Here is a 288,358-nt window from a genome sequence, read left to right as displayed (position 1 = left end):
GATAGCCACAGTTAAAAGCATGCAGTAAGATATGTCTTTAGAATCTAGTTTGAACCATGAAGACCCCAGGTAAGTCTTTAGAAGAAGAGGAATATGACAAAATAAGTAGTAAATAGAACAATTCAATATAAAGTTGGACATTTGGCAAAAGGAAAAAGCTATAAATGCATGGAGAGCAAGGGAGACATTACTTTGGGAAAAATCGAGAGAAAGTGGCTCATCTTTGGACCTGCCTCAGTGAATGATTTTTAGCTTCAATTTTGCTACTGTCTGTGTATAGTATTTCCAGACTAAAACCCTTTTCTCATGATATAATTTCAGTGAGTTTCTATTCTTTTTAACAGTAGCAGCACATCGTTAAGAGAATATATCTCATACCAGTCTCAGGAAATTCAGTTTATTTCTGAAGTCTGAGAGGAAAAAAGGAAACAAATGTGACTTTATACATACTAAAGATCATATTTGTGACTTATAGTAAGTAGGTAACTCTTTGATATGTGTTATTATATGTTTATGCATTTCCTCAGATAATCGTAAACATTTTAAATAAGCAATTAAAATTACCTCCTCTATATTTACACATTTCACAGAACATTTCCTACACATACATAAAAAAGTTTCTAGAAGTCTCCTTTTCATTGTGATAATACCAAGCAAAAATTCCATAAAGTCTAGAATTAAAATGTTTTTATTTACTTATGCACTCGTTATTTTCACAAATATTTCTTAAGTTGCATTTGCTACTTCCAAGGCATGAGAAAAAAGAAAAGAGGAATATATGAATAACAATAAGATACAATCATTGCTTTCTGAAAGTATGCAATCTAGTGGGATCAACACAGAGCACTTCGTGGCATAATTTCATCGTGGAAGCAGAGAAGAGTCAGACTTAATAGTAGGGCTACCCTGGTGAACAATTTCAGGAGGCACCATTCAGTCAGAACAAGACATTCTATATTTTATTTGTATTCAATATTTGCTATGAGAATGTAGCACCAGGGATAGGACAATAGTGAGATCTTGAGTTAGAGCCAGGAAAAATGGTTACATAGATGGAAATACCAGAGCTGAATCGTAGGAGTAGGTACTGGATTTGGAGGAAAACAACCCAGGCAATAGAAAGGGACTACGCCCTGGATGTGACTCAGAATCCATTCTTACTTCTGAGTACTTTCTGGAACGAGGAGGGCAGACAGCTAACAACTATGTTTCCTCGGCTTCTGGTAGCCACAGTCTGAATGCAAGATGCAAATTAGGCTATGCTAAGTAGATGCATTTATGTGGAATTTGGAGAGTGACTATATGTAGGAGCCTTTTCCTTGCTGCTATTTTAACTGGCAAATAATGGCACAGGGATGTTAGAGTATAAAGATAATTGTAGCAACTAGACCCAACATTCCAGGATCCAGTGTGTCCAAAGATAATCGTAACAATTGCAGGAGCCAGAATCACTGTAGCTAGGTCTACTTGTCAGCTGCATGTATGTCCTTGAACCCATCAGTCCAGCAGCAATCGGGTAACTCCTCTGCAAGCTCGTCTAATCATTTGCAAGCTTTCAATTTCCTGTGCTGAAAAAAATCCCTTTCTACTTGCAATATTGGTTATCACACTAATTTCTGGCAGAAACAGCATGCTCAAAGGTAAAGACATATATGAGGGTACTTAAAAATGTTCATGAAAAAATGGAATTAAAGATAGTTTATTATAATGCAAAAACCCTTTGAAGTCCATATGCATTTCCATTTGGAAGACTCCTCATATTTGCAAATATATAAGTGTGTGTGTGTGTATTCACATTTATTTATTCTATCTTATGGTAAGGGAATGACTAGCTTCTAAGTACATCACAGTGAAAGATGGACAAAGAAAATACAGATGGAAGAGTAAGCTTAGCAAAAATTATACAGGGATTTTAAATATTGTTTCTCTCAAACATTTGACCGCTGATAGAGTTTCATCAAGTATTTGTTGTATGGAATTGTATTTAAAACCTTGAGTATGGCTTTTTTCCACATAGGTAGTACAGCCAGGGAGATGAAGTAGTGTTGAAGGCTTTTCCTTCAAATGATAACATGATGAAATTTGTGTTTCTAGCGCTTTCCAAATAATACTAAAAGTGTTTTCTTAGATGTCTACATGATAAAGAACCTATTTCCTACCATCTTTCACAGTTGGGTGAGGCTCTATGAGGAATAGAGCAACTAGGCTTGTAGCTACTAACAAACCCTCCTAAGTAGTCTTCCTCACTCTGCTTTCCTCTTCCTGCTCCTGCTCCTTCTGCTTCATCTTCTCCTCCCCCCCCCCCCCCCCATTAAGCACCATTGCCTGTTGAATTGTAGCCACTAGATAGTCTGAATTTCTGAATCACGGAGTGGTGATCACATACCCCCGTCACACAGGAGGGAGTATATTCTAGATTTGATATAATTTGGAAACTGGCATTGGGAATGTGAAGCTATTGGCATTTTGACATATATATATCAAACAATGCATTCCCACTAACAATGAATAAGAGTTCCCATTGCTCCACAACCTTGCCAGCATTTGATGTCATCAGTGCTTTGGATTTTAGCAAGTCTAATATTAAAGTGTGTAGATATTCTTAGTGATTTCTTTCATGATACTCTTTTTAAAAATCTTTATTACATGTGAAAAGTGAAAAAAAAACCTTTTTTTGAGCTTTATATCTGATATTCCAAGTATGATATATTTAGGCCTTAAATCACCTTTGTATCTCAGAGGCAACTTCTATTTATGTCCCAAGAAGAAATTTCAGGGAAAACACATGACTCTAAGGATCAGAAATCGGTGTAATTCACTCCATCTTTGACTCTGGTGTTTTCTAGCTGATATCTCAGTGCAGACCTAAGTGCTGTGACAACTGAATGAGGTGACATTGTGCCACTGGAGAACTGAGGAGGCTGGATCAGTCCTGGAACTAATGGCCCCACTCTTGCCTTGAAAGAGTTATACCACTCCCTCTGAATCTGAGCTTGTTACAAAAGGAACAGGTGGAAAACTGACATCAGCAGCTGGTATAAAATTCCTTCAGAAGCACCGAGTCTTTTACCCTTAGAAACTCCAACAGATGGACAATCTAATAGTCACTGAATGGCTGAATAAAAGGACATATGTACAAACTAATGGCACCGATAGAGTTGTTTATTGTATTGTGCCGGAGATCTGTTAACATGCTGAAATGATTGTCAGGTGCTAAGTGACAATTCCTAAGGTACTGAGCATGAATAAGCTAAATTCCTCATCAGAGAAGCATATTCTGCCTATTGTATGTAAATATTATCTATAGAATGAAAGCTGAAAATTCATGCAATTGAAAAGAATTTCAAACTTCCCATTGCTAGTGCTGGCAAAGGTACCAGTGGAAGCAGTTATACTTATGCTGGTTCATGTTGCAGACAAACTTAGTTTTTAAATGGAAAGCCACTGTAAACCTGGCTGACAGGTTAACCAATAACATTATGATAGTAGTAAGAGGAAATTATTTACTATGTTGACTTAACAAGATTGAAATTTGTGATAGATTCACTTTTATGTGTCTTGATATTACAAATGAATAAACTGTTGTCAATTCTCACTGCTATTCTAATTATGACTTACATATAACCTGCAGGATACCAGACATTAGTTTTGGATATGTGCTAACAGTACACAAGTTAGCACACTTTATTTTATTTAAATACATTTATAGAAAGAATAGAAGAGATATGCTTTAGCTTTAAGTCAAAATAATGAACATGCAATTATTAAAACAATTCCATAAATTCAGACACAGATGGCATTTCCCATCCAATCATCAGCGAGGCAGTTAGGGGACTCACATGCCATCCTCACTGTTCCCTGATTCAGATCATAGTGAGACAGTAAAGCTTTAGAAACTGGTAAGTCGTGTAATTTTTGTAGACAGACCGCATCTGCTTTCTCTGTGGGGAACGTGCTTTCCTGTCCCAACCATGTAGAGTTTGGCCAAATGACTTGCTATGGTCGGAGGAGTGCGGGAAGAAGTGACAGTTTGATAATTTTGCTTTTAGAAGACATCAGTTTCCACCAACTTATAGAGCAAATCTGAATCCGGTCAGAGTCTGCACACAGCGGCAGTTCACTATCTGCAGCCAACAACAGCCAAGGTAAGATACAATGTATCTAATGTATTTGTAGCATAAGTCACAGATTTTCAGCTTTTTTTCCCCTTTTCCTCTTTTCATTGTGGGGAATATTTTACTTACTAATGATAAATAGAGGTCTGGATATGTAGAAATGAAATGTTTTTTGCAATAACTACAAAGTATCAAAAAGCTCTGGTATTTTTAAACATTTATTTATTGAAAGAGTTACAGAGAGACATAAACAAGCACAGACACAGAGACAGACAGACAGACACACACACACACACACACACAGAGAGAGAGAGAGAGAGAAACAGAGAGATCCTCTATGCATTGACTCACTCCCCAGATGGTCAAAACGACCAGGGCTGAGCCAGGCTGAAGTCAGGAGCCAGGAACTTCCTCCAGTTCTCCCACACGGGAGCCAGGGCCCAAGTACACTGACCATCCTCTGCTGCTTTCCCAGGCCATTAGCAGGGAGCTGGATTGGAAATGGAGCACCTGGGACATGAACTGACATCCATATGGGATGCTAGTGTCACAGGGGCGACTTTAGCTGCTGTGCCACAGTGCTGGCCCCTCTAGTATTATCTTCATGCTGGTTGGTGTGTGGGAAGAAAACTTACATAAATCTGGAGAACTGAAAACCTGTATTATGTAATAAGGAAATATTCTGATAACTATTTGAATGTTTCTGAATGCATTTGAATACTTGGGAAACTAAGCATGCACTTAATGTATTTAATATTTGGAGTTTATTGTTATTGCTATACACTGTAATGTAATACGAGGAAGATTCAGCCTAGAAAAGAACTATCCTGTTTGTAAGGGGAATAATAGGAACCATAGAATCTAAGGAAATGTGGAGGACTGGAAAATGAAGCCATTACCCACTTCTAAAAAGTCAAAGATGAAACTGAGAATTCCCATAAACTGTAAACACTAAGTAATCCTCAAGACAAAATCTCATAGCAAAACAAATCAAGGCACAACATTCACGCATTTCTTTATGATTTGAGATTGTGGCCTACAAGAATTTCTTTCAGTTGGATGAAATGGCTGAGGGAAAGTAATAAAGGCATTGATCTCTGGATGGGTTGATTAACACAGCCTGTTCAAGTCCTGGCTCTGCTCCTCTTTCCTGCTTCTTACTAAAGCACACCATAGGAGGCAGCCGGTGATGGCTCATGTACTTGGGTTCCTGCCACCCCTGTGGGATACCCAGGTAGAGTTCCAGTTTCTAACTTCAGCTTGAGCCAGCCCTGGCCAGTGCATGCAATTGGGGATAAACAAGCACGGGAGCTCTCCGCCTGTATCTCCCTGATCCTCAAAAGCTAAATAAACAAAAACTGAAAAAATAATTTTGTGTAACTCCAAGTGAGAAAAGTTTCTGAGGGTTGTATTATAAATAGTACTGCTAGCCTCAATTAAAGAGTATCATTATACTCTTAAAACATAAAGTGACACATAGACATCAAATTCAATGGCAAGAAACAGGATGAGAAAGTAGTTCAGCCTTCTCAAATGTCCTGAACCCCAATGATCAAAGAAATAAAGAGGAGAAAGAGCTTCCCAAAGGGTAGTTTCAAGACCCATGGAGAAAATAAACTGAGACTCTATTCTCGGGGAGCCAAACTGGTGCTGACAATAAATAAATGTAAGTAAATAAATTAAAAATTTTTTTAAAAAATTAAAAAAACAATTCCTATACTTCTATACTCAGTATTTTTCCAATAAGATTTCCAAATTTCTATGGACCAGTGACTGCTTTGTTTCTTCAACTCTTCCCATTTACAGGTGGGAATGTTTAATTGTGTTTAACCTGTTTTTGTTCTATAATTGTATTTTGGCTGTGTGTGTGTGTGTGTAACTTAATTCCATATTCTCAGAAACTTTTTCATGTCTTCTTATGTCATAGGGCTCAAAGTAAAATGGAGCCACTTTTGAATCTTATGTAGAGACTGTCATGGGATCTTGGACTTAACTGGCAGAGCCACGATTAGATGAGACTTTTCGGTGCCTTTCTTACTTGCAGAAAGGGAAAGGAAATTTTGCATGTGAAATGAAACTATTAAATGTGTCCAAGATGGCAGACTGGGGTTGATCGTGCTGTTGTTCACCAAATATCCACTTTCTCCTCTGCTTGGGAGGAGTCCATTTTTCCATTCTTCTTGATGGTGGGCTAGGACACACAACTTCCTTTTTTTTTTTTTTTTTTCAGGCAGAGTGGACAGTGAGAGAGAGAGACAGAGAGAAAGGTCTTCCTTTTTGCCGTTGGTTCACCCCCAAATGGCTGCCACAGCCAGTGTGCTGTGCCGATCCAAAGCCAGGAGCCAGGTGCTTCCTTTCCTCCTGGTCTCCCATGTGGGTGCAGGGCCCAAGCACTTGAGCCATCCTCCACTGCCTTCCCAGGCCACAGCAGAGAGCTGGACTGGAAGAGGAGCAATTGGGACAGAATCCAGCGCCCTGACCGGGACTAGAACCTGGGGTGCCGGTGCCGCAGGCGGAGGATTAGTCAGGTAAGCCGTGGCGCCAGCCACGACTTCCTTTTACCAGTGGAAAAAGGGTAGATGAGTATTGGAGCAAGTCTGAGCCTAGGCTTTATGGAGCATTGAATTCCCACCAGTTCACCTGTGCTCTTGCCGGTCATCACATGAGCATCACATTCCGAGCAGCGGTGTTCCACAGCTGGCACTGGGATGCTAAAAGACCCAGAGAACATGTTTGAACCTCACCTATGGCCTTGAGGCAGAGTCAGCTGCATAAGAGGGGATTTCAAAAAGTTTGTGGGGATATGGAATTAAGTTTATTTTGGTGCAAAAATCTGTTTCAGTCCATGGATAGATTTATTCCTAACTCACATTTTCCATGAATATTTGAAGATCCTTTGTACAATTTGAGAGAGAAGTAAACATGTACTGTTTAAAACTACTGGGATTTTGAGGATGTTTATTAATATGGTAACCTTAGTGAAATATGACTTATATAATAATTTTCAAGGTCACACTTTTCTACAGAGAACAGAATCCAATGGCCTAATACGTGGACCACTACTTCAAGTATCATGTTCAATAGTCGTAAATGATAAGAAAATATAGTTGCAAACCAAAGTATTCAAATCTATCAACTAAAGGGTATAATAGGAGAAACTCAATAAATAAAATATCAGCTTTACACATGTGAGGAGTCATGGAGCATGCATATTACAAAAAAAAACTGTACATGGATTTAGAAATTTATGGCACTAAAATAAACTTATTTTTCAATTTCATTTTCTAGAAGTTTTTAAAGAACCCTCATTGAAGAGCAGTTTGTATTCAGCAATCTTCATTCTTCCATTTGATGATTGACTACTTGTACCAAACCTGAAAAAAAGAGTCTGGTGATAGTGAGCTTTCATCTTTTAGACTGGAAGGCTTTTATATTCAGTGGAATAATGGAAGAAATGCATCGAAATACTATTTTTCTCTGATTTTATGGGGTTGCCTCTTATTTCTGAGAAACAATGGCTCATATCACATGGAAAGGGGGAGAAAAGAGCAATTGTAAACTTTTTACCTTTTACTGAAATCTATGCAATATAAATTGATTAAAATGATCTTTTCAGTGCCCTTTTAAAAATTATGTTCCAGTGACATTCTTAACGTCTCTGCCTCTAACCCGGATTTTCTGAAGTAATGACCACTGAATCTAGGATAGCCAAAATACATCATTTAACTGTTGTTTAAGTTCATGTGATTTTTTTCTTCCATTGTGATAGAAGTCATGATTTTTAAAAAATTGGTGGAAGGAGAACTCCCATTGTATACTGGGGAATAGGGTACACCTTGATCCTTGTGGGAACCCCAAGGTGATCTGGGCTGTTGTTCATGTTTGCTTTTGTTGAGTTAATAAAACTAGTCAAGTAGTACAAGTGAGGAGCTGAGATGATTCACAGCCTTACAGCCTGACATGCACATTTAATTTGGCACTGAGCTGACACTACGAGTAGCACGTGACAAGCCCAAAGTGAGATCCATGAGATGCCCAAGATTTCCTGCGTGTTTCCTGCCATCTAAAGCAATTTTGAGCAGTTTCTGTTGTTGGATTTGTGTTGAATTTCACCTTTGGAATTTGGAAGCAAGGTACAGGAAGTTATTATTTGAGGATCAAACAGAAAAGTAAAAAGACTGTTCCTGTCCAAACTTTTGGAATGCAGCACTGTATATCACAAATTTATAGCAATACTGAACATCTGTTTGACCCTACAGAGGCTACTGGAGAGCTCACAGTTGGAACATCAGATTGTAGTACATTCCTTTCAATGATGTCACATTTTTCAAAACCAGGGCTTCAGCAGTTTCTGTGACGAAAAGCAAGTACTATGTGAAAATCAATATGGAATGGGGAAAAATGAGGTGGTGTCTAATTGATTTCAGGGTTTGAGAAACTGTGTAGGTCCAACAGGTGCACACATACCATGTAGTGAGTAATCGCAGTTATCTAAAAATTAAATATAGTATTACATTTTTTATGTATGTGTAATTATTTCATATGTTCACCAGTTATTAGGACATGAATACTTATTAAATTGTATCATCCTCGCTATTTAATCAAAGGAAGTATTAGCTATTTCTTTTGTCTTACAATACTGTAAAAATTTTTTTGAGCTACTAAGGGCACTGTGAATGAGAAAATCTGAAATTCTCTGGTGGCAGTGATTCGTTTGGATGCAGACTATGCCTGAGTCATTCTAGTGGTAGGCGTAACTCATGTGGTGGAGATGCAGTCATTGCATTCTCTTTAATTCAATAAGCAATTTACATAACTAACTCAGATTCCAGTTCATCATCACCAAGCATCTTTCATGTTCAGTGCCAGTGTCCTTTAGAGCAAGGTTGCTGTGACTACACAGCAGTGAGAGTATAATTCATAAATTAATAAACAAGTGCATTTATTATATTTCCATTTCCATCACATTTTAATGTAAAGAAAGAGAATGACTCTCTTAGAGGATGTGAGTCTCATTCCAGAGATTCATCTAAATTAACATGATGGCTTCTACTTCAGCTTCCATTTCACGTTATTTGTGGGTCCGTGGTTGGGGGGGGGGGGGGATAGATGAGACTCAGACTCTGGGCCATAGCATTTTGATATAGTGATGATGCTACACGGCAAGGCTTCTTGGAAAACAGAAAAGTGACTCTGCTGCATACGCTACCTTCTGTTTGGTTTTGTTTTTCATTTTAATAAAATCGAGAGTAAGGTTGCCTGGACTGAATCCTGGTTCCATCATCACCTAGTTGAGTGGCCTTGGGTGAATTACTTGAACTCTGTGAGCTTCCATTTTCTCATCTATAAAATAGTGATAATAATGATAATTATTATTAAGAGTAGGTGTAAAGATCAAAGGAAAAAAAACACATTGCCAGTTTTCAAGATATGCAAAATCCTGGATAAATGTTACTTTTTATTTTCCTTTTTCTTCTTATTGTTATTGTATAAACTAGTTATTATATTCCCATAGAAGAATCATTTTTAAAGCTTCTACATTTTCCTTAGATTATCTGTGTCCACATCTATCAGTAAAGTGTAAAATGGATGTGTTGTCAATGCCCTACCAGCAATCCTGATCTGTGAGGATGGAAGTCAGCAGTACCAAATGTTCTATTTGCATGGATCCCTGCAGTTAAGCTAAGTCATGTGACTGGTTTGGCCAATTAAATATGAATGAAAAGAAAGTGTGAGCCACAGTCCATAAGCTTTTCTCCAGTTTTCTCTTCCTCCTGCCTCAGCACACAAGAAGAACTTGTCTTCCAGAAGGTGTAACTATTAAATAGTGGTATATTTATCAAAATGGATCCCTTTATAGCTTGATAGAGTATGCCTCTTGCCCAATGTTTGCGGTATATGCCCTATGATCAAGATTTGAATCTTTGATGGATTAAGTCACAGATTTACCAGTTTCCCTGTTTATCATGCTATGCTGTTACAGTGAGCATAAATGACTTCCAGGCACTTATGAGTAATGGTAAGTTAATATGGAGGAAATATATTTTTTTATTTCATAAATGTGAATTTACAAAGTGCAACTTTTGTATTGTTGTGGCTTCCCCCCCCCCCAACCTCCCTCCCTCCGTGGCCCTCCCCTCTCCCTCTCCCATCCCGCCCTTTATCAAGTTTCATTTTTAATTACCTTCATATACTGAAGATCAACTTAGTATATACTAAGCAAGGATTTCAACAGGCTGCACTCATAGAACCACACTAGGTATAGGGTATTGTTCGACTAGTAGTGTTTTTAAGTTTCATAGTAAAACACATTAAGGACAGAGATCCTACGTGGGGAGCATGTACCCAGGAAATATAATTATAAGTGCTCAAAAAACTGAGAGTGCAACATACCCTGGTTCTGACTTGGGGTTTCTGGTGCAGTTGCAGAGAGCTGTCAGTAGGTCCCTGTTCACCTGTAAGCTCTGCTCATATGGCATCCAACAGAGCTGACTCTCAGGCTGGGCTTTGGTGCTGGCTTGATTTGAGAGCTCAGTTGGGACTTCTGACCAGGGTGCCAACGTGTGGTCTCTCCATGTGGCTTCAATGCCTCTCTGCATGTCAATTCCATGTCAACTTTGTTCCCAGAGGAAATATGCTCCCAAGAGGGAACATTTCAAGAGAGACACAGATGGAGCTGGAAGTCATTTCACGGTCTAGTTTTGGAAGCTCTATAACAGTACTTCTAATGCATTCTATTATTCAAATAAACCACTGTGGGCATTCCAGATTAAATTAGAATTCAGAAAGGAAACAGTGAGGAATATTTTGCATTTGCAGCCATTTACCACACCCTGCCGCCATGATGCACAGTTTTACTTAGATACATTCACACGTGAATATTCTTTCAAGAGGGGTCAGCATTGTGATGCTGAGAGCTAAGCTATTGCCTACAATGCTGGCATTCCATACTGGAGTGGCATAGGAGTCACGGCTGCTCAGCCTTCTACCCAGCTCCCTGCTAATGTGCCTCTGAAGGCAGCAGAATTTGTCTCGAGTACTTGGGCCCCTGCCACCAATGTGAGGGACCTGGATGGGGCTCTGGTCTTCAGGATTTGGCTGGCTCAACCCTGGTCATTCAGTCATTTGGAGGGTGAACCAGCAGATGGAAGATCTTTCTCCCTCTCCCTCTCCCTCTCCCTCTCCCTCTCCCTCTCCCCCTCCCTCTTCATCTCTCTCTCTCTCTCTCTCTCTCTCTCTCGCCTCTCAAATAAACAAATCAAAATAAAAAGAAATCCTACAAGCAGTAGCTATACTTTATTATAATTTGATATTTTTGATAGTGCCTGGTTCTGAGATTTAGCTTATTATCTGTGCACAGTAATAATTGCTAGATAAATTCATGAGTGACTTGAAAGTACTCCAAAAGTTGATAGAAGAATGGAAATAAAAGATAAGCTTATTTTGTGCAAATAATTTTTTTGAAATCCATGCACACTTTTCTCACAATTTGCATTTTTCATGAACTTTTTGAAGAGCACTAACGTTTATGGATTTAAATAATTCAAAAATTTTTACATGTATATAAACATCTTTTCATTCTATTTTCCATGAACTTTTTCAAGTATCTTGGCAGATTTTCTCCAGTGACTTTCATAGTGCTTGCATTTCAGATACTCAGTAAAATGGTTTTGATAGATGGAGGCCTATATTTGAGAGTACTCAAAAAGTTCAGAAAAAAAAATGGATTGAAAATGCAAGTTTGCTTTGATGTAAAAATTTTGAAGTCCATGCATACAAGGGGTGTTCAAAAGGCTCATGGAAACTTCCTATTATGAAGAACTAAGATTGGATTGCAAAATTTGTTTGCGTCAAAAAAATTCAATTTTTTAATTCCACCTTTCCAAGAACCTCTTGAAGTATCCTCTTACATATCTTGCATCAGAAGTCAAACTTGAAGCTTACAATAAATACATAAAATACAAATGTATAAATTGGTAATTTTTTTCGTGTAGATAAGAATTTCAGTTGAGGCATAGAAAAGAAAATAAGTGTAAGTTTCAGCGGTTTTTTCTATATGTATTTATCCATATAAATACAAAGACAAATAAAAAAACACTTGCACCCAAAATACATAATGACTTCACCCACTTTTGTTTCTGACAAAGGGTAGGAGCACTAAACAGCTCAACACTGACGGAAAATGTCCCAAAGTAAAGATGGCCTGCTAATGCTAAGATTATTTTTTTTCTAGTGCAACCAGACATAAAGAAGAAAAGGAGGTCTTGGAGAATTACAATTCATGTACTGAGAACTTAAGAAGTTTTCTTCCAAATTTATATGGCTTATATGCACACTGGTTTATTCTGAATTTGTGTCTGCTTGAAATTCAAGGAAGGTTGAAATAGAACTGTCCATAGTGTGTCTACATTTTCATGCAAACACAATGAAGCTTGAGTCTTGTGATTTATAACATGAGCAAGGGAGATTAGAACTTCTCTCTAGCCCAGGACTCCTGATGGAGGCAGCTGCAGAAGCAGCAGAGAGAACTGAATTCTTCTAAAGTCAAGTCATTTTAGAAACTCTTTCCCTCTGCATTAACTGCTTATTACTTTGGTGCTATTTTCTTACTGTGCTCTCATTCAAGGTTCTGAAGACATTAAAGTCCTAAGTAGTCTTTAGAATTCTATCCAGTTGGAGCCAGTGCTGTGGCATAGAGGGTAAGGCCCCTGCCTATAGTGCCAGCATCCCATATGGGCACCGGTTCTAGTCCCAGCTGCTCCATTTCCAATCCAGCTTTCTGCTATGGCCTGGGAAAGCAGTGGAAGGTGGTCCAAGTCCTTGGCCCCTGTGCCCACGTGGGAGACCCTGAAGAAATTCCTGGCTCCTGGCCGGCGCCGTGGCTCAACAGGCTAATCCTCCACCTTGCAGCGCCGGCACACCGGGTTCTAGTCCCGGTCGGGGTGCTGGATTCTGTCCCGGTTGCCCCTCTTCCAGGCCAGCTCTCTGCTATGACCCGGGGAAGGCAGTGGAGGATAGCCCAAGTGCTTGGGCCCTGCACCCCATGGGAGACCAGGAGAAGCACCTGGCTCCTGCCTTCGGATCACCACGGTGCGCCGGCCACGGCGGCCATCGGAGGTGAACCAACGGCAAAAGGAAGACCTTTCTCTCTGTCTCTCTCTCTCTCACTGTCCACTCTGCCTGTCAAAAAAAAAAAAAAAAACAAAAAAAAAAAAAACAAAAAAAAAAAAAAACAAAAAAAAAACAAAAAAAAAAACCTCCTGGCTCCTGGCTTCAGATTTGCCCAGCTCCGGCTGTTGTGGCCAACTAGGGAGTGAAACAGTGGACAGAAGACCTCTCTCTCTGTCTCTCTCTCTCTCTTGCTCGCTCTGCCTCTGTTCTCTCACTGTGTAACTCTGACTTTCAAACAAATAAACAAATCTTAAAAAAAAAAAATTCTATCCAGCTTGAGAAAAACCTGTTATCACTTTAAAATTGTATCCAGCTGAGAAAAACCTATTAGAAATGAGTGTATGCAGCAACACATAGAAAATATTTTATATTTAAAATAACAGGGAAATTCAGTTTATAAGACTAGAAGTGTAAAATGTGTCTTTTCAACACTTGCTTTGACATCCTCCCACTGTTATCCACACATTTTATTATAAAATCTCTTGGTTTCACATGTACCAGTTTTACCATATTTTCTCAGAACTGCATAAAAACATCAAATAATTCTCTTTGTTTTTAAAATGACTGTTATTTATTATTATAGGCCTTCCTCTGTGTTTTATTTGTATAATTCCATTAGAGTTAAAATCTAAATTATGGGCCAAATTTTCCCAATTTTAAATAACATTAACTTCTTGCTATGAAATACCTAAAATATTTAAATTTATTGGAATGCAAGAGAGCTCAATCTCTCTCTGTGTACTATTCACTGAAAATAGACTTTAAAAAGTGAAGTGCAACCCTAATTTAAAATACCTACTTGAAATCAAGGCACTGTGGTTTAGTGGTTTAAGCTGCAGCTTAGGGTACCCACATCCTGTATCAAAGTGCTGGTTTGAGTCCGGGCATCTCTGTTTCTGACCCAACTGCCTGTTGTTAATCCATCCTGGGATGCAGCAGATGAAGGCTCAAGTACTTGGGTCCCTGCCAAGCATGTGGGAGAAGTGGATGGAGTTCTTGGCTCCTGGCTTTGACCTGGTACAAACCTGGCTGTTGCGGGCATTTGGGGAGTGGAAAGACATGAATGATCTCTCTGTCTCTCTCTCCCTCTGTCACTCTGCCTTTCAAGTAGATGGAAATTAATAATAATAATAATAAAACAGTTAAAATAGCCACCTTGAGAAAAAGGGAGAAAGAAAGAGAGAATTTCTGGTATGAAAAAGACTTTACTGAGAGTACTTAATTAAGGTATTTACTTCTGGAAGCTATCAAATTATAAAATAATATCTAACAGCAAAACACTAACCTAGTTGTAAAACCATTAATTGTAAGTCACATTTAAATGTGTCTTAAAAGACCCAATTGTAAAGCTGTTAACTGTTCTTAAGGGCTTTCATTTTGAAAATTAGTAAATCATCTTTAATAACTAGTAAATATATAATGAAAATAATAAGACTAATTTTTATCTCCTTGCCTGGAAAAGAAATAAAATGGAAGCACAGAAAAGGAAATATGTAGGATTGCAGAAAGCATTTTTGATGTTCTGGGGTGAATGAGAATCTATAAATGGGAGAATTGCAGCTGTGAGAGAGAAGTAGACATGAATAATTCTCTAGTAGATTTCAGGAACTCTTTCAGGCAGCATCTTCTGGTGTCTAGTTCAGGGCTCATTACAGGTGACATTCTTTTATATGTCAGGTACAAATTTTGTAAAATGGCAAATGCACTGATTTAGGAAAGGCTGTTATCAAGTCTCCTAAATTCTAAAATTCTAAAAGGAAAGCAGTGTAAATTTAGCACTAATTCAGAAAATTACATCATGTACAAAATATTAAATAAATAAATGTACTTTTTAGGTACATCATCTTAGAAGTTTTAGAAAATCAATATTGTACAATTAGCTCTCAAAAGCAAGATCTAGGAATGGGCCGCTGATTAGGCTATTGATTACTGGTTTCTGAAATTTTTTATTTCTGAAAAAAATCTAGATTATTGACTCAGTTAAATAAAGTAGAATATAGCCATTTCTGAAGGCCAGGAAAGATGCTTTTTCTAACTTACCTTGCTGGTAATTACCTTGTTGTGGCATAGCAGGGTAAGCCTCCGCCTGTGGCACAGGCATCCCATATGGGCACCTGTTCTAGTCCCAGCTGCTCCTCTTTTGATCCAGCTCTCTGCAATGGCCTGGGAAAGCAGTGGAACATGGCCCAAGTGCTTGGGCTCTTGCAACCACATGGGAAACCCGGAATAAGCTCTTGCTCTTGGCTTCAGATCAGCTCAGCTCCGGCTGTTGCGGCCATCTGGGGAATGAACCAGCAGATAGAAGACCTCTCTCTCTCTCTCTCTCTCTCTCTCTCTCCCTCTCTCTCTCTCTGTGTAACTCTCCCCCTCTAATATATAAATAAAATCATTTAAAAATTAATTACCTTGTTGACAACACATATTCCATATCTAAGGCTCCATTTTTAGGTACCAAGTGTCATCAGAGTATGTTCCAATAGCAGATCTTTTCTGTAGAACAAGTTGACTAGCTCATGAGAGAGCTCTAAGTGTTAGACTCTCATTAATGATTTCTTGCTTTATAGACAGTTGTCATATTTTTGCGATGCCCAGCAATTTGCTAATGGTCTTCTTTTATTTTGGGATATGACCCAGACCAGGCCATAGCAGCCATCTGAGGAGTAAACAAACAGATGGCAGATCTTTCTCTCTTTTTCCCTCTAACTCTGACTTTCAGATAAATAAATACATTTAAAAGAAAAACAAAAGGTAAGACCAGTATATAAAATTTTTTGCATGATATTCCATATTCTTATCAAATGCTATACCTGATTAAATTAAATCCTCAGTTTAATTTGGTTAGCGCATATACTCATAACAGATTAATTCTAGCCATTAGGGAGAGCAACCACCATGCTGGAAATGAGTTGCATACACCATCATGCAGGGCAAGTCAACATACAGTGACATGCACATTAGTCTGTGCGGACCATCTACAGCTGAGCTACCCTGGACAGACATCTCAAAACTACAGACTCAATCTCCAGGGAGCAGTACCCAGGGATTTCCATTTTTGGTATCACTCTGGGTGATTCTAAGATACTCCAGTGAAAATTTGAGGGTAACCAGTAAATTTCTTCTAGAGGAATGAATCATTTCTTCAGATACCTTGTGTCCTTTGGTGCATTCAGAATTGAAAGTTCTGTTATACTTTGTAATATGTAGTTTCATAGGCTGAAACCATGGCAAATATAAATTGTTTCAAATGTTTTCTTAAATAAGAGAGACCCTAAATTAGAAATAGAATTCAACTTCCTTAAAAGTTTAGTTATGCACACAATTTATTTCCATTTTCTTTGGATTCCTAAGCTTCCTTGTTCTGCAACACCATTATGTCAAGTTTCTGTGATGAGATATGTAATTGGGGCAGATATTTATCAGAGCAATTTAGGCTACAACCCCAAAGTGTCTCAACTCTCAATTTGGCAATGACAGCTAACCCAGCTATACATTTTCAAGAAGATATTAATAACCACCCAGAGCCATATTTTGGAGTATTGTAATGGGACCATAGGCTGGATCTGAGACTCAAGAGAGGACATGGTTGCACTACTTGTTCTCCATGGATCACACCTAAGAGTCACTTGAAACGCTCTCACAGGTCTTGGTTGCAATATTTGCCTTTACTGCTGATCCTCATTTCCTGGTATTCAGTCTTGCTTATGTTTTTGCTAGAACCTTGGGAAACACCTAGGTTTTCAGTTCTTTACCTTATTGCAGAGCCTAATCCATATTGGAGTCCAAATATGTATACTAATGCATATATACAAAAATGTACTTTTCAACATTTTTGTCATGGCTGGTAGTGTTAGAGTGGCTGTGCATTTTCTATGTGTAAACATAATAATTCTTATCATTGAATTCAATAAGTATCAAAAGGCTCTGAAGAGTGAACTGAATATCTCTTGGTTTAAAGTGTCATAGAGTAGGAAAAATCTTCCATTATACCTTGGTGATATAGTCACTAGGATCATGACCAAATCTATCATCGAAAGAGAGGATTTAGTACCAACTATTAACCTACGTTTTCTATATTCAAAAGGTTGATAGGTATGGCCTGTCGAACTGGTAGACTATGCAACACCAGCATGGAACACATTGGTTCTTTCACTTATTTTTTCCCGCTACATGCAGTCTTTGATGTTGATCGTTTTTGTTGGCTCATTAATACAATTTTCCTTTGTTCAATAAAATCCCCAAATGCTGATGAGACGTTGCCAGGAATAAGAGCACTGATGATAGAAATGGCACCAGAGAAATCACTGCTGTTCTTGGCCACAGACCTCTCCAGTCTGAACAATAGCTGTTTTCTTCATAGCTTTCACCAATGACATATTTTAAGTAGGGGTTTTGTGAACTCAACAAATGAATGGAAAGGCTGCAAAATATGTTGCAGGAATTTCTTTGCAGGTAAGCAGGAAATTTGGCATAGGTTATGAGGACAGAAAGTTATAAAGAGGTGTTTAGGTCAAAAGACAAATAAAAGTGCTGAAATAGGCTTTAAAATGCAGTGTGATTCAGTCAGCAGCTTAGTGACACTGGTCCCAGCTGACTGTGAGTCCATTTCTATATGGGGAATCAAGGGAGGTGGGTCAGGAGATTGGGCTATTTGTAGACTTTAAAAATATTGAGAAGGCAAGTTTCAGGAGAGTGGAACTATTTTAAGGTATTTTGCAGCTAAATGTTACCAAGCTCTCACCCTTTTAAATGTTAGTTGTTTAAAGACTTTAGAGATTGCAATTTCCAACTGGAGAATAGAATCTAGATTGGGTGGCTTCAATGGCAGAGAATTGAGGGAAACAAAAGTGCTTGTCCTGCAGCTGTCTGCCTTCCCTGCGTTTCCGCTGAAGCCTAAGTGAGAGTTAACGCCTCCAAAAGAAAACCAAACCCAGTCTGAAAAACCTCAGGGTAAGGAGGAGTTCTACTGAAAAAGCTAAGCACTGTGGAAACTTCCTAAGCTTGTTCCATCCTCCTCCTCTTTCTGCTGCTTCAGAGGCCCTACAAGTGATGAGTGCCCCCCATACACTCGTCCAGTCTCCAGTATTTTAAATCTTTTGCAATTCTATGCTGTATTTTTTTTTCATTTTTGCTTCTTAGCAACCTTTTTATTGTGTGGATCAAGATTATCCTTCAATACGTTTTTCTCTGGAGTTTCATCATTTTACTAGAAATCAAAAGTATAAATAAAAATCCTCATTGGGTAATAATAGTAGTGATGGTTGGTGTTGAGGGCACAGGAAGACAGACTATATACTTGCTATCATTTTTGCCTCAATGCGTAAGTGAAAATTTCCTGGAATAAAACTTCTAACCCTCAAGAGTCAAAAAAATCTTCCAAATTGAAGGATGTTTTCTGTTCCACTACCTGACGAAAATGACAAAATAATTTGTGTACCTGGGTTCTAATTCAGTATGACACATTTCCTTACATGTGCTAAATACTGAATTAACATGCACTGAAATGAATTTCACACTGTGAAATGAAAAGATTAAAACTGGATATGAACTTTGTGTTTAAAATAAAATTATCTTGGCCAGCGCCGCGGCTCACTTGGCTAATCCTCCACCTGTGGCACCAGCACCCCAGGTTCTAGTCCCGGTTGGGGCGCCAGATTCTGTCCCGGTTGCTCCTCTTCCAGTCCAGCTCTCTGCTGTGGCCCGGGAAGACAGTGGAGGATGGCCCAAGTGCTTGGGCCCTGCACCCACATGGGAGACCAGGAGGAAAGGAAGCACCTGGCTCCTGGCTTCAGATTGACGCAGCGCACCAGCTGTAGCGGCCATTTGGGGGTGAACCAGTGGAAGGAAGACCTTTCTCTCTGTCTCTCTCTCTCTCACTGTCCACTCTGCCTGTCAATAAAAATTTTATCTTAATAAAGTCTCTGTGTAACGTCAATGCATTATGCACATTATGATTTTAAGATGTGATAGAAATCTCATCTCTTATTATGACTTCCTGGTTTCTTTCTTTCTTTTTTCTTTTTTCTTTTTTTGAAAGGCAGAGTTAGAGAGTGAGAGAGAGACAGACAGAAAGGTCTTCCTTCCGTTGGTTCACCCCACAAATGGTGGCTACGGCTGGCGCGCTGCGCCGATCCGAAGCCAGGAGCCAGGAACCAGGTGCTTCCTCCTGGTTTCCCATGAGAGTGCAGGGCCCAATCACTTAAGCCATCCTCCACTGCCTTCCCAAGCCACAGCAGAGAACTGGACTGGAAGAGGAACAACTGGGACTAGAACCTGGGGTGCCGGTGATGCAGGTAGAGGATTAGCCTAGTGAGCCATGGCGCCGGCCCATGCTTTCTTTTTATGTGCTGTACAAACCAACTCTTTTACTCTGGATAAAAGTATTACTGATAATAGCTGTTATGATGAAGAGAACAGTTGAAGTCACTTTCTATAAGATAATTTTGAGGTAAAAAAGAAACAAAAATGGAATGTAACAAGCTAAAGTACATGGTAAACAGAGAATAATATTTATTTTTTGCTGGAATAAATAAAATATTAAGGGAACTGAGTGCTAATAATAAAGTCAACCTAATCTATGAATCTCATAAATGAGGAGGAGGGAAAAGGGGAGAAGCCCACAGATCCTCCAGAAATTACAGCATAAATCTATCTTCAGCCCATTTGCCTCTGTTGTCAAAGGCAGTAGTGTGCCGGCGCCTCCTAAGAGAATCGATTGTTACATCTTGTTGGATATTCTATGAGCCAGTCATTGAACAGTCATTAGCAGACATTAACTTAGTTAAATTTACAATTAAGTGGATTATATTAACACCAAAGGTCCTACATAATTATAGTTCATCCACTTTAACTGTTTGACCACACTTCCCTATTATCTGTTCATTTTAAATGATGTATGTCTTATTAGTTCAGTATGGTAGAAATGCTGTACGACTCTTTGCTTCCACACATCTCTTCCTAATTTCATAAACCAGGATGTGTGTCAGATGTACTGGGAGTACTTTTCCAGAAACTGGAAAATGCTATAAATCATGAATTTTATCTCCCCAGAGAGCTGATCGTTAACATTTACTAGCACACCATTTCTATCAGATATTGCATGGAATATGATGACAATGATCTGTGTTGAATAAATAACACTTCCTCTGATTCCAGAAATTATTATTCCTTAGGGCCATAGGAAAATGCTGTCATTCATCAGGGTGGTCAATAGCAACGAGCTAATGGCAGCCTCAGCCTCCCTCCTGGACACGTGCGAGAGCTTTTCTAGTCCAACTGAACAAAGCCCGAGCCTCAACAAGGAGTGAACATCTTGATGGTTTGCAAGTGATCCTAATGTTTCCCACATACATTTAGCTGTTAAAAAAAATTACATGCCCTTTCATTTTATCTTTAGTGTATTGTGTGGCATTTTCCATAAGTCCACACTAATTGAAAATTCTTCTTGCCTCCCTTACTTTTTTTCTTTCTTCTAAGGCAAAATGAGACATGCCCTACAAGATTTCTGAAGGAAATCAGATCTCATTCAGAGAAAGTTGCCTCTAAAACTGTCACACGTACGAAGCTATCTGGCCAGGAATGAAGTTCGATTACTTTGTGAGTGATTTGAGGAGTTCTCAGGAAAATAAAATGATTCAAATGCAGGTGCAGTTTACCGTATTTGCTTAGGCCAGTGATTTTCAGTCTTTTTTTTTTTTAGATCATTGTCACTATTAAGAGAAAAATTATATCATGTGAATTCTTTCTAGTAAGGGGAAAATATTAAGGAATAAAATTTTGTTAGATGGGTGTTGGAGGGCCACAAACATTTTGATATCTACCTGTTACTTTTGTTCCACAAAAAGAAACCTTCATCCTTTGAAGGACAATGTTATCCCTTTTGAAGATACCTGTCTTACATTGGATGCATTTTTTTTTAATAAACATGCACTGTGTTCTTTGGGTTTCCCTAGTTTAGAAAATATATTTTTATTAGAAGTTGAAAACATAGAGACATCTTGTAACTGTTGATCTAGCATCCTGTCATTCCCAGACTTTACAGTAGATGTCTAAGGAAAATATATTAACTCTTGGGCCATCTTAAGAACCAACACTTCTTAAGATAGTCACTAGACATTTATATTGGATTTAAAAAGGCTAAAATTGTCGGTCTCAGTAGCCACATTGGAGACTCAGTAGCCATCTATGGATGTGTATTGGAAGGCACAGTGTTGGATGTTTCATTATCGCAGAATGTTCAAATTGGACAGTCCTACTCCAGACCCTCACTACTCAGTGCGTTCCATGGACCAGCCTGCAGGTGTCATGTTGAAATTTATAGGGAAAGGAGACACATGACTTCTACTCCAGCCCTTCTGAATCATAATCTGAACTTTTAATGAAATATCAGGGATTTCACATGAGTCTACTCATAAGAGATTATAGTGCCATAAAGTGGTCATTTAAAAAGATTTACATATTTATTTATTGGAGAGAGAAAGAATCTTCCACCCACTGGTTCACTTCCCAAATGACTAGAATCAGGTTAGAGTCTGGCAGAATTCAGGAGCCAGGATCTCAATCCTGGTCTCTCACATGGGTGGCAGGGGCCCCTGTGCTTGATCCATTCCACTGCCTTCCGAGGTGCAATAGGAGGGAGCTGGATCAGATGTGAAGCAGCAGGTGCTCAGACCGGCATTGTGAGATGAGATGCCAGCTGACCCGGCAGCAGTGATCATTTTTGAGTCTGTCTTTAAACATTAGCTTCCTTGGAGAGGTGTAATGCTAAAATGGTCTAATTTTTGAGATTTGAACTGCTAGGTATTACTACTATATCTGATCTTGTTTTTTTAATTTAATGCCAGAACAATTAAGTCCCTACAAATGTGTTTTTGTGATAACAATAATTATTGCATACTTATAATTTTCCAAGTGGTCTTATGTAATTAAACTAATCATTTCTATAATTATTTAAACATGAACATCTTTTAAATTCTTTTTAGGAATCATGTTTGTCTTGTTGTGAGCTTCAGAGAAAATGGAATGTAACAAAAGATTATCACAAGCAAAACAAAGTGCTAATCACCATAAAGCATCCTTTTTTTTTGAATTATGAAAAGTGTGTTGTTCAACATACAAGAGCCAGTATCTCCCAAAGGCAATTTTCTGGATAAATAGAACTAGACATACACTCTTGAAACAAAATGTAATGGGATAATCTAATTGTAGCAATGATAATAGATAGTCTGTATTCAGTATTATGCACACCATCTCAAAGATACTTAATGTCACTATAAAACATTTTTTAAAAAATCATTTCTTAAAATTCATGGAAGCTGTCACAGCTGGAGGTAAGTAATCTAATAAAGAATGGTCCACGTATGGAGAATATGGAAATTACCCTGAGGACTTGCAAAGCCACTCACTGGAAATCTTTAAGATAATTTTGCTTTAAATGTATTATTTGAAGGCTCATGACTTGTTCCATTGATAGAAAATTGCTTTTAGGATGATGAAAATGATGATCATGCCAAATGTCAACGTTATGACTGAGAGTCTTCTTGGGTAAATCATTTGACGAAAATTACGTTCTATGTATTTTTCTTGAAGATCAATGCTCATTTCTTTACCGAAAGCCAAGATTCTAGGATAAGCAGGGCTTATAAAAATGTATAGAGCTTAGTTCAGGCTCTGAATATAATTATAAAGTTTCATAAATAGGCTGGCCCTGAATTCCAGCTCTTGAGATAAACCAGGGATCCAAATAAAATAAGCTAATCTGGCTTGAGTTTTACAAAATCATGCCAAAATTCCATCTCTAACTGTTTTTTAAAAAAAAAAAAACAATATACTTTGTGGTGGCCAAACATAAAATAATCACATTTTTTAATGATGAAGACGATGGTCCATGTCTTTCTCTGCAGAGTGATGAATTTTATCTTTCATCTGGCTCAGTTCTCCAGTTCAGAAAACACCATTTCCAAATGTAATTCTTGAAGAAATCGTTCAACATGAAATTAAAATTTTTGAACTTCGAAGTTCAAAGACCCTCCTAGAGATCTTTCCCCTCACTCACACACCTTCCCAGAGGTCGGTCCTTCCTTGCTGTGTTTGATACCACTGTGCAATGCTAAAGGTAGGGGTATTGAAACGTGTGTGTGATAGGAACCCAAGCTCCTCAGCTGGTTCCCAAATGGTCGGCTGCACTAACATCTCACATTAGGAAGTTATTGCTTTATCTCAAATGATATCATTCCCAAACATCAGTTTTTAAGTTGCAATGTCCTGGAGTTAATTCTCATATACACTGTGCTATGACACATTCCTTTATCATATTACTTACTTCCAGCTCTTACAGGTTCCATGAATTTAAGACATGTAACCTGGGATACAAAAGAGAGGACAATGCTGGAACCTTTAGCACTACCTGTGGATAGTAGACATGGTCAGGGTGCTGAAAGGACAGTTAGCGATCGGAGCTTTGAGGTGCTATTTGTGGGAAGCAGGGTAGCAGGGAAAGAATTCACAGGAACAGGCCCAGATTTGATCTACGTTGTCTGTTTCCCAGGACACTTATATTGGGAGATGCTTATATTGCACTGTATATAAAGTCTGAAGCTTAATTTTAAAGACTAAGCCTACTAATTAGGCAACAATATGTTTGTTAAACAACTGTACCAAGTGAAGTGCACAAAGCAATGAAACTTTCTAAATACTATATATGCTACTAAAGATAATCCAAACAATCACTCCAATTGTGTATGATTGATATTTGAGAGAAAATAATTTTTGCTCTGAATTATCTGCTAATAATCTCAATATCCACCATACTGTCACACAGTTCATGGCCAAGGCCATAGTTGGATTTTTAACTCACACATTTATAATTTTCTAAGTTATCTTCTATAATTAGACAAGTTCATCATTTACCATTTGTCTATACTGTTGGTTTAGGAGAACGGATTTTGTAAAATCATAAAGGTGAATGCACAGGAAATAACCTAATTGGATAAACACGTGAAAAAAACAGCTGATCATGATGTAAATTCTTGGAGAAAATAAAGTTGTCTATAAAATAAGTTATTTATAAGGTGTCATTTGCAGGAAACACAAGACAAAAACTGGCAACAAAGACAACAAAAAGATGAACAATAGACTATACGGGAAAATTCCTGTCTGGAAAATCTTGCATTTAAGAAAAACACTTTGTAATTTTTCTGTATATTTGTCATATAATGTATTAATACGATAAGAATTATCTTTCATAAAAAGTTAATAACAACAGTATTAAAAACAAGAACACTTTTATAAGTATTTCCATTTTATAATAACATATACTATTTGTAAATTGGTAGAAAATGATAAGCATTTATTTTATGCTCAGATTCACTCCAGTAATTAAATCCTCTTAGGAATCCTTATATAGCAGATTGCCGCAGGAAGTGCATAAATCATTTCTAATTAGCACAGTAGTTACGTGCTTATATCAGCGTTTTTTTAAAGGTCTCGCATTTCTAGACAACTAAACTTGGCCAGTTAACATTATGCTTCTTGCATTCCAAAACTATATCCTAGGAACATAATAACATTTTAATTTCTATATCCTCTCAACACTCGACAAATACCTTAATTGCAAAACTTTGATACAGTGGATGGCTTAAATGCACTTTGAAATCCGAGTTGTGAAATTTCAACTACAAATGTTACAAAAAAGGAGAAATAATTTGAATAATGTTATAGGTTTATGAAATTACATTTTACGTAGATACTATTAAATACACTGTCATTTGTGCACATTTTGTATAAATACTTTAAGTATAATATTTTGCTATAAACGACATGTGCTATATTAATAAACCATTAAGGCATTTTCAAGAATAATTTAATTGGACCCTATTTCTTTTTTTTTTTTTACGCTAACTTTATTTTGCTTTTTTCAGAAAGCTTTCCTTTCATTGTGTAATCAGCTCAGGTTCTTGCTTTCCTTTCTCTGCACTTGCTTTCCTCCTTCACACACTGATCTGATCATATACTGGCTTTAGAATCTACCGCTGGTGAAAGATACATTATTTCTCATGAAGCTTTATTTTTAAACAGCTTTATTCTTAGGAAGGTAGATCTTTAGACACTAAGTCTTCTAATTCTCTCTCTCTGTCTCTCTCTCTCTCTCTCTCTCTCTCTCTGGAATGATTGTCCAAAATTCTGAATAACAAAGAAACAAACTGCCAAGTCTTCCTCTTGATTTGGGTAATCTTACCTGTCATGAATCTAAAGCTTTTAAGTAGGGGGTGTTTAATAGTAAATTTGCTGCCCAGGTGTTGGAGGGTTTAAGAGCAAAGGGAAACACTAAGGCAAAGCACATGAAGTAAGAACAGGAAGCAGCTACCATCCCTAGGGATGGAGAATGAAGGGAAGAGATTAGGGTAGCCAGAACGCAAGAGCAGACCTCTGAGTGGAGAGCACTGCTGACCACAGCTGATATCTGCACTCAGGACAGGAAGCGGAAAAAGCTGAATGCTGAAACCAACTGCCACCGTAGGGTGCTGGTGACAGGGACAGCCAGCAAACAACAGTAAGGAAGTCCCTCCTCCTCCTCCTAGCTCCTGATGCTCCCTTACTGGCAGAAGCTGATGTGAAGCCACTGGTGCAACCTTACAGAGCATCCTATAGCATAAATCTGGAATTGAGTGACCAAGGATTAAAAATACCATCCCAACTATAAAGCAATGTTTGTCAATTCTTATTTATTATTTGTTTCAATATGCCCATTGAGGTGCAGTTGTCTCATTACAGTTAATATTTATAACGAACTTTTCAAAGCTAATATTTTTCAGCTATAAAGCTACAATTCTTTGGTAATAACTTTATAGACTTAACACTTTTATTCATATTTAAGCTTCATTAAATGCTTTTGAAATGGACCATTCAGGAAATGGTGTTGTGTAAGGAAAAAGATCTTAGATTTTGCATTTGAAAAGCTAATTTTAATCCAGTTTTGATCATTAACTAATTGATTTGAGAGAAATCTCTCAAAAAGTGTCTGAAACTCATATTCCTCATTGTGGAACTTTATTTAAAATTTTCAATGTGGGGCCGGCACCGTGGCTCATGGTTAATCCTCTGCGGCGCTGGCATCCCATATGGGTGCCAGGTTCTAGTCCTGGTTGCTCCTCTTCCAGTCCAGCTCTCTGCTGTGGCCCAGGAAGGCAGTAGAGGATGCCCAAGTACTTGGGCTCCTGCACCCACCTGGGAGACCAGGAGGAAGCACCTGAGTCCTGGCTTCAGATCGGTGTAGCTCTGGCCATAGTGGCCACTTGGGGGGTGAACCAACAGAAAGAAGACCTTTCTCTCTGTCTCTCTCTCTCACTGTCTATCTGTCAAATAAAAAATAAATAAATAAAAATATGATCAATTATGAACTGAAACTGATCACTTGAGATGGCACTGGTACATGCCACCTTGATGGGATTGTATTGGAATCCCCTGGCACGTTTCTAACTCTACCATTAGGGGTAAGTCTGAGTGAGCATGTGCCAAACTGTACATCTCTTCCTTCTCTTATTCCCACTCTTATATTTAACAGGGATCACTTTTCAGTCAAAGTGATCAGTTTCAGTTCATAATTGATCATAATGATAGGATTAAGAGTCAAAGAGGTCACATAAACAAGACTAGTGTCTGCTAACACTAACTAATAGAATTAAAAAAGAAAGAAGGATCCAACATGGGAAGCAGGATAAACAGCAGACTCATAGAATGGCAGATGTCCTAAACATCTAAACAGCACTCTGGCCTCAGAATCAGCCCATAAGGAATTCGGATCTGGCTAAAGAGCCCATGAGAGTATTTCACACATGGAAAGCCAAGACACTGTGGCAAAAAAAAAAAAAAAAATCACCTAAATGAAAGATCTCTGTGAGTGAGATCCCAGCAGAAAGAACAGGCCATCAAAGAAGGAGGTACCATTATCTGAAGGGAGGAGAGAACTTCCACTTTGACTATGGCCTTGTCTAAATAAGATCAGAGCTGGTGAACTCAAGAGGCTTCCATAGCCTTGGCAGCTCATGACAAGAGCCTGGGGTGATTACTGACGTCATAAATAAGAGTGTCAATTCTTAAACCAACAACAGGAGTCACTGTGCACTTACTCCCCATGTAGGATCTCTGTCCTTAATGTGTTGTACTATGTGAATTAATGGTAAAACTACTACTAAAACAGTACTCTATACTTTGTGTGTCTTTGTGGGTGCAAACTGTTGAAATCTTTACTTAGTAAATACTAAGTAGATCTTCTGTATATAAAGACAATTGAAAATGAATCTTGATGAAGAATGGGATGGGAGAGGAAGTGGGAGATAAGATGGTTGCGGGTGGGAGGGAGGTTATGGGGGGAAAAGCTGCTATAATCCAAAAGCTGTAGTTTGGAAATTTATATTTATTAAATAAAAGTTAAAAAATAAAATAAATAAACTTTTCAATGTGATTTCAAGCATGGATTGGAAGGAATTTGATTCAATGAATTATAGAATAATCTGATACATTTTATTATTTTCTTAACAGTGTGATGTTCTGTAAAATTTATATACAACCACAATATAAAATAATGACGGTGTAAAGAATATGAAGAAATTATTTGATCGACATATTTGTTTTGAGATATATATTCACTGCATTGCTATACAAAACTGAAAGAAATGATTCTCTTTAATAATTGAAATAATAGTTGAAAGAAGTGCTTGATTAATTAAACTGGGTCTTTGTTTTGTACACAATTATACATTATTGCTAAAGTGTGAGAAAATATAATTAAATTTCCCCAGAGTCAGAAGTACATTATGGATTATTGTCTTAATTGTGCATTTCTTCATAAATTTTACACTATGGAAAGGACAATGCAAAATAGTTATTTAAAAACTCAAGTCAATTCAAACAACTGAATAATCTCTTTAGCACGTGTAAAGGGGTTCAGATGTGGAATAATTTAACATACGTAAGTCTTGCAATTATCCTGAACTGTTAAAATAATTATCAAAGTGACATTAGAAAAAATATTGGTTTCTTACACAGAATACAAAGTTAGTAGAGAAATAACACAATTGCAATGGCTAGACAAACATAGAAAAGAATAACCTGGAGTTTTGATGTTGACCCTAAGTGACTATAGTTCTGGAATTTATTAAAAGGAATAATTCATGAAACATTTGGAAGTAATCTTTCCACTGTATTATGCATTCATGAGCTATTTATTAGGAAATTGTGGCTACTTCTGGTCACTACACTTTAAAAAGATATGGACAAACTAAAACAGACCAGAGAAGAAGGAGGACAGTAATGTAAGGGTAGAAAATAGTGACTTGAAGAAAAGTTTAAATAATTGTGTTATTTATGATAGAGGATAAAGACCCATGGAGCAGTTGGATGTAATTAAACACAAAGAGCTTCATGAGATTATAACTAATTCTTATTTTTTCTATATACCAAAATTACCTAGAACAAAGGGGAAGTTTAATTAAAGCACATTTTATTGTATTTATGCTCTCAACATTAAACTTGTGTTTCTTTTTTCTTTTCTTTGATCTGGTGATGGAACTGTAAGAAGCTTACCTTGGGAATTTTTAGGAGAAAATTCCCTTGAGACCTGAAAATAGATCCCTCTCTCTTTCTGAGCACACAGAGTAGCTTTCTTAGTCTAGGAAAGGGGCTACACAGGTTTTTGTTTTTTGTTTTTTTTAATGTTTTGGATGGTGTTAGGCCCAGGACAGTCTGACAACTCTGACTAGGGTGGATGAGTTAACTGTGAAACAGGACATCTAGAACCTTTGTTTTGGGCATTATAAAGGGAAAAAAGCTCAATCCCTAGGCATGTGGAAACTGGCTCAGGGCTGCAAAGACAAATTGTTGGAAATATTTTGAAACAGCACTTCTGGAGTCTGAGTAGTGGCTGACTATAGCTGAGAGAGATGAGTGCAAGTGGCTGGCTTATGTGAACCTCAGCAGTGCGGATCCTTGTTCCATATTCCTTCTCAGAGGGTAGAATCCCTTGGAGATTCATGGAGCCAACGACGGAGCTGAATCTGGAGGACCAGTTGTCAACAGAGACACCATGTGGTGGGGGGAAGCAATGGCAGTAGACAATGGTGAGAAACCAGGCTTTGTCACTTAGGAGAGGGAAGATTCCACAAAGAACTGGGGTTTCCTTCTAATATGAAGGGTAATAGAGATATGATGGCCATAAAGCTCATGTTAGAAGAGTAGTTACGTAGAATATGAACTGCATAATAAGATATTTAAAGATGAAAAGATTACCATAAAGTGCCAGTTAAAGGTAAGTTGAACACTTTCAATTATTTAAAAAATATATTTTTCTTGTGAACATTGCCTCTGATATGCCTAAATGAAATAAGATTATCCTATTGTCAACTCTCATGGCACTATGAAGCTCTACTTACAATGCAACCCAACTGGAAATTTGAATTTATTTGCTGTATATTCCACAACAGCAAGGATCTCATTTTGTTTCTTCAACACAGGTTCACTAGAGTTTCATAGAATCACCATGTATCATGACCCCTAGCACGATCTGCATTGGATACATCACTTGATATACATCACTTGATAAACACCACAGAGTAATTATCTGGCCACTGTTTCAAAGTCTAAAAGCTGAAGTTGGATACATTAAAAACTTTCTCTAATGAAAATCACAGGCCCAGTTACTGTCATTCGTGTACCTTTCCAAACATTTAAAGAAAGTAAATAAGAAATAATATCGATATTCCAAGAAATAGAAAGATGGGGAAGAGTGTCTAGTTCTTTTCACAAGATTAGTGTCAAAAGCTTGATATAAAGGCCTGACAAAGAAATCACCAGAAAAGAAAATTGCGAAGCAATCATGAGAATACCCTAGTAAATGTTGGCATTTACTAATATCATGTTTATGTGTATGTCTACACCAATACCAGATGGGGTTTTTCTCAAAAGCATGTAGTTTCACATTGAAAGATCAATCATTGTAACTTAGCACACTTAGGAAGCAATGAGAAAGGGAAGAGAAATTGCATAATTGTTTTGATAGATACAGAAAAACTGACAAAATATTTATTCATAGTGAAAACTCCAAGAATACTAGAGATACTAGAGAAATGTATTAATGTATATGTAATACTGAAAGCATTTTCCTTGAAGTTAGAGATTAGAAAATAATCTTTGTTATTAATATTTTATTCAACATTGTGATAAAAATCCAGCCAATAAAATAAGCCAGAAACAGACATAATAATTGAAAAGAAAGAAAGCTGTTATTATTTAGAGACATAATAATTGTATGCTTAGAAATTACAAAGGACTTATAAACAGAATTAATAGGCAAATGTAGCAAAGTTGGTCAATATTTTTTGAATCTACAACCATTATTTGCATTCCAGAAATAAAACAAGCGCAATGAAAAATGAAATTTAAAAAATTATGTCATTACATTAACATCAACAAACATCTAGGAATAAATCCATGAACAGATGTTATCAGTCTCTAGTAAGGTTAATGGAGACCAAATAACTGCAGGGATCATTTTTCTTTATTGGAAGATGCAGAATTTGAAGGCAGAGCGATGTAAAGTTGTCAGTTTATAGACAAAATTTCAGCAGATTTATTTCTAAAATTAAAATTGATAGATCTATTCTAAAATGTATAAAGAGAAGAGGAACAACCCAGGCAATACTGAAGATAAATATTTTCTGGAACCTACCAAGAAATATTTAAAACCTACTGTTATAAAGGGACAGTAACTAAAATAACACACTATTTGCATAAGGATAGACAAGTTGAACAACAACAGTAGAGTAGAAAGTCTAGAAATGTCTCTCACATGCTGACATCTGATGATGATGAGTGCTCCAAGATGTGTGCAACCCATCCCTTGCTTAATGAATGAAGGGCTTCTTCTCTAAGTTGCTGGAAACGGTACTGGAAGATGTCGCTCACCTGTCAGCCCTCTGTGAGGATTGTGTTGGTTGAAGAGAATTGTCAGGGCTGGGATTGTAGTGCAGTACGTACAGCTGCAGCCTTAGACACTGGCATCTGTGTGAGTGTGGGTTTGAATCCTGGCTGCTCAGCTTCTGAAACAGCTCCCTGCTAATGTGCCTGTGAAAGTGGCAGAGGATGGCCCAAGTCCTTGGGCCCCTACACCCATGTGGGAGATCCAGAGGAAGCCCCTGGCTCCTGGCTTTGTATCTGCCTAGCTCAGACTGTTGCAGATATTTGGGGAGTGAACCAGAAGATGAATAGAAGATTCTCTCTCTCTCTCTCTCTCTCTCTCTCTCTCTGTATAACCCTGCCTTTCAAATAAAATAAATCTTTTTTTAAAAAAGGAAAGAAAACTGGCTCATTCAAGATCACAACTACATCTAATACAGGGCAGTAAAGACCCAGTCCCCTCCCTTCAACTCAGGACAATTCTGGAAGAATCTGTCCAAGCAATCCACAGAAGCCTTTGTTGGAATGGTATTGCAGTTCAGCTTCCCTCTGTCCAATCCTGCTCCCTTTTTATCTCTTCTACAGTTATGGAATCCCATGAACACTTTTTAATAAATGTCTGGCAAGCTAATCTTCATCTCAGAGTCTGCTTTATAGGGAAGCCAAATTGCAGCAGTTAGTGCCAGGAGAGTTCCAAAAAGCAGATGCTAAAATGTGATTTCAGAGCTGGATCAGTGCTGCCTGGCTGGAGGATGAGCACAGACTGCTGCGAAGTCCACCAAGGAGTAGTCCCCATTGCAGCTGCTGGGCCAGATGTGATTAGCCTTGCTGGAGCAGAACAACAGGTGCTGCATGGTAGATGGCCATGATGAATGTGATCTTTTCCATTCTTATCAGCAGAGGGGATCATACACAGCTGGCATTTACTTGGGGTAGTTTGAGCATTTGCAGACATTTATAGTTTTGCCCCAGGCCTATGCCAACTTCCTTGGGGATTCCTAAGCTGAAGTAAAGTTTTGTATATAATGTTATGCTACTTTGTAGGGCAGTTTACAGCTGGTGACAGATGTATGCAGAGAGCAAAGTTGTCCCAACTCAAGACAACTCTGAGTAGCCATCTCTGCCATGGGCTCCACGTGCTGCTGCCTTTGTTGGTGCAGCACAGCACCTCTGTATCTCCCTCAAGATATTGATCCTAGGAGCATTCCCCACAAAGCATGTAGATGCTCATTTTTGCCTCGCAGTCTGTTTCCTGTATAGACGCCAGACTATACAAATGATGAAGGTGACACTGCAGTGATATTAGAAGGGACAACATTGGGATGGGTGTTTGATGCTGCATTTGAGACATGTGCACCCTACATATAAGTATCTGGGTTCTGATCTCCACTCTGGCTCCTAATTCCAGCTTCCTGCTAATCATCTGGGAAGCAGTAGTTGATGGCCCAAGTTGTTGGGTTCCTGGCACCCATACAAGAGACCTACATTGTGTTCCTGGCTCCTGGCTTTGGCCTGACCCAGCCTCACTGAGGAGTGAATCACTGGATAGGAACTTTCTCTGTGTGTTTCTGTCTGCTTCTCAAATAACTTAACAAAAAGTTTTGTGGAAAACACACATTATAAAAATTCTGCCTGGGTTTCAAACATTTCTTTACCAAATTAAATGTCTTAATTTAATTTTCTACAAATGTTTTAAAGCCCCCTCATATGTATATAATATTCATATAAGTTTTATTCATAATATTTCAAAATTTAAACTTCATAATGCTAATTAACCTTGTAAACAAGCAAAAATTGTTTTGATATATTCAAGGAGTAGAATACAAATCATTATTTAAATTCAATAATTAGATACAAGCATATCAATTACTTCCACAAACGTCATATTGAAAAGAAGCTACACACATTATGTGCTTCTTGATGCCATTTAGATTGAGAATACATGAATTTTTATGTGACTTGTTATATTTAATAAAGGATAACTGTACTTTAGATAAATAGTAAACCTAATCTATGATTTTAGATGTGAAAATATTTTGTTTTAAGATGTAGTTACTTATTTGGAATGCAGAGTGACAGAGAGAGAGAGAGAGAGAGAGAGAAATCTTCCATCTGCTCTTTCAATCCCCAAATGTCCACAATAGCCAGGCCTAGGTCAGGCTGAAACCAGGAGCCAGGAACTCAACTCTGGGTCTGTCACATTGATGGCAGGGGCTGAAGTACCTAGGCCATCTTCTGAGCTTTCCCAGGTGCATTAGCAGGCACCTGGACCAGGAAGTTCAAACACTCCACGAAGGGATCTTGTCATCCCACATGGGAGCTTTACCCACTGCACCGCAACCCTGGCCCCAGGAAAGTGCTTTCTTTAAAGGTGAACTGTGCCTGAGAGCGGGTGCGGTGGGGGCGCTGAGTATCTGGTATTTCACAGAGTGCTGGCTCCCTGAGTTCAGTTTTCAACCTCATCCTCTTATCCCATTTCCCCTATTAACATCTCATATTGGTATCTTTGTCACAATCAGTGAACCACACCCAGCTTCCGTAATTTTTAGACCCAAATTCCCTTTAGCTCTCCTATTCTTACAAGCTTCTAGTAATCAAAAATCTGTGATCAGATTAAAGGTTTTTCCCTTAATTTTAACTACCAAAGATGAAGAAAAATGTGCAGTTCTATAAATTAACCTTCACTATTCCTATTCTTATTGTCATGTACACTTGAAAACCCCCACATAACTTTAGAAATAACCTCTTTGGGAGCACATTCCTTGTATCACTCTGGGTTCTTCAGGGGAGAGAATCAACAGGAATGAGATTTTACTATAGATATCAGCTCTCTTGATTATTGGTGGTGCAGAGCCCCACAACTTGCCCTCTGGACTGGAGACCCAGGAAGGCTGTTGGCGTGATTCAGCCCGAGTCGGACGGCTCCTGAAGCAGGAACATCAGTGTCTGAGCGCAGGAGATGATGGCTGTGCCAGCTGAAAGAGAGGGAGCCAGTCCTCCTTCCTGCCAGTCTCTGGTTGTGCACAGGCTCTTCAGGGATTGATTGGAATGACCCTGCGTTGGTGAGGATGGCGTTCTTTACCCAGTCTGCCCAATCACATGCTTATGACTTCAAGAGACACCCCAAAGGAATATCTAACCAGCTCTCCGGCATTCTTCAGCCAATAAAGTTGACACAGCAAGTTAGCAGTGATGTCCCCCAACGTCCCAGTTCATTTGAGATGTCACTTGATGCACTCTCAGCCTCAGATTTCTCATCTGTAATACAGAACAGTAAATGTATGTATCACAAGTACTTGGGCTACTAGTAACTGTTGTTATCATTTACAACCAATTTTACCCAATCTTAATTTATATGCATTGGGTATGTAACATGGGTGACACTGCTTAACTTCCTAGGGCCTCATTATTTCTGTCTGCTATAGGTGAATAAAAATATCATAGTCCATAAAAAGTTATGCACTAAAAATTATAGCTTTCTAACATAAGACTTTGTGGGTAATATTGACCACTTTGTTCAAAATATTGCTTTGGGCTAGATTCTTCTTCTCTCTGGGTCTTAGGTTCTTGATGTAAAAAATTAAAATACCAAGGATACACTGACAGGGTTTTGTGAGGACTCAATGTGTTAACATGTAGAAAGTGCCTATACCATTACAAAACCTGGAATACGGTATTCCTTTAATAAATGTTTGGTATTATTTTATAGTTATTCTATTCAACTTCTCGCTCCTCTTCCATTCACAAAACCCCCACTCTTCCTCTCTCATCTGCTCCCCCTAGCAAATAGCCATGCCTCCTGCCAAAGGGGAAAGTAGAACTTTCAGCTCTCACTTCCACCAACACAAACAGCCGTGTTCCCCAGCTGTCCTGTTACATGGGAGCTCCCTTCCTTTCTGAGAGGCTCTCCTTCCCTCCGTGCTCTCTCTCCTTTCTCTTTTTCTTCTGAGACAAGCTCCAGTAAGGCTGGCAGCTATACACCAGCTATTACCCAGAAAGAAGGCATAGATTTGGGGGGGGGGTTCACCTGCCAGTCTGCTCTTTGGCCACCAAAGATGCCTCTACTATTCATTTTTTAAAGGAATTTTTTAATTTGTTTTGAAAGTCAGAATGAGAGAGAAAGAGATCTTCCATCTGATGGATCACTCCCCGAGATGGCTGCAATGGCTGGAGCTGGGTCCATCCAAAGCCAGGAACCAGGAACTTCATCCAGGTCTACCATATGGCAAGCAGGAGCTCAAACACTTGTACTTTCTTCCATTGCTTTGCCCCTAGTATTCTAAATACAGAAAATGCTAACCTTCGAATTGGGCAGGCTTTAACTGGAAGAACAGAACTGCAGGTAATGTTTTAAAACATGTGATTTTATTATATTTATTATATTTTATTTATTATTTATTCATTTTTATTTTATTATTTATTCTTATTTATTTAATTATATTTATTATATTTTTATTATCTTTACATGACATGTCTTCAAAAATTCATGGAAATGTGTATTATGAGGGGAAAATGCACATATTTCAAATGTTTTGCACCAAAAAAACATATATTTTAATGTATTCTCCATGAACTTTTAAAAAATTTATTTATTTATTTTTTTGAAAGGCAGAATGGCAGAGAGAGAGAGAAAGAGACAGAAGGAAAAAGATCTTCCATCTGCTGGTCCATTCCCCAAATGGCCACAAAAACCAGGGCTGGGCAGGTTGAAGCCAGGAGCCTGGAACTCCAACAAAGTCTCCCATGTGAGTGTCAGGGACCGAAGGATTTGGAATATCTTCCTCTGCTTTCCCAAGTACCTGAGCAGGAAACTGGTTCAGAAGTGGACTGGCGGGGACTCAACCCTGTGCTCCTGTAGGAGATGCCGGCATCACAAGAGGCAGCTTAATCTGCTGCCAGCCCCTCCAAGAACTTCTTGAAGTTCCCTCATATGCAGCTACCACTTGGGCATCTAATGCTTGGCCTGAAGTTAGCAGGGCAGCTAGCAGGGAAAGAAAGATGGGCATCAAGTAGAAGAGAGAAAACTTATACCCAAGTGGACAAGCTGGACGTTATTGGCCTCCTACCACCACCAGCTCACCAACTTAGATATTATGGTTGACTTGTAGGAGAGGGTGGAGGCCTTAGTCATGGAGCTACACACATACACACCCACCCACACACACACACACACACACATACACCTGGCCCCAGAATGTGAAACTGAAGTAGGGGATGAAGACACTGCTGGATGCCTGCTTCCCCACCAACATGCGAGCCTGTTGACAGTCACATGTGTAGGCTGGAGCAGTGCTGGATCATCGGAGTGGACCTTCTGAGTGAAGAAAGAATAAGACTGTTACTGCATGTCGCCCTCAAAACCTCACACAAAATGCCTGCCGTGGTGCAAATTAACCTGACATGGTGAAAGGAAGAGAAGTTTCAGATTTTTGTGGTTTGCTAAACTGCCACAATCCAGATTCACCCGTTTTCTCCCCAGGGGAGGCAACAAAATGCCTTCAAATTCAAAGTGCACAGATGTCTGGGTAATGTGCTATCTCTCCATGAAGTTCAGATGTGGCTCCTTGTAGTCTTGTTGCCCTTGAACTTAAAAAAACAAGTTATCTACTTTCTCCTACCTCACCATGACCTCATGCATAAATTCACAATAGATGGCAGTGGAATGTCCCAATGAACACTTTCATTTAGAAAAAGGAAAATTAGGAAATCCCCAGCAAATGACCATTTCTCCCAATGTGGAAATTCTGGCAGACTGCATTGGCAGCTGTCTCCCTCCCCTGACTGCAGAACTTTCTTGAGGAATCCTTGAATCTGCTCAGAAACAGACATTTTGTCCATTGCAATTTGGGGTTCTTTGCTCGGCCTTCTTGAAAGTTATTCCTTGTCTTCTATTCTCTGTGATCACATCTAAATTGAGACTTGAGTACTATTCCTTCCTTTGGGGCAGTATCACTTTCATAGCACACTTTCTCCCTCTGCAAGTTTGAGAATGTAAATTTTTTTAAAATTCATTTTTCGTTTGTTTTAACAGTTAAGGTCTTGTTCCAAATGGGGTTTATTTTGGTGCTGGTGTTAAAAGTGATCTAACATTTTTTTTTTCTGAAAATCTGAAGTTGATTATTCCAAGATCATTAATTTTTTAAATTCTTTAAAAATTACTTTTATTTATTTGAAAGAGTTAGAGACAGAGAGAGAGAGAGAGAGATGAAAAGACAGAGCTCTTTCATCCTCTGGCTCAGTCCTCAAATGGCCTCAATGGCCAAGGCTGGGCCAGACCAAAACCAGGAGCCAGGAGCTTCTTCTGGTCTCCCACGTGGGTGCAAGGATCCAACACTTGGGCCAACTCTTACTGCTTCGCAGATGCATTAGCAGAGAGTTGGGTAGGGAATGAAGCAGCCAGGACACGAACTGGAGACCATATGGAATGCCAGCAGTGCAGGTGATGGTTTTACCTGTTGGGCCACAATGCAGGCTCTGCCAAGGTCATTTATTGATTGGCCCATCCTTTCCATGTTTACTTGAGACACTATCTTTTATCACTAACTAAATTCTCATATAGACGTGAAATTAAATTCGCATATGGACGTGAAACTATTTCTGGACCCTCCATCCTGTTTCATTGATCTATTTATCTATAACGTAGTGACTTGAACCATGGGTAATTCCTTCTTTATTGCCCCAGGAAAATTTGCCATATTTGAAAACATTTATGATTGTCATACTGGGGCAACGGATCTCACTCTTTAGCTGGTAGAAGCAAGAATGCCACTAACCAATCTATAGTGCACAGTCAAGTTTCGACAACAAAGAATTCATGTGACACTAAATTTCAATTGTTTGGAGGTTAAAAAGTCCCTACATAATGGTTTGAAAAACAGTTAAAGCATTATTTTATGCATATTTATGCCTTTCTCTTCCATATGTCTTTAAGAATAAACGTGACTTCTGCAAAGGATCTTGTTTGTTTGTTTGAGAACTTCATTGACTATAGTTTACTTTAGAAAATGTCAAATATCTTCATAGTTTTCAGTTAATTCCCATTTAGGAATATGGTTTGATTCTTTATTTATTTACATTCTTCAATAAACTAATTTTAAAGTTTTGTTGATGTACATCTTATTTGTTTTGGATTTAACTGCTGAGCTTTGTTGTTGATTTTGTAAATTGAAATTTTTAAACTCGATTTTGTCATTTTATACACATTGAAAACTTTCTGTTCTTTAAAATACAGTACTTATTTTAAAATACTTATGGTAAATACAACTTTCTCATGTTACATGAGGGTACTTGAAAAATTTATGGAAAATAGAATTAAAAGATAAGTTTATTTGGTGCAGAAATTTTTGAAATCTATGCATAGATTTTTTTGCAATGTGCATTATCTTGAATTTACTATCCACCCCTTCTATTTCTCATAATTATCATCTGTTCCTGAACATCAGATAAAAACACTTGTTAGTATGGTGAAGTGTTCCCTCCAATGGCACCATTCTTCTTTCCTTGAGTTTTAAACAAATTAATAAAGAAAATAAAGGAATAGAAAATGGAGGCCAAAATATTTTTACTGGAAGTGTCTAAGGTACAGGATGTAGCTTGATGAGAGAGCCAAATGGGCTTATTCACAGAATCCTGGGATTTGGCAAACAAGACAGCCAGTCACAAGAACTGAGGGACTGCCTGCAGCTTACTGTGAACAATCACTGCTTTCTCCAAGCTTCACTGTTTATATCGCAGGTGAGTTTCTCATTGGTGGGCCCTACAGAACAACCATCCTGGTAAGTACATTTTGGCAAATGTTACTCTAGCCTTTCCTTTGAAAATCCAGGGGGATTTTAGAATACAGTGGCAATGAGCTGAGTCGACATTAGACAGGGGTGGGTCACCTAGAACCTCAGACCCATTCCAATCTGTCACATGCTTTTTGGAAGACAGTCACACCCCAGAATTACCCATGGCTGTTTTCAGGCTGCTACACCAGACCCAAGTATTTGCAGCACAGATAGCATTGCCAGCAACATCTCTAATATTTATTATCTGGCCTTTTACAGAAAAATGCTTGACAACACTTTTGGTATAAAATCCAATTTCCTTTTTAATTTATTCTATGGATATTGATCTTTTGTGTTTCTATGTCTTCCTGAGTCAATTTTGGCTATGGATCTGTCACCCTGAATGCCATCCTATTCCATCTAAATGTATTCTTTATCTTTTCTCTTTCTCTTCTCTTTACTATTAAGAGTATGTTCCTGATCAGAAGTCATTTACTTGATTTGCATACTTTGTTTATTTCAAATATTTTTGTATTTATTTTCCTTTTTACTTCTATATGAGAAGTCTTTAAAAAGTTCATGGATATGTGAATTATAAAAACTCTATGTCTAGATTTCATGTATTGTTTGGACCAAAATAAACTCTAACTAGTTTGTTTTAGCCTATGTGCACAGGATGTAGTTAGAGGCTTTAAGGAGAACAAGAAGTAAGATTGAAAAAGAGCCCTAACCAGAGGAACATGAATTCTGCTAAAATTGAAGCAACAGGAAACGTCAAATTTTGATGGATGGGTGAAGAATGGTAAAATCATCGATACTTTACTAAAAGGGGTTGGAGATGATGCCTGAAAAAATCCAACACTTTACAAATTGATGAATTATTTTAAGAAGGGAAAAGATGATGTTAAGAGGAAGTCTAAAGCGGCAGACTGTCTATCTCAACCTTAGAGGAAAATATTAATCTTGCTCATGTCCTAATTACAACAGATCAACACTTATCAGCAGAAACAATAACCTGAACCAGACATCTCAAAGGTTTCAATGTCCACAGTTCTGACTCAAAAATGAAGGTGAGAAACTCAGTGCTAAATTGGTGCCAAAATTGTTGCACCCAGGTCAACAGCAGTAAAGAACAGAGCTTGCAATGGAAATTTTAAACATCTGGGATCCAGTTCATAAATAATTACTTCAATGAATTTTAGCAGGATTTGAAATACAGTATTCCCAGTACAATTCTGAAGACAAAGCACAATCAAAGCCATGGCTACCAAGAGGTAGAAGTGGTCCAAACCAAGCAAAAATGGAACACAAAGAGCAAAAGTTATATCAACTGATTATTTTGTGATGGTCAACGTGTTTTGCTTGCTGACTTTCTGGAGACTCAAAAAATGAAAATATTTGCTTCTTAGAAAATTGTTTTGAAGGGGCCAGCACCGTGGCTCACTTGGTTAATCCTCTGCCTGCAGCACTGGCTTCCCATATGGGCACCGGGTTCTAGTCCTGGTTGCTCCTCTTCCAGTCCAGCTCTCTGCTGTGGCCCGGGAAGGAAGTGGAGGATGGCCCAGGTTGTTGGGCCCCTGCACCTGCATGGGAGACCAGGAAGAAGCACCTGGCTCCTAGCTTCGGATTGGTGCAGCACCGGCCATAGTGGCCATTTGGGGAATGAACCAATGGAAGAAAGACCTTTCTCTCTGTCTCTCTCTCTCACTGTCTATAACTCTATCTCTCTACCTGTAAAATAAATTAAAAAAGAAAGGAAATTGTTTTGAAAACCTTCAACAAAATTTCTGCAGAAAAATGCCCTGGAAAGCTTCATCAGAGAGTATGTCCACACCATGACATGGTGTCATCAACTAGGGCAATTTTTGTGACTTTCATTGGAAAATTTCCAGGATTCAGTTCACAATCCTGTCCTAATATGGCTTCATCTGATTTATTTTTGTTTCCACTAAAATTATTCATTTACTTATTTCTTTCAAAGACAGAGTGGCAGAGAGAAAGGGGGAGAGACAGAGATAGGTATATATAGAGAGATTTTCCATCTCCTGGCTCCCTCCTCAAATGGCCACAACAGCCAGCTCTGGGCCAGGCTGTAGTGAGGAGCCAGAAATTATATCCTGGTCTCCCACATGGGTGTCAGGGCCCAAGTATTTGGGCCACCTTCTGTTGCCTTACCATGGGTAGGAGACTGGATCAGAAGTAGAGCAGCTGAGACCAACCTGGCACTCTGATATGGGATCCTGGCATTGCGAGCCACAGCTTGACCCACTGCCGCACTATGTCAGTCCATATTTCCCAATTTTAAAATAAGTTCTTTAGGGATTGGCGTTGTGGCGCAGTGCATTACACTGCCACCTGGGACACTGGAATCACACATGAGCACTAGTTCGAGTCCAGCTGCTCCACTTGCAATCCAGCTCCCTGCTATTGCTCCTGGGAAAGCAGCAGAACATGGCCCAAGTACTAGGGCCCCTGCTATCCACGTGGGAGACTCAGATGGAGTGCCAAGCACATAGTTTATAACCATGTGGGGAGTGAACTGGAGGATGGAGGCTCTCTCTTTTTCTCACTGCCCCAACAAGAACTCTGCTTTTCAAATAAATAAAATAAACCCTTTTTAGAAATTCTTTAAAGGACAATAAAATTTCTTCAGTTAATAATATCAAAAAGTCTACACAGACATGGTTAAATTCCAAGGACCCTCATTTCTGTTTTTTTTTTTTTAATTTATTTATTTGACAGATAGAGTTAGACAGTGAGAGAGAGAGAAAGGCAGAGAAAGGTCTTCCTTCTGTTGGTTCACCCCCTAAATGGCTGCTATGGCTGGAGCTACGCTGATCCGAAGCCAGGAGCCAGGTGCCTCCTCCTGGTCTCCCATACGGGTGCAGGGCCCAAACACTTGGGCCATCCTCCACTGCACAAGTGTTTCTCTTTGCATAGCTCCCCCTCTCAGCTTTCACGGAGAGCCTGGCAGTGCTGGAATCACAGGAATGAATGGCCTTCCACAACAGCTCTGGGACAAGGTTCAGGCAAGGCTTTTCCCCAGAGAATAGCTCTTTGTCCATGGAGAATGCTCTGGGTACATTTCACAGTGGTCACTCTTTCTCTCCTCTTGTGAGGCCAGGAGGATCTTTCTCCATTTTTCACCAGGAGAACCTGGTGGGGTTCAGGGATGTAAATTCCATGAAGAATGGAGCCTCCTGAGACTGCAGCCCCCTGGGCTATTACACTCTTGGGTTAGTGCACACTTGGTCTCCAGTACCAGTCAAATCTGCCATCAAAGTGTCCTCACCAGTTGAAGACTAGTGGCTTCTATTTCAGGCAAGTCACTTTCAGCTATGAGAATCTGGGTTTTCCTGTCTCTCCAGATTTCTGGGTGAAGGTTTGCACTGCAAATTTAGTTCTCAGCGGGGTCTTGAAAAGCTCCATTGGTTTTCGTTTTGTCCAACCTTTCCTTGTAAGGACAGGAGTGACCATTTCTAAACCCTTATACTTTGGAGCTGAAACTAGAGGTTCCCTATCTAGCGTTTGGCACTATACATAGACTTTTGAGAGGACTTCATTTAATACTTCTAGAATTATATTTCATTTTAACTGGCTTTTAAAAAGTTATCATTTATTTAAAACATCTCTAGTCATCTAACTATTTTTATCCTCTGATGTGATTCCTACTGTCCTCCGAGGAAGCAGACAGGAGGATTTCGGTCCATTGTTGCCCTACTCTCATTGCGATTTCAGCCTGTATCTTCTCCTTGAAAGGAAGCTGATGTTTGATTTCCTGATTCGATGATTTGTTTTTATCAATCTATTGCTTTTACTTTCCCTAGTAACCCTTTCTTACGTACAAACGTGTTGCTGTTGCTTTGAAATTTTAAAAATGCTTCGTTGTTCTTTGGTAACTCCTTTGACATGTCTTCCTGTAACATTGTTAGGATTCATTTTACTTCCTTACTCGATCTGGGGAGTGTCTTACACAGATGGTGAAAATGTATTTGTCCCCAGCTGGCTAGTAGACAATGGTCTGGCAAGCTGTAGCCCACGATTTGAGTGGCTAGCCCCGAATCTGCCAGGTTTGTAAGTTCCTCATGAAGTGGAGCAGTGAGTTGTATTTTCCTCCTGGCTTCCTCCTCTCTTGCCACAGTCCTTTTCTTAGGGAAATATGGCTATTAAGAACATTACACTATTCCCAGGCTGTGGTCATAGAGCAAATAGGAACCGTTCCTTCATAAGTGCTGTGGCATGAGATGCTATCATCCAGCTTCCTCATGCAGGTTCTCCATCAGAGGGCCTGGTCTTGCACGATTGTGAAACACATTGCATAAAAAGCTGTCCCTTGCAGAACAGCGTTGTGAGAGAGGACCTTTACATGGCTATTTTCTCATGAAAGTGCCTCCTCCTGCCACTATGCCCTAAACTTTACCCTTTGACCACAACCACACATTCTGCAACCCAACTCCAGAAAACACACACCCACTCCCCGCCGCCCCCCAACACACAGGAGCTCCTGGCTCCTGGCTTCAGATGGGCCCAGCTCCAGCCATTGTGGCCATCTGGGGCGTGAACCAGCCAGTAGAGGATCTTGCCCTCTCTCTCTATGTCTCTGTTTCTTTCTCTCTGTGTGTGTCTCTGTCTCCTTCTCTCTCTCTGTAACTTTTCCTTTCAAATAAATAAATAAATAAATAAATAAATTTTTCAAACAAATAATTAAAGCCACTATTGCTTTTTGCTTTTCCATCAATACCGCTCTACCTGATTCGGCATCTGCTTGAGACATCTTGTCTTGATTTTCAAATGGAAGCAATTAACTCAAATCTATTGTGCATATTCCCTTGGAATTAATACTACCCCAAACATAATGATGATAAAGAAAGAATCATTTTGCAAATTTGCATATTTTGATAACACATCAAAACAAAAGCAAAGATAATTAAACTATACCTTTCTAAGAAATGGGCTGAGGATAGGAATAGGCATTTTTCAAAGGATGAAATACAAATGGCCAACAGACATGTGAAAAGATGCTCAGGAGTGCTAGCCATCAGTGCAAACAAAAACCACAATGAGGTTTCACCTCACCCCAGTTAGAATGGCTATCAGCCAAGAGTCAAAAAATAACAAATGCCGGTAAGAATGTGGGGAAAAATGCATCCTAAAACACTTTTGGTGGGAATGTGAACTCACACCATTGAGGAAGACATTATGGAGATTCCTCGGAAATTGAAAATAGGGGCCAGTACTGTGGTGCAGTAGGTTAAAGCCCTGTCCCACAGCACTGGCATCCCATATGGGTGGCAGTTCAAGTCCTGGTTAGTCCACTTCTGATTCAGCTCCCTGCTAATGAGTCAGGGAAAGCAGCGAAGGATAGTTCATCTGCATCCAATGTGGGAGACCCAGAAGAAGCTCCTGGCTCCTGGCTTTGGAACTGCTCAGCTCTGTCCATTGCAGCGATCTGGGGAGTGAACCAGCAGAGGAAAGACCTCTCTCTCTCCATATCTACCTCTCTCTGTAACTCTTTCAAATAAATAAATAAGAAATTTGAAAATAGATTTATTATATAACCCATCCATTCCACTCATGGGAATTTACCCAAAGGAAATGTAATCAGCATATGAAAAAGTTATCTGTACCCCCATGTTTATAGCAGCTAAACTCACAATAGCTAAGTAAGGATATCAATCAACTGATGGTTGGATAAAGAAATTATTGTAAATATACATGATGGAATACTACTCAGCTATAAAAATGAAATCCTGTCTTTTGCAACAAAATTGGTGGAACTGCAGACCATTATGCTTAGTGAAATAAGCCAGTTCCAAAAAGACAAACGTCATGTTTTCCCTGATTTGCTGTAACTTATATGCAGAGTAAAAAAGAATGTAATGTATATGCCTTAAGGGTTGATTTTGAGGCCAGAGTGCTGTTTAGGGCATTTGCCATTCTATGAGTCTGCTGTGTATCCTGCTTCTCACGTTGGATCATTCTCTCCTTTTTAATTCTATCAGTTAGTATTAGCAGACACTAATCTTGTTTATGTGACCCCTTTGACACTTAATCCTATCTTTATGATCCATTATGAACTGAAACAGATCACTTTAACTAGTAAGATGGCATTGGTACATGCCACCTTGATGGGATTGAATTGGAATCCCCTGGCACTTTTCTAGCTCGGCCATTAGGGGTAAGTCCAAGTGAGCATCTGTTGAACTGCACACCTCCTCCCTCTCTTATTCCCACTCCTATTTTTAACAGGGATCTGAGAAAACTTCAGGATTTCCCCAGCTGGATTATGTGCTCCCACAGTGCTCTCTGCTCACCTACAAAATAACCCTGACACACTGTTTCCCTTGCTTTGGATCACACTACAGTAGGTTCTATTTACTACTGTTATATTTTATTTCACAGATAGAGTTAGTGAGAGAGAGAGACAGAGAGAAAGATCTTCCTTCCATTGGTTCACCCCACAAATGGCCTCTACAGCCAGAGCTATGTTTATCCGAAGCCAGGAGCCAGGTGCATCTTCCTGGACTCCCACCCGGGTGCAGGCACCCAAGCACTTGGGCCATCCTCTACTGCCTTCCTGGGCCACAGCAGACAGCTGGACTGGAAGAGGAGCAACCGGGACTAGAACCTGGCACCCATATGGGATGCTGGCGCTGCAGGCAAAGGATTAACCAAGTGAGCCAAAGTGCCGGCCCCACTACTGGTTTTTATATTACAAGTGATTACATAAAATATGACACATAGCAGATACTCAAAATAGTTTCTTTTAAAAGAAGTATAGTATAAAACTGAGATATGTGGTATCATTTTATTCTTAATAAATATTTTTTTATTTTGAATAGTTTTGCCAGATTGTATTGTTCTAGGCCTTTATTATTTCTGCGTTTATACACTTTCAATATCAAGAACCTTGGTTTCATTAATTTACAAAAGAAAATATGGGAAACTTATTTGAATTTATTCAAATTCATAAGTAAGACAAATAGAATACAATAATAAGGGAAGGGCTTTTATCAAAGATATAATTAACTATTTTGCCTGAGGATTAAAAGACTTTCATTTGGGATTATCGGTTTGTATTAATTATAAATTCCATGCTGCTTGGGGACATCTTGACACTGAATGACCTATATATGATACTGAAAATGTCTGATGTTAATTTAGTTAAATTAATTACAGCAGATCCATTCATCTTGCTTTGTATCTCTACCTATCAATTTGACCAATTTTATTTTCCCTTTGGTACCCTGCTTTGATTTCCATTTTTAAAGTTTTATATACAATAGTTCCTTCTTACCTGTGGAATGCCTTCCCAGATGCCCAGTGGATACCTGAATACACAGATAAGTCAGAACCCTATCTACACTCTGTTCTTTTTTATCACATGCAGACCTAGGATAAAGCTTAATTTGTAAGTTAGGAACAGTAAGAGATTAATAACAATCACAATAAGTCATTGTATAGGCTCAACACTTTTTGGTACAACGTATTGCCATTAATTGGGACATGTTTTCTGTTTACGTCTCTGTTCACAAGTTTTATGACTTTTCTTTCTTAACTAAGCACTTACCACCCACTGTGATCATAATTTTTGCAGCTTGAAGTGTGCCAGTCAAACTGGCACAAATTTCTTTTTCCTCCCTCTCGAGATCACATATAGAAGTTTCCCTCTCAGCACTATTGGTCTTAGAACACTTAGTATATGCTTTTATTCTTCCCTTTTGAAGTGAATAACTTTAAACTTTCCACTTACAAGAAACACTTCCGGGCCTGTATTTGGCATTTTCACATTGCCAGTGACACTACTCTTGTGATTTGGGGACATTGTTAATGCACAAGCCCTCCAATACCTCAACAACAGATTTGATGGCTCAGATGGCTACAAAGTGACTAATGTGAGAATAGAATATACAGCATGTGCATACACTGGACAATGGATAGTGCATGTTCTGGGTGAAACAAGCAGGATGAGACAGGTTTCATCATCCTAAGGAGAATGGCATACAATTTAAAACTTATGGATTATTTATATTTGGAATTCCCCCATTAAACTATTGAGACTGCATTTGATGAGTAACCACCATGGAAAAAGAACTTGTGGACAAGGAGAGGTTATCACTACCTTAAAAATCCCCTACTGTATGATGATGACATGATAGAAGCTTGCTTCATGAGCCTAATTTTAAAGTTTTAGTTTCAAACACTGATAATTTGATAAATGCCATGGTTTTCTTTCTATAACTTATTTTTAGTATATGCAGGACTGCTGTCAATTTAGTTGCTCATTCTAAAAAGTTACTAAACTGGAGTGCTGGTTCTTATTCATCACCTCTAATGCCAGTTGCATAAACTATAAATGCAGCTGAAGCGTGGTAAATATGAGAGGTTTCACACAAAGAAATATTTAGAAACAATACTCTGCATGTAGGGAGCCTTTGGTCGATCTACCTTGACTGATAGAAAACACGGACAGATTCTTAACATGATCACTAGATAATACATCTCTGATAGTAATTGTTTACCTAGGTTTTGAAAGAAGGAGATACAACAATCCAGACTGATATTGTTAATAAGTCTCTAAAAGATCTATTTTTTTAGATTGCTTATTACACCAAGATCATACCTGCTCTGGGTACTGCAAGAAGAGGACATGTTGTCATGGAATCTTGGCTGGGCAGGGAGAGCAGGATCTCCTCCCGACTCTGCAGCAAAGCTGACACAGACACAAAGTTTGTCAGAAGAGGCAGCTACGGCTTTGCTCAGATGGTAAAAAAACTGCTTTTGGAAGAGATTCCGCTTGACTGGAAGATTTGTGGGCCTGCGTTACCTGTTCCTTGCTCCAGCCACAATAACTGTCATTCTTGTGTCAGAGGAATGCTTGGCTTTGAGCAGACCTGGCTGAGTGGAAAACCACAGGATTATCTCAAAATTAGGAAAAAAACTCAAAAAAAAAAAAAACTTATTTGTAGATGAGAGTTGCTTAGTAATAGTTTTCTTAGTGAATAGTTTGGGATAAAATGTGTGATTTTTATATAATTCATATGGGACTAGTCTTGATAACACCAAATGAACAGGCTTATTTGTTTCTAAGGCACATTCTTGAAACACAGTAATGATAGATGTCATTTTTACGAAAGGACAATATTTTCTTGTTTTTGGCTAAGGACTTACAACATATGTCTAATGTATCTAAAACTTACATCATAGCATGCAGGTGCTATTGCTCTGAATATTGTGACAAAATGTTATACTCATGATATCTATTTTAAGATTATATTCCTCCAACCACAAGCAGTCCTTTCCCATAGGAGTAAGTGCTAGCGACAGATTGATAGACACGAAGGAGAGACGTTTACCTGTTCTGAAATCTTTCCTCAGCTAGGTGAAACGAATACGGTGCTCAAATCCATAAATAAGATCTTATTTATGTTTTTTTCTTTTTGCATTCTTATACCACTACAATTAACGTGGTATTATGGTTGAATATTATTGTTAGTCAGGATATCATGAGAGCTTACTGGATATACATTTTGCAGTCACACACAAAATATTTTAATGGGCCCAATTTCCAAAATCAGACATGTTTAGGTACATATCTTTCTCAATAAATTACCTACAAAGTGAATTTGGAAAGAGTAGGAGAAGCCTCTGAGAATTCATCTATAAATCATCACATGAATGGTATTGTCCCCAGAGAGTTCTTGAGGAGGTAATTTATTTTAAATGATATCTGAAGAATAACACATTATACGCTTGATTAAAAATGATGAGCAATTTTTGCTGTTATGTTTTTTAGTTTGAATAGAAAAAAGTTAAAGTGAAACCATGATTTAAAAATTATTTAATCCTTAAAATCCACCTAGAGTTGGTTAGAGAGAGCCTGAATCTTGGCCCAGAGCTGCCTCTCTGACTTGAGTTTGCTAATCTGCAGCCAGAATTCTGTGCAAGCATGTCTAAGCCGAAATGCTGCTATCCCCCACCCATGTGGAAGTGGAACTGGAGTCACAATAGGACATTAGGAAGAAATAACCCTATTCCCCCCTCTTCCAGCTCTATTGCCTTTGACAAATAATCCTTGTTTAGTGAGCTGCAGATTTCTCATCAAATATATGGGCATGAAAATAACTTGAAAAAATCCCAAAGTTTTTAAAAGCATAATATGAAAGACAATTTTTTGCAGTTAGTAAATCACTGATATAAAGTGGTTATTCTTATTTAAAAGTCAGTTTGAAAAATAAGGTTTTAGAATATTTTAAGGCTATCATGACTAGGGTTATCAAATACTATATTATTTTAATAAGCTGACTACTCATAAATTTCTAATGGTAAATATTGATGCCTTTAAAATTCACAAATAGGATGTAACAAACAGCTTGAAAATGGGACCATCACTCTCACCATCTTCTGATGTGACTGTCTCCTTATATTTGTATTTCTAGCTTCTAGCTTTAAAAAGTTTTCAAGATGACAATTTGGGGAAAATACATCTATAACTAGTTACACCTTTCTTGAAAACGTCCAATAACTCTAGTGATAAATGCCCTGAAGTTTCGATGAAAAAGACTCAGGAATGATTATTAATAATTCTGGCTATAATTAAAGGAAAACCTAGACTCTTGTAGAGAAACAATAAGGAAGAAACTAACATATCTAAGACTTACCTGGTAAAGCTATTTTGGCAGTGGCAAGAGTGACTTCTGTGTTGTCATATGAACAAATGGTTTGCTGGGTATAATCTCTCTTGTTCTATTGTTTCTTCTTCCTAATCTAACACAGGCATTTAGGGTTGTGTTTAGGTCTTATGTCAAGTAAAATACAATTAATATAATATAATCCAGGTCTGTTTGTATAGGAATTCTGTTCCTACTGAGAGTTTTGAGATAGGCCTACACAAAAGAAGTAATGAAAGAAACAACAACAACAAAAAAAATCAGGAAAAAATGTATCACAGAGCCCCATGAGTCAAAAATCTATCATAGAGTCAACCAAAAAAGAAGAGCTAATTATTTGTAATTCCCCTTCTATATGCCAAATAATTGAGAACAATCCTAAAAACTATATATTGCTTTCATTTTGCTGAGAAGGAAACATGAATTCAAGAAGTCACACAATTAGACAAAAACCCATACATTCAAAACTGTTCCATGTGTTTGGGTAACATCAGTGGACAACAGATTAAACTCCCTGCCTTCACTGAACTTACATTTTAGCAAGGGAACAGAAACAACGGATGTGTAAGTATTTTGTGTAATATATTAATAGGCAGTGGGGACTATGAAAAAGAAAGAAAAGCTGAATCACGTAAAAAGCGATCAGAAATCCTTAGACAAGGGAATTTGTACTCTCAATGAGAGAGTCATAGCTGAGCAAAGAAATTGAAGATGTCAGGGATTAGACATGTGGCTGGCTGGTGGGGAAGCACTTCAGGCAGGTGCGACAACTGGAGAATGACCTAACTGGGGACCATGCCTGGTACTGGAATGATGGAGAAGGAGCAAGATCAGTGTGGCTGGAGCAGGTGGAGAAAGGGGAATGTGGGAGAAGTCAGAGTTACGGGGAATAGAGGCAGACAATTGGGATTTTGCATACCATTGTAAGCAGTCTGGTCTATAAACCGGATGAAATGGGACTCGCTGATGGATAGGAGCTGAGGAAAGACATCTGACATGATGCTTATTGGCTGCTGTGTTGGGAATACTCAGGGATGGGGAAGGACACTGGTAGAAGCGGGGAGATAGCCAGCACTCTCTTGCTTTAATCCAATTTAGAGATGACAGTGGCTCAGTCCAGGCTGGTTGCAGTAAAAATAGTAAGAAGTAGCTGGATTCTAGATATAATTCGAGAATAAAGAGGATTTCCCCACAGTAGATGTGGGCTTAGGGACAACTTCAGAGCTTTTGATCCAGCAACAGTAGGAATGGAGTTGCCATCTGAGAAGAGTGAGTAGCAAGCAGTTTCAGGGAGGAAAACGTTCAGTGTTGGACATACTGAGTGTGACATGTTTATCCGGTACATAGGTTGAAATGTTGGAAAGCTCTGGACAGAGATCTGTTCTGGAGAAATAAGATTGGCAGTTATCAATATGGTAATTAAATCAAGTTCCTGAGGAAGTGAGCATGGATGGAGAAAAAAACAGAGAAAAGTAGATCAACACTTAATAGAACTAGAGAAAATTCTTTCACCCCATTATGTAGAAGTTTCCTTTTGCCAACATAAACCAATCAAACATATAGGCATGCAGATCATCTTCAAAGAGAAAGATATTTAAAATTCTGAACTTGACTATTTCACGGTCCTAGAACAGGTCCCTTTAGAGCACCCGCTGTATTTCCCAACCTTTGGCAGAAAATTCCACAAGCCCATCTAAGCAGTTGGACATGCTTTTATTATGCATAACCTAATTCTACAGTGTGTAGCTTTAGGAGGTATGGTTAGAGGCATTAAAGGGAGGGCGAGTAAGCCAATTGTGAGAATTTTTAGCATTGAAGTTCTTTCAAATGTGTCAGATTTCATACATAAAGATAAGTCTATTTCACTACAGGATGCTGAACATCCTATTATTCCAAAATCTAATGCTGTCTTGACTACCTGAAGAGTAGGTTTAGGTTTTCTTCAACATCTAAACTCCAATGCAAAGTAATTATTCTCTCCTTTATTTGACCTATTCTCCAAAGGTTATTTCTTTTTATAATTTACATTATTAGCACAGTCTCCTTTATAAACATTTAAAATCAAAAGACATATCCTGATTCAATGCTGGGCTCCAAACATAGAGTCTCCATAAATAAATAAATAAATAAATAAATAACATACTTGTTAATGATCACTTGTGTTAGGCAGCAGGATATTTTGTGAAGCGTATAGAATCGGTTTATGTATGAAAAATGTTCCTCTTCCCCATTTTGACATGTATGGGTGGGAAATTTATTGGCAGACACATGTGTAGGTGTATCATGCAATCTTGAGTGCTGTTCATCTGAACAAAGCTTTCACAATCAAAAATCAATCAGCACACTTTCAAGGGGTAAGGGAAAAACTGTTACCCAGTTATGTAAATAAAGACCTACTTTATGTAAATTAAGACCTCCTTCTTCAACAAGACTGAAGACAGCGCCCATTTGCTCTGGGAAGGCAGAGGGGACACCTGGCTTGGATGCGGAGAGGTCGCTGATTCAAGTCTGTGGTAAATTCCTTTGGCGGTCTCCCAACATGTCTGGGCTTCTGCTTCATCGAGAACATGGAGCAGAGGACACAAAACTTGGCGGAGCGAACTAAACGGGGGTAATTCCAGGAAAGGGTGTGTTGCCACCGTCGAATGTACAGAGATGCTCATTCTGGAACATCTGCTTGTGTCGCCTGCGTAACTAGACTGTCTCGGGATGTTGAGTCGCTTCAGCTTACTTTTGCAAAGGTCAGGCTGGTCGAGATTGGAAACCAGCTTCTGAGACTGCTAGATGCTGGGATGCTAGGCACAGGATGAGCTCACAACAACCCTGCAGGGGCATCCGCTCCGCTCGGTGGTGCTGGCGGTGGTGCTAAGGAGCCCGCACCTCCTTGAACCATTTTCCCCTTTTGCGTGCCCACACCGTCCACCTCCCCGGCCCCTTCTCCTTCTGGCCCCTGAAGAGGGGTGGGGGATGCATGTCCTCCGCCCTCAATCCCCGCGAGGGCCCGCGACGCCCGTCCTCGCGGGCCCGGGACGCCTCTTCCCGCCCCCGGCCCCCGCGCGGTGCCCGCAGCGGCCCCGACCGCGGCGCGCACGGCGCAGGCTCCGCGGCCCGAGCAGGCGCGTCAGCCCCGGCGGTGGCGCGGGCGGCGGGGACGCGGCTGCCCCGGCTCTGCGCCCGCTGCACCCCCCGGGAGCCGCGCACACACACACACACACACACACTGAGACACGGACACAGCCTCCCGGCCCGGAGTCGCGGCCATCTCGCTTGGCGGCCGCGGGCGGCGCGCCCCCGCGGTAAGGGCCGGGGCTCCCTGGAGGGGAGGAGCGGGAGGCAGGCAGGGTCCCCGCGGCGGCGCGGTCCGGGGTCGGCGAGGAGCGCCCCTGCCGAAGCAGCGGGTCAGACCCGGGAGCACTGCGGCGTGCGGGGCCGGCGGCAGAGCGCGGCCCTGCGCGGGGCCGCTGCGGGCCTGGCCCGGAAGACCAGGAGGTGGAGGGGGGCAGAGGGCCGGGGTCGGTAGGGGCCGCGACGGTGGCAGCGAGCGCTCCTGGCGTCGTGGGTGAAGATGCCCCAGTCACTGCAGCTGTGGCCGCGGAAAGAAGAGTGGGGCGGAGTGGACACCGACTTTCGCCCGTGCCCCCTCCGTGGGGACCGTTACGACGGCCCTGGGGTTTCCTTGGGCGGGGAGGTGAAGATGGGAGAAGCACCTGCTGCTGGGGGCGAAGCTGTCTGGAAGCAGGTGGGAGGGGGAGGAGGGGCGTCCGACCCTGCGAGTTGGCCAGGGGAGCCTAGTAAGCCCCTGGATGCCGGCAGTTTAAAGGACCCAGGGGGAAGCCCTTGTTGCTTGTCTGGGGGGGGGGGGGGGGTGCAAAGGATAAATGGGAAGCGGTAAGAAAAGGAAAACAATTTCTATGGGGGGGAGGTGAGGGTGACATAGGAGGTGACATAAGAGAAGCACGTTTGTCAGAGTGAGATGGCAGTGTAGGTAATGTTGAGCAATACGACAGGTCTTTTAGCTTGCAGAAAGACCAAGGAAAGAAACAATTTTAGGTTGGGACATAAAGGACGCAGAAGAGTTCTGCATTTCAGTTTTAATAGATACCTGACGGTTTTTGGAATACATTGGCCTCTGTGGCAAGAACCCGAGTCTCATTTAAATATGAATGATGGTATTAGAATGTAGCTAAGGTTGTTTAAAAGAGTATGACCTCGCTGGTGTTATTTTATCTAACATTGCCTAGAATTTCTTGAGTAATGTTTTTGATGGTAACTGGTTAGTATCACCTAAGTGGGAAAGCTGCAAGCCAAATCAACAAGCACTTTTGTGGGGGTACAAAGTAGCTTGCAGATTTAATGTGCATAAATAAAAATGGCAAATTTAGAGAATGGAAGACTTTGGTACTAAACTTTTTTTCTTGGTTCTGTAAAACTTGGGACAGTTTTTCCTGTAAGGTACTTGCAGGAGTGAGTGTTTTGGCATGGTGGGTTAAGTTGCTGCTTGGGACTCATCCCGGAGAGGCTGGGTTGAGTCCCTCTACTACAGATCCAGCTTCCTGCTGTTGTGCAAGATCATGGTTCATGTGCTTGGGTCCCTGCCACCCATGTGAGAGACCTAGATGGAGTTGTTGCAGGCATTTAGAGGGTGACGTGAACCAGCAGATGAATCTACCTCCCCCCCCCTTTCTCTCTTTCTGTTATTGTACCTCTCAAATAAATAAAAATAAACATTTTAAAGCAAAATTCTGTTATTGTTTTTTAAAAATGTACATGCAAGGGTCAAACAGTATAGAGATTTAAAATAAAAACTAAAAGGTACTTAAAAGGTACTAGCTCAAGATAATCATTTTAACACTGTATTAAACATCTTCCTTGATATTCTTCTAAACATATGTGGATATACTGTGCAATTCAATATCAATTTCCAATTTTTTGTAACAATAGAATCAGAAATTTTAAATAGTAACCTATTGTACCTCTTGGGGATAGCCTTGTTTTGTGTACCTTTATTTAAGCCAAATTTTGCTACTATGTAAAAAAAGAATATTTTTGTTAGATGAGAGAAAGTTAAATATTCGATGAAGGAAGTATAACCTTAGCATATAGGATTGAGAGATGGGATTTGATATACAAATGCGTTTGCTTTGGGGTAGTGATGATCATACTCAGTAAAGGGATAATTATATTGTTATCATTTGCTTCATCAATGTAAACCATTTCTTGTTCTCTTGCAGGTGATCTGAAATTTAACTGTTCAAGATGAAGTTGTTATTGGCGATCACATTGTTTATTTTCATTTCCTTGTGGGTTGAAGAGGCCTATTCTAAGGAAAAGTCTTCAAAGAAAGGAAAGGGGAAAAAGAAGCAGTATCTGTGCCCATCGTATGTGCTTCATGTCTTATATTCTTTTATGCAGAAATGTTACATTTTTATAAAAGTGAAGTGATTCATTAAAATAAATCTCAGCAAAACTTTTAATATCAGGATATGTATCCATTTGTATCATGGAAAATAGGACCAAGAGAGCTTTAGATTGTGATGAATTTTCAGTGTTGACGGTAATGCTCATGTCTTGAATTTATGTAATTTTCAAAGAGATTTATTTATTTATTTTAAAGGCATAATGAACTGAGAGGAGTCAGAGAGAACTCTTTTATCAACTGGTTTACTCCCCACAGCCCTTAGCAACCAGAAAGGTCAGGACCAAGCCAGGAGCCAGGAACTCCATCACAGTCTCCCACGCTGGGGGCAGGAGACCAAATGCCTCCCAGGCATATTGGCAGGAAGATGGATTGGAAGCAGAGTAGCTGGGACTCCAACCAGAGACTCTGATGTGCGGGTGTCCCAAGTGGCAGTTTAACCCATTGCGTCCACCTTTATGTAATTTTTGTACATCATTTACAGAAGAAAAAAGTTACACTTCTTTTTTCACATTGAAGGTGTAATTTTTTTTTTTAAGATTTATTTCTTTGAACGACATAGTTATAGAGAGATCCAGGGAGGCACAGAGAGGTCGGTTTTCCATCTGTTGGTTCACTCCCCAAATGCCCACAAAGGCCAGAGCTGGGCCATTCCAAAGCCAGGAGCCAGGAGCCTACCCCAGTTTCCCGTGTGGGTACAGGGGCCCAAGCAGTTGGGCAGTGTAGTGTTCTGCTGTCTTCTCAGACCACCAGCAGGAAGCAGCCCAGAATAGAACTTGTGCCCATATGGGATGCTGGCACTGAAGACTGTGGCTTCACCTGCTAAGATACAACATCAGCCGCGCTAAGGTGTAATTTTTACTAGATACTTAGAGTCCAGGTTTTGAACAAATACCAGTTCATACATTGATTTACCAGAATACCTCCAAATGAATATGCATTAAAAATCAGATTGCTCAATTACAATCTTAAGGTCTGTTGGTTTGTATGAATTATTGATGCATGGTAGAATAAAATTCACATGGTAAATCAATTTTCTATTTCAGTATTTGTAAAGGGCTTATGTTAGGATATTTCTCAAAAATGGTGTGATTAAATTAAAAACAAAATCTAAAGTCAAACACAAACTCAAAAAAAAGTTTTGTGGTTTGGACTCTGTTAAAGGAAACATTGGTATTCCTAGTAAGTAAAAACAACTAATATTATAATACAGCAATAGAATTGTGTATATATAACAAATAACCTTCCCAAAGTATAATATGATTTTAGGAAATAATGGAAAATATATAGTACCTAGAATTAAAACTGATTTTTTATTGCAGGTCATTTTTAAATTATGATTTCTTAAATATCATATTTATATAGATAACATTCTATCCCTTCATCATCATCATCATCATCATCATCATCATCATTATTTAAAGGTAGGTTTTTACAGTTTTATAGAAGTTGTATAGTTGTTTTATAGGAGATATTAAGGTACATATTGGGATAGATAGTTTGCAATGAGTATTTGGATGACTGTGAGACTACAAATTTGGAGCCAGTCCTATGATCCTCATGAACTGTAGTGTGAAATAAAGTTCCACACTAAAGAAGAGCTCCTGGATTTACCCTGTAATAACCTTGCTTATTCTGATGTTGCACACTCATGTCAGGCCCAAGTTTCTGGGTATCTACCACGATGACCTCAGCCTACATTCATGTGTTCCACCTTGGCCATCCGCTCAGTTGGGGATCAACTACATGCAGTAGGGGCATGTTTAGGAATAACCACAATATGCCACGGTCCCTACTCTTCACTGTTACAGTTTTTGTATTACAATTAGGTAATATTTTGATTTATTTAAACTTTTTTTTGGTAGAGTTGATGAGGGAATGGGAGTGCATGCATACATAAACAACATGTAGCGAACAGGAATGCAGGATTCCCATTTTTTTTAAAGATTTATTTTATTTATTTGAAAGAGTTACAGAGAGAGGTAGAGACAGAGAAAGGTCTTCCATCCTCTGGCTCACTCCCCAGATGGCTGCAATGGCCGGAGCTGCGCAAATCCGAAGCCCGCAGCCAGGAGCCTCCTCCAGGTCTCCCACGTGGGTGCAGGGGCCCACAGACTTTTGCCATCTTCTACTGCTATCCCAAGCCATAGCAGAGAGCTGGGTCAGAAGAGGAGCTGCTGGGACTTGAACCGGTGGCCATATGGGATGCCGGTGCTTCAGGCCAGGGCATTAACCTGCTGTGCCACAGTGCAGGCCCCAGGATTCCCATTTAACTGTTACAACAGTTTCCTCCACAGACTGAGAACTAGAACCAGAGAAACAAGTTTTTAAAGTATAGGAGAAATAAAAGATCTGGGTTCCTTTGTGTTTTTGGTCCTATTTTTTTTTTTTTAAGATTTATTTGATATGTGGAGTTACAGAGAGAGGAAGAGAAAGAGCAAGAGAATGAGCCAGAGAGAGATATCTTCCATCCTCTGGTTCACTCCCCCAAGTGGCTGTAATGGCCAGGGCTGGGCCAGCACGAAGCCAGGAGCCAGGAGATTCATCTGGGTCCCTCACATGGGTGCAGGGGCCCAGGTACTTTAGTCGTCTTCCACTGCTTTCCCAGGTGCCTTAGCAAGGAGATCAATCTGAAGTGGAGTAGCTGGGACTTGAACTGCTGCTCATATGGGTGCCAGCATGGCAGAAGGCAGCTTAACCTGATGTGCCCTAATGCTGTGCCCCCTAGACCCTAATTTAAAAAAAATATATATATTTATTTATTTGGAAGACAAAGTGACAGAAAGAGCAGGAGAAACAGAAGAGAGATCTTCCATCTGCTAGTTCACTCCGCAAATGACTACAGTGGCCAGGGCTGGACCAAGCTGAAGCCAGGAGCCAGGAACTCCATGTTGGTGTCCCACATGGGTGGCAGGGGCCCATGTACTAGGGCCATTGTCTACTGCCTTCCAAGGTGCATTAGTAGGAAGTTGGATTGGAAGCAGAGCAGCCAGGACTCAAACTGGCATACTAATAGGGAATGCTGGTGTTTCAAACAGCAGCTTAACCTGCTGTGCCACAGTGCTGGCCCCATTAGGATATAATTTTGATGTTGAGCTTCTGTCAGGCCCTAAATTTTTCTTGACATCTTAACTCTTTTTTAAATGCTACTTTGTTTTGAGATGCTAGAAAATCATGAATTGATGCTATTATTCCTTCTGTTTAAAAAAATTTTGATGCAGGCATACACATACACACACACAGAGGGAGAGAGAGAGAGAGTGCATTCTCCCATTCACTGGTTCTGCAAGGCCTGGGGCTAGCCAGGCCAAAATGAAGATCCATAAACTTAATCCAGGTCTCCTAAGAGGGTGACAGGAAGACCACTGGTGCTTGAATAATCACTGGCTTCCACTCCCCTTCCTTGCCTCCTCTCCCCCCAAGAATCTACAGAGGAAGCTGGAGTCAGGAGCTGGCTGTGAGCATTGGAATCTGGTATTACAAAATGAAAACCAGCTTCTTAACTCTTGGGATACACACCCACCCTATATAGATTGATAGATCGATCAATCGAAAGATAGATATGTAAGTTATACAGCAGTAGCAAGTTGATAAAATACCAGATCAATTTACTTCCAACAACTGTAGAAATTTAGTATGTATTTAAAATAATAGATGAGCTTTACATTTGTAAAAAACATTTTAGATAAGTCCTTAGACACGCTTGCCTTTTTACAGCTCGGATTTAACATTGACCTTAACGTATTGGTCTTTCCTCTGATTTTCTATTCTACCTGAGTTATTTTGTCCAAATCCATGGTTGTAACTACTGTTTATTCATTGTTGACTCCTAAGTCAAAATTTCCAGCTGATTTCTCTAAAGAATGCCACACACTTGCATCAAGTATTTCAACCTGACTGTCCCATCCTGACCACACTGCTCAAAAATGATGAAATGTCAATTCAGAAACCCTCACCATCACTCCTATCCAATCCTCAGGAGTTGACACCACCACTTTCTTTCCCATCCACATTAAAGCCCTGAGGATTGCTCTAGACTTTCTCTTTCTACCTTAGCTTCTCAAATTTAGAAATCGCAAGAATTGTTAATTCAGTGTTTACCATCTCTGAGATATTGCATTCTTTTCATTCCCATGTGGGCATTGCTTTAATTACTCCTTCTCACTGCCTTTGGTTGACTCATTAAAAACAAAGTCTTCCTGTTTCTTACCTTTCTCTATCACTGACCTAGAGTATATTTTCTAAATCTTCAATTTAATTAGGTTGTTCCAATACTGAGAACCCTTTGTGGGTCGCCATAGCCTTCTGGATAATGTTCAGATTTCTTGGTTCTACAGAGAAGGTTCTTAATCAAATGACCTGTGACCCCTCTAGCAATATCTTCCCCATCCTTGATCCTCTCCCAACCCAATGCACAAGTTGGTCAAGTCTCCTACACACCGGCTTTTTCACATCTCCATGTCTTTCCCTTTACTTGAAGTATTAAGGCTTTCCTTCTTTCTGAGTTAGCTCTTGCTTCAGTAGTCTTACCTAAATTCCTGATTATAATGGCCATTTATTCACTATTAATTTCCAAGTCTCTAGGAATATCTAAGCTCTCTCTAGGGATCACCACCTCCCTATATCCAGCAGCTTATGCTGATTGTCCCATTATGTTCCTAAACTCTAACCATATCACCTTTGGGAAACATTGCCTTATCTCGATCCTCTGGTTTAGATAACCACACTCTCTAATTACTGCTCACATTTATCGTACTGTGTGGTAACCATCAGCTTGGTCTGCTTTCACTACTAGACTGTAAGCTCCTGGAGAGCAGTGTCTTTTTTGACTTAGTCACCAGAGGATAACATCGTGCCCAACATAAAATATACATATAATAAAAATGGGTTCAAAGAATAAGTGAAAAGCTAAACAAATTTGGCTATCTCTTATTAAAATCATAATACCTGAGTTTGGCGAAGTTACTTGAAGATAACTTATAGGGTCCTTATCAACAGTGTTTAGAAATATGATCACTATATGAAGAAAATTTGGTGAGTTAATAGTTGGGGAATTAGTGAAATACCTTTGTCCTAGATTATATTTCCTGTTGAAATTTTGGCCTAAGGATATTCAGTGGCCACAATAAAACTATGCAGAGGGATCATTCATGCAAATATGAGATATTAGGATATGTAGTGAACTTGTGAAACAGTTAGGATCTAATATGATCTTAAATGGCTAAAGTGATTGGCCTATCACCATTGAAGTATGAGTTGCATTTTGGTCCAGAAATCACTTGTACAAGTATAGAGTGGGGGGAAGCATTTCTTGGCAGATTTCATTTGGAAAAAATTATGACATAATATATACTCATGATACAATGAATGTACATACATACACATACATACATACACACACACACACACAAATGCATGGTTTTAAATGGTGTTTGTTTTCCCTAAATCTGTGTTAATTATATTACTTAGGAATATTTAGGGCATAGTTTACAAAGCTTTCTGTGCATTGATGGTCAATATTTTCAAGTCAGAAGTATAAGAATTTTAGATGTAATTAAAATTATGTCATATTAGGATGAGCTGAATGAGCTGAAGTAGGTATTAAAGTTTCTCTGCAAATTAAAAGTGATGTAAATGGGAGGGTAGACTTTGTTACTTGACACCAATAGTTGAAACTGGGACTAAGGACTAGAAACTCCTGGGGGAGGGGATATTTTTGGCTCCTATTAGGGAGAACTTTGGAACAGAGTTCTGGCCAGATATAATAGACTGAAAAGGGAGGTACTGAAGTTCATTGTTCTCGAGGCACTCAAGCAAGTGGGATAATTACTCAGCAGGCAAATTTTAGAGGAAAGTTTAAGCGTTCAGTAGATTGGCCATTAGACAAGATGGTGATATTTAAGGCCGTTTCTAAAGTGTGGTGTTTTGTGGTTCTGTGATTCCCACATAATGCGTTTGATTACAGCCTTGTGATTATCCAGTAGCAGAATGATGTAGAGAATCATGATTTACAGCTTTTCTCTTGATCCACTCTTAAACATCGATCAGCATTCATTTTTGGTGCATTGACTTAAGAAGATCCACTGTATAAAATATATGTACCTGGGTTGTGTGTTAATAATAATGATGGAGATGCCTTCGGTGGCAGATTTCTTCTTCAGATTTCATGAACAATAAGTGTTTTTAGCTATCTCAAGCTCAGACTTTTTTTTCTCTTTCATACGGCCTAAGCCAACGGGAAGGAATCTGTTGGGCTACTAGAGTTCTCAACAAATAATGATCACAGGATGATAAATTTTTAATTAATGGCTGCCATAATTTATAAGATAAGGGCATAGATGTATGAAGTTGTATTTGTATGCACATTGTATGCAACTCAAATATACCAAAATACCTTTTCAGAATTTTGATTTAACAGTAATAAAAGCAAAATGGGAATCTACCAAAGCCCAACAACATTATTTAATGTTTCTATTTTGCTCAAAACAGATATAACACTTTTAACTGTGAACTTTCCAGGCTGTATAACCCCCTTAGCACATCTTAGCATTTTTGCCATCACTGAGCTAGGGGAAACGGCTACCTTTTGGTGAGGTCTACTTAAATGTCAAACATCTGAGAGCTCAGAGTAAGTGCAACTAGTATGTTTACAAGCTGCATTTGAAATCTCTCCTGTCATGCATTTTTTGGCTCATTCTGTATCTTAGGTATGGGAAGTTTAATACTGAGTCTTTAAGTGGTGAAAGCTGCTATTGTTTACTACAGTGTGTGATCGTGTTAGCGTATCTTTACCCTGTCTTCTAACTTACCCTTCCTTTATTCTGTTGACCTTCTAGCTTTAAATTAATGGCATAAATAACTTTATTCTGGTTCTGTGTGTGTTTTGGGAAAAATGTAGCTTCTTTCTGTTAGTTTGTTCACAAACTAAAAAATTTGCATGTAAAGGTAAATGTACTTGCTGTGTATCATGAGAATTCTTTCAGCCCCTTCAGAGAGATAATGTATCCTTCCATGATAGCATTTGTGTACGTCAGTTCTCCATGTGGTAAGAAGGGTAGGATTACTTTGAATAATCATGGCCATCGTACATTATGTATTAGTAATCTTCCTATTCTGATGCTTCTGTCTACTGTTCATTAGCAGAATAGAATGATTTTAGTTTACTTCCAGTTTCTTGCTTCCTAAAGTGATGTGCAACACAAATATGTAGGCCAAAGGATGAGAGTATGACTGGAAAAGGATATGGATAACATAAATCAAATGAATTGAAAATAGCCTGCATTGGCATTGCTATTATTATTTTTCTGCATTGAATTTTTTCTGATTTTGTTTATGTCTTTTCTTACTACCTATTGAACAATTCCACTTTAATGGCATGCTATTATTTTTCAATCAATTAAATTAGTGATATTCCCTCTGCAAATAATTTCTCAGTGTTTGAAATTGGCATCCTCATTATTCCAGTTACTCAGGCATGAAACCTAAATAGAACCTGTTTTTCTTTCCCTTAAAATGATCTCCTGTATCATCATGTTAAAATTATTCACTGAATTTCTTTTTACTATCATTTTCAGAATATCTATTGTGATATTTTTCTAATGATTAACTTCAGTAGATTATTTTCCTGTGATCATTATTATCTGCCTTGACTTAATGTTTCCATTTTCATTTCTGTTCTTACATGCAACCATCCAAAATATCTAGGAGTGGGTGTTTGGCACAGAGGGTAAGATCCTAGTTGGAATGCCCTTATCCCATGTGGGAGTGCTGAGTTTTTGTCCTGTCCCCTCGCCCGATTCTTGTTTCCTGCAAATACACATCCTAGGAGGCAGTAGGTGATGACTCAAGTAGCTATCACTTCTACCCATGAGGGAAACTCAAGTTTAGTTCTTGGCTCCTGGCTTTGGCTTGGCCCAGCCTTGTCTATTGCAGGTATTTGAGGGAGTGAACCAGTGTGTAGGAAGTCTTTGTGCATCTGTCTGTATTTCTCTCTGAGCCCCTGATTTTCAAGGACTCCCCAAGTTTTATTCCGAACTTTATTTGAAAACTGCTCTTATTTTAGAAAGACTAGTTGGCCCTGTGTCTACTTTTCTATTCTTTATGCCTCCACATTTTTATGTTTGGAATGATAGCTACATGGGTAATCTATCCACATTTATTAGTTCTTCAGGTTTTATCTTGCTTTATCTTACCTTGCCTTACAAGACATTCTAAATAATTAAAAATTTTAATTGAGAATACATGTAATGTGAATTAATAACATTCTGTGGCTGTTTACTATTTGTATATTTTATACATTGTAGAAATGTAATGTACATGAAGAGAAAAAAGATGTTAATCTCATGGAGGGTATTTCACCTGGAGTATTGTGTTAAATTCTGGTTGTGATAGTTTATAAACTTAGGCTTAGAATTACATGGGAAATGGTTCAGAGAATCATGGTTGATATCTGCTTGATTGGGAAAGTCTGCCATGTGTTGTTTGAATCATTGCACCATGAATGGTTTTCTTTGAAGAACAGAAGAGTAATCACATGCTATTTTAGCTGTTGTCATGTAAGATGAACTAACTTCTTTTGTATAAGCCAAGAGAGGGATACCGAAGAAGACTAGTTCAAATTCAAGGTTGTAGACCTGTCCAAAGAGAAAATGGAGTTCTTTGTGAGGCTTTTTGTTACTAGAGTGATTAAACATATCATGGGCAGGGATTCAATCCAATTCGAGCATCCCTGAAAAATCAAGAGTACTTTGAAGTTGTTCCTCCTGAGATCTCATGCGCCTGTGATTAGAGATAGTGTTAAACTTAATGACCTACCAGAATCCTTCTTGTTCTTGCTGTATGTTTTGGCACTCAGGTAGATTTAATGATCTTTTATGTTCTAGTTAAATACTTTATAGTGTTAAATTTCTAACTGAATTATAAGTACTTGAGATGAGATGGTCATATATAGTTTTATATCCTACCTACTTTAAAATGTTTTGCATAGGACCCTCATTTATGCTTGTCAAGTAAAATGGAATTAAATGAGTAACTGGTTATTTAAAAAATTAAATATTAATCTTTTGATGGGACACTGGCTCACTGGGACCATGTTTAAGGATAACAAAGTCTCTAAATGTGTATTGTTTAAAATTCAGTTGGTATATCTACTAGGTCATGATGGAAAGGGATTGTGATACAGCAGGACATTGCTACATGTCAGTCAGCACTGTTCTTAATTGGCAGTATTGACATTCAACAAGTCGCTTAATCTTTGTGGATCTCTCTTGTGTAGTGCAAAGTTTGATCTTAAAAGTCCCAGGCTTTCACTGATTCACTGATTCTTTCATTCACTCATCTATTTATCCATTAGGCAATTATATCTTGTATGATACAATGAAGTTTTACTTACGATTATTTTGGTCTGTATATTCAGGACTAACTTTTTTGTTTGTATTTTTGGTTGTTTATTTTGTAGCAGTCAGATGTAGCCAGTAGAAAAAAGATACCCAAAATTCTGTTTCCTTTTTTAAAAAATTATTCATTTATTTCTTTGAAAGGCAGAGTTACAGAGAGAGAGGGAGAAAGAGAGAGATCTTCCATTTGCTGGTTGCCCCCCAATGGCTGCCATGGTCGGGGCTGGGTCAGGCTGAATCAAGGAGCCAGGAACTCCATTCAGATCTTCCACGTGGGTGGCAGGGGCCAAACACTTGGGCTGTATCCCACTGCCTTCCCACGTGCATTAACAGAGAGCTGGGTTGGAAGTGAAGCTGCTGGGCCTTGACCCAGTGCTTGTATGGGATGCTTGAGTCACAGGCTGTTGCCTAACCCACTGTGTCACAATGTTGACCCCAAAACTCTGTTTCCTGCAGTTATTTACAAAGGGACTTAATTTCGGAGATGTTTTACCAAAATGTAGATATTCATCTGTACTTCAAAGAAGAATAATGTTTTGGAAGGTGGATTTTCTGCATTTTAGAACATTTTCACAAATTATGGGTTTTCACTTACAGAAATATATTTTCTTCTAATGGTAAATCATGTCTGTAATACACAAAGAATAGATTATATTTGGAAAAGTACCTCTTACTTTCCTTGTGCTGCTACCTGAAATTGGCACGTCATTGCTCTGCTAGGGGGGCTTAGACCTCTTCATAAATAATTTCCTTTACCATAGATATTTTATGGCAAGTTATACTTAAAATTCTTGAAGAAAATGATTCAAATTTATGTACATGAAAATAGTTCCTCTGAAAAATGTAAATATGACCTTGTATTTCTAAAGCTATGATTGGAAATCACACTTAATTAAATCAGTGGAATATGTTGGATAACTTAAATATGTGACCTTTATTACTCCTCATGTAAGAAAACAATAGTGGGAATTGATGATTATTCAGGAAAGTTTCTAACTCAATTTCCTGAGGATAATCTAATAGAAAAGACTGAGTTTTTAATTAGTGGATGTGTGATGTCCTTTCTATCCGTGTTTAACTCACTGACACCACAGGCATGGCTGAGAAGATAATCCAAAGGTCTTATTGCAGCTTTAATATCATCCATAAATTCTAACTTCATTTGCCTGCTTCATCTATAATATTTTCAGTTTAGTTCTACAAATGTAGATGGTGTCAGTTATGAATAGTCTTTATTGATTTATTTTCTGTGTTCTAGTTGTGGCTGTGTTTTCACAATGGTTCCAAAATCCATTTCCTTACGTGTTAACAGTTGTGTTGTTCTCTCTTACCGTCTCAGTCTTTCAGTCTTAGCATAAAGTTTTGACTTGTACTGTAAAGAATAGTGGCCACTGATAGGACTCCCCTAACGTGTCTCTATTTTCACTAACCTCCCCCTTTGCTTTTCTCTCTTTCTCCTATCTTAGATAAATAGGAGCTTCCATTTTTTATTTTTAAAGATTTGTTTATTTACTTGAAAAGCAGAGTTACAGAGAGAGAGAGGGAGAGAGAAAGAGCGACATCTTCCATCCACTGGGTGCACTACCCAGATGGCCACAACAGCCTGAGCTGGGCTAATCTGAAGCCAGGAGCCAGGAGATTCTTTTGGGTCTCCCACCTGGGTGTAGGAGCCCAAGCATTTGGTTTGTCTTCTACTGCTTTCCCAGACACATTAGCAGGGAGCTGGTTCAGAAGTGGAGCAACCTGAACTCAAACCAGTGCCCATGTGGGATGCCATAGCTGCAGGTGATGGCTTTACCCACTTGACCACAGCGCTGGCCCAGGAACTCCCTTTGTTGAGGTCCTGGATCCCATCCCCTCCACTCTTTTCTGTGACCCATCTCTTCCCTGCTTGCCTCTGCTCTCCCATGTTTCAATTTTCTTTTGTTCTTTGGCTGGTTTTACTAAGCATTTACAAACATACTGAAGGATCATATATATTTATGTATACATATGAATTGACGTATATATAATATTCCTATTTTGTTGACTTGTCTTACATACTCTGTTAATTGCTACATTTATTTAATTGAAAGACAGAGTTACAGAGAAAGAGAAAGAGAGAGAGAGTGAGCTTTCATCTACTGGATCATTCCCCAAATGGCCTCAGCAGCTGGGGCTGGGCCACACTGAAGTCAGGAGCCAGGAATTTCATCTGGATTTTCCACATGGAAGACAGTGTCCCAAGCATCTGGGCCATCTTCTGCTGCTTTCCCAGGCACATTAGCAAGGAGCTGCATTGGAGTGAGCAGCCGGGACATGAGCTGGTGCCCATCAGGGATGCTGACACTGCAGGTGGTGGATTAAACCACAGCACTGCAATGCCAGCCCAAGTTGCTACATGTCTTGAACTAAAAGCCTACAATCACCCATGCTTCCCGAACTCTATTTCACTATTTCTTCCCTTTCCTTCACTTGCATTTTCTTAAATGACAAAAGCCATACATCGTTGTTGTAACAGATTTAATTTTTCTCCTATTATTGACTCTTGTCACCATTGTCCTTTTTGGTAAAGGTATTTATTGATTCCTTTTAAACAGATCTAGTGACTTTCTTTTAAATCCTTCTTTATTTTCCATTTTCTACAACCTTAAACTGTTCCATATTTTTCACCCTACATGTGGGCTTCAGCACTTTACTCACTCCTGGCTTTTTCTACCTCTCTGACTAAAGCTCTGTAGCGATGTTCATATGCCTCTTTTTTTTTTTTTGTCCCAAAATATTAAGTTGTATGAGATGGTCACTTTTGGTTCTTTTAGCTTCTTACTCAACCATTTTCCCTTGAGTAATTTCTACTCATATCTGTGGTTATCTCTATATCTATACTTGTATCTATTTATCTTTATCACTAGGTCTAATTACCCTTGTGATTTCTAGGTAATTGTTTTTAATTTCCAACTGTACCTCAGTGTTAACTATCTAATGTGTTAACCTGGCTCTTTTATTTGTGTCCCCTGGCTCTCTACAAAGCCCTTCATAAGAAATATCAGAAACAACTTCAGTTCTTTCCTGCATTTTTACTTTTATCATGTCATAGTCATTCATTCTTTTGGTTCTTGCTTGAAAGTGACTCTTGCATCTCACTTTTCATCTACGTTCAACGGTTGAGGTCTTTGTCAGATCCTAATCATGTCATTGCAAATCTGTCACTGGAATTACTTTTTAGACTCTACAACTCTGTGTTGTCCTCCCACTTTGTTCTGTTCTGCAGCGTTAGATCTCAAATAGTTGGTATCAGGAACTCTTTGCAATCTGAAACATTCTTAAGGACATAAAGAGCTTAATTTTATATGGGATATATTAGTTGGCATTGCTTATTACAATTTGAAACATATTTTAAAAATATTCATCTATTCAGTCATCTAAAATACTTTACCCATTTATTTTTCTTTTTTAGTTTTCTTTTTTAAATTTTATTTTTTACACAAGTTTCATGTATTTCATAGATACAAATTTAGGAACACAGTGATACTTTCCCCCCCTTACCCCCCCTGCCACCCAATCTCCAACCCTTCTTCCTTCTCCCTCTCGCATTCTCACTTTTAATTCTTTCAAAGATTTATTTTCAGTTTACTTAATGATTGTATAGTTAACCCTACACTGAGTAAGAGTTCAACAAATAGTATGAAGAAAAAAGCCCTAAAAACCGAAATGGGTACTGTACCCATTTGATGTTAGCATTAATAATTTATTTTTATGAAAATTAACTGCTTTAAAAATTTAACAAGAAGAGGGTCATTGGTTTACGTTGTGTATAATTTTAATGACTGCTTTAATGGAAGACAGCAGGATTCTCATATCTGTTCTTGCATTTAGTTCATCATGATATATTGTTTTGATTGAAGTATGTGAACAAAGTATGATCTCATGCAGACACATAATTGGAAAAGGGAAGGGTATTTTAATAGGCTTTTTATAATTGGGAATAGTCTTCTTTAATGTCATGCCAAAACTTTACAAGTACTCGTTCCTAAAAAAGATAATTGCAATGTGAAATCTGAAATCATATCATGAACATTTTATTGTATTTAAATCCACTGATCTGTCTCACACTTTGAATCAATCTTTTGCTCAAAAACATGATTCTACAACATCATGCATTTTTTTTTTTTTGGAAAGTATTGGTTTGCTGGGTTTGTAGGTCTTCTAACTGTTGACACATTTCATCCTACAGCATCATCTTCACTTCCTGTCTCATTGGAAAGTCTGTCAGGATTGAGAAACTGTGGCCAATATCGCCCCTTTTAAAAGTCCAGTTGTTTGAAAGTGCACATTTTATCATTGGCAAAAAATCTTCTCCATTGCTTTTCTCTAAGTTACATACTGTTTTCATCCACTTTTGGAAAAATGTTTCCTAAATATCCGAGTCTGAATTACCATATTTTTCATTGAATTCCATTACAGTGCTCTTCTATGACAATTATTTAATTCAGAGAGCTCAAACAATCACTCAAGTGATTTTTTAAACAATTTTAATATTGTGGCATGTAGCAGAAGTGCTATATAGATACTCCTCATTTTATCACACAGAATATTAAAAATGGTGTTAATTTTCAAAATTTCATAAGATTAATAGTTTTTACTAATTTAGGAACATTGCTTAGGAATTAGGAATTCTGTCTTTTTTTTTAAAAAAAAAAAAAAAGAAGATTTTTATTTATTTATTTGAGAGACCGAGAAAGGGAGAACAGGGAGAGAGGTCTTCCATCCTCCGGTTCACTCCCCTGATGGCTGCAATGGCTGGAGCTGAGCTGAAGTCAGGATCCAGGAGCTTCTTCCAGGTCTTCCAGGTGGGTGGAGGGTGCCAAGTGCTTGGGCCATCATTACTGCTTTCTGAGGCCATAGCAGAGAGCTGGACTGGAAGAGGAGCAGCCGGGACTTGAACCTGTGCCCATGTGGGATGCCGGCACTGCAGGTAGAACCTTAGCATACTACACTGCGGTACTGGCCCCAGGAATTCTGTATTTCATTTTTCTTTTTTATTGCTCATGTGTGGTGATGGAGAATACAATGACTATTAGTATATTTAAGTATCATATTCTTGATTTATACGAATACAGCAATAGTTTTAGCCACCATTACTTTTGAACCATCATAGAAAATGTCAACATGGAAAAAGTAAATATTAATTATCATTATTGTTATGAAAATATTCAACTCTATGAATGCCCTGACAGCATCTTGGGTACCTTCAAGATCTGAGAACCACACTTTGAGAACTATCATAGCGTCAAGCTACTTGTGATCTACAGTGGCTATCCAATCGCTTACTTCGCTGCTTGGGGCCAGTTCTTCCAGCTCTGCACTATACCTCCAGCATGTCTCCTGTTACGCTGCAGTTCTCAGTGTCCTTGGACAGCCAGTTCCCTTTGTAAGCCTGTCCTGTGGTTTCTGTACTCTAACTTTTTCCTCGAATCTGTGCCATCCCTTTCCTCTTAAGTTGTTATATACCTCTTTATCATCTAGTTCCAGCTAAGATCTCCTATGAGATGAATTATCTTCTGTTGAATCTATGCAGATTTGAAAAGCAATTGAAATAAAATTAATAATGATAAATGCAAAATAAAATCAATACAGAGGAGGAAGTACTGGATTAAAACACATGAGAATTAAATTCCAGTTCATTCAGTTACTGATTCAGTTCCCCTTGGGTCTGTGCCTTAATCTGTACCATAAAGACATTAACAATTTGATTTGATGAAATTCTCAGGGTAATTTGTGGAAAAGCTTACACTGGAAGTTAAATAATGGAGACAGTATTGTCTTGAATCATAATACTTTGGTTTTGTTTTAGCATATATATATATATATATATATATATATATATATATATATATATATATATAACATAACATATTGTGGCCTTGAATAAGAATCATTTTGCCTCTCCAGACCTCAATTTTCCTATCTGTAAAATGGAAATAATAATCTATACCTATTTCACATAGCTTCTTTGAGCATATAATTTGGAATTATATGTGCAAGTAATTTCTAAACTATAAATGCTCTACAAAGTTGGATTACTTTTGTGGTATTAGGGATTTTTAAAAAAGAATGTAAAGGAATTTGTCATATTCAGTATTACTTTGGGTGTCATTCTTCTATTATTATGGAGGATAATTTTTAAAGATAGAAAATGTAGTCATGGGGAGAATATATGTGTTACCTTATCACACATAGCTCTCTGGATAAACGTAATGTGAGGGCTGCCTTGCCTTCTTGAAGAGAGAGTGGGCTCCAGATGCTTGACCATGGAGACATCATTGGGCTCTGACAGTGAATCTGTTTAGCACATAACATAATTCACTCTTTTATAGATGAAGACCTTAGGATGTGGGAATGTTAATGTAGCCTTCAGAAGGTCATAAAATTAGTCACTAGTAGCCAGGTGGGCATTTTAGGCTAACTCTTTGAACATGCTTACACATCAGTCAATCCCGGTTTATCTGGGAGTTTAGAAAACTGAAGTCGCGAAAGATAAAATAGCTTTCCCAAGAGTAACCCCTACCTAGGGCCCACCCTGCAGTTGCACTGAGGCCTCTGATGACCAGTTTTTCCCAAGATTTTTCACTGTCTCTCTTGCCACTATGTTTATATTTATTTTTATTACCTTCACCATTAGAAATACATTTTTCATCTTAATTGCCTTTATATCCTTTTATCATTTTCAAGCAACATGTTAGGTTTACTTACAGTCATCTACTGAAATTTAAAGTCCATTAAGCTTCTCTCTAAATAGCAGAAGGCTGCGTCTGAGCCCATATCCCAGTCTTCTTCCTCATGGATGTATGTTCCACCACATAAGAACACTCAACAGTTCAATTAATAGGATTTGAATGTTAGTAACCATTGGGAGTTTTGTAAATAAGAAATCATTTTGAGCTGTTATCATCAACAAAAAGTGTATGACTTACTCTTCATATTGTACTGTCTACATAGATAAGATCTACAAAGGCATATCTGAAAGGGAAGTGAAGTATGAAGTGTGTAGTTCCCTTTGCTCTAATTTCTAGGGATAAAAAGCAATAGACAATCTTTCAGAGTTAGAAAAGAGTAATCTTTTAAACCACATAATAACATAATATAGCCCTCATGGTAAAGACCATCAAGTGAAGAAAGAAGGCTAGAGTGTTTTGAAAGGAGTATAATTCAGTGAAGACAACATTTATAAATATCAAAATACCAAACAATATGGTATTAAAATAAAATCTTTTAGTTGCTTTATGTAAGCTCTGGTTTTTGTGCATGCTTACTCTTTATGGATGTGTTACACATAATTAACACTAAAGTAATTTTGTGTATTTGTTTTAAAACATTTTAAAAGTATAATATACCTACACTAAAGTATACTAATAGTAAGTATGTAATTAAATGAACGTTTATGTGTATCAGAACTTATATCTAGAAATAGAACATGCCTAAAACCTTGCAAGTCACTCTGTCCTCTTCCAATTATTCACTGTCATGTTCAATTAATTGTGCCTATTTTTAAGTTACATATAGAGGGAAATATTCCAGTATATATCTTTTTTATTTATTTGAAATGCAGAGTTACAGAGAGAGAGGAAGAGACCGAGAAATTGAGATCTTCCATCCTCTGGTTCACCCTCCTCCCTCACCAAAGGCCCAACCCATTGGACCATCTTTTGTTGCTTTCCCAGGCACATGAGCAGTGAGCTTGATTGGAAGCGGAGCAGCCAGGACATGAACCAGCATCTACATGGGATGCCAACATTGCAGAGGCGGCTCAACCCACTATGCCACAATGCTGGCGCCCAGTATATATTCTTATAACTGCTTCGTTTGCTCATTATAAGATTCATCCCTGGTGTTAAATGTGGTGATGATGATAGATTCATTCATAATCTCCCATTATGTCACCACCACCCTTTATTTTTCTGTTCTGCTATTCACGAACCTTTGAGTTGTTTTCCAGCACACACATATACACACATACACACACTCCAGTAAAGACTCTTGTCATGAATATATAAACAACTTCCATAAATTATTAAGAAAAGGGCTGACAACCTAATAGGAAATGACCAAAATCCAACTACTTGAGCCCTCACAGCTGCCTTCAGGGTCTGCATTGCAGGGAGCTGGAGCTGAGAATGGAATCCGGGCACTCCAAGGTGTGTTGTGAGAATCTCAGTTGCTAGACTGAACAGATATTCTCCCAGCCATTTTATTTTTTGTCATGTTCTCTGCAGAAATGTGTACACATGTATACCAGAAGACATGCACAAGAATGTTCACAGAGGCATTATTTATACTTCCAAAAAAATAGTTAATTTTGTAAGTTAATGTGTTCTTTTGATTCAGAGGATTTAAAAATTTTTAGACATAGTAATATTTATACCACATGTGCTGGGAAACTAGTACCTTGGAAGTATTGATGCATAGTTAATTGGCCAGACCATGAAAATATTGATTGTGACAAATATACTAATAGGGGATATTAATAATCAAGGGAGCTGAGTGTGGTTTATAGATTATGACAAATGTATCCTGCTAATATAAGATGTTAACAGTGAATGTGTGTGGAGTCTATGGAAACTGTGCTACAAATTAAAAGCTAATCTGAAAAAAAATTAAAAAATGTAAGTTGATATTTCAAGCTACAGTGAAAATATCTACCATAAGAATAACTCCTTCATTTCTGGAACTATTGTGCCTCTTTGGCTTATCAGAATTAATTTGGTATAGTCAGTTCTAGATTATCTGTGGATTTTATAGATAACTTTAAATAAAAGACACAATTATTAGTATTTTGAATGTATTTATAATGTTATATTTTGGGGTTTTACAATATTTAAACAAATTCTTGACTTAGAACACAAAAAAGTATCTTTTTCTGATCCTTACTGACTATTTATCTATGTGGTCCTGGGTCTTGTCCTAGGGGCTGCACATGTAGTTGTGAAGAAAACAAAATCACAATGCTTTGAAAGTTTAATACTACAGAAATAATAATAATAATAATAATACAGAAAATAAATGCCTAAACAGGATTTATAATGTTATCTAAATGTTATTTATGTATATGCAATGTCATATTTATAAAGTTATCTGTAATGTTATGTCACGAGTAAGTACTACATGGAAAAATGGAACAGGCTTAGGCAATCAAGTGTGCAGGCAGTGGCTACTTTATGCACAGTGATAAGGAATGCCTTTCTGATCAGGCAGGATTCCAGTACAGAGTTAAATGAAGACGAGAGCTATGGAGATTTCTAGAGGAGCAGTGTTTAGTAGATGTTCGTTGAAGACTGTATTGCGAGGTGATAAGAGATTAGGGGAATCTGAAGGTTTTTTTTCCTTCTACAGGTTCACCTCTCAAAGGCTTCTAACAGCCAGAATTGGGCCAGGCAGAAGCCAGAACTAGGATGAATTTAAAATGAATTTAAAGATTTTTTTCATTAAAGAAATTGACTTATCTAGAAAAGTAGAATATTTGAGAAGTGATTGGAAACAAAGTGAAAGAAAAGGCAAAGAGAGGAGAATAAGGAGGAGTAGCCAGCAAAGTAAGATTGAATAATAATCATGATGTCTTTTATGTGGAAATCACTTGAAGTTGAGAAATATTTGTAAGAAGGTGGTAGGGATCTTTGTGCTGGTTAGATCAAGAGTTGGAGGTTGGGACTCAGCCTGAAGTTTGATAACATTGCTGACCTTGACAAGGCTTGTTTCTGTAGATGGCAGTTACAAAAGCATTGCTACACGGGATTCAAAAAATATTGGAAAGAAGAATTGGAGGCTGTAAATATTAAAATTTGAGGAATTTTAAAATGGAAGACATAAAAATGGGCTGCAGTTGGATTGGAGGTAGGATCATTGGAAAGGTTTTTAACAGATGGGAGATAATAAAACATATTTGTAAGATGATGAAAAGGTTTTAGTAAGTAGAGAGGGGAAATTTATGATGCAAGAAAGAGGTGAAATTGCTGGAGTGATTCCCCAATGGCAGATACTCTTAGACAAATGGAAAATATGACCTTGGGTAGCATTTTTGTCTGTTTTTTTGCCAAGTAATCTATGAGGTTCACAATATTAAGGGGAAATTATGTTAGTAATTGTTTGCCTTAAAGGCAATATTAAAAGTTTGGAAATAAAATGAGAGATTTCATTTGGTATCACTGTGTCAGCACGTTCTAACCTTGCTGTTTAATTAGTACTCAAATTCAAAGCAAAATTTTTATTCAAAGAGTTATAGGGCTTGAAATCTTCTGATAGATAATAGACTATCAACTTTATTACTCTTATCTCCATTACATAAACATACATGTTCTGTAAAGTCTTTTGATTTGCATTTCCCTGGTGATTCATGGTGTTTAGCATTTTTTCATGTACCTGTTGGTCATTTGTATCTCTCACATTGAGAAATGTCTTTTGAGATCTATTGCCTATTTTTAAGTTGGATCCTTTTTTTTTTTTGCTATTGAGTTGTTTGAATTCCATATATATATGTATATGTGTATATATATATATGCATATGTATATATATATAATTCTGCATATTAATCCCTTGTGAAATGTATAGCTTGCAAATATTTTCTTCTGTTCTATGGGTGCTCTTCATTGTTTTGATTTTCTTTCAGCTAAACAAAGGCTATCTAGTTTGATGAAATCCCATTTGTCTATTTTCACTTTTATTTCCTGTACTTTGGGAGTTTAATTCAGAAAAGCCCTTTTCATTCCAATGTCCTGAAATGTTTTTCCTATATTTTCTTTTTTTTTTTTTTTGAAAATATGTATTTATTTATTTGAATGTCAGAGCTACACAGCAAGAGAAGGAGAGGCATTTGGTTCACTCCCCAATTAACTGCATGGTCAGAGCCACACTGATCAGAAGCCAGGAGCTAGGAGCTTCCTCTGGGTCTCCCACATGGATGCAGGGGCCCAAGGACTTGGGCCATCTTCCATTGCTTTCCCAGGCCATAACAGAGATCTGGATCAGACGTGGAGCTGCCAGGACTTGAACCAGCGCCCGTATGGGATACTGGCACTGCAGGCGGCAGCTCTACCTACTATGCCACTGCACTGGCCCGATTATACACTTCTTGGGGGTGAGTTTCAAGAGTGCTTGGATTTCTTTTCTTTTTTTTTTTTTTTTTTGAGAGAAAGGTCTTCCTTTTTGCTATTGGTTTCACTCTCCAATGGCCGCTGCGGCTGGCGCATCTCGCTGATCCGAAGGCAGGAGCCAGGTGCTTCTCCTGGTCTCCCATGCGGGTGCAGGGCCCAAGCACTTGGGCCATCCTCCACTGCCTTCCCGGGCCATAGCAGAGAGCTGGCCTTGGAAGAGGGGCAACCGGGATATAGGTTTCTATATTTTCTTTTAATAGCTTCAAAGTTTCAGGTCTCATATTTCTGATTAATCCTTCCTGAGTTGATTTTTGTAAATCGTGAGACGTGTGGGCCTGGTTTCATTTTCTCCATCTAGATATCCCATTTTCACAACACTTTTTATTAAAAAGACTGTCCTTTCTCCAATGCATGTTTTTAGCACTTTCCTCAAAGATCAGTTGATTGCAGATTTTTGAGTCTTCTTCTAGGATCCCTGTACTGTCGCATGGTCTATGGATGTGGTTTTATGCCAGTGCCATGCTATTTTAATCACTTTAGCTTTGTAGTAAATGTTAAAGTCAGACTGCAATACTTCCAGCTTTGTTGTTTTGCTTAAGATCATTTTGACTATTCAAGGTTTCATGGTTCCATGCAGATTTTAGTAGTTTTTTCTGTATCTGTGAAAAATGTTATTGGAATTTTGATTGGAATTGCATTGAATCTGTAAATCACTTTGGGTAGCATGCATATGTTAACATTGTTGATAATTCCAATATATGAAGACATCTTTCCATTTCTTTGTGTATTTTTCAATTTCTTTCAGCAATGATTTGTGGTTTTTATTATAGAGGTTTTCACCTCTATGCTTAAATTTATTTCCAGGGACATTATGTTATTTTTTATAGCTACTGGAACTGAGACTGCTTTCTTGATTTCTTTTACAGATCCTTCACTACTCATATATCACAATAATACTGATTTTTGTACACTGATGTTTAATCATGCATGTTACTGAATTTACTAGTTCTGATTGCTTTTCTGTGGAGTCCTTGAGGTTTTCTATTTATATGAACATGTCATCTGCAAACAGTGACCACCTGACTTCCTGCTTTTCAATTTGAATGCTATTTTTTCTTTTCAAAGATTTATTCATTTGAAAGTAGAGTTACACACAGAGAGAAAGGGAGGCAGAGAGGGATAGGGAGAGGGAGAGGCAGAGGAGGGAGTGGAGGGAGAGGAGGGAGAGGAGGGTGGAGGAGAGGGGTCTTCCATCAGATGGTTCACTCCCCAGTTGGCTGCAATGTCTGGAGGTGTGCTGATCCGAAGCCAGGAGCTAGGAGCTTCCTCCAGGTTTCCCACGTGGGTGCAGGGACCCAAAGACTTGGGCCATCTTGTACTGCTTTCCTAGGCCATAGCAAAGAGCTGGATTGGAAGAGGAGCAGCCAGGACAGGCGCCCCCATGGGATGCTGGCACTGGCAGTGGTGCCTTCCCTGCTACACAACAGTGCTGGCCCCTTGGATGCTATTTTCTTTTGCTTGATTGCTCTAGTGTGGACCTCTAGTACTACGTTGAATAAAGGTGGTGGAAATGGACATCCTTGTCTTGTTCCAGATCTTAGAGAGAAAGCCTTCAGCTTTTTCCCATTCAGTAGGATACTAACTTTTGGTGTTTAATATATGGGCTTAAGTTTGCTGCCTTATGGTTCTTATGATTCTAATTTGGTAAGAGTTTTTACCACAAATGATGTTGAATTTCTCAAATGCCTTTTCAGTATCTATTGAGATGATCATATGATCTTTGTCCTTCATTCTGTTGATACCGGATATCACATTTATTGATTTGTGTATGTTGAAACATTCTTGCATCTTTGGGATAAATTCCACTTGATCATGGTGAATGATCTTTTAAATGTGCTACTGAATAATTCAATTTGCTAGTATTTAGTGAAGATTTTTACATATATGTTCATCAAGGGTATTGGCCTGTAGCTTTCTTTTTTTTATGTGTCATGTCTGGTTTGGCATCAAGGTAATTCTGGCCTCATAGAATGAGTTTAGGAAAATTCCTTCCTCTATTTTTTTAATAATTTAATAAGGATTAGTGTTAATTCTTCTTTAAATGTTGCGTAGAATTCAGCATCAAGCCATCTGGTACTAGGTGTGTGTGTATGTGTGTGTGTGTGTGTTCGAGTGTGTTTTATTGAAGATACTTTTTATTACTAATTCAGTTTTTCTACTTGTTATTCATTTGCCTAGATATTCTGTAATCTTGTGATTCAATCTTAGTAATTTATAAATATCCAAGAATTTATCCATTTCTACTAGATTATCAAATTTGTTGTCATATAACTGATCATAATAATCATACCAATCCTTTGTATTTCTGTGGTGTCAGTCATAAGTTGTTATGTCTCCATTTTCTTCTCTGATTCTATGTATTTGTATACACTCTCTTTTTCTAGTCCAGAGGGGAGTATATAACTTTATCTTTTCAAAGATGCAGCTCTCCCTTTCATTGATTACTTGTGTATTATTTTGTATTATTGTTATTTAGTCTCTATTTATTTATTTATTTATGCCCTGGGTTTCTCTCTCTCTCTCTCTCTCTCTCTCTCTCTCTCTTTTGTTCTTTCTACTAATTTTGAGTTTGTTTGTTCTTGCTTTTCTAATTCCTTCAGGTGAAATAGTAGTTTATTTCTTTGACATCTTTCTAGGTTTTTTGTTTGTTTAATGAAGGCATTGGTTGCTGTAAACTTCCCTCTTACTACTGTTTTTGCTCTATCCCTTAGGATTTTGTCATGTTGTGTTTCCATTCCCATTCATTTTAAGAAACTTAAATTTCCTCCTTGATTTCTTCCTTGACCAGTTGGTTACTCAGGAATAAGTTATTTAATTTCTGTGTGTTTGTATAGTTCCCAAAGTTTATTTTGTTATTGATTTATTGTTTTATTACATTGTGGTCTGAAAAGATGCTTGATGATTTCTGTTCTTTTAAATTTGTTGGCACTTATTTGGTGGCCTGCCATATGATTTGTGCTGGAAAGTGCGCTATGTGATGTTGAGAAGAATGTGTATTCTTCAAATCTTGGGAGGAAAATTCTGTAGATGTCTGCTAGGTCCAGTTGATCTAGGCAACAATTTAACTTGCTAAGTTTTTTTGTTGATTTTTTGGTCTAGATTATCTTTTCATTTTTGAAAATGTAGTGTTTAAGCGCCCTGGTATTATTTTATTGGCATCTGCCTCTACCTTTAGTTCTCTTAATATTTGCTTTATGATTTTGAGTGCCCTGATATTGGGTGTGTATATATATTTTTTTCTTTTAAAGATTTATTTATTTTTTGAAAAGCAGAATCACAGAGAGGAAGAGGCAGAGAAAGAGAGAGAGAGAGAGAGAGAGAGAGATCGATCCTCCATCTGCTGATCCACTCTTTAGATGATGGCAATGGCTGCAGCTGTGCTGATCTGAAGCCAGGAGCCAGGAGTGTCCTCGATCTCCCACAAGGGTGCAGGGCTCAAGCACTTGGGCCATCCTCTACTGCACTCCCAGACCACAGCACAGAGCTGGACTGGAAGAGGAGCAACCAGGACTAGAACCCGGTGCCCATATGGGATGCCGGTGCCGCAGGCGGAGGATTAACCAAGTGAGCCACGGCGCCGGCCCCAAGGCTTGGTCTTAAGCTACCTCTCCTGGCTTCCCTGTGTGGGAGAGGCTTGGGGTGGGGGGCTGGACTTTTGCTTTCTGCTTGCACTTGGGGAAGAGGTGGCAGAGGCTGCCTGGCTGTGGAAGCTCCCAATCCTCACTTCACAGGTATGGGCCTGGGAGGGTCCACTGAATTTTTCACAGTGGGCCTTGGTGCTGGGTTTAAGTTTGCTGTCTCCCTCCTAAGAGGGAGACTTCTCTCTGCTGCTCTTTGGAGAGATAACACAGGCAACTCCTTGCTTTTTTCAATGTGGCATTCCTTATGATTAGAACAAAAGAAGGCACTGCTGGGTGCTGTTGTTCCTGTGAAGGTGGCTTGGTGTGTGTATAGTTGCTCATGGTGCCTCTGTTGGGGGGCGGGGGGTGACAGGGAGTAGGAAAAATGCTACAGCACTCTGAGCACGTCTTCCAAAGAGTTTCTCAGATTGGCTGTGTTCAGCCTTCCCTTGTAGACTGTTGAGGTAGATGTTGCATAAAGGTCATAAAGCCAGCCTTCAGCTGCCTGTTTTGTGTGACTTGCACAGATGGGCTGATTACTAACTTTGATAGGTAGGAGCCTTGGCATCTATTGATTTATTTGGGTTCTTTGGCTTCAACCAATTTTTTTTTTTGACAGACAGAGTTATACAGTGAGAGAGAGAGAGAGAGAGAGAGAGAGAGAGAGAGAGAGAGAAAGGTCTTCCTTCCATTGGTTCACTCCCCAAATGGCCACTATGGCTGGCACACTATGCCTATCCAAAGCCAGGAGCCAGGTGCTTCCTCCTGGTCTCCCATGGGGTGCAGGGCCCAAGCACCTGGGCCATCCTCCACTGCACTCCTGGGCCACAGCAGAGAGCTGGACAGGAAGATGGGCAACTGGGACAGAATCCGGTGCCCCAACTGGGACTAGAACCCGGGGTGCCGGTATCACAGGCAGAGGATTAGCCTGGTGAGCCGCGGCGCTGGCCAGGCTTCAATCAAAATTGAGATGGAGAGAGTCCAACTTCAACTTTCCTGGCATACTAAGCTAACGTTTAACTGCCTTCAGTGGTAGTTTTCGACAGAAAATATCAGTAATTGTAGATTGTTTTCATATTATGAATTATATATGCCGGAATCCTATCTGCTTCCTGTGTACTGAGTATGGACTCCTGGTGGACTGGTATCTGACACACGTTGGAGAGGGCAAAGGCAAGCTGTGACTGTAGGTCAGGGGCAATGGGCCAGAGAGAAGGCTGCTGTTGGATGGCTAGGTTTTCTGTTCTTTAGGGAAGAGAATACCTGAGTATTTGCTGTGACTCAGCTGTGTGTCCCTTGAGAGGGAACAAGAGAAAGCAAAAGTAAGTGAGCCAGAGAGCTGGCCTGGAGTTCAAAAGAGCCTTGCATGACAAGGCCTTGAAGGTGCTGGAACTCCAGGTATGAGCCTGCAAGGTGTGGACTGTGGACTGTCTGGGGCTGCAGGTTGCAATCTGGAGCTGCCAGAGGACAGAAGTCATAGTTCTTTCTTGGTAATTGGAGTTACAGGTTCTTTACAAGGAGATCTTCAGAAAGCCACAGAGATATTGTGAACTCATAGGCAGGAAAGAGAGCTAATGCCAGCCATGCGCCCAGCCCCTGCCGCAGCTTTGCTGTCTTGGGAAAGCCTGACTGGGAAAGGACGGGGCTTCATTTTTGAATCCAACTCAGAATATAGATTGTTACCTGCACCTGGACATCTTACTTGTACAAGTCACAGTTTTAGTGAGACTGAACCCTACCAGTGGGTACTTCTTCTCTCTCTCGGGTGGCTGAAAAGGCTGAGATTTGCTGGGATATTTCATCCAAGTGTATTGGGAAATACTAGGTCACTGAGAAGGTGTGTGTGTGTGTGTGTGTGTGTGTTGGGGGGCGGAGATAGGACTTTTTGATAATTGAGTCCTGTACATTCTAGCTTATTCAATTAAATGACATAGTTTCAAAACATTGGTTGAGAAGGACAGGAAAGGCTTGTCTTTCCTGATTTGTATTGCAGGGAGCCAATTCATCTGTCAGAGTAACATTAATATTTGCTGTGCCTTATGGTAGGGTTTTTATCTGAGACACACCTGATGTAATTGAAAAGATACAGTTTCCTTGTCTGTAGCTCATAAGTAATTCTATATATAAGAAATTGTGGAAAGAGAAGCTTCAAAGAGCAAGAGCAGGTTCACTTTAGGGGTGGCTGTTAGGACTGTCTGCTCAGTTCTGTAGGTTTCCTCACAGTGGCAGAGGCCCCTTTATCCAGTGGCTCTTAATGGTCATTATAGTGATTATTCTACAGAGCTATGGAAATAAGGTATTTGTATCTGTTCTCAATTTGTCCTCTGGCCTTTCTTTGCTTTATTGTTGTTGTTATTATTTTATGTTTTGGTTTGCAGTAGCAAGGAAAATACTCCCTTTTGTTTATTACCATATATTTCTAGTGAGTAATAGAACTAGATTATTGATTTGGAAAATAAGATACATGAATTTACAGTATAATCAGCATAGTTGCTTAATGAAAATATGTATTGAGAACTTTTAACTGGCTTGAACTCACATAGTTTTTTTCTGTCTTGCTTTGATAACATAGATATTTAGGTGTTGTCCTTGTAACCTGCAACTTTGCCAAATTATGTTATGAGTTATAGTAGTCTCTTACTGGAGTCTTTTGGTTCTCCTATATATAGGTTCATGTCATCTGCAATCAGGAGTAATTTTACTTTCTCATTTCAAATTTATATCCCTTAGATTTCTTTTTTCTTGCCTAAGGCTGTGGCTAAAACTTCTAGAACTATATTGAATAGCAATGGTGAAAGGGGGCATGCTTGTCTGGTTCTGGATCTTAGTGGAAATGCTTCCAATTTTTTCTCCATTCAATATGGTGCTGGCTGTACGTTTGTTATATATTGCCTTGAATGTGTTGAGATAAGTTCCTTCTATACCCATTTTGCTTAAAGCTTTTTTTTTTTTAACATGAAAGGATGTTGTATTTTATCCAAAGCTTTCTCTACATCTATTGAGACAATCATGTAACTTTCATTTGCTCATTTGTTAATGTCATGTATCATGTTTATTAATTTGCATATCTAGAACTATCTCTGCATCCCTGAGATGAATCTTGCTTGGTCCTGGTGGATGATCTTTTTGATATGTTATTGGATTTAATTAGCTAGATTCTGTTGAAGATGTATCTGTGTTCATCAGGGGTATGAGTCTATAGTTCTCTTTCTTTGTTGTATCTTTTCTCTGGTTTTGGAATTAAGGTGTTGCTGACCTCACAGAAGGAGTTTTGAGTGATTCCCTCCCTTTCATTCATTTTGAATAGTTTGAGAAGTATTGGAATTAGCTATTTTTTAAAGGTTAAATAGAATTCAGCAGTGAAGAAATCCAGTCCTGGGCTTTTCTTTGTTGGGAATGTCTTTATGACTGATTTGATTTCCATCTTGATATTGATCTATTAAGGTTTTCTATGCCTTCATGCCTAAATTTTGGTAAGTTGTATGTGTCCAGAAATCTATTAATTTTTTCTAGATTTTCCAGTTGTTGGCATAAAGCTGTTTGTGATGATTCCTAATGATTCTTTTTTATTTTAGTAGCATCACTTGAAACAACTTTTTAATCTCTGATTTTATGATTTGGGGTCTTTTTTTTTTGGTTAATATGAACAATGGTGTATCAACTTTGTTTTTTCAAAAAACAAATTCTTCATTCCACTGATCTTTTGTATATTTGTTTTGTTTTAATTTTGTTTTCTATTTTTATTATGTATTCCCTCCAACTATTTTGGGTTTGGTTTGTTCTTCTTTCTATAGATACTTGAAATGCATTGTTAGATAATTCAGTTGATATCTTTCTACTTTCTTGATGTAGGCACTAATTGCTTTAACATCCTCTTAGCACTGGTTTTACTCTATTCCATAAGTTTCAGTATGTTGTGTTGTTATCTTCATTTTTTCAAGGAATTTTTTAATTTCCCTTTTGATTTCTAATATGACACAGTGTTGACACAGTGTTCATTCAGGAGCATGTTGTTCAGTTTGCATGTGTTTGTGTATTTTTTAGAGTTTCTTATGTTAACAATTTCCAACTTCATTCCCTTGTGGACAGGAAAGATGCATGGTATGTTTTCAGTATTTTTGGATTTGTTGAGACTTGTTTTATGGCCTAGAATATGGTCAATCCTTGAGAATTTAACATGCACTGATGAAAAGAATGTATTCTGTGGTTGTAGGATGAAATATTCTATAGATATCAGTTAGATCCATTTGGTTGATGGTGTAATTATCTCTGTTATTTCTTTGTTAATTTTTTGCTTAGTTGATCTGTCCATTGATGAAAGTGGGATGTTGAAGTATCTCCTTGTGATTGTATTGGAACATATGTCTCCCTTTAGATCCATTAACATTTGTTTTAAATAACTGAATGCTCTAACATTAGGTGCATATACATTTCTGTGAACTCTTCCTGTTGGGTTGATCCCTTAATCATTATATAATGACATTTTTGTCTCTTTTAACAGTTTTTGTCAAAGTCTGTTTTATCTGATATTAAGGTAGCCACTCCTGCTCATTTTAAATTTCAGTCTGTGTGTATTTTTATTGGTGAAGTGTGTTTCTTGTAAAGAGCCTACACAGGGATCTTGTTTTTTAATCCATTCAGCCAGTCTGTGTCTTTTAATTGGACAGTGTAGTCCATTTATATTTTAAGGTTATTATTTATAAGTGATGACTTGATCTTGCCATTTTTCCTACTGTTTGTTTTGAATCTCCCTTGTACTGTTATTAGGAGATTTTCTACCTTCACATTCTTTCATGTCTGACAAACTTGTAAGATTAGTACCATCCACAATAGCTACAAAAGTTTTTAAACACCTGGAATAAATTTAACCAAAGAAGTGAAAAATCTCTATGATGAAAATTACAAAACGTTAAAGAAGAAAGTAGAAGATACAAAAAATAGCAAAAATCTTCCGTGTTCTTGAATTGGAAGAATTAATATAATGAAAATGTTTATACTATCTAAAATAATTTACAGATTCATTGCAATCCCAATTAAAATATCAATGATGTTTTTCTCTGATCTAGAAAAAGTGATGCTAAAATTCATATGGAAGTACAGGAGACCCTGAGTAGCCAAGGAAATTTTAAACAACAAAAACAAAGCTAGAGGCATCATAGTATCAGATTTCAAGATGTACTACAAGGAAGTTATAATCAAAACAGCCTGGTACTGGCACAAAAATAGACATTTAGAACAACAGAATAGAATGGAAACCTCAGAAGAAAATAATCCACACATCTGCAACCAACTAATCTTTGACATATGAGCTAAAATCAATCCCTAGAGAAAAGACAACCTCTACAACCAGTGGTATTAGAAAAATTGGATGTATGCATTTAGATGTATGAAACAAGACTGCTACTTTACACCTTATGCAAAAATCAACTCACAGTGGATCAAGAGTCTAAATCTGTGATCTGATACAATCAATTTTACTAGAGGAGAACATTGGGGAAACTCTGCAAGACATTGGTGTAGGCAAAGACTTGGAAAAGACCCCAGAAACACAAGCAACCAAAGCAAAAATAGATGAATGGGATTACATCAAACTAAGAAGCTTTTACACAGCAAAGGAAACACTCAGCAAAGTGGCAACCAACAGAATGGGAGAAAGTATTTGCAAACTATGCACCTGTTAAAGGATTAATATTCAGGATCTATAAAGAGCTCAGTAAAGTCAACAACAACAAAACAAACAAATCCATTCAAGAAATGGGCAAAAGACATAATGGGCATTTTTGAAGGTTGAAAAATATTAATAGCTGATAGATGTATGAAAAAATTGCTCAAGGTCACTAACCACCAGGGAAATGCAAACTAAAGCTACAATGAGATTTCACATAACCCCAGCTAAATGGCTATCACTGGAAAATCAAAAAGCAATAAATGCTAGTGCGGATGTGGAGAAAAAGATACCCTAATACATTGTTGGTGAGAACGTAAACTAGTATAGCCATTATGGAAGACAGTATGAGGATTCCTCAGAAATCTGAAAATAGATCTATCATATGACCCAGCCGTCCCACTGTTGGTAATTTACCCAAAAGACATGAAATCAGTATATAAAAGAGTTGTTTGTACCCACATGTTTATTGCAGCTTTCAAAAGCTAAGATATGGAATCAACCCAGATGTCCACCAACTGATGACTTGTTAAAATATGGTATCTATATACTACAGAATACTTTTTAGCCACAAAAACAATGAAATCCTGTCTTTCACAACAAAATGGATGCAACTGGAAACGATTATGCTTAGTGAAATAAACCAGTCCCCAAAAGACAAATATCCTATGTTTTCTCTGAGATGTGGTAGTTAGTATAGAATACATAAATGTTTAAGAATGAAATGGATATTATAATTTGGTTATTGCTTTTATCCTTTGTTTATACTCCTGTGGAACTGTTGTGTTTCTACTTTTTATTTGTTGGATATTGTGGTTAGTGCTATATTAAGCATTTGGTAAATTGAAATTATGCTTTTTACAAAAATTAAAAAAAGGAAGGAGGTGGTATTGAAGAAGGGAAAGAGGGATGAAGGAAGTATGGTTATCAGAATTGTGTCTATGAAAAACATGAAATCTATTCTCTATATTAATACAAATTTTAAAAATTTTATCAATAATATCAATTAAAAACAAAGACAAATATGTGCTTGCAAATGACAGTTACTATATATTGCTAGTTATGTACCATGGCACCAACATTTTCCACGCCATTTTTTTTTAAACTTTTTAAAACATTGAGCTATAAATAGTGTTGCACTTGGGGCTGGCATTGTGGCATAGCGGGTAAAGCCGGCGCCTGCGGTGCCAGCATCCCATATGAGCATCAGTTTCAGACCCAGCTGCTCTACTTTTGATCCAGCTCTCTGTGATGGCCTGGGAAAGCAGTGGAAGATAGCCCAAGTGCTTGGCCCCCTCACCTGTGTGGGAAACCTGTAAGAATCTCCTGGCTCCTGGCTTTGGATTGGCCCAGCTCTGGCTGTAGTGGCCATTTGGGGAGAGAACCAGCACATGGAAGCCCCACCTCTCTGCTTCTGCCTCTCTGTAACTCTGCCTTTCAAATAGATAAGTCAGTCTTAAAACAAAACAAAACAAAACAGTGTTGAGCTAAGTAAACAAATCTTAACTGGTATAGTTCAATGACTATTTTCCATATGGCTCATGAATCCACCACTCAGGTAAAGATAAAGACCATTTTTAGTACTCCAGATATTTCTTGCATATCATATCCCAGTAAATACTTCCTTCCAAATCAGCCGTTCTGATTTTTTTTTTTTTAAACTTAGATTGGTTTTGACTCTTCGTGGCCTTAATATAAATGAAATGATAGCAATCTATACTCTTTTGTATCTGGCTTCTTTTGTATATATGTTTGTGAGATTTCATCTACCTTGTTGGTATAGCAGTAGTTCCTTTCTTTTTATTCTTGTGTAGCATTAATTGTTACTGAATATATAACCATAAGTTTATCCATTTTACTATCAAACGGACAAACAAATCCAATTTTAGGTTAAGAGATTTTATTGTGAAAGACTTAGAGTTGAGAGAATGCTTCAGCTATAAGATTTATAAAGCACTCCAAGGTTAGGCAGAAAGAGTTCATTTTCCTAGGAATTCATGTAGCAAGAAGGAACCAGGAGCTGGGAGTGGGCTGAGCAGCTGGCATGACTGGATGAGTTGTTATTGCTTAAGCTGATTCTTGGGAGTATCTGTTAAGGGGAGTTTGTTCTTGTTCCATCTTCCAATGCTTGCTTGTCCTCAGGGGCAAAAAATAATTGAGAAGCATCTGGGGCAGGGAGAGAGACTTCACTAAGGCTTGGTCAACTTAAGTTAGTGAGCATTTAGTTCAGATTAGTCAGTGGGGACAGACAGCACAGCTACCCATTCATGAAACAAAGAAGGGGAATTTAGGGGGCTGTAAGTGGTCTGACTAGGGGTAAACAAGGGGATCGGTGATGGGTCGAGCCTAGGTCACTTGAGGAACGGTGGTCCCTGGAAGTAAGTATTTCACATAACACTAAAGAATGGGGGTATTAAGTGTTCTGGTGGTCCAGGAATTCAGGTGAGCGTCAAAATTCCTGTTATTACTGTAGATTAATATTCCTCATCTTTTCAGTGGGGGCCATTTTGATGAAAGACGTTACAAACATTTTTATGCATGTATTTTGGTGTACATGAGCATTGTTGTATGTTGGGCATATACACAAAACTAGAATATGAAAATAATAGGGTATATTATAAGATAGTGGACAGCTTCCCAATCATACTCCCATTGTAGGAAAGTCTGAACTGCTGCACATCCTCATCAAATCTTGATATAGGGGCCGGTGCTGTGGCTAGTAGGCTAAGCCTCTGCCTGCAGCATCAGCATCCCATATGGGCACTGGTTCATGTCCCGGCTGCTCCACTTCTGATCCAGCTCTCTGCTATGCCTGGGAAAGCAGCAGAAGATGGCCCAGGTGCTTGGGCCCCTGTACCCACTTGGGAGACCAGGAAGAAACTCCTGGATCCTGGCTTCAGATCAGTCCAGTGCCTGCCATTGTGGCCAATTGGGGAGGGAACCAGTGGATGGAAGACCTCTCTCTCTGTCTCTCCCTCTCTCTGCCTGAAAAATTTAATGTAGTTGGCAATCGTAATTTTAGCCATTTGCTGGGGGTATAACCATGTCACATTGTAGTTTTAATTTGCTATCCCTTAATGATTAATGTTGTTGAGAACCTTTTCATATACATAATTGCACTTTTAGCTGTACTCTTTTACAAAATGACTTGAAAAGTTTGCCTAATTTGGATAAGATTTGTTTATTTTCTTATTTATATGTAGCAGTTCTTTATACATTCTGGATCAGATTCTTTATCAAATATATGCACTAAATATCTCCATTTTTGGTTTGCAGCTGAACTTCTTAATAGTATTTTTGGTGAACTTTTAAGAAAGCTTGATTTTTTAATTTTCTTATGGCTAACACTTTTATATTTTGTTTATGAAATCTTTCCTACTCCAAGGTCATGAAGATAAGTCTATTTTGTTTTATTTTCTGGAAGCTTTATATTTCACATTTAGATCTATAATTCATTTCAGCTTGTGTGTGTGATGTGGGGTAGTGTCAGTTCTCACTTTAAACATGCATACATACAGCACAATTATTGAAAAATCTGTCTTTACCCTACTAAGTTGCAGTTGTTCCTTTACTGTAAATCAGTTACTTCTTCCTCTTTGCTGTGCAATTGGTCTATCACTGCTTACTCTTGTGCCAGCAGCACACGTTCTCATTAGGTTCCAAGTTCCTAGTAGGATTTGTCTGCTTTGTTCTTCTTCAGTGTTAGATTAGACATCCCAAGTTCTTTGTATTTCCATATAAATTTTAGAATGACCTTTCACACAGAGACAAAAAATGCTGATATTTTCACCGACATAGTATGGATTCAATTTTATTTTCAATTTGTATTCAAGCTTTAAACTGAAAAGCAAATAAGAATATAGCACATATTTTAAGAAGGCAAAGCAAACATAAACCAATTGGGGATGAAGACGTTTACTGTGACATTAAAACAACCACCTTTTCATAAAGGTGGCTGGGGCCTGGGATGCTGGTTTATTGAAACATGCCGAATACAAACTATAACACTACACTTTGAGGAATGAGAACTTAGGGCTCTAGGATTCTTGCCCTGTGGCCAGTTACTGTTCTGAACCAGGAAGTGGGATCCGGGAAGGCATATGTTTCTGTTTGTTATATTTACTGATATTTTTCCAAGGCCTAGGCAAATGTCTGGCTATGGCAGGTACTCACTAAATATTTGTTGAATGACTGGGTGAGTCTAACATGTGGCAGTGTTCAGAATGTGTAGTCGATTTAAGTATGAATACTTTGAGGGCCAGATAGTGTCAGTGCTTGAAAATATTTATTTAAGGAACATTCCTCTGCCAAAAGCAATGTTAACAAAGTACAGAAAGTTACAGGTACTAGATAATATGAATCATGTTTATTAATCATTTGGTAACAGTACTGAATACCATATATCATACTGAGTACTATCTGTACATCATATTTTTAAAACACATTTCAGAAGTGTTCACATTAATATACTTTTGGATACCTTTAATATTCTACAATTTTTAAGTATACAATGCAGTATATTCATTTTTGAATCTTTTAGGTACTCTTATAGGAACTCTTGCTTTTTGGCAGATACGCAAGAGAATTGTTCTTTATTGTTAGCTTGAAACTTTTAAGGAGAAACCGTATCTGACTGACTCAATTTTCCTCTGATAGGCACTAGGGTAGCCATGTGGCCTGATTGGAAAGGTCACATCCTATTTGGCAGTGCCTTGGTTCAAGTCTCAGCTCCTACACTTCTGATTCAGCTTCCTGCTACTATGTACCTTTGCAGGCAACAGTGGATAGATCAAATACATGGGTCCCTGCCACCCGCAAGTGAGACCTGCGCTGAGTTCCCAGCTCCTGGTTTTGTCCTGATCAGTCTTGGCATTTGTTGGCATTGGGAGAGTGAAGAAGTGGATGGAAGATTTCTCTCTCCCCCTCTCTTTGTCAACTAAAATGAAAATAAGTACATTTTTAAATTAAAAAAAAAAACAACATGCACACAATGCGGATTGTAAATTACTGCCATTTCTGTCTGCTCATTCCTCTCTTTAAAATTAGTTTTCCTTCTTCACATCTAAGATCACTTCTCTTTTCTTCTTTTTTTTTTTTTTTTTTTTTTTTGACAGGCAGAGTTAGACAGTAAGAGAGAGAGAGAGAAAGGTCTTCCTTTTACCCTTGGTTCACCCATCAAGTGGTCGCCGCCATGGCCAGCGTGTAGTGGCCGGTGCACTGCGCCAATCCGAAGCCAGGAGCCAGGTGCTTCTCCTGGTCTCTCATGCAGGTGCAGGGCCCAAGCACCTGGGCCTTCCTCCACTGCACACCCGGGCCACAGCAGAGAGCTGGACTGGAAGAGGAGTAACCCGGACAGAATACGGGGCCCCAACCGGGACTAGAACCCAGGGTGCCGGCACTGCAGGTGGAGGATTAGCCTCTTGAGCCAAGGCACCAGCCTCTAAGATCACGTTCAATAAGGTTTAGGTCTCATTGTCTCCTCTTCAGTGTGGAAATCTGAGATTGGGATTAATTTTTCAAGCTTTTCCTCAACTGGATATTTTGTTAAATACTTAGTTTTTCCCGTGTAGACTAATGAAATGAAAAATACTAACACATTTCTTTATTGGGCACTCATCTGTACTTGTCACTCTGATCTTTTCCACATTCCAGATAGGCAAGCCTTTCTTCTCTCTTTGTTAGGAGAGTAGAAAGTAGATTTACTTAATTAATTTTCAAAATTGAAGTATTTAGGAATTGAAAATTTAGGAACTTCAATGATTTTTCATTCTGGTGGTGTTTACCTTTTACCTATTCATTTTCTACAATCTCCTTAGAAGAAATTCAAGAATTTAATTTTTGTTTTTGAATAATATCTGAGCAAATAATCCAACTAATAAGCCAATTGGTCTTGTATAAAAAGAAAGCATATTAAATTTTGACTTTTTTTTCTGTACTAGCTTAACCAATGGCTAAGTTAAAAACTCCTTGTTTGTTGCCACAGTGTCTTAGGGATGGGAGAGGGAGTAGGAGGTGGGATGGGTTAGGGGTGGGAGGGCAGGTATGGGGGGAAAAAGTGCTATTATCCAAAAATTGTACTTATGAAATTTATATTTATTAAATAAAAACTTTCTGTAAAAGAAGTCCTCATGTTGTATATATACATACCATTTGGATTGTTTGAAAAGAGTTGTCTCGAGATTATTTTAAAAAATATTTTATTATGCAAAGAACACAATATGAGATTTTGATCAGATTTTTCTGTGCGTTATACAGATTTCTAGATCACTCTTCTTGCATAATTGAAATTTTATACCTGTTCAGCAGAAATTCCCCATTTCCTCTTCCCCAAGCTGCTGACATCCATAATTCTCTCTGCTTCTAAGATTTCAGTTATTTTAGAAGTTTCCGAATTGGAATCACACACTATTTGTCCTTCTGTGACTGGCTTGTTGCACATAGCAGAGACTTTCCCAGGCTCACCCATTTTGTTTAGTGCAGGATTTCCTTCTCTTTTAATGTCTGTATATTTTCTATATACATTTTGGTGTCAGTGGGCATTAATTGTTGCCACTTCTCAGCTACTGTGAATTGTGCTGCAAAGATGTGGGGGGTGCTGCTATCTTCTCAGGATTGTCTTACATTCTTTGGGATAAATACCCAGAAGTGGCAATGCCAGTGATACCATAGGTCTAATTGTAATTTTGGAGGAGGCCAGTACCACATTATTTTACATAAGGGCAGCACTGTCTCACTTTTATGCCAGTAGTGTAGAAGGGTTTTTAATATTCCACAGTCTTGGATACATTTGACTTAAAACATTTTTTTAAGATTTTTTTATTGGTTTGTTTTTTTTTTAAGATTTATTTATTTATTTGAATGTCAGAGTTACACAGAGGGAGAAGGAGAGGCAGAGAGAGAGAGAGGTCTTCCATCTGCAGGTTCACTCCTCAATTGGCCGCAATGGCTGGAGCTGCGCTGATCCGAATCCAGGGTGCGAGGGCCCAAGGACTTGAGCCATCTTCTACTGCTTTCCCAGGCCATAGCAGAGAGCTGGATCAGAAGTGGAGCAGCTGGCTGGGTCTCCAACAGGTGCCCATATGGGATGCCTGCACTGCAGACAGCAGCTTTACCTGCTATGCCACAGCACTGGCCCCAAAAATGTTTTGTTTTTCAACAGCTATCCTAATAGCTAGCTGTGAGGTGATATCTCATGGTGATGTTGCCCAGAATTTTCCAAATTTCTGACAATGAGCATCTTCTCACAGATACCTTGGCCATTTGTATATCTTTTTTTAGAAAAATGTTCAAGTCTTAGCCATTAATCAGGTTATTAGTTATTTTGCTATTGAGTTGTAAGAATTCTTTATATATTTTTGGAAATTAGCCCCTATCACATCTATGGTTTGCAGATATTTTCTTTATTACATAGGTTGATTTTGTACTTTATTGATGATTTCCTTTGCTGTGTAGAACTTTCTTAGTATAATGTATCCAAGTTGTATATTTTGACTTTTGTTGCCTGTGCTTTTGATGTCATATCCATGAAATCATTTATAGAGCTAATGTCATGAGTTTTTCTCCTTTGTTTTCTCCTAAGACTTTTTCAGTTTCATGTCTTTAAGTTTTTAGTACATTTTGATTTTTTTTATATATGGTAGCAGATAAAGGACTAGTTTCATTTATTTCCTTGCAGATACCCAGTTTTCCCAGAACCATTGGATAAATAGATTATCCTTCCCCAGTGTATATTTTGGGCACCATTGTTGAAGATCATTTGACCATATATGCTGGGTTTATTTTTGAGTTCTGAATTCTGTTCCATTGGTTTACAAACTGTGTTTATACCAGTATTATACTATTTAATTACTTAAGTTTGTAATACCTTTTGAAATTTGGCATTGTGATCTCTTCAATTTTGTTTTCTCAATATTCTCTTGACTGTGATCCTTTTTGGTTCCATATAAATTCTAGAATTGCCTTTTCTGTTTCTGTGTTGAATTCCATTGGCATTTTGATTGCATTAAACCTGTAAGTTCCTTTGGCTAGTGTGGATATTTTAATAGTATTTCAACAATATGGGCACTAGTTAACTTTCCCTTTGCTTTTGTCTTTATTTTATTTATAGCTGATAGTTTTTCATTATCTTAGTTAAAGTTATTTCTGAATATTCTGTTGATGCTATTATAAATGGGATTGCTTTACTAATTTCATTTTCAGATAGTTTATGGTTAGTATAAAGAATTGCTTGTATGTTGATATTATAACTTGAAATTTTATTGAATTTATCTGTTTTAATAATTTATGTGTGCCTCATGCAAACACAGTTTTACTTCTTTCTTTCCATATTGGATACCTTTCGTTTTCTTTTGTTTGCTTTACTGTGGTTTCCTGTATTCTGCGGTTAGAAGTGATGAAAGAAGGAATCCTTGCTGTGTTCTTGAGTTTAAAAGCTTTCAGTTTTTGATCTGGAATATGATATTTGTTATGGAATTTTCATAAATGGTCTTTATTTTGTTGAGGTAATTTCTCCCTATTCCTGGTTTGTTGAGAATTTTTTGTCATGAAAAGATGGGAAATTTTTATTTATTTATTTGAAAGTCAGAGTTACACAGAAAGAGGAAAGGCAGAGAGAGAGAGAGAGAGAGAGAGCGAGAGGTCTTCCATCTGATGATTCACTCCCCAATTGGCCATAATGGCTGGATCTGTACCAATCTGAAGCCAGGAGCCAGGAGCTTCTTCCGGATCTCCCACGCGGGTGAAGGGGCCCAAGGACTTGGACCATCTTCCACTGCTTTTCCAGACCGTATCAGAGAGCTGGATCAGAAGTGGAGCAGCTGGATCTTGAACCGGCTCCCATATGGGATGCTGGTGCTTCAGGCCAGGGCATTAACCCGTTGCCCCACAGTGCTGGCTCCAAAAGATGGGAAATTCTATCAAATGCTTTTTATATCAAGTGATACAGTCATGTGATTTTTATGCTTTTTTTGTGTTGATGTGGTTGATATTTAACTATACTTGATTTCTGTATGTTAACAGTCCTTGCATCCCAGGCATAAGTGCCACTTCATCTTGGTGTATGGTTCTTTTAATGTGCTATTGAGTTTTATGTTCTTTTGAGGACTTTTGCATCAGTGTTCATCAGAGATACTGGTTTATTGTGTTTTGTTTTCTGTGGTGTCTGTTTGGCCTTGGTAATAGAGTGTGGAAATCGAGTACACAAATACAGACATTCTTGCCATATTTATCTATAACAGAGCCAAGAGATTTCAGAGAGGAAATGCGCAGGTCACAGATGATTCTTCCAGTAACTGCCCTGCTGACCAAACCAGCGAAACCGTCTATTTTGTCTTTGAGATTATATTTTTACTTCTTAGCAAATACAGATGAAGTTGCCAACCATCACCTGTAGACTAATTTTTCATTGTAATTGCTGCTGATGGTTTATCACAGCTTGCTGGCTCCCTCAAAGAACTGTAGATTTCTCTGTCTTAATAAAAGCCTCAGGCTTTCCAGAGGCCATCCTGGTCTGGGCATGCGTGTCACAGATTGCAGTCCTATTCCATATTCCGAAATAAAGCTTTCTTTGTTTAACTTTGACAAGATAATAATGCTGGCCTATAAAGACTTCGGAAGTTTTCCCTCCTTTTCAATCTTTTGGAATATTTTGAGAAGGATTGGTTTTTTTCTATGCATTATTTCATTTATTACTGTTGTAGACTGCATTATTTTCTATTTTCTCTTAACTTTGGATTTATTCTTTTTTGGGTTGTTTGCAGTGCAAAATTAGGCTGTTTATTTGAATTATTTTTTAAAGTTATTTAACACCATAAACTTTCTTCTTAGTATTTTTGTTACATCCCCTGTTTTGATATTTTTGCTTTTGTTTGTCTCAAAATATTTTCTAATTTTCATTTAGATTTTTTTTTTTGACCCATTGGTTGTTCTAGAGTTTGTTGTTTACTTTTCACATATTTGTGAATGTTCCAGTTTTCCTTTTGCTATTGATTTCTAGTTTCATTCCATTGTGGTTAGAAAAAGATATTCTTTATGGTTTCAATCTGCTTAAAGTTGTTAGGACATTTTTTAGGACCTGACATGTGCTCTTTCATGTAGAATTTTTCATATATATTTGAGAAGAGGCCGGGGTTAGATTCAGCTGGGGTTGAATGATTTTTTTGTTGTCTGTTATGTACGTTTGATCTGCAGTGTTTTTCATGTCCACTGTATTTTGTTGTTGATTTTCTGTCTGGTTGCTCTATATTGAAAGTGGGGCATTCAGTCTCCCACTATTATTTTATTGCTATTACTCCCTTCACTTTTGTCATTGTTTGCTTGATATATTTAATGTGTTCCTATGTAGGATGCATATATATTTATAATTTTTATACCTTAATGCTGAATAGGCATTTTTATTGTTGACAATTTTTACAACTTGTGACAATTTTTAAGATGAAGTCTATTTTGTCTAACATAAGTATTGCTATCTCTGCTCTACTTTGGTTTTTACTTGCATAGGATCTCTCTTCTTTTCATATTTTTAGGCTATTAATTCTTAAGTAGGCCTTTTTTAAAAAGATTAATTTATTTCTTTGAAAGTCAGAGTTACACAGAGAGAGAAGGAGAGGTAGAGAAAGAGAGAGAGAGAGGTCTTCCATCCACTGGTTCACTTCCCAATTGGCCACAGCAGCCAGAGCTGCACCGACCCAAAGCCAGGAGCCAGGAGCTTCCTCCAGGTGTCCCATGTGGGTGCAAGGGCCCAAGGACCTGGGCCATCATCTGCTGCTTTCCCAGGTCATAAGAGAGAGCTGGATTGGAAGCAGAGCTGCTGGGACTCCAACTGGCACCCATATAGGATGCTGGTACTGCAGGCGGCGGCTTTACTGGCTATGCCACAGCACCGGCCTCAAAGAGGTCTTTTGTACAATGTGTAGAATTGGATTTTTTTTTCTTTAAATCCATTCATCCACTCTGTTTTTTGATGGGGAATTTAATCCACTTAGATTTAGTGTGGTTATTGATAGGGAAGGAGTTACCATTGCCAGTTTGTTAGGCTAAGCTTCTCCAGGTACCACCTGAGGGACTGGCTTCTATGTTTCATCTTGAAAAGCCAATATGTCCCAGCATGCACTCCCTGGAGGGCTGTAGAGGAAAATACCCCAGTGTGAACTTGCATTCAGGTATCTGCACGGCTTCTCTCCCCAGCCTAGTGCATAGCTAGCAAGAGGTAACAACCCTGCTCCCCATCTTCTTCGTGAAGGAAAGAGTGGGGCCACCTGTCTAATCTCCTGCTTATTATGGATTGTACAGGACTTGGCTTTCCAAACTCGGGCAGATGGTCTTCTGTTATGACTTACTGGACTAAGGCTAATGCTTAATAGTGTAAGCTGGAGACTTTATCTAACTTTACGTATCTGGGGGTTTAATGTGGAAGGTGTTTCTCTGAAGACGGTGGGTTATTTAAGCCAAGCTTGGCCTGGCTTCTCTCTGATTCCTGTCTCACCATGTGTTTGTTGCTTTGCACGTGCTGCACCATTCCCAGCCTCCTAGGAGAAAGACTAAACGGAGCTCCCTGTTCTTGAACTGAGAACCTCCAAAGTATAAGCCAAACTAATGCTGCTCCTCTCCAAGAAGCTCCTCTCACATATTTCAGTTCCTATGATAAACCTGACTAGTACCTCAGTTTTTTTTTTTTTTTTCCCTAGTGCTACTCAAGGGCCTGCCTTTTGTCTTGGGACACTGACAGGAGCTAATATGCCCCAGACCCCTGAAGGCTACAGAGAACAAAGTGGGGGGTTTGGCTAATGTGTGAAAATCACCACCAGTCTTCTCCCAGATCAACACAGAGTGAACTCGTGTAAAACACCAGTGTCCAGCTTCTTCCTGAAGAGAGAAGGAGTTGGACCACAGATGTAGCTTCCAGCTTCCCCCAGAGCTGCCTGAGGAACTGACTTGTCACTCACCTGTCTCAGAAAGCAGACAGGATACGACACAGACAGATGTCATATGGACACAGGGGTCACCAAGGGAAAAGACAGCCATTTAGACTAGTGTGAAGGAGCAAGATGTATGGTCCACCGCCATTCTCCTTCAAGGGAAAGCTATGCGCTAGGTGTTCCTTCCTGGTCATATTGTGCTGGGCTGGGCTGAGGTTTATAGAAATGTAGTGTCTCCTTTTCCTGCTGGTTGTGATGTGGCTAACTTCACACTCGCGTGAAGTGCAGGAGACTCCCACTTTGCTGTAGTGTTTCTTCCTAAGGAGATCCATGTGTTGCTGCTGAACTTCTGTGGTTGGTAGAGGGGAGTCCAGGGCTTGCTGTTTCACCATCTTGTTGCCTTCTCTCACAGCCGAGCCTTTCACTAGATTCAGGTTTCCTCCTTTATTGCATTTTCTCAACTACTATTCACTCTTCTATCCCCGCCACTCACACTTCTGCTTCTTTCTCAGCTGAAAAACAACTTTCTCCTTGGTTAAATCTCCTGGAAAGTTTTCAGTCCCCACCTCAATTTTTCAGCATCATTGGGCCCTTTTAAGTATATGAAACATTCCTTCTCCTTGACTTTTCTTGAGCCATATATTTCTGGATTTTTTTCTTGCTCTTTCTTATGGGTATTCATCTACCTTCCATGTTCTTGCCTCCACAGAGATAAGAATTCAAAGCAGAGACATAACTGCAGCACACAAGTGCAGGATTTATATGATAGAGAGAGAGTGAATATGGATTCTTGCATGAGTGTGGGCCACTCCATACCCATTATTCACAGAGCAGATAATTGCTTGTAAGGGGCTGGGAGAAAGAAGAGGATCTATAAATATGATCCAAAAGCCATGCACAAAAGAAGGAGGACCCTTCCCATGTCATCAGTCTTTTTTAGAGATAGGGGTGGTGCCCTCATTGAATATACAAAAACTGGAGGTTAGCATGGGCAGTAAAGGTTTCTATGTTTCATGGTTCTCTGTGTGGGATTTAGTGGTCATCATGGTGTCTCCTCCTTCCTGGTCCTGAATGAGATGTAGGGGCATGATGAGAAGACTACTAGATCAACAGCTAGGAGGGGTTGCAGTGCAGGGTGGCAGAAATTGTGATTTCAGTGTATCTGTTCCTGCCTCATCTGCCTGTCTAGTGACCCCATATAACTCTTTAAGTTTTTTATTTTTTTATTTGAAAGTCAGAATTACACAGAGAGAAGGGGAGGCAGAGAGAGAGAGAGAGAGAGAGAGAGAAAGTCTTCCATCCTCTGTTTCACTTCCCAATTGGCCGCAACGGCCGGAGCTGTGCTGATCTGAAGCCAGGAGCCAGGAGCTTCTTCCAGGTCTTCCATGTGGGTGCAGGGGCCCAAAGACTTGGGCCATCTTCCACTGCTTTCCCAGGCCATAGCAGAGAGCTGGATCAGAAGTGGAGCAGCCAGGGGTTTGAACCCACATCCATATGGGAAGCCAGCACTGCAGGTGGCAGGCGGCTTTACCTGCTATGCCACAGTGCCAGCCCCTCCATATCACTCTTGAGCATTTTATCTTTTGTCTGAGTTGTTAACTTATCTTTCCCTATATGCTCATTAGATGTTGGAGTTGCTCACACTTTAATCTAATTTCTTTTTGGTTCTGTGAAATCTTTTTTTTTTCCAAAAATGAATTTTCTGATGATAAAAATAATCTGAGGAGCTTTAAAAAAAAAAAAAAACTGAAGTCTGAACCACACCCTAAACTAGTTAAATTTGGAGGTACATGTGGGACTAGGCATCAGGATTTGTGGAGCTCCTCAGCTGAATACAGTGTGTAGCCAAGGATGAGAACCACTAGACAAATTCTTCTGAACCCACAGTTTTACAGGTCGTTTTTTCCATCATGAGGGACAAGGGTGTTTGACTTTTAACATAACCAGTAGATGACAATGTGCATGAAATATAGTTAAGACTCAAAAATTGTTAAATGACATAAGGAATGGCTAAAGTTAAAAAAAGCATATTTGAGGTTGAATAATTGGTTAAACTTTTTTTTTTATTTTTAAAAATATTATTTATAAACTTCGTGGGGACTTTTATATTTAGTGGAAATTATAGGTTGAATTCCCTTAGAGACAGACTCTGAAATGAAGATTCCCATATAGCTAGAGATTCCTTTTGGGGATCTCTATGATGAAAACTACAAAACCTTAGAGAAAGAAATAGAAGAGGATACCAAAAAATGGAGAAATCTTCCATGCTCATGGACTGGAAGAAGCAATATCATCAAAATGTCTATTCTCCCAAAAGCAATTTATACATTCAATGCAATACCAATCAAGATACCAAAGACATTCTTCTCAGATCTGGAAAAAATGATGCTGAAATTCATATGGAGACACAGAAGACCTCAAATAGCCAAAGCAATCTTGTACAACAAAAACAAAGCCGGAGGCATCACAATACCAGATTTCAGGACGTACTACAGGGCAATTGTTATCAAAACAGCATGGTACTGGTACAGAAACAGATGGATAGACCAATGGAACAGAATAGAAACACCAGAAATCAATCCAAACATCTACAGCCAACTTATATTTGATCAAAGATCCAAAACTAATCCCTGGAATAAGGACAGTCTATTCAATAAATGGTGCTAGGAAAATTGGATTTCCACGTGCAGAAGCCTGAAGCAAGACCCCTACCTTTCACCTTACACAAAAATTCACTCAACGTGGATTAAAGACTTAAATCTACGACCCGAAACCATCAAATTATTAGAGAGCATTGGAGAAACCCTGCAAGATATAGGCACAGGCAAAGACTTCTTGGAAAAGACCCCAGAAGCACAGGCAGTCAAAACCAAAATTAACATTTGGGATTGCATCAAATTGAAAAGTTTCTGTACTTCAAAAGAAACAGTCAGGAAAGTGAAGAGGCAACCGACAAAATGGGAGAAAATATTTGCAACTATACTACAAATAAAGGGTTGATAACCAGAATCTACAAAGAAATCAAGAAAATCCACAACAACAGAACAAACAACCCACTTAAGAGATGGGCCAAGGACCTCAAGAGACATTTTTCAAAAGAGGAAATCCAAATGGCCAACAGACACATGAAAAAATGTTCAAGATCACTAGCAATCAGAGAAATGCAAATCAAAACCACAATGAGGTTTCACCTCACCCGGGTGAGAATGGCTCACATTCAGAAATCTACCAACAACGGATGCTGGAGAGGATGTGGGGAAAAAGGGGACAATACCTGTTAAAGTGGAGGAAGGCATGGTACAACGCAGGAGCAAAGCCATCACAGCTGTCATCAGTACGTTCTCGAAGGAGCTCTGGAGCTGGGGAGGCTCCTCAGAGTTGTCTCGGTTAGTAGAGACCTGTCCCACTACTGTTGCTTACTTGTTGTATTGGAGGTGTTGAATAGTGACTGCCCATAGGACGAGAAAGCTCAGCTGTTCTGGAAGACTCATCTCTGAACCTGGAGGGGATAAAATTCCCAGGAGCAACCTCGTTTCTAGGGTGATCTCAGTGGCAGATCTACCACAGTGGTAGATCACTGCAGGTGTAATCAGAGGATCTAATAAGTTCACCTAATTTCAACCTTTGACTTAAGGGTGGTATACTGAAACTGAAACTGAGAGTCAGTGATTTGCCCAATGTCATGTGGGAGAATTGTAGTCACTCTGGCGCTAGGACACAATCTCTTGATTCCTACAGAAGTATTTTCCAGTTATACCCACACTTTACTCAAATTTAGTTTGTGTGTATGAGCGTTTTCTGATACAAACCTTCTGCTGAGCCTCAAGGGAAATATTTTGTATGTATATTAGGTAAGATAATGGAAAACAGTTAAATACCATTGCAGTGGGTGATGGAGTTAGCAATGTAATATGGATTTTTTTCGTGCACACAGGATTGAAAATAATTGCACAGTAAATACGCTGTTTGGATTGAACTTTAATTTCTTACTCCATGATCTGTATCTAATTACTCAGCCAGTTAGAAGTGAGAATGTATAATGCTTTATGCTGTTTGAGATACACATCATATAAATAGCAGCTACTTTTATCATGCTATTTCTACTATGAATAATCTCACATTTGATATGAAGTTAAAAGTGACCAACAGATAGCTTTCAATGAGATTTGGAAATTTCTGGTATTCAAAATCCAGTGTATTGCCAAATAAATGTTTATTTTATGAAAAATATTTTTCTTTCAGCTGTAGATGATATCATTGTATAATTGGAGATAAACAAGATTTGAAAATGTTTCCAGAGGCCACACAGTTCCTTAAGCCCAATTGAAGGTATAAATAAAATGAATGTGGTGGAATACTGTTCTTAATTATGATTCTTGGCCCATGTTACTAGGACAGACTCTGTACCACACACACATCGATCCATAAACACATTCTTTGTGAAGACTTTTAGAGTAAACTAAACTCATCATACAAAAGGTATCACTCACTGTATTCATAAACCTTCTGTTCACAATTTAATTTGTGAAAACAGAATGGAAACCATATAGAGAAGCTGTCAAGAACATTGATACAGTATGGGATAGGTAGTGAAATACAAAACAAATCAAATCAGTCTATATCAACTCCTAATCATCTGTATACATAAATAGTTCCTAATTTATTATCTAAATATATGAATATTTATTTTTAAATTTTTTAAAATTTTTAGAAATTTTTATTTTTTTTATTTGACAGATAGTGTTAGACAGTGAGAGAGAGAGAGAGAGAGAGAGAGGTCTCCCTTCAGTTGGTTCACCCTGCAATGGCCGCTATGGATGGTGCTGTGCTGATCTGAAGCCAGGAGCCAGGTGCTTCTTCCTGGTCTCCCATGCAGGTGCAGGAGCCCAAGCACTTGGGCCATCTTCCACTGCCTTCCCGGGCCACAGCAGAGAGCTGGACTGGAAGAGGAGCAACCGGGCTAGAACCTGGTGCCCATATGGGATGCCGGTGCTGCAGGCAGAGGATTAACTGTGAGCCACAGCGCCGGCCCCTATAAATATTTCTTTTATCTCTAATTATTAGCCATCTATTTTTTATGTATATGGAACTATAATGCTGTACTTTTAAAATTTTTATTTTTTATTTTTTAAAATTTTATTTAATAAATGCATTTCTATATAGATACAACTTTAGGAGTATAGTGGTTCTTTCCCTCATACTCCCCCACACAGCTCCCATCACACCTCACATTCCCTCTCCCATCTCCTTCTTCATTATGGTTCATTTTTAGTATGACTTTATATACAGAGGACCAATTTTATGCTAATCATAGACTTCAACAATTTGCACCCATGCCCACACACAACATAGAGAGTACAATTTGGGGAGAGAATTTGCAGTCTATAGAGGTCCTACCTAGGGAGCAAGTGCACAGTGACTATTGTTGTTCCTTTAACAATTAACTCATATTTTATGACATCAGTGATCATCCGAGGCTCTTGGCATGGGCTGCCAAGGCTATAGAAGCCTTTTGTAACCATAGACTCCATTGGTATTTGGGCATGGTCATAAGCAAAGTGAATGTTCTCTTCTCCCTTCAGAGAAGAGTGTCTCCTTCTTTGATGACCCTCTCTTTCCTCTGAGGTCTCACAGAGATCCTCCGTGTAGGATATTTTTTTGTCACAGAGTCTTGGCTTTCCATAATGCTGTATTTTTAATAAGTTGCTATGGACAGACATGTGGCAGTTTTTTCATAAACAATGTAAGATGCCTGTTCTACATGACCATATACAGAATTTGCTTCCAGGTAAGGGTGTGGATTTGGTAATAAGAGAGTGTGCTTGGCCCTACTGAATCTTTCAGCCTCTTTCCTGTTCTTTTTTTTTTCAAATAAGCATTTTATTCTACAACAGTTTTATAATTTTAGAAAAATTGCCAAGATAGTTCAGAGGGTTCCCAGATTTCCTTGCATCTTATTTTCATTACAATTTCATTAGGAAGGTGCATTTTATGTAATTAGAGACCAGTGAAGTAATTGCTACATTCACATCTCCTAAGTTTTCACCTTCGGTCCTTTTTCTGTCTTGTATGCATTTCTTCATCAGCTTTTCCTGCCTGTAGCAGTTTCTCAGACTTGCCTTGTTTTGGTGAGCATGACGTATTTTGCACAATGCCCTGCAGTTGGGATTTGGCTGATGTTTTCCTCATGATTAGGTATGTATGTATTATTTTGGGAAGGGAGACCACACAGTTAAAGTGCCATTCTCATCACACTGTGAGGGAATGAAATCACTGTTGAGGTTAGCTTTGATAGCGTGCCGAAATACCAAGGGTCAGGTTTTCTCAAGGTCACTCCTTTTTCCTCTTTCCATCCTGAACTGTTTGGAAGGACGTCACTATGCACAGGCCATATGAAGGAATGGGAAGTTCTAGTCTGCTAATTTGAGAGTGGAGATCTGGCCTAAGTATTTGGAATTCTTGCACGGAACATTTGTCTGTTTTCCTTCATTTTTAAATTTTCTATTTATATCCGTATAGACTCATGGATTTTTATTTGTATTTTGGATGTTAATCCATTATTTTATTACTCAATAATTCCAGCTTTGGCCACTGGGGACTCTTTTAAGTTGGCTCCTGTATCCCTCCTTGAATATATTCCCATTGTGTGTGTGTGCGTGTGTGTGTGTGTGTGAGAGAGAGAGAGAGAGAGAGAGAGTTTTGACAGTGCCTTATGTTCTCTCATTGTAAAATATCTACTCCTTTAAAAATATTCTCCCCTCCCTTCATAGCTTCATAAAACAATGGCTAACAAAGTCGCTAATGCAACTGTTTACAGTTGTAGTTCTGTTCTTTGATTGTGTTCCTTGCAGTGTCCATAGAGTGCGATCTTTATAAAGAAAGGGAATCTGCCACTGCAAGCCTTGCCCACCACTGTTCCTTGTCTTGTACCTGGCTCTTGGAAAGAGAATTAGCAGTAATCAAAGCATCCGGAGTCAGAATCTCCCGCCAGAGGAAGGACGGTGATTGAATGATTACTGTTGCTTCTACAAAGGAGGATTTCTTTTTATTTTTCCCCATGTTAATTATTGCAGTGATCTTTTTTTAACTTTTATTTAGCAAATATAAATTTCCAGAGTACAGTTTATGGATTACAATGGCTTTTCCCCCCATAATTTCCCTCCTGCCCACAACCCTCCCAATTCCCGCTGCCTCTCCCATTCCATTCACATCAAGATTCATTTTCAATTATCTTTATATATTGAAGATTGATTTAGTATATATTAAGTAAAGATTTCAACAGTTTGCACCCACACAGAACATAAAGTGTAAAATACTGTTTGAGTACTAGTTATAGCATTAATTCACACTAAACAACACATTAAGGACAGAGATCCTACATGAGGAGTAAGTGCACAGTGACTCCTGTTGTGGACTTAACAAATTGGCACTCTTGTTTATGGCATCAGTAATCTCTCTAGGATCTTGTCATAAGTTGCCAAGGCTATGGAAGCCTTCTGAGATGCCGACTTCGATCTTATTTAGACAAGGTCATAGTCAAAGTGGAGGTTCACACTTCTTTTCAGAGAAAGGTACCTCCTTCTTTGATGGCCCCGTTCTTTCTATTGGGATCTCGCTCACAGAGATCTTTCATCTAGGTCTTTTTTTTTTTTTTTGCCAGAGTGTCTTGGCTTTCCATGCCTAAAATACTCTCATGGACTCTTCAACCAGATCAAAATGCCTTAAGGGCTGATTCTGAGGCCAGAGTGCTGTTTAGGACATCTGCCATTCTATGAGTCTGCTGTGTATCCCGCTTTCCATGTTGGATCGTTCTCTCCCTTTTTGATTCTATCAGTTAGTATTAGCAGACACTAGTGTTGTTTATGTGCTTCCTTTGACTCTTAGTTCTATCAGTGTGATCAATTGTGAACTGAAATTGATCACTTGGACTAGTGAGATGGCATTGGTACATGCCTCCTTGATGGGATTGAATTGGAATCCCCTGGCACATTTCTAACTCCACCATTTGGGGCAAGTCAGGTTGTGCATGTCCCAAATTGTACATCTCCTTCCTCTCTTATTCCCACTCTTATATTTAACAGAGATCACTTTTCAGTTAAATTTCTACACCTAAGAATAATTGTGTGTTAATTACAGAGTTCAACCAATAGTATTAAGTAGAACAAATAAAATACTAAAAGGGATAAAGTATTAAGTTGTACATCCATAGTCAGGAGGATTTCTTAACCAATCATCTTCAGGTCAGGAAACCTTCAGCATTGCAAATCCTGTGTCTGTGTTCAGGGAAGTGCATGCTTTCCTCAGATTCACAGAGGTTCTGTCACCTAACAAGGAGTCAAGGAATCCAGGCCTTAAAGAAGAGGGTAATACAGCTGCACATTTTACATATTTCATTCTTCCCTATGGCTGTGCGTTTATACTTGTAAGTTCATGTCCAGCTGAAGATTTTGAAGCCCCCACACCCAGATTACTCCCATTGGCATGTGCCATACCAGCTTCAGGTCTGAGAGGGGCATTTATAACCAAATAGAAAAATAAAGCAACCCTTTGCAGCCCTTTGGATGCAAAATCTTGGTTTGAGGAAGAACGTTAAGACAATATGCTCCAACATACTGGTTTTGAAATGAAACTGTGTGCTGTGGTCACTAAAGTGTTGTGGAAAAGTAAGAATTTTCTCTAGCTATTGTAAAACTGAATTCCCCCTTTGAAAAGAAATTTCTGGGTTTTTCCTTTAGTTCTGGAAAACATTACATCATACAGCTATATAACCTGACACATTCCTTGCATAACTTCATGTTTTAGTAATGGCATTGGTTCAGGTTTAGGCAAGTGAACAAAAGAAGACTGGTTAAAAAGACTTTTGATATGAAACATTTTCTCTAGTCATTAGATGACTTTTTAGAGTAACTTATTTTCTTAAATTAATATCATATTTCCAAGAAATAAATTCTACTTTGTTGGTAGGATTTTATTATTTTTTGATAAACTTCTTCAAATAAAACAAAATAACCAGCAAATGGATAAAACATTGGACCAAGATTCAGAATTATGAGAATGTAATAATGGAGCAGGCATTTACTGAGTGAAGTAATTAAAATCATTCAATTGTTCTTATCCTGTTCATTTTGTAAAAAGAATGCTAACTTACTTTCCAAATTGTAAGGTTATATATAGTAACATGCATACTTAGGAAAATATGCAACATGCAGATTACTTTGGCTGTTTTAAAGACACTGGCTACATCTACCTAATCTCTTAAAATATATTTTTATTTGTTCACTCTTTGGTTTGTTTAGTTTTTCATTCATGCCGCTGAAAACCAGCTTTGTGTGGTTACTAACTTTTCTGTTTAATCAAGTGAATGTGTTTATCCAATGAAAGAAAGCAGGAATGAACATGGTGATTGATTCTGTAATAGCCATTCCATGATGCATATTGCTGTAATGTGGGGAAGCTCCTGAGAGGGTAAAAGATTCCTCTCACCTAAGAGCACCGAAAGAAGAAATATATTCTTCCTGTGGAGAAGATGAGAACTGCTTCCACTGAGGCAACCTGGGCCGAAATCTGAGCTCACAGGTGGAAAGTGCTTGGGCCAATATGTATTTAATGCCTTAAAACCAGTGTAGACGCTCTTGTCCCCTCAACAGTCTTACTGTCTGCTTTCTGTCTAGCTTTAATATGCATGCAGATTTTTAAAAAAGGCTACGAAGTCATTGCCAACTCATATATCTCTTTGTGTTTTTTTCATTAGAGTAAGGAGGCACGATCGAGACAAAATTTTAGAAAGGAAATGAACTCTAAGGCAATTTTAAAGGACAGGTTAGTTTTAGGTTAATACAGTGAGGAGTGGAAGTTACAGTACTCTGGGAAGTGGGGACTGATTCCATACTAGAGAGTACAAGGGCAAGATTTGCTAGTGAATTAGAGAGCTAGACTATGAATTGATTGACATAGCCTGCAGCTGGGGGGAAATCAGGCTGGAAGATTCTGAACCACAGAAATTACTATTAATTGTTTTTATTGTTTTCATTGAATGTACTTGTAAAGGGCTTTGTGTCAAGTGGCACGATAATACCAGCCCCAATAGATCCAATAGAGGTGTATTTCATAATCAATTCTATTTTCCTCTCTTGAATGAGAAAACTGGCAAATAGATTTGAACACTAATTTGCATTCTCTTTTCAATTTTTCTCACATAACCCCATTCTCTCTAGAATTTTCCATGTTTTGATAAGGGATGACATGTGTCCCTAAAGAAGTTACATTTTTATCTCATTACAATTCCCCAAGTTCCTTAAGCTGTGGTATTAGAGCTAACGAGGCTGTTGAGTAGCAATTTTAAAAAATCTGTATAATCTCCTGCACCTTTGGGAGGTTTAAGTAATTGATTTCCTGTGAGTGGTTTCTATTTGAAAAGGTTGTCTGTATCAATTAATAGTGTTTTTAGATTTTTGCATGATCTTCTTACTATCTATTTCATCTGTGTCACCTGCCTAGTATCAGCGGGGCACAGTAGCCTTATAGGAAAGAATTTTGATTTCAATACAAAGCCAAACCTCTTACATCTAAGCTACTTCATATAAATTAATATATTATGTGAATGGGGAGTTTTTACCATTTCAGTATGGTAAAAATGGAATAGGCAATGCTAGATACACCAAGCCTAGTTTTGATATTCCTTGGGGTTGTCAGGGACACTTTCTTTTTTGTACTGATGAAAAAAATTATATTGGAATTTCTGGCTCCTGGCTCTAGCCTGAGCCACACCTGATTGTTGTTCCCATTTGGGAAAGAAAGCAGCAGGTGGAAGGTCTTTTTGTGTGTGTGTGTGTGTGTGTCTCAGTCACCCTGCCTTTTAAATAAATAAATATTTCTTAAAAATAAATAAAATATACTGAGTTAAACAGCTGCTATTTAAAAAGAAAAAAATATGAATTTATAAGTTTTTGCACCAAACTAAACATCTAGGTTTTTTCATTGTGTGTGTGTGTGTGTGTTTCCTAACCTGGGTCTGTCACGTTGGTGTCAAGGGCCCAAATGCTTGGGCCATCTTCTGCTTTTCCCAGGCCATTAGCAGGGAGCTGGATAGGAAGTGGGGTGGCCAGGCATTTGCACCCATATGAATTGCTGACTTTGCAGGCTGAGACTTATACTGCTATGCCACAGCAGCACTACCCCCTCACACCTGCTAAGATTTATTTATTTATTTATTTATTTATTTATTTATTTATCTATCTATCTGACAGGCAGAGTTACACACAGAGAGAAATCTTCTATCCACAGGTTCATTTCCCAAATGGCTACAACCACCAGGGCTGGGCCAGGCCAAAGCTGAGACTTTAACTGAACTCTAATGGGATGCCCATGTTACAGGCGGTGACAACCCACTGTGCCCCAGTGCCAGCTCCCATAGTAAACACTGGTTAACTCCACTTCCATGAACTTGCTGTAGTGCCCTCGTGTCTTAGAGAACTGTATTTTACGGATCTGATTGTAGAGATGTTCTTTCACCTATTCCCCAGGATACTGTATTTAACTCAGTGAAGGGAACAGTCACTGTGTTTCTTTGGAAATACCATTTTATGCGTGTCAGTAGAATTAGTTTATGAACGCTTCAGCTTGTCGGACCCTCGCCAGCGAAGGTCCAACACAGTCACAACACGGTCACTGTTCATCGGTTCTCAAGGAACTTTTACTTGTGGGGGCAGAAGGAAAGTAGGGAGAGGAGAAGAGAAGAGGAGGGGCCTCGGCAGCAGCTGCCAGTGGTGGCGGCCGTGCTGGCCTGCCCAGCTCCCAGTGTCCCTTTATGCTGATACCGTCCAATCAGATGAAAGGGCGCGCATAGCCTCAGGTCGAAAGTTCATCTGTTTCACCTGGTTCTTCCTAGTTGTTTATGCAGAGTCCATTCTGTTTCATCTGTTTCACCTGGTTGTTTTCCTAGGCCTTGTGGTTGACTGATTGCTGCAAACTATGTAGATGAGGAGGTTCTCACAGGTGGCCAGCCTGCGGTTCCCCCACACAGCTGTCTGGACTTACCTGACAGCCTCGTCCTGCGGATCAGGCAGAAGGTTCCCCATGTACACTGTTCAAGAAATGCGCTTTGCTGTTTCTGTCTCATGTGCTTGCCTGTGTTTGCCTAGGTTTTGGCCACAGATTCCTTCCAGACAAGATGTCTGCTGCATTTTATTTAATAGAAAGTAACATGAAGTATTTAGGACAGTGTGTCATGGATCTAGTAAAATTAAATGCTGAAATACTTTCCTATTTGTTTTACATTTTATAAAAATATCCTTTGGGCTCCTGACAAACTGTACGACTCTTCACTTACTTCTGTTTGGGAAAGGCATGCAGTGGGCAGTGGTTGTGGATCCTCAAAACAGCACAGCCTTTTCTCCCGATGAAAACGATCTATTCCTGTTGCTTGCTACTTCTGCATACTTACCAGGGTTTATTTTCCTCTCTCCCAGTCAGCAGTCAGCAGAGGACCTGGCCCGAGTGCCCGCCAACTCCACTAGCAATATCTTGAACCGGCTGTTGGTCAGTTATGACCCCAGGATAAGACCGAATTTCAAAGGTTTGTTCCCCCCTCCTCCCAAGTCTTCATTCTTTAATTAATACTCAAAACATTAATTTTATCTGTATAAAATCATTCATTGAACCTTCAAGGCAACTAGATTTCAATCTGACATGCAACTGCTTTGTAATGTAGTTAGCCTCAAGGCAACTTAATGCCTTAATATTCAAAGATAAGCAAAATATGAATTTGAATAGTTTCATAGGTTCCCAGTTTTTTCAGGAAAACACAGAATGTGTTAATATGCTAATCTCTGTGATGAGTTTTCTAAGTACTGAGTATTCTTAACCTTAGGGTTTAAAATGTAGGCTCTAGATATGAATCTGGCTTTTATTCACAAATACCACCTTTATGATTTGTAGAACAGCCATTGACTCACCGAGGGAAAAACAACAGTTCTGATGTTAGTTTATGGCTTTGTTTTTGTTACTATGGCACATTGATTAAAAAAAATTCCCTCTTTTTCTGAAAGAAGCTGACCGTATGTATTAAAAATTAACATTGTGAATAGAGTGACTATTCTACAACACAGGTTATTTTTATTCTGACAGCATATTACTATTGTTTACACCTTTAAAGAGCTAAACTGTACTAAAAAGTAAATAAAATTATATAGCTGTATAGGTGTTGTTGTTTTTGATGAATTAGGAAAGGGCATGTGAGAACATCTCTGGAAAGCTGTGATCCTTGTTGCTGTTTAAGGGCAGGTATTAAAGTAGATCAGATTAACATTATAAGGCTTGATTTTTTTTCCCTTACAGAAAATAAAAGATCTGCAGCTGCTTCTAGTCAACTGCGTTATACAGCTATGTTGTAAAACCAGGGGGTTTTGTTCATTACCAGAACCTATTCAGTTACTTTCAACAAGAGCCTTGGTCTGGGCTGTCACATGCCCACCATGTATTGATTCACCACCTGGTTTTCATCAGTCAGTGGTTATGTGGCTAAAAGGCTAAATTCACATTTTCCCTTTGATAGCCCAACCAGCAGCCACAATGAGCTCAAAAGAAAGAAAGAAAGAAATTTGCAACATTATACCTCAGTTCTCACTCCATGAACTTTCAAATTATTTTCCAACAGGTCAGGCAGAAATCTTTATGGTAAAAGTTACAAGTCTTACTTTGCATTTTCATGAATTAAAAATTTAAAATATAGTAAATAAAAGTAAAATTTGTCATTACTCTTTTGCCAGTTAATGTAAGAATCTGAAGAAATTAGAGAAGTACAAAAAAAATTAACTCCTAAAAAATAATTTTCTTCCTGTACGAATTCTTAAAGTAAATGCATCTGGCCTATTTATACAAGATTTGAAGCTAAACATATTTCCCAGAGTCTCTACACTTAAAGAGAGAATTATTTCTTAATAAAGAATATTATAAATATAGCTCCACTCATTTTATTTACTACACAATGCATACACAGAAAAATAAATTAGTAGAATACTGGGACTATAGATTTTTGCATATCATGTGGATTGGAAAATATAAAGTATTCTAGAACTGTATCACCTTGAACATATCATCTAGAAAATATAAAAGCAATAAATACATAAACTATAAAAACATGAAGATTCTGACCAAATTTCTTACAGGTACTAAATTTATCATTAATTTTTATTCATAGGCATCCCTGTTGATGTAGTTGTCAACATTTTTATCAACAGTTTTGGATCCATTCAAGAAACAACAATGGTAAGATTACAATTAATTTGATAGTTTCAATTGTCTAAATTTTACCTAGAGTATAGATAAAGTAGTGTTAAAACAAAGCTAAACAACTCGTAGGAAGAATGCTTATTCTGTTATATTACAAAATACTCAAATTCCTAGGATTTGCTAGATCTTAGATTTCTGTTCCTATGTAATTTTGTTATTATAATTATTCTTCCTCCAGCTGGTTGCCATTACCTGCATTTAAGAACTGAACCAGTGGGTGGGAGCTCTACTTCTATCTCTATCACCTCTTTTTCTGTATGTCTCTCTGTCTCTGTCTCTGTCTCTCTCCCTCTGCTTCTCAAAATAAAAAAAAAAAATTAAAATGTTAGCCTTAATGCTTAGCATTAAGTGCCAGGAGAATTAATATATTCTTCCTGAAAAATTGATTGGCTGCCACTTGGGGAGGGATTTACACAATGAAAAATTTTGAGCAACAGAGTTTTTCTGTTGCTGTTGTTCTAATACATGGATAGGCGTTGAAAAATGGTTTAAGTATTCAGTTTTTTTCCCTCATATTTTCTGAGGACAATCTTTGTGTTCTCTGTTGTGCTACCTTTGTTATATGTGGAGCGAAGAACTGTAAAAACAGCAAAGAGGAAAATCGATTTCCCTGCAAGATCTCCCTGGAAAGGCAGTGTCACATGGGGAAGACAAAGCCAAGGCAGGTGAAGGCTGGGGAGGAATGTCAGGCAAGCTTGAGCCTGGGGGAAGATGGGAAAGAAAGTTTCCAGGGAGTCTCCGCTGCCCACGATGATTTAGGCTTTAGTGACAAAGACATCCATAAAAGTTCATTAGTAAATTTCCAGAAGGATGCGTTATGTAGTTACCACCTCAGACACTTAACCGACGTTCAGTGAATCTATTTGCTTTTCAAGCTTTTAGAATATGAGACACTTCAATAGAATATGAGAGCATTTTCATGGATTTTAGGAATTAAATGATACATTTATTTTGGTTCAAAGAATTTTGAAATCCATGCATGGTTTTTCATAATATGTGTTTTCCATGAACTTTTTGAAGTGCTCTTACTGTAGATGTGTGCCGTTCTTGAAAAACTACATACTGAAATGATACTTCAGGTAAGAGAAGGACCCCGTTGAGGGGTATTTTTGAGATGGTTGTATTACCATTAAGTTATGGTCTAAAATTTAGATTGCACATTTATTAAGAATAATCAGGCTTCCGCCTACTTTTTCTGGGAATATCTCAGAAAGAATGACTTAACAAATTTACTGCTTTTTTCCCTAGTAGCAGCAGTAATTCTGTATTGTATTTAGTTTGTGATGCCTATTTTTGTATCTACTTGTGATACAAATGTCATAATTTATTTGTAGGAGTTTGTATTTTAACGTCCAAAAAATGACTTCTTTACACATTGAATCAATATTTTTAGGGATGATTTTAAAGGAAGACTTTGGACTCAAGTACAAATTGCACTCCCATTGACTTTTAATTTCATATAAATAGCAAACATCATAGATCACTAGAAGACTGCTCTGAAACAAGATGTAAACTGCCCTATATCATACAGGAGATGAGTGTAGCCCTTTGTGAATTGCAGTAAGAGACATTTTCCCTGTGTGAAACTTTAAGGGTATCTATGCGGTCTCCGTGTTTCTCTCTGTGTCTTGGTTATCTTTGCTTGACCTTTCTGCACTAATCTTAAAACATCACTGTCAAGATGTTGCTTTCTACTAGAAACACCTCCACCGAACACACACGCACACACACACACACACCCCTCTGTCTTTCACACAGGAGTGTTTGGGAGACAGCTAATACAAGGCTCTTTTTTCCCCTCAATTGAATGTATTCACTTGTCATAGTTCAGTAGGTATCATCAATTTATCTATTGTTTGACAATATTGAATACCTTCCAAATGTCAGACCCTACAGTTTCCTAGTTTCTATCAGAAGTTCCTTGGTTGGGTTGAGTTGAAAATACATGGGAGAATGGGTTATTAGAAATAAGAAGTCAGTCTCTCTTATGGCTAATTAGAAGATCATAATAAACTATGTCACCATGTCTGATACCATCTCTTCTTATTCTCCTACTGTGACCTTTCCCAGTCCCCAGCCCCAGATACTTATCCCTGGGATGAGATTATCACTATGGATACTTTCCCCCAACTATTTACACCTGCCAGTATCACTTCTAACTGGAACCTCTCATTTCTGCTCTTACTCTGACCTCTTTTTAATCCAAATATTTTGTTATCATTTTTTACCTAAATCTGATAGCTTATATACTATAATTAAACTATTTCTAGAGGACTTTGTTTTATTTTCTGATGGACTGTAAACTTCTTAACATGAGGTATGCTATATTCTTCATTTTCCATAAAATACAGAAGACAATAGGCTTTTAATAAATGGTTAGCACATAAGTAAGTAATTTTCTTATATAATCTTAGTTAAGTAAAACGATTCACAGAACAAATTTAAAAAGATTAATGTTGACCATTCATTTGGTAAAATAACTTACTGGATAATGTTGTATCACAAATTTGTATCACAAATAGATACTGGATAATGGTAGAGTGTTAATTTTGAAAATTTTGGAGGCCTTCAGCTAAAGGAATTAAATTATTTATATTTACTCTTATTTTGATAAACAATCTGAATGCAAAACAGTCAGCTCTTCACCTCATCTTAGGCAGATATAGCCTAAATATTTAGATCACAATCATGCTCATCAAACAGACTTACTCTGCCTTATCATAATTAATATCTTTTTTCTTTCAGCAATGTTTATTTCACATACCTCTATAAAACAGAACTTTGTAGACTAGTCTCTCTCTCTTTTTAAAAGATTTTATTATTTATTTATTTGAGAGGTAGATTTACAGTCAGAGAGAGACAGACAGAAAGGCCTTCCTTCCGTTAGTTCACTCCCCAAATAGCCGCAATGGCCAGAGCTGCGCCAATCCGAAGCCAGGAGCCAGGTGCTTTTTTCTGGTCTCCCACGCTGGTGCAGGGGCCCAAGGACTTAGGCCATCTTTCACTGCTTTCCCACAGCAGAGAGCTAGATTGGAAGAGGAGTGACTGGGACTAGAACTGGTGTCCATATGGGATGCCGGCGCCACAGGCAGAGGATTAACCTGTGCCACGGCATTGGCCCCAACTAGTCTCTTGAGGCTGTCCTATATAATAGATTTGCTCTGTAGATTTTCTCAGCCTTCTTAATTAATAATTTTGGAAGGCACAAGTTATTATAGATATATGTACATTAAGATATGCTTTAAGGGAAATGTGATAGATCTGAACAAAACTTGTTCTTCATTACCTGTTGCAAACATGGGTAAGAAATGATAGTGGTGACTCAGGACAGCAGCTCGAAGGGTTTCACATATGAACAGGAGTTACAAGAGGCTGCTTCTTACAAACAAGCAAACACATAAACAAAAACAACTGGAAAATCTCTCCAAAGAGGTTGGGGAAGCAGAGATACTGGATTTGTCTAACTATGGGATATGCTATGACAGTTATGCCATTTGACAACCCTGATGACTGATTCTGTTGTGTACTTTTTGTGTTACACTCTAAAAGGGGTGGAAAAACTACACTCTTGTAAACTAATATATAATTTCACAATGGAGTCTTATTGTAAAGAAAATGCTGAAGAAATGAATCATCTGTAAGTTTAGTCCTGTAGTACATCTGTGGCATAATTAAGGGCCACCTAGAAATCTTCCCAACAAGAAACTGCTGAAATAATGGAAGTTCTGCTATTTTGGAAGCTCTCATTTTGCCCAGTGCTTCCCCCACCAGTTTGGACCCTTCCGCTTCCACTGGTAATTGCTTATTCAAGAATTCACAATGCAGAAAATGGGGAATGATGGATAAACATTATTAGTGCAAGTAAGGTGGCAGACCTTTCTAGCATAGAAAGTTGACTACTGGACAAAGAAAACATTCAAGGTTATTGGCATTAAAATTGTTGTCAGGAAGTAGTCAACAATTATATTTTGAAAAAAGTATTTTTATTTTTTCATTTAGATGTGAAATAGTCTGGCTAAACTAAAAATAATCTCACACAATTCACAAAGTTTAATTGTGTACTAGGAAAAATTCTAGCCATATTAATATCCCTTAAGCTCTTCCACATCTCTGTGGTTAGATCTTCCTTCAACCTGTTTTATTATATCATATTATAGCCTTATAATTCCCATTTTTTCTGTTGGTACACTCATTTGTATTCTTCTACCTTTCCGTTTTCCAAGTTATCATTATCAATACTGTAAGTTATAATTACTGACATTAATAGTAGCATAACTAACACTGTTGCCATCACAGTTTGAAGTAGCTAGGAAAATCACTTCTGATTTTGTCAGCTTATATTCTACCGTTAGTGACAACCGAAATGGGGAAATCAAAACAGTGAGAACAATGATTTGGTAGAGGCTAGGTGACGTCTGCTGTAAAGTCAGGCTCATAGTATTTGTTGATTTTTTTTCCATTCAGCCCCTACCTCTGGCTTAAACAAGTTGGATTTTCTTAATCAAAAATGTGAAATATTGCACTCATGGGAGAACATTGGGTATTATGGTTTATAGTAATAATCCATATATAGGCACTTTGTCTCATCAGAAATACAGAAGAGCTCTTTCATGGAAATAAAAGCCTGTTTGTACAGTCCATTTTCTCTCTTTAGTTTAGGCATGCTTTGTAATTATATTGAATTATTATTGTACTACAATTCATGATGCTGTCAGATTTTCTCTGCTTTTCTGCTGCATGACTTTTTGTTTGTATTAATAATAGACTTCATCTCCTTTTGAGCAGCACAGCTGTGCCTGTCAAGCAAAAAGGAAAACATATTTGGGATCAGCTAAAAGACCTTAATTATACTTCTTGACAATTGCCCTTCTTTGTTGTTTTAAAACATAGATTTAAAATCCTTACCTTAAAGCTTATCTTCGTTTACTGTTCTTAATATTCTGTTGCTTTTAGAATGAATTTGCTAGCATAGTTTCATTTATCATAGAGTAATGTAAGACATAGGTGTCCAAATTATTTCTCTTTTACACCTTAGTAAATGTTATTTTTATATCATAGGTGTAAAATCATAAACCTTAAAATGATTTTCTAGTCATTGTTTTTCATATTTTTTAAAGATTTATTTATTTATTTGAACATCAGAGTTACACAGAGAGAGAGGGAGAGGCAGAGAGAGAGACAGAGAGAGAGAGAGACAGAGAGAGAGAGACCTTCCATATGCTGGTTCACTTCCCAACTGTCCGCAACAGCTGGAACTGTGCTGATCCAAAGCCAGGAGCCTCCTCTAGGTCTCCCATGCAGGTTCAGGGTCCCAAGAACTTAGGCTATCTTCCACTGCATTCTGAGACCATAGCAGAGAGCTGGATTGGAACTGGAGCAGCTGAGACTCGAAGTGGTGCCCATATGGGATGCTGACATTGCACATGGCGGCTTTACCCACTACGTCATAGCGCCATCCCCAAATATTATTTATCTTCAGGATTTGCACCCTGTGGTAGACTGAATTATGGCCTCCAAAATAGGTCCCTGTCCTACTCCCTAGAATCTGTGGGTATGTCCCTTCATATATAAAAGGAATTGAGTAAATTAACCACTCTGCAATGGGAGTTTTATACCATTTTATGCAGGTGGACCTGGCGTAATCACAGGCTCTTTGTAAGAGAGAGAAAAGATTTCAGCCCTGTGAGATTGGCTGTGATCTTCTGAATTGCTCAACTGTAAAATAACCCATTTATGGTATTTTTTTCATTTTTAAGATTTATTTTAAAGATTTTTTTTTAATTTATTTGGAAACCAGATTGTAAGGAGACAGGGACAGAGACAGAGCGAGAGAAGGAGAGATAGCAAGAAAACTTCCATTCACTGGAATAGCCACTATCCACAAATGGCCACAACACCTGGGGCTGGGCCAGGCTGAAGCCAGGAGCCAGGAACTCTGTCCAGGTCTCCCATGTGGGTGGCAGGAACCCAGGTTCATTAGTAGGGAATTGGATTGGAAGAAGAGGGACCAATAGTTGAACTGACCCTCTGGTAGGGGATGCAAGTGTCCCAAGAGGCAGCTTAACCTCCTGTACTACATGGCCTCCCCTTTCTGGTATTTGAATCATTAAGATTTTGTGATTTTGCTGTGGCAGCAATAAGGGGCTAATCCATGTGCTGACGAATGTTTCTTAATAAGTTTTCTTCTCTCAAATCCTGCTGGAGGGTTATCTGATTATATCTAAATTTTCCCATGTATGAAAATGCCAGACCACTCTGCTGTTTAAAAACTCTGACTCGTTAAAATTTATCCTAATATGAAGTTGAAAGAATATCTATGTTTTACACTTGATCTTAGCCAAAAGGCCGAGAAGTGATTAGAATATCTATGTTTTAATTAGTTAAGTATATGATATGCTGTTTTCCAATCTCGTTGTCATCACTGATAGTTCCTTCTTTACCCTTTTTCTCCAATCTATATTATGCAGAAGCAATTGTGATTAGATTTCACATGTAAGAGTATTATTTTAGCCAGTGAGGAATGGGAAATGTCCAAGGGCTATTTCTGTTTTGTTTTCCAGTAATTTGGTCATTTTTTGTTAATGCATATAGTAGAAAATAAATGAATAGAATGGACAAACAACTGCTGGACAAACTTCCTAACCTACCAAATTGTCAGGGACATTGCTTCTTCACTCCTGCATTTAACAGAAGTGTATTGGGCACCTCACACATACCCAGCAGCTGCAGGTTGTTAATTGCTATGGTCTGAATGTTTATGTCCCAACAAAATTCCTGTGTTGAAGCCTCGTCACCAATGCAGTAGTGCAGACTTGAGAGGTGAAGCCTTTAGGAGTGATTAGGTCTGAAGAAAGAGGCCTCATACGTGGGACTAGTGTCCTCACAGAGGCCTCAGAGAGCTCCTGCAGCTTACACCCTGTGAGGACACACAGCAGAGCTACCCTTCCTCATGCCGTGAAGTGCTGCACCGTGCTCCTGGACTTCCAGCCCCCAGAACTGTGAGCCTGTCTGTTGCTGTTAATTACCCAGTTAAAGGTATTTTGCTGTAATAGCTCTTCGGGGGACTTAAATTTAATGTGGTGCTAGGACACTACCTAGCAGGTACTCCTAATAAAAATGGTTCCTTGCATAAGAGCAGAAAATTAAATATCCATGCTATATTAAGAAACCTTTAATATTTTAACATTTTACCTAAAGCCCTTTTAAAAAGTGACATTTTGAGAATAATCACCACTATAACCTAAGCACTTTTTGTGGAATTTTGTTAACTTAAAATTCCGTACACGAAACTTCTTACAAAAAGCTAATTTTAAATACATTTCAAACCTGGCTTATAACAGTTATTTGACAGACTTTAAATTTTGAAAATTTTTATTGATATAATGAGAAAAAGATTCATATACTTCAGTAGGTACAATTCTAAGAAGATAACCATGCTTCCCTCCCTTCCTTTACCCTCTTCAATCCCTATTCCTCATTCACTTCTTTTTTTCTTTTATTTTTGCAAAAACATAATTTCAATTCATTCTGTAATTACAGGCTTAATTCACCACTGACCATAATATTGAACAAGTAAAAAGTAGAAAGACCACAGTTTCACAGGAGTATAAATAAGGGCTAAAAACAACAATCAGATCACAAGATATCTATTTTATTCCTATACTTTTTTTATTCGGTATTAACTGGCACATATCAGAGAAAACATAATATTTGCCTTGTGGGGACTGGCTTACTTCAGTAAGCATGATGGTTTCTAGTCACATGCATTTTGTTTTAAAAGATGGTATCTCATTGTTTTTTTTTTTACAGTAGTGTTCCATAATGTACATATACCACATTTTCTTTATCCAGTCACGAGTGGATGGACATCTGATGTCCATATTCTAGTTTAATCCATATTCTTCTAGTTATTGGGAATTGAGCTGCAATAAACATGAGGGAACAAATAACTCTTTCATATGCTGATTTCATTTCATTTAGGTAAATTCCCAGGAGTGAGATATCTGCATCATATAGAATATCTATTATTAGATTTCTAAGGAATCTCCATATGGTCTTCCATAATGATTGTACTAGTTTACATTCCCACCAACACTGTATTAGGGTTCTTTTTTCTCCACATCCTCACCAGCATTTAGTGTGCTCTGATTTTTGGCTGATAGCATTTTTAACTAGTATGAGGTGAAATCTCATTGTGGTTTGTAATCGTATTTCACTGATGGCTAGTGATGCTGAGCATTTTTTCACGTGTTTGTTGACCATATGAATTTTATCCTTTGAAAAATGCCTGCTCTTGTTCTTTGCCCATTTCTTAAGTTGGCTGTTTGTTTTGTTATTGTTGAGGTTCTTGAACTTTTATAGATCCTAGATGTTAATCTTTTATTATTAAATAGGTTGCAGATATTTTCCCCCATTCTGTTGCTTGCCTCTTCACTATTTTGAGAGGTTCCTTAGCAGAGAAGGTGCTTCTTAGCTTGATGTAATCACAATTTTCTATTATTGCCTTGATTGCCTGTGCTTCTGCAGTCTTGTCCAAGTCTTTGCCTATGCCAGTGTCTTGTAGTTTCCCTGATGTTTTCCTCTATAATTTGATGGTATCAAATTGTATATTAAATCATTGATCCATTTTGAGTTGATTTTTATATAACATGTAAGGTAGGGGTCTTGTTTCATAATTCTGCATGCATATATCCAATTTTCCCAGCACCATATGTTGAAGAGATTGTTCTTTCTCCAGCAGTTTTTTAGCTCCTCTGTCAAAGATTAGTTGGTTGTAGTTGTGTGTATTAATTTCTGAAGTTTTTATTCTGTTCCATTGATCTACATGTGTGTTTTATGCTAGTACCAGACTGTTTTGATTATAAATACTCTATAGTATGTCTTGAAATCTGATCTATAATTGTTATGCCTCAGTCTTTGTTTTTATTGTTTAAGATTGCTTTAGCTATTCTGAGTCTCTTGTATTTCTATTGGAATTTTAGCATCAATTTTTTCTAGATGTCAGAAGAATATCCTTGGTATTTTGATTGGGATCACATTATATCTGTAAATTACCTTCAGTGGTATGGACTTTTTGATGATATTATTTCTTCTAATCCATCAGTATGGGAGATTTTTCCGTTATTTTGTATCTTCTATTTCTTCAATGTTTTATAATTTTATTTGTAGTGATCTTTCAAATCCTTACTTATAAATAGAGAATAAACACAGTTGAAACAGTGATGATACAAAAGATCAATGAAATGAAGAGCTGATTTTAAAAAAATACACCAAATTGATACACAATTGGTCCAACTAATGAAATAAATAGATAAATAAATAATTGAGAAGACCCCAATTAATAAAATCAGAGATGAAGCAGGAGATTTTACAATGGATAACACAGAAATAAAAAAATCATCAGGAATTACTACATATAGCCAAAGACCTACAAAATCTAGAAGAAAATGAGTAGATTTCTGGACACACACGGTGTACCCAAACTGAGTCATGAAGAAACAGAAATAACCAAGATGGAGATTGAAGCAGTATTAAAGACCCTCCCAACAAAGAAAATCCCAGGACCACATGACTTCTCTGCTGAATTCTATCAAATGTTTAAAGAACTAATTCCAATTCTCAAACTATTCAGAACACTTAAAAGGGTGGGAATCCTCTCAAGTCCTTATGTGAGGCCAGCATCACCTAAAATCCAAAACCTGTAAAACAAATAACAAAGAATGAGAACTATAGACCAATATCCCTCATGAATGTGGATGCAAAATGCCTCAACAAAATACTAGCCAATTGAATCTACAACACATCAGAAAGATCATTGAACCGGAGCAAGTGGGATTTATCCCTGGTATGCATGGATGGTTTCACAAATTAAAATCAACAAATGTGAATAAATGTGAATAAAAATTAAAATCAATAAATGTGAATAAAAATTAAAATCAATAAATGTGAATAAAAACCATTATGATTATCTCAATAGATGCAGATAAAAGCATTTGAGAAAATGCAACCTCCTTTCATGATAAAAACCTTAAGCAAATTGGGTATAGAAGGAACATTCCTCAACATATTCAAGGCAATATAAGACATACCCACAGACAGGATCATATTGAATGTTGAAACGTTGGAAGCATTTCCACTAAGATCAGGAACCAGACATGGATGCCCACTTTACTATTGCTATTCAATATAGTTCTGGAAATTTTAGCCAGGCCATTAGACAAGTAAAAGAAATCAAAGGGATACAGATTGGAAAGCAGGAAGTCAAATTATCTCTGTTTGCAGATGACAAGATCCTATATATAGGGTAACCAAAAGACTCCACTAAGAGATTATTGGAATTTGTAAGAGTTTTGTAAGTTTCTGGATATAAAATCAATACATATAAAATCACACATACAAACAATGCCATGGTAAAGAAAGAACTGGTACTATTACTACCACTCAGAATAGTACAAAAATTTTAAATACCTTGGAATAAATTTAACCAAGGATGTTTCAGACTTCTAATTATAATACTGCCAGATGCCATAAGAGCTGGTCTATTTTATTTCTTTGAGTGTAAATTTTTATTATAACATAAAAATAATTTAAATATTGCATATGTGAAATAAATGAAATGTGGTCATTATCTGTTTGCCTATGAATGCATCAATGGTAGTTATTATCTGCTTACATATTACCATTTCAAAGCAACAGTTGTGAAGTAGTGATACAAAGAGTTCCCATATACCCCACATTATTAGCATCTCATATTAGAATATTTGTCAGAATGAATGAACCACACATGGTTTCCTCTGCTGTTTCAGGTTGCACCACTCCCTGCCTGTGGTAATCACCATACTGTGTTCAGACTGAGATTTTTTATTTAGCTCTCACATGTGAGTGAGAACATATGTTACCTGTCGTTGTGTCCAAGCTTATTTTAGCTAATATGATGTCATCCAGTTCCATTCATTTTGTTGCAAATGACAGAATTTCATTCTTTTTAATGGATGAATAGTGTTCCATTGTGTATACATGCCACATTTTCTTTATGTATTTATCTGATAGTGGATACCTTGGATGATTCCATATCTTGGCTGTTGTGAACAGGATTGTAATAGAAATGATGGAGCTGGTTTCTCTCTGATACAGTGATTTCAATTGTTTGGTGCAATTGTTTGCCTTGCTGTGCAGAAGTTGCTGAATTTGATATAGTACTATTTGTGTAGCTTTGCTTTTGTTGCTTATATTTTTGAGGTCTTACCCAAGAAATTGCTACCTACAGCAATATTTTGAAATGCTTAACCTATGTTTTTTTCTAGAAGTTTTATAGATCCAGGTCTTTTATTTAGATCATTGATCAATCTTGGGTTGATTTTTGAATATGGTGAGAGGTAGAGGTCTAATTTCATTCTTCTTCATACATATGTCCTGTTTTCTAACACTATTTAATGAAAAGACTATCCTTTTTCCAATGTATATTCTTGGAGTTTTTGTCAAAATTAAGTTGGCTGTGTGTAAAGGCATTAATTTCTAGGCTGTCTATTCTTTTCTGTTGATCTTTGTGTCTATTTTTATGCTAATACTATGATGTTTTGATTAGTGTAGCCTTCTATGCTTTGAAGTCAGGTAGTGTGAGGTCTACAGCTTGAGATATATATATATATATGAATATAATATACATTATATAATCTATTATTTATATGATATATGTATATATCAGTATTGCTTTGGCTATTCTGTGTCTTCTGTGGTTCCATGAACATTTTAGGATTTTTTTAATTGTTTAAATAATGTTATTGGTATTTTTTATGGATTGGATTGAATCTGTAGATTGCTTTAATCAGTCTGGATATTTTGATGATATTAATTCTTCAAGAGCAAGTAGTATCTCTTCATTTTTTGGTGTCCTTGCTGATTTCTTCATCAGTGTATTATAATTTTCCTTATAGATATCTTTCACTTCTTCAGTTAAATTTATTCCAAATAATTTATTTTTGTAACTATTGTGAATGAAATTTCTTTCTTGATTTATCTTTTCATTGAGATAATTATTGATATAAAAATGCTACTTTTTTGTATGTTGACTTTGTATCATTACCCCACTTAATTGTTTTATCAGTTCTGACAGCTTTTTATGGAGTATTTAGGTTATTCTATGATCTCTGCCAACATGGACATTTTGACTTCTTTCCAGTTTTCATGCCCTTTATTTCTTTCTCTTTTGTAATTGATCTTACTAATATTTCCAATACTAAATTGAATATGAGTGGTGAATTTGAACATCATTTCCTTGTTCCAGATTTGAGGGGGAATGTTTTTAGCTTTTCCCCTTTTAGTTTGATGTTGACTGTTGGTTTGTCATATATTCCCTCCATAACTTTGAGGTGATTTCCTGCGATACATAAGTTTTATCATGAAGGATGTTGAATCTCCCAGATGCTTTCTTTAAATCTATTGAGATATCATATAATTTTTTTCTTCATTCTTTTGATGTTTCTGGATTTGTAAACGTTGAGCCATCCTTGTGCCTTTGGGATAAATCCCACTTGATACTAACATATATAATCTTTTTCGATGTTGCATTGGATTCAGTTTGTTAATATTTTTTTTCATTTATTAAACTTTTATTTAATGAATATAAATTTCCAAAGTACAGCTTATGGGTTACAATGGCTTCCCCCCTCCCATAACTTCCCTCCCACCTGCAACCCTCCCCTTTCCAACTCCCTTTCCCCTTCCATTCACATCATGATTCATTTTCAATTCTCTTTATATACAGAAGATCAGTTTAGTATATATTAGGTAAAGATTTCAACAGTTTGCCCCCATATAGCAACACAAAGTGAAAAAAATACTGTTGGAGTACTAGTTATAGCATTAAATAAGAGTGTACAGCACATTAAAGACAGAGATCCTACATAATATTTTTTAAAATTAATTAATTTTCTATGCCATTTCCAATTTAACACCAGGTTTTGTTGTTTTTTTTTTTCATTTCTAAGTATCTTTATATACAGAAGATCGATTCAGTATATAATTAGTAAAGATCTCATCAGTTTGTACCCACGCAGAAACACAAAGTGTAAAAATACTGTTTCAGTACTAGTTATAGCATCACTGCACATTAGACAACACATTAAGGACAGATCCCACATGGGATGTAAGTACACAGTGACTTCTGTTGCTGACTTAACAATTTGACACTCTTGTTTATGGCGTCAGTAATCTCCCTAGGCTCTAGTCATGAGTTGCCAAGGCTATGGAAGCCTTTAGAGTTCGCTGACTTTGATCTTATTCCGATAGGGTCATAGTCAAAGTGGAAGTTCTCTCCTCCCTTCGGAGAAAGGTACCTCCTTCTTTGATGGCCCCGTTCTTTCCACTGGGATCTCACTAACAGAGATCTTCCATTTAGGTCTTCTTCTTTTTTTTCTTTTCCATGGTATCTTGGCTTTCCATACCTACAATACTCTCATGGGCTCTTCAGCCAGATCCGAATGCCTTAAGGGCTGATTCTGAGGCCAGAGTGTTGTTTAGGACATCTGCCATTCTATGAGTCTGCTGTGTATCCCGCTTCCCATGTTGGATCCTTCTCTCCCTTTTTGATTCTATCAGTTAGTATTAGCAGACACTTGTCTTGTTTGTGTGATCCCTTTGACTCTTAGACCTATCAGAGTCATCAATTGTGAACTGAAATTGATCACTTGGACTAGTGAGATGGCATTGGTACGTGCTACCTTGATGGGATTGTATTGGAGTCCCCTGGCACATTTCGAACTCCACCATTTGGGGCAAGTCTGATTGAGCATGTCTCAAATTGTACATCTCCTCCCTCTCTTTTTCCACTCTGAAATTTAACAGGGATCACTTTTCAGTTAAAATTTAAACACCTAAGAATAATTGTGTGTTAATTACAGAGTTCAACCACTAGTACTAGAACAACAACAACAACAACAAATACTAAAAAGGATAAAGTATTACATTGTACATCAAGAGTCAGGACAAGAGCTGATCAGGTCATTGTTTCTTATAGTATCCATTTCACTTCAACAGGTTTCCCCTTTGATGCTTAGTTGTCACCGATCAGGGAAAACAAATGATATTTGTCTCTTTGGGACTGGCTTAATTCACTCAGCATGATGTTTTCCAGATCCCTCCATCTTGTTTCAAATGACTGGGTTTCATTGTTCCTTAATGCTGTATAGTATTCTATGGAGTACATGTCCCATAATTTCTTTATCCAGTCTACTGTTGATGGGCATTTGGGTTGGTTCCAGGTCTTAGCTATTGTGAATTGAGCTGCAATAAACATTAATGTGCAGATGGCTTTTTTATTAGCCAAATTAATTTCCTTTGGGTAAATTCCAAGGAGTGGGATGGCTGGGTTGTATGGTAGGGTTATGTTCAGGTTTCTGAGGAATCTCCAGACTGACTTCCATAGTGGCTTAACCAGTTTGCATTCCCACCAACAGTGGGTTTTGTGCATCTGTGTTCATCAGGATGTTCACCTGTAGTTTTCTTTTTGCATTGTGTCTTTGTTTGGTTTTGGAATAAGAATAATGCTGGCCTCAGAAAGAGTTTGGCAGAGTGTCATACTTTTCAGTATTTTGTACAGTTTGAACATTATTAGAATTGGTTCCTCTTTATATGTTTTGTAGATTTCAGTAGTGAAGCTATCACGTCCCAGAATTTCTGTGATGGGAATCTTTTAATTTTGCTTCAATTTTGTTAACTGCTATTCTTCTCTTTACACTTTCTATATCTTCTTGATTTAATTTTCATAGATTACATTTAGCCAAGAATTTGTCCATTTCTTCAAAGTTTTCCAATTTAGAGGCTAGCATTATGGCGTATGGGTAAAGCTGCTGCCTGCAAAGCCAACATCCTGCGTGGATGCCAGTTTGTGACCTGGTTGTAGTCTACCCACGTTGGAGACCTGCATGAAGCTCTTGGCATCTGGATTCAGCCTTACCCACCCTTGGCTTTGTAGGCACATGGGGACTGCTTGAATGGATGGAAATCTCTCCCACTCTGTCCTTCTCTCTCTGTAATTTGGACTTTCAGATAAATAAATGAATCTTTTAAAAAGATTTCCCCATTTTAAGCATATTGTAGTTTTTTATGTTTCTTTGTATTTTGTAGTATTGGTTATAAAGTCTCCTTTCTCCTTTCCCATTTTATTTATTTTAGTTTTTTAACTTTTATTTAACAAATATAAATTTCCAAAGTACATCTTATGGATTACAGTGGCTTTTTCCTCCCCCATAACTTCCCTCCCACCGGCAACCCTCCCATCTCCCGCTCCCTCTCCCATTCCATTCACATCAGGATTCATTTTCAATTATCTTTATATACAGAAGATCAATTTAGTATATATTAAATAAAGATTTCAACAGTTTGCACCTACACAGAAACACAAAATATAAAGTACTGTTTGAATAATAGTTTTACTGTTAATTCACATAATACAACACATTAAGGACAGAGATCCCACATGAGGAGTAAGTGCACAGTGATTCCTGTTGTTGAATTAACAAACCCTGTCTTTTATGACCTTGTCTAAATATGATCAGAGTCGGGGAACTTGGAAGGCTTCCATAGCCTTGGCAACTCATGACGACAGCCTAGGGTGGTTACTGGTGCCATAAACTAGAGTGTCAATTTGTTGGGTCAACAACAGGAGCCACTGTGCGCTTGCTCCTGATGTGGGATCTCTGTCCTTAATGTACTGTACATTTTGATTTAATGCTATAACTAGTACTCAAACAGTATGTTTCACTTTGTGCTTCTATGTGGGTGCAAACTGTTGAAATCTTTTCTTAATGTATACTAAATTGATCTTCTGTATATAAAGAGAATCGAAAATGAATCTTAATGTGAATGGAAGGGGAGAGGGAGCGAGGGAGGGGAGGGTTGCGGGTGGGAGGGAAATTATGGGAAGGGGAAGCCATTGTAATCCATAAGCTGTATACTGGAAATTTATATTCATGAAATAAAAGTTAAAAAAAAAATTGACAATCTTGTTTATGGTGTCAGTAATCACCCTAGGCTTTTGTCATGAGTTGCCAAGACTGTGGAAGCCTTTTGAGTTCGCCAACTCCGATCGTAGTTATACAAGGTCATAATCAAAGTGGAAGTTCTCTCCTCCCTTCAGAGAAATGCACCTCCTTCTTTGATGGCCCTGTTCTTTCCACTGAGATCTCACTTGCAGAGATCTTTCATTTAGGGTGTTTTTTTGTTTTGTTTTGTTTTGTTTTTTTGCCAAAGTGTCTTGGCTTTCCATGCCTAAAATACTCTTAAAATACTCTCTTGGGCTCTTCAACCAGATCCAAATGCCTTAAGTGCTGATTCTGAGGCCAGAGTGCTGTTTAGGACATCTGCCATTCTATGAGTCTTCTGTGTATCCTGCTTCCCATGTTGGATCGTTCTCTCTTTTTAATTCTATCAGTTAGTATTAGCAGACACTAGTGTTTATGTGATCTCTTTGACTCTTAGTCCTATCAGTATGATCATTTGTGAACTGAAATTGATCACTTTGACTAGTGAGATGGCATTGGTACATGCCACCTTGATGGGATTGAATTGGAATCCCCTGGCACATTTCTAACTCTACCATTTGGGGCAAGTCAGGTTGTGCATGTCCCAAATTGTACATCTCCTTCCTCTCTTATTCCTACTCTTATATTTAACAGAGATCACTTTTCAGTTAAATTTCAACACCTAAGAATAATTGTGTGTTAATTACAGAGTTCAACCAATAGTATTAAGTAGAACAAATAAAATACTAAAAGGGATAAAGTATTAAGTCACTTTTTCTCATAGTGTCCATTTCATTTCAACAGGTTTCCTTTTTGGTGCTCGGTTAGTTGTCACCAATCAGGGAGAACATATGATATTTGTCCGTTTGGGACTGGCTTATTTCACTCAGCATAATGTTTTCTAGATTCCTCCATTTTGTTACAAATGACCAGATTTCATTGTTTTTGACTGCTGTATAGTATTCTATAGAGTACATGTCCCATAATTTCTTCATCCAGTCTACTGTTGATGGGCATTTAGGTTGATTCCAGGTCTTAGCTATTGTGAATTGAGCTGCAATAAATATTAAGGTACAGACAGCTTTTTTGTTTGCCAATTTAATTTCCTTTGGGTATATTCCAAGGAGTGGGATGGCTGGGTTGTATGATAGGGTTATATTCAGGTTTCTGAGGACTCTCCAGACTGACTTCCATAGTGGCTTTACCAGTTTACATTCCCACCAACAGTGGGTTAGTGTCTCTTTTTCCCCACATCCTTGCCAGCATCTGTTGTTGGTAGATTTCTGAATGTGAGCCATTCTCACTGGGGTGAGGTGAAACCTCATTGTGGTTTTGATTTGCATTTCCCTTATTGCTAGTGATCCTGAACATTTTTTCATGTGTCTGTTGGCCATTTGGATTTCCTCTTTCGAAAAATATCTGTTGAGGTCCTTGGCCCATATCTTAAGTGGGTTGTTTATTTTGTTGTTGTGGAGTTTCTTGATCTCATTGTAGATTCTGGTTATTAATCCTTTATCTGTTCCATAGTTTGCAAATATTTTTTCCCATTCTGTTGGTTGCCTCTTCACTTTCCTGTTTCTTTTGAAGTACAGAAACTTCTCAATTTGATGCTATCCCAGTTGTTGATTTTGGCTTTGACTGTCTGTGCCTCTGGGTTTTTTTCCAAGAAGTCTTTGCCTGTGCCTATATCTTGCAGGGTTTCTCCAATGCTCTCTAATAATTTGATGGTGTCAGGTCATAGATTTAGATATTTAATCCATGTTGAGTGAATTTTTGTGTAAGGTGTAAGGTGGGGTCTTGCTTCATTCTTCTGCATGTGGAAATCCAGTTTTCCCAGCACTATTTATTAAATAGATTGACCTTACTCCAGGAATTGGTTTTGGATCCTTGATCAAATATGAGTTGGCTGTAGATGTTTGGATTGATTTCTGGTGTTTCTATTCTGTTCCATTGGTCCATTCATCTGTTTCTGTACCAGTACCATGCTGTTTTGATAACAACTGCTCTATAGTATGTCCTGAAATCTGGTATTGTAATGCCTCCGGCTTTGTTTTTGCTGTACAAGGTTGCTTTAACTATTCGAGATCTCCTATGTCTCCACATGAATTTCAGCATCATTGTTTCCAGATCTGAGAAGAATGTCCTTGGTATTTTGATTGGTATCGCATTGAATCTATAAATTGCTTGGAATTTATTGCATGGAAGATTTTTCCATTTTTTGGAATCCTCTTCTATTTCTTTCTTTAAGGTTTTGTAATTCTCATTGTAGAAATCTTTGATGTCCTTGGTTAAGTTTATTCCAAGGTATTTGATTGTTTTTGTGGCTATTGTGAATGGGATTGATCTTAGAAGTTCTTTCTCAGCTGTGGCATTGCCTATGTATACAAAGACTGTTGATTTTTGTGCATTGATTTTATATCCTGCTACTTTGCCCAACTCTTCGATGAGTTCCAGTAGTCTCTTAGTAGAGTTCTTTAGATCCCCTAAATTTTGAATCATATCATCTGCAAAGAGGGATAGTTTGAGTTCGTCCTTCCCAATCTGTATCCCTTTAATTTCTTTTTCTTGCCTTATGGCTCTGGCTAAAACTTCCAGAACTATATTGAATAGCAGTGGTGAGAGTGAGCATCCCTGTCTGGTACCAGATCTCAGTGGAAATGCTTCCAACTTTTCCCTATTCAATAGGATGCTGGCCGTGGGTTTTTCATAAATTGCTTTGATTGTATTGAGGAATATTCCTTCTATACCCAATTTGCTTAGAGTTTTCATCATGAAAGTGTGTTGTATGTTATCGAATGTTTTCTCTGCATCTATTGAGATAATCATATGGCTTTTCTTCTGCAGACTGTTAATGTGGTGTATCACATTGATTGATTTGCGGACATTGAACCATCCCTGCATACCAGGGATAAATCCTACTTGGTCTGGGTGGATGATCTTTTTGATGTGTTGTTGCATTCTATTAGCCAGAATTTATTGAGGATTTTTGTGTCTATGTTCATCAGGAATTTTGGTCTGTAATTTTCTTTCAATGCTGCATCTTTTTCAGGCTTAGGGATAAGGTGACGCTGTCTTCATGGAAAGAATTTGGGAGGATTCCCTCTGTTTTGATTGTTCTGAATAGTTTGAGAAGAATTGGAATTAGTTCTTCTTCTGCTTTTTTTTTTTTTTTTTGACAGGAAGAGTGGACAGTGAGAGAAAGAGAGAGAGACAGAGAGAAAGGTTTTTCTTTTCCGTTGGTTCACCCCCCCCCAGTGGCCGCTGCGGCCGGCGCACTGTGGCTGGCGCACCTCACTGATCTGAAGCCAGGAGCCAGGTGCTTCTCCTGGTCTCCCATGTGGGTGCAGGGCCCAAGCACTTGGGCCATCCTCCAGTGCCTTCCCAGGCCACAGCAGAGAGCTGGACTGGAAGAGGAGCAACTGGGACAGAATCTGGCACCCCGACCGGGACTAGAACCCAGTGTGCTGGCACCATAGACAGAGGATTAGCGTAGTGAGCCATGGCGCTGGCCATGAGTTAGTTCTTCAAACGTCTGGTAGAATTCAGCAGTGAATCCATCCGGTCCTGGGGATTACTTTGTTGGGGGGGGGAGCTTTATTACTGTTTCAATTTCTGTCTCAGTTATGCATCTGTTTAGGTTTTCTATGTCTTCATGGTTCAATTAGGTAGGTTGCATGTGTCCAGGAATCTATCCATTTCTGATAGATTTCCCTGTTTGCTGGCATACAACTCTTTGTAATAATTTCTGATGATTCTTTTTATTCCTGTGGTTACATTTCCTTTCTCACCTCTGATTTTATTGATTTGGGTCTTTTCTATTTTTTAGTTAGTTGGGCCAATGGAGTGTCAATTTTGTTTATTTTTTCAAAAAACCAGCTCTTCGTTTGGCTGATCTTTTGTAATGTTTTTTAGGATTCAATCCTGTTGATTTCTTCTCTGCTTTTAATTATTTCTCTTCTACTAGATTTGGATCTGGTTTGCTGCAGTTTTTCTAGATCCTTGAGATGCATTGAAAGCTCATTTATTTGGTGACAGATTTCCAATTTCTTGATGTAGGCACCTATTGCTATAAACTTTCCTCTTAACACTGCTTTTGCTGTATCCCATAAGTTTTGATATGTTTTGTTGTTATCCTCATTTACTTCCAGAAAGTTTTTGATTCTTTTTTGATTTCTTCTATGACCCAGTGTTCATTCAGGAGCATGTTGTTCAGTCTCCATGTGTTTGCATATGCTCTAGGGATTCCTGAGTTGGTAATTTCCAACCCTCTACCTGAAAGACATAAGTCTGTATGTCTCTCTCTCTCTCTTTCTTGCACACACACACACAGAGGCAGACAGTCACGCACATCCACACACACACGTGGTGTGGGGGCTGGAGAGAGAGAGAGGAAGAGAGAGGGAGGGTTCAGTCTTCCATCTGTTGGTTTACTTCCCAAATGCCTAAAACAGCCAAGACTGGACCAGGTTGAAGCCAGAGTTCTAGAACTCCATCAAGGTCTCCCACGTGGGTAGAGGAAGCCCAAGCACTTGAACCATCATCTGCTACCTCCAGTATGTGTTAGCAGGAAGCTTGATTGAAAGTGGAGTACCTGGGCCTGGGACTGGTGCTTCAGTATATGATGCACATGTCCCAAGTGGTGGCTGGACTCACCAGGCCACAATGCCCACCCCTGTTGTCCGACTTTGTGTATACCACTGTGTAAAAATGTTTTTTGCTGAAATGTTCAGTGGTTTCCTCATTTGTCATTAAATATTCTGTTTGATTCTGTTTGACTCTGTAAATCCTGCTGTTGATCATCCCAAGCTTTTGAACCTTTGGTTTGGTGAAGTCCTATTTCCAGGATTTTGTTTTCTCTTGTTTTTTTTTTTTTTTTTTTTTTTACCAGCCCTTTAGTAGTTGCCCTCCTCTGTTTTTTGCCCTGCATTGCTACTGTAAGTAATGATTTTGATTGAACTCTAAGTTTTAATTGTATGTTTGTTTTCAAGGTTGATGCAGGTTCAATATGTATCAGTTTCCTTTCTTTTTGCATTTAATGTATATATGTATTTTATTTCCCCTTTTTTGCTTACATAAAAATAGCATGGTATAGGTACTTTCTTATGTTTTTTTTTATTGCACATAATCATGGGAATCACTCATTTGAATTAGTAGATGTTTTTCTCATTTTTGGTCATTTCTCAATATGGCTAAATAATATTTCATTGTATGTATGTACCACATTTTGTCTATCTGCTCATCTGCTGATAAACACGGATTACTTTTATTTTCACTGTTGTGAATAATACTATTATAAATATGGTAGACAATTTATATCTGTCTTCAGTACTTTTGGGTATACACTTAGAAATGGAATTGCTGGATCCTATTCTTAAAAAAGTAAAACACATTTGTAGTGAAGACATATTAGTGATTTATTTGACTCATTAATTAAGGAAGCAGTAGTAAAGTAAAGTGGATTCAATGGAGAATTTAAGAGTCTGAAGTGAAAAACTACTGAAATTGCTAAATTCAATGTAATACTTATTAATGTTATACAGGCAACAGAAATCTTTGGGATTATTGTTTGTAACAAATAGAATTCCTTCGTAGCTTATCAATTTTCTGTAAGTTATCTAATTATAGAGAGCCTAGAACGTAATTAATACAAAGTGATAAGTTGAACAAAGTTACAATTTATTGGAGAATCATATAACCTTTGAGTATGCTTATTGAACGGTTTTCTAGTAAACTACCAGAAAGACAATAAACTTTTTTGCCTTCACTTCAAATATTGGAATATTTCCTTCTCATTTTTTGATGTACATTTTGTTTATGATTATTTTGAATCACTTTTAAGAGTAGACTTTGTTTTAGAGTAGTTTTATGTTCAAATAAAATTTAACAGAAAATCCATAGTTTCCATGTGCACCCTGATCAAATATACAGTTTATCCTAATGTCAACATCCCACACCAGAATGTGTGTTTGTTACAAACAAACCTACACTGATACATGATTATCTTCCAACCTCCATGGTTTTTAGATTCCGTTCTTGCTTTTGTACATGCTGTGGGTTTTGAAAAATATATAATGACATGTGTCTGTCATGATACAGAAGAGTTTCATTGACCTAACAATACTCCATGATTCACAATTGCATTCTCTAAATCTGCAGCCACTGAGTTTTTAACTGTCTCTCTCCTGGAGTGTCTCCTAGTTGGAGTCATACAATATGTAGCCTTTTCAGATGAGCTTCTTTCACTTAGCAATATGTGCTTACAGTTCCATCATGTCTTTTCATGGGTTGATAGCTCATTTCCTTGAGTAATATTTCCATGTCTTAATGTACCAGCATTTAGTTATACAACTGCCTACTGAAGAACAAGTTGAATGCTTCCAGATTTTGCCAGAAGCAAAAAGGCTGTGTGTTCAAGTTTTTGTGTTTAAATACATTTTCAAATCCTTCAGGCAAATTTCAACAGCTTGATTGTGAGATCATTCGATAAGAATATGTTTAGTTTTGTTAGAAACTACCAAAGTACCTTCTAAAGTGATTCTGCCATTTTGCATTCCCATAAGCAAATAATGAGAGTTATTTTTGCTCCATATCCTACCAGCATTTGGTGTTGTCAGTGTTGTGGATTCTGACCATTCTAAAAGGTGTATAGTCATATCTCCTTGCTTAATTTACATTTCCCTGATAATAATATGCTGGATATCTTTTTTTTGTTTGTTTCTTTATCTGAGGAGTATAGTTACACACACATACACACAGAGAGAGAGAGAGACAGAGAGAGAGAGAGAGAAAGAGAGAGTGAGAGTTTTTCCATCCACTGGTTCACTCCCCAAATGGCTACAGTGTCCAGGGGCTGGGCCAGGCTGAAGCCAGGAGCCAGGACCTTCTTTTGGGTCTCACACATGGGGCACTTAGTACTTGGGCCATCATCTTTGCTGCTTTCCCAGGTGCATTAGCAGGGAGCTGGAACTGAAATGGAGCAGCCAGGACATTGACCAAACCAGCACCCATATGAGATGCTGGTACCTCAGGTGGAGGTCTGACTTACTATGTCACGATTGCTGGCCCCTGCTGGATATAGTTTGATGTGCTTATTTGTCATCTACATATATCCTTTTGCTCATTTTAAAAACAGATTATTTATTTTCCTATTATTGAATTTAAGAGGTTTTTTTGTGTTTTTGTTTGTTTTTAAATCCTCTCTTTCCTCTGATCACTGTAAAATGCCTTTTCTGTTTCTTGGTCTTCTTTAGTGATGATGTTGATTGTTTCTGTACCTGGATATTTAATGATTCTTTCGCATTGTTGCTGCAGTTGCCTAAGGAACACTTTTGTCTCTGTGTTTAATGCTGCCCTTTCCACAGGTTGCCATCTGTCGAAATTCTGCTTGATCTTCATAAGCCTCCTCAGACTCACATGCTACAGCCTTTTCTGATCCTTGCTATCTGCAGTGATCACCTGTTCTTCCAACAAGTGTCATTTTGTTCTTGCTGTCTTTAGGGTCTACATCAATTATTTCCCTTCTTCTTGAGGCTAATGATCTGACGTTTTTCCCTTTCCAAGCTAGTAGTAGCTCAGACCTTTGAAAATGGCAAGTCTTTAATGAATTACTGTTGAAGGAAGGAGAAATTGAAGGAAGGAGAGATTGTTTAGTATAGCATACAAAAATTGATTGCTAACTGAACCCTTTTAATTGTTAAATTTAGTCTGAAATATAATAAATGGGAGATACTTTATTCTGTTAATTCACAGGAATGTTTGCCAGTTTTGCTTAATGTTTCTAAGTCAGTTAAATCTGAATGATAATCTAGAAATTTCAGATTTGTTTTCAGTTCTGTATTGTGTTGATCTCTGTATAGCTACTATGTATCATACTGCTTAGTGTCTAATACACACAAATTATTTTTTTATATTTCTTGAAAAAGTAACAAAATTTGGGGTAGGCTTTTGGCATAGCAGCTAAGATACCATTGGGATGCTGGCATTCCATGTTTGAGTTCCTGGTTTGAGTCCTATCTGCTCACTTCTGATTCAGCTTTCGGCTAGTGAACACTGCAGAAGGCAGCAGGCGATGCCTCCAGGACTTAGTATGCCCCCCATATGGAAGACCTGGATTGAGTTCCAGGCTCCTGACGTTAGTCCAGTCCTGGCTTCTGTGGACTTCTGGGGAGTAAGCCAGTAGATGAAAGATCTGTCTGTCTTTCACCGTCTCTCTTTCAAATGAAATATGAAAATAAAATTACAAAATAATTAATGAAGTTAATGTTAGTTTTGGTAAGTTTATTAACCAGTTTAAACTTGTAGGTTGCATCTTTGTAGTAACCAAAAAGAATGCTCTCAGCAGTAACTTTCAGATTTTCAAAATGACAAGTATAAAGATAATAATTTTAATAATAATAAAATAAACTAACTTTTTAGAGTGCTTTTTTTGTGCTGTGTTTCATGCTTTAGGTACAGCATCTCATTTAATTAGTAAATAAATGGTGGCTTATTTGATGGACAAGGAATTTGAGGCTCAGGGAGGTTAAATTACTTGCCTTAGAGCCCATGGCAAATTAATCAGTACATAATTTAGACCCATTTTATCTAATTCCAATGCCCTTTGAATCTGAGTGTTATTTCATCTGATGAGTTTTATCTGAATCCTCCAGAATCTTGATTAGATGTTCCATTGCAAACTGTTTTTCTTTGAGTAATGTTTTGCAAATTGTTTTATGTTTGACTAATTATTAATTAGTCAATTATAATTATTTCTGTAAAGGCAAGGAATGCTCATAGCTGTATCCTCAGTACCCAGCATATAAAGAAGAATACATGGTTAATAAATGATTTTTGAATTAATCCATGAGTGAACGAACCGCAGGAAGTAGGAATAATTTAAATAAATGGTTTATGAACATATATAATGTCATCTGTGGCTGGGTGCTCTATGACCTAAACTGCAAAGGAAGCTTATTTATATACAAGGTTCTATGTTAACCTTGTACACTGAGAATTTTATTTAATCCCCACATTAAGCTGTTCCTATTTTTAATATTAAGAAACTCAGTTGAGAAGGATTAAAAAACTTGCTCAGGGTCAAAGCTTCTAGATTTCAGAGTGAAGATTTGGGTCAGAACCTTTGTATTTCCAAGCCCATGCTGACTACATTAAGCTGGGTTGTATAAATTAGATTAATGTAAATTATTAAGAAGTTGCATATGATGGTGTTGTAGACAGTAAGAGAGATTGGCTACATGTAAGTATAGGAGCTTACTTCACTTATAATTTTTTCCTACAGATAGATTCTTTTTTGTCAAACCTCCAGTTGTTTCTTAGGACTTTTCTCCACACTATTTAACTTTGAGCTGATTAAAATGCTTTAAATGTTAAGATAATGATTACTGATATAAATATTTTTCTGTATGGTGTGAAAACATTGATCAGAATTCAAGAAATATTTAGAGCTATAAACCACATGGGAAAAAATTAAAATTACAACATGTATTCTAAGGAAACTAACTTCACTATCTAGTTTTAGATGAGTTAACCATACCACTTTGAAAGTGAGTGAAACATACGATTGTGGCCCCCGAAATACGTGTGTATATGTTGAAACTTTAAGGGAATTTTAAATAAGGCAGATTTAATTGCTGAACATTCTCCCAAAATTGCTGGCTGGTTTATTTTTTAATTATTATTTTTTAATTATCGTTGTCAGATAATACTGAATGTTATAAAATACTACTGTGTCTTTAGAAGCTAATTACTGAGAAGCAAAACTAACATACATTCCAAAAGTTTGCTGTTTTGGACCAGATAAATAAAATGAGATTTTTTTTTATAAAAAAGATTAATGAAGCCAGTGGGTAAAGCCACTGCCTTCAGTGCCAGCATCCCATATCAATGCCAGTTTGAGTCCTGGCTGCTCCATTTCTGATCCAGCTCTCTGCTATGGCCTGGGAGTGCAGTACAAGATGGCCCCTGCATCCACGTGGGAGACATGGAGGAAGCTCTTGGCTCCTGGCTTTGGATCGGCCCAGCTCCAGCCATTATGGACATTTTGGAAGTGAACCAGCAGATGGAAGACTTTCTCTCTCTCTCTCTCTCATACACTCTCTCCCTCTCATACGCTCTCTCACTCTCTCTCATCTCTGTCACACTGCTTTTCAAATATTTGAAAGGCAGTTACAGAAAGGGAGAGGGAGAGGGAGAGAGTGAGAGAGCAAATGAGAGAGAGAGAGAGAGAGAGAGAGAGAGAGAGAGAGAGAGACTTTCATCTGAGGATTCACTCCTCAAATGATATAACAGTGGCTGGTGCTGTGGCATAATAAGTTAAGCCTTGGCCTACAGTGCCCACATCCACATCCCCTTTGGGCATGTCCATTTGAGATCTGGCTGCTCCACTTATGATCCTGCTCCCTGTTAATGGCTTGGGAAAGCGACAGAAGATGACCCTAGTGCTTGGGCCCCTGCACCTACGTGGGAGACCCGGAAGAAGCTCCTGGCTTCTGGCTTTGATTTGACCCAGCTCCGGCCTTTGTGGCCATTTGGTGAGTGAATCAGCAGATGGAAGACCTCTCTCTGTATCTCCCTCTGTGTGTTTTGTAACTCTGCCTCTCAAATAAATCTTAGAAAAAATGGCTGCAACAGCCAGGGCTATGCCAGGCCAAATCCAGGAGCCAGGGACTCAAACTGGGTCTCCTACATGAATGGCAGAGACCCATAATTGGGCAGTCATCTGATGCCTTCCTAGACACATTAGCAAGAACCTGGATGGGAAATAGAGAAACCAGGACTCAAACCAGCACTCCCATATGGGATGCAGGTATCCCAAGCAGCGGCTTAACCCTCAACACCCACCCCTGAAGTCTTTTTATTTTTTTAATATTTATTTATTTACTTTGAAAGAGTTACACAGAGAGAGAAGGAGAGGCAGAGAGAAAGAGAGAGAGGTTTCCCATCCGCTGGTTCACTCCCCAGATGGCCGCAACCGCCAGAGCTGCACCAATCCAAAAGCCAGGAGCCAGGAGCTTCCTCCAGGTATTCCCATGCGGGTGCAGAGGCCCAAGGGCTTGGGGCCATCTTCTGCTGCTTTCCCAGGCCATAGCAGAGAGCTGGATCGGAAGTGGAGCAGCCAGGTCTCAAAACGGTGCACAGTGCCGGCCCCCCTGAAGTCTTAATATCTATATCTCTATCTATACTATACCTAACATTCTATTAAAATAAGAAAATCTAATAGGATAAAATAAAGTGTCTTAGTTCTGGAAGCCGTGTTGCCGAAGTTGCTTGGAAACTGCCCTTGGGCAGTGCTGAGACTCTTCAAGCACCAGATGATCTCTCAGCTGTTAGACATTTTACCCATTCCTACCTCTTCAAAGGAGCTCAGGTGTACATAATAACCGCAGTGAAATAATTGAAACAGGACCAGATGTACCAGAGACAAACAGCAGCTGCATGAGGGTGTGAGATAAATTGTTAATGCAGTTAAGTGTAGGGTTAACTTGCAGTTCCCCTAGCTGTCAGACAAAAAGAAAAGTATGATATATTTTTAGGTCTTATTTTTCCAGTAATAGGAAGCATGTGAGAGTATCAGGAGTGTGTTTTCAAAGTGTAGAATCTGAACATTAGATATGCTTTTGTAAAGCACTTACTTACCTACTAGCACATAGTAAATTTATAGATTGTATGTGATGTATGTATAAACAAATGAAATATCTAATCAATAAGAATTCCCCTTGTGTATTGTCATACAAGAGACACCGACCAAAATAAGGACCCGTAGAATTAACAGCTAAGAAACATCAATGACATCATCTGGTTATTCCTTATAATGACCCTTGATGAAAGCTTAAAGACATAGGATCTATTACAATATTATGAATGCATATTTTAAATACATCATTTGGAAGATGTAGTTTACTGATGACTTACCTTGATAAAACACACAACTCTGAGACTCAAATAAAATAAATCTTAGTGTATAAAATTGTGGAATACCATTAATATGGCAGATCACTTCAAGGAACATTGTAACAACTTTTAATTGAATAAACGATGAGTGCTCAAAGTGACGTCGGGTGCCTGTCAGCCATGTGCTTTAGCTAAGTTAATGTATCATACTTTGTTAGAAAATGCTTGAGCTTCATGGTTATTTTTTCTTAACTGGAGGACTATGCCTGCCTGCATGGAATGGACAAAAAAGAAGCAACACTGCATCTGCTGGAAACCTTTTCATGTACAATAGAGGGGACTATCCCTTGGACAAGCTTAGGTTTTGTATATCTCACAGTCACTGACAGATATTAAGCAATAACTTAATTAAGTCCCACTATGAATGTTAAGATATGTGTATATTATCATCAAAAATTTCATGTAGCTGTGTAATGCAGGTCTTCGTATTTTGGGCTGTAGGCTTCCTTTACTCCTGAGCCCATGTTCATCTGGTTAGAAAAATGTTAACTGTTACTTTCCGTGGTGCTGCTGAGATGGCAGGTACGTTCAGTATTGGTTTATAGAATCCTTAATTTATTTGACTTTATGCTATAAAACCACCTGCAAATCATTTTTAAGGATTAATTTATATCACATGTTGAAGTTTTCATAAACAAGTTCAGAATATCTCTAAGATGTAGGTATATTAAATCTTATGTCCCATCTAGTAGTTCAGTATATTGATGTGGTTACTTTGGGCATTGCCTTTCTCCAACTGCTTTACAGAATGTGGATATAAAAATGAAATCATATAAGAAAAGGAATAAATTTCCAATATTTTTAGATTAACTGCTCATATTTTATATTTTATAAATATATAAAGCAATGCATTTATGCCTCATAGAAATGTATTAGGAGTTACTTAACAAATGATGATCTATGCTTTCTTCTCATTTAGTTATTTGGATTTTGATTTGAAGTTTATGATTCAATTCATTTTGGTTCTGTCAAAAGGCTTTGAATGAATAGTATTATGTTGGGTTATTTCAAATAAAGAAGATAAACTCCAATAATATTTATGTCTTGATCATTTTTGTGTGTATTCTGAGTTCATTATATATAAATTACATATAAAATATAAAAATTACATATGTAAAATTCAGTACAAAAATTAAAAAAATAGAAGATCTGAGAAGAATGCCTCATTCTGAATTTTACTGTTTACCCAAATAACTGTGGCTGAAAGAATCTTATTTTGCTGTAAAAATAAGATCCCTCATTCATATAGTCTTAGAATCTGCATGTGCTAGCATAATTTAGATTTTTCAGAGTTCTAAGATTAAAATTGTTGGAAATAGGCAAACAATTAATAGGGAAGTAAAACAATTATATATGGCACTTAAAATACCTCTCTGTTGTGGTTGAGTGTCTATAACATAGAATTTACAAATTTTTGCCTCTATTTTCATCTGTTTTACCTACTCCAAATATCACTTGATTATCTGAGAGGCTCAAGTCATTACATGTGCGAGTAGTCACAAATCGTTTTTAATTTTCTACAGATATAGATTCTATTCATATATATATACATGTGTGCTATATAACATTTCAACGTCAGAAAATGTACATATATGACGTCAGATTTATCAGTACGTGACACAGTAACCATCTTAGTTGATGTCAGTATGCACTGTAGTGTTCTACACAAGGACAAAATCACCTAATGATGCATTTCTCAGAACTCATTCCTACTGTGAAGCTGTGTATATGTATGTATATATTTAAAATCATACTGTTTTTATAGCTTTATACTTAGTAAAACACAAATGAAATGCTTTTTTCTAGCTTCTTGTTTATTCTTACTTAAATATCATTCTAATTTTGGGGTAAGGATGATGGTAGTATCTAGTGTCTGCCAGCATGCTTTCATGCTACCATGTTGCTATAGAATATATGTAGAGAGTAATGAAAAAGAAACAAGAGTTTTGTTACCTTTTGTTGTTGTCTTTTTGTTTTTAATATTTCATTTATTTATTTGAGAGGTAGAGTAACAGATAGTGAGAAGGAGAGGCAGAGAGAAAGGTCTTCCATCCACTGGTTCACTCCCCAAATGGCCACAAGAACCAGAACTGTGCCAATCTGAAGCCAAGAGCCAGGAGCTTCTCCCAGGTCTCCCATGCAGGTGCAGTGGTCCAAGTACTTGGGCCATTTTCTACTGCTTTCCCAGGCCATAACAGAGAGCTGAATGGGAAGAGGAGCAGCCGGACTAGACCCCGCACCTATAGGAGATGCCAGCGCTGCAGGTGGAGGATTAATTACTGATGAAACCCTCGTTTACTGTTATGTTCCTAGTTAGTTTGGGTACAGCAAAAATGTTTGTGCTGCTAATCACTGAATCTGTTTTTATCCTGGTGTTGAACATGTTGTTAAAAATAGCAGCAAACACACACGTGCACACATGTATTATTTTCCAGGACTACAGAGTTAACATCTTCTTGAGACAGAAGTGGAATGACCCCAGGCTGAAGCTCCCTAGTGACTTCAGGGGCTCAGATGCACTGACAGTGGATCCCACGATGTACAAGTGTTTGTGGAAACCTGATTTATTCTTTGCAAATGAGAAAAGTGCCAATTTTCATGATGTAACCCAGGAAAATATCCTCCTCTTTATTTTTCGGGATGGAGATGTCCTAGTCAGCATGAGGTATATTTATGTGCTTAATGTTTATTCATTTATATTTTCCTTCTCCAACCACTGGATGACAGACATATTTAAATGATTTCTAATACCATTGTTTTTACTTCCAGGTTATCTATTACTCTTTCATGCCCTTTGGACTTGACATTGTTTCCCATGGATACCCAGCGTTGCAAGATGCAGCTGGAGAGCTGTACGTAAATAAAACCACAATGATCTCATGTTCAGAATTTCTAGGCATTGCATGCTACTCGTGTCTTATGTAACAGTGGCCACACTAATGCTTTTGATTGCACATATTCAGAGGAATTTACATAGGAAGCACATAGTTATTCCTATATTATGTTAATTTTTATTAAGAAAGGCAAACCCTTTTTGTACTAGTCTGGATTCAAAGCAATTGCTGTTGGGTATGCTTCTAACTTGTACCAGTTGCCATCCTCGTTTGAACTAGTAATACAGACAAAGTAAAGGAGGAAATGACGACCTAACTTAAATTACTTTCCAGATACTAAACCCAGATTTTTATAGAAGCAGAAATATGGAAAACATTCAAAAATATTCTGCAAAACCAACAAGGCATTCATTTCTAGGAATGTGTAGAAATTTTAAGAATTTTAACAAAATTAGATTTTCTGTATTTCTAGGATCATATGCTTTTTGGCTTGTAAAAGATGCACTAGATTATTAATTGAAGTCAATTATTAATCTATAATGTATGCTGAATTGCTTAGATACTTATCCCTTAAAAGAACATATGCCTTTAAAAATAACCACTAACGTAGGGATTTTTTGCCTGCAGGCCTGGGTAGAATGGCCTATTTCTGCAGAGTAAAGAGGAGTAGTAACCTTATAACATCTCCTGCCTCTACTTTTTAGAGTGTATACTTAAATTCATTTCATTGTTACTTGCTATTTTTTTTTAAATGTGCTAAGATGGAACATAAGTGTGAACAGTATTTTTTTGTTTTCTAATTATAAAATGAGATTTTTTCACATGTAAGTGCATATATGTATATGTTTTATGCAGGATATGTGTGTATGTTTATGTGTGTGTGTGAGTATGCTTTGGGGTGCTTCAAAGGGAATTAAAAGATTCTATTTGGTTGCAAAACACTCTTGAAATCAATGTAGAGTTTATTTGTAATGTATTTTCCATGAATTTTTGAAGACTTTCTGTATTTATACAAAATTTCAGCTGTGTATTACATTTTAGTTCTGTTGCTGGATACAATAATATATTGCTTTAAAATGTGCAATTTAGAATTTGGTGACAGGCTACACTTTAGAGCTCCCTTAGATACCCACATTGTCTGTGACAAGCACATGTGCTTTAGGATTCAAATTGAAGATGTGGTGATGTCCGTTTGAGAGCTTGTTTTATTGATCCTCTGTGGTGATGCAACATTGATTTCTTCAAAAATTAGTTGTTTCACTAATTACATTCCTTAAAATAATTCCACGTAAGAATTTGCATGATTGTAAATGCATGGGTTCCAAAATCCTGCATCAGTTGTTGATGTTATTGATGAGTTATAGCACACAAGGGTGAAATATTTACTGTCCATGATGCTCTAAGTGCTTATTTGCAGCATGCTGATTATTTAACTTTTTCTTTAAGATGCTTATCTGTAACAGTTATGCTAATAGTGTTATTAGTGGCAATGGATTTTACCTCTTTACGTTCTAACTACAGTGCCAAATGAGAAGGTTCTGTTTTGTTACCCTAGCTATGTTTAATATTTAGAAATAATAAGAAAACATAAATAATCGACTATATTCCACACTGATATTTTGTTTATTTTTGTTTATAGTTGGTTATACAACTGATGATTTGCGATTTATCTGGCAGTCAGGGGATCCTGTTCAGTTAGAAAAAATTGCCTTGCCTCAATTTGATATTAAGAAGGAAGACATTGAATATGGTAACTGTACAAAATACTATAAAGGCACTGGTAAGTAATATTTTCTCTTAAAATTAAACAAAACTAAGTCCTATTTGAAAGAATCATCTTAATGTTTATATACATTACAGGGAGACAGATGAGAAAAAAAAGTTAATTATACATCATTTATCTTCACATTTGTGTGTTTAAACCTTTTACAGAATAACATTCATCAACTTTTTTTTAACTATTGAATCCTAGATAGAAATGCTTATCTTTGTTTAATTCCAGTAGTAAAGAGGTTTTCCACTTTTTAATTTTAGTAATGTGAACTTTCCCAGACTATGAATGGTTTTCTTTGATGTTGTCAAGAGATTCTTCTACTGGCTATATACAGTTTGATACTAAACATTTTGGATATCAACAATGAAGTGTGTGTATATTCATCCATTGTCCTGGGCAGTTTTTACTTGGTAGTTGGCTCCCACTGTGAAGTCTGAAAAGCACTGACCTTTATGCTATGCAGGAAGCAGTGAGAGTGTGAAATAATTGGATGTCCATAACTCTTCTCTGTACAGTCTTTTTGGCCTAGGTTATGGAACAGTTACTATGAAAAGCACAGCAAATTAACCTCTTGCATTAAAGGATATCAAACTCTTGGAGAAAATTACAGCACTCACTGCTCAATATTATCATAATATGATTAGCATTAAACCTTTGAGTCTGTATATGTTATCAAAGTTTTAAAATATTGAACACAATGTTATTTCACTTAGTATTATAAATAAAAAGATCATTGAATTTTGATTATTACATTGGTAATACTAGTCCAACTTGTAATTTATGGTCCAATTCTACTTACATATGGAGAAATAAATCATTAAAATGGTATCCAGGAACAGATATAATTAAAGTTTAAATTTATTGCAACATTTAAGTTGACTTGCAATAATAAAAGTGAATGGAGTACAACTCTGTAGAATTTCTAGAGATCAGATATTTGAGCCAGATGCTGCCATCATGACCTCACCAAGGGCAAAATATAATTTAAAACATTCCTTTTGATATCAAGATAAGCAGAAAATAAACATTTGCATATCAACAGGCAACAATAGACATCTTGAGGATACAGTTAGGTTTCATTTGTTACTGAATTTCAATTTATATATAAATAGTCTTGTCTCAAATAGAGTCTGTTGTGCTTTAAGACGAGAGGTGATAATCAAATACATTACTAAATAATTATCAAGTTTTATAAGAGTTCTCAAAACTTGACCATCAAAGCCATCAACAAAGAAGTCGTAACTATGCAGATAGTTAGACTGGAAGGAATCTTACTGATGTTTCTGAGCCAGCTCCTTTGTTTACCATGTAAAATAAGAGAGAGCAGGATGGCTGAATGATTCAGTAAGTGTCACCATGGAAATTAGTGTCAGACATAAGTGTAGGATTCCTTCTTCTACTTCTGCTTCAGATTAAGAAGTCTATCATTTTTTTAGGAACCTTTGTAACTAATCTATTAATAAAAAAATCTTGTAATCTAGGAAAAAACTTTTTGAGACAGTTTTATAGGAACATATACTAAGCAGATAGTTTTTTGAGTTCTACTAGTCTGTTTTAAACACTTATAGAAATTATATAATTGGATCTTCACAATTCCATGTGTTAAATACTTTAATTTCTCCATTTTACACATTGAGCTAATGATGAAATAACATTTTCTAAAAGACACGAACTTATTAAATGATGCACTGGGATAATGAATCCGATATTGTTAAACTACCAGTGGAGTCTCCTATTATTCTTTGAAAATTTTAAGTTTCATTTAAAGATGAAAACATAACTAACAGTTTATCTGTAATTTTATGTATTAACATTAAACTATATAATGACATACGAGGCCAGTGTTGTGGCCACAGGGTAAAGCCGCCTCCTGTGACTTCAGCATTCCAGATGGGTGCTAGTTAGTGTCCCAACTGCTCCACTCCTGATCCAGCTTCCTGCTAATGCCCTGGAAAAAGAAATGGAAGATTACCTAAGTGTTAGGAACCCTGCCACCCACAGGAGGCCATCTGCGGAGTGAACCACTGGATTGAAGATCTCTCTCTCTCTCTCTCACTGTAACTCTGAATTTCAAATAAATAAACCTTTTTAAAAGATGTAACAACATTGGAAATCCTGAGGATGCCCATTTTTTTCACTTTAAACTCTACTTTGTACTTTGTCAGTTTGGGGACTCAGCAGTCAGTAGAAGAGAGGGACTTGATGTTTATGGAGGCACATTCAAAGGCAATAAACCAGTCAGGAAAGTAAATCGAATTCCATCTAGAACTTAGAAGAAAATCAGAAAGCATACCAGGATGTAGAGCATCTGAGGAATTAGTCAAGAGATGTAAATAAAACTTTTGTGATATTTTTTAGTTATCACAATTAAGCCATCCAAATCTCATTAGCTATAAAAAATAGCAGCCAGAAAACCCCTTATAACTGACATACCTTTTTGGCACTTGCTATATTTCAGGTACTTTATCAGCATTTACCTGAATCATCATATTAATATAAGTAAAACATATTTTAGGGTTTTGATCATTAGAAATATATTTAGGAAAACCAGATATTGAAAATATATGAAATGCTTAACGATGTAGAATTGTGGGAAGGCATAAGAGAACAAGAAATATAAAAGGATGATGAGTATTTTCTTCAATTTATATGAGAATAATGACAGGTTTAACTTTAAAAATATGCCTTTCTATGATGGTAGAAATAACAAAGGTAGAGAAATGTATCTGAAACAAGTATACAAAAATATTTAATTTAGAAGCCTGGGTGAATAATGAAATAAAACCTCACAGGAAATAGAAACTAAATTGAATTTGCTCACTGAACATTTATATCAATTAGCTGCCCACCTGCCCCTCATAAATGTAACAGTACTAAGAAAAGATCAAAAAAGATCAAGAAATGTTTCTCATAAAAGTTTATGGAGCAAATCACTGTAATATCCAAGCATGCATTTTGCTGCTGAATACATCCACATCTCCTTCCACCTCCCTAGTGGGAACTTTCCTTAAAAGGGACGGAGTGGAGACTGGCCTCAAGATCCAGGACATAGGTCATTTAGGCTGCCATTTAAACGTGGTTGGGAGGCATGCAAAATTTCATTTTAAAGTGCACTACTTTGCAGTAATTGGCATAATATGGAGAAGCACATGTGTGTCACTCTCCATTTCGTATGCACAGGGTGCATATAAAACCTACTTGAATAAGCGAGGCTCTCAACAAAGAGAGGTACTTCAGAACCACTTTTAAGGAAAACTGAAAGCCGCCTTAATTGCAGTAAGTGCACTTACAAAAACTTATAGTTTTGAAATAATGCACATAATTTTGAGTTAGAAACATAGGTAACAAGCTAAGATGAATGGGGAGTAACAGAAAATGGGAAGCAATATTTCATAGGCTTGTCTCATTTAAAAAAAAAAACCTGTATATAATTTTAAAATGTAGTCTAGTTTTAATGAAATTAAAATTAAAAATGAAATATTCTGTATTTGTTTTTTGATATCATGTGGAAGCATGTGGCATAATTAGAATTTATTTCACTTTACTAATCAACTATTTTATTACATAAAGCTCTGCCATCTTTCCAGTCTATCAGAGGTAGCAGTGATTATAATTCATATTGGAAAAATGATAGATTTCTATCTAATTATTTGTTAATAGGATTTAAATAGCCATTTTAAAATTAAACATGTATTATAACCCAGTTGTATACAAGTGCTTCTCTAGGTATAATTAATGAGGAAGTGCAAAGATTATTCTAGCATGTATATTCTTCCCAGTTAGGTAGTCTGCATATTATGTATAAGTGTAAGGTGGTAAAAGATAGCACATCCTTTCCCCCATAATTGTTTCATGTATTCATTGGTTATTTACTCATTTCAAATTTTCAAAATAACTTTATACAGTTTAAACTGAAAACAATTTTTGGTATTCACTCATAATCTTGTGTCAACCAAAAAATGACCTTCTATTCTAACTTAAGCAACATATGCATTTGATATTATATTTACATTCCTAATTGAAAGGTCCAAAACACTTAAAAAATAATCTTGAACATCTGGACACGTCTCTCACTTGAGTGGAGTGCTTTTCTATCGCTAGTTTTCTTTCTCAATGTGCTACGAGCTATTTTGAAAGCTGACTAAAATTTGTGATTATTTTAGAGGACTAGTTGTTGTCATAGCAGTTGCAGAATTATGTTGTAAAGCAGTGCCTGCATGTGTGTCAGGATGGAAAAGGTGGAAGTCCTTTCCCTGACCTGGGGAACAGTTGAGGGCCTAGAGTGGAAGAAGGGAGAGAATTGAAATATCAGATTTGTTCACATTGTAATCTTTTATGTATATAGGTTGGAAACAGTGATTTCTTATTTATGCTCATATTAACTTCCAGTACTTTGTTGCGTTTTTAAGGTTTAACTCTACACAGGACTTAGTGTAGGAAACTGCCACTTTTCTGTAAAATAAGTGGTGTATGTGACTGAATAAAAATGCCTTGACAATGTATGGTTCAGGAGCGTTTTTTTGTAGACCTGCCCTACTTTAATTTACTGCTCATCCTCTGGTTCCTTTAGATCCTTTCTTCTTACAGCCACAATGGGTAAGGAAAAGTTTGACTCCATTGAAAATTCTGTGCATAGCCACTTAAAAGCCCCAGACAGTGGCATAGTGGAGCAGCAGGTGGGATATATTTCTCAGTGTCATGGTGAAGTTGTGAAAAGTCGGGTGAAACAGGTTCTATAATGTCACCCTATTCACATCACATCAATTTTATATATAGCTGAAAGGAAAACATTTTCTGTGGAGTCCACTTTGTGAAGTTGCCTCAAATAGAAGGGACTTCTCTTGTGCGGTGCAGTATTGATGTTCGCAGTTGTGCGTGGGTGAGAACCTCATACCTTGCCTGGGTTTTTTTCTGAAAGGCTACTACACATGCGTGGAAGTGATCTTCACCCTGAGGAGGCAGGTCGGGTTCTACATGATGGGGGTCTACGCCCCCACCTTGCTGATTGTGGTCCTCTCCTGGCTCTCCTTCTGGATCAACCCGGATGCGAGTGCTGCCAGAGTGCCCCTGGGTAAGGAGTCTCATGCTTCTCTCTCGTGTCAGGAAAATTTAAATCTTCACACCACTAACCATAGATTCACCTGCTTTGAAGCAATGAGTTTTGGAATCAACCTATTTCATTTCAGTTTTAGGCTGCCTTCAAAACTTGTTATCAAACTAGATTTTTTTTCAATGTTTATGTGCTCTATAATTAAGCTAGGTTTTTCCTTTTGTGTTTTTAGAGTATTTTAAGCAGTTAATCTATTCTACCTTTTTCTGTGTTAAGATAATGATTAGTAAGTGACTATCACAGATAACTAGTCTTAAACCCAAAGTTCCAGAGTCAAAAACAAATAGCCATGTCTCCTAGAAATAGTGTATACTACATTACTCTTAGAGAGTGGTGAAATAGTTTATCCTTTGAAGAATGGCTTGGAGGTTGTGTTGTGGCATAGTGAGTAAAGCTGCCATCTATAACACTGGCATCCAATATGGGTAGCAGTTCATGTCCCAACTGCTTCACTTCCAATCCAACTCCCTGCTAATGACCTAGGAAATGCAGTGGAAGATGACCTAAGTGCCTGGGCCCTGCACCCACCTGGGAGACTTGAAGAAGTTCCTGGCTCCTGGCTTCAGCCTGGCCCAGCACCAGTCATTGTGGCCACTTGGGTAGTGAATCAGCAGATGGAAGATCTCTCTGTGTGTGTCTCCTTCTCTCTCTGTAACTCTAACTTTCAAATAAATAAATCTTTTTCAAATAAAAATAAATTTAAAAAATGACCTCACATCATTGTCCTAGCCAGAAATTATTCTGTGCAATGTCATCAGATGTGCTTGGACAAAGACCTATTTTCTCTTCCTTGAATGCCCAAGCCCTCTAATTTGTTGTTTTTAATGCTCTGGGATACAAAACACAATAAGCCAGTCCTTTGAAAATTGTGTCTCAGGAAATAAGCGAGACTACTTTCTATGTATGTTCTGTCTGGCTTCTATGATTCTAGAATGATTACCACTTTGTTTGTTCAAGGTCTAGTGTTCCTGTGAAACATCTCAGGATAGATCCTAGTGTTAGGGTGTTAGCCACTGACATGATTGCTGAATCCTGAATCTTGTGGACTAGAGCTTTGCAGGATCAACATGACCCTTGTGCCATTCTCGTAATTTAGTGAGTTACTCTTTAGTAAGGAGTTGAATCATAATCAAGTGAAGACAGAGGAACTGCAAGCTAAGAAAACCAAGGCCTGTTAATTGTATGTGAAAGCCATTAGGAAGGATATGGGCTTCGTTTCAAAAGGAGTTTTCTCTGTTAATCCCCATTCACTGCATAGCTTCTGCTGTAAGGGCTCTCAGCTGTCACTTAACATCCAGGGGACCTGTTGCACGGGGGCCGAAATGGTTAATGACTTAAAGTCAGTCCCTAGATTCAAACCTGGGTTTGAATTCCAGGCCTTTGTGTATTGATTGTGACAATCCTGACCTCTTCAAACACCTCTACTGATGATGAAAATACTCAAAGGGATAGTGGAAGGATTGAGAAAATGACTGTAAAGCCCAGGTTACACGTTGCAGATTTGTCAGTATGCTACTTTTATATATTGGAGAAAAGTTTGCAAGGCACTTTCACATATAGTATTTTGATTCATCCAGCAAGTAAAAAAATACACAAAAAATGTGTATTGACCATACAGTAGTCACAGTTCATTAAGAGAGCAATGTAGTTAGCTTCCATGAGTTTGTATTCTCCTTGGAAGAAACAGACACCAAAGAATGTACTGTGGAACATACAATATGCTGATATAGATAGTGATGGGGGCAGCTCCCTGCTTGTCTGAGAAGATCTCAATGAGAGAGGTGATATTAGATAAAGAATTGGAAGAGGTGAAGAAAGGAGTCATAGGGCTGTGAAGAGTGAGAGCCTGGATAGTGATCATCAAGGGCGGCATCCTAGGACAGGATTATGGCTGCGGGACACTGAGTAGGCCAGAATGGCTGCAGTAAATTGAATTAGAAAGCAGGTAGTAAAAGATGGGTCGGAAAGATAACAGTGGTGAGGACTGAGCCATGTGGCACCTTGTAAGGCATTCTCATGGTTTGTTCAGAGAAAAAGATAAAGGCACTGAAAGCTTTTGAGCATGATCTGAACTGAAATTAGCATCAGATCTCACTTTCTTAAGAAGAAATGGACATGGCAGAGGTGGAAACAAGAACAGCAGTTATGAGGTTATTGCAATAATTCAGGTAAATAATCACATGAGCCAGAGGTAGTTGTGCAGGTGCTGGTAAATAGTAGGAGATGGATAGCAGCAATAAAAGATATTTGTAAATGTGTTATACATGGGATTTAAGGAAATAGAATCAAAGGTGAATTTGAGGGTTTTTTTATTTTTGGCTGAAAAACTATAAATATTAAATTGACATTAACTGGGACAAGGAAAGCTGCAATTAAGGTGAGTTTGACCAGGAATTTTGTTTTAGATATGTTGAATTCGAGATGTCTGTTAGGTAGGGGAATGAGATGTCCCATTTGGTACACAGGTTTGGGACTTTCAAACCCCCAAGGCAAGAGTCAGAATTTAAGATTTGTCACAATATAGACAACCTTCAAAATAATGAAACAGAATGAAATCACAGAATGAGTGAAGGTAGAGGAGAAGTCTGCTTCTGAGAGGGGCTGAGGCAAGGAGCAACAACCAGGGTGGTGTGAATTCCTAGATGTGGAGACAATGTTTCAAGATGGCAGCGTGATCAACCCACTGCTCAGTGGTCAAGTATGTTCAGGACTAATGATTGCCACTGGATTAAGCAAGCTGGGAAAGTCACTGATATTCTTGACAACTACAGTTTCCATGAGATAAAGAAAAGAGGAAAATCTGACGGGAATGGCTTCAAGAGAGAAGACAAGGTGAGAAAGTAGAGATACTCAGAATGAAGCCCACTGGATATGATTAGTTGTTGAAAGAGAAAGCATGGAGGAACAGTGAGGATGGGAATGGAACTTGAGAGGAAATTTGTTTCTCTGTCATTTAAGATAGATAAAATTATAACATGTTTATCTTGAATAGAAAATGGATAGTAGTTAAAAAAAGAGCAGAAATGGAAAATGCAACAACAGTGTCCTTGATTATAAGTTTGCTAGACTGCAGTACATTCTACGTCACTGACAGGCATGAAATGCAAGTATCAGTACAGTCTATACCAAGGAATTAATTAAGCAGACATTATTTCTGGTTGATAGGTTGATGCATAACATTTGACAAAGCATATAAAAGTTGACTTGGAAAATGGTTTGCCAAATTAATGGTTATGGGTGTAATTAACTATAGCTTAGGGCAATAACTGTTAAGATTTTGGATTTTCATGTGACATCCCACTTCCAGTTTAGAAACTACTATATTAACCAATATTAAGTTGGAAAGTAGAGCATTATTGATTAGTTCATAGTTTTCCTCAGATATTACTATACAATACTATACAATTACAATTACAATAACAGTAAATTGATGTTTATAAAGTCATTATACATGTAATATTATTTCTTCCTGGAGAAAAATCATTTTATTTTGCTGGGAGATTTACTTCCTAGTAGAGAGAATATCTAAGGCTCTTGAACACTTAGAAGAACTTAATGCCTTTCAGAAGCTTCTCAAATCATATAATTGATAGAATAGGTTCTTTCAGTGTTTTCACTGACTACTGACACTAATATGGTGCTTACTGTTTCAAAGGGAGGGAAAAGAGAGCCAATTTTACCCTTAGTTATTAGTGTAATAAATTCATGAATTCTCGAGCAGTCAGATCTAATAAGTGAAACACACTCACAGAACTATGTCAAATCTGTTCCCCTCTTGACATCTGTTAACATCAGATGAGATTCTCTCTGAGTCAGTGTGCTATTAGCAGCCAGTGCCACCAAGTCATGCTTCATAGTCCCCTCTCCTGAAAAGATGACGGAAGGAGAGAGAAAGAAAGAGGTAGAGGGAGAGGAGATAACAAATGGGACAAGAGTGAGACCACTTGTTCCAATTCTTTGTAATTTGATAGGCACTTTAATATATGAGTATATGGTGTTAGTTTTCTACATATAGTAAATATTACATGTGGCAGAATTTTTCTGATTTCACAGAGAAGTTACAATTATTTGTCTTTGAAATATTCAGGAATGTTCTATATCTTCTCAATTAGATTTTTAAAATTGTGAATCTTATCAGAAATTGCTTCATAAGTTCTTTTCCTATTCTGATATAGTTATCTTTGGGTTTAAATTCAGTATCCAAGTGAAGGCAGTCTAAAACAATGCTGAAAATGAAATTATCTGGTCTAATTAGAGACCTCTGTGGCTTCTTTAGAGTTACTTAGATTGTTTTATGTTTATATCAGATTCAAATTATGTTTTTACACTTTGGTTTAAATTTCTGTTTGAGGTGTGCCAGTTCGACTCCTGGCTTCTCCACTTCTAATCCAGCTCCCTGCTAATGTACCTGAAAAAGCAGTGGAGGATGGCCCAAGTGCTTGGGCCTCTGATGCCCATGTGAGAGATCTGGAAAAAGCTCCTTTTTCCTAGCTTTGGCTTGGCCCAGCCCTGGCCATTGCTGCCATTTGGAGAGTGAACCAGCAGATGGAAGATTCTCTCTCTCTCTCTGCATGTGTGTGTGTTAGTAATTCTTTCAAATACATAAATCTTTAAAATTGTGTTTACTTTTTAAAAAGTGTTTTCCAACATCCTCAATAGTGACCAATAACCCTCACATAAAATATGTGTATCTATTATTTTTCTAATCTTTTAGCTGTGGATCTAGTGAATTGTTCATGGTCCATTGAAAATTGCTGGAGAGGGAATCAGCCAAATAGTAACGATGGCAGATTGTTTTGCAGGAATGAAAAGCAACATGCGTTCTTGTTTCTGTTTCTGTAGGTATCTTCTCAGTGCTCAGCTTGGCCTCTGAGTGCACAACCCTTGCAGCTGAGCTTCCCAAAGTATCCTACGTGAAAGCTCTTGATGTTTGGCTCATTGCTTGTCTTCTCTTTGGGTTTGCTTCTCTGGTGGAGTACGCTGTGGTCCAGGTGATGTTGAACAACCCCAAGAGAGTTGAAGCAGAAAAAGCCAGAATTGCTAAGGCTGAGCAAGCTGATGGAAAAGGTGGAAATGCAGCTAAAAAGAATACTGTGAATGGCACGGGGACGCCTGTTCATATCAGCACATTGCAGGTAAGAATGAAATTATCCAGTGAAGCCATTTCCCCCATCTCCTTTAGAGATAATTTTCTGTGTGTATAATTGTTGGATAGAATTGCATTCAGCTGTTTTTCCTGTCACAGAAGAAAAGGAACTGAGCACAGCATACTTTTTGCAAAATGTACTTTTCAAAAGACAATCAAAACACTTAGGTCAAATACTGGTTGTGAAAAAGTGCCTTATTTATTGAGAATTTTCAGCTGAAATTAAAGATACAATTCTGTGTTGATGGTGACCTTTATATGTGTGGATCTGGTCAGAATACAGAACTCTCTGTTGCTTCAGTTTTGATAAGCTTTGATGCAAGGGCAGTGGGCTGTTGGGCATGCCTGACCTTCTGCCAACACTGAAGCTTGGGGGAGACTTTATTCTTGATTAAAGAGTTCCCATCAGCTTACAAAACTTTATATAGAAAGTGTCAGTCAGGCTACTTATTTGTGTCTGCCCCACAAAAAACTATGTTCATAGTTAGCCATGTGTCCTGCTCACCAGGGACTGGCTATAGAAGAGGAGTTTCATGCCTTAACCTTGTCTTGTAACCTGATCATTGATCTAAGAATAGTGAGCAATGCCTCTAGAGTCAGGTAATGGAAAATGCCATAGCAAAAAAACCAAAAACCAAAAAAACTTTTTGTTTGTGGGTTAAGTTTAGCTGTCAGCCTCTGATTGATGTCCTTTGATTGGGAAGAGCAGTCATACAGAAAACTTCTCCATTGAGCTAACAATGATGAGTTGACAAGAGATGAATAGGTCCATACCATCAACAGTCTTGCAAGTCGTGGCTGTTTGGCTGTTTGTCTTCATTATGTACTACATTGCTCTGTAGTTTTTTGACTACTCTCTTTACTTAGAATGCTAACAAGCATTCCACAAACACATTTTGAAAAGGAAAAAATGAACTCTTATTATATGGTGCTGCCTGTTTGGACTCTTTTTTCTGAAGTTATTACTTTCATTTTCTGAGACTAAAACAAAGACCCTCTGCAAATCTTAGTTTTTGGGAGGCGTCTCCTGGCTTTATAACCATTTCATGTTCTAAGAGTCTTCATGAACAGTGAAGATAGTTTTCACTAACATAAAACTACCATGGCCTTAAATAAGTCACAAATCTTTTTCATTCCTTTTCCACCCAACATGTCTATATCATATTTGAAGTAAGCTTATTATAGCCAACAAATAGTTGGCTTACGGATTTTAACCTAGTCCACCATTCTTTTTTATTTTGCTTTCACTGGTATACTTAGATGATTTATACTTAGTGTATTTATTGATATTTTATGGCTTCAGTCTATATTTTATTGTTTTCTATTTTTTTTGTTTGTTTTTCCTCTGCTATGTTGGTTACTTGAACAATTTTTAGAATTCTGTGTTGAGCTTTCAGGGTTGTTTTAAGTCTACTTTTCTATATAACTTCTTTATGAGAAATAGTCTTTATTAAGAAATTATGGTAAGCATATATAACTTACTGTCTACTGCATCTTTTTTGTATTATGTGTAAAGACATTACTTCCCTTTACCTGCATCTGTTTATAATTGTCTTTACTTTTTTCTTCTAAATGGATTTATAATCTTATTAACCAGTGTTACATTATAACACTAATTTTGCTTTACTATAAAACACAATTTATAAACTCAAGATTAGAAACAAAAGTTATTGTACATTTTTGGTTAATTTATCCTTTAGTTCATCCTGATTTACAAGACTATGTTTCTTATTGTTTTGTTTTTCCTTAAATACTTTCTTTTATTCATTATTTTGCTGTGATTAATTCTTTTAGCCCCATTCATCTTATGTTTTGATTTCTCCTTAGTTTCTGTAGTATATTTTCTCTATTATAGGATTACAGGATGCCCATTTATTTAGCTCCTAACAAATATTGTAGCATTTCCTTGCAGCTTCCATGACATTCAATGAGAAGTAATTATTTCAGTGGTTTATCCCATGTATGTAAAGGATCACTTGTCTCTATGTTTTCAGGTATATTTCTTTTCATCTTTAGTACCAGTAGTTTAATTTGGATGTATCTTTGTGTGGATTTCTTCAGCTTAATCTCATCTGGGATTTGTTCAGTTTATTGAAAACATAGGTTTATTTCTTTGGTTAAATTAGGAAAATTTTTATGTATTATTTTCTTTGGGTACTTTCTCAGGCTTACTCTCTTTCTCCTCTTTCCAAGTCTCCAGTATCACAAATGCTAGGTCAGGTTTACAGTCCTGTGCCCATGGTGTTCAGTTCATTTATTAGACTATTTACTCTTGTTCAGATTGAATAATATCTTTTTTCCATCTTCCAGGTTGCTAGTTCCTTATGCTTCCTCTCCATTTTCCTATCATGACCATTCATGAACTTTGTAGTTTGATTATTATAGTTTTCAATTCTGAAATTTTCATTTGCTCTGTCTTTATGTGTATATGTATTTTTTTTCTGGCTGAGAGTTCATATTCCTTACTGAGGCATTCTATTTTGTCATTTGTTCCAAGCATGTTTGTAATTGTTCATTGAAGCAAATAATCATAGATGTTTTAATATCATCATCAGATTTATCAGATTCTCAAGTGTGTCATTCTAATTCATTTACCATCTTGGTGTTGACATCTGCCGATCATTTATTATTCAGTGCAGTATACCTCCAGTACTTTCATTGAGGGCTTTTCTGTTGACAGCTGGACATTTTCTGATGCTTTGAGAATCTGAATCTTGTTTCAGTCTTCTGGTTACCTACTTTCTCTCTGACCCTGTAACCACCAGGGGCAGGAAGGGTGTTGCCTCATTACTGCCAGGTGGAGGTACAAGTCCCGGTTCTCTCCTTAGTGAGGATGGGGCTCCTTATTACTACTGCTTAGAGTTGGGAGTCCCCATTTTCATGTAGTCTCCAGTGACAGAGCAGTTAGTGTGCTTTCATGACCCTTTGGTGATGCTGAAATTGCTGAACTTCCATGATCTCTCCTTACCTAACTTTAGTGTGGAAGAGGAGGAGTACCTTATTAACTGCTGGATGGGTAGGTGGGCGGTGTGTCCTTGCTCTGTAAATGGTCTCCCCAGACACTACATCAGGAAATGTTTATCTGTAGAAATGCAAGTTTTGGCTGTCCATTTGGCCTGCTCTGACACCATTTAGTAGGGGTTTTGGGATACTACATTACAGCATCTTAAGGATGAACACTATGGTTCCAATCTGCCTTTGCCAGTACATTCAGGGGTGGGGTTATGGTTGTTACAGTGGACTTTGTCTGGATTAGAGAGGTTATCATATAAAAATATTTTCTGTGGTTGGGCTGCTACTCTCCTTGCCATTTGGCAATACATAGAAGGCTTTTCTTGGGTATGCATTGGCATTTCCAGTGGACAGGTTCCTCCATTAAAAATTTGGGATATATGAGAAGATGTCAAGATGGCAGAATAGGTAGGAGCTTATTTCTCTAGGCTAGGGAAAAATAGTTTTTAAAAAAATGTAGAAAGCACAATCTCGGGGAAGAACTTGGGATAAAACTGCAGTGGAAATTTGATGGAAGGAAGAGGGATGCTGTGGACCTACATGGAGGGTGTGGAAATGTAGTACAAACACAGACACAACACAGGACCCCAGCAGACAAGAATCTGAGTGCCAGCTTTGCATAGTGAGGTGAGACCATACTGCAGAAGTCTGAGCTACTGGCTGTACAGCTGCAGGGAGAGCCTGGCATGAGTCTGGCTTGGAGTCCTGTGGAGGACAGGGTACCTGCGAAGAAAAAAAGGGACATGTTTTTTCTCCCCATCCACCCAACAATGGATCCCTGTGAGAGAGGGTGGGTGCCATTTTGGACATATGTAACAGCTGTTCCAGCTTATGTCCAAAGCCTAGCAATCGGCCAAGAGGAGACACCTGATTCTGGATGGGAGGATTGACGGGGGGCTGGGCATCCATGTAGGACTGTGAAGGTTCCCCAGCCTCCCAACAAATCTTAGGCTCTGAGGTTCAACCTGCCTAGATCGAGCACCCACAGGCAGGTTTCTCTGGAATGTCTCCACCTCTGTGAATGAGATAGACTGGCAATGTGTAGTGGATCCTCAATACGCTATGACTGTGGGAGCCTTGTGTGCTGGGACTGTGGGAACACTGTGGCTGTGTGGGTGGCTACAGGGTGTGGCTGAGTCTCCAGGCAGTCACTATGGGCCACTCCACATGCTTCAGGCTCACTGATTTGCTGGGATGGGTCATTGCAGTGGGATCCGTGGTCATACTGAGGACTGCATGGATCAATTCTGTTTCTTGTGGCAGCACAGATGAATATTGCAGCCACTAGGGCTAGTGCCTGGACGTTAATCAGCATGAAAGAGAGGAGGTGAGGGTACGACTATGTGAACAGAGCTGATCAGACACTCCTTTCTGATAAAAAAAAAAAGAGAGAGAGAGAGAGAAGAGAAGATCTACCATACCCAACTTGGGTATAACCATGGGTATTCCTTGCACCCTGCATCACTGAACAGAACTCCCTAGTCACACCTAGCACATGCCTCTGAGTATTCACTGAAAGAATACACACTCCATTAAGCCAGAGAGACATAGTCTAAAGTCGTCAGAGGAAAAAAAAAAACAATAAGGATCTCCACAAATGCCTAAAAATAAATGTAGAAATTCAAGAATAAGGAAGACAACCCCAAACGAACACAGCCACACTTCAGCATTAAAATGCAAAGATGAAGAGATCAATGAAATACTGGAAACAGAATTCAAAAGATGAATCATAGGATTACTCAGAAGCAATCAGTGGCAAATCCATTAATTAAAGAAATGCATACATGGCATGAATAAAAACAATTGAGAATTTAAAGAGAAATCAATATGAAATATTAGAAATGAAGAATTCAATAGATCAAATAAAAATGCAGTAGAAAAACTTAATAACAGACTTGGTGAGGCAGAAGAAAGAATATCCAAGCCAGAAGGCAAATCTCTGGAAATTTTACAGTCAGATCATAAAAGAAGAAATTAGGAAAATTAAAAAGTGTTTAAGATTTATGGGATACTATCAAATAACCTAACATATAGAGCTTAGGAGTTCATGAAGGCATGCAAGGATAAAATGGATTAGAAGGCCTATTTAGTCAAGTAATTAGAGAAAACTTCCCCAATTTGGAGAAAGAAAAGGATGTCCAAATACAGGAAGCACATAGAACTCCTAATAGACATGACTAGAAAAGATCTTCATGACACATTGTAGTCAAACTTTCAACAGTAAAACAAAGATTCTAAAATGTGCACAGGAGAAATGCCAGATTACTTTCAGAGGATCTTCAGGTAGATTCACAGCTGACTTGTGATCAGAACCCTACAGGCTAGGAGAGAATGGAAAGACATATAGTCCAAGACTTAAGAGAAAAAAAAAATGTCAACCCATAAATCTGTACCTTGCAAAGTTCTCATTTATGAATGAAAGTGAAATAAAGACCTTCCATAACAAACAGAAATGAAAAGAATTTGTCAACACTAGTCCAACCTTACAAAAGATCCTTAAGGATGTGCTACACACAAATACAAAAGACTGGCATCACTATGAAAGAATGTGATGGCAAGAAATCTTTCAATAAAGGTACAAAGAAAGTCCAAAGTAAACAGTGGGAATATTTATGGAAAAGTGGAAGGTCCAAGTCATTACTTATCAGCAGTAACTTTGCATGTAAATGGCCTCAACTGACCAGTTAAAAGATACAGACTGGCTGATTGGATTAAAAATGAGACCCATCTATTTGCTGCCTATAAGAAACACATCTCACCAAAGAAGATATCTGCTGTGAAAGGGTGGATAAAGATATTCTGTGCTAATAAAAAACAATAAAGGGCAAGTGTAGCCATCCTAGTATCAGACAAAATAGACTTTAATATAAAAACTGTTAAAGGAGACAAAGAAGGGCACTATGCAATGATTAAGTGTTCAATTCCACAGATGATGTGACTGTAATAAATGTGTATGTGCCCAATGCCAGTACACCAGGCTATTTAACAAGTGGACATATAAGAAGACTTAGACCACAAAACAGTCATAATGGGGAACATCAACACCCCACTTTCATCAGTGGACAGATCAACTCAACAGAAAATCCACAAAGAAGCAACAGAGCCAGGGAAATTATGCCAGAAAAATAAATCAAAGGGATACAAAAGAGAAGGAAGAAGTCAAACTATCTCTATTTGCAGGTGACATGATTCTATATATAGTGGATCAAAAAGACTGCACTAGGAGACTATTGGAAATCATAAAAGAGTTTGGAAAAATGGCAGGATATAAAATTAACACAAAAAATGAATGGCCTTACACAGACAGTGCCATGGCTGAAGAAGAACTTCTACGATCAATCCCATTCACAGTAGCTACAAAAAATTGAATACCTTGGAATAAACTTAACCAAGGATGTCAAAGAAAATTATAAAACATTAAAAAAAAAGAAATAGAAGAAATTAAAAATGCAAAAAGTCTTCCATGTTCATGGAATGGAATAATCAATATCATAAAAATGTCCATACAGTTTACAGGTTCAATGTGATTCCAAACCAAATACCAAGGACATTCTTCTCAAATCAAGAAAAAAAATGATGCTGAAATTCCTATGGCACAAAGAGACCCCAGATAGCTAAAGCAATCTTATACAACAAAGACAAAGCCTGAGGCAACACAATTCCAGATTTCAAGACATACTGCAGGGCAGTTATAATCAAAACAGCCTGATACTAGGCAAAAAAAAAAAAAAAAAAAAAAAAAGAAAGACACGTAGACCAGTGGAACATAATGAAAACTTCAGAAATAAGTCCATGCATCTACAACTAGCCTATCTTTAACAAAGGAGCTAAAATCAATCCTTGGAATAAAGACATTCTCTTCAAACAATGGTGCTGGGAAAACTGGATCTCTGTATGCAGAAGTATGAAGCAAGCCCCCTACCTTACATCTTACACACACACACACAAGCACTCAAAAAACCTACATAAATCTATGCGCCAATACCATCAGATTTTTAGAGAACATTGGGGAAAGCCTGCAAGAGATTGGCATAGGCAAAGACTTCTTGGAAAAGACCCAAGAAGCACATCAAGATGAGAAGTTTCTGCACTACAAAATAAACACTGAGTAAAGTGAAGATGAAACTGCCAGAATGGAGGAAATATTTACAAACTATGCGACTCATAAAGTATTAATATACAGAATCTATAAAGACTCAAGAAACTAAACAACAACAAAACAAACGATCCACTAAAGAAATGGGCAAATGACTTGAACAGACATTTTTCAAAAGAGGAAATTCAAATGGCCAACACACACATTAAAAAATGCTCAGGATCACTAGCCATCAGGGACATGCAAATCAGAACCACAGTGAGGTTTCACCTCACCCCAGGTGGAATGGCTCTTAAACAGAAATCAACCAACAACAAATGCTGCCAAGGATGTGGAGGAAAAGGTACCCTAACCCACCTTTGGTGGGAATGTAAACTTGTAAAACCATTATGGAAATCAGTATGGAGATACCTCGGAAATCTGAATGTAGACCTACCATATGCCCCAGTCATCTTATTCCTGGGAATTTACCCAAAAGAAATAAAATCAGCATATGAAACAGTTATCTATACCCCTATGTTTATTTCAGGTCAATTCATGATAGCTAAGATATGGAATGAACCCAGAAGTCCATCAACTGAAGACTGGATAAAGAAATTATGTTATATGTACACCATGGAATACTACACAGCAGCAGGAAAAAAAAATCCTGTCATTTGCAACAAAATGGATGCAACTGGATACCGTTATACTTAGTGAAATAAGCCATTCCCAAAAGTACAAATACCATATGTCTTCCTTGATCTGTGGTAACTATTAGAGAACCTTAAAGTTAATCTATAGAAGTTAAATTGGGCCAGCACCGCGGCTCAATAGGCTAATCCTCTGCCTTGCGACGCCGGCACCCCAGGTTCTAGTCCCGGTCGGGGCGCCGGATTCTGTCCTGGTTACTCCTCTTCCAGTCCAGCTCTTTGCTGTGGCCAGGAAGGCAGTGGAGGATGGCCCAAGTGCTTGGGCCCTGCACCCGCATGGGAGGCCAGGAGAAGCACCTGGCTCCTGGCTTCGGATCAGCGTGGTGCGCCAGCCGCAGCAGCCATTGGGGGGTGAACCAATGGAAAAGGAAGGCATTTCTCTCTGTCTCTCTGTCACTGTCCACTCTGCCTGTCAAAAAAAAAAAAAGTTAAATTGACATTTTGAGATAGATGATTTTGAACAGCCCTTGTCTCAACTGTTGAGGAACATTTTTTTTTCTTCATACTATTTGTTGAATGCTTTACATATTGTAGGATTAATCTTATGAGTATAAAATTAATTTAAAATAGATCTTTGTAAAAAATAAGAATGGGTGTGGGAGAGGAAGGAGGAAGAATGTTGAGAATGCAGGAGGGAGGGAGGGTACTGTGGGAAGAATCACTTTGTTCCTAAATTTGTATATACAAAATGCATGAAGTTTGTATACCTTAAATAAAAGGTTTCTAAGTAAAAAAAATGGGATATATGAGATGAAAAGGATTCATAACAACTCACCTTTGTCTGTCTGGTCCTGAGAACTCCAAAGAATCCGCCTTGGTCTTTGATAGTCTTCCTTTGTCATTGTTGCTGTCACTCAGTGTTACATCCAGGGTTTTCCATTTAACTTTGTAGAAGGAATAAGAAAATACTAAAAAAAATAAGAAAATATTCCATATTTCTGAAAAAAAGTCCTCCATACTTTTCAAAACCCTCAGCATACTCATTGAACCTAACCCTGCCTACCACACTCTAACAAATAAACATTTATCAGTGGGCTACACTTTTATTACTATTACTACTACTCTGTCTGCTGAGCCATTTCAGGCCTCACCATCCTGCACTGGAAGAACACTCAGAAAGGTTGTGATTCCCTTTATCATTGTTTTACTTTAGTCTCTGTTACCAGCTAACTGAGAAACCAAATAGTACCTCAAGGAGCTAAGGGACATCAAGGGACACAAGAACTACTAATATTTGTGACATAGCCTTTGTAAGAAACTTTTCTTCTCCTCTGGAACGTGTATTTATTTCTATTTTTGGTAAGAATTATTTGTTTTAAATTCATTTGAAAGGCAGAGTTAGAGAGAGAGAAGGAGAGAAGGAGCAAGGGAGAGATCTTCCATCTGCTGATTCACTCCCCAAATGGCTGCAATGGCCAGAGCTGGGCCAGGCTGATGCTGGGAGTCCTGTGAGCTTCTTCTGGGTCTCCCATGTGAGTGTAGGGGCTCAAGCACATGGGCCATCTTCCGTTAATTTTCCAGGCTCATTAGCAAGGAGTTGAATCAGAATTGGAATAGCTGGGTCTCCTACTGGCACCCATATGGGATGCTGGCACTGCAGGCAGTGGATTAACCTGCTACACCACGACACTGGCCCCTATTATTTATTTATGCCAAAAGTGGAAGGCTGAATACATGAGACCCTTACATGAAATGGGGGTGTTCAATACCTGATTTTTTTGACTCTTGCTGATTACTCCTCCATGGACAGCTCCATCTTTTTTTTATCACTTTCTCGTATCCCACCCAACTAGTTCACCCTAACTTGAACCCTGGGAAACAGATTTGGAGAGACAAAGTAAAGTTCTCCAGAACAGGTGCTTGAATTCCAGTAATTTCACCATCAGCTTCATTCTCTAGTGTGTTATAGGGCCTCAGTAATTATACAACCTCTGTAGTAACAGAATACTAAACACTTTCAAGTGATCTTCATATTTTAATTTGTTCCATCAAATTGAATATTGATGGAAGGAGACTAAGTAGGACCAGCTTTTTAGGGCATTGTAGAGTATATACTTTTTAAAAGATTTATTTATTTATTTGAAAGTCAGAGTTAACACAGAAAGAGGAGAGGCAGAGAGAGAGAGGTCTTCCGTTCCACTGGTTCACTCCCCAATAGGCTGCAACATCTGGAGCTGTGCCGATCCGAAGCCAGGAGCCAGGAACTTCTTCCAGGTCTCCCACGTGGGTGTAGGGACCCAAGGACTTGGGCCATCTTCTGTTTTCCCAAGCCATAGCAGAGAGATGGATCGGAAGTGGAGCAGCCAGGACTCGAACTGGCACCCATATGGGATGCCAGCACTGCAGGAGGCGGCTTTACCCTTTGTGCCACAACACTGGCTCCCACTGTAGAGTATACTAGGTTTATTTATGAATACAGAATCAAGAGTAAGAGCACGCAGGAAATATTTGACTCAAATGTATTATTTTAAATTTATCTTTCAAGTATTAAAAGAGAATGTGTATATGTTATTTATTTTTAAAGGTTTATTTGAAAGAGTTACAGAGAGAGGGAGAGAGAGAAAGAAGGAAAGATTGAGAGAGAGAGAGAGAGAGAGAGAGAGAGAGACATCTTCCATCTGGTGGTTCACTCCCCCAGATAGCCAAGACTGAGCCAAGACAAAGCCAGGAGCCAAGAGCTTTGTCAAGGTCTCCCACATGTGTAGCAGGGGCCCAAATCTTGGTCTATCTTACGGCGCTTTTCCCAGACCATTAGCAGGGAGCCGAATTGGAATTAGGAGTTAGAGCAGCTGGAACATGGACTGGCACCCATATGGGATGCCGGTATTGCAGGCAGCAATTTTACCTGCTATGCCGCAACACCAGCCCAGAGAATGTCTATATTTTAATTCTCAAAGTTTTTAACTTCTGATAGAAAGACACACACCTGAATACTGAAACTCCTATGATGTTTTTCTGAAAAGACCATAAAGACACTTAGAGAATTTAAAAGTTCACCAGAAAAAAATGCACTTTCCAAAATAAAATTGTACCGATGGTTTCTAATCCTGGGAAAGCCTTAAAATGATAATATGAATCTAAAACCAACTTAGCTTTAATATTCACATCAAAATTGCATCAAAATGTATAACTCATTATGTTCAAAATATTGTTACATATTTACATATGAAAGAGAATATAAAAATGGAGAAATGTTAATTGGTATTTTCTTAATTCAGTGGTTTTACTGTGAAAAAAATAAGTATGGTTTTGGTTTCAAAATACATTTGTTCCAACATATTTTACTTCTGAAACCACAAACTTGCCAAGTAACTTCAGTCAGGTGATATATCATTTATTTTAGGCAAAATAATAATAGTAATTAATAGAAGCATAATAAAAGAATTCTAGAATATATTTAAAAGTGACTTTTAAAACAATATTGTGCTTGTTATAGAAAGAATAAGGAAATAGCATAAGAAGATAAATGATTATTTAATCTAGTCCTTAATATGAGGTTTTTATAATTTGTGTCTTACATATAAAATGTAATCCTACATAATTTATAGTTATATGGGTTTTTCCCTAATGGCTGTACTTTCTCAGCCACACCTATATTTCGTTACTAATTTGTGTTTTTACTCATATTTCTTTTATTCAAGAGAAGCAATTGAAGACCACTGTTGCTAACATCATCCTGTATCCAATATTTACTATGTACCATACACAAGTCTTTTATGAATAAAAGACAAAGTATTCATGACCCAAATATTGAATAAATTAAAAAGCAAGATTGCTGTTCATGCATGAATGAGATAGTCATTTCTTTATGGTAGTAGTATATTTTTAAAAATAAGTATGAATGTAAAATTGGCACACTATATGTGAATTATTCTCTCTGAACCTATTTTTATCACCTATAGAAGATACCTGTGTCATTGAAATCATGCCTAAGTCATTAGTCAACAAATATTTGATAATATGATTTGCTTTTAAATGTGTATGGATTTAAACTTCAAAAAGGCACAAAAAGAAAATCTTACAGACTAAAGTTTAAAGCATTAGAAGATTTTGTGTGTCTCATGTTTTATTCTTGGCAGTTTCATTATCATACTGCCTCATTTTTATTACCAGAAACCTGCAAAGTTGACAGTTTGTATGATGAAAGTAAAGGGGGTGCATATTCACAATAAGGGAAAGTGAAAAATTATCCATAGTGGGTTACTATTGCCCAGTTTCCATGTAAGAATGAGTGTTTTGTAGAATTATCTTATGTATAAGTACTATATTCCATCGAAAAAGATGTGATATTATAGCTAATATAATATAGTAAAATAACACTTATATTAGGAACTTTTTAACTTCCATGTTGTTGTGACCAAAAGGTATAGATGCGATTAACTAAGCAAATTTGTGCAGAATTTCTGATGAGTGGGACCAGAACAAGCCTGCCAACTCATTAATGAGTCATGAGCTATTTAAGTAACCCTGAGGCCTCAGCTCTGGAGAAACCTACTCTTACTCTGCAGGCAATGTGTGTGTCATTAGTATCACGTCTATGGAAACTCCTCCTGAACACACACACACACACATACACACACAGTTCTGTTCATTTTAAATAGACTAATCTTCAAATACATCTGAGGGAGACATTTTAATAAATTAGATGGCTAAAAATGTAATTCACCCAATTTAAACCTTTTGTGTGTGCATTTTATACTACTGCTTTAACATTGAAAAACTATTCTTACTGACATGTTTACTATATTTACTAATCTAACTGATTAAATAAAGCATATATTTATTTTTTGAATTAACTATACAAATAAAATCCAAAATTTTACAACCAAATCAAACAATGTGCCTTTATTAATAAAATGGCATAGCAAATTTGCACTTCTGTGTGACTTACATTATAATATATAAATTTGGCCTCTTGTTTAGTTGTTTACAGAAACTGAAACCACTCCTACTGCCACATTAAAATATGTCTAATATGAAAAGAATTTTTATAATAAATACATTTGGTATTATTAATTCCACAGAAGTGAAGGAATATTTCTACTCTAAGTGTCCTATTTTAAGGGATTTATAAAATTTAATTGTAAAGATAGAGCTCACAGACATTGATACTGAGAATTGCTACAACCATTTTTAGCATTTGGGAACACTAAGGAAGATATTTTATAGCTGTGTGGATGCCTTTGTTACATCCCAATGATTGAAAGCTGCAGCTGTTTAAGAAGTCAAATGTGTTTAAGAAGTCTATAATGTGGAATAGTATTTGTACCTTTGGTTTTGATTAAAACATTTAAAGATTTTAATAGTATGGTTACACCCCGTGTGCAGTTGATACACATCCAGATCATACTGTGTGTGCATGAAGAGTACATGGGTTACCCAGCATATGTATTTTAAAAAGATGTGAGCTATTAAAATATTAGCATCTCAAAAATAGTAAAAATAAATAAGAAGTCATGCTTCCTAAGACTATAGGTCGAAGTCAGCCCAATCCTTTGTTTTGGTAATTGGATTCTTTTTATGTCTGTTAAACGTTTTTGTTTTTGTTTTTGTTTTTTTAATTTAAGCTGTACAAGTTTAATATATTTCATGTATACAGATTTAGGAACATGATGGGAATCCCCCCTATACCCTCCCTCCCCTTCACCCTCCAACCCCTCCTGCCCCTCCCTCTCAGATTGCCACTCTTAACGTATGCCATGGTCTATTTTCAGTATACTTAATGATCATATAGTTAACCCCGTTTTAAATAATGGAGCTCAACTAATAGTATGAAGAAAAGGAAAACAAAACAACAAAACTGAACAAAACACTGTTCCTCTATGAAAGAGACAAGGGCTATATAAACAATCATCAAATCTCAAGATGTCTGTTTCAGACCAATAAGTTACATTTCAGGTATTCTATTAGTTACGTCTGATCAGGGGAAGCGTATGACATCTGTCTTTCTGGGTTTGGCTTATTTCACTAAGCATAATGGATTCCAGTTGTGGCCATCTTGTTGTGAAAGACAAGATTTCATTTTTTTACTTTTACAGATGAGTAGTACTCCATAGTGTGTGTGTGTGTGTGTGTACCATAATTTCTTTATCCATTCAACAGTTGATAGACATCTGGGTTGATTCCATATCTTTGCTATTGTGACTTGTGATGTGGTGAATGTGGGGGTACAGATAATTCTTTTATATACTGATTTATTTTGGTTTTGATAAATTCCAAAGAGTGGGGTGGTTAAATCATATGGTAGGTTGATATTCAGATTTCTGAGGTCTCTCCATACTGTCTTCCACGGTGGTTGCACCAATTTACATTCCCAGTAGTAGTAGATCAGGAGGGTACCTTTTCCCCCATATCCTCACCAGCATTTGCCATTTGATGATTTCTGTGTGGGAGCAATTCTAACTGGAGTGTGGTGAACATGGTGGTTCTGATTTGCATGTCTTTGATGGCTAGTGATCCTGAGAATTTTCACAAGTGTGTGTGGGCCATTTGAATTTCCTCACTTGAAAAATGCCTGTTTAAGTCTTTTGTCCATTTTTTCACTAGATAATTTGTATTGTTTCTATTGAATTTCTTGAGCACTTTATATATTCTGGATGTTAACCCTTTATCAGTAGCATTGTTTACAAATATTTTCTCCCATTCTATTGGTTGTCTCTTCACTTTGCTTCATGTTTGCTTTGCTGTGGGCAGCTTCTCAGCTTGGTATAATCCCATTTGTCAATTTTGGCTATGATTGCCTGTGCTTTTGGGGTCTTTTCCAAGAACTCTTTGCTTATGCCAATGTCTTGTCGAGTTTTACACATGTTCTCTAATGATTTGGTGGTATCCAGTCATAGATTTAGGTCTTTGAACCATTTTGAGTAGATTTTTGTGTAAGGTTTAAGGTATGGATCTAGTGTCATACTTCTGCATGTGGAGATCCAGTTTTCCCATCCCCATTTATTATAGAGAATGTCCTTGCTCCTTGGGTTGATTTTAGCTCCCTTATCAAAGATAAGTAGCCTATACATGCATAGATTATTTATGAAATTTCTATTCTGTTCTATTGGTCTATCCATCTGTTTTTTTGGCCAGTACCAGGCTGTTTTGGTTATAACTGCCCTATGATATGTCTTGAAATTGGATATTTTGATGCCTCCAACTTTGTTTTTGTTGTATAAGATGGCTTTAGCTACTTGGGGTCTCTTGTGTTCCCATATGAATTTCAGCAGCATTTTCTCTAGATCTGCAAAGAATGTCCTTGGTACTTTGATTGGGATTGCTTTGAATCTGTAAATTGCCTTTGGTAGTATGGACATTTTGATGATGTTGATTCTTCCAATCCATGAAAATGGTAGAGTTTTTCAAGTTTTAATGTCCTCTTCTATTTCTTTTTTTATTTTTTTGGAATTTTCATCATAGAGGTCTTTGACATCATTGATTAAATTATTACAAAGTTTTTAATTCTTTTTGGAGATATTAAGAATGGGACTGATATTAAAAGCTCTTTCTCAGCCATGATATTATGTTGTCTGTGTATACAAAGGCTATTGATTTTTCTGTGTTGATTTTCTAGCCTGCCACTTTACCAAACTCTTTTATGAGTTCCAATAGTCTCTCAGTGGAGTCTTTTGAATCCCATATATCAAGGATCATGTCATCTGCAAATAGGGATAGTTTCCTCCTTTCTAATTTGTATACCTTTGATTTCTTTTTTTTGCTAAGGGGTCTGGCTAAAATTTCCAGGACTATATTAAATAGCAGTGGGAAAAGTGGGGATCCTTGTCTGGTTCCAGATCTTAGGGGGAATGCTTCCAGCTTTCCCCCATTCAGTAGGATGCTGGCTGTTGCTATGTGATATATTGCCTTGATTATGTTGAGGACTGTTCCTTCTATCTGCATTTTGCTTAAGGTTTTCAATCATGAAAGGATGTTGTATTTTGTGAGATGCTTTCTCTGAATCTATTGAGATAATCATATGGTTTTTGTTCTTCACCTTATTAATGTGATGTATCACATTGATTTGTGAATGTTGAACCATCCAACATACCAGGGATAAATCGCACTTGGTCCAGGTGAATGAACTTTCTGATGTGTTTTTTTATTCAATTAGCTGGTATTTTATTGAGGATTTTTGCATCTGTGTTCTTCAGGGGCATTTGTCTATAGTTCTCTATCTCTGTTTTTTTTTTTTTTTCAGGTTTAGGTATGAAGGTGATGCAGGCTTTATATAAAGAGTTTGGAAGGGTTACTTCCCTTCAGTTGTTTTGAATAGACTCAGAAGAATTGGGATTAGTTCTTTAAATATCTGGTAGAATTAATCAGTGAAGCCATCCAGTCCTGGACTTTTCTTTGTTGGAAAGGTTTTTATTACTGATTTGACTTCCATCTTAGTTATTGGTCTGTTTAGGTTCAGTGTAAATTCATGACTCAATTTTGGTAGGTTATATGTTTCTAGGAATCTATCCATTTCTTCTAGATTCCCTAACTTGTTGGCATACAGCTTTTTGTAGTAATTTCTGATTTTTTTATTTCTGTGGTGTCTGTTGTTAATTTCATTTTTGTCATGATTTTATTGATTTGTTCTTCTTTTTTAGGTTAGTTGGTCAATGGTTTGTCAATTTTATTTACTTTTTCAAAAAACCAGCTTGTCACTTTACTGATTTTTTGTATTTTTTTGCTTCAATTTTATTTATTTATTTTCCAGTTATAATTATTTCTTTTCTCCTACTAGTTTTTGGTTTGGTTTGTTGTTTTTCTAGTTCCTTGATATGCATTGATGGCTCCTGTATTTGCTACCTTTCCAATTTCTTCATGTAGATTCCAGTTGCTATAAACTTGTCTCTTAGCACAACGTTTGCTGTATCCCATAAGTTTTGATATGATGTGTTGTCATCTTTGTTTCCAGAAATTTTTTGAATTCTCTCTTGATTTCTTCTGTGACCCACTGTTCATTCAGGAGCAAGTTGTTCGGTCTCCATGTGTTTGTTTATGATCTAGAGGTTATTGGTTTGTTTATTTCCAACTTCACTCCATTGTGATCAGAGAAGATGCATGGTATGATTTTCAGTTGTTTTGAATTTGTGGAGACTTGCTTTTTAGCCTAGCATATGGCCTGTCCTAGAAAAAGTTCAATGCACTAACAAGAAGAATGTGTATTCTGCCACTGTGGGGTGAAATGTTCTATAGATATCTGTTAGGTCCATTTAGTCCATAGTGTCAATGAAATCTTCTGTTTTCTTGGTGATTTTCTGTATGGTTGATCTGTCCATTGCTGAGAGTGGGGTATTGAAATCCCCTATAACTATTGTAGGGGAATATATTTCTCCCTTTAGGTCCATTGACATTTCTTTTAAATAGCCAAGTGCTCTGTAATTAGGTGCATATACATTTATAATACTCACATCTTCCTGTTGATTTGATCCCTTAATCATTACATAGTGTTCTTCTTTGTCTCTTTTAACAGTTTTTGTGATAACATCTATTTTGCCTGATATTAGGATGGCTACATCAGCTCTTTTTTGGTTTCTGTCAGCGTGGAATATCTTTCCATCTTCAGTCTGCGTACAACTTTATTGGTGAGATGTGTTTCTTGCAGGCAGCAAATAGATGAGTTTTGTTTTTTAATCTATTCAACCTGTCTGTGTCTTTTAACTGGAGAGTTAAGGCCATTTACATTCAAGGTGACTACTGATAAGTAACTACTTTGCCCTGACAGTTTTCCATAAATATTCCTATTTATTTACTTTGGATTTCCTTTGTGCTTTTACTGGGAGTTTTCCTTCCTTGACCTTCTTCTGTAGTGATGACCATGTTTTTGTCATGTTTCTATGTGCAGCACGTCCTTAAGCATTTTCTGCAGGGCTGGATGGGTGGTGACAAATTCTTTCGGTTTCTGTTTGTCATGGAGGGTCTTTATTTCACCTTCATTCATAAATGAGAGCTTTGCAGGGTATAGTATTCTGGGTTGACAGTTTTTTTTTCCTCTTAAGACTTGGACTATATCTCGCCTTTCTCTCCTAGCCTGTAGGGTTTCTGATGAGAAGTCCACTGTGAGTCTAATTGGAGATCCTCTGAAAGTAATCTGGTGTTTCTCTCATGCACATTTTAGAATCTTTTCTTTATGTTTTACTCTGGAGAGTTTGATTACAATGCATTGTGAAGAAGATCTTTTCTGGTGCCTATTAGGAGTTTTTTTTTTTTTTTTTTTTTTTTTCTTCCTACATTTGGATGCCCCTTTCTTTCTCCAAATTGGGAAAAATTCCTGTCATTATTTCACTAAAAGGGCCTTGTGATATTTCCTCTTTCTATGCCTTCAGGAACTCCTAGAAAGCATATGTTAAATCATTTGATAGTATCCCGTAGATTCCCAACCATGATTTTTAGTTTTCTGATTTCTTCTTGTGTTTGGTCTGACTGTATAATTTCCTGTGCTTTGTCTTATAAGTCAGATATTCTATCATCTGCTTCACCAATTCTGTTGTTATGGCTTCCCCTGCATTTTTTATTTGTTCTGTTGAATTCTTCATTTCCAAGATTTCATTTTGATTTCTCTTGGAGATCTCAATTTCATGAGAGAAATTTTCTTTCATGTCATATATGGATTTCATTAGTTCATGCATTTACTTCTGATTACTTCTAAGTAATCCTATGTTGAATTTTTTTAAATTCCATTTCTTCAATCTCATCATCTTCACAATCTAGTACTGAGGTGTTGTGTTCTTTTGGGAGTGTTGTGTTGTCTTCGTTGTTCTTGTTTCTTAGATTGGTACACTTGTTATTTGGCATTTGTGGGGATACTGGTTACTCATTGGTTTCTTTGATTTTTTGCTATGGTGGCTCTTCTCTTTTGACTGTGATTGGATTAGTGGAGTTTCTGCTTCCAGGGCAACCTAGAGGTGTGTGGTGGGAGTGATCAGGGAGCTCTGTTGAGTACTGCAGAGTGAAGGGCATATCTGAGGTGACACACCCAAGTTTGGCCTGGTAAAATTTTTTTTATTAGAGGGAAAGTTTCCTCTTGTATGTTGGTGCAGACTCAGCTGAGCTCTTCTCCTAGAAGGAGAACAGTGCTTGGGCACTAGCCCAAGTGAGCATATTATTCGTCTGGTGCTCTGTGCCACCAGGACCACACAAAGGAACTTTTCAGGCCTCAGTATAAGCTCAGCTTCCCCAGCAATGACTCTCACCAGGTAACCTAGGAGCCCTGATCATATGGATCCTCCTACTGTGACTGTCCAAAATCCCAGCCATGCCATGAGTGCTCCCACAGAGCCTCAATGTTTTCACAGTCCCAGTACACAAGCCTCCCACAGTCACAAGCATCCAGCCCCTTGTATATTCTCTCCACTATACTCAAGAGTCTCTGCTTGGCTGGTTGCTGGGTGCGGATGTGAGCTGGCACAGCTGTTATGTATGTACAAAATGGCACCTACTCTGTCAGCTTGTTACAGGACGCCTTTGCAGGATGGATAGGGAGAAAGAAAACATGTTTTCCTTTGGTTGTTTTTTTTTCTCCTCTAGCTTGGCAGGTCACTCTCCCCCATGGGGCTCCCAGCTGTATTCCCGCTAGCTGTCCTGCAGCTTTTTTTGCCAGTTGCTTTACTTCAGTCTGGTCACACCTTGCTCTCCAATGCTGGTGAAGAGGCTCTCGGCTGGCAGGGTCCTAAGTTGTGTGTGTCTTCACCCTCCACGTAGGGCTACTGTGTTCCTCCAATTTACATAGAGTTTCCACTGCTGTTTTCTCCCTAACTCTTCCCTGAGACTGCACTCTTTCAACTTTTTTTTTTTTTTTGACAGGCAGAGTGGATAGTGAGAGAGAGACAGAGAGAAAGGTCTTCCTTTGCTGTTGGTTCACCCTCCAACGGCCGCCGCGCCCGCCGCAAGGCGCTGATCTGAAGGGAGGAGCCAGATGCTTCTCCCTGTCTCCCATGTGGGTGCAGGGTCCAAGCACTTGGACCATCCTCCACTGCCCTCCCGGGCCGCAGCAGAGAGCTGGCCTGGAAGAGGGGCAACCGGGATAGAATCCAGCGCCCCAACCGGGACTAGAACCCAGTGTGCTGGTGAACTTGGGCTCCCACGCTCTCCAGGCAGGTCCACTGTGAATCACTAGTTCCAGAAGAGTTTCCTCTGCTGTTTCTTCCCCTACTCTTCCTTGACCCTGCGGTATCTCCACTTTTTTTTTTTTTTTGACAGGCAGAGTGGACAATGAGAGACAGAGACAGAGAGATAGGTCTTCCTTTTGCCGTTGGTTCACCCTCCAATGGCCGCCACGGCCGGCGCATCGCGCTGATCCGAAGCCAGGAGCCAGGTGCCTCTCCTGGTCTCCCATGGGGTGCAGGGCCCAAGCACTTGGGCCATCCTCCACTGCACTCCCTGGCCACAGCAGAGAGCTGGCCTGGAAGAGGGGCATCCGGGACAGAATCGGTGCCCCGACCGGGACTAGAACCCGGTGTGCCGGCGCCGCAAGGCGGAGGATTAGCCTAGTGAGCCGCAGCGCCAGCCTCAACTTTTTTTTTTTAAACTCACCATTATAGCCTTCTGTAACTTTTTTAGATTCTACATATGAATGAGATCATATTATACTTGTATTTCTATGTCTGGCTTATTTTATATCCTTATTACCCCTGTTCCATCTGTGTCACAAGTGATAGGATTTCTTCCATTTTAATGGCTGAGTAGCATTCTGTTGTGTACAGTGTCACCATTTTTCTATCCATTCATTAGTTCTGGACATTTATGTTTCTATTATTTTACTGTGGTGAGTAGTGCTAGAACAAACATGAGAGTGCAAAGGGCTTTAACAGGCTGACTTCATTTCCTTTGCATGCATACCCAGTATTGGAATTGCTGGATTATTTGAAAGTTCCATTTTCAGTATTTCGAAGACCACTCATACCGTGTTACATCTCCATCAACAGTGTCAAAGGATTCTCTTTTCTCTACATCCTTACCAGTGCTTATTATATTTTATCTTTTTTCTTTTAATAGTAGCCAATCTAACAGGCGTGTGCTTCTCATTGAGTTCTGGTTTGCATTTCTCTGCTGATAAATGACACTGAACTTTTTCCCATATACCCCTCATCTATTTCTATGTCTTCCTTTGAAAAATGTCCATTTAGATCTGCTCATTTTTAAATTGTGTAATTTAGGGGGAGTTTCTTATATTTTCTGGTTATTAATTCCATTTCAGAGGTATAGTCTTTCAGTATTCTCTCACTCTGTAGGTCGTTTGTTCACTGTGTTGACTGTTTTGTTTGCTGTGCAGAATCTTTTAAGTTTGATGAATGTTCATTTATCTATTTTTAATTTTTATTCATATGCTTTTGGGATCTAATCTAAAAATCTGTGCCCATTCCAATGTCCTGACAAGTTTCACCTATGTTTTTTTATAGTGATTTCACATTTTCATGCCTTAGTATTTAGGTCTTTGTCCACTTGAGATGAAGGAGTATGGTAAAGTTTCACTCTTCAGCAGATAGATATCCAGTTTACCATATCCCAGCATTTATTAAATTTAAATAAATTCCCAGCATTTATTGAAAAGACTGCCCTTTCTCCAATGCATCTTTTTAGCACTTTGGCAAAGATCAGTTGGATGTCGACACATGGCTTACTTCTGGGTTCTCTGTTTTGTTCTATCAGTCTTTGTGTCTGGTATTTTTAATTCTTATTCTCAAGTTAGTGATTTACTGATTACAAAAGTTCACTGATGCAGGTTGATACTGACACATTCCCCACATGGCACTGGAAAGCATGAGTTTTAAAAACAGTTTGCTGTCAGGAATCATGAAGGGAGGATGCATGTATGTGAGTGTATGTTCACACAGGTGGTGGTGGAGACTGGGAGGTAGATTTGATGAAAGTAGTCTGGAAAATTCAGTTTGGATAATTTAATTGAGGTAGAGAATGGAGGGGTGTGTGTGTGTGTGTGTGTGTGTGTGTGTGTGTTTTCTGAAGTCAAATTTAAATAATTTAGATTTTAGTTTCTACCCTTGTTCTGTTTCTTACTCTGTTTCCTGTCCCTGTTTTTTGCTAGACTTTTTTTTTCATTTATTAAACTTTTATTTAATGAATATAAATTTCCAAAGTACAGCTTATGGGTTACAATGGCTTCCTCCCTCCCACAACTTCCCTCCCACCTGCAACCCTCCCCATTCCCGCTCCCTCTCCCCTTCCATTCACATCAAGATTCATTTTCAATTCTCTTTATATACAGAAGATCAGTTTAGTATATATTAGGTAAAGATTTCAACAGTTTGCCCCCCATAGCAACACAAAGTGAAAAAAAATACTGTTGGAGTACTAGTTATAGCATTAAATAACAGTGTACAGCACATTAAAGACAGATCCTACATAATATTTTTTAAAAATTAATTTTCTATGCCACTTCCAATTTAACACCAGGTTTTTTTTTTCATTTCCAATTATCTTTATATACAGAAGATCGATTCAGTATATAATTAGTAAAGATCTCACCATTTTGTACCCCCACAGAAACACAAAGTGTAAAAATACTGTTTCAGTACTAGTTATAGCATCACTACACATTAGACAACACATTAAGGACAGATCCCACATGGGATGTAAGTACACAGTGACTCCTGTTGCTGACTTAACAATTTGACACTCTTGTTTATGGCATCAGTAATCTCCCTAGGCTCTAGTCATGAGTTGCCAAGGCTATGGAGGCCTTTAGAGTTCATTGACTTTGATCTTATTCCGCTAGGGTCATAGTCAAAGTGGAAGTTCTCTCCTCCCTTCGGAGAAAGGTACCTCCTTCTTTGATGGCCTCATTCTTTCCACTGGGATCTCACTCACAGAGATCTTTCATTTGGGTCTTCTTCTTTTTTTTTCTTTTTCATGGTATCTTGGCTTTCCATGCCTACAATAGTCTCATGGGCTCTTCAGCCAGATCCGAATGCCTAAAGAGCTGATTCTGAGGCCAGAGTGTTGTTTAGGACATCTGCCATTCTATGAGTCTGCTGTGTATCCCGCTTCCCATGTTGGATCTTTCTCTCCCTTTTTGATTCTATCAGTTAGTATTTTGCTAGACGTTTTGCTAGACATGTTGTACACATTGATATGGACTGAAACCTGTGTTCTTGCCACCCACATGTTGGTGTAATTCTCTTAGGCTCAACTGAGCTCTCACATTTGGCAAATCGTAGTGTTACTTTTGAAAAATGGACTGGTGGTAGGGATCAGAATTCTCATTTAAAACAAAATGTTATCAAATCCCATGGAACTATGTAATGTTTGGACTATTTCATAAAGAACATCCTCTAAATAAGTGAATACATTGGTGATTCACACTGTTTTTAAGTATGAAGTTTTCATGTGGATGAACTTCCAGCTTTTCAATCCTCATTCCTCATTATCATCATATTTTTATACTTTTTATAGTTTTATAAACATCTTTAAAAATTATTTCCTAATAGGATTGCACTAGATATATAGTATATCTTTATATTTGTAGCATGAAGCATATAATTATAAAACCAATACTTGTATATTGGCTTTAGAAATATAGTGCCAATATTTGTTCATAATTAGAAAGAAATGGAAATAATGCAAGTGTGTAATTACAGAAGAGTGTACAGATGCATTTTAAATTGCTATTTCACTCAGTGTATCGGGTATTTTTGCTATCCACCTCTGAGTATTCTGTAGCTCTTGCCAAGGAAATATCTAACAATGTTTGTTCAAATATAAGAATCTCCTGGTATCAAAATCCTGCTGGGGAATAATCTGTTTTATTTGTTACATTAGGCATAATATTGCATTCTTTTTACCCAGCAGTACTCTAGTCAATATTAACAATCTACAGAACTAATCAATGCATATGTTATATTTAAAAAGCAAAAAAATAAATATAGTAACAGTATACAACAAAGGCATTTCCTTCCACAGTAAAAACTTGGTAGATTTCAATATTGAAGATTCCAAAGGTGAATTACAAAATTTGGCTGTAAAAACTATGGGGAAATTGGGCAATGGATTCAAGAGCTCACCTCCCTATGGCCCCCTTTACTATCAGTGCTACCCCAAGGCCCTGGGAGTTACACTACACCACTAATCTTTCTCAGAGCACTGCTGGTTGCTAAAGATAATTCAATGTGAGCTAATTATTTTGTGTATGAAGGGAAATTGATTCAAATTTAGTGATTCAGAAATGAATTGAATAATCTGAGCAGGGTATGAACTAGCTGAAGTAAATATGATGTCTTTGTATTCTCTGAGTGCAGTTGGATAATTCAACTTTAGCCCAGAAGTTGGGAACACCTCTACACTGGTAAACTTGTGGTTTTGATTGTGCTTATCTTTATTTCTTATTGATAGATGTGGTTGAATGACACAGTTTGTATCATTAGGTGGATAAATGCCTCAGTCATTTGCAAACCACTTTATTTGGAAACAGAATCTGTAGGAAAGTCAAAGCACAGAGCTATCAGAAGATTTCTGCATTCTGTACTTGTTAGTAATGTTGTCTGTGTCTGGTTAAATACAGGAGCAAGGATGAACATTTACTTATTGATCTTTCAATGGATATCTCTTACACATCTGGTAGCCTGATTTCTTGGCATAAAATAATCAACCAAAAACTTCTTCCATGACAAAGGCTTTGTTATTTAGGCAGCCTTTTAGAGCCATAAATGTTTAGGCAATCTGACAAAAATCTGATCAGCTATTATCTCTGTTAGTTCTTTGTGATATAAACAAATGGCCTCTTGTGGAAACTACTGGGTTTTAAAATAATCTTTTGAGGAGATGTAATTTATAAGTGGAAAAATTCTAAATGCATTTTATCTTTCATTTTTATTCTCAGGTTGGCGAGACCAGATGCAAAAAGGTTTGTACTTCAAAGTCTGATCTGAGATCTAATGACTTCAGCATTGTTGGAAGTTTACCAAGAGATTTTGAATTATCCAATTATGACTGCTATGGAAAACCCATTGAAGTCAACAATGGACTTGGAAAATCTCAGGCAAAGAACACCAAGAAGCCTCCCCCTGCCAAGCCTGTGATTCCCACAGCAGCAAAGCGAATCGACCTCTATGCCAGAGCCTTGTTCCCCTTCTGCTTCTTGTTCTTCAATGTTATATATTGGTCTATATATTTATGATAAATCCATTTGTATGAGATAGAATCTCACATCATTGTGACCTGCCTCATTCATAAATGCCAATCAGTGAAAACATCTGCATTTTCATAGCAATATATTGCATTTTGGATGCCATTTGATTGTAATATCCACGTGGCATCTTAACTGAATGGCAGCATGATCTTGTAATGTCTGTGCTCTAATAAAAATGTATATATGTATAGCAAATAGATTGCTTTAGGAATAAAGAAGAATAAACATACTGCATAATATAAATCCAAACAGTTCTCTTCAGTTCGTGTAAACTGCAATACTCCAGATAATCCTAATAATGAAACAGTGTGCACGCTCAAGCCTGCTATGGTCGCCATTCTCCTGTATGTAGTATTTCAGATGTCCTTCCTTGTAACTTTCAGAGAGCTCTCTTATTCCTGTATAGTTTTAGATGGTAGTATCACAGATTAAGTAAAGTTGTGTGACATTTTGTTTAAGCTTTGTAAGTAAGAATATATCAGTTACAATCATGTGGGCTCTATGAAGAAATAAAGTTCAAAAAAGTATTAATTTGTAAAATCAGCTCATTTTAAAGTGTGCCTGTGTTGTCAAAATACCAGTTAATAAAAAAAGTAAGAATTTTTTAAACAAAGGGAAATCTGTAGTTAGAAAAATGCTTAGTGAGCTCTGGCTTCTGATAAAAATAAATAAAGGATAGGTCCGTAATTAAATATTTAGGATAGAAGAAATTAATTTAATCCATGTTAAAACCTAAATATATTTTCATGGATATCATTTGTTGGTACAGAGTAAACAAAATATTGTGCCTTAAAAAGTTATACAGATTTTAGATGAATGCAGTAACAGATATATGATTTCACTTCATTTTTAAGAAGCCAAAAGGAAATACCCTATTACTAGATGTAACTTGAATTGGGAAAATGATTCATAATCATTCAAGAATATTAACTTTTTACTTGTTAAAATGCTTACCTATTCAAGTAAAATTAAAAATATTTTCTGAACTAATTATTTATTTTAATATTTGGGGATATATTACAAAATATTTAATGATTACACAAAAAATCAGTATATGTTAGACTTCACCTTTATTTGTATTTTCCTTCTTCTAAAAGCCTAGGCAACTGAGATGTACTTACTTTGATCTTGTCCCAAACTGAAATTAGGCACTGAGTCTCATTTTATGGGGCCCTCCTTTTCTAATACCACATTCAAAGCACTATTCTTTATTTCAGCCATGGCTGAAGTTAGAACTATTAGTAACTGTCTTGGCATAAAATAAGACCAAAGAACCATATTTACATTATTTGAAGAGTTTTGTTACATCTAAGAGTTTACATGGCCAATTCAATGGTTATAAAAATATTATTTATGCAAATTTCTATACTTAATTCAATGCTGTTCAGTTTATTGAAGTCTTTAATTTTTAGAAGTTTCTTACTGACCACAAACATTTTAAAATGGATTGTAATCCAATTCTTTGTAGTTCTTCAGCTCCCTCTAGTTGCAAAAGCATAACCAACTGAATAATTTTAAAATGCCACAAAATAATCTTATTGATGGACTTCGATACTTGACTAAGATGTATGGCAATGACAATTTAATAATACAACAGGGATAAGGAAAGTATTTGTCTGGAAATAGGACTTAAGTCACTTAAAATAGTTTTCTTCTTGTTTCTTATATCTTTTTCCTTGATTTTTGCAAATTTCATTCACAACAGGGAGTTGGATCTAGACAGAGAGGTTTAATGGAAACCATCCCATGTTGTAAATAAGTCTCATTATATAGAAATTTATAAGATAATATAGCCTCAAGATGACTTTTAATACCCAGGTAAATATGAATAACAGTGAGGATTAACTATAGATACATAGCATCAAATGGAACATTAGGCAGTGATCATAACAAGGAAGTACAATTAATGCCCACTGATGCTTTGTAATTCTATTCTTATAGGTTCATTCTCTTAACTCCAAGGCAATTCTAGTGTTTGTACTTCAAATATCTATCTCCAGGAAATTTGTGATGTATCTGCCTGGCAGGAGTGCTAATACCTCAAATTCAGTTTCTTCAAAATAAAAATTATCATCTTCTCACAATTCAGTAGGTTTTCTTATTTCTATTTCTGTTAAAGACATCATTAATCCATTTACGTTTACTAAATCTTCCTTCCTTTCCCACACAATGTAAGAACTCTAGATTCTCATTCCCACACTGACCATCTCCTGTTTCAGCTCATACTAGCTACTAAGACTACTTTCCCAGTCTACAATCTCGATCCAATAGAACTCAATTTAATTTTTAACTGATTTTGTGATGTTTATATTAATTGCACATTCATTATGTTGGTGTATTAAATGGTGTTTTTAGTGTATCTTCATTTAAAGTTGCTGCAGTAGATTTTTGACTGTTCTCCTTGTTCTCCACAGATCCCTATTGTTTTTGTGTCTATACAGAGTTATTCTAGAAATTTCCAAATCCTATATAATTTTTTTTTTGACAGGCAGAGTGAACAGTGAGAGAGAGAGAGAGAGAGAAAGGTCTTCCTTTGCCATTGGTTCATCCTGCAATGGCCACCACGGCCATTGGATCTGAAGCCAGGAGCCAGGTACTTCTCCTGGTCTCCCATGCGGGTGCAGGACCCAAGCACTTGGGCCATCCTCCACTGCCTTCCCGGGCCACAGCAGAGAACTGGCCTGGAAGAGAGGCAACCAGGACAGAATCCGGCGCCCCAACCAGGACTAGAACCCGGTGTGCTGGTGCCACAAGCGGAGGATTAGCTTAGTGAGCCGTGATGCTGGCCTAAATCCTATATAATTTAAACATAAAAGAAAACATAATGAGATTGAACATAAATAGGATTTTACTTCATATATAGTATGACAGTTTCTTTTGTGTTTTTATTTAGTATGTCTTCGCAGTTTTTCCAGATGAGGACGTATTAGCTATTTATAAATCTAACTTATGCTCCCTGCTTCCTACCTTACTTTCTTAATGTAACTTCTATTCATGTGGAAATTTAAGTTGCTGCTTTTCCTAATATAAAGAATCATTATAATAAATAGCTTTGTGCACACATGCAAGAGTACTTCAAAAATGCACAAAAATGAGTTAAAAATCTTTAGGTATGGACATCGTGGTGCAGTGTGTTACGCCACCATATGGGATGACCACACCCCCGTCAGATTGCCTGGGATCAGTCCACCTCCACTTTTTTTTTTTTTTTTTTTTTGACAGGCAGAGTGGACAGTGAGAGACAGAGAAAGGTCTTCCTTTGCCATTGGTTCACCCTCCAATGGCTGCCGCGGCCGGCGCATCTCGCTGATCCAAAGCCAGGAGCCAGGTGCTTCTCCTGGTGTCCCATGCAGGTGCAGGGCCCAAGGACTTGGGCCATCCTCCACTGCACTCCCAGGCCACAGCAGAGAGCTGGCCTGGAAGAGGGGCACCCGGGACAGAATCCAGCGCTCCGACCGGGACTAGAACCTGGTGTGCCAGCGCCGCTAGGCGGAGGATTAGCCTGTTGAGCCACGGCACCGGCCCACCTCCACTTCTGATCCTGCTTCCTGTTAATGTGACTGGGAGATAGCAGTATGTGGCCCAAGTACTTGGCTTCCTGCCACCTTTGTGAGAGACCTGCCTGGGTGGAATTCCTGGCTCTTGGCTTCTGCCTAACCCAGTCGTGGCATGAACCAGCAGATGGAAGATGTCTCTCTGGCTCGCTCTCTCTTTCTCTGTCTCTATCACTCAGCCTTTTAAATAAATAAATTAAAACTTTTTAAAAAATTATCAAAAACATTTTTGCAAAAATTTTGATACCCATGCATTTTTTATCATATATACATTTTTATGAACTTTTGAAGACCTGCAGTATACATGAATATCATATTTGCACTAAAATGGATAATTTCATGTTCCATGAACATTTTGAAATACTCTCATATTTCCATGAGGCAGATAACAGAAGTGGAGTTGCAAAAAATTGAAATTTCAAATTTTAGTAGGTTTTCTCAAAAGTTCCCTTCCAAAAGCTGGTAATGAGGGTTTTTTATATAGCCCAAGCTTTTTATTATAGCCCAAGCTTTCATAGTAGTCATCTCTTAGTCTATTTTATGTTGTGGGCATATTTCTTTTTAAAAAAAAGAAAAGAAAACCTCTTTTGACACTGTTTCAGACTTTCAATAAAGTTGAAAAAATATCACAAAGAATTCTTGTGTAGCCTTCATCCGAATTCCCCAAATGTCAGTATTTTTTCTATTGTTTTATTGCCCCCCTGCTTTGTAGGCATGAGACATTTTCTTCCAAAGTGTTTAACATCACAGACATGATGTCCCTTAACTTATACAGGCTAAAGTGTGTGTTTATTTTAGAGAACTGTGTCTGGGGCAGGGGTATAGCAAAGCAGTAAAGTACTTTGTTTTTTACTTTGTAAAAAAGTCACAATGTTAAGATGTCTGTGTCCCAGATCAGTGCCCCAGCTTCCTAAAGCAGACCCTGGGAGGCAGGATCCTGCCACACGTGTGAAGTTCCAGATTACATTGCTAGCTCCTGACTTCAGCCTGGCCTGGCCCAGCCATTGTGGGCAGCGAAGAATGAACCAGAGGATGGTTGCACTTTCTGTCTGTTTATCTCTCTGACTTTCAAATAATAATAATAGTAAAAAAATCCTTAAGGGAGGACATTTTTCTTTGTAACCATAGTAGTATAATGCATTACTATAAAACAAAACTGATAAAAAATGCTATCATTTAAGAGCCTAATTCAAATTTGCCTGTTCCATTTGTTTTTTGTTTTGTTTTTGTATTGATTACTCAGGATGCAGTCCAGGATCATGTTTTATTTGTCATTAATTTCTGAAAAATAAAGCAATGATTGTGGCATTGTCCTGTTCAGATATATGCAGTGTCTTGTGTTTTCCAATGAGCTAAATAAAAAATCTGCTTCCATATAAAATTATCTCTATTAATTATTCAGCTCGCCATTTCTCATGCTATTACTCCACTCACACCTTAAAATACATCAAACCTGACTTTGACCATTTTATATCACATTTAGAAGTATTAAATTCTAACATTTTCCCTTTAAATAAGGGAATAATTTATATTTTGTTGTTTCTTATAAGTGGATCAATCTTGGATGTCAAATTTTCTCAAATACTCTAAATTAATATATGTAAAGATTCAGAATTAATCTCTAAGCATAATGAAAGTAAAACATTTTTCCTTGTGCAATATTTACATTAAGCTGTAACCAATGCAACTGAATTTACCAGTAGTACTGAAAAATTTAATCTAAATAAATAGTTGGGTATAAAATTTTAAAGCACCAGGCCTAAATTAAGAATAGTTTGAAACCTATTTTTATAGCCTTTAGTCAATGTTTTCTTAATAGAATATTATTATATTATTTTAGAACTAGTAGGTATATTTAAATTATATTTAATGTTAATTGCATATGTTTATGCAATATATCTCCTTTTAAATGATTCTAGTCTTAAACTTTAAGAAGTTGGAATCTTTCAAAGCATCAGCCACATCATTGAAGTAAGAATATGAGATTTTCATTTGATGTTAATAGAAGACACACGTTTGGTTATACTGTGTTTACATATATTTGTAAATTTATAATGATATTTTATACATTAATACATTTTACATTCTATACATATATTGTATGACTCTGTGTGTATATTACAATATTATATCCTTAGTCAACAAGAACAATAAAAAAAGTTATGAGTTCCATTGCAGTTTAACTTTCTTTACCTCAAACATTAAGAAAAATTTTACCCCCCTAAGTATTTTAAAATGTCTCAAATCTCACATGTCACACCAAAACAGTTCTTCCTAAACCTTCTCAGAGTGGATTATGAAAAAAAATGGTGATTTAGTGTTTATTGAATGCTTAGATATGTTAAAACTATGTATAAAATAAAAACTGGAAAGGTGAATAAAACATAGCCTCCACCCTCAGATGATATAAACTCAATAGTGTAAAGAGGAAAGATGCTACATATACAAATTACTAAAAGGCAAAGCATAAGATGGAACAAAGTCATTTGTCCAAATGAAAAAGACCTGTTTGGAAGAATGTTAGAATTACTTTAATATGATGAAATAAAGGCCATTTTATGGTAGAATTACAAAATTCTTGGAATTTTGAAACCAAAAGTTTACTAAAAGTAAGAAAAATTATGAGAGGCAAAAGGCAGAAGCATTGCAATAAAATAAAATCTTAACATGCTCTTTGAACTTTATTTCTAGTTAACGTCGTTGAGGAAATAAAGAGCATTAAAGCTGATTTTCCTTAGCCGGTGATGTAACGCATTTTAGCTAATGTTTGCTTCTTAACCAAAACCCACATCTGATCTTGATCGTAGAACCTGAAACAATTTCCAATAAAGCCCGATCTGCAGCCTGGGGCAGTTGCAGTTCAATTAAAGTCATTGACAGGCAGGCAAAAGGAGGGCAAAACCTCCCAGGGTTTAGCAAGAATTTCAGTCAAACTACAGGTTCTTTACCAATTATCTCGCCAAACAGATTTTATTAGCCAATTAGCATTGCTTCCCCTTTTCCCATGGATGGCGCATAACAAATTGTGAAATAGTAAGCAAGATCAACACACAAATGATTTTAGCCTTTGAAAAGCCCAGTTCAATGGACTGTGTGTTCCCCCGGAGACGTTCCTTTAAGTGTTAGAGTTGGAAATGTATTGGGAGGAAAACGGTATTTAATAGTAGTAAGCACCTTTCTACTTTTCTTTGAAGACTACAGCCTCACACTCTCCTGCTCTTGGCATTCTCCTTGGTACATGAATCTGCTAGCTTTAATAACAAACCCCAGCACTTGGCCTGGGCCTAATTCAGGATCTGCAGATTTGTCAGCTACAAAGATGATCTTTAACTTATTAACTGAGAGAATATTATATGGAGCTCATTAAGAAGGAATACCTAATAAATTCTGCCTTGAACTATTATAGAGTCTCTTTCTAAACACAGCTGCACTTTTCTGGTTCATTCATTGGTATGGTCAAAAGCTCTTTCATTCAAAAATCCTTAGTTTCCTAGCAGGCCACCGGCATCATTAGATGCTTTCAAATTTTTAGATGAGTTAATATAAATGTTCAGATAAAGAATATAGGTGAAACATGTACCATAGCAGAATAAACTAAAGGTCTGAAGTAACTCAAAAGCCAGTATCACATTTAAATAGAAGGCAGGACAATGACCTTCGACTTTGAAATACTGGTACTTTGGTTCTAGTTCTAGGTTTCCATTTACAACCTTGCAAACCTTGTTAAAGCATTTTCTTGTTTTCAGTTACCCTATGTTTAAAATGGGAACAAACACTAATTAAGAATCCTCAATGACAATATAGAAGTCTTTCTTTTATGATAGTTAGAATCAAGAAATTGCAAACAGTTTACTCATTGTGTAAATTTTGGCCAATTGTTTAACATCAATGAGCCTCAGTTTCCTTACTTCTGAAATATAGGTAGCAATTACAACTTCATGACTGTGAGGATGCTTTGCAAACATATTTCTAAAAACATTTTTAGGGGCAGGTGGTTAAGATATTGGTAGTATGGATACCTACATTCTACATTGGAACTCATGAGTTCATGTCCCAACTCCACTTCAGATCAAGCCTCTTGCTAATACACATCCTGGGAGGCAGCAGGTACTTGTCACTTCTGTCCCCACCGGAGGCCTGCATTGAATTTTGGGCTCTTGATTTTGGGCTAGCCCAGCCAGGACTATTGCATGCATTTGGTGGGGATGAACCAAAAGAGGAAAGATCTATCTCTGTCTCTCCTCTCTTTTCCTCTCCTGCCTCTTGCCCCATCGCTTTGCCTTTCAAATGAATAAAGTAAAAAAAAAAACTTTAAAAATTATCTACATATTTAAGAGTAATATTTTACATATTTGCATCCTGTAAAGAAAAAAATTCAAATAACTTAAAATACTTGTGAATCTTTGAAAGAAAGAATAAGGAGAACTATTTCCTGAATATGCAAAATATGCTATACAAATTGAGCTCACTTTCTTATAATTTCATGCATGCACAATACTAATAAAAGATAATTAATGCACATGATGACTATCCTGGACAACTCTATGATTTTAAATTTAATTCTGAAGTAGAGGGCATATTAAATTATGTTCAGAACTTTGGTGTTAATGTATTTAATTATATTCTCATCCTTTGAAATTTGATAATATAACTACTAAATATAATAGTTGTTCTCAATTAATCAAAAACCTAGTTAACCCAATTCTGTAAAAATTTATTATATTCAGAACTCCTACTTAAAATGTATGAGGCCACTTCTAACTAATAAACTAATAGTTAACTATCCTTAGGGCAATATATTTTATATTTTAGAGACAATATTTATTGATTAACTAAAGATAAATACTTGACTGAAAATATTATAATTCTGGGCATTCTACTAAAGTAAAAAAATAAGAAACATTTACTTATTTGAAAGAGTGACAGAGAGGAAGTCACACACACACACACTCACACACACACACAGAAAGAGGGAGAGGGGAGAGAGAGAGAGAGAGAGAGTCTCCATCTGCTGGTTTACTCCCCAAATGGTCGTAACGGCCAGAACTGGGCCAGGCTGAAGCCAGGGAGATGGAACTCCATATGGGTCTCCCATATGGGTGGCAGGGACCCATGAACTTGATTCATCTTCTGCTGCCTTCCCAGGCTGGATCAGAAGTGGACCAGCCAGGACTCAAACAGGAACTTGGATATTGGATGCTGGTGGAATAGGCCCAACAATGCCTTCCCCACTAGATGAAATTTAATTACATCAGGGAGAGTTTGTCAGACTTTGCTTTAAATCTTTGCCACACACGTTTGATAATAATTTCATACTAATATAGTTTAATGATTTTGTAACTATTTTAAAATTTATGTGAAAGAAGTTGAACAGCTTTTCATTTAATTTATTGTTTATAGTCTGCCTATTTTCCTGCTTTACGTTGATCATTTTTTTATTTGTTGAGCTCTATGTAGTAGAGCCATTAAGCCTTTGACTTTAATGTAAATTAAAATATGTTAACTCAAAAATAATAAATAAAATATTAAGTTGGAAAACCTACATTCAAGATCTATCATTTTACTATTGGAAATGTCCTTGAAATTTGACTGAATATATATTAACCTCTTAAGGACTATAAAAGGTAAGCCCATGTGTAGGTTTTTAACATCTAGATAGAATATATATATATATATATAGAATATATATATATAATATATATATAGAATATATATATAGAATATATATATATATATATTCCTCCACTTTGTTTTGCATTCTATCTGCAAAGCAACAAGTTGAGATTAGGGTGATATAAATGAATACGCACGTGTTCACATATTTGTGTATTTTATATGTACTAGCGTATATACTTATGGATACATGTGTACACACAGAGTACAATAACAACTCGTTGGTATCGGGGTTGCAAGTTAAGACACTATATTTCTGCCCCTCTTGAAGTCCGGCAGGATAGCTATGTATGCAAGGAACAATTTCACATTAAGGTTACATTAGGAGCTCTTTGAGAGAATGCCTATTTAAGGATCAAATAAAATAAGTGTGTGCTAATTGATATGAACCAGATGGCCCATAGAGAAAATCTTTGTCTCAACAGATTGTTCCACTTATTTATTCGTGTGTTTGTTCACTTAAAAACACTTGCATTCTTGTTTCTACTCCAGGCTCATTCTTCCCCACCTCATAAATGGACTGCACCCTCCTCCCGGGCCCCCGTCATTCTAAACATCAGAAACAACTCCTGTTTACCCCTTCTCATCACCTCCTCCATTCTATATAGCCAGAAGAGCTCCCATTTCCCACATGCCAAATGATTCTGTGAGAAAACTTACCCATCTGCATCTCCACTTACCTTGTCCAGTTCTGTGGGCTTAACACAAAATACTGGCTAAATCGCAGTGCTTCACATAGGCTGTGTAGCTTCTGTCCTCCCGGGATGTGGGACCTCAAGAGTGTCCTATCTATTAGGGTGATCTATGTCAGTGTGTATACATGAGCTGTCATTTTGACTGTGGCCCCGAATCCCAACTTTCTCCATGTCCATAGGTCAATCCTCTGTTCTCTCCTTTCCGTATGCTTTCTCTGTACCCTCTGGAATGCTTGCATCATTAAAAAGCTTAACGACTCTAAGCTTTATGTATCCCATTCTTTCCTCTGCCTGGCCATTTTTTTTTAAATTTTTTTTTTTCTTATGGACTTCAGAATTTTCTGAGACTGGAAATACATGATAATATAATAGTAATTTCACTTAAAATTTCATAATTTTAAAAAGTTGTAGGCCGGCGCCGCGGCTCACTAGGCTAATCCTCCACCTTGCGGCGCCGGCACACCGGGTTCTAGTCCCGGTCGGGGCACCAATCCTGTCCCGGTTGCCCCTCTTCCAGGCCAGCTCTCTGCTGTGGCCAGGGAGTGCAGTGGAGGATGGCCCAAGTGCTTGGGCCCTGCACCCCATGGGAGACCAGGAGAAGCACCTGGCTCTTGCCATCGGATCAGCACTGTGCGCCGGCCGCAGCGCGCTACCGCGGCGGCCATTGGAGGGTGAACCAACGGCAAAAGGAAGACCTTTCTCTCTGTCTCTCTCACTGTCCACTCTGCCTGTCAAAAATTAAAAAAAAAAGTTGTAAACAGGAATTGTACATATTTATGATCTAGAGTGTGTTATTTCAATGCGTGTACACAATATGTACTGATCAAAACAGAGTAACCAACATTTTCCCTTTTCTAATTATTTTTAATGTATTTATTTGAAAGAGTTATACAGAGAGAGAAGGAGAGGCAGAGAGAGAGAGGTCTTCCATCTTCTGGTTCACTCCCCAATTGGCAGCAATGGCAGAGCTGTGCCCATCTGAAGCCAGGAGCTTCCTTTGAGTCTCCCAGGCAGGTGCAGGAGCCCAGGAACTTGGGCCATTATCCTTTCTCTCTCTCTGACTCTCCTTCTCTCTCTGTGTAACTCTGACTTTCAAATAAATAAATAAATCTTTAAAAAATTTATATCCTTCCACTTTTCCAAACTCTTTTGTGAGTTCCAATATTCTCTTAGTGGAGTCTTTCAGATCACCTAAATATACAATCATGTCATCTGCAAATAACAGTAGTCTGACTTCCTCCTTACCAATTTGTATCCCTTTGATTTCTTTTTCTTGCCTAATATCTCTGGCTATTACTTCTTTATCCCACAATGCAAAATACTTTCCTTTTGAAAATTACTTTTTCAATATTAAGCATAGCGTGTGTGTATGTGTGTGTGTGTGTGTGTGTGTGAACGACAGAGGGAGGATTCTGTGTTATGGCACAGCAGGTTAAGCTGCTGTCTGCAATGCAGGCATCCCATATGAGGTGCTGATTGGTTTCCTGACTACTCCACTTCCAATCCGCTTTCCTATCAATGTGCCTGGAAAAGCAGTGACAGATGGCCTAAGTACTTGTGCTCTGCCGCACACGTGGGAGACCCGGAACAAGCTCCTGGCTCCTAAGCTGCGAATTGGCCCAGCTTGTGCTGCCATTTGGGGAATGAATCAATGATGGAAGATCTCTTTCTGTCTCTCTCTCCCTGTAACTCACATAAATAAATAAATCTGTAAAAAAATAAAACAGAGATGAGCATGGAAAAAATTAAGAAAATGTTGAAAGAAAGGTACTAACTATCCATAATAACAGTGATAATTAAATAATTTCAACTTTTATACAATTTGTTTTACTTATATTTATTCATTTTTATCAATCAATAATGCATAGATACATTGCCTTATTTTTTTAAATTAGAAAATTAAAAATAAAATCTGAAATTATCACCATCACTAATTGTTTTACTTGATCTTCTGCAATTGGACCTAGAGGCATACATGATCAAAAGTTTAATTATATTTTTAAAAAGTAAATTTTTGAAAGAAAAATGCAAATATTGGTGTTTTAAAATGTACATAAATGATAAACTAGTTTTTTGAGAACTATTCACATTGATATCTCAATTATTCTACCATATAAATATATCACATTTTATTTAATTAAAAAATTTCTTTCACAAACTTTTCATTTCTAGCAAGGTATGAATATCTTTGTATATATCTACCATTATTTTTTAAAATTATTCATTTACTTGAAAGGCAGAGTTACAGAGAGAAAGAGGCAGAGATAGAGAGAGAGAGATCTTCCACCCGTTGGTTCAGCGCCAGCCCCTCTACTAGTATTTATGTGAGAATAATTCTGATTTGTAGAAAACTACAAGTAGACTTCGTTTGTTAAAAGATACAAATATTGGGGCTGGCATTGTTGCATATTGGGTTAAGCCACTGTCTTTTTGCCAGCATCCCATATGGGTGCCAGTTCAAGTCCCAGCTGCTTCACTTCTGATCCAGCTCCTTACTGATGGCCTAGGAAAAACAGTGGAACATGGCCCAGTTGGAAGAACTCATTGCTCTTCCCCTATTTAATCTAGTCAGAATACAACATTTGGAATTTTATCCAAGTAAAATGCTGAAAATACTCATTGTGTTAACTTGCAACTATCAGATGATGTGTTAGTCCATTTCCTGTTGCCATAAACATACCTGACCTAGGTACTTTATAGAAAAGAGATTTATTTAGCTCACAACTTTGAAGCTGCAAGACTAAGATTAGGCAGCACCAATAATTTGGCCTGTCATGAGGGCCTCATGGCATATGTCATTTCACTGGCAGGAGCAAGCACGGGAGAGACCACGTAGTAAGATGGGGAGCCAGCTTCAGGGACCATGCTTGCTCTCCTTTAATAATTCACTGTCTTGGAAACTATTTTGGATCCCTTAATAAATACGTTAATTCCTCCTGAGTTTAGTGCCCCAGTGACGTAATCATCTTCCAGTGGACCGTGCATTTTAAAGGTTCCACAACCTCTCAACATCTCCTTATTACTGGACAAAACTTCCAGCATGTGACTTATATCCAAACCACTGCAGATGATCATGGTATTTATCCCTTACTCTATTACATAGCTACTGTGTTCATAGATTTTCGAACTTGGCTTACTACTTTGTATTCCTGGGATAAACTGTATTTTTCTGTGATACACAATTATTTTTTGTTCTTCGAGTTGGTTTTGTGATTACATTTTTATTTATTAATATATAGAGAACAGATTTCATGAATTTCATAGATACGATTCCAAGAATACAATGATATTTTCCTCCTCCTCTTCTTCCCTCCCTCCTCCTTCCTTCCTTCCTTCCTTTCCTTTTTAAATTTTTTTTCATAAAAACATTCCTTCAATTTACTTTATAATCACAGGATGAACACTCCTCTAAATAAAGAGTTCTGCAAGTAAAGGGTGGATAGACTGCTGTTCTGCAGGCCATGCATAAGGGTAATGAACAACAATCATATCACAAGATGTCAGTTTAGCTTGATATGCATTAAGTTGTGGTTTTATCTTGTACTCTATACATTTAGCATCCTCCTTTAATATTAAGTACAGTGACTTGAGAGTCATGTAAAATGCCTGTCTGTGCCTAGAGGTGGACATTGCCACAACATATCATTTTCTCACATCATCTATGCTCTATGTACGCATCAGGTTACACTAGTCCTATAAAATGGCTTGGATAATTTCCTGCCTTTCTAAAACCTGGAAAGGTCATAAAAATCTGAAATTAAGGATCCTTTGACTTTTCTAGAAGTTCTACAAAACAACTTTGTCTTGAACAATTGAGTGTAGATTGGGGGCCATTTATGGTAGTGAGTTCATTAAAAAATCTATTCAGCCTTTTTTTTTTCCCCCTTGGGAAAATTTTCTATAAAGGATTGCCAACCATTTCATTTACATTTTTAATTTGTTAATTCAACATCACTAATGAAGTAATGTCATGAGATCTAAAATATATATTATGATGTTTTTCACTTGTGATCTGAATATTTACTCATATTTTTCTTAATGATTCTTGTGTAGGGTTTTGTATTTTATTGTTATTATCAGAAAATTATATTTTTATTAATGGATTCATACTTATTGTATGTGTGCACTGCACTGCATGCACTTTTGGCTTCATTATTGCATTTCTTCTGTTTTCTTTGGCTTGACATTATTGTTCTTTCCTTAACATTTTGACTCAAATGCTTAGTCCATGTTTCTTTCCAATCATTCTTATTTTCCAATAAATGCATTTAAAACTATGAATTCCCAATTAAGCACAGCTACATGCCACAAATTTGTATTTTTGTTGAGGTTTATTTATTAAAAAAAATAAATGCTTTGTAAGTCTATATTTATTCTGTAAGCTGAAATTATTCAGCAGTATAAATTTTAGTATGAAAATTCATGGAATATTCAGCAGTGATTTGGTTGGATATATCCACTTTTTGACTATCATCTTGTTATTGGTTTCTTATTTTACCTCCTCTAATTGGTGAATATAATCTGTAAGAAACATTCTTTACAACTTTATGAATTTTATTTTTTCTCACAGTTCTGATGGATTTGATTCTACTTTATGTAATCATGTATATTAATTGTGTGAATGTAAGTAAAAATTCTCTGGTGGATTACTGCATCTATTTGTATGAATTTGGCTAGTTAATCTAATTTAATGCATTTTCCTTTTGATTCAACATTTTATTTTAGTCCTAGTGGTAGTATCACATAACTTTCTCTTTACTGACAGCTTTGTCTTTTTGGTGATGTTTTGCATGAGGTACATTCTCTATGAACTGTGTATATTAATGTTGTATGTCTTATTTTAAAATTTAACTAGAAACTTCTGCTTAACAATAATAAATAATTAGGCAATTCAAAGAGAGCTACAGTATACAAAAGACTTGAACATTAACTTCTGTAAATGTCAAGTAAATTATCACTGTTTTGAAATGACTAAGAAAACATGATAACTAAATGCAATAGAATATCCTACATGGGAACCCACAGCATTAAAAAAGGACATTAATGACAAAGCTGGGGAAACAGGAATAAAGTCTATTATCCTGTTAGTAAAATTGTGCCAATGTTATTGGATTAGTTTTTTTTTAATGTTTATTTGTATTCATTTGATGAGGAGAGAGAGTTTTGGATTGCATGTATTTTTTTAACAATTTTAATTTTCCTAATCTATGAACATGGGATAACATTCCATTTATCTGTGTCTTCTTCAGTTTCTTTTATAAATGGTTAATAATATTCAGTGTACAGGTCTTTGCCTCCCCCCAGCTATATTTGTTACTGTTTTTCTTTCTTGAGGTTGTTTTCTTGATTTCTTTTTTGGACAATTTACTATTATTATATATAAATGCTGTAATTTTTATGTTATTTTATATCTGTAAATTTTCTGAACTATTAATACTTTTAACTGTTTTCTATATTTAAACCCATGGAATTCCTGAATATAATGGCAATTCAAAAAGTTGTAGATAATGGAATTAAAAGGTAACTTTATATTAGTAAAAAAATTGTAACATACCTGTATTTCACAGGTTCTTCATAAAAAGGTATGTTCTATGAATTTTTGAAGAGCCCCCTCATATTACAGAGTTGCAAAATAAGCTCAAAATAAACTTATCTTTTAATTATGCTTTCCTCAAACATTCATAGAAGATCACATCGTCTATGTACATGGGCGATTTGCTTCTTTTCCTGTTGGAATGCCTTGTATTTCTTTCTCATGCCTAGTTGCTGTGGCTTGGAATTATTTTTCACCAGGGGACTATCTACTGTGGTAAACTGAGTTCATGTACATCTGGAAAGATCTGTGTTTCTCTCTTATTCTTAAATTAGTATTTAACTCAATACAATATTTTACATTTAAAGTTCTTTTCCCTCTAATGCTTTTGATAAAATTCATGATAGCAAGTTAGTTTTGTGTGTTTGTAGGCTATCTGCTTTTCTTCAAAAAATTTTCAGGGTACATATTCTTTTTCCTCAATAGTTTAATAAAGAACTAGGAAAAAATTTTAGTCAGTTTTTCTCTACAGTTAGTGAATTCTTAAATCTGAAGGAATTTGTCTGTATTAGTTTAGGAGAAATTTTTAGCTCTTGTCTTTTAAATTAAAGCCTCACCTTCATTTTATCTGTCTTCCCCTTCTGAGACTCCTATAATCCGCTTAATCTCTTCATTTTAAAAAATCACCCAGCATCAGTCTTTGGTAATAATTTCAATGATGCAGTAATCCCAACACAGAATTAAAGGATGAGGTCTGCCATAGGTATTCCTTTCTGAGTATGCAGGGATGTATATTGGAATGGCTTTTACGTTTACATTTTATATACCAGCTTATACATTTTACATTGGACCAGCTTTCTCTCTCTGAAGTAGACATTCCCATCAATTACACAGAAAGAAGCTCACTTGTGCATGAAACATTTCCCTTTTATATCATAACAGTCACACAGCTCAGGTGCACTTTCCAGGGAGCCATGGCATCCATACACTTGTTTGGAATCAGCCTTGCTCCTGAACAGTCCAGGTAGTACTTCCTAAAAGCATTCCAAAAGTTAGGGCTCTTGCTGTTACTGTTTACCTCTAAAATATTTAGGAGAGATTTTGATCTCCTTAGATGCACATTCACCAGGGAACCATTGTGTGCCTGCTGTTAACCCTTTTCTTTCCAGTTCACCTTCTGACTGTCAGTGGAGATCTCCATTCCACGCCGAAGTATTTATCAGGAACTTCCCACAATTCTCCACGTTTCTTCTTATGAACTATAGTGCAGTAAATAATAAAACCATAATGCTCCTAAGCCCTGTGACCACTAGGATTTGAACGATTTGTTATATCCGAGGAATTATTTATATAAAACTTGTGAGTTGTTACTTTATCCTTTCATTGTCTTGTTTTATTCACTAGCATTTTCTTTTTTCTTTCTTTTATTTTTTTCCTCTCTTGTGGTGCAGCTCACAGAATAGTTTATTCATGCCACAAACTAAAGGTGCCCAGGCGCATTTGCAGGGTCCTTCTACTTTCCACCAAATATAGCATGAGCACTGGCCAGTGGCTGTGCCTTCTCACATGCACTCCCAGCAAAGCTGGCAGGCCTGGTACTTTCAAAGCTTTACATGTATTATCAATGCTTCTGATTTTACACACGATGAAGCTCACCAACCCCATTCCTATCCAGATCTTCCAGGAAAGCTGGGTATGCTAGGGCTTCATGAGGATCCCCACATTTTTGATCATGCTTTGAACTGCCCTGGCTGCACTGGTGCCCACAGCCTACCCCTCGCATAGGTCTATTCAACTGCAGCATTCATAGTCATTTGAGTTTTTAATAATGTGTGCTGATAAAATCATTTTTAATAATTTAAGAATAAAATTAGTTCTTTTTTGCAAACTCTATTATGTAAATAATTTTTTCATGGTGATATTAATTTGCCTCTCACAAAATATTATCTCATGGAGGCCATCATCCTCAATCAGCCTCAATAAGTGTAGTTTTTATTCAGTTGTAACTTACAGATTCTTTGATACAGAACTGTAGCAGATAAATAAGAAATACATAGTACACCTACATTTTTAACTTTTATTTAATAAATATAAATTTCCAAAGTGCAACTTTTGGATTATAGCAGCTTTTTCCCCCGGAAACCTCCCTCCCACCACAACCATCCCATCTCCCACGCCCTCTCCCATCCCATTCTTCATCAAGATTCATTTTCAATTATCTTTATATACAGAAGATCAACTTAGTGTATACTAAGTAAAGATTTCAACAGTTTGCACCTACACAGAAGCACAAAGTGTAAAGTACTGCTTGAGTACTAGTTTTACCGTTAACTCACATAGTACAACATATTAAGGACAGAATCTTACATGGGGAGTAAGTGCACAGTGATCCCATTGTTGATTTAACAATTGACACTCTTATTTCTGACGTCAGTAATCACCTGAGGCTCTTGTCATGAGCTGCCAAGGCTATGGAATCCTTTTGAGTTCACAAACTCCAATCTTATTTAGACAAGGCCATAGTCAAAGTGGAAGTTCTGTCCTCCTTTCAGAGAAAGGTACCTCCTTCTTTGATGGCCTATTCTTTCCACTGGGATCTCACTCACAGAGATCTTTTATTTAGGTCATTTTTATTTTTTGCCACAGTGTCTTGGCTTTCCGTGCCTGAAATGCTCTCATGGGATTTTAGCCAGGTCCGAATGCATTAAGGGCTGATTCTGAGGCCAGAGTGCTGTTTAGGACGTCTGCCATTCTATGAGTGTGCTGTGTATCCCATTTCCCATGTTGGATCATTCTCTCTTTTTAATTCTATCAGTTAGTATTAGCAGACACTAGTTTTGTTTATGTGATACCTTTGACACTTAATCATATCATTATGATCAATTATGAAATGAAACTGATCACTTGGAGTAGTGAGATGGCATTGGTACATGCCACCTTGATGGGATTGAATTGGAATCCCCTGGCACGTTTCTAACTTTAACATTGGGGATAAGTCCATGTGCCGAACTAGTACACCTATATTTAATGATTGTAATACTCCACTCATCCTTAACAGAAATTTTGTTTTATAATGTACACACATTTGAGAAGCTGGAGTGGTGACTAGTGACCTTTGTGTGGGTTATCCATCTGTGGACATAATCACATCCTATTTGTTATAGTACGGATTTGTACAGAGTAAATGTCAAATCCAAAATGTAGCATTGTCCATCATCTCTGCTGTGAACAATACTGTATGGTTCCTTTATCTGTTTGATTCTAGCTAGGTGCATCATGAAAATACCATTTTCCTTCTTTATTTCATGGTATGGAGATGAATTTGATATGTCTGAGGAATTCCTTATATAAAACCCATGAGTTGTGACATTATCCTTTCATTTTCTTTTGTTGTTTCATCACTAGCATTTTCTTTTATTTCACGGTATGGGGCCCTTAGACCAAGGACCCTGTAACAAATCAACATAACTTAAGTTTACCCATAGTATTCAAATAAATGTCCATTGCTACCCCAGCCCATTAGCACTCCCACCACTAAACTTTAAGTTCATCAAATTCCACAACAATTAGAATGTCCAGAAGTCTTATCTGAGTGAGAGTGCCATGCTTCTGACATCACTGTGGACAGATAGTGTTCCATTAGAGTGATTACTCAACAGTCCATGCTGTCATAGTCTAAACAGAATTAGATGAATAGTATTTGGCACTGAATACAGGTAATTCTGACAGTCGGCATGCTCCGTATTCCCCCTTTTCCTCATATTTTCAATGTAGAATTAATAGAGCTCATATTTCTCATATCCAGGGGAAATGGGTGCAGAGAATTTTGTTGTTTTGTTTTTCCTGTAACAGCCACTTTTCAGTGCTAAATGTGAGAACATTTGCTAAGAACACTATGGTTGGCTAAAGGATTAGTTTTCGGGAGAATTCTTGTCTTTATTTTTGTACCAGATTGTGGTTAAATACTTAGACGCATATATTGGTTTGGCAAAAAAATAAAATAAAATAAAATAATTACCTAATATATACAAGGAACTTGACCTAATAAATGATCTGCTACATTATATACAGTATGATTGTTGAAGAGAATAAAGTATGTTTCCTATTTTCCTAGTTGGGTTGAGTACCTTGATTAAATCATTATAATTTGATTTCCATGATAAAAAGAACATTATTTCCTCACTCTTAGGCACACTTGTGGAAAAACTTTGATTGTGGTTGTGATTTGAATCACTTATGAGTTCCTATTCCATTTGCTATTATTTCTCCCTTATTTCCACTTATTGCCCACCTGACCTATTCAGTCATAATGCTGGCAATGGTAGAAGCCTTGCTAATTTCTCATTGACCCTTCCCCTAAGTGGATGTACTGGGTGTGACAGAATTTTCCTTGCCATTTGGTAATGGTGGTATATTCATAGTCAGCTGTAATTGCCTGCCTGGGTGATTTTTTTAAAAGATTTTATTTATTTATTTGAGAGGCAGAGTTAGAGAGAGGGGGAGAGACAGGGACAAAGGTCTTCCTTGGGGTGGTTCACACCCCAAATGGCTGCAATGGCCGGAGCTGGGCTGATCTGAAGCCAGGAGCCTGGAGTTTCTTCTGGGTTCCCCACACAGGTGCAGGGGCCCAAGGGCTTGAGCCATCTTCTACTGCTTTCCCAGGCCATAGTGGAGAGCTGGATTGGAAGTGAAGCAGCCAGGACTGGAACCGGCACTTGTATGGGATGTCAGCATTACAAGTGATGGCTTTACCTGCTATGCCATAGTGCTGGCCACATGGGTGAATTTATGACTCAGTCAGATGAACCTTTTCAAATAAAAGCTGTCAAATTTAATAGTAAGGATATTGTGTTTTTCTATGAAAATTAACATTATTTAATAAAGTTCAAATCCAGATATGGAACCATTCTGGAGAAAAATTTAACATAACAATGGTAAGTCAATGCTTTCTTCCCCACCCCACACTATCCCCACTCTGGATCTTAAAATCTCTCCAATGGAGTTCTTGCCTTACTTTCCTTCTTAGTTCATTTGAGGATCAAATAATCTAGGCATTTAAGCCAATTATTCAGGTTTCAATTATTTGTGTTGAATATTTGCTATTATTAAAAATTTTAAACATCATGTGCCCATATATTATTATGTTTCTTTTCCATTTTTGCTGCTTGGTAGTAGTGAAGTGCACTTTTCTTCAGAAGAAATAAATCCAGGTAACCTGAAATATTAGAAAATTTTCTGTTCTGACCTATAATTATCTTCCCTAAGGTTGTTTGTGGTGCAGGATAAGAAAAGACTAGAGTAGAATTTGTGCCAATTCCCATTAAAAACCATTTATACACCATAGGGCTTGCTGGTTGAGTTCCAGCATAATCAGCTTTGCAGGTATTGCTTCATTTCCTATTGACATTTGGCACAGTTTCTTATCTCATTAGTCATTTCATCAGATGCCAGTGGAACATGACATCTTCAGGCCATGATTGTGTCCTGAACACCCACACATAACCAGTTCTTCCAACAGTCTTGAGCTAGCTAGGCATTAGCCCAAATTTCCCAATCTGCTTCTTAGCTGGCAACAGTATTCCATTGATGGACTTCTGCATGAACTAATTTTATTCCTTCCTCTAAATTCCCACAGAGAATTCTGCATCTGAATGTTCATTGAGCAGTGTTCTTTACCATGGAGTCACATAGCAGAGCCCATTTGCCTGATCAGAGAGCAAGGGTATTGGTTACAGCCTGAGTCTACAAACATTTCATCACTCTTTCTCTTTAGAGAATCTGGGTGTACTTCCTCTCCCAATCTTTTTTTTTTTTTTAAGATTTATTTATTTGTTTGAAAGGTAGGGTTACAGAGAGGCAGAGGCAGAGAGAAAGAGAGAGAGAGAGAGAGAGGGAGAGAGAGAGAGAGAGAGTCTAACATTTGCTGGTTCACTCCTCATATGGCAGCAACTGCCAGAGCTACGCCGATCTAAAGCCAAGAGAAGAGTCAAACGCCTCCTCCAGGTCTTCCACACAGGTGCAGGGGCCCAAGGAATTGGGCCACCTTCTACTGCTTTCCCAGGCCACAGCAGAAAGCTGGATCAGAAGTGGAGCAACCAGAACTCCAGCTGGCATCCATATGGTATGCTGGTACTGCAGGCGGTGGCTTTACCTGCTAAGCCACAGCACTGGCCCCTTCTCTCCCAATCTTAATAAAACAACTCTCAGTTCTAATCCTGTGTTAGAACTGTGCTTTTTCTTCAAAGCTGTACCATCAGTTAGGGCATATAGTGGACTCACAATAGCAATGTGGTCCTAAGTCTGGGTACTCCCACCAATCACCAGGAGACACTTTTCCACAGTTGGAGCAGAGTAAGGCTCTACCTGCATGGTCCTGGATACAAGGAGTTCCACAGAGATTATGATATCTAGGAGCAGGTAGGCAATCTACTCATGTCTGTAGTTTTCCCGGTTGAATTCCCTCTTTCATGCAGCCCTTAAATCTACCACTACTTTTTATGGGTGAACCTTGTCATGCTGCTCTATTCTTGTTGGAATGATTCTTGGATATTGCCCAAGTCATCCTTGTATTGTTGCTGGCCCTAGATTGATCAGACTTCTTGTACAATGGATGGAATTTTTTCTTATCCAACAACAAGCCTATTTTCTCTCAAGTAGGTTTAACTAGCATTGGTCCTAGACAGTCGGATCCAAAATCTGAGATATAGTACTGATAAAATTTACCCAAGTGTCCAAGTCTGTGTATGTTCTGATGATAGGCATTTCTGACATAATTTGAGCAGTTAGGGCCTCAAGGCTTAGTAGAACAGCTTGTGTCACCAGTTTCCGTTACTCTTTTAATGTTTGTTTCTGTTCAGATGCAGGTTCCAATTCAGACTTCTTTCTGGTAACTTTGGGGTTAGAAGCCCATAGAATTCCTAGCTGAGGAAGTTTATTGTGCTAAAGCCTAAAGCATCCTGACAACCACTGAGCTTCTTGTTTATTTGTAGTGTCGATGAGAAATGCTTGCTCCTTTTTAAAAGATTTATTTATTTGAAAGTCAGAGTTACACACAGAGAGAAGAAGGAGCAGAGAGAGAGAGAGAGAGAGAAAGAGAAAGGTCCTCCATCTGATGGTTCACTCCTCAGTTGGCCGCAAAGGCTGGAGCTGCGCTGATCCGAAGCCGGGAGACAGCAGCTTCTTCCAGGTCTCCCATGTGGGTGCAGGGGCCCAAGAGCTTGGGCCATCTTCTACAGCTTTCCCAGGTCATAGCAGAGAGCTGGATCAGAAGTAGAGCAGCTGGGACTTAAACCAATGCCCATATATGGGATGCCAGCACTGCTGACCAGGGCTTTAACCCACTGCGCCACAGCAGTGGCCACAATGCTTACTTATATCTCATGGTTTTAGGCACCTCTCAGGCTTTTCACAGATCAGACTTACATCTGAATTTATCAGCCAGTCTCTGTTAGTCAAATGAGTAACCTCAACCCTTAGTTCCTCTCTAGGGTCCCTCCTCTGGGAAGATGATGATCAGCACTTTGGGGGTCTACCTATCTGAAAGGCTTTCAAATCCTGCCTCAGTGTACTATTACAATATCAGTAGATTAAAATATCCCTGTGACAAAACTGAAAATACATATTCTATTCCATGAGAATTCATATTGTTCTTGGCTGGAGTCCATACATGTGACTGAAGAAGGATGTCTTAGCTGGTGCCTCCCTTTTCCTGTTGCACTTGCTTTGTAGCCTTTACCTAGCAGGTGCACTGAATGAACCAGAGGCTTCACCACATGGGATCAGGAGCTGGCTACCTAATATACTGGCCAGACAGGATTGTTCAACAGGAAGTTGGTGTGAATTAAAACTCTCACTTTTCTCATTCCCTTCCTCCAGACAGTCATAACTTACTGACCTTCTGGATTTTAGAATGCTTAATGTTTACTGGTAGAAAAAACTCAGGCATCTCCAAAATTCTCATTCAATGTGGCCAATTTTAATTGAGTCAAAGGAAGACTTCATTTAAATCCCTTTTGAAAAGTACACATCTATCTCATTCTCATGTAATAACTATTCCAGTTATATGTTATAAAGACAAAGAAATCACGGAACTATCTACGCAGCCGCAATTTCTAGTTTGTGCTTTTATTCCTGCTTGGTTTCTTTCACTCAGAACCTCCTTGCCTCCCCCATTTCGGTGTTAGGCCTCTAGGAGAACCATCTCTGTCCCTCCTAAGTGTGACTGTGCTTGGAACACTGGACAGGCAGCCTACAACATGTGCAGCCACACAGAGGTTTCCCTTCACTGTGAACCTCTCTTCCCCATTGTCGTATATGTGATCTCCCGATTGCTCATATTTATGGAAGAGCTTGATAAGTCACCTTAGAGACCCTATGTGCACAGTTCCTCGGGCTCATGATTCAGTTGTTTGTGGTTTACTGCCAGAAGGTCATCTCCCAGCCTTTCTTCAGAGGGTGGCCTTGGTACAGGAGTGTCCTGGAGAGCTGAAAGTACCTCACTTCACATCTCCTCCTAACTAAAGCCATGTGAGCTAGGGGCTGACTGTCTGGGACCACAGATGCTTAGTCTTCACTCAGGGGCATGTGGGTCCTGAGCACTGCAAGGGTCAGGTAGTGTCTGGGTCTCCACTGGAACTTGCATCCTTTTTGGCTTGTTGCATTTGCCTATTTGACTTCTCCCCCCCCCCCCCTTTATTGATTTCTCCTTGGGGTAACTTGTATATCAGCCTAGGTGGATCTGACTTAGGATATCTGGCTAATAATTTCACAATCCTGCTGACTTCCACATAACTTTTATGTAATAGAAGACCATAGAAAGTGAGTTCCATTTTGCTATCGGTATCCCTTCCCTCACCCATTGCTGTCATTTCTTGTTTCCATGGACTCGTGTATCCTTGCACTTTTCCTGCTGCACTCGGAAACAGCCTCAGAATTCTTTTCTCAATAATGATCCAGGAAGCTACAAAGAAAGACACATAGAGAAAGAGAGATGAAAAAGAGCTTCTATCTGCTCGCTCACTCTCCAAATGTATGCAATGTATGAGGCTAGTTCACGCAGAAGCCAAGAGCCTGGAACTCGATCTGGGTCTCCCACAGGAATGCAGGGACTGACCTCTTTGAGCCATCACCACTGATCTCCAGGATGCACATTAGCGTGACTGGAGCCAGAACTTCATCCCTGGGGCTCTGATATCTGAATGCAGACATCTCATCTGCTGCAGCAAGTGCCCACTCCTGATTTAACTTTTTAATCACAATACAGTAGCAAATGTGTAGCAAATTGTAATATCAGTCTTAAACGTTCACTCTGCCATTAGGTGATTTAAAAAAAAAATTTTATTTTTGAGTATATTTATTGATTTATATTTATATGAAAGGTGGTTTTACAGAGAGAAAGATCTTCCATTTTCTGATTTACTCCCCATATGCCTGTAACAGCCAGGGCTAGACCAGGTCAAAGCTAGGAGCCAGGAACTTCATGCAAGTCTCCCACCTGAGTAGCAGGGACCCAAGTACAGGGATCATCATCTGATGTTTACCATGGTGTATACTAGTCAGAAGATGGATTGGAAGTAGAGGCAGAACTCAAATCCAGCCATTCTGATACGGGATACAGGCTTTCCAAGATGCAGTTTAACCTGCTGTGCCACAATACCCACCCCTATATAACTCCTATGAAATTCATGCCATTTCATCTGCCATATAGCCTACTTAGAGTAAGTATACACTAACATTTTTTTCCCTACTGTCATCAAGGAGTTTTAAAGGGATTTTGCAGTTCTCTAGTCAGAGGAAAGAGTATGCTGTATGGATAATGGCTTGGGTATTTTGCAACAGCCATTGGTTCACGGAAATAAATCTCTCACTCTTGAATTACATGAACAACTAAGCTTAATCTTTTTTAAGTTTTTTTTTTTTAATTTATTTACTTGAGAGAGAGAGAGAGAGAGGTCTTCCATCTGCTTATTCATTCCTCAAATGGCTGCAACAGGAGGGACTGTGCTGATCAAAGCCAGGAACCTGGAGCTTCTTCCTGGTCTCCCATGAGAGTGCAGGGGTCCAAGGACTTGGGCCATCTTCTGCTTTCCCAGTCCATAGCAGAGAGCTGGATCAGAAGTGGAGCAGTTGTGACTCAAATAGGTGCCCATATGGGATGCTGGCACTGTAGGCAGCAGCTTTACCTGCTACACCACAACGCTGGCCCCTCTAAGCTGAATCTTAAAGATGTTTAATTCTTCTTTCTACTCCTTCAGACAACAATTTCCAATTTGCTACTCAGAACCATTCTTTTAAAAATACAATTCTCCTCTTTTCTTTTTACTGTAGAGACTCTGCTTAGCTCTTCTTATCCCTTATCATATTCTATAGCTATTGTGTTAGCTTGTATATTAACTTACTGGTGGTCTCTGTAGTTATAAACTAAGAAAATATCAAATTGAAACTCATAGGGACAGGAACCACATCTGACTTATTTCCCCATTATTTCTCTAGTAGTCCGTGGCCTTGAAGAGAGGATGAATTCTGAAAAGGTATGATGAACAAATCAGTGGTGAATGGAATGGCAGAGGAGGGGAGGGGTGACCTATGTGGTTGAGTGCATACAAAATTCAGAAACTGGAAATCAACATCTACTCTTTACTACTATGATTTTATCATTCATTTATATTCTAGAATAGTAGATAACATGTGGTTTCAGGAGTTCGGATTTGCATTTGCATTCCTGTCTTACTAGTTCAGAATTGTTTAAAATTTCAGGGCCCATTTTGTTATCCCATAAAACATGATTATGCTTAATAGGGTTGCTGTGAAGATAAAAATGTAAAATATTTAAATATCTAATATCTAGAGCACAGCAAGTATTCAATAAAATAGCTATTTGGGAACTTCCAGTATGCACTACATTGTGAGCATAAGGGTATTGAATCAGCACTACTACTACTTGTAACACGATTGCACTCACTAATGTGAACATGGAACTTTATCTCTATAATGAAATTTGAGTTCTAAAATGAGAGGTAAAGATCATCCCACACATCATTCTCCTAGAGAGTTTCAAGACTAACAATCAAGATCTGCTGTCCTGTTCCTTTGACTCCTTAGAAAATAATTTTGAAACATTATTGCAATTAAACATTTCTTTAAAAATATAATGGACAAGCTAGCAAATACTAAATGGAAAGGTACCATTAAAAGAATGCCGGACATCAGAGTAGCTTCCTTAAACCAGAATTCTTTTACTAATCTATTGAGAAACTTTGGGTGCATACTTCTTTTTTCATGTAACCTCAGTCTTCTGCCAGTACCTTTTCTTTTTTCTTTTAAAACTTTTGTTTAATGAATATAAATTTCCAAAGTACAGTTTATGGATTACAATGGCTTCTCCCCCCCCCCCCCCCCCCGCCCATAACTTCCCTCCCACCCACAACCCTCCCCTTTCCCGCTCCCTCTCCCCTGCCAGGACCTTTTCTTTCCCATAACTGGAAAGCCAACAGTTTAGTTGGTTTCTTTATGTCTTGCATTTGCAGAAAACATCGCTCAGGAGTTTTGATGCTTGTGGCTGCTTTGTCTGGACCTATTTGTTTTGTCATCAATGCCAAAAGTTGCTTAGATGCCAGATGTTCTAAGGTGGCTTTTACCCAGGCCTGTGCTTCTTCTCATCCTAATACAGTAAGCTGTATTTTCATTTCATTTATTTGTATATTAAAGGGAGTTTTAATGCTTTTTAAAAAAAATTTAGCAATGTTTTCTTTTACTCTCTTCTAATTCAGAATTTAAAGGAAGAAGTATGCCAACTGAAAGGGAATTTAAATTATTGACATCAGTCGAATTATAATACTGATCAGAGAGATAATAATAAATAGGGGACACTTGCAATTGCAAGGATGGTCACAATACCCTTAAATTGCTAAATTGAATGAAATTTGAGTATATGCCATATATATATGGCTCCAAGGTGGTGAGAAATTCAGTTTTGTCATATTTTGAAGTAACATCTGTTTTCCTAGCATCACATAACAAACAAGAGAATTTAGTAACACCTGGAAAGTGGGATTCGGTAGTGCATCCACTTGTTGACAAGATGCTCATTTTCTAAGCCAGATTATCATTAATGTACAAGAGGTTCGCTTCTTCCAGGGAAAAAACAAGCACAGAATCCTTTGCGCAAACACCCAGGCCTTGGTTCCTAGAATCCTCCATCCTGCCTCTTCCAACCTACCACCCATCACAGGTCCTAGTGTCTCCCAAGCCATTCCATGTCTTGTGACACACACCATCACTCACACCATTTCCATGAGAAAAAGTAAAAACCAAGGTAAACGAAAAAAGTGTCTGTATCCTTTCCCAGAAAAAAAAAAAATTCCTAGAGGTTTAGGTTCTTTCAGCCTTAATATTCTACTTAACTTTGCAACCATACCCTCGTATTTCTGACAATTTAATCCAAAGCCCCTCATATCTGACCCTAAGGTAAGGGAATATTGCCTTTTGGACTCAGGGCCCAGCCAAGCATTTCGGAGATGAATGCATAAAGGAAAGCAGTTCTTGTTCTTTAGGGCTCCTTGTAAAAGAGAGATCAAAATAAAAATTATTTATGTCTATACATTATCTTGCCACTAATGGTACCAGTACTTCCAAGATATGTTCTATAATGCATTCCAGTGGAGAAGAATGTTGATGGCCCAATTGAATTAGAATTTCACCTATAGGACAATGGAAATATTTCTCTACAATAAATAATGAATTGTAAGATTGTGTAAATTCATAATTAACTTTTCAAAACTTGCGGAGGTTGGTGAGATTTATTAGAGGTTTCCTTTTCTTATTTCAAAAAATAGCTTTCATCCATGCGTGTAGTCTGCTCTAACTGGAATTTTCACTTTAATGTCATTGTCTGAAAAATGTCTTTTGCTTACACCTTTAACACATTCCTCATATATGACATAAGGTAGAGAAAATCTTATAACAGTATACCTTTGGGAATATTGCTATTTTAATGCTGAAAGAAAGTGAGCATAGACAAAACATTAGGACAACAAGAACAAAATCCTGCAGTCTTTTTTGTCATGATATAATAAGATGTTGTTTGTTTTCATTTTAAAAATAGCTATCCAATCATAATGTCTTTTAGCATAGCCACATAAAAAGCCTAATTACTTTTGCCAAAATGAGAATGCTGAACAATGATGTTTGTAGGCTAAAAATTCTTTTATGGAACTCATTAGCAGGATCACACACCAAAATATTTATGGTGTTGTAAAACTGCTGGAAGAAAGGGAGGCATTCAGCACAGTTCAGGGTTTATTTGGGCCTCAATCTACTTTTATGGCCTTGAAATTCTCTCAGGTTGTATGGTAGTAGCAAATAATACTTTTCCAAGAAAGTTTACAATGTAACCAGGGTTTAAGCAAAGTTCAAGTAACAACCTTTCAAGTGGAAACTGCATAGAATGTTATAATCATAGCAAATTATATCTAAGGGATCAAATACATTTAAAAGCTTCTTAGATAAAGTGTGTTTATTTATAAAGTCATAGAGCTTTTTTCTGTAGGAGAATTAGCCTTATTTTTGCTCAGTATCTGTCTACTTTAGTGGACCTGCTTCTCTTTCTATTTAACATCCATTTCTCACCTGTTTTTTTTAAACAATATCAACAAATGCAAATGTCTCCTATTTTTAAATGTAGGTCCAAAATACAATCACTACATTTCTGCTTCCCAGGACACAAACAATGGGCTATTATTAAGAGCTGTGTGACCCTGGCAAGCCAGTTAGGGTAAAACTGGATGTCTAGTTGCTGCTGTAACCCAAGTGCTTTCTGTCTTGTTGTAGTAGATATCAGTTGTTACAATCATAAGAATGACTAATTTTAATCTTAGATTGAAACCAGCCCCCCAAAATCATAGTGATTGGTTCAAAAAATGCCCATAACTCTGGTTATATCAGTTAATATGTTTATGTTACCTTAAGGTCATAAGAGTTGCAATTTTGCCTGTTATTTGCATAAAACTTCATGAACTTAGCAACTCAATTATCCTTTTTAGAAAAGGAAACCAGTATTCATTCTTGCTTCATTCAGATATAATAAAAACCTCAGTATTGCCATATTAAAATGGGATAAATATCCCTGTAGACTTCAGTCTTCTATCGTTACACATATTTCCTCCTCTTGAACAGATTCAGTAAAAGGTGTGACAAGGCTGCATTTACTTTCCTGATTTCTCATAGTCCTTGCAGTAACTCAGGTCTGCTCTCTGCTGCTGCACCTTACCTCCATATTTGGGTAAGAGAGGAAGTCACATCCTAGCAATACAACTTTGAGTATCAGTCTTTGTTACAAAATAACAAAAAAAAGTCTATCTATCTATCTATCTATCTATCTATCTATCTATCTATTTATTTGAAAGGCAGAGAGAGAGAATCGTCTATTTGCTGGGTCGCTCCACAAGCAATGACTGGGGCTGGGCCAGGCTCAAGCTGAATTTTGGCATTGCATAGGAGTTTCCCATGTGGGTGCAGAAGCCCAAGCACTTAAGCCATCTTCTGATGCTTTCTCTGGCACATTAGTAGGCAACTGCATGGAAAGTGGTGCAGTGAAAACTTGAGGAGGTGCTCTGATTTGATACCCTGGCTTTGCAAGCAGTGGCTTAGCCTGCAGCACTGTGATGCCAGCCCACCTTCTGTGTTTTATAAATAAGCAGTTTATGTCCTCCTTCCCAGGATTTTTTTCCAGCCCACTTTATAGGATCCAGCTTCCTGCTCTTACCTGTTTCCTTGTTTCTTTGTTTTCTAGAAAACTTGTCTTGAATGTCTTCCATAAATTCAAATCTACCTTTTTAAAGTATAATTATCAATTTTTTTTCCTCTTCTTACCTATACACCCACTTTTGCATTCCCAAAGACCCCTTAAAGTGCTCTATTGAATTAAATATTAATCAAGCCGGGGGTTACCCTTTTGCAACTTGAAACTGGCAGAGACTTTGCCATTGAAATATTTTTTATTTTTTCTTCCATAGGGAAAGGAGATCATTGTTTCTGCTGTTTGAATATTCCCTCTTCTCTTAAAAGCAGAAATAACTTTACATACAACTTTAGCATTTCTATATGACTGTGTGTCTCTCTCAGTGGAATGTGATTCTTATGATGACAAGAATCATGTTAATGTTGGATTATTTACTAGCCAGCCCAGAATTGTTGAATAATATTTGTTGAATGCATTAAAATACAACAGGCAGTAAAAATAAAGGTTAAGCCATGTAATACATTTAATTTGACCAAATATCATAGGCATTAGCACAATTTTATCCAACTATTGCATTCAATTATTATTTTTATTAATTTTTTATTTAATAAATGTGAATTTACAAAGTGCAACTTTTGTATTGTTGTGGCTCCCCCTCCCAACCTCCCTCCCTCCTGCGGCCCTCCCCTCTCCCACTCCCTCTCCCATCCTGCCCTTCATCGAGTTTCATTTTCAATTACCTTCATATACAGAAGATCAACTTAGTGTATACTAAGCAAGGATTTCAACAGGCTGCACTCACATAACCGCACAAGGTATAGGGTATTGTTCGACTAGTAGTGTTGTTTTTAAGTTTCATAGTAAAACACATTAAGGACAGAGATCCTACATGGGGAGCATGTACCCAGTGACTCCCGTTGTTGATTTAACAATTGACACTCTTACTTATGATGTCAGCAATCACCCAAGGCTCTTGCCATGAGCTGTCTAGGCTATGGAAGCCCTTTGAGTTCACCAACTCTGAACTTGTTTAGTCAAGGCCGTATCACAGTGGGGGTCCCTTCTTCCCTTTTGAAAAAGGCACCTCCCTCCTACATTCAATTATTATTTATTATATTAACATTTATTCTTGGAATGTGTTTATGGAAACATCTATTCTGCATTTATGCCATTTATACTGCTCACTTTTTAATATTATTTGTTGCATATTGACTATTTTAGAAACACAGATGATTCTCCATATAAAAAATTTGTATGATTTACCTTCACTATGAAACAGAGAAAAATTACTAGAGGATGAAAATATTGTACTTCTTATTTATCTATGTGGAAAACAATGTCAGGTTCCTGACCATTCTGGCTACTAAGGACTGCCTACTTATTGACGGAGTTACAAATTTGGAAAGTCAGACAAGTATAGTTTTGGTCATCAGGGAAATATATTTGATCCCCTAAAATCTGACCTCACTAGTGCAAACTGTTTCCCCCATCTTCTCACTTTTTTAAATTCAAAATTATCAATTTTTAATAAAAATAGTCAAAATTTCATGGACTGTTAATGACTACTAAAAATATAACACATCACCCTCTTTTCCATTTTCACACATGTGAGTCTTTACTGGTACCTCGTTTGTGCTCAAACACATTTCTCCAAGGTGTTCAGTTCTTGTCTTTTCATCATTGTAAATTCGCAACTGCTACATGTCAGAGGATAAACAGGAGCTGAAGGACAATCGGCTTGCATTTACTTGTTGATTATAAGCAACTGAACTATCAGCTGCTTCTTCTGGTTCTAGAGAATAAACAGGGAACATGAGAAGTGAACTATTAAGATTATGCATGGAAAAACTAGAATCCTTCCTTGAGGGTTTGAATGTCTACCTCTGACATGTAGCAGTTGTGAATTTACAACTTGTGGGAAACCTAAGCTTCGCTCTTAAATAACCCAGATTGGAAGTGACAACCAAATGCCCTACCACACATATATAATTTCATGATATTATGGATCCCTGATGCATAGAGCAAAAGCATTGATAGACACGGAAAAACTGAAAGCATTGAAATCCCCCTTTCTCCAGAATTCTCATGCAAGTAGAAGAGCTTTCAATTCTTATAAGAATCATTTATGGCCGGCGCCATGGCTTAACAGGCTAATCCTCCGCCTTGCGGCGCCGGCACACCGGGTTCTAGTCCCGGTTGGGGCGCTGGATTCTATCCCGGTTGCCCCTCTTCCAGGCCAGCTCTCTGCTATGGCCCAAGTCCTTGTGCCCTGCACCCGCATGGGAGACCAGGAGAAGCACCTGGCTTCTGGCTTCGGATCAGCGCGATGCACCGGCAGCAGCAGCCATTGGAGGGTGAACCAATGGAAAAGGAAGACCTTTCTCTCTGTCTCTCTCTCTATCCACTCTGCCTGTCCAAAAAAAAAAAAAAAAAAGAATCATTTATTATTTAAATAATAATGATAATGAAATCACAAAAATGATTAATGTCTAAACATGGGACAATTAACTCCCAAGACAAAGCTAGTTCTCAACCCCACCTTTCTCATTGTCTCCACACTAAAAATACACTTGATACTACACACTTGATCTTAGCCAAAAGGCCGAGAAGTGATCCCACACTAAAAATAAATGTTAGATCCCACAATATCCTCAAGAGAAGTAGAAAGGTGAGAGTGGATGTGATAGCCCCTAGAGCACAATACTAAATTGGAACATTATGTTGATGACACCATGCCTGTCTTGAGCGAAAAGTTTCAAACCTGTCGAGCCTTGGGATGATAGATAAATTCTTTAAAAGTTAGGCATCTGCCTCATTGGTGAGGTTTCTTAGGTGTCCAGGAATCTAAGATGAGAAGTACCCTATTACCTACTCCAGAAGAAGAAGCAATGCTTGTTAACACTCTTGATTTTGCAGGCCATGTGTATGACATTTGAGCACACTGTTCTGACACATGTAAGTGTAAGGCTGACTGACCCAGATAACTAAGGCTGACGGACTCAGAGAAGCAAGATGGAGCAGCTAGTTCAGGGTACAGTGCATGCTGACACTCAAGACTTGAAATCCAGTAAACCCAATTGCATTGAAGTGTTTGGGGGCACATAGAGACAGAAATACAGCGATTATGGCCACTTTGGCAAGAAAATTCCAGCACAGATGCCCAGGTTTGAAATAAAACCTTGACACCCCCCCCCCCCCGCTGCAAACTTTTAATTGTCCATTTCATAAGTAGCTTCTGACTTTGCACTTGGCCTTGGTATAAACTGAATTTTGGTCCACAATACATCTCAAAATACTGCAACTCTGATCTTCTTCCCATCCTGAAGAAAGGAGAAGAAATGGAATCTTATCCATTGAACCTAAAATTGTACATGCACAGCAGTATATCATTACAAAATAAAAGTAGTACAGGAGTGAGACTTATTAAGACACCAATAAATTCCATGAGAAGATGACTCCAACTTCCAAAGTATCTTTTCCTACAGCTTTCCTATCACTGCTTTAACAGACACTCATGACTTACATGGTAGTTCCCATTACCTATTTTCTCAGGGGGAAGAGTGCAGGCTTGGTTTACTGTTGGAAGGTATGTCCTGTGAGCACCAGCTGGAAGTCGACAGCTGTCCCACAAGACTCCACCCAGGAGTGAACATGAAAGACACTGATAAACTAGCTGAGCAGTACTTTAAATGGTATACCATGATTTTCAACTTTATATGAAATGAGAGGTGGCCTGAGTCCTGATATATGAGTATACTAACATACAAGCATGGGCAAAAGCAATGGATTTTTCAGCTACCAAACACTGTAAAGAATGGAATTGGAGCACTAGTTACTAGGAGAAGGATGTATGGGTGGGAATGGAGTGGAAAGATAATTATTCTTCATAGATGCCCATCAGAGGGTTTCATAAAATAAGTTTGTAAATATTCTATGCCCTTTCTTTTTTTGTAAAGTTGATATTAATTCTTTAAATGTTTGAGAGAATTCACCAGAGAAGCTATTGATTAGTGGGTTTCCTTTGTTGAGAGTTTCTTGATTACCCTTTCAATCTCCTTATTATTTATAGTCCTGTTTGTATTTTAAGTTTCTTCATGATTAAGCCTTGATAGATTTATGTTTCCAGTAATTCATCGCTTTCTTCTAGGTTCCCCAGTGGTTGGGCCCATAATTGTTCACAAGAGTTTTTAATAATCCTTTTTACTTCTATGCATCTGCTGTGGTGTAGATCCCACAAGGGTTCATGTGGTGGGACCTGGGCCCTCCCTGGGGAGGTATTGGAAAGTAGTGTGGAATCTTTCAGAGGTAAGGCCTAGTGGGAGGCAATAAGGTCATCATGGTCACTGCCCTTGGAGGGAATTGATGTCGTTCTCATGTGTCCCTGGTTAGGCCTTGTGAGATGATTGTTATGAAAAAGCAGGCTTCTCCCCTCCTCCATCTCCTTCTCAGTCTTCCTGTCTTCCCATGTGATCGCCTCTCTCACAGGTACACCTGTCACAGTGTCATCCTCCCTGTGACACAGACAAGGAAACGTCATTAGAGCCAAGGGGATACTGGAGCATTAGCAGGGAACTGTATCAGAAATGGAGTAGCCAGGACTAGAGCCAGCACTATGGTATAAGATGCAGGCATCCAAAACAGTGGCTTAACGTATTGTGCCACAGTGGCCACCTCACCTGTTTTCTTACTCTGGTTACAAGCTTGTCATATTAACTTCTCAAAAATCTCATTTAAAGTTTCTTTTTTTCTAATGTTTTTGTGTTCTCTATTCTTAATCTGCTAAATTTTGGCTTAGTTCATTCTTTCTCCAATTCATTGAGGTATAAAATTAGGTTGTTCATTTGAGATCTTTTTTTTCTTTTTTAATTTAAGCATTTGTCACTACAAATGTCTCTTGTCTCTTAGTATTGCTATTACTGCACTCTGTAAGTTTCTGTATGTTGCATTTCTATTTCTCTCAAACTTTTCTCATTTCTATTTTGATTTCTTCTTTGACTCATTTGCTGTTCAAAGTTTTGTTACTTAATTTCCACATATTTTTCAATTATCCTTCTCTTATTGATATTATCCATTATTATATATTATGATTGGAAAAGATGCTGGCATGATATCAATCTTCCTAATTTGTTAAGAATTATTGTATGATCTAACACATATTATAGCAAATATATATTCTGTTGTTGTTTGATTAAATATCCTATGTATGATTTTTGAGTTCATTTCATCTATTCTATTGTCCAAGTTCACTTTTTCCTTAAAATTTTACATCTAGTTTTTCTACTCATTATTAAAAATAAGGTATTGAGGTCTCCTACTATTATGTCTTGCCCCTATTTCTTATAAGCATTTGAAATGCTTGCATTATATATTTAGGTACTCTGGTTGTAGGTATATGTGTGTTGAATTGTTATGTGTTTCTGGTAGATTGACTCTTTCATAATTATGTATGTATGTGTATATATGTGTATATAATTATATAATGCCCTTTCTTGTCTCTTGTGACAACATTTGACTTATTTTGCTTTCTTTTGGTTACTATTTTTAAATTTTTTAAAATCTTGTCACTTTTAGCCCATGTATATCTTTAAATCTAAAGTGAATTTCTTATAGAAATAAGTAGTTGGAGCTCACATTATCAATGAAGTCTTTATAGGCAGGATACATTGGGTATTCTTTTTTTAAATACATTCATTCAATCAGGGCCAGCCCCATGGTGCAGTTGGTTAATCCTCCACATGTGGCACCAGCATCCCTATGGATGGGCACCGGTTCTAGTCCCAGCTGCTCCTCCTCCAATCCAGGTCTCTGCTATGGCCTGGGAAAGCAGTGGAAGATGGCCCAAGTCCGTGGGCCCTTGCACCTGTGTGGGAGACTTTGAAGAAGCACCTGGCTCCTGGCTTTGTATCTGTGCAGCTCTGGCCATTGCAGCCATTTGGGGAGTGAACCAATGGAAGGAAAACGTTTTCTCTCTGTCTCTCTCTCTCACGGTCTGTAACTTGACCTCTTAAATAAATAAATAAAAATATTTTAAAAATAAAATACATTCATTTTAACTACAATTTTAATTGGGAAATTTAATCTGTTTATATGCAAGCTTATTACCATAAATGTATTCTTACTCCTGTTAGTTTGATAATTTTTATGTTGTTTTGTAAGTCCTTTGTTCTCTCTTGTTTCTCAGCTTTGTGGTTTGGTGGTTTTTAGTGTTGATAGGACTGATTCTTTTCTCTTTCCAAGTGATCTCCATGTGATTTTTTAAAAAAATCTCCTATTTGAGTGGGTTTTATACTTTCACTTGCTCTCCATTGTGGCTGTTATTTTCCTTTTGCTTCTAGATGTAGCACGTCAATAACACTTCCATTAGCATATTTTTTTGGTAATACTTATGTTATGATGAAGATGAATTGCCTCAGTCTTTGCGTCCCTTTAAAAATCCATTTCTCCCTCACATCTGATAGATAGCTTTGCTGGGTATTGTATGCTTATATGGGCAATTCTTTTTTCATGGATTTGACTGTGTCATCCCATCCTCTCCTGTCCTGTGCATTTTCTATTGAGAAATATACTGCTAGTCTAATGGGAACCCTATTAAGGAGTTCCCTTAACTGTGACTCGGTGCTTTTCTTTTCTGTTTTTTATGATTCCCTAAATGTAATTTTGGACAATTTGAATTTAGTATGCTTCAGACAATATTATTTTTGGCCAAATCTCTTTGTATTCTTTTGAGCCTCTGGGATCTACATATTCATGTTTCCTCAAGATTTGAGAAGTTTCAGGTAGTATTTTGTTGAGCAGTTTTCTGTATCTTCCCTCTTGTCTCCTAAAAATCTGTAATGGGAAAATTGGCTCACTCAGTGGTTTCCTGTATATCTTTCAGGATTTTTTCATTCTATTTTGACCTACTTCTCTCACTACTGGTCTGAATGACTTCTTTAGCTTGTCTGCAAGTTCAGAAATGCTTTCTTTTGCCTGAGCTAACCTGTTAAGATTTAAAACCTTTTTTTAACGTGTTGACTTCTTAGTCTTCATGTTTCTGCTTGTCTTTTCTTCTTTATGATTTCTATATCTTTGCTGAATTTCTCATTAGTATCATGTATTGCTTTCCTAATTTCATTGAATTGTTTATGTGTATTCTCTTATATTTCACTTAATGTCCTTAATATCATGATTTCAATTTATTTCTCTGACAATCTAAAAATTTTCTTGCCGGCGCCGCTGCTCACTAGGCTAATCCTCCGCCTGTGGCACCAGCACCCCGGGTTCTAGTCCTGGTTGGGGCGCCAGTTCTGTCTCAGTTGCTCTTCTTCCAGTCCAGCTCTCTGCTGTGGCCTGGGAAGGCAGTGTTGGATGGCCGAGGTCCTTGGGCCCTGCATCCTCATGGGATACCAGGAGGAAGCACCTGGCTCCTGGCTTTGAATTGGTGCAGCGCGCTGGCCGTGGCGGCCATTTGGGGGCTGAAGCAATGGAAGAAGACCTTTCTCTCTCTCTCTCTCTCTCTCTCTCACTGTCTAACTCTGCCTGTCGAAAAAAAAATTATTTTTTTTTTAAATTTACTCCTTTTGATTTTTTTAAAGAAGATTTATTTTATGGATTTGAATGAGTTACAGAGAGAGGTAGAGACAGAGAGAAAGGTCTTCCATCCGTTGGTTCATTCCCCAAATGACCGCAATGGCCGGAGCTGTGCCATTCCGAAGTAAGGAGCCAGGAGCCAGGAGCCAGGAGACAGGAGCTTCTTCTGGGTCTCCCACGCAGGTGTAGGGACCCAAGACCTTGGACCATCTTCTACGGCTATCCCAGGCTATAGCAGAGAGCTGGATCAGAAGAGGAACAGCCAAAACTAGAAATGGCGTCCATATGGGATTCCAGCGCTTCAGGCCAGGGCTTTAACCTGCTGTGCCACAGTGCTGGTCCTAAAAATTTTCTTTACTTTATATGCTGATAGGGAGTTACTGTGTTCTTTTGTAGCCATTCTTTTACTTCGATTTTTTTTTAATCTCTACCAGTTTAATAGGGTGGCTTTTATGATAGAAGATTTTCCTGTAAAGATGTATCCCAGGGTGCCAGTGCTGTGGCACAGCTGGTTAACGCCCTGGCCTGCAGTGCCAGCATCCCATATGGGCGCCTGTTCTTGTCCCGGCTGTTCCACTTCTGATCCAGCTCTCCGCTATGGCCTGGGGAAGCAGTAGAAGATGGCTCAAGTCCTTGCACATGTGTGGGAGACCCAGAAGAAGCTCCTGACTCCTGGCTTCGGATAGGAGCAGCTCCAGTCATTGCAGCCATTTGGGGAGTGAACCGTCAGATAGAAGACCTCTGTCTCTCTCTGCCTCTCCTCTCTGTGAAATTCTGACTTTCAAATAAATAAATAAATCTTGTAAAAAAAAATAAAGATGTATCATAGGGTGCTGGTTATGTAGACTATGTTGGCTTTTGTTTCAGGGCCATTCTGTAGTGTAATGTCCATGTACTTTCTTCAGCTATCAATGTCAGTGATGCCGGAGAGCAATAGTCTACTGGTGTCTCTGTGCATGGCTGGTACAGCTGTAGGTGTGGTGCACACAAGAGTTTCTGAAGATTTCATTTAGGGAAAGCTCACTCTGCCAAACCAAGTAGGCAGGGCACAATGACTGCAACAGCAAAATCAGAGAATCTTCCAGATTGGCAGGTCAAGTGCTGGCAGGGCTATTCTAGTGGGCCCAAGTAACTACAGCCAGAGGAAACCAGGTTCAACTTAGTTATGGTTTAGATGTTAACTTTTTCTTAACTTTTATTTAATAAATATAAATTTCCAAAGTACAGCTTTTGGATTACAGTGGCTTTTTCCCCCCATAACTTCCCTCCCACCCACAACCCTCCCATCTCCTGCTCCCTCTCCCATCCCATTCACATCAGGATTCATTTTCAATTATCTTTATATACAGAAGATCAATTTAGTAGATACTGAGTAAAGATTTCAACAGTTTGCACTTTTATACTTGAACTAAAAGTACAGGAATACAGTGTTCTATATTTGCCTATAGACTTACTGTTAGCCATGACTTTTCTACATTAATATTAATATTGATATTTAGGGTACAGTTGTTTCAGATTAAAGAACTCACAACACTTCTTGTAAGGCAGTTCTAGTAATTATCTCCTGCTTTTGTTTATCTGAGAAAATCTTTACCTTCTTTCAATTTTGAAGGAGAATCTTCTGCATGTAGTAGTGGCTAGGAATTTTCTTCTTTTAGCAATTTGAATATATTCCTCTACTCACTTCTGACTGCTGAGGTTTCTGCAGTGAAAAAAAATCACTGATCTCTTATCAGTATTTTCTTGTATGCAGTAACTTGTTTTTACTTTGCTGCTTTGAAAATTCTGTTTGTCTTTTGACAATTTGATTATAATGTTTCTCAGCATTGATTTCTTTAATTCATTTTACGTGTGGTCCTTTGGACTTCTGGACTTGGATCTTCATTTAACCCCACATATTAAGTTTTCATTCATTATTTCTTATAATAACCCCCTTGTCCTTTCTCTCTTCTCCTTGTGTGATCCTCATAATGAATACATTGGAACACTTGATGATGTCCCCTAAGGTCTTAAGACATCTTCTCTTTTTTAAATTCCTTTTTCCTTTTGTTCTTCTGACTGGAAAATCTTAAATGACCCATTGTTGAGTTAGCTGATCTTTTCTTCTTTTGTTCTAATCTACTTTTCAACCCTTTTATTTAATTTTTTTGGTTCAGTTATTGTATTCTTCAGTCTGAGATTTCTGTTTGGTTTGTTTTAATTTTTTTATATCTTGTTGAAATTCTCACTTTATGCTGCTTTATTTCTTTAAACTCATTGTGGATCTATATGATTATTATTTTTGTTGTTGGTGGTGTTTTTAGTTTTCCTGATATTTTATTTTTATGTTAATGTCATATTAATTCAAAGAGAGTAGAGTCAATGTAGTTCATAGATATAGTTCTAAGAATATAATGATATTCCCTTCCTCCCCCCAACTCTTTCCCTGCTTGCTTGCTTTCTTTCCTTCCTTCTTTCTTTTTTTAGATGTTAAGATAGCATATTTTTAATTAACATCACAGCCAAAGAGTTAACAAGCAAAAAGTTAACAAAAATCTAGTTCAGTTGTAATATGCAAACTTATTTTTCTCTACATTGCTTTAAATCTTCATCAAAGCCATCTTTAAGAAAGTTGTACTATTATACTTTAATGATCTGTGATTATTTAAAAATGTATAGTATATGGATGAAATGATTAAGTTTTCATTTGATTATGAAAATTATTTTGAATGTTCTCTCGGGTAATTATATGTCTCCATTTCATTACTGACACCTCCTACAGTTCTGTCTAGCTTGGGTTTGGATTCTTGTTTGCCTGTTCCTTTATTTTTCTTTCCTATTTATGTTGGCATATATGCCTTAGAATGTAGGATGGCAGATGTCCTAAACAACACTCTGGCCTCAGAATCAGCCCTCAAGGCATTCAGATCTGGCTGAAGAGCCCATGAGAGTATAGCAGGCATGGAAAACCAAGATATCATGGAAAAAAAAAAAAAGACCTAAATGAATGATCTCTGTGAGTGAGATCCCAGTGGAAAGAACGGGGCCATCAAAGAAGGAGGTACCCTTCTCCGAAGGGAGGAGAGAACCTCCACTTTGACTATGACCCTATCGGAATAAGATCAAAGTCAGCGAACTCTAAAGGCTTCCATAGCCCTGGCAACTCATGACTAGAGCCTAGGGAGATTACTGACGCCATGAACAGGAGTGTCAAATTGTTAAGTCAGCAACAGGAGTCACTGTGTACTTACACCCCATGTGGGATCTGTCCCTAATGTGTCGTCTAAAGCCAAGTGATGCTATGACTGGTACTGAAACAGTATTTTTATACTTTGCATTTCTGTGTGGGCGCAGACTGATGAGGTCTTTGCTAATTATATACTGAAGTGATCTTCTGTATATAAAGAGAATTGGAAATGAAAAAAAAAAAAACAACAACCTGGTGTTAAAATGGAAATGGCATAGAAAATTAATTAATTTGAAAAAAAAAATTATGTAGGATCTCTGTCTTTAATGTGCTGTACATTGCTATTTAATGCTATAATTAGTAATCCAATGGTAGTTTTTTCACTTGATGTTGCTATATGGGCAAAATGTTGAAATCTTTACCTAATATATACTAAACTGATCTTCTGTATACAAAGAGAATTGAAAATGAATCTTTACATGAATGGAAGGGGAAAGGGAGCGGGAAAGGGGAGGGTTGCGGGCGGGAGGGAAGTTATGGGAGGGGGGAAGCCATTGTAACCCATAAGCTATACTTTGGAAACTTATATTCATTAAATAAAAGTTTAATAAAAAAAAAAAAAAGAATGTAACACCGGTTCTCCCAATCTTCACTAATTGGCTTCCTACAGAAAAGCTCCATCAATCCTTTGGGCCAGAGTTTCTACGGGTCTTCGGATCTTTTGTGTCCACACTATTGTCTTTGTTTTTAGTGGTGTTGAGCTTTCTAACATCTACTAAATCCCACCCGTACTTGCAGACATGTGAAACAGAAACCATTCTCTTGTGAAGAAACTGGGGAAAATATAATATTGGATTCTCATTATCTCCCTGGGAGAGAGTAACTTCTTTATCTCCACAGGAATATTCTGGGAGTTGGGTTTTTCACTTACATACTCTAAGCTGAGAAGCTGAATTGTATGGACTGCCCATGTAGACCCCATGATTCTAACACTCTAGTACAGCAACTAATCCCCTGGACAGAACCTGGAAAAAATGGAGCATTTTATGTGTAGTCCAAGTCTTGGAGCTGGATATTTCTTCTGGTTCATATGGTACTGTGCCACAGATAGGAACTATGGTGACAGGGCATCTTAAATTTTCCTACTGATTTCAGTGTGGCTGGTTTTTCACTTACCTGGAGTGTAGGGGCCTCTCAACTAGTTTTTGGATTTCTCACAAAGGCAATCAATCAGTCTATTGCTGAAGCAGTATGTATGTGGAAGGAAAGAATCCAGGGCTCCCTATTCCACCATCTTGTGTACCTCACTCCTTGTGATTAACAATTTAATTTTTCAAACCATCTACAGATATAGAAACAGTTGCATCTCTGTTTTATTGTTTTATGCTTTTATTTGAACCCTTTCACTTTTTTCCTTTTATATTTTATGAAAAATATCAGTGGAGGCCTAGTGATCATTTTTGACTAACACCCTGACCTCCAAATTCCAGTCACCATTAAGTGAGAACCAAGTATATTTGTAAAAAAAATTAAATGCACAAAAAAATTCTATGGCAGTTTAGCCTGATATTATGATTACATGAGTTAATCAAAATTCCCCATAAGTTGATAACACACTTAAAGAGAATTGGTGAGAAGTATGTTGAATGTTCTGTAAAGTATCAGGTATGCAAGGAAATAAAAATATTGATTCTGTTATGTGTGACCAAGTTCATTGTAAAATACTAAAAACGTCCTATAAATTAGGAAGGATTTAGTATCGTGATTGCTAAACACGTATTCTTAAGTTCTTGCTCCACTTTACAGAAATTCACAAATGGGAAACCATTCAATAGATCTCCAGGCAGTGGTGTTGTTCCTACATTAAAAAGGTGGAAATGACTGTACATTTATCAGTATTAAATCAAAGCAGGATTTTAAAGATATGAGCATGTCTTTTCAATTTTTTGCTTTTCCATTTTTTTGTTTAATAGACTTTTTTATTTTTTATTTTTTGACAGGCAGAGTGGACAGTGAGAGAGAGAGACAGAGAGAAAGGTCTTCCTTCCCTTGGTTCACCCTCTAATGGCCACTGCGGCCGGTGCACTGCGCTAATCCGAAGGCAGGAGCCAGGTGCTTCTCCTGGTCTCCCATGGGGTGCAGGGCCCAAGGACTTGGGCCATCCTCCACTGCGCTCCCTGGCCACAGCAGAGAGCTGGCCTGGAAGAGGAGCAACCGGGACAGAATCCGGTGCCCCGACCGGGACTAGAACCTGGTGTGCCAGCGCTGCAAGGCGGAGGATTAGCCTAGTAAGCCATGGCGCCGGCTGGTTTAATTGACTTTTAAAAAAAATGATGGCATCATACAATTACCAAACCTGAGTCTCAGAGTTAACTTCCCCAACATACCTCTTCCCTGCATATCAGAATTCATGCCAGGTGCTAACAAACAGCTTGAGTGGATGTGTTTCTATAGTGCAGTATTGTAAACCAATATGAGCAAAATAACACATCACCTTGCCTGCTCATCTGCTTCCCAGTGTTCTGTTCATCACTTGGTGAGACCACTGTTTTCCTGGGCACTCACGCTAGCGCCCTGGAAAACAGTTTTGTTTCTCCATCCTGTTCACCTCCTTCCCATTCAAGTTCACTAACAATTTCTACACAATTATCACCAGGAATGTAGCCTCCTAACTGGTTTCCCTATTTTCAATAGATTTCCTTTATATACATATATACATTCTCCCAATAATCTATCTAAAATGCCAATCTTAAGATATTTCCTTTCTAGTTAAATCCTTCACAATTGTTCACCTTTCCTATAAGATGACATACATATTTCATATCATGTTCTTGCTTGTTCCTGCCAATTCTTTGCTTCACATTTCTAATTCTGGAGCCACTGAACTGCTTGAAATTCCTTGACCACACACAAGTTTTGCTGATAGTATTGCATTTCCATAAAGTGCCCTCTTCCATCACATTCCATCTTTTTACCCTACTAACCTATATTTGGCTCAGTTCAGATGTTCACCTTTGAAGACACTTACCTTCCTTGAGTTCCAAGATACAATGGGCATATTAGTATATATTTTTATTCCATCATCTTATTGCCTGAATTATTTCTCTATTTTTCTAATTTCTTATTGCCTTCAGAAACATGATGTTAATAATTTTCTTACTTGAAGTTAGAAAATTTCATGAAGAAGTCATCTGTTGTGTCATCTTATTTTTAAAATTATTTAATTATTTCAAAGGGAGAGCAAATGGGGGCAAGAGTGGGGAATTTTGGGAGTGGGGGTTTACTCTCCAAATGTCCACAACAGATAGGACTGGACCATACCAAAACCAGGAGCCAGGAACCCCATCCTGGCCTCTCACATGAGTAGCAGGGACCAAAGCACTTGGGCCATCTGCTTCTGCTTTCTCAGGTGCATGAGAAGTTTGAATAGAAAGCAGAGTAGATAGGATTTGAACCAGCAGTCTGAAACAGGATGCCATTGTTGACAAATCTTTGCACCACAATGCTGGCCACACCTGTTGCATCTTTTTATGCACAGTCAAGCACAGTACTAGGAATATAGTAGTCTCTAATACATGTTTGTTGAATGAATTAGAAGCTGAAACTCTTTGTGTTCCAATACATATTTCTGGTATGGGATTGCTATATATAGGAGTACAATTAATTAAATATGATAAATGAAATCATAGTCTTCAAACTTAACATGAAAATTCCATTTTTTTATACTTTGACTTTATTTTAAATTTATTTTTAAAAGTTGCTGAAGCCTGCTGTTAGCTATGTGTTCTGAGATTGGAAAATGGATTTTGCTGAATCAAGGATTTAAAAATCGGCTACACAAAATGAAAAGTATAATCAATATTGTCTAAATCTAAATAATTACCTGTATTGGTATTTTTTTCTTAAGATTTTATTTATTTATTTGAGAGGTAGAGTTACAGACAGTGAGAGGGAGAGACAGAGAGAAAAGTCTTCTTTCCGTTGGTTCACTCCCCAAATGGCCGCAATGGCCGGCGCTGCGCTGATCCAAAGCCAGGATCCAGGTGCTTCTTCCTGGTCTCCCATGCGGGTGCAGGGGCCCAAGCACTTAGGCCATCTTCCACTGCCCTCCCCGGGCCACAGCAAAGAGCTGGACTGGAAGAGGAGCACCCAGGACTAGAACCAGTGTCCATATGGAATGCTGGCCCCGCAGGCGGCGGATTAACCTACTGCGCCACAGTGCCTGTCCCTATATATTGATATTTTTATCTTAATAAAGAACCCAGAATCTCTAGAATGAGTATCCCCTTCTGTTTATTGTCTTGGTTGATGAAAATCTTCATGTTTTCCCTTATCTTTCTTTTGCTGTCTCTCAGCCCATGCAGTCTCATGTTTGAAACATAGATTCCTTCTTCTGGAATTGCTACCTTTCCCATCTTCTGCTGAAGATAAAATGCACTCTCATCCTAGGACCATGTTACACCCAAATATTCTGGATGCCCTACATTTTCCCAGTTCCTAGGATAAATAGAAGGGAGTTGGTGATCTCCACTTTGGTCAGACTTAATATGCAGTAACTATGGCACTGATATAATACCAATTTGATAATAAAGTCAGTTGCAAATTTGCTTTGCAAATTGTTTCAAAATCATCACCTCTCCAACTCCTCCTCCCACCAACACATAAAATGTCCATTCTTTGTGTAGAATGAATAAGTATATTTAAAGCAAAATTAAAAGGAATATCACTTATTTCTATACTGAAACAAGGATGGAGTACAATAACAATTGAAGTGTTACATATAAAACTGATTTTTAGCCTTGATACTAAAAAATCATATTTAAGTACATCAGCAACAACCTACCAACAAGTCAACCAAGTTATAAGTGCTTAATTTGCAAATTTTTCTATTTTTACTATAACTTACCCTTACCTTAGAAACAATGCTCATGTTTTAGATAATTGCAAAAGTTGAACAGCAGAGGGCAGAGAATAACAAAGTCTGTTACTTGGACTACACTATTACATTGCACTATAGTCCAATTAGTTTTGAAATTTTGAAAATTGATTTCAGTATCAATCAATTTGAGGTATGTAGTTTTGAAACAGGAAGTTAAAAAATAGAGTTCTAGCTATATAAAAATTCCTGCATTTCTCCATTTATATATATATTTATAGATTTATTTTATTTATTTGAAATGCAGAGTTACAAAGAGGCAGAGGCAAAGAGAGAGACACACAGAGAGAGAGAGAGGTCTTCCATTTGATGGTTCACTACCCAGATGGCTGCAATAGCACAATCCAAAGCCAGGAGTCAGGAGCTTCTTCTGGGTCTCCCACATGGGTGCAGGGGCCCAGGGACTTGGGCAATCTTCTACTGATTTCCCAGGCCATAACAGCAAACTGGATTAGAAGTGGAGCAGCTGGGACTTGAACTGGCATCCATATGGGATACTGGCACTGTAGGCGACAACTTTACCCACTATGCCACAGTGACAGCCCCTCTCCATTTATATTTTATTTCAGTCAATTAAAATTTATTACACTTATATTGACAGCATTCTGTACTTGAAGTGAATATGCTATTTAAAGATTTAAATGAAGATTTAAAAGATTCATGATTGATAATACAAATATGCTGAAATTGCAGGAAATAGGTTTCCAGATATGTGAAAAGTTTATAACTACCTTGTGAACACAGAACAATAGAATGGCAGTTGAATTCCAAAGAATATCTGCTAAATTTTTAATACCACCTTACACATGAGTTATAATTGGACACTAGACAGTAATATTTGCCCTGATATCTTCCATATTACTTATTATGAAAAATACTCTATGATTCAGCAAATTCTTCTTCTACAGAATATATTTCAGTCAATTTCGAGTTCATACTTGTCCTTGACTTTGAGAAAGGTTAAGATGAAAATAGTTTTTGAAATATTTTTATCTTTTAAAATTCAATTTGTATTGACCACATTTTTAGACATCACCATATTTCCATATTTATGTTCCCCATCTTCTGCTTTTTTTCTTTCTTTCATTGCAAGTTATTTTATATGAAATTGAAATTTTTCCTTGGAGCAAAATGAATTTCTGAAAAAAAAAAAAACAAGAAACTGACTGAAAAGGATTTTTTTTGTTTGCAGTATGCTGTCATCTCTCCTTTTAGCATTTTTAATTCAAAGAAGGCAAGTAATTTCAAGTTAGTTTTTGTGTCTTGCATTACAAACTTTAAAAGTAAATGGTTTATTTAATTATTCTTTATGCTACAATTTTGGAGATGTATCTCTACATAAAAATTTTTTTATTATTTTTATTTAATTTTTAAAGGCTAAACACATTTTTATTCAGACGACCTGCTTTATATTCAGTGTATTTATTTACAGAACAGAATAAATTCTTGATGATGGTACCTTTTGCCTGTAATATGTAAATTAGTAACAGATTATATGCATGCTCACATCCTGGCTTAGGAATCTACATATCTACGAATCAAAATGAAGTAATCATAATTAGAAATCACAGAATTATAGGACTTCAGAGCTGTGGAGGAGAGTTTTCTCCTCCCACTCATTTTTAAAAATATGGAAATTGAGGCCCAGTGCGATTGAGGGTCAGGAGTGAGATAATGCAGTTAACAAGGAGGTTGCAGGTGTGATATCTAACGCCACAACTGCGCTGGAAGACAGTAGATAAAATAATTCTCAGGACTGTTTGGAATAGTAGTTCTTCCTTTAGTATCATGGGCCCTGTTCTACTGCCTCCTGGAAACATTCCCTTGAACTTAATGTTCCTTTACTTCTTTGTCTAAACCCCAAAAGCCACACAGCTTGGGGAGGAGTCTGAAGCAGCAGAGGGAATCGCCAGAGCAGGTTCCCAGGGAAGGGCTTGGAAAGCCTTGTGCAGATAATGGATTCCACGGGGAAAGCCCAATTCACATCTTCCAAACCAAGTCCCTTCCCACAAACTCCATTCATAACCTCATCTTCTGTTCCCACTGGATCCCGTGTTCCACGCTGTGAGACAGCTTCTTCCTAACCTCAGGGGTCTCCGGTTTCTAAGAGAGTCTCTGGGAAAGACTGCAGCTCCGTGGCCTTTCTAGCCCAGCTTCATCTTCTAACCTCTGACTCCTGGGGGGCCATCTCCTTGCAAAGAGTCTCCTGCTTTGCATCCGCATGAAGAAGGGGCTCCAAGGAGCCAAGCCTACAACTCTCTGCAATGGTCAGTCTGCAGTGACGCCTTGGAGAGAGACCCGCAGGCAGCCTTGCTCTGCAAGTCTGTATCAGTCAGTGGAATACTAAAGGTGGGTTTTCCATGCCAAGTCCTGCAAAGAGTCAATCTTGAGCTTCTCCTAGGCGGCTTTAGCCCTTAAGGCTTATTTTGAGCTTTCCCTGGATCCTGGCTACAACACAGGAAGCCAAAGTTCCAAATTTGGGAACTTCTTCAATGGGTGTTTTGTTTGCTTATCAATTGAGTCAGCGGAGGAGGAAGACAGCGTTCCTACACTGCTGTGTTCACAGGAGGTGAAAGATAAAAATCAACGTTACTTTTAGCATGAACCAACAGGGCCTGGGGAGAGAAGGTTCCACTGCCATCAATTAGCAACTTGGTTTCTCCTGCACAGCAGCCGGAAATCAGTTTTGCTGCATTTGGTTCACACGGGAGCATCTCCGCGGCAGTTTCGGCAGCCTCACATGCACCCGGCTCGGAGCGAGGCGCTGTCCTCGGTGCTGAAAGGAAGACGCGCACGGTGGGCTTCAGGGCTCGCGAGACCCGCGGTCTCACCAAGGCTCCGAGGCTGCCGGGCTCCCAGCTGCGCTTTCCCCGCTCCGCGCACGCGACCGCGGCCAGGGCGGTGCGCGGTGCGTGGAGTCGTGCGGGGGAGGGGTGCGCGTGCACCCGCCGCCTGCTGCGAGTCGCGCACGCGCGCCCGGGTCGGCCTGCCGGTTTCTGGGACTTTGTGTGTATGTGTGTGTGTGTGTGTGTGCGCGCGCGCCTGCCTGTGTGTGTGTATGTGTGTGTGCGCGCGCGGGTACGCGCGCGGGCGCGTGTGTGAGAGAGGAGAGGGAGAAGAGAGCGCGAGAGAGGGTGAGTGTGTGTGAGTGCATGGGAGGGTGCTGAATATTCTGAGACACTGGGACCACGGCGGCAGCTCCGCTGAACACTGCCTTCAGCCAGTCCTCCGGACTTCGGGAGCGGGGACAGGGCGCAGGGCATCGGCAGCCAACAGCAGGACCCGGGAAATAGGGATTCTTCTGCCTCCACTTCGGGTTTTTAGCAGCGTGGTGCTTAACTGCTGTCTCAAAATGCAGAGGATCTAATTTGCTGAGGAACACGGCCAAAGAAGGAAGAGGAGGAAAAGGAAAATAAAAGGGGTATTTTGTGGATGCTCTACTTTTCTTGGAAATGCAAAAGATTATGCATATTTCTGTCCTCCTTTCTCCTGTTTTATGGGGACTGATTTTTGGTGTCTCTTCTAACAGCATACAGATAGGTAGGTACCCTTTGTGCTATGCTTTTGAATTGTGCATAATTTGGTGGTAATCTCTGTTCACAATGGGCAAATTAATTCATGTCAGGGAGACTTATGTCATACCTTGACTGCATTCCAGATTTAAACTACCTAGAATGTACATGTTTTTCTTAGGATGAAGCAGAGGGAAACGACCGTGGCTTTGATACAACAGAGCGAAAGGTCTTCTTATTTCTGACCTCCAACATGTATTAATTCTGGCTTCACAACGTTTTCCACTTTGCTCAGATTCCCTAGGGGTCTGGACGCAGAGCTCGCGATTAGGAGGAAAGGGGAACGGTTCTGGCCACCCGCCTTGCCCTCAAGTATCTCACCAGCGTCCTGACCCCTGGGCTACCTTTGGGATGCTCGGCCCTGGGTGCCCAGTCGGTGGCTGCGTTGACTCTGCCTGGTAGTGCAAACTCCAGGCTCCCGGGCGGTGGGCGCCAGCGGGCTTCCCCCCTCTGCCTCCCCGGCACTAACACTGTTCTTTCGCTCCGTGTTTGTTTTTTGCAGGGGGGCTGTTTCCGAGGGGCGCTGATCAAGAATACAGTGCATTTCGGGTAGGGATGGTTCAGTTTTCCACTTCGGAGTTCAGACTGACTCCCCACATCGACAATTTGGAGGTAGCCAACAGCTTCGCAGTCACCAATGCTTGTAAGTAATGAATATTCATGTCTTTCGGGTACCGCACGCGGCCCGCTAGTGAGTGTGAGTGTGGGATGATGTGTGTGTGTGTGTGGGTTTCTGCGTGTCGGGGTGGGGGTGTGAGCGACTGCACACGCGCGTGCGTGGCGCCGCGCAGGGGGAAGGTGGCTGTGATCTCGGGGACCCCCGCTGGCTGGGGGGAGGGCGGTGTGGAGAGGGGGCGAGAGGCTGTGGAGAGTGTGCGCACTGTGGAGCGGGGGTGGGCGTGGGAGCGGGGAGAGGGGCTTCCTCCGGTGCAGGGTGTTCTCGCTCATCCTGAGAGCGCCAAGGGAGGGCAGCTGTGCCCACCCCCGCTGCCCCCCATGCGTGCCCTTTGGCGCCCTGCCCACAGGGAACACGCTCTGGGGCACATCCCAGCGAGCGCCGCCAGCCCGGGGCCGCCTCGCCCCGCAGCTGCACCCGCGCTAGCGGCCTGGGGCTGCCATCCGCAGCTCCGGCTCCGGCTCGGGTTCAGCCCGCGGCGCTCTTCGACGGGACGAGTTGATAAAATGATTCCGGAGTTCGGCACAGGGCTGTTACATAACGCCCACCCGAGGGGCGCAGCGCGGCTGACGCAGGCCCAGGCCCGGCCTGCTGGGGTGCACTGGGGTGCGGTGGGGTGGGTGCGCCGGGGGCAGGGGAAGAGCTGTCAATCTCTCCTGTCCAGTGCGCTTCAACCTGAGCTGAGGGGGCGATTCCGCCGCGGGCCCCGCGCGCTTTGTTCTTGGGTAGCGGGGCCCCAGCCCCGGCAAAGGGACAGGACCCGAAAGCGCTGGGATCTGAGGATGGATTTGTAAATGTGAAGTCGCTGATCAGCCATTTTAGTCTTTGCAGTTCTCCATATTAGCTCTTTGCGTGCGGCAGTGTTCCTGGCACTGGCGCGGAAGCTCTGTCAAGGCTTCCCATAAAGCACTCGCACCCAGGCTCTGGGGACTCGGAAGGGTTCGCTGGCGAGGCTGGTGGCCCGGCCCCGCGCGGCCATCATCGCCTGCCGGAGTGATGCCTTCCGGCCGGGACGTTCGCACAATTCGGGGGGATTTGCAGATGGCTTGCCTCTCTCTCTGCCTACCGTGTGCAGGAGCTAGCGGAAAATTACCACGGGAATAGCCCAGCTGCAGCGCTCCCACCTTAGACAAACAACCGGTTGCCTCCCACTGCCCCAACTCAAGCCTCAATCGTGGATTTGATGGCTCGGGCTTAATGATAATTTGAGGGCATCAGCAACTCTCTTTGCAACGACAGGCGTAATTGTGGTGATAGGAAGGGCCGAGTTAAGGAGGGTTCGGTGATGTAGGTTTTTTCAAATGTTCAAGGAGGAAGAAGGGAGAGAGAAAATTAAATGGATTTGCAACGATAAAAACAGGCCATGAAGAATGTCGGAAAATTTTAGTATGTACAGATACCTACAAAGGAACCGCTTCAGTTAAAATTTTGAAGGCTTGTAACCTTAACCTATTCGCCTGCCAGATGTAGACTATTCATTTGATATCATGGAGCTTCCTTTCATTCTGTGTTGTAAGTTTGCCATGCAAATATGCCGAGTATCTATATGCAATTGTGTATTAGATAATGCTATGGAAAGTAATGGATTCTATGGGAAGCCTTGTGCAGGAAGCACGCAGGTTTTAAATGTGGGATGAAAGTATCGACGGCTATACTTTTGGAACACGATGGTCAAGAAGTTCATGAGAGAAGCTTATCGAAAAAATAATAGGTATGCCCGGTGACCAAAATGAATATTCCTTCACTCCAGCAAATGTAGAATCAAGGTGTCGGATTTTTTAAAGAACAGATTGTAGTCGGGTTTAGGTTCTCAGTATTAGATTTGTGGATTTTTTTTTTAACAAAAATGTTATTGAGATAAGATATACAGGCAGAATATATACATAAACACATATGTAACTCCCTAACTTCTTACAGAATCAACACGTACATGCGATAAACACATGGATTTAATTTTTTTAAAGAAGCTACACAACTTTATTGACCATAGTTTTGAGAAGCTGGGATAATCAAATCTTCATTCTGCACAGATGTGTTTGTATTTCCCAGGAAGTGAAGCTGAATGCAAATGTGCTCCTCTCCAGATCCTAAAGTGACTCCTCCATGGATTTTTGCCCTGGAACACAAAAACAAAATATTTTAAAGAGACCAAACATTTTAAAGATGCCAACGTGGGAATTCAGAAGCAAGCCATCTGCTGCTCCCATGTTATAAGTATTCTCAATGATAGCTGAAGACATCTAGTGCAGGCAACCTCCCTGGTTAGAATTTTCTGGAATTGACATTGACTCATTAACTGGGCAGCTCACTTAACGTTGACCCAGTTTCTTTATTGCTTTAGGAACTTCAAAATCCAGAGATTGTAAAATGAAATGGAATACTGTATCCTTCCTTTTGTGGTGTTAAGAACAATAGATGATGTAAAATTAATTGAACTCTTCAGAGACACACAGAGAAAGATGCTTATATAAACTGTCAACACGGAGTCAACAGTCAAGAAGTAAATGGAGGTTCCAATGTCACTTGTCAAACAGAGACCTTATCATTTAAATTGTGCTCAGTGTTTATCTCCAATCCTCACCCTTTGTTTCTTGACTTTTTAGTCAGGAGAGTGCATGATTCTTTCCTGTATAAAGTGTAAGTAGTAACTTTCAGTATTTTGACAGCTAAGACCCAAACATCTTTTCCCCCTTTCCCTCCCAAAATCTATAAAATTCTCTTTTAACTGCATCATTAAATGATGCATGTCATCTAGCAATGCATACCAGGTAGAGTTAAATCATAAAAATCTCATAGTGTTGAGTCTATATGTTAAGAAAGTGGGGCTTTATAGCTTAAAATATAATTTCAAAACAAAATACATAAGTTCACTAACTTCCTTTTATTCCTGCATTGGAAATTCTTTGGAAATGTCAAAGTTGACATTGATTGAAGGATCCAGAGAGATCCACTAAACAGGTTAAGGCTATGCAAAGGAAATGAAGTCATTCTGTTCTGAACTGGGTAGAATGACTGTGTGCCTGGCACTGAGCTCCCACCCTCTTCGCTGTCACAGTCACAGTGGGATAATGAAAGCACTTATTTGTTCCATTGGTTTCCATGGGTACCTGAGGGAATAGAGATAGATTTCCAATTTCTTCCCTCCTTCCTTCATTCTCTCCTTTACTCCTTTCTTTTTTCTTTCTTTTTTCCCTCTTTTCTTAGCTAGAAATAGTTTGAGGATTTTTTTTTTTCTGAAGGTTGTTCAAACACAAGCCATTGTTATGAGAAACTACAAAACATAAACCCAGAAAAAAAATTGAGACTAGCATCTGATGTGTTCAGCAGTTGAAACTAGGGGTGGGCCTTGAGAATTCATTGATTCCTCAGTACATTTTTACTGAATGCCTTCAAGTTGTTATAGAATAAATGAATGCATTTCCTGTGGTAACTCAGTTTTTCTGCCCTTTTTCCTGTGTGTTCCTTGAGTAGTTCTCAAGGCCTTGTAGGTCTTAATGCCTTTAATATGCATTGGCAGCTGTGAATTTGTCCAAGAGCTTCACCATCAGGAGGTCCGGGTATTCTAGTAGTTCTTAAACACAAGCAATTTATTATAGTAACTAAAAAAATCTGAATTTTTGTGAAAATAATAAATTTGATGATGATATCTATGTATATACTACATATTTAACCAACTTCAACAGTAGGTTTTAGGAAAATATACTAGGGATTTTCACATACTATCACTAACAATGCCATGGCAATTACACAAACTTTTTTAAAAATGAAGTTGTGTAAAGGGTTTATAAACATGAGTGGTTATCCCATAGAGTTAGGGGCTTAGAAATATTAAATATTTAATTTAATCTTCAAAAATATTTGCTTTGTACTTTGATAAATGATGTTGACCAATGACTATTAGTCTGGCTAAATATAACTTAATACTTTACATATTTTAATTTCACCATACAAAATAACTTTTTAAAGTATTAATTTTTAAAGAAACAGCAAATAAAAATCTACTTTTCCACTAAGCCAGCAGATGGAGATGTTGGAGAAAATATTGTCTCATAAAACTGTTGCGCACACTGAATACCTTTTAAAACATGGTAAACAAATTCAGAGAAATTGAAGAAAATACATGACATCTAATTTGAAAATTTTTATTTAAAATGCTGTAATTAAAAATAAGTTTCAATGTTTTTTGAAAATACTGTCTTAGGTTTTTTTTTAAATTTAGATTATCTTAAATATTCTTGTAAACCTGACTCATAAAGGCATTCAGGAAGAGCAGATTGACAATCTTGAAACTAGAGAATTTTTAAATTAAGTTTTTCGCTTTTTAAACCTCAGCACTCCAGATCTCTTTTGAGATATATTTCCCATCATTGAATTTTAATGACCAATTATTGATATTATGTATCACATTCATTAAATTAATTGATGTTTACCAAACTTTTACTACACTTTACACAAGTGTGATTCTCTTTATGTGTATCTGTAGTAGTTATAAATTGGCTTAGTTATTGTTTTTTCATTTTGTTAAATTATTTGCTAAAACCTGCAGTAAGTAATTTAAACATATGGAAATATTTCATTAAAGCATAATCAACCTTGGACACTCTTAAAGAATGGTAAGAGTTCAGGGTATTAACAAAATCATGAACACATAATTTCAGGACTTAACACTTTACAACCCCGTGTTGTAAACATTCAATTGCATTCAATTACAGAAATATATTAGAATAATTAACTTGTAATTGAATTGTTTGTAGTTAAATTTTCAGTCACTTGTCACATGAGAATATCAAGAAAATGATGAGTGTCCGAAATACACATCAAACAATGGCATTCATTGAAATGTTCTATTTTGGGATAATGCAAGTAGTTTTAAAAATTACTGTATGGACCTGTGGAAGCTTTCATTTTAAGAAGCATCCCTATGCTGTTCCTGGTGAAGCCTGCTGACTCAAGCCGTGCCAGCATTTCCTTTCCAATTCAGGCCTTTAGAGGGCCAGGATCACTGTACTGTGACATTGTGATGAGCGGATGCTGATTCATGCACACATCTTTTCCAGCACGCTTTGCAAACTTTAAAATACTTTAAGGAAGATTGGAAAAGAGCAGTTGCTTCCTAAGTAATCCCGTATGTGTTGTTGTACGGTTGCATTTTCAGAGAATGTATTTTCGTTTTAATTTCCTCTTCTCCTTCTTCCTACTTCTTTTTTTTTAAAAAAGTCAATAAAAGTACTTAATCTGCAGAGCAAATGCTATTACAGGAAATAAAATCTAAATTGAACTAGAAAAGGATCTTTCTAAAAAATTTTTTTTCAAGTGAGCAAAGGGTACATTACACTAAGAGCTAAGCCCTGTATTAGATTTAAAGATTGCATTAGGAACTTAATGGTCACTGGGTAATTTATATTTCCTTTCTTTCTTAACTGAACTCATTGAGGCTTCCTCAGATTTCATTAAAATATTAACTCTTATTATGGCACTTTTCAGCCAAGATTCCTGAGGTTTTTATCTAATTGTTCAAATAATTGCCCAGCTACCTAAAGACCATGTCTCTTTTAAACTATAGAAAAATATGTTGTTGAATTCAAAATAGAAATTTCACAATCAGCCACAATTTTGAAATATCAAAATATTTTTCAAAGCAAATATTATTAATTTGAAAAAACATAGTGTAGTTCTTACAGTGTTTTGCTTGAATGTTTAATATATATTATTTCTAAGTACTGTTTGATTTAAATGTATATTTCATTTTTGATAAATGTGAAGCCATTGAATTAAAGCATTTGAAATGAACGAGGAGAAAATAAAATTGGCTTTCTTGAAATTAGGGTCATTGTGTTGTTATTTTTGTGTCCTATTCAAAGCTTTAGCTTAGTTCCTAGTACATTGAGACACTAAATTCATTCTTTACCTATTTATACTTTTAATTTTATGCACTTTTTTGCTATAGAATAGCAAAAATATAGACTTTGTGTTGTCACAATTTTGCATTTGCAGTCCATTTGGATTTCAAAAATAAAGACTACATATTTTTACTTGATGCCTGCCTCAAATTCTATTTAGGGGCCAGAGCTGCCATGTAGTGCTTTAAGCCACCACTTGCAACACCAATAACCCATATGAGCATTCCTGGCTGCTCCACTCTGATCCAGCTCCTGCCAATGTGCCTGAGGAAAACAGTGAAGGATGGCCCAAGGCCTTTCATCCCTGCACCCACATGTCACACCCAGAAGAAACTCCTAGCTCCTGGCTTCAGCCTAGCTTATCCCTGGCCAGTGTGGTCATTTGAGGTGTGAACCAGGAGATGAAAGATTCCTCTCTATCTCTCTCCCCCACCCCCACAACTCTGCCTTTCAAATAAAAATAATTTTTTAAAAATGTAATGCAGATACAAATTTTATTATTTAAAACTATGTATCCAGTAAGAATTTTAATTATTATGAAACAAATCTGTCACTTAAAAATGAATTATGTAATAGATTCCTGAACCAATCAAAGTAGTTCTGAAAAATAAAAATGCAAATAAAATAAAAGAGTAGTTCAACTTACCTGGGTGAATGATAAGTATAAGATATGTAAAACACTGTAAGCAATTTATCATTAGTATGTGGAGAAAGGGACAGCCTGGGACTGCTTCTCTGTTGAAAGGACATATATAATTTACTCAGATTTATATTATTTATCATTTAATAATTCAAAAAGTGTTATTGTCAAAAATTTTAGTTATAATTTTGACAGTATGACCTTTTGTATATAAAAAGAATTGAAAATGAATCTTGATGTGAATGGAAGGAGAGAGGGAGCAGGAAAGGGGAGGGTTGCGGGTGGGAGGGAAGTTATGGGGTGGGAAGCCATTGTAATCCATGGCTGTACTTTGGAAGTTTATATTCATTAAATAAAAGTTAAAAAAAAAAAGAATTACACACCAAGAAAAAAATTATCACATATTAGACAACTCTTAATATTGAACGTCATAAAAATAAAAATGCTTTTTAAAAGTTCTGTTTAGATGAGAGAATAAAATTTTAAAATTTTCATCAAAAAAGTTCAAAGTTGCAGTGTTTGTACCATTCTTGGACATATGTTAAAATAATTTGCTTTATAATACACATCTTAAAAAAGATTTATAAATGCTGTTAAGATAATGCCCACCCACCCATAGCCAGGGTATTAAAAATCACAATTTCCTGTGTTAATTATTTTATTACAGATTTTAAAAATACACAGAATTATAAAAATATTGGTTTTACTTTTAAAGGGTATCCAAGAATGATAAACTTGGGATCTAGTTTCTTGTTACAAACTACTCTATTTGCATTAACATGATTATTTTCTATGTATGCCTTTTTTTTAATGTCAATCTATCTTTAGTCTTTTTTACTTTGTTTTATCCTTTTTGCAATCCTTTGATTATTTACTTGGGTTAGAAAAACACCTTGGTGTACATTTTTCAACCATTAACATTTTATTGGAATAATCTTCTAAAATACTTATTCCCTATCTTTGCTAAAGGTCAAAATGATTTTAAAATACAATATCTTGAAATTTTTGAGCATCTGTAGCTTTGTGAGTTTGAGAGATACTAGGCTCGTTAGAGAAAGGGAATTAATAAGTAGTTTCCTGGAATATATTAATTTCCATAACCTCTCATATTTCCCAAATGACCATAGTTGTACTGTTTAAACTGCTCTTCAGAATTTTACTTTATAGTTTTACATAGTTTATGTCTATGCCATGGTAATATCTACATTTTCCTAGCTATTTCAGTATCTAAAACATGAGCACAAAGTGGCCTGAATTCAGAAGTGGCCTAAGTTTTAGTTTGCCTAAAATGCTTGCATAGGGCATCCTATTTCTATGAAACTATTTGTCTACATGTAAAATTATTTTCACATAATACATATGATGACATTTGCTTGTTTCATGGCCTTCTGATGCTTTGATTTTGATGAGTCTCAGAGAATCTTAGAAGGAATCCTTGTGATGTAAATATTTTTATTCTAATCTGATTATGTCTATGAATATAACAGAAATAGGGTTGGCATGTGTCATGGTGGTTAAGATGCCACTTGGGACACTGACATCCCTTGTCAGAGTGCCTATTTGATTTCCAGCTCTGTACTGGATTCCATCTTCCTGCTAATCCATATCTTCGGAAGCAGCAGATGACGCCTAAGTTCTTGACTTCCTGCTACCCACAGAGACACCATGGGGTTCCCAGCTCTTAGCTTCAACCTGGCCTAGCCCTCACTAGGCTTAGTATTGAAATATGGCATTATATTATACATTCCTATAACAGAATATGGCCTAAATCAGTCATTTGTAACTTCAGAATAAATTTCATTGAAATTCAAGTTACAAGAAAAAATCTTCTCGGCCGGTGCTGTGGCTCACTTGGCTAATCATCCGCCTGCAGCGCCGGCACCCCGGGTTCTAGTCCCGGCTGGGGCGCCGGATTCTGTCCCGGTTGCTCCTCTTCCAGGCCAGCTCTCTGCTGTGGCCCGGGAGTGCAGTGGAGGATGGCCCAAGTCCTTGGGCCCTGCACCTGCATGGGAGATCAGGAGGAAACACCTGGCTCCTGGCTTGGGATCAGCGCAGTGCACCGGCAGCAGCGCTCCAGCCGTAGTGGCCATTTTGGGGGTGAACCAACAGAAGGAAGACATTTCTGTCTCTCTCTCACTGTCTAACTCTGCCTCTCAAAAAAAAAGGAAAAATTTTCTCAGCATATAAACCTTTTGCAGCTGATATGAAGTCTCTGTGTTCAAACCCTGTTCTGTTTCAGATTTAGCATTCATTTTAGTATTTCTCTCTATTGATATCCAGCCTACTGCAGGATATGTCAGCAATGTGATTACATACATTTTATTTCTTTTTTTTTTAATCTTTTTACTCTATTTTATTTCTTTGAGAGGCAGAGAGACAGAGAGAGAGAGATCATCCATCTGTTGTTTCACTCCTCAAATGCCCACAACAGTCAGGGCTCGGCCAGGCCAAAGTCAGGTGGCGGGAAGTCATCTCTCACATGGGTGGCAGGGACCCAGCCACTTGGGCCATCATCTGCTGCCTCCCAGGGTGCACATTAGCAGGAAGCTGATGCATGACTGAAATGATAGAACGAGATGATGAAATGAACATTCTCAGGGTAGGGGAAGTCTATTTCCTTTCTCTTATTGCAGGTTGAAATTGCTGGATTTCTTAAGATGTGTGGGAGAGGAGGCTGTGGATAAAAAGGAAAAAACACCAAGAGATAGCACAACCTAATGTACCAGGCAGGGCTGTGAGAACTGGACACTGGGAAGTAATCCTCTCTTTCGAGGTCTCTGACTCTTTCTATAACTTGTTTTGCACTGATAGGCTTGATGTTTGCTGAATTTCCCCAAATATGGTCAACTTTCTGTACTAGCACTGAGCTATTATAAAGGAGTGAATTTTTGCCATGATAATTTTTATGAATTGTGAAAACTTAGTTTTTCCAGAGAGAGAGACGAAGGTATGGATGGAAGCAATATGTGTTCATCTTAAGCAACAATGAAAATTTAAAGCACTTTATATTTCTGGGCTGATAAGAAAAGTTCTCCTGCAAGTTAAGAGCTAAAATACTTACTGAAGAGTTTTGAAAAATGTAGATATTATAGATAAAAATATGCAAAACAAACACAGCATAGTACTAGGCTGTGGATTTTATGGAGAGCAGGGACTGTGTGCTAGGAAACCTGGACTCGTCTCTGGGTAACAGGGCTGTTGTAGCAACTCTACAACTGCTTGATAAATGATGGGAGTAGAAGACAGAAAAACCAGTCTTTCAGTTTATGTTATTGGTGGTGATGTTTTCTACATCTTCACCTAAATAACAATGGTAAAGGAAAGAAATCTTTTAAAGTTAAAATATTTTTAACAATCCTATATGTTTTTACAAATAATAGAATTCTTGGAGGATCATTTAAGAAAATTAATGACAATCCTCAAGCTGTATATAACTTTTGCCATTAGGCTAATTTTTAAAAAATTATACAAAGTAGAATTTGAGGTAGATGTATGGACCGCCATAGGTAGCTTCATCTTGAAAAATAAGGACTATATGGAGTGGTGTGATTAACTTGGTCAGTAAACTGAGAAATGCTGTCATAAACATTTTAGTACTGCCAATTTGGAACATTTTAAACATATTTCTCTATGCCTTTATATAACTTACTGTGAATTATGTATATTTATAGGGACCATGTTTTCACTGATCCAGCTATCACAGAATTAGTATAATCCTACTGTGTGGGGAAGATTACTGCCCCACAACAAAACTTGTTTTCTCATTACTATTCTTTGGCAAAGTCAAGTCTGGAAATGGAGTGTTCTAGTGGTGTGTGTATGTGGTTTGCTAGTTTTTGTTGAGACATACATTCAAAATTGGGTCATGATTTCTCCTTTGTTCATGTCTTACCTGCCATTTGTGAGTTAAAGATTTCCAATCTTGTTTTTAGTTTATGTAAGAAATGTACATATTAGCTTTACAATTTCTAAGCACTTTCACAATTTACATTTTTACTCCTTTTAACAGATTTAAGAATTTTAATAGTTTACATTGTTGTAATAATTTTACATATGGAGAGGAAATTTCAGGAACAAGGGAAACAGTTCAAGAATCTGTGTTGTTTTCGTTCTTTGGAGGGAAGGTCTCTAAGACCATCATCTGTATATGTTAGAACACAGAGCAGTCCGGGGTTGTCATGTTCATGCTGAGTTCACAAGGGTTTCATCTATGAGGATTAAAAAAAAATGATGTCTGGGATATGAAATAGCACTGGTAAAGTGTCTGCACTTGGAACCCAATTCTTCTCCTATTGCTAGATGTGTAACATTTATTCCTAATGCTGTGAAGTTGGCTTTCTGGCGCAATAATGAAATAGTTGAGGCAAACTATTTATGACGGAAGCAGCTTTATTTAGCCGCGATGTGGAGGTTCAAGTCAGAGATGGAGCAGCCTCACTGGGTTGGCTTTCTGATAAAGTAAACGAAGAGCAGTGGCTGAGTGTGGACCCGGAAGGCTCATGTGATAATCCAGGAAGCAGACATGGTGGTTGAGCCCAACTCGGGCTTTTCTAACAACCTTCTCTCGGGAGAAAAATGTCCTCCCACTGCAGACCCTACCTCCCAAAGGTTACACCTCTTCCCAGTAGCGGTACCCTGGGGACCAAACCTTTAATACATTGTCCTGTCTGAGCCATCTAAAATCCAAACTAATATGCAAACCATCGCAGTATCATCCTTCACAGGTTATTTTGAAGATGCACAACAGTCATAAGCTCATAGGAGCTGTGTTTGGCACATGCAGTGCACAATAGTCAGTGGACTTTTATCTTTCTTCCTTTGTTATGATCTTTGGATGCTTTTGATAAGCACTTGCTGAGAGAGGCAGAAGATAAAGAAAAATGCATTTCTGTGGGTTTTTTTTTTTTTTTTTTGGTTGTTCTAGTTGGGATCTTTCTCTATTGTTTACGTACCTGAGAAGGACACATTCTGTTTGGTGACAAAAAGAAGAGACTAAGAAAACAAACGACAGAAGCCACTTAAAGTTCTGTTCGGTTCACTGTAGTATGAGAGTGCATTTTAAAAGCTGAGAAACTGAAACCCGAGTCGCACTGCCGCTTTGCCTTTATTGCACAGCACTCACAGTTCAGAATGCTGACCGTCTTGAAACTCTTGTCCTTGGTAGATCTGCCAAGCATGTGATCAAGATAACTTTGTTGAGCTGAGCATACTGAAGATTCCTAACATTTTATTTGGTCTAATTAATTCAATTACATTTATTCAAATGAAGATGGTCAAGCGAACACAGGCTCTGGAACCAGGCATGAAAAATCATAAATAAGCTTCATGATACCTCATTTATTTTTTACCTTGTGGAGTAAAATTCAGTTTCTTTGCCATATCTGATAGGAGCTTTCAGAATATTAAATGAGAAAATAAATGCTTAGATTAATTAATCACAGGTGACCTTATATTCTCCTCTTTGTATTATCAGTGCTTTCCTATGAGCTCAGAGCCTTGGGGAGAGTAAAAGGAAGTTCCTGCCTTCAGAGAGTTCATATATTTTGATTTTATCTTTATGTATAGCTCTTCTTTTTTTTTTTTTCCTTAAGATTTATTTATTTATTTGAAAGGCAGAATTACAGAGAGGCAGAGGCAGAGAGAGAAAAATCTTCCATCTGTTGGTTCACTCCCTAAATGGCCACAATGGTCTGAGCTGGGCCTATCTGAAGCCATGAGCCAGGAGCTTCTTCCAGGTCTCCCACATGGGTGCAGGGGCCCAAGGACTTGGGCCATTTTCTACTGTTTTCCCAGGCTGTAGCAGATAGCTGGATCGGAAGAGGAGCAGCTGAGACTTGAACCGGCGTCCATGTGGGATGCTAGCACTACAAGCAGTGGCTTTACCCGCTATGCCACAGTGCCAGCCACTGCTCTTCTTTTAACAATTTTATATCTGGACATCTTCACTCTAGCTCTGTAAAGTTAATAGAACAGGTGGAGTTATTTTTCCATACATTTTCAGATGAGGAAACAGATTTAACTGGCAATAGTTCGGCTACTTCCTAAGCCAGATTCATTGCCAGTACATTAGAAAAGACAAATGTGAATTAAAATTAGGGCTCCAACATTTACTAGCTGTGTGACTTCACATAAATCAGTTAAACTCTGATCTTGTTTCCTCCTTTGTAAAGTGGGGGTTATTATAACAATTGCCTCATTATGTAATGTTTCCCTTTATTTCATAGTGATTATTATTGCTAGATACAGGGATTCCAGGTGTCCTGAGTGCTTATTAGTTACATATACTTAATTCCACATTTTTAGGTTCATAGAAGAGATGGTAGCTAACAGCTGCCTTTATGTTACTTTCAAAATAATGAGCTTATTTAACTAACCATTCTTAGTAAACACTAGAAACTATGATTTTATTTTATTGTCAGACAGGAAATTGGATGCATATTTTTACAAGAATGTTGGTATGTTCTTGATGCATAAACAGTTTCGTCCAAATTCAATAGGAAAGCAGAAAGAACTGAAAACCATCCATATGTTAAAAACAGGAGAATCCTTTTAGCAGTTAGTGTGAATATCTGAAAGTATTGTTATCACTTTCAGGAATAGCACATTTCAGCCACAAAGATGATGGTAGGTGTTTCCCATAAGAAGGGTGACATTGAAGAAGAGACATGTTTATGTGATTTCCTTGCTGGGGACCAGTTGTCTATATCTTTCTTCTGGTTGTCTAGGCTAGGGTCATCTTTCTTGGTACTTTCTTCCCCAGCACAAACAAAGAAGCTGTCTTTGTCTGTTTCTAGGTTTAGCAAAAGGGCTGGTAGGTGTGAAAATTTTTTAAATAGTTAATTGGCCAGAGATTACTTCTGGGGAGAGGGGAGATTTGGGTGTAGCCATTGGTACCCAATAAAAATAAAGATGTATATATAAGCTAAATTTTTTGTAGTTTATAAAATATTAGCCACACAAATCTGAGTTGATTCGTTATTCTGATGTTGCCTTTAATTGCAGTTAATAGGAGCCATATGAACTTCTTCATGGACCATTGTTCAAAACTGGGGTCAAAATTACTGTTTTAATGCAAAACTATTTGTTTGCAAGTTATGTTGATCAGTTTGACAGGGTCCAGAGATAGAATATATTATAGAGAAGTCAATGCTTAAATGCAAAGTGCATATAACCATGTTTATGGTTGAAAAACACAGCAAGATTTTCTGTCTTCCTTTTTTCCTTACTCAGGCTGTTATTAGATACCTGTTCTATGGAGATCACTTTGGTAATGTCTGAGGTGACAAAGAAAATAAACCTTCTGTATTAGAAATTACTCAGGATTACAAAATATTTTCTTTGGAACAAAAATAGAAGCCATTTATCTAGGTCAACTAGACAATTTTGTTGTTATGTTAGAATGTGTAGTGTAGTCATTGATTTTCGATTATTAGCAAATATTATTCCATACCTTTGAACTAATTTGAAACAAAGTCTAGTTAAAATTTCTTTAAACATTTATTTATTTGAAAGAGAGAGAGAGAGAGAGAGAGAGAGAGAACTGCTGTTCACTAGTTCACTGCTTAACTGCCTGCACAGCTAGGGCTGGACCAATGTGAAGTCAGGAGTCAGGTACAGGTCTCTCACATGGATGACAGGAACTCCAGTACCTGGGCCATAATCCGCTGCCCACCAGTTGCATTAGCAGGAAATTAGAGGCAAAAGTGGAGGCAGGATATGATCCCAGGCACTCCCATATGGGATGTGGGTGTCCTAAGTGATGAATTAACATGATGCACTGCAATGCCTGCTTCTGAACAAAATCATCTTGAAAGATGAACTGACAATTCCAGAACTGACTCTTGATGAAAGATGAAAAATCATTGTCATAAATACTGATTTTAGAATATGTTGTTGAAAACCTAGGTGGTCAAATTAGGACTTACTGCTGTTAACTATGTCAGCTCTGTCCAAAATGATTTCAACTTTTGGTATCATATTTGGAGAGGACCATTTGTATTTTATTTTGCATGCGATTTTCCCCATTCATTGCCAGAATCTCCTCAATTCACCTTGCATTGGCATAGACCATAGAAATGGTAGGGCATCCTTTATATAAATGAGTTTATCTGGATTATATGATTTAATTATAATAAATACTATTTTAGCTTGCTACTAAAAAGCAAGTTGCAAGTTGTAATGTTAAAACATGTTGTATGCAATCTGAACTTTGATTATTATAACAGTTTGAGAATTTCATATGGAAAAACATGATTTTCTGAAAAAAAATGCATTTTTTTTGACAGGCAGGGTTAGATAGAGAGAGAGACAGAGAGAAAGGTCTTCCTTCTGTTGGTTCACCACCCAAATTGCTGCTATGGCTGGCGCACTGCGCCGATCCGAAGCCAGGAGCCAGGTGCTTCCTCCTGGTCTCCCATGCGGGTGCAGGGCCCAAGGACCTGGGCCATCCTCCTCTGCACTCCTGGGCCACAGATGAGAGCTGGACTGGAAGAGGAGCAACTGGGACATAATTTGGTGCCCCAACCGGGAATAGAACCCAGAGTACTGGCGCCACAGGTGGAGGATTAGTCAAGTGAGCCGCGGTGCCAACCTAATGCATGTTTTTTTTTTTTTTTTTTTTTTTTTTTTTTTTTTTTAACAGGAAGAGTGGACAGTGAGAGAGAGAGACAGAGAGAAAGGTCTTCCTTTGCTGTTGGTTCACCTTCCAATGGCCACTGTGGCCGGCGCACTGCGCTGATCCTAAAGGCAGGAGCCAGGTGCTTCTCCTGGTCTCCCATGGGGTGCAGGGCCCAAGGACTTGGGCCATCCTCCACTGCACTCCCGGGCCATAGCAGAGAGCTGGCCTGGAAGAGGGGCAACCAGGACAGAATCCAGCGCCCCAACTGGGACTAGTACTCGGTGTGTTGGCGCCGCTAGGTGGAGGATTAGCCTATTGAGCCGCGGCGCTGGCTTGCATGTTTAACAAGTAGAAAAAACTATATAAAAGATTGAAAAGCTTAAATGAAAAATATGTGGTATTATGGGTGATTTAAAACAAAATATACAGAAATTTGAATTTATTTTTAAGGTCCTTAAAACAATTTTTGGCAACATAAATGGAGATATAATAAATATCAAGGCTTTCTTCTACCTCAATTTCACTTCTCTGAGGTAATCATCATTAATTATTTGGGGAAATTGTATCGTACCATTTACTATTGATGGTTGTTCCCTACTTTACATAAGTTAGAGCATGGTGGTCTGCTTTAATTTAGCTTGATTCTGTTGATGGTTGTTTTCCTCTTTTCCTATTTTAGTAACATCTGCAAGAGGGGTTGTAGAATTGATTCATAGGAGTAAAATAACTCGTGGTCAACAAGTATTTGCATTTAAAATGTTGCTAGATATTAAAAAAAAAAACCTGTCAATTTACATTACAACATAGTTTATGAGTGGTCCTACTTCTCGCCACTGTCCCTAGTGGAAACCTTTTAAATTTTAAAAATCTTTTAAGTTTTGCCATTGGTATCTCATTACTTACATTTACAATGGCAACACATAATCTGCTCTAGTGTGTGTGTGTGTGTGTGTGTTTGCGTTTATGTGTGAGCATGTGTACATGGCTCTTCATACCTTTGCTCAGTTTGCTATTGAGTTGTCAGTCTGTTGCAAGGCTCTTATTACTTACTGAGTTATGCATTAAAGAAACATGCACTTTATCCTGTGTTCTGGCTATTTTACCAAATTTTCTATAGTTTTTAAAGATAGTCTGTTCATGAGCTTTCAGAATCATGATTTTATAAAAACATGTTTATAAATTTTATTTAATCAAATTTAGAAATTATTTTATTGCTTCAGCGTTAATGTTTCATGTACAGCAAGGCCTTTCCATTCCAGATTAAAGAAAAAATGCTTGAATTTTATTTCATCTCCATTCTATTTTGATGTTGTAATTCAGAAAGAATCTTTCAAATTCCTTTGAGTTTAGTATAGATATGAAGAGGTAATCCAGCTTCATTTTTTCCCTACATAAGGGTAACCAATTTTCGACATATAATTTTTTTTAAATCCCCTTTTTCTTCCACTAATTTGCAATCATGTTTTCATCCCAAGTAAATAGTTCTTCAAGGCGTTAAGATCAGAGGGAATTCATTCAGAAAATGAAAGACACAGCATTAAGACTCTATTATAAGCAAAGGAATGTAAAGTTATATAAGATATTTGTTCCACAACCACAGTCGTTACCCTAAATTGTGCTTCTGTGCTACTGAGGTCTCAGATCAATAAAAGATGATGTCAAGTTTTGAACACTAACTGAACTCAAAGGGATAAATAAAGGATTTTGTTATGTTTTTTGGCTGGTGTCACAGCTGATATCACTGAAATGGGCTGATAGTTTCGCGTATTTTAACCCGCTGTGAGTTTTAAGTAATGGGTTACAAGTATGACTTGGCTTCAGAATAGTACTTTGAATTTAATTTCGTGTAACAATCCAAGTGTGTTCACAAATATGATGTTAAAACTAAAGACTGCAAACCATATGCAATAAGGAACTCAGTTACTCCTGGCTTTATTACCAATGTATAGTTTCATCCACAGTTTGTGTTAAAAGTCAGTGATGTACTTTACCTGAAGACAAATAGCAAACTATTTACAGTATAAATCTGATTGACACTGGAATACTAAATAAAATGCTAAGATGTTGCTTGCATCAATAAATATTTTGAGTCTGCGTTGTGTTGCATGACATGAGCTGTGGATTTCTGATCAGGGAAATTCACCAACCTTTCTTCATTTTTGGAACTCTAAACTTCAGGTTTACTTTATTTTTTTTTCCTATTAATGTAATGTTAATACAAAGAGAACAGATGCGGTGTAGTTCATAGGTACAATTGTAAGAATATAATGAAACTCCTTCCTCCCTCCTTCCCTTCTCTTCCTCTCTTCCTACCTTCCTTCCCTCCTTTTTCCTATCTTCCTTTCTTTCCTTTTGCTTTTTAAATTTTTGAGATAACACATTTTAATTAACAGTACGGTCAAGAGCTTCATCTCCAGTCTGCACTAAATAAGGAGATCAACAAGTAAGAAGTAAAAGACCCTTGTTCAATGGTAATTCAGTCAAGGGCTATAAAAATAAGTAAATAAATAAAAAGAACATGGACATGTTGTATCATAGATACCTGCACCACTGTGTTTAGAACTGCACTGTTCACAACAGCCAAAATGTGGAATTCACACAGGCTTTTAATCACAGTGGATGAGGAAGAACCCGATCTGTGATTTGAGAGTTTTTAAATTTCAGGGTAACTAAAAATAGTATTTCATATAATTTCTGCAAGATTTTAGTTATCTGTTTATATTTGAGGATATCTTTTACTGAATAGAAAAACCTTGCCTGTTTGAAAAAACACAAATTTAAATCAATCAGCTGCACTGTTAGTTATTTTGTGCAAAGGATTTTTAAAAATAAGTGTTTTATAAACACTGGCAAAGATTCATTTCCTCTTTCACTCAGTCCTATCTTTTCAAAATTGATATAAAAACTTTGTGAAGCTTTGATTTTAGACTATTCTTCCTAATTATAAAAGTGACACATTAAGGTAGAGAATCTGGAAAACCTAAAAGAAAATAACAATCATATTTTTTGCTCAAGAAATAATTATTTGTTATTATTTATGGATTGTCTTTTTTTATGCTTAATGTAATACTTGAAACACTTTTGGATGGCATTAAAGAGATTTTTAACTTAATTTTCATAGTTTCATATTATTCATGTTCATAATTTAGCCATATATATATATACATATATTTAAATTTGGGAACTCTTCACAATTCTTCAATTTTTGTCTTGTAAACTTAAAACTATGCTGAAATCAAAAGCTAAGACACTGGTTTAGATGCCCATATGCTATATTGGAATACCTGTGTGAGTATCCAATTCCAGCTGTTGACTGCTGCTTCCTGTTAATGGAGACCCTGGGAGGCAACAGTGATGGCCAAAGTCGTTGGACCCCTGCCACTCACTTTAGAGACTGGGATGGAGTTCCTGGCTCCTGGCTTAGGCCCACGCCCAGCCCATGCTGTTGCTGGCATTTGTGGAGTGATCCAGTGGATAGGAGTTCTTACTTAGTCTGTGTTTCTCTGCCTCTCAAAAAAAAGACACTACATTAAAAACATACTGTGCTTTTAATTTTTAATTTTTTCTCTTAAATGTGTATGTACATGTTAAAAAATTCTAATAACATAGAAAGACAAAATGGAAAACGGCACAACTTGCCTCTCCCTTATACTTTTAGTGATTCATTTTATATTACTAATAAATTTATACTGTAAATTTTGCATTGCTTTATTGTTTTCAATGTAATTTATAACAATATACTTGAAATCATATTTCTTTTTAAATTTATTAAAGGTATACAAAATTCATGTGCTTCATATATACAGATTCAGAAACATAGTGATACTTCCCAACCCAGCCTCCCTCCCGCCCACACTTCCACCCTTCTATTTCTTACTTTGGTGGTTATAGATTTATCTTTTGACTGCCCACTTCACGAGTTGATGACATTTATGAGTCTAGGTTGAGAGTATTTATGCTTTATTTTGTATTTTTAATCAATTTTTTCAATGTACTTTATATACAGACTTACTATAAAAACAAAAATCAATAAGTATGATTTACATAACTGTATATAGCCAGGCTACTATTTACTGCAGGACGAGTACCATATTTCTGAATGTTTTCTCCAATATTATAGCTTTTTTTTTTCCTCAAATTTGTAGTTCTCAGATGCCCTCATGTATTTTGTGACTTTCACATGTTCATATGCTCTTTGAATCTAGTATCTAGTGCATGCTTTTTACTTATTCTTAAGACTTCCTTCTGTTTACCTTATACAACTTAGACTGGTTGTTCTGAAATACTGACATCTTGGGATAACAGTGTCCTATGGTTCATCATATTTCTGTTCCTTCACATACATCTTCATATACTTAAAGTCCATTTTTCTTTATAACTTAGAATGAGGTTTTTTTAATAATTTGGTTAAAAAGTTCATGAGTACACACATATGTGTATGTGTGTATATATATACACATTCAAGTGCAGATATTTTATATTCCAATGGAATCACTGATAGTCTTTTATTTTTCCTTATACAATAAGACATGAGTGCCTTTTCATCTAGCTTCATATTTTTGATATTACTGATTCTGTTGCTCAGAATACATTCTCTTTTTTTGAAGACAAATTATGATCTGATTTGGAGCAGTTAATTTACATTTAGATTAAATTTTATTTCCACACAGGTTTTAAAAATATCTTGGAGTTTTTAGTCCTTTTGTTGTCTTCCTTGCAATGTGTGACTTTATCTTATTCTTAGGTTATATCAGTTTTTCATTAAATCGTCTCTTCTTCCATTTTGTGCCTGGAGAGCAGCCCACTAAGGCTTTCTATTTTCCTGCAATTGGAAGTTGCAAGTGCTGTCCATGTGAATTGCTCTTCAGTCTTTTGGAGATTTTGTTCCTAAACCTATGAATTTTCATTTTCTTGGTTCTCATGATTTTTTTCCTATAGTTCACTCTAAAGGACTTTTTATGAAAGAATGTTCTGGAGGTAAATTTTCTGAGCCCTTGAATGTTTGACAAGTTTTATTTTAATTTATGAAAAGAAAATAAATTTCCATTATGTATTTTCTATATATTTCACATATATAGTTTTAAGAGCATGATACTCCCCACTCTATGCCCCTTACTCCTTCCTTGTATTGTTATTGTTCTTTTAATTTTTACACTGACATAATTTAAATGTTCTTTATGATCACAAGCTTAACTCTCCAGTAAATACAGAATTCAGTAAGTGCTAAGTGGAAAACCAGTGTACCTCAAAAGTATAGACAAAGACTAGAAATAATAATCAAATCTCAAAATGCACTTTTACTTATACACATTAAATTTTTTGTACTGTGTATATTAGTTCCCACAGATCAGGGAAAGCATATGATATTTGTCTTTTTGGAACTGGCATATTTCACAAACCATAGTGGTCTCCAGTTACATCTGTTTTGTTGCAAAGGACAGGGTTTCATTCTTTTTCATGGCTGAGTGGTATTCCATTATGCATATATATTTAATTGTCCTCTCCTATGTGACTGAAAGCTTTATTGGATATTGACTTCTAAGATAAAAATCATAGTTCTTAGAATTTGGAAGGAATTACACACTTACCTTCTTTCATCAGATGTTGTTGTTTTAGTCTTGTTTATTATTTCCTTCCTGTAAGCATTCAGATTTTTTTCTTAATTCTCTAAAATTATGCATTGATTCATCTAGATGGGATTACTTTTCTTTGCATCCTACTCAGCACTCAGGTTGAAAAGAGATTCTCCCTTAAACTCAGAGAAATCCTTGTATTATTACTTACAGGATTTGCCAGCCTCCATCTTCTTTAAAACTTCTTCTAGATATCTATTTAATTGATGCTTGTTCTTCTTCTTTAGAATGTATTTACTATAAAATATACATTTAAACATAAACCATCCATTAAATGTTTTTGTGAGGTTCTACCTTTAAAGTGTCTTTTTAGTATTATCATATGATTAAAGTAAACTACACAGCATTCATTTGCTTGTCTGTATTAAATCTCTAACCAATTCTGAGACTGTCTTGAATGGTTATATCTAAATGAAGATTAGCAAAATATTTGCTTTTTTCCCTTCTGATTCATGACATAGCTGTTTGAATATGTAGTTTTCATGGAATTTTGGAAACCAGAGTCATTGGAAGAAGAGAAATGTATTTTTAAGTGATGATGCAAACAAGATAAAGCAGAAGTGATTGAAAGAAATGAAAAAGATGAGTAGTACCCTGTGAACAACGACATAAGTAAAAAGTTGGTTCGTACATTCCACACCACCGTTTTTTTTTTTTTTTTTTTTTTTTTGACAGGCAGAGTGGACAGTGAGAGAGAGAGAGACAGAGAGAAAGGTCTTCCTTTTGTTGTTGGTTCACCCTCCAATGGCCGGCGCACCGCACTGATCCGAAGCCAGGAGCCAGGTGCTTCTCCTGGTCTCCCATGGGGTGCAGGACCCAAGCACTTGGGCCATCCTCCACTGCCTTCCCGGGCCACAGCAGAGAGCTGGCCTGGAAGAAGGGCAACTGGGACAGAATCCGGCGCCCCGACCGGGACTAGAACCCGGTGTGCTGGCGCCGCAGGTGGAGGATTAGCCTAGTGAGCCATGGCGCTGGCCACCACTGGTTCTAATTCTCTTATTTATTGTAGTTCCCGTTTGTGTATTTAATTATAAGTTGTTTTGCTTTTCTCTTTGCAACTGTTTTGTAAATCCTTTCATCACAACTTTCACTCTGTCATCTTACTCTTGTGGGAGAGTACATTGCCAATACAGTTCAGCGTTTTATATCATTGTGATAAACCATCTTTGATATATGGCTTTTGAATGTTGAATGTGAAGATAGTGTTTCTAAGATCTCAACTGTAAACAGTCAGTTAGGTTAAGCATCGCCTAGTTTTAACAGTTACACCAGATTTAAATATTTGGTAGACAACAGCATTAAAGAAGTGATAGAAAAAGCAAAAGTCCTGAAGGCTCAGGGATTTAATTTTTTCAATTTCTTGGTGTTTTTCTTGGTGTTTTCATTGCTGGTAGGGAAGATAATCTATAACTTCAACCAATGAAAGTGCACAGGAATGATGACCATGCAGAGGAGACCTTGGTGCCTAGGAGAAAGTATACTTCACCAAACTCTTTTTTTTTTTTTTTTTGGATGAAATTTGGACAGATTAACCATATGCTTTCTGATGATAGAGGTACTGGTGAGATTACAAACCTTATAAGGATTCAAGAGTTTGACACTTCTTCCCTACAAAAACACACGGAGCTGATGGTTGTTTTTCACAGAATTGTATTCTATAGTCTCCCAGAACATAGAATTTGCCAATACTGAGCCATTGCTCCCAGAAGAAATAGTTTGACATTCTTGTGCGCTTGCCACATTTTCACCAGCTGATCAATACATAACCTCATTTTTGTGTGTTTCTGTTTGCAGACACCTCAATACATATTGCTGAGTCATTGATGTTGCACTCATGGCCAACAGCACTGTAATTCATGCCTGAAAGAGGCTTATTTAACACAGATATTTTCCATAGAGTACATCACAGTCTCTGTGCTTAGAAAACCAGACGATTCTGCAGCATTGTGCTTAGGGACCATTTTAAACAGGGAAATCCACCCCCCTCCCCAACCCAACAGTGCAGACAAAAGGCCACTTCTCTGCAACACTTGCTGAAACCAGAAGACAGAGTTTGCTTTGCTTCACCTCAGCTGGGAATACGTGTATTGGCTAAGTCAGATTTTCACTGCTATGCACCTATTTGTTAATGACTGTGAAAGCATTGTTAAGTATTGATTTTGTGGTTACAGACACATTTTAATGAGTTAGTAAATTCGCAAATTTAAAATCCACTAATAATCAGGATTGGCTGTGTTTGTTTGATTTGAGCCAGTTCAGCTATTCAAATAACTTTAATTTAGCAGTGCTATAGTTGAAAGGATTTCATCTTGCTTTAAAATATTTATAATTATCAATGTTGAAAAAGCACATTGTGTTGAAAATGATTTGGATATCAGTCTGACTATAAACTGTGGAATAAATTGAAGGGGAATGACAATGCTATCCCCATAAATTTAAATTCTTATTGGCATAGTTGAAGCACAAAGCATATTAATTCATTTTTCTTTTCTTTAATGAATGTCCCCTAAAGCACTGAAGAGTATCACGCTCCTTTGAAGTGCCCAGGTGATCATCCTGATGAATTGTGCTGCCCTGGGCCCTTCTTACCTTTGTTGTGCTGTGTTTCTCACTATGAAGGGTTGAGATTACCCAGGAATGTAGAGGAAAGAGACCTGAGGATGGCCTCTGTGTATCTGTGGGTAATGAGCATATATGGCTGAGTTGGGATTGATATGGACTTCATATATATATATATATATATATATATGTATATGTATATATGTATGTCTATGTGTATATTTATATATTTAGTTTTCATCCTTTCTGCTGTGAAGGATTGTTCTAGGCACTGAGGAGATGGTAGTGAAGAAGAAAGGCACATGGGTGAGTTGATCATTAAATAAATGAGATAGATAATTAAATAAATGAGACAGAATTATAGCCTGGGATATATGCTTCGAAGGAAGTCAGCAGGGAGATATGATTGAGGAGATAGCTGAAGACATTATATGAGGCAAGCTGAGGGAGAAGGGACGTCCTCCTGCAGGAGGTGAGACCTGAGTTGATACCAGGCAGATGGGAACCAGCCAGAGAGATGAAGAGCTGGGAAAAAGCATCCCTGGTAGAGGGACCAGGAGGTACAAAGGGATTGAATGAGAAACGTCTTGGTGTGCTTACTCTCAGGAAGAAAGCCAAGAACTGCTGCAACACCGCGAGAGAGTGGAAGAGCAGGCAACAGTAGCTAGAGGGAGCAGCAGGAAGCCAAGCCCAGAGAAAGCAGGGTGTCTGGATTCATGCAGATTCAAGCACCATAGCCAAGCCTAGTTCAAAAAGTTCATGGAAAATATAATTAAAAGATAAGTGAATTTTGGTGCAATTTTTTTTAATTCCGTGCATATTTTTTCATAATATTCATTGTCCATGATTTTTTGAAGTACTTTTCTATCTCAGAATAAAAAATAAACAATAAAGCAATGAAAATACCTTACCTCTCTAAGAACTTAGCTTCTCCACAGCAAATATATTAAATGAAAAGAAGCAAATATGATTTCCATACTAACAAAATAATTTCAGAATGAAAAATATTCCTTTGATTGGGTTTGGATTTTCTTTTCTTTTTGGTTAGGGATGGAATTGTTCAATATGAACAGCTCTGTAGAAATCTCTTTGACAATCTTAATCTTATTTTATTGGAAATTGTCCTACATAAAGAGGCCACTAACACCAGAGTTATAACTCAGAACCTTCGAAGTTTCCCCTTACCTGGTGCTCTAACTATTTTCTGAACCATGAATCTGCCCACTTTGGCTTCCAAGCTCACTGTTGTGAGTGACTTAGGAGACTAGGGCTAATCCGACCTCAGGGCCATAATTTCTCCCTGTAGCTGGCAGGCTGAGCTAGTATTGCCGAACATGACATGAATGAGTCCCATTCTGGAGCCCTGACTTTTGCTAAGGGAATAGTCACCACTCTCCCAGGGTAGAGTAAAATGTGAATTTAATTTGCTTCTGATCTAAACCTCATTGCCTACATCAAAACTTGATTTTTAGTTTGGTTGAAAAAACTATTTAAATAAAATAACACTAGAAAAAATTTATAATTTTCAAAAAAGTTTGTATTTTGAAAAAGGTTCTCATCTGATGGACAGAAACAAGTATTGAGAAAAAGCCGAGTACTTTTTAGTAAAATTTCATACGCAGATTGTAGCAAGATTATGGAGTGAAGTACCTTTTTGAGTATATGAGACCATTTAGCAAAGCTGTGATTCTTCTTGTAATCTCCAAACTTGGTGGTTGTTTTTATTCCCAGGTGGTAATTAAGGTGTCCTCATAGACTTTCTTTACTATTTGTTTACTCTGCCAGGTTCAATTTACGGTCCTGGAATGAACTCTGCTTTTCTTGGGAGGAAAATCACTCTGGCTTTCCTTTTATCTTATCAGAGTAATAATGGATTTGGACTCAAGCCTCATTCAAAGGATCAGAGTCCAACTAGAGAACAAGCCCCTTGAATCTCCACCTGTTTGCATCAGTGGGGTAGCTAAGCCTTCTGAGCAGTTTAAGAACTGGGTAATTGTGAAAAGCCCACAACTGCAGAATTGGAAGATTAGAGGAGGCTTCCTTTTACTGCTAGAAACAGAAGTTAGATGAAATCCAATGAGAAAATCCCCAGAACCTCAAAAGCCCGTGATGGACATCATGCTAGGTAATAAGGCAATGCACTGTAAATCTCGGAGATGCTTTCTGGGGAGAAAAAAACTGAGGTCTCTCAATAGTCCATTTCAGCACGTTTAATTCTTCTTGTCAAGTTCTGCCTAAGTGCATTTTACTCTTCTGTAATTTTATTTTATTTTATTTTATTTTTGAAAGGTAGAGTTATAGACAGTGAGAGAGAGAGAGATAGAAAGGTCTTCCTTCCACTGGTTCACTCCCCAAATGCCCACTACGCGCAGATCCGAAGCCAGGAGCCAAGAGCATCTTCCCGGTCTCCCATGCAAATTCAGGGGCTCAAGCACTTGGGCCATCCTCCACTATCCCTCCCAGGCCACAGCAGAGAGCTGGACTGAAAGAGGAGCAACCGGGACTATAACCTGGGCCCATATGGGATTCTGGCGTCACAGGTGGAGGATTAACCAAGTGAGCCACGATGCCGGCCCTGTTCTGTAATTTTAACACAGTTGTTTCTAGTCAATCCCCTGGGAGAGGGACAGCATAATCTCGGCTTCCTTAGCATGACAAAATTTCATATACCTGAAGGCAGTAAGTAAATCATTTATGGTATATGTAAAATAACTCAATTCCTTGCCTTCTCAGACAACAAAGGGTTTATTTTTCGGTTTGCTTCATTCTCCATAAATTATTTCACTATAATTGTTTCTTAGTAATAAATAGGAATTGAGATCTACTCAGTTCGAGAGTAATAACTTCTAGTTAATTTTAATGATAATAGAGGCTTGTGATCAAGATAATTTATGTCATTGCACAATAAACGTATTCCAACATTGCATTAGTTTTAAATAACTTGACATACATTCAAGTCTGTGGTGCTTGGAGAGTTTTGTGTGTTTTTTCCTCTGTTATTCTTGTGTTTGGTTAGTAATTTTAATTTTCCTACTTCTTGTATTTGCTATGTGAGAATAGACAGGTTAGTTATCCTTTGTGCCTCTGCTTATTTTATTTGTGAAGTGTGGATAATGAGACATTTTCTCTATAAAGCCATTCAGTAATGTATTCAGTATATATAAAGAACTCAATTACTGCTTATTTATTCATGATTCTCTATATGTATTATGTGAATTAACATTTATTTACGTATGAAAAGTAATATTTGATGAATGCAACACATGGATTTAGAAAATGCAGACATAATTGTGATTGATGAATCTGGGAAACACTCCTGTGTTTTGTGGAAATGTAGAAGTAAAAGAAGAGAAGTGTTGGCATAACTTGTGGCTCTTTAATTAATTAAGTGCCCAGAAATATTCCTAGTGAGGAGAAGGCATTCAATGGATGATGCCAGCTAGGGTCCAAGGAAGGGCTATTTTTGATTGTGTGGAAACATATATAACCATTCTTGTCCCATCCTACTACGCCAGGACTGAGACCTGGGTCAGGAGAGTGAGCAGGTCATCTGGATAAATGCGTGAGGTTGGCTCCTGGCTGCAGGATTTTTTTGTGTGGAGGCAGTACCCTTGCATTTTTTGTGAGTGCTGGGGATAACAGTGGGATCAGAGCTATCCAGCCAAAACGGGGACATGGTACAGTTCTGATTTAAAAGGAATTTCAGAGTTTCAAACAGGAGTGGGAGCACAGGAAGGGGTAGGTGCAGGAGGCGGAGTTCAGAGAGCAGTTAGTAGGGCAGTCACAGGTGGTAGTAAGTCATCAAACAGATAATACTCTTCTCTAGGAAACTGTTAGGGTTTCACTCTGGATTGTGAGACAGAAAAGCCTGATACTTGCTTTTGTTATTCTCACTGGGAAACCCTTTTGCTATTATTTTGTCTAATAATAATAAAAAAAGTTCGTAAAATTTTCCCAAAACTTTGTATAATCTCTGAGGAATGAACTCCACAGTAGCCACTATTGTCTTTTTTTCCTCTTTCTTACACAAGTATTTTCAGGATATCTTGTGTGCCAAGCACCATACCAAGGCTAATTAAGTCCCTTCTCTAAAGGGGTTTGTAATTCAAGGAGAAATTTTATGAACCTCAAAGCCATTTTAAAGTCCCCACACAACCCCTGAATTCAATTATTTTGAACTTTATTCTGTCTCCTGCAAAGCTTGGATTCATCCTTCAACACCAAACTCGAGTTCTTATCCACTGTGATGCGATTCTGTAGCATTTGCATTGCCACTGTCCAAATATCTTGAGAATTTCCATACTATTCAAGTCACACTGTGAAGTTACAGACCCACCAAAGCGGCAAGAGATTTAGTGATCATTTATGTATTGGTTTTTACATAAAAAGATATTAATCCCAGAAAGATGTGATGGTTTAGTTATGGGTGACATCGTTATTTATAGAGAGCCAAATTTGTACCTACAACTTTTTACTTTTTTAAAAAAGACTGATTTATTCAGTTGAAAGTCAGAGAGAAGAGAAGGGGGGAGAGGGGAGGGAGGGAGGGACGAAGAGAGAGAGAGAGAGAGAGAGAGAGAGAGAGAGAGAGAGAGAGAGAGAGAGAGAGAGAGATGGCTTGCATCTACTGGGATGGCCACAATGGTCAGGGCCACCAGCTGAGTTGGAAGTGGAGCAGCTGGGATTGGTACCTACCTGCACCAATAAAGGATCCTGACTTTGCAGGGAGGGGCTTTCCCTGCTATTCCACAATGCCAATCCTGAACATTTGACTCTTAAAACAATTATGTGCTTGGTAAAGTGCCTAGGATGAGAAAGGTATTCAATGAATGATGTTTGTCTGTTCCCTCAGTAGACTGAGATTTCTTTAAGAATAGTATTAGGCTTTAGAGTTCTGATGTGTGTACTATAAACACCAGTACGGAGCTGAGACCATTGGAGATGGTCAGAATATATTTACTGGTTGTTAACACAAACATGCTTCTATTGTCTAGTTACTGAAGGACTAACATTCTTGAAAGACAACCAGTATGCTGGTGTAGAGCTTGGTTGCCATTGTGCTTTTATTGTAAAGAATATTTATGGTTTCTGAGCTTTGAAACCAAGCAATAGGCACGCACTGAGGTCATTTTTCCTGTAAAAGTAGTTATTGGTTGTTTATATTCCAAAGAATTGAGTGTCATCCTCTGCACGTATTTAAAGCTACCATTGTGCAGCCGCTTCTTAAATTGGAATTAGTGACTACGCATTAATAAGACTGACAAGAATTGTTGCATTTTGTAAATCAAAGGAAAATGGCTTCCTTTTCGTTGATTGATATTTAAAGATCCACGATTTAAATTCAAGAGACAAATTTCATTGCTAAATTCCCCAAGGAAAGACATTGTTCTGCGATCCCAATGATAGTAATGTTTAACATCCTGAGGGATCTTATTGAGTCAGTTGTACATCTAAATTTAAAACAAGCTATTTTATATTAGGAAACCAAGGACTTGTGAAAGAGAATATCAGATTTCGTGCTGTCCTATCACTGAGGCACAAGGAGATTGATTATTGTATCTTAGGGCTATACCTGGAATAGGTAAATTTTAACATGTTGTTTCTCATCTGTGCAATACATACATGAAATAAATATCTACAGACTCTTTTTATTTGTTCTAAAACAGGACAAGATCAAGTTTTGAAGATTTCAGTGGACCCATTCCCTTCTAATGTTTGTTGCAAGATACAAATCTATATAGGAAGCAAACATAATTAACACATAAAACACATTAATACCTCAACTCCTGAGTAAAACCCACTATCATTAAGAAGGGCCTCTTGCTCACCAGCAAAAATTAAAAATCAGAAATGGGGATATGGTAACATTGATGTATAATAAATGCCTTCCTCATATCCTTTTCCATAAAACAGTCTTCTTGCTCTGCTCCCACAGAAAAAATTCTGCTCCCCTGTTCTATCTTTTAATCCCAGGAAGCTTTCTACAGATCCTCATGGTAGCCAGGTAATAATGCCAGAGAGTGTGCCCCACTATGGAGCAATGACTGTTTTTCCTCTTTCTTGTTCTTTATGTTTCTGTCCACGCCCTAAGTTATCTTCCTTCACTGTTTTCTAAAGTGGGGTTGGGGTGGGGATTGCAAGACAATATAATTTCTGAAAGAGAATAAGAAGTCTAATTTCCAAAATTAACTGGATTTGATACCTTATAGAGCCTATCAGAATACCTTATAAGTCCTCAAATTTTCTGCTTAAAAATTTCATTGTGCAGCTGGCGTTTGGCCTAGCACTAAAGACACTTGCGTCCCATTTGGAGTGCCTGATTTTGACACCTGTCTCTGGCCCCAACTCCAGCTTCCTGCTAATATGCACCTGGGAGGCAGTGGGAACAGCTAAGGGAGTTGGGTTACTGCAACCCACTTGGGAGGCCTGGATTGAATTCCTGGCCTCTGACTTTGGCCTCAGACCAGTCCTGGCCATTGCAGGCATTTGGGGAGTGAACCAGTGGATGGGAGCTCATTCTCTGTATGTCTCTCTCTCTTTCTGTTTCTCAAATAAATAATTTTTAAAAAGGTATTTTCATTTTAAATGAAGGAATGCAATAACAACTAGAGAATCAAGCTTGCATTGCTGTTTGAAGATATACTGAGAAATGAAGGGAAGACACGCTAAGAGAGATGTCTTGAAAACGTCTCTAAAGTTTTTAAAAAAGCATTTTCTGACAGGGTGTCTTATTATACGAGATAAAATATCAGTTTAATTTCATGGAAGGGGCAAAACAAAAACAACATGCGCTCTAAACTAATTTTTTTCTTCTTTTAGGAAATTTCTTTCAGCTTGTTCCTTCATTCATTGTTTTTTTTTTTTTTCACTTACTGCATGTTGGGGGACTTTTTATGCCAAGGGACATTTGGGTACTTGTAGCATCATTCACAGACCATACAAATCATCAACTTGAAAGCTACCCTGCTATAGATACATTGAAGTTTGAATCCCATTTACAATTGCCTTGGCAGGGCCAGAGCAAATGATTCTGCACCTTATAATACAGCCCAGAGACCAGGGACTGGTGCTGTGGCACAGTGAGTTAATGTCCTGGCCTGAAGTGTCCCATATGGGCGCTGGTTCGAGACCTGGCTGCTCCACTTCCGATCCAGCTCTCTGCTTTGGCATGGGAAAGCAGTGGAAGATGGCCGAAGTGCTTGGGCCCCTGCACCCGTGTGGGAGACCCAAAGAAGCTTCTGGCTCCTGGCTTTGGATCTGCCCAGCTCTGGCCATTGCAGCCAATTGGGGAGTGAACCAGCAGATGGAAGACCTTGCGCTCGCTGGCTCTCTCTCTCTCTCTCTGCCTCTCCTATCTCTGTGTAACTCTGCCTTTCAAATAAATAACTAAATCTTAAAAAAAAAAAATACAGCCCACAGGCCAGATATTCCACCAGCAGTGACTTATAGAATAAAACCTTTTCATCGAACTCTGTACAGTTAAAAGTTTCACCTTAGGAATCATTTTAGTTCCTAGTACTTTTTTTGTTTGTTTATTTTGCTTCATTTTCTTGGTGGTGACAGGCTGCTGTTGTCCATAATGTTGACGTTATAAATGGATTGCAAAATCAGTGGAGATGCATATCCTTTCAATAAAGAAGAGAAAGCAGGTGTGGATACCCTTGTAATAATGCTGCTAATGACAGGCGCTACTACAATACATGTCATTTTTCTAAGATTATTTACTGTATATACCTGTGGGGATGGACATTCAGTAGATAATTTATATTTAGTAATTTATTCATTATTCTTTTTATTCATTCTTCTTTTAACACAACCAGTAATACTACTAGGTCAGAAGCCTTCTATACTGATCCAATGATTTCCAAAGTGTTATATGAGGGTTGTGGGAGTTCTTGAGACTGTATAAGGCACACCATAAAATTTAAAATATTTTACTAATAATATCAAGAAATTGTTTGACTTTTATACTTCATTGACATTTGCCTGGATGGTGCAAAAGCATACAGTATTATGAACCAGGACAGAGCCCAATTCAACTAAATGTTGATTGTATTCACCACTGTCACACACTCACAGACACGCTGATAGTTTTGTTAAATCTTAAGTAGAGACTTTTGTTTTCCTTGATATAAAATGAAAGATATTTATGAAGCACATAACTGGCACATAGAAATATGTTGATCTCATGGAATAAAAGCATTTCCATGGTTGTGTGAATGCAAGCTGATTCAGCCACTTATGTCATAGACTACCTTCCTACTAAAGGGAGCAACTGACAAACTTGGGTTCTTCACCCTCGGTTATTTGGTCAACATTGTTATGAAAAGAGCAGTGTGTTATTATGCAGAGAACCACTGATAGCTTTGTTGTCCTTTCTAAAATTCAAGCTTTTAAGTTAAAAATAGAATTTTAGAAAACTTGTATCTTTTGCTGTATGTATATCACTAGCCCAAGTATTAAGGAATTTAATACTACATGGTCCAGTCATTGGGGAGCGAACCAGGGGGTGGAATCTCTCTCTTTCTCTCTGTTGCTTTGCTTTGCCTTTCAAATAAATAAACAAATTTTTAAAAAATGAAAACTGCACACACACCTTTATTTTTTATACAATGGCAGTCATAGAGTTAGACTAAAGGTGAGAGGACAGGTGGGAGTTTGACACAGAAGTTAAGACACCACCTGGTACATACACATCCCATATGGCTCCTCTGCTTCTGATCCAGATTTTGCTTACGTCCATCCCAAAAGGTGGCAAGTGTTCGGTTGAATGCTTAAGACCCTCTGTCACCCACATGGGAGACCCAGATTGAGTTCCTGACCCCTGGCTTCAGCGTATCCCCACTCCTGCTATTGCAGGCATTTGTTTCTTTACTTGTCAGATTAAGTAAATGAGAACATGCAGAAGAATCGTTTTATGATTTAAGAATGACAGTAGTCTTTTAAAGCATACGTTACAAAGAATATAAACCATAAAGGAAAAGACTAGTAGATTTGAGGACATAAACTGAAAAAAACCTTCTGTGTTATAAAAGATAAACTAATTCATTTAAAAATATATTGGAGGTCGGCGCCATGGCTCAACAGGCTAATCCTCCGCCTTGCTTGGCGCCGGCACACCGGGTTCTAGTCCCGGGCAGGACGCTGGATTCTGTCCTGGTTGCCCCTCTTTCAGGCCAGCTCTCTGCTATGGCCCGGGAAGGCAGTGGAGGATGGCCCAAGTGCTTGGGCCTTGCACCCCATGGGAGACCAGGAGAAGCACCTGGCTCCTGCCTTCAGATCAGCGCGGTGCGCCGGCTGCAGCTCGCCGGCCATGGTGGCCATTGGAGGGTGAACCAACGGCAAAGGAAGACCTTTCTCTCTGTCTCTTTCTCACTGTCCACTCTGCCTGTCAAAAAAAAATATATTGGGTAAATGTAATAAAACTAATTGATAAATAGCTAATATTTGTGTCTTAAAATGCACGGCCTCCTACAAATCAAGAAGAGAAGGTAACTCAATATAAGAATTATTAAATGTCAGGAAATATATCAAGAAGAGATACAAATAGCCAGGAAGTATATTCAGAACCTGCAAAATTGAGAATATTGTAAATACAGGACTACTCTGTGTTGAGATTTTAACTCGGGCAAATGTGTGTATCTAACTTAGAAATTTCACTTCCAGTAAGTTGTCCTGGGGATAATTATATATCTGGTCAAAGACATAATTAAAACTTGCTCATTGTTTTCAGTGGGTTCAGGGGCCCAAGCACTGGGGCCATCTTCTACTAATTGAATCAAAAATTCCTGGTGAAATAAAAAGAATACAATTAGCCCGAAGTAAAGTTACACTTTAATCAAAATTTTAGGTCTAAATAAATTCTTTTTTAAAGACTTATTTATTTGAAAAGCAGAGTTACAATAAGGCAGAGGCAGAGGCAGAGGCAGAGGCAGAGAGAGTTTTCCATCTGTTGGTTCACTCCCCAAAGGCCATAATGGTTGAGCTGTATCAATCTAAAGCCAGGAGCCAGGAGTTTCTTCCAGGTCTCCCACTTGGGTCAGGGGCCCAAGCACTTGGGCCATCTTCTACTGCTTTCCCAGGCCATAGCAGAGAGCTGGATTGGAAGTGGCACAGCCAGGTCTCAAACCAGCACCCATATGGGATGCTGGCATGGCAAGCAGCGGCTTTACCTGCTACGCCACAGGGCTGGCCCCAATAAATTCTTAAATTATGAATAGAGAGGACATTTTCCCCATTTTTTTTGTTTCTATAAGGTGAACAAATCCCATGTATTCTATATATACAGATTCAGGAACATAGTGACACTCCCCACACTGCCCTTCCTCCCACCCTCCTCCTTTTTACCGTCTATGAACTTCTCCTTTTTTTTTTTTTTAAGGGAATTAATACCTTAGAGCTAATCACTGTGGGCCAATCCACACTTCCACATCCTCCTTGTAATGTGATAATAATTAATAACTGAAACTAGAGGAAATCACAAAAAATTTTTTTCTGCCATCCTGGCTTGATGCATAGAAGTGTATGAAGCAGAGCCAGTGCTCTGGTGTAGTGAGTAAAGCGTCCACTTGCCGTGCGGGCATCCCATATGGGCTCTGGCTGCTCCACTTCCAGTCCAGTTCTCCGCTCTGGCCTGGGAAAGCAGTAGAAGATGGCCCAAGTTCTTGGACCCCTGAACCCACGTCGGGGACTTGGAAGAAGCTCCTGGCTTCTGGCTTTGGATTGGTGCAGCTCTAGCCGTTGCGGCCATCTGGGGAGTGAACCAGAGGATGCAGCACCTCTCTCTCTCCTTCTCTCTCTCAGCCTCTGCCTCTCTGTAACTTTGCCTTTCAAATAAATAAATGCATTAAAAAAAAAAAAAAGAAATGTATGAAGGGATGAACTCCAGGTCGTGTAGCAGGAGAGATTTTGTAATCAGAGGGACAAACTTGGATTCCGCTCTATAAATGGCTTGGTGTCTCTGATTCTTGGCAACATCATCTGTAAAGTAGGATTTGAATTACAGGTCATTGTATTAGGTGAGATATTTTTGTGAGAGCATTATTTTTACAGTATATAAAGTATCAAAGTCCTTATGAAATTTTAGTAAGAGTCATTAAAAATTAAAACAAGTTGAAAGAAACCATGAAACCTGTCCCTAAAAGATGATGACGATGTGCAGGAAGTATGCACCCCCACATTACTTTAAAATTCAGTTTCTTCTCTTTTGCAAGAAAAGTGTAAGGGAAATTAAAGTAAGACAAGAAGTTATCAGATAAAAACTCAAGTTAGGAAAATGCTTGCTAAAGAGTATGACTAGCATGGGGCAAGCCAAAACAGGACATGGCACTGTGGTTTAGTTCCAGACTTGGAAGTGTGGTAGTTTCTAGGAAGGGTACACAAATATAAATAAGAAATAACCAGCCCATTGTTGAAACTTACAATAAAATAAATCTCAGCACATTTTAGTATAGTATGCAAATAAAATTTTGTGTGTATATGACTTAGCAAATAAATATAAACCTATTCAAGCCACAGCTTTAAGAAAGTGATACCTGGGATAAATCTGGAACATCGCAAGCTGGATCTGGGGCAACCATTAAGATTTAGTCTAGAGGAGGTGTTGGAATGAATTGCAGAGCAACAGAGAATTTAACAGCAATTCTTCCATTCACATATGAATCACAATATTCTTTCTGATGGATTAGGGAGAAGGGATTGGTGCAAGGGTCCTTATAGGTTTGCTATTTTCTGAATTTTTAAACATTCCTGCTTTATGAAAGAATGAACAAAATCTGAACCATCATCTGCAGGTGCCTGGCATTAGAGCTACACATTTTGTCTTCATGTATATTCTTTTTTAAAATCATATGAACAACTTTTCCTAGAAAGCTTATATGGCTGATCTAAGTCTATTGAGCATCGAGAATCCCCAAGCATCTGGATTTTTTTCTGCTGGAGTCTCTTCCACTGTGTCGGTGCCTTCATTTTAGCCATGAGCGGGTGGAGGCACAGAGTGTCTCACTCTCCTAGGCTCCCAGGATCTAGAAGAGCTGGGGTTGGGTCTCTCACTCTTGCACCCCAAGCCCTAAGGTCTTTTTAGTTTGCTGTGCTGCTTTCAGTGTGTTTCACTTAGGTTGTTAGTTGTTCATGGAATTTATTTGCTTTTTCACACCATTGAAGGAAGATGTTATCTTTATTACTTTGGAGCCTCAAAGAGTGACTGTGTCTTAAAAATATAGGTGACTGATTTCAATAATCAATGAGCCCTTGACTGTTTTCCTTCAATAACACTTAAAGTAGATATTTGCATTGCCTCTTCAAGGAAATGCAAAAAATCACAGTGTGCAAAAAAAAATCATTTCTAATAAACTACTTGGTTAGTTTTAAAGGTAGCACCCATTGCAGTGTCTCAGCTTTACTTATAAGGCCAGAATACCATTTCCTTTTAATCTTTTAGCTGAAAAGCTGTGAAGATTGTTTATTTCATTAAAAGCTTAATTAGGAGAACAAACTAAAGTTTCTGTGAATACTGATTTTACCCAGCACTATTACAGAGTATGAGAATCTACTATGGAATCTTGCTATCTAGGCCTCAATGTTATTGATTCTTAAAAAAATAAATGACAGAGTTCCAATGGTTATGATGAGGAAAGAAACAGAAAGACATTTTTTAAAGTAAGGAAGTGAATGGGGTACCAGCACTGTGGCATAACAGGCAAAGCTGCCACCTGCAGTGCCGGCATCTCAAATGGGCACTGGTTTGAGTCCTGGCTGCTGAAGTTCTGATCTAGCTCTCTGCTATGGCCTGGGAAAGCAATAGAAGATGGCCCAAGTCCTTGGGCCCCTGCACCCTCATGCTCCAGGCTCCTGGCTTCAGATCAGCCTAGCTCTGTCCATGGTGGCCATTTGGAGAGTGAACCAGAGGATGGAAGACCTCTCTTTGCCTTTGCCTCTCTGTAACTCTGCCTTTCAAATAAACAAATAAATAAATCTTAAAAAAAAATGAAGTGAATGGGAAGCCATTGGGGTACTTTGGCTAGAAATGACAAATTGTGGCACATGAAAATGTGGTCCAGCACACTGCCTGCAGAGCTCTTGTTTTGTTAGTGAAGCTTCCTTGCACCAGTTACATCACTCTTGTGTTCATCCCTTTCCTTAACCAAGACAAATGCAAGTGGTGCATCTAACTCAAGCTTTTTTCTGGCCCTGGCTTCCTGTGAGTGGATTTTTCACAGATGACTTGATGTTCACAGGGGATGATGAGCCTTAGGGTACATTCACCCTGTATCTTGAAAGAAGAAGACAATACTAAAATAATTTGAACGAAGAATATAACATGGTGTGTTTTCTGTTCTCTGTATTTTCAATTTAGTAATCCTCTTTGTCCACTTTGTTAACTACCAAGTCTTTCCAATTTGAAAGAATACCTGGTCGGCGCCACGGCTCACTAGGCTAATCCTCTGCCTGCAGCGCCGGCACTACAGATTCTAGTCCTGGTTGGAGCGCCAGTTCTGTCCCAGTTGCTCCTCTTCCAGGCCAGCTCTCATCTGTGGCCCGGGAAGGCAGTGGAGGATGGCCCAGGTGCTTGGGCCCTGCACCCACATGGGAGACCAGGAGGAAGCACCTGGCTCCTGGCTTCAGATCGGTGCAGCACACTGGCTGTAGCAGCCATTTGTGGGGTGAACCAACAGAAGGAAGACCTTTCTCTCTGTGCCTCTCTCACTGTCTAACTCTGCCTGTCAAAAAAAAAAAAAAAAAGAATACCTAATACATATACCCTGTTCTTCTCTGATTCCACACTTGCATTTCCAGTTGTCACTCTTTTTTTTTTCTCTTTTCTTTTTTTCTCCTTTTTACCTTTTCTTCCTTACCTCTATGGTTTAATTTCCTTTGTTGAGATAGTATTTCCTTTAGCTTCACATCTATTGTTAAAATTGTTATCTGTTGTTCAGGGCAAATCCCAAATGTTCTTTATACAACTTTTTAAGAAACTATGTGTAAATAAAGTTATTTTTCTCATGAGTTCTTTCTGCATGTAATTTTTTGAATGAGAGTGAGAAAGAGAGAGAGAGAGAGAGAAACAGTGGATCTTCCATCCACTGATTTACTCCCCAAATTCCTGCAAAACCAGGGCTTGGGCCAGACTAAAGCCAGAAGCCCAGAACGCCATTTGGGCCTCCCGTGTGGGTGGCAGGGACTCAATTACTTGAGCCACCATCTGCTGCCACTCACGTGCACCACCAGGAAGCTTTATTTCTATGCTGAATACCTCTGTATTCAGATTATGTTTATCTCTAAAGTATATTTGTGTGTGTTAAAATTTGAAAAGATTTTTATATCTAGTATGTTCTGAATACTATCTTATTTTTCCTCATTTCATCCTATCGGCAACCAAATAAAATATAGCAAAACTCAGAAACTAGGTAACATGACTAAAAGTAAGTCAGCTAGTGACTTGTAAGGAAATGATCTAATTCACCAAAAGACAACTCACTTGTTGGAAGACAATTTGTGGAAATTAGATTAGCTAAATTATTTATTTATATTTATTTTTTTATTTTTTGACAGGCAGAGTTAGACAGCGAGAGAGACAGAGAGAAAGGTCTTCCTTCTGTTGGTTCACCCCACAAATGGCTGCTACAGCCAGTGCGCTGCACCGATCCGAAGCCAGGAGCCAGGTGCTTCCTCCTGGTCTCCCATGTGGGTGCAGGGCCCAAGCACTTGGGCCATCCTCCACTGCCTTCCCGGGCCACAGCAGAGAGCTGGCCTGGAAGAGGAGCAACTGGTACAGAACCGGCGCCCCAACCGGGACTAGAACACGGAGTACTGGCACTGCAGGTGGAGGGTTAGCCTAGTGAGCCGTGGCGGCGGCAGATTAGCTAAATTATTGAGAATTAAAAAATACCTTTGGCTGTAAGATATTTTGCTTGATAGTCCAACGTGGCTGAAAATTATTTTGGGGTATAATGCTGATCTGGTGCTTAATATCCTTTTTGATAAATCTTTTCTCCCAAAACAATGCAGTATATTGTCTCTTGCCACCTGTCCCATCATGTTCCTGATTTTGCCTTTAAATCTGTTCCTGCAAGTCTCTTGAGAGACCCAGGGCTTTGTAGAACTCCATAAAAAATACTTTTTCCTTTCCATAAATACTGTCCTGTCTCATTGATTATATGCTCAAAATTGTTGATTAATTAGTTTGAAACTGTTACTGTCATCTTGCTAGGAAACATAGCATACTTTATCCATTGCTAGGAAACATAGCATACTTTATCCATGTCTGATAATGGTCTTTTATCTAAAAAGAATGCCATTATTTTGGTCCTGTCTAGTGATCAATATAAATACCAAACTCACATGATTCAAAACATTTCATGTGGGCCTTTGTGATCTTTGTTAGACAGGCTCTGTGAACATTTTATCCAAGTCTTCCTGTGGAAGCCCGGAGATGGCACTAACTTTCAACTTTAAGCAGTGAAGTCTCAGGCTGCTCTTTATTATTCCTGATCTTCTAGATCCCTGTCCTCCTCCATAATGGGAACTTTGGTTGCTGGATGGGCTCTAAGTTCAAGCCAAGGCCCATTGAAGTTTCTGGGCCAGTCTTACAAAGGGAAACCATAAATGACATTACTGTCTAAAATACCAGTTTGCTAGGCTTCCACCTAGTTGTTTTAGTGACCATCTCCAATAAGTAGAATTTTTAAGAACGAACCCTGAGTGCCCATGTGAATTTTAAGGACTCTAGATTTAAGCTTTGCCCTCAATTCTGACCCACTTCCCAGGAGTAGGAGGTTTTCTGGTCACTATTTAATTGACTGCCTTTTGTGTTGCCTCTATTACCAACACAATAAACTGCTTCTTGGTTAGAATCCTCTCCCTCTTTATCTCTTTCTCATAAACCTCTCAAAAGGAGCAGAAAATGAGCAAAGATACAGAAACTATCATAAAAAATTTTATTAGGGAAAACTCCCCCTTTCTGTTTTCCATTTATGGTAATATCTCCAAAAATGATTTATTACTGATCAAAGGTATTTGAGTAGGACTAGAAAAAGAAATACAAAACTGAATCTCCAACAGAAACCACATTGCACTTTTGTATAAAGTCAGATAATGTCAACTGTTATTTATTTATTTATTTATCTATCTCACAGTCGTTAACACGTGCTTACTAGAAGTGTGGCTTTTCTGCCAGGCATTTACATTTGTCAAGGTGAACTAAGAATAACAGGATTTCCATAAACTAGGCCATGATCTTACACAGTTATTTTCTTTGAGTGGGGAAGCAGAAAATATATCAGAGTAAGCTCTTCAATTCAAAGTGGTTGATAGTATACCCTTGTTTTCTTCCAAGGCCTTCTCTTTTCTCATTCTCTGGTGAGTTGCCAAAGCAGTAAGCACACGCTAGTATTTTACCGTGAGGATGACTGCTTTGTATTTGTCTTATAGTCATAAATATTTAGACTCTTTCAAATGAAATAAATTCTACCTTTTGAATGTCTTTGTTTGCAATTCTCTCTCTCTCTCTCTCTCTCTCTCTCTCTCTCTAGTGGCTCAAGGATTTTATAAGTGATCTAAGAACTCTGTATACCACAAAATCTATTTGCATTGTTGTTGCTGAAACTTATCCATATAAAGTACCTTGAATACAGAAACACCATACCATCAGAACTCGGTGTCCTATCTCCCTTTCCTAGCTTGAGGGGTCCTCAACCTGCCTTTATGATTGCTAATTAGTCTCCTTCCAAAATTAGCTGGCTGACTTAAGCAGGTGGGCAGCTGGCCCTACAAGGTTCCAATCTCCAAATTCATGAGGTCATTCGCTTCTTTCCTAGATAATATCTTGTTAGCTGATATTGTCTCCAGGAATTTTTTTGTAGGAATTCCAGGTCCAGGGCAGAAAGTAATTACCACCTGCCTGCAGACCCCATGCTAACAGAAACCCACTTGGTCACCAAAAATTCCCTAAAGAACATGGTGTCATTGACCAGTCAAAGGGAGGCCAAGAGCAGCACCGACCAACCAGGAACCTGGACACACACTGAACATGCCCCCTCATCCCAACTTCTATCCATAAAATTCTTCATCCCTGATGCCTTGGGCGAGCCCAGGAATTAAAGATGACTTCCTGGCACCTTGCTGTGTGCATTATTGCAGTGCTTCCTTTAGTCTACCACACAGGTGTCAGTGAGGGGCTTTTTGCATGTTGGGCCAGCAGTTTTGGGGGTTCTGTAGCAATTCCTCCAACCAGTTTTGGGAGTTATCATATATCACTTTTCTTTGAAGAATACAGACCTCATAAATTATAATTCAATTCTATTGCATTGGAATTAATTCAGAAAATATGGTCAACCAGGTGGTGTCAAAGAATCTTGGTACTTTTGGAGAAATTAGCATATAAATGCCTCGCAGCATGTGGTTGGAGGTTCATTTACAGGTGTGTCAGCTTCTGCACTCAGTTACCCTAAATCAGTTTTATAGTGTGTGGGGAAAGCTGCGTTAGCAAAGGTTTTTAGCTTTTTTAAAAAGCATAGCATCACAGTATAGATTCAATATTTATTATGATTGCAATAAATTTAATAGTTCTGCTGTCCCCTTGGGGAACAAGGGAGGTGAAGTTTACTTCACTGATGAGAGTCAGAGTCATGTGTGCTGATCTTTCCAGTAGAGATTTGCATTAAATAAATCTGAATTGTTAAAATTAACTTCATTTTTCATTTCTACTATTTTCTCAGCTTGCCTTTCCCATTCATGAAATCACTTAATCATCCCAAATGAAAATATTACTTCTTTCAGTAAAGAAATAATTTTTAAAAGGAATATAAAATAGTTTAAATGGCCCCAAATGCAAATAACTGAATGAAATACCATCAATCCAAGGATGACTTCAGAAATCAATCATGCATGGATTTTTTTTGAGACTGCATGTAGGTTTATGAGCTCACCATATTGACTAGGGAATCTACTGGTCTTCAGTTGCTGCTGTCACAAATACCACAGTGATTTATCGCTACATAAATCTATCATCTCACAGTTCTGGAGGTCAGAAGTCTGATGTTGGTCTCAGTGGGCCAAGTTCAGGGTAGCAGCAGGGCTGCATTTCCTTCTGTAGGTTCTAGGAAGAATTGGTTTTCTTGCCTATCTTGCTTGTGAGGGGACAAGTGCACACCTTGGTTTATAGAGTCTTACTTTCAAGTCTAACAATGGCAGATCAGCAATCAGCGTGAATTTTTCTTCAGATTGCATCACAATGGCACTCACCCTATTCCACATTCTTCTTCCACTTTTAAGTACATTGTAATTACAGAGGGGCCAGCTGATTAATCTGAAATAATATCCCTATCACAAAATCAGCTGATTTACAACTTTAATTCCATATACAATATTAATTACTCTTTGCTATGTACCCTGACATATTCACAGGTTCTGGGAATTAGGTCACTCTGCCTGTCAAAAAAAAAAATAAAACAATAATTACTTCATTATCTCTCATGAGTCTTTATGCTTACTGTATACATTCAGTTGGGCATCATGTAGTTGGAAATTATAAAATGCTGGATTTTAGTGCTGACAGATAATGCTGGGAGCTCTCTACAGGAAGTGAGCTTCTCATGGCATGGTCACAGCATTCTAACAGGTGTTGGAGAATGAATGTTCCAAGAGAGACAAAGCAGATGCTGTTAGTGCCCTTGAAGACTAGGCCAGGGCCGCACACAAGGTCATTTATGCTGCTTTTTACAGAACTTCAAAAAGCTGTGCATAAAGGGAGTTTAAAAAGTAAGTTTATTTTGTTAGAGATATGAATTTCCTAATATTTATTTTATTTGAAAAGCAAAGTTCCAGGGTGGGGGATGGGAGTGGGTGGGGGGAGATATCTCTCATTCAGTGGTTTACTTCCCAAGTGACTGCAAATGCCTAGTGCTGGGCCAGGGCCAAAGCCAGGAGCCTTGAACTCCACTGAGTCTTCCATGTGGGTATCAGGGACCCAAACACGTGGGCAATCGTCTGCTGTATTCCCCAATGCATTAACAGGAAGTTGGATTGAGAGTGGAGCAGCCAGACTTGAGCTGGTACTTACATGGCAGCAGCTTAACCCACTGTGCTACAACGTCAGTCCTTATTCGTAGTTTTTTAATTTTTTCATAATATGTATTTTCCACAAACTTTCTTAAGACTTCTCACTGGGCAAACAGATACAAAGTGAATCCATATGCAAGAGAAAAATACTTCAATTTTTAATGTAGCTGTGGCCGAGAAACTCTAGCCAACATTATCCCACCACATACAAGAAGATGGAAATCAAGTGAGAGAGTTTTTTTAATAAGATTTGTTTATTTATTTGAAAGGCAGAGTTACACAGAGGGAGAAGGAAAGGCAGAGAGATAGTGAGGGCTTCCATTCACTGGTTCACTCCCCAGTTGGCCGCAACGGCCAGAGCTGCACCCATTTGAAGCTAGGAGCTGGGAGCTGCTTCTGTGTCTCCCATGTGGGTGCAGGATCCCAAGCACTTGGGCCACTGCTTTCCCAGGCCATAGCAGAGAGCTGTGCCGGCACTGCCATTGGTGGCCCTACCCACTAGGCCACAGTGCTGTCCCAAGAATTTCATACAAGACGATTGCAGAGGCGATCAGTGATCCCATCGAAGTCCTCTTAGGGATTCTGGAATCCAAATTAAGCTCAATAAGAAGACTTTGTTCAGTTTTAAACAGAAAATTTAAACATGATTCAAAATTAAATTACAAATAACATCACTTTGGCTGCAATCTGGAGAATGAAGTGGAACTTTAGGATAAAAATAATGGTTGGGGTGCACATTTATCCTAGTGGTTAAGAAACCGTTCAAGATGCCAGTATCCTATATCCAAGTGCCAGGATTCAATTTCCAGCTCTGGGTCCTGACTCCAACCTCCTAGTAACGGCCACTCTGAGAAGCAGTAGATGATGGCTCAGGTTGTTGGGTTCCTGGACCCTCATGATAGACTTGCATTGAATCTCAGCTCCTGAACTTTTTCAAGCATTTGAAGAGTGAAGCAGTGGATGGGAACTAACTAACTCTCTCTCTCCCTTCCTTTTTGCCTTTTTGTCTAATTGTTTCTCTCTGCTTCTAAAATAAATAAATAGTGGTGACTTAGACTAGAAAGGTAGGTGCAGATGAAGGAGTAGATGATAATTAGAAGGTCTATTTGACAAGATAGGGTGTTTGCATGTGGAAAATGAACTGGAAGAAAGCAGGACTGGCCTTTTCTTTTTAAAAATGTATTCCTTTCTATCTTGAACCATGTAAGGTGCTATTGAATTCTTTCTTAGTGGAAGAGAAGATGCTGAACGGAAATTGGTGAGTTCAGTTTGGGGACAACTGATTGAACTTCAGAGGCCTATGGATAATCCTACTGAAGTTGTCTAGAAGGCAACCAGATTCCTGGTCTTGGATTTGGGAGTAAGATCCTGGTTGGTCATAGAGATCCTGGCAATCTTGAATGTGAGTGTGATAAAAAGTGTGGTTGTCCATAAGCCTCACTAAAGGGAGAAGATGTGGCTTGAGAAGAAAGGATTACTTAGGGCAAAATTCTGAGGAAAGCCAGCATCGAATGTTCAGATGTGAAGTCCAAGTCCAGGATGGCAGAGAAGGAGCATCCCACACGTTTGGAAAAGATGCTCAGAGAGGGTGATATCATGGAAGGCACATTGAAACTATTTCAAAAAGGTGGTGGAGCTGTGTGGAATGCTGCCAGGGAGGTCAGACAGTTTGTTGAATGGAGAAACAGAAATGTCTTTGGGGAGCCCAGAAGATGAGTTTGGTGAAGTAAATTTGGTGGACTTGAGGGAGTGAGCAAGTGAATAGTTCAAAGACAGCAAATGGACATCATGTGTAGGCTTTGTGCTTCTTTGGAGAAGTTTGTCTGTAGAGAAAAGGTGAAGTAGAGAATGAGGTTTTAGTAAAATTGCTTTTCAAATATAAGTGGAGGGGCCGGCAGTGAGTAAAGCCACCACCTGAGATGCCGGCATCCCATATGGGCACCAGTTCAAGTCCCGGCTGCTCCTCTTCCAATCCAGCTCTCTGTTGTGGCCTGGGAAGGCAGTAGAAGATGGCACACATCCTTGGGCCCCTGCGCTTGAAAAAAGCTCCCTGAAGCCGGCGCCGCGGCTCAATAGGCTAATCCTCCGCCTTGCGGCGCCGGCACACCGGGTTCTAGTCCCGGTCGGGGCACCAATCCTGTCCTGGTTGCCCCTCTTCCAGGCCAGCTCTCTGCTGTGGCCAGGGAGTGCAGTGGAGGATGGCCCAAGTTCTTGGGCCCTGCACCCCATGGGAGACCAGGAGAAGCACCTGGCTCCTGCCTTTGGATCAGCGCGGTGCGCCGGCCGCAGCGCGCCTACCGCGGCGGCCATTGGAGGGTGAACCAACGGCAAAGGAAGACCTTTCTCTCTATCTCTCTCTCTCGCTGTCCACTCTGCCTGTCAAAAAAAAAAAATTAAAAAAAAAAAACAATTTTAGAAAAAAGCTCCCTGCTCCTGGCTTCAGATTAGTGTGGTTCCAGCCATTACAGCAATCTGGGTAGTGAACCAGCGGATGGAAGCCTCCCTCTTTCTCTCTCTCTCTCTCTCTCTACCTCTCTACCTCTCTACCTCTATGCAACTCTGCCTTTCAAATAAATAAATCTTAAAAAAATAAGTGGAGATATATGAATAAGAAAAGGAAACAATTAAAAATAAAAATATTGAGGATCTAGGAAAAAGAGGATGCTAGCTAGCTTTGTGCTAAAACTGTTTTAGAAACCTCTTTGAATGTTAAATATGAGAATGCTGTGAAAAGCAAGTTTGCTAAAGACTGTAAGGAATTACTGCAAATATTCTGTCATAATGACCTATCATCTTGTGTTGTTCATTATATCATGCTAATTAACATTAAGCACATTTTTCTTCTGAGTAAAGTTTTAAGATATGACGATGCTGGCGACTTCAGAAATGTGTGAATTGTTAGTTTATCGTTGTTGTTTATATGTGCTTTTTCTTTAGAAATTTTGAAATAAGAGGTGGATCCAGTACATTTGCTCTTGGGATTTTTGGCAGTGTCACTTATGACAGCAGTAGAATTTTTTTTTTAACCTTAGAAAAACACTTTAAAAAAATCCTTTTTAGCATGCCTGAATAACAAATTTCTGATTCCTTTGAAATTTTGGGACTTTGAAATTGAAACAGACTCAACTCTTAAATTTTTCAGTTAATGTACTTCAAGGAACTCTCTGTTTGGGAAGTCAAAGTGTTGAAAGCACAGATGATCAAAGTTTATCAAACTTTGAAAAGAATAAACAAGAGCTTATTTACCAGATTTCATAATGCTATAATTAGAGGACTTGCCTAGAAGTGAAAAGGAAGAGGTTTAGGGAAACTCAAATGAAATACAATACTTCAAACAGTCTGTTTTAATTTAATGAACTATTAACCCAAGAGGCAAGACACATCAAATACAGATTCAAGCACTTTGTGAACGAGATAGATCTATGTAATAGTTTTTTAGCTGCTCAAAGTTACAATGAATGTCAGGCATATGACTTCATTTGGATTCAGAATACTATTCTTCCACATGACTCAGATAAGTATTACCAATATCCTGAGGGAAGTGTGTTTAGTATTTCCTATGTATTTGAGTTGTAGGAGCTAATGGTATTAACAACCCATTGCCTATATTAGAATCGTTGTTCTGTTGCTTAACAAGGATGTGTCCTTGGACAAATTGCTTTATTATTGGCTTTCACAGTGACAGTTGTGAAATAATAGTATAGACCTTAAAATACTTTTATGAAAAGAACATGCAGTACCCTAAGTAAAGAGTTCATACTTATTGTGATATTATGCCCAGATGCTGTGATCTGATTTTGTAGGAATGTCCTTTTAAATATTTAAACAATTTCAAACTGAAATCAGTAATTCTACCTGAATAGCCAGGGAAGGATGCTGACACTCCAGGAACAACTCCCTGTATGAATAATTATACTTTGTTTTAAAAAAATCAAGTTTATTAATTTAAAGATTGTATTTCACATTTAGCTATTTAATTCAATTTCATTCCATCTGAATGATTATTCAGCTTTAAACTCAGGGCATTTTTTTGTAGTACAATTTTGAACTTTATTTTATGCTTATATAAAAGGGTTCTTAAAAGTTGCACCCAGCAATTCTTTACAAATTAATTTTTTTTTTTACCTTTTGCAATCCAGGACTGCTTTATCTTAATATCCAACTTTTCTCACTGATGGTGGCTTTGTAGGAAGCTTTGTATAAATAATTTTGATAAAATTCCCCTGTATAACCTTTTTTTCATAATTAATTCAAAAAGTGCTTCCTAAATTTGTGTAGCTTTTAAGCACCTGTGTGCTACTCAGCTTTCTGCACGAGGGTCAGATCGTCATCTGACTGAGGAGACTTCTTAGGTGAGGCAACTCTTGGTCAGACTTCAATTTAACTCATGGTGATGAGGATGATGCCACACTCATTAGATGCTCTTATCTTCCCTATGAAAAACAGTGCCTGCTAATTGAAGTACTGCGAGTGTTTCTTTCCTTCTTCTGCCCTGTGCTTTTGTACAAACTTTGGCCTGAGTCCCATGTGATGAGTCTTTTGGAGACACCTGGAAGCCTTGGTGCTCCCAAAGGCAGCAAGCCATGCGCTTCAAGGTGTGGCCTCGTGCTGAGAACACACCACCTGGTAGCCTCCGCAGCTTGTGCTCTCAGATTTCTACTTGGCAAGGCACTCAGGTTGATTCATTTGGGTTAGAAATTTGAGAATATTTAAAATGTGTCATAGATTGAGTCACATTTCTTTGATTATTGTGGCACCATATTTTAAATTTGTTTGCTCATTGTTTTACTCACTTATTCATACCTTTCCTGACTACTAATTCTAATTTCCTGTGCTAGCATTTGAAGATAGAAAATTGAATTTTGGGGCCCTTACCTCCAAATTCTGACTAGAAAGACACATAAGTGAACTAATTATTAGACTGTGATATGTTATATGCACCCTATGATAAAGGTAAAGCAAAATGCTATGGTGCCATGTGTATTAAACCCAAATAGGATTTAATTCTCAGGAAAGAGCTCAGAAGGAAAGTGAAGCATTAAGGTTATTGTGCAATGCAGGAAGGGAAGTGAACGTGTGAGGACTGGGAAGCACTGCGATTCAGTGTTGTGTTGAAAACATCACATATTGTTGGAACTGCGGTGCGTTTTTCTTCAGCATTACCCATTTTAAGAATAAGTTGCTTATTTTATGTGGTACTTTTGTATTCAAACACTAAACAAACATCTGTAAATTCAGAAAATGTGATATTTGATTGACTTTAATGATAATTAAGCATATTAGAACGTAAGCTATCTATTATTGGTTAGTACTTGTAGTTTATTGTTAATGAGAAAATGTCTTGATACTGGAAAGAACATCTTTTGGAGACCAAACTTTTTGCTTTCTGTGAGTTAAGAATTCACTGATTAGTGAAAATTCACTGTTATAATATTGTAGATCAATAATCAATGAGTTTTTAAAATGGATTCTAGTTTTTTCTGTGTACTTGGATTATTTTACTTAGATTTGACAACAGCCCTGGGAAGTAGCTGATTTTATTTATGGATAAGTAATGATTATGAAAAAAGGAAGGTACATGACCAAAAGTAAGTAGTGAGACTTTTGATTTCCAGTCTGGCAAGTACAAAGCTAGAAACAGTCCTTCCACATAAACAAGTATCAATGTGAACAAACTGGAAAAGCAACGTTTCTTAAATCTGTCAGAGAAATGCAATCACACAGCCAACTACCACCTCCAGATTAGAACCACACACAGGCAGATTCGGAGAATCACAACCTCCTGCAGTAGGAATCCGTGGGCAGAGACCTCCCCGGGCAGGAGGAGGGAAATGCGAACTGCATTGGACAGATCAGACATCAGAGGGAGGCTCCGTGTGGGTAAGCCTTTGAGTTAGACTGCAGGGCACTCAGTCATGGCCCTTCCCCACCACTATCATTTTGATGAGTCTCACCTCCTGGTGAAACCACTGTTACAGCTGGAGACTTCAACCTGCTATTATGAGTAATGGTCATAAACAGGAGGCAGAGAAACAGTAAAGACACAGCTGAACCCAAGAGCAGCATCACCTCCTGGAGTTCTACTGAGTTCTTGCCGTGAATAGCAGAGAAAATTCCTCTAGTGCTTCCAGCAGGGGGAGGAGAAATGTGACCATTTTCAAATACATGAGAACATGATCTTAACAAAGGCAGCCTTCAAAAAAACTGGTTCATCAGGAGTTACTCTATTGGGGATTTCTTAGAGCCTAACCATTTGGGGAAAGGAAGTCCCCAGTACCAGCTCCCTTCTTCACTTGAATTCAAGGAAGAAAACACGAGGTTCATAGCTGAAGGGCACAGTATCATTGAATGACTGAGATCTCATCACTGGGTTACAGGTAGCTTTCCCTCTCCCTGCACCTCACCTCCGTGTCATGACATGTCTCTTACTGCAGGTCCTTTTATCCAGGGCATCACTCATGGAAAAATGCAGGGCGTCCTAAAAGTCTGAAACACATGTTGAAGAGATGGAGTGAGCATCAGCACCAGAGTTATACATGGCAGGGAGGCTGGAATAGTCAAATGGTAAATTTAAAACAGCTGTGATAATGTGTTAAGGTCCTTGAAGGCACCACTCAGGTGTGCATTGTAAGCACAGAAAAAACAAACAAACAAACAAACAAAAAAACCAGAGGTAGTAATGAGTAAAATTTTCCAAAATTAATGTCAGACCTCAAATTGCAGATTCAGAAAACTCAGAGAAATGCCAAAAAATCCTACATCTAGCCATGTACTGAAACTGATAAGTCTTGGCGAGATGGAGGGGGAGAAACACCTCACCTGTAGAAGACCAATGTTAAAAAGGACAATTGAGGGCCGATGCTGTGGCATAGTTGGTTAAGCCTCCACCTGAAGTGCCAGTTCTAGTCCCAGCTGCTAACCTTCCAATCCTGCTCTCTGCTTATGGCCTGGGAAAGCAGTGATTGGGCCCCTAACCCACGTGGGAGACCCAGAGGAGGCTCCTGGCTCCCGACTTTGGATCAGCCCACTATCTGGCAAGTGAACCAGTGAATGGAAGACTTTTCTCTCTGTGTTTTCCTCTGTCTGTAAAAATTTAAAAACAAAAAACAAAAGCAAAAAAAAAAAAAAAAAGACCACTGACTACCTGTTGGAAACCATGTCAGCAAGAAGGGATTAGAGTAAAATATTTAAAATGTTAAGAGAAAAAACTACACTAACACAGATTTTTGTAATCTTCCAAATTACTGCTTATAAATGAAGAAGAAATGCAGACTTTTGTGAACAAATTTGAAGGACTTTGTTGCCAGTAGATGTAACTTGTAAGAGATAGTAAAAGAAGTTCTTCAGTGAGAAGACACAGAATACGTAAAACATAATAGGAAAATTCTTATTTTTGTTTTTAGTTGAGGTAGTACAGTAGAAATCAAAATAATAATAGCAACAACGTATACAATTATGTATGGTGATATATGCTTATATATAAACAAAATGAATGATATTGTAGATGGGGGAGTCAGGGTATTTTGCTATATGGTACTTGCACTACATGTGAAGTGGTATAGTGTTATTTGAAAGTGGACTTGAATTAATTGTAAATGTATATTCAAAAGTCTTGGACAACAAGTAACAAATGTGGAGAAATAAGCATAATTGAAAGAAGAAAAAATATAATCATATGCAGTACTTTATTATAACCACAAATGTCAGAGAAGAATGGGAGCCATGGGGAAAAAGACCACTAGTGAAAAATGCTAAGCAGTAATAGATGATGGATATTAATCTAGTTAATATCAAAGGTCTAAATGATATCAAAGGTCTAAATAAACTAAGACAGAAATTGCCAGAGTGAATGATAAAGCAAGATCCAAACCTTTGCTGTCTGTAAGAAACACATTTTAATGTAAAGACATGTATACATGTAGCTTAAAAGTAGTAAGTGGAGAAATATAGATCATGATAGCACTAATCAAAAGAAAGCAGAATTGACTCTCTTGATTTCAGCTGACTCAGTTTCAGAAAAGGACAATTGTCACAGATGAAGAGGGATATTATACAATGATAAAGAGGTCGAGTCTGAGAAGACAGAATAATCCTTAATGTGTAGGTGCCTAACAACAGCGTCAAAATGAGTGAGGTAGAAACTGATAAAACTGAAAGGAAATATAGAATAATTCACTTTTATAGTTATAGATTTCTACATCCTACTGACAGTAATGGGCAGGAAACAGCAGGCAGGAAATCAGTGAAGACATTCATGAAATCAAGAATATCATCAATTAATAGGATACAGTTGACATCTATGGAAGTCTTCATCTAACAAAAGCAAACTACATACTCTTCTCAAGTTCACATGGAACATTCACAAAAGTTGACCACACTCTGTTCTATTAAAAACTCCTTACATTTAAAGAAATAAAAATCATACAGTTATTTCTTTATGTACTTAAAGATAGCTAGAGAATCCTCCAAATGCTTGGATATTTAAAATACAGTTCTAAATAACATGTCAATGAAGGAAAAAAAATCTCAAGATAAATTTTAAAATATTTTGAAAATGACATGATAACTAATAACAATTTGTGAATGCAAAATAAGGAGTCCTTAAGTAGAAATTTCTGATACTGAATGTATAAATTAGAAAAGAAGAAAGATAAAAAAATCATCTAAGCTTCTATATTTGGGAACTAGAAAAATAAGCAAATTAAAGATACAATAATCAGACAAAAAGAAATAAAATCAGAGCACCAATCAGTGAAGTTCAAAATAAGAAATCAGTAGAGAAAAATTAATGAAAACTTCCCTCCATGTTAAGAAAGAAAGAGAAGTGACACTAATATAAGAAAACAAAATGACATCTCTGCAGATCCTATGGACATGAAAAGGATAGTAGAATACTGAGAACAATTATTTGCCCACAGACTTGACTGACTCTTTTCCAAGGGCCTTTACTCTGCACAGTAAGATAACTGTAGGAGAACAGGAGACTAGAAAGCCTACCTCAATGGCAGAAGCACAGAGGAGGGGAGGGACCATCACTGAATTAAAAATAAAAAGTTCCATCCTCCTGCCTATACCCTTCTCCCCTGCAGAGCAAAGGACTTCAGCTACTAAGAGAGAAGCATCCAACTTGCTGACCCCAGGTCCCAGGGACAGATCCATCCTCACTGACAGAAGAGTAAACAACAACAACAACAACCCTGTACCCGAGAGAGACCCAATACACGGTCCTTCCTCTGCAGAGAGTGGGAAGCAGAAAACCCTCTCCCACAAAATGCCCACCACAGATGAAAGGCAGAGCTTGGCCATCATAAGTAGGAGAAGCTAAAATGGTGAGAAAGCTCCATTAGCAGGGAGCTGGATCAAAAGTGGAGCTAGGGCCAGCATTGTGGCATAGTGGGCTGAACCTCCGCCTGCAGTGCTGGCATCCCATATAGGTGCCAGTTCATATCCTGGCTGCCTGTTTTCCAATCAAGCTCTCTGCTATGGCCTGGGAAAGCAGTACAAGATGTCCCCGATACCCATGTGGGAGACCTGGAAAAAGCTTCTGGCTCCTGGCTTTGGATCAGCCCAGATCCGACCATTGTGGCCATTTGGGGAATGAATCAGAGGATGGAAGACCTTTCTCTCTGTCTCTCCCTCTCTCTGCCTGTAACTCTACCTCTCAAATTAAAAAATTTAAAAAAAAAGAAAAGAAAAGTAGAGCAGCCAGGACACGAACCAGCACTCACATAGGATCATGGTATCACAGGTGGCAGCTTTACTTGCTATGCCACAACCACTGGCCCCAAAATTCTGATTAATCAAAATTAAATTCACTCCAGAAATCCATACCTTCCAGCCATTGTAGATAACTAAAGTTGAATTACACTGTTTTTCCAGACTAAAATGACAATTCATATTAATTCTATTAATGAGCCTGATTTAGTGGTAAAGGGCAGATTCTTCAAAAGAAGGCAAGAAATTGAATTTACGTTCTGGTGACTGAATGATATATTAATTATGGATCCTATTCAAAAGACACAAAAAGAACATGATAAAAAGTCACTATTTCCCAGTATCTTGTTCCTCTCTGCAAATGTAATCAAATGTATTGGTTTCACCTGTATCTTTTCAGCTACTATATGTACGTAGATTTCAGGTCTAATAGGATTTCTTTCCCCAAAACCCCTGCAGATTTTTCAACTGTGATACCTGAATGTTAATGGCTAATAGGTTCAGGATGGAGACTTGATCTAATTACAGCAACCACCAGGTGGGTCTGCTGGGAAGTACTTAGATTATTAAGTGGGTGTCCTATCAAGGACCTTTGGTCCTCCAAAGAGGGTTAGTCTTTTTTTTTTGTTTAAAGATTTATTTATTTGAAAGCAGAGTTAGAGAGGAGAGGCAGAGAGAGAGAGATCTTCTATCCACTGGTTCACTCCCTAAGTAGCCGCAACGGCTGGAGCTGCACCAATCCAAAGCCAGGAGCTTCTTCCGGGTCTCCTGTGTAGGTGTGGGTGCCCAAGGACTTGGGCTATCTTCCACTGCTTTCCCAGGCCACAGCACAGAGCTGGATGGGAAGTGGAGTAGCCAGGACTCGAACCGGTGCCCATATGGAATGCTGGCACTGCAGGTGGTGGCTTTACCCACTATGCCATAGTGCCAGCCCCAGTTAGTCATTCTGAGTTGAAATCCTGCCTAGCGCTCTGCTTCCTGGCTCAGCATGTGATTGTTCCTCCACACCTGCCATGGGCAGCCTCCACAGGTGCTACGTGATCCTGAACTGTAACCTCCAAACTGTAAGCTAAAATAAACCTTTTACGTCTGGAGCATGTCCTGTCAGGTATTTTGGTTAAAGTATTGAAAAGGTGACTAACATATAATATACACAAGCAGGCACATAGGAATCCTTTGTCCCCCTTCATTACACAAGCAATAGCAGACTCTCCATAGTTCTGCACTTCGGTGGTTTCTTTTTTTCACTTCATCCATCTGGAAGGCTATTCCATATCAACAAATTAACAGCACAATAATAAAAATAGCAAATAATGATATCACATTTACTATATGTCAGGTATATTCCATGCAACTGCTGAAGAACACAGGTTTTTTAAAATTCTTAATGAAATAAACAAGAAGCAAAATCTCAAATTCATACTAAAGATTCCAATTCCACTTAACAGTAATTAAGTCTGTATTTGATCTGTAGAGGGAAGTCCCAGTCTCCTGCTCCTGTCCAGTGCATGCCAAACCCACGCTCACACCTACACTCCTTCAGGCCCTACCAGGATACCATCTGCAGGAGGATGCTAGATTAATCATTCTGCCCGTGGAGCTGGAGTGAACTAGCTCAGAGTACTAAACTAAGAGGCTCTACCTGAGTATACACTAGCCTAATTTCCATACTCGTGTCTCACCACTGGCCCTCCGATCCTGATAGGCACTGTAGAACTTGTGGTTTAGGCACAGCCGAGCATCAACAAGTCAGACCTCAGGTCCTTCTTGGGCACGAGGAGCAGTCCCTACCACAGAACATCCAACTTCCGTCAACACAGGAGGCCAGTTACATCCACGTCACATGCATAACTTTACAGCTAATTTCTCCTTCACGGTGTTTAAACATAACCACCTTCATAAGCCCAGCGTGAAGGAATTTCAAAGACAATCTATATCAAATTAAAAAATAATTTTATTCAAAAATATTCAAATAATGTTTGCTTTTTAATTTACACATATGCAAATCTTTCTCACAAAGAGACCGGCTCTTTGGCCTGGGGTATATAGTTTTGATAAAAGGGAGGAATGGGGAAGGGTTGGAGAGAACTCTGAGAAGAAGAACTAAAATACCATCTGAAAGTATGGCTCATTGGTCTGGACTTCCTGACATAGATTAGGGGTGATCTTCCCTACACGGATCCCAGGCAAGGAAGAAAGGCAGCACCAGGAAACTATTTAGCTTCCCTGAGGAGGGACTGGCCAAAATCAGTGTTTGTGGTTGATACTGGCCTAGTATGAAGCTTGCAAAACTGGAATACAGAACCCCACAGCTGGGGAAAAGCAGGTAATGAAGGCACCGGAGCACCAAAGAGGAAAGGCTGTGCTGTTAGTCCGACAGCTTAGGGCGTTGGTCACTACGTTGAACCCAAATCCAAAAGGACTCAGGTTGCCCAGGACCTTGTGCACACTGCTGACACCATAGCCAAAAGCACTCATTGCTGTCAGGGGGCTGGTCACACCGTTGACCCCACACCCAAAAACAGTCATGTTGCTCGGGGCGCTGAAACCAAAGCCAATAACAGTCTCGGTTGCCAAGGGGCTGGTCACATCGCTGACACCAAAGCCAAAAAGAGTCTTTGCTTGTACTCGTAGTTGTGGCAGAGGCAGCTGCACAGGAGGCAAGAACCTGGCTAGAAAAGACAGGAGCAGTTGAGGCTGGAGCCCAGTTAGTGAAGGCCGCCGCTGTTGGGGCTGGAGCCCGGTTAGTGAAGGCCGCGGCTGTTGGGGCTGGGGCCCGGCTGGCGGAGGCCGCGGCTGCTGGGGCTGGGGCCCGGCTGGCGGAGGCCGCGGCTGCTGGGGCTGGGGCCCGGCTGGCGGAGGCCGCGGCTGCTGGGGCTGGGGCCCGGCTGGCGGAGGCCGCGGCTGCTGGGGCTGGGGCCCGGCTGGCGGAGGCCGCGGCTGCTGGGGCTGGGGCCCGGCTGGCGGAGGCCGCGGCTGCTGGGGCTGGTGTGGTTGTTGACATAGTGCTCCACGTCACGTGTTTAGCCAAGTGCATAGGTGCTGGAATGAAACTCGTTGTTTCCATGGTGGAAGACCTGGAAGAAGCTGGAGGTGTGAGTATGGGGCCAGATGGCAAAGGGCCCTTCCTCTTCCTTCCAGGTGCAGTCAGACACAGCGCGTTGAACTTTGCAAATAAGTCGTTATCACCAGCACCACCATCAGAGGAGAGAGCGTCCAGAGCCCGGCTGGTGGACACAGGAGCCTGGTGAGAGGAGGCTGCAGCAGTTGAGGCTGGGGCCCGGATGGTGGAGGCTGCGGCTGTTGGGGCTGGGGCCCGGATGGTGGAGGCTGCAGCAGTTGAGGCTGGGGCCCGGATGGTGGAGGCTGCAGCAGTTGAGGCTGGGGCCCGGATGGTGGAGGCTGCAGCAGTTGAGGCTGGGGCCCGGATGGTGGAGGCTGCAGCAGTTGAGGCTGGGGCCCGGATGGTGGAGGCTGCAGCAGTTGAGGCTGGGGCCCAGAGACAGGAAGCAGGAGCCTGGATTGTGGAGGCTGCAGCAGTTGAGGCTGGGGCCCGGATGGTGGAGGCTGCAGCAGTTGAGGCTGGGGCCCGGATGGTGGAGGCTGCAGCAGTTGAGGCTGGGGCCCAGAGACAGGAAGCAGGAGCCTGGATTGTGGAGGCTGCAGCAGTTGAGGCTGGGGCCCGGATGGTGGAGGCTGCAGCAGTTGAGGCTGGGGCCCGGATGGTGGAGGCTGCAGCTGTTGGGGCTGGGGCCTGGATGGTGGAGGCTGCAGCAGTTGAGGCTGGGGCCCGGATGGTGGAGGCTGCAGCTGTTGAGGCTGGGGCCCAGAGACAGGAAGCAGGAGCCTGGATTGTGGAGGCTGCAGCAGTTGAGGCTGGGGCCCGGATGGTGGAGGCTGCAGCAGTTGAGGCTGGGGCCCAGAGACAGGAAGCAGGAGCCTGGATTGTGGAGGCTGCAGCAGTTGAGGCTGAGGCCCGGATGGTGGAGGCTGCAGCAGTTGAGGCTGGGGCCCGGATGGTGGAGGCTGCAGCTGTTGGGGCTGGGGCCCGGATGGTGGAGGCTGCAGCAGTTGAGGCTGGGGCCCGGCTGTTGGAGGCTGCAGCTGTTGGGGCTGGGGCCCAGAGACAGGAAGCAGGAGCCTGGATTGTGGAGGCTGCAGCAGTTGAGGCTGGGGCCCGGATGGTGGAGGCTGCAGCAGTTGAGGCTGGGGCCCAGATGGTGGAGGCTGCAGCAGTTGAGGCTGGGGCCCGGATGGTGGAGGCTGCAGCTGTTGGGGCTGGGGCCCGGATGGTGGAGGCTGCAGCAGTTGAGGCTGGGGCCCGGATGGTGGAGGCTGCAGCTGTTGGGGCTGGGGCCCGGCTGTTGGAGGCTGCAGCAGTTGAGGCTGGGGCCCGGATGGTGGAGGCTGCAGCTGTTGAGGCTGGGGCCCAGAGACAGGAAGCAGGAGCCTGGATTGTGGAGGCTGCAGCAGTTGAGGCTGGGGCCCGGATGGTGGAGGCTGCAGCTGTTGAGGCTGGGGCCCGGCTGTTGGAGGCTGCAGCTGTTGGGGCTGGGGCCCGGATGGTGGAGGCTGCAGCAGTTGAGGCTGGGGCCCGGTTGGTGGAGGCTGCAGCAGTTGAGGCTGGGGCCCGGCTGGTGGAGGCTGCGGCTGTTGGGGCTGGGGCCCAGATGGTGGAGGCTGCGGCTGTTGGGGCTGTGGCCTGGCTGGTGGAGGCTGCAGCAGTTGAGGCTGGGGCCGGGATGGTGGAGGCTGCAGCAGTTGAGGCTGGACAGGAAACAGGGCCCATTAGGCGGGCTATCTTTGCAGGCGAAGGGGCCACCGTCGCCGCTACTCCAGCATACTCCGGGAAGGCTGGGAACCGCGGAGCAGCCTGCCTCTTTATCGGGCCCCAGAAGGCAGCTGATGAGGGCGCAAACTTCCTCTTCTGTGGCCAGGAGCCGCCAGGTGTAGGCGGGGAGCTCCCCAAGCCTGGTGTCTCTGCGGCTGCACCGACCGCTCTTCCTCTCTGGGACTCCCTGTCCTTCACGGAGGGAGGTGAGGTACTGGAGCAAGGCCCCAGCGCCTCCTCCCCAGTCACCTTTGCTGGCCTCTCTGGTGTTTTGGAGCAGGAGGCGGCCGGCCCGCAGGAGGCACTCGAAGAGGGCCAGCCCCGCTTCCTCAGCCGCAGCAGGCCGCCAGTGGAGCTGTAGGAGCTGCTAATGGCGTTGCGGACGGGCACGGGGATGCCAGCCGCGGTGGAGCCCCCCGAGGAGCGCTCAGAAGAGCGGCGGGGTCTCTTACTCAGGTGGGCGTCTGAGTCTTGGGAACCCAGCGGGGCCCAGACGGCTGACTGCCCCTGCCCAGGGCCAGCAGGGCACCCTCCCTGAGTCTCCGGGCCAGCCAGGAGGATCAGGTCTTCCCCCGCGGGGCTCCTCCTCCTCTTCCTCTCTGGGAGGGCGGCTGCACCACTCTGCGGGGCACTTGGGTCCCGAGCCTTAGCCGACTGCGAGGGCTGGGTGCAGCTGACGATCAGCCCAGGTCCTGGGCGGCGAGTCAGCCTGCGGTCAAGAGGGGGGACCCTCACCGTCCCCGACCTGCACACTGTCTGGGCTTTACCAACAGACAGCACAGGCTTCTTGGGGCTGCCGTTCCAGCACACGGTCGGCAGGCAGCCCACACGGGCATATCGGGGCTGCTGGATCGGGTAGCGTCTGCGCGGCGCTACTCCACACCGACTGAACGAAGTCTGCCCACGCCGCTGGGCAGGCCTCCCGGAGGGCTGGCAGCCTGGAGAAGGGTCACCGCGGGGCACCTGGTGGCCAGGGGGCGTCGGCAGCGGGGCGCGGCCGGGTGGGTGGCGGTCAGGCGTCTCCCGCTGGTCCTTGCCCTCCTGCGAGGGGACAGGCTGGGGTGGGCCGGAAAGGCCCAGGTCATTGCCCATGGGGCGTGATTGGGTGAGTTTGATTCCTTTTACAAGGATCCAAAGTCGAGGGGCGGCTGCGCAGGGAGACTTCCCTTTGCTGCCAACTCGCTGGGAGTCAAGGCGACTGAGGCCCTACATTCCAAGTGAACAAAGAGGCTCGCCACGTTCCACCCACTTCCTCTTCCGCTAGCAAGATATTTTGTTTCTTCGTTGTTGTTGCAATAATCTCTATCATTCTTGCTTATGAGTCATTTAAATAAATATTTAGGTTGTTATTTGGCTGAAGATACGGCCATGCTTTCAAGTAGCAAAATATTTGAAAAATGAATGCCCCTATTAAGCTGTCAAAGACTATGCATTGTGAAGAGAAAGAGGGAAAGTGAGCATAGCTTTTTCATAATATGAATTCTGCATGAGCTCTTTGAAGACCCCTTTAAGAAGTTGATGGTCCACAGCACAGCTAAAATCCAGCCTTTGTGTGCTCCAGGAGTAGAAGTTGGGCTCTTCTGCCTCCTAGAAATTTCCCAAGTTCATTGTTCTCTGCTGCACTTGGGCCCTGTCTTGCTAACTTGCATCTGCATTTCCTTTTCTTTAAGAAATGGCCCATCTTTGCCAATGAGAAGCTTTCTCAGCCTGTTTATTTCCCATTGAAAATAGCATTTCAACCGTTTCTGTTCAATTTAGTTTATTTGATTTAACTCTCTTAAAATTGTTGCAGATTTTCTATTTTTCTTAGTAGATTTTGCTTCATGTTCCCACAGTCATATCCACAAAATTTCAAAAAGAATCTTTCTATTAAATCTTTGTGACAATGCCTTTAATATTCTTAAGTCTTTTTTGTCTGTGAGAGTCTATCTGGCAGAACCTTTGATTCGGTATTTGCTCCGAGGATATTTGTTACTTTGGCACAAGGAGATACCAGAAATGCAATACAGTGCATTTTCCAACTCAGCATGTCCTGGTCCTCTTACGTTTCCTCTAAATTCTACTGAATTGAAGTAGGCTCTCTGCAGCTCATTTTTCCTTGTACCTTTCTGTAAGTGTCTAAAAGACACACACTGACAATTTTAGTGTTCTTTCTCAAAATTCCTTAATCAGAATCAGAAGTTCATTTTAGTACATTCTCAATCTACTAGTTTATTAGGCTACTTCAAAGAAGTTTGTGAAAAAATGGAATTATGAAATAAGTTTAACATGGTACAAACATTTTTGAAGTCCATGCTTATTTTTTACTGATATGCATTTTTCATAAACTTTTTGAAGACTCTCTCATAGCTCAAGTGACAGATTTTCCAGTGTTTTCAAGAATACCACGCTTGG

At 38.4% G+C, this 288,358-nt stretch overlaps 2 protein-coding genes across 5 annotated transcripts in view; both read left to right on the top strand.

Annotated features, from left to right (window-relative positions):
• The first annotated feature begins 52,837 nt into the window (after positions 1 to 52,837).
• Positions 52,838 to 183,824, top strand: GLRB (glycine receptor beta). Of its 2 annotated transcripts, XM_062199450.1 has the most exons (11): positions 54,963 to 55,049; positions 56,410 to 56,511; positions 102,953 to 103,061; positions 109,334 to 109,440; positions 111,064 to 111,131; positions 141,559 to 141,788; positions 141,893 to 141,975; positions 143,597 to 143,737; positions 148,650 to 148,802; positions 153,684 to 153,976; positions 178,595 to 183,824. In XM_062199450.1, the coding sequence occupies exons 3-11, from the start codon at positions 103,018 to 103,020 to the stop codon at positions 178,889 to 178,891; spliced, it is 1,416 nt and encodes a 471-aa protein (XP_062055434.1). In that variant the 5' UTR covers positions 54,963 to 55,049; positions 56,410 to 56,511; positions 102,953 to 103,017; the 3' UTR covers positions 178,892 to 183,824. The 2 variants fall into 2 exon arrangements, with proteins under 2 accessions (XP_062055433.1, XP_062055434.1); XM_062199449.1 differs by lacking the exons at positions 56,410 to 56,511; positions 102,953 to 103,061 and adding an exon at positions 52,838 to 52,967 and having other exon boundaries at positions 54,903 to 55,049.
• A 44,394-nt stretch (positions 183,825 to 228,218) lies between these two features.
• Positions 228,219 to 288,358, top strand: part of GRIA2 (glutamate ionotropic receptor AMPA type subunit 2) — a 161,756-nt gene continuing 101,616 nt past the window's right edge. For all 3 annotated transcript variants that reach the window (XM_062199046.1, XM_062199047.1, XM_062199045.1), the window contains exons 1-2: positions 228,219 to 228,306; positions 228,841 to 228,981. In XM_062199046.1, coding sequence (XP_062055030.1) covers positions 228,219 to 228,306; positions 228,841 to 228,981 — 229 coding nt within the window. The remainder of the gene's footprint in view (positions 228,307 to 228,840; positions 228,982 to 288,358) is intronic.

Source organism: Lepus europaeus, chromosome 8 (assembly GCF_033115175.1).
Source record: "Lepus europaeus isolate LE1 chromosome 8, mLepTim1.pri, whole genome shotgun sequence".
Classification (NCBI taxonomy): domain Eukaryota; kingdom Metazoa; phylum Chordata; class Mammalia; order Lagomorpha; family Leporidae; genus Lepus; species Lepus europaeus.
Note: the sequence above shows the minus strand (reverse complement) of the source record. Positions and strands in the feature narration are given on the sequence as shown.

What these genes read in the sequence shown, in the direction of transcription:
- GLRB (XM_062199449.1), top strand. Translation starts at nt 54,928, where the DNA reads ATGAAGTTGTTATTGGCGATCACATTGTTTATTTTCATTTCCTTGTGG. An exon ending in CCATTCAAGAAACAACAATG is followed by an intron (nt 111,132 to 141,558) that starts GTAAGATTACAA and finishes ATTATTTTCCAG; the next exon opens with GACTACAGAGTTAACATCTT. An exon ending in TGCTGCCAGAGTGCCCCTGG is followed by an intron (nt 148,803 to 153,683) that starts GTAAGGAGTCTC and finishes CTGTTTCTGTAG; the next exon opens with GTATCTTCTCAGTGCTCAGC.